Here is a 288,358-nt window from a genome sequence, read left to right as displayed (position 1 = left end):
AGTGGTTGTTCCTCCAAAAGGACGAAAGCCATTGTTGTCTGAACTTTATAGCACACATCCTGGAATTTCCCAAATGAAGGCTATAGTACGCAGCCTGGGATAGATGGAGAAATAGAGACCTTAGTGAGAAGTTGTATGCAATGTCAGCAAGTGCAAAAGTCACCTTCAACAGCTCCGTTACACCCTTGGGAGTAGCCAGAGCGTCCATGGGTACGATTACACATTGACTATGTGGGACCTTTCATGAGAACAATGTTTCTACTTATCATTGATGCTCACTCAAAACAGATGGGCATATATAAAGTGAAGTCGTCGGCATCTTCTGTGGCGGCCTAGACAAATAGGGAACCCACTTAGTACTGAAAGGGTTAATGGAGAAATTGAATTAAATGTTTAGGTCTAAGAGAAAAATATTGCAACCTTGAAGAACAATATCATCTTGTCTGACTACTGTAGGATGAGCCCTGAGACATTCCATGTGCCTCTCTCTCGGGCCGAATGTAATCAAAGTTGTGATAACCAAGTGTGTAGGCACCACAGCTGTTGTGTAGGAATGGAAATTAACTAAAACATGGATTGGTCAGTTAATGTATGCAAATAAGTGGATTGAGATGTGCAAAATTTACTGACTGGTTGTGAAATGCTTTTAAGCAAATGTTTGTGTATTCTGCTTGGAGACGGCACAATAGCTCTCGTATTGTTCTCGCTTGTGCACAAGTAATAAATGGGGTTTCTATGTATTAATGATGCCTCGGTGTGATTAATCTCCGACACTTCAAGTACAATTGACAAGCTAGGTCAAAGTTTCGCAATTAATGGACTACCAGTAGTCTTATTAGATAATGGAACATATTTACAAGTACTGAGTTTCACCCATTTATCAGCCTCAACAATATTGCTCATGTAAAAACTTCGTCGTATCACCCTTCTTCAAATAGACTAGCCAAGACTGCAGTTCAAACATTCAAGTCTGGTATGAAGAACTTGTCTGAAAATTCAATTGCGACTAAACTACCATGTTTTCTGTTCCATTATAGGCCCACCCCTCATACAACAACAGATATCATGCCTCTGGAATTATTGATGAAGTGCTATCTCCAATCGAGATTGAGCCTAATTATGTCAAACTTGGGAGGGGAGAGCGAAAAGAAGTCAGGGAAGTCAGAAAACTGGACATGACTGGCTCAATTCACAGAATCACAGTGCAGAAGAGGCCCTTCGGCCCATCGAGTCTGTACCGACATGTGAGAAACACCTCACCTATCTACCTAATCCCATTTACCAGCACTTGGCCCATAGCCTTGAATGTTATGACATGCCAAGTGCTCATCCAGATACTTTTTAAAGGATGTGAGGCAACCCGCCTCCACCACCCTCCCAGGCAGTACATTACAGGCTGTCACCGCCCTCTGGGTAAAAAAGTTTTTCCTCACATCCCCCTAAACCTCTTGCCCCTCACCTTGAACTTATGCCTCCTTGTGACTGACCCTTCAACTAAGGGGAACAGCTGGTCCCTATCCGCCCTGTCCATGCCCCTCATAATCTTGTACACCTCGATCAGGTTGCCCCTCAGTCTTCTCTGCTCCAATGAAAACAACCCAAGTGTATCCAACCCCTCTTCATAACTTAAATGTTTCATCCCAGGCAACATCCTGGTGAATCTCCTCTGCACCCCCTTCAGTGCAATCACATCCTTCCTATAATGTGGTGACCAGAACTGCACACAGTACTCCAGCTGTGGCCTCACCAAGGTTCTATACAACTCCAACATGACCTCCCTACTTTTGTACAATTGTGACAGGACATTTAATGTAGGAAAGAAGGTATATGTGAAGAATTTTAGAGAAGGACCAACATGATTGTTTGGTGAAATAAGTGCAATAACTGGACCTCTTTCCGACCACATGAAAGTGGAACATTAAGTCATACGGACACATGTGGATCATATGAGGAGAAACAAAATGCCCAGATATGATTCCACCAGTGTTTGTGACTAAGTCAACATCTCCTGTTGAAAGAACTCAACTGATTACAGATGTGTCTGAAGGGTCGACTGTACCTGAAAGAGTCGAGGAAACAGATTTGCAGGTACCTAATGAACAGCCTGATGATCAGATGACTCCGGTGAAGGAGGTTCCCATCAGAAGGTGTAGAGCTGAAACATTCTACAGGCATAAGGAAACTCTCAGAAAGACTGACTTTGTAAGTTACTTATCTGTTTGAAAAATTTGATATTTTGAGGAAAAGTGTAAAATGTATTCCTGAGTAAAGGGGGAGGAATATAGTAATCTGATGTATAATATACCTTTAAGACAAATGTTGTAATGGAAGGTCACATGATCTTGGTATCTATTAACAGAGTAACGCAGGCTATCTCTGTAGTCAGTAGTCTTGAGTTAGAGTCTGAAGTGTAAAGACAAAGTTTTGAGTTGTAAGCACATAAGTGTAGCTGCTGAGTTCCTTTTCTGAATGAACAGAATGTGTTTCTTCTAAGAATGATCTACTGATCTTCTCTGTCTATGGTACTAACTCCGACACCCCGAAACAAGCATGCAACCTGGATCCTTAAGTCCCAATAAACCAGGGTACTGGATCCCACAGAAACACTGTCTTCCTTTGCTTGTACTGCCATTGAGGACTTTTTGGACCACACTGTCTGGCATCTCCTGTTCTTCACAATAAGAGGTTGTGGAAGAATAATTAATCCAGGCTGGTCTTTTGGCTCAAGCTGTTTTATTTTCAAGACAACTCTTCAGTGCTACTGACTTCCAAGTAGCCTCCATACAAAGTGTTCCAGCTGTATCTTTTTATTCTATTTAGATGGGATAATCAATGCCCAACACCTGTTTAACTAGCAATTGTCTTTAACAGGATGATTGCCACTTTGACACCTCCTTCCGACCTTGCCGCCATGAGTGGCCCTACCAGGAGCTAGGACCTCCAGATGGCATCACTCAAGGGATCGTTGGAGTACACAAGCCTCTCCACCATGTCAAGGTGGTGATCCTCAGAGGGTCTCCAATCTATCCACTTTATTGTAATCACTCATCTCTGCAACAATTCTGGTAAATCTCTTTTTTACCACTCCAAAGCCTTCATGTCCTTCCTAAAGTCTGATGTCCAGAATTGGACACAATACTTCAGTTGGAGATGAACTAATGTTTTATACTTGTTTAGCAGAACTTCCTGACTTTATATGCCTCTATATAAAATGCTCACGACCCCATATACTTTATTAACTGCTAAAGCTTTGTGCAAAAGCACCCGCCACCCTACCCCCATCCGACTTCTCTTTTCTTCACCTCCTTTAAAATTATTCCACTTAGCATGTGCTCTTTATTTTTCCTTCCAAAATGCATTAACTCACTTTTCTGCATTAAATTTCATCTGCTGTATGTCTGCCCATTCCAGCAGCCTGTGTCCTCTTAAAGTCTACTATTATCTTTTTCATTGTTTACTATACTTCCAACTTTTGTATCATATGAAAGCTTCAAATTTGTGCTTGAAGCTCTAAGCCCAAGTCATTAGTGTACATCAAAAACAACTTTGGGCCTAGCACTGAACCCTGGGAAAAAATATATAATTCACAACTCTCTGTTTTCCCTCAACCAATTTTGTATTCATGTATGTACTGCTCCTTTTGTCCTGGAGCTTCAATTTTACCAAAAAGCTTAATATGTGATATATTATCAAACATCTTTTGAAAGCCCATTTACTTAGCATTAAACGCATTGCCTTCATTCACCCTCCCCGTTACCTTATCAAAACATTAAGTAAGTCAAAGGCAATTTGCCCTTAACAAATACATGCTGGTCCTCCTTGGTTCATTGACAGATCCAAGGCATTTGCTGTGACTCCTAGCAAAAAGCAAGAATGCTTTAATCTTCTAAAAAATCTTAAAGTCTTAGGAAAGTTAAAACAATTCTCCAAGAAATAGAGAAAAATTACTTCTACTGCAGACTTCGCAATGTCATGTAAAATAACTTGATTTTAATTGAAGTTTATTTATTGTATAGGATAATAATTAATTTTACACATTAACTTACTACCCTTCTTTCACTTCTCCACATATATCTCCAGCTAACCTCATTAAGTACAGATCCATCAATTTCAACAAACATTGCATTTACGTTTACTTTTGGCAGTAACTGGACATTAACCACATATAGTTATTGCTGAACATCTAATAATCAAATTATAAGATGGTCCATTTTAACACTGGCATTATGAAAAAGAATATATCAAGAATTCTGTTGAAATAATGTTAAATTACTTACAAGCTGACCTGAAAATTCCTGGATCTCTATTAACTGAAATGGGGGCAGGGCTTAATTCAACCAAAATCAGAGCAGGCTAACTTCAAAGTTTATATAATGTTGGCAGGACTAGGGTAAGAGTCCTGTCAGCAGAGAAAGGGGGAAGAGAGGGGAAAGGTGTAACTTCCTTATTTAATGGGTTGTATATAACTGCAGGCAATTTAAAGAGTAACTGAATTTGCTGTTCCAACACACATTAACAGCATCTAAATTAGTTGAGGCTAATATGGAAGTGCTGCCACTCCAAATTAGACAAAGGAGGGATGTTAATGTTAGAAGGCCTGGGAATAGGCCAGTATACGCAGCTGCATGGGTCATGTGGAAAGAGGCAACTGTAGCTAGGTAGGGCCTTGATAATCCCAACAGTTCCCTTGCAGCATTGGAAGAAGTTTCATGATCTTACCAAGTCAGCAAAGGTAATAGTATTTTAAAATGAGAAATAGAGCAAATAACTGAACCACAGAAAAGCAAATTGGTAATCCCTAGCACAAAAGTGAAGAACTACCCTTAGCGGTGTGTTATGAGTCTGGACTAGGCCCTCAAGTTCTTGGTATGATCTAGTTAGGAACCAGTAACTCCTTGTTTAAGGTAGACAAAGTTTGAAGTCCAAGACACTTGCTAAGAGAACAAAGCCACAAGATTCCATGTGTTTTGAACGAACAAAACAAGCTTTTACACAAGGTCAGAAAGATAAAACGATTTACAATATCTATCCTATACTCTAACAATCAGGGTGACGTGCAAATGAATTTACAGGCAAACTGTGGTCGAACACAACACAATGCACACTAAATAGTAAATGCGACCAAGACAGATCCCACGGATTTCTCAGCAAACTACCCAGACGTTAGTAAACATTGTGAGTTAACCAATGTATTTGGAACTCTTCTCGCTCACAAGGGATTCCAGTCTTCACCTTTGAAGATCTCGCTTTGGAATTCTCTCCAAAAGTCACTCCAATTCAGATAATCTCAATGATGGCCCACCTCACAGGATTTCAATTTCATCTCATGAGACTCCATTCCCCTGGGTTACCAAGCCTGCACTCTAGCTCCAACTCACAAGCACAATTTCAGCTCTTCAGTCGCACCGTGCAGAACACTACTGCTGCAAAGGGTTACCTTGGACCCAACGACCCACCGCATGGAGCCACACACCTTGTGCTGCTTTCTTGGATCTCCCTCACTACTTAAAGTCTGCGAAACGCTGCCCTTTTTCTGCATGGAGCCTCTGTTTTTGCTCCTCTCTCTCTTCTTAACTGGGACCTATCCCTGTCCCCTATCTAAGACTCTTTTTTAGGGACATCTCCCTGTCCCCTGCCTTGGACTCTTCTTAAACTCCTGCTCCAAGATCACATGATCTGGGTTTTCGTGCCTTCTTTTCCTTTTCAGACAGGCATACTTGGACTGTCCTCGACCCGAAGAACTACAAAACGCCAAAGTGCGCATACACCACCCCCTTCCAGTCTGCGCGTGTGAGAAACTCTCAAGGCCTGCAGGGACGTGGAGTTTCCAATCTCCATTCGCCGACGAGGTAAGTCTGGATCTCGCAACAGGTGTCATATGACCATAAATTCCTACACTCAGAAGTAACGTGGAAACACAAAAGTCTCATTTCCTGTAATATATGCTAGCACATTGAAGTTCTCTTCCTTGATCTCTATTTCATTTCAATTAGCCTTAATACAATTCACTCCTCAATCCCAACATATTGTGAATGCAGAATCTGTACACTGCAGTTGCCCATTAATATTGTACATTTCTCTTATAGTAGAAGACAGTACATTATGCATAAGGCACACAATTGGGAAAGAATCTGACATTTAACATCAAATGAAGAGGAAGCAATCAGAATAATTTGCTTCAAATCTCACCAAGTAGTTGGGTATATGAATGTTGTGTTTGTGAGAATTTATATTTCTTTTTAATACTGAATATCCTTCCATCTGTTCAGTAGATATCACTTTTCTCCTGAGATTCACAAAGTAATTGCTAATATAGAAGATTTTTGAGTTGACTAACGTTAACAGTGTTATTTTTTTACACAAATGGAGCAAGCTCGGAGGCAATGAAGAAGATTGCTGAAGAACAAAACAATGAAGTCACCCCTAACTCTGGTAAGCACTCATCCTCCCCATATCACACACTTTGTTTTGCACACAGCAACTCAGACACCCACTTGAGGATTATAGATAACACTGATGACAAATGACAGGTGTGACACAGAGGACATGGAAACAAAACGCAGGTGTGAAAGTGGGAACTGATGGAGTTGAGTATAGACACAAGATATGTCAACTCCTGCACACAAAAGGAAAAAGTGCCAGCAGAGCACCAGGCACATATAGAGGCTCCACACAACTTGTTCAATGCGCAACAGATGGTTTGGATAGTAGAATCTACTGATTGCTATGCACCAACTTCTCAGAGGGTTTTAAATCATTGCAGGGCAGCATGGAGAAAGTAACAGCTGCAGGATAAAATGCCAACCTTTCCTACTTCATGAAAGACCCAGGCAAGGCTGTCAACTCGATGTGCAGGCACTGAATGAAGAACTGTAGATCGTGGAGCACCATCAGAAGAGGTCAACGTCAATCATAATGCAAAGTATACTGGCTATTCCTCAGAAACATCAAAGGATATTTGGTTGACTCTCTTAGAGATATAAAGATCTTTCTGATTCTTTGAAGCTCATACTCACACTAATACTGCTCATCAAAATGCTGTTTTCAGTGTCAAGGGAGTTGCTGATGTGTGTTTTGATGAGATTGCTTCTCTTTACAGCAGTGGTACAAAGAAACAAAAGAAAAGCTTCATGCACGTGTCTTCACTGTTGCAGTAATAGACTGCCAAGAAATCCATGACATGCCTGTCCCAGATCCATCACAGATCCTGAGAGAAGCACAAGCACCATTCCATCAGGTCATAATATTTTACAGTAGCCATCTACTTTCTCAGACCCCAGGCCTTCAAGTGGCATGGAGAAGAAATGTTAGAATAAAAAAGAAAAACTTGCATGGTCACAAGGGATGTGCAGTGCCAAAATCAAGTAATGTTTCTGCTAATGGCTACAATAAATCATTCATTAGCAGGGGTGCAATGGAATAATGGCTATGATAATGGACCAGTAATTCAGAGATCTGAATTAATAATTACACCATGGAAACTGAAGAATTTAAATTCAGCTAACTAAATTAATCTGAAATGAAAAGCTGGTGACCATAAAACTGCGGATTATTGTGAAAACCCATTTAGGTAATTAATATCCTTTAATGGAGGATATCAGCCATTCTTACCTGGTCTGCCTCATATATATGTATCCAGCCCACACTAATATGATTGAGTCATAACTGCCCCCTGAAATGGCCGAGGCATACAGTTGTATTCAAGAAGACGCAACATCACCTTTTAGAGGCACTTTGGGATGGGTAATAAACGTAGGCCTTGCCAGTGATGCCCATATCCCATGAATGGATAAGAAAACATACACCCTGTAAAAACCCCTGCTCCGACAAGGAGCAGACTGATTTCAGTCCACCTGCAACACTGGAATTGTCTTCTCTTTTCTTTCATTCCACCTCAACCACCAAAAATAAATATGAACTTCCTCCAGCCACAAACTAGTAAAATTGGCATAAAAACAGAAAAGGCATCGTCTGTGGTGAGAAACGTAGTTAATGCTTCGTCAGAGGAAAACTCATCCACCTGAAATTTAACTTTGTTTCTCCTACCAGACCTGCTGAATAATTTCAGCAATCTCTGTTTTTAATTCAGATGTCCAACATCCAGAGTATTTTTTTCTTGTGGGTAAAATGTTGTGGGTAGTAGAGTGAAATGAATAACGAATAAGCAACCCATTTTGCGTCCTGCCTTATTTTCTTTATTGTTGATTGCAACCTATCCACAACGAACAGGATAAATCAAATCCAACCAATTATGACCCCATCAGCCCACTTTCAATCTTCAGCAAAGTGATGGAAGGTGTCGTCAACAGGATTATCAAGCGCCACTTACTCAGCAATTACCTGCTCACCAATGCTCAGTTTGGGTTCTGCTAGGACCACTCAGCTCCAGATCTCATTATATACTTAGTCCAAACATGGGGAAAGGACAAAAGAGCAGAATTCCAGAGGTAAGGTGAAAGTGATTGCCCTTGAAATCATGTCAACGTTTCACTGAACGTGGGATTAGGACGCATATTATAATTGAAGTCAATGGGAGTTAGAACAAAAAGTCTTCAATGGCTGAAATCATACATAGAACAAAATTAGATTGTTGCGATTGTTGGGGGTCAATTATCTCAGCCCCAGAACATCACTGCAGGAGTTCCTCAGGGTTGTGTCCTAAACTCAACCATCTGCAGTTGCTTTATCAATGACCTTCTCTTCACCATAAGGTCAGAGATGGGCAAGATCGCTGATGACTGCAGTGTTCAGTCCCACTCATGACTCCCCAGATTCCAAAGCAGTCTGTGTCCAAGTGGAGTGAGCCCTGGACATGATTCAGGTTTGGGCTGATAAGTGGCAAGTAACATCTGCACCACACATGTGCCATCTTCATGAGAGGGTCCAACCATCTCCCCTTCACATTCAATGGCATTACCATTGCTGACTCCCTTACCATCAACATTCTGGGGGTTACCATTGACCAGAAACTTGACTGAACCAACTATACCAATACTGTGGTGACAAGAGTAAATTAAAGGCTGGGAATTCTGTGGAGAGCAATTCATCGCCTGACTCCCCAAGCTCTGTTCACCACTGAAAAGGCACAAGTCAGGAGTGTGATAGAATATTCTCCACTGTGTGGATGAACACAGCTTCAACAACATTCAAAGAGCTCAACACCATCCTGGACAAAGCAGCCCGCTTGTTTGTCAATCCATCCACAACCTTAAACATTCACTCCCTCCACCACCAAACCACAGAGGCTGCACTGTGTACTATATACAAGATGCACTGGCAGCAACTTGCCAAGGCTGCTTCAACAGTACCTTCCAAACCTGTGACTTCCACTACCTAGAAGGAGAGGGCAGTAGGTGCATGAGAACACTGCTACCTAAAAGTTCTCCTCAAGCCACACACCATCCTGATTTGGATACATATCTTCATTCCCTCACAGTCACTGGGTGAAAATCCTAGAACTCCGTTCTGAAAAGGGGAGCCGGCGATGTAATGGTAATGTCACTGGTGTAGTAATCCAGAGGGCCAGGCTAATTCTCTGGGGACATGGATTCAATTCCCACCATAGCAGCTGGTGGAATTTAAATCCAATAAATTCAATAAACAAAATCTGGAATATTACGTTAGTCTCAGTAATGGTTGCGATGAAAACTATCACTAATTGTTGTAAAAACCCATCTGGCTCACTAATGTCTTTTAGGGAAGGAAATCTGCCATCCTTACCTGGTCTGGCCCGCATATGATTCCAGATCCACAGAAATGTGGTTGACTCTTAGCTGCCTTCTGAAATGACCTAGCAAATCACTCAGTTCAAGGCAATTGGGGATGGGCAGCAAATGCTAGCCTAACTAGCAACACCCACGTGAAATAATGATGCAGTAAAAAGCACTCAGGGTGTACCTACACCACAGGTTCTGCAGCGTTTCAAGAAAGTGGCTCACTAACAACTTCCAGAGAGCAATTTGGGGTGGGCAGCAAATACTGATCTTGCCAGCAATGTTCACATTGCATGAAAGAATAAAAAATTGTAGCAGTTTCAGGAACTATTGTTTCAAAATGGAGTGACCTCTCTCCATCATACTTCTCTTCTGAAGGTTTAATAAAATATCTCCTTTGATAATAACTACTAATCTTGTCTGATGACTTAGCTTTGTGTTCCCTTGTTTCAGAGGCCTTCATGGTTGCCTAATTTTTCAGCAGTGCAAATACCTAGATTGAGATGCTGTGTGCTAATCTGTTTGGGTCAGTATCTAGCTGAGAAAAATACAGCAACCATTTTAAAACTAGTCAGATATTAGGAAGGCCCAGGCTGAAGTACAGTTGCCTATTATGCTAAAAATATCCTCAGAAAATTGTGCAAAATGGGCTTGTGGAAATTAGAGAGTGCTGAAGCAGACAGAAAGATTGTTGCGCTATGAAAAATTCAGTACTAACATTCTTGTAGCCAAAATTTTCATTCACTCCTATTATGATATTGCAACAAGCCTGCAGTTGACATTACACTTTGCAAAATAATGTTATGATGGCAGATAAACAAGCATCGCACACATCAATTACTAGAAAATAAGTGTGACATTCAACAATTTTTGATGCTAAAATGGAAGGCAATTAGATTTGTCCAATGAAAGTAGATTGCACTCGGCTATTATTCAATACAGTACTAGGGGAAAAAACTTAAAAATTAAACTACAAATCTAATTTTAAATAAATAGAAGTTTCAAAAGAAATCCCCCTCTATAAATCCTGTGTGGTCTCACGAATGCCCTGTATAACTGAAGCATAATCTCCCTACTCCTGTATTCAATTTCCCTCGCATTAAATAATAACATTCTATCAGCTTTCCTAATTACTTGCTTTATTTGCATACTAACCTTTTGCAATTCAAGCACTAGGATACCCAGATCCCTCTGCATCTCAAAGCTTTGCAATGTCCCACCATTTAGATAATATGCTTCTTTTTAATTCTTCCTGTAAAAATGGACAACTTCACATTTTCTTACATTGTACTCCATTTGCCAGATCTTTGCCCACTCACTGAGCAGATCTATATCCCTTTGAAGCCTCCATATATCCTCTTCACAGCTTAACCTTCCTACCTATCTTTGTATCATCAGCAAATATAGTAACCATACCTTCCACCCTTCATCCAAATCATTTATATAAATTATAAAAGCTTGAGGCCCCAGCACTGAGCCCTGCTGCACACCACTTGTTACATCTTGCCAACCAGAAAATGACCCATTTATGGCTACTCTGTTTCCTGTTAGCTAACCAATCTTCTATCCATGCCAATAAGTTACTCCCCTACACCATGAGCTTTTATTTTCAGCAATAACCTCTGATGTGGCACTTTATCAAATGCCTTCTGGAAATCTAAGTACAATAAATCCACTGCTTCCCCTTTATCCACAGTACATGTTACTTCTTCAAAGATCTCCAATAAATTGGTTAAACGTGATTTCCCGTTTACAGGAAAGCAACTAGCTGGTCAAAACTATTTGTTCAAAAGATTTTCTACAGAATCGCTGAAATTTAAAATGGCTCCGTAACCACAGCGGGTGCCCATCAAATCCCAACAAGTGCAGGAAGGAAAAAAAGATCACTGAAGCACCATTCATAACAAAAATTAAAGCTGTATTCCCCTGGGCTGAAAACAGCCATGGATGGTAAATCAACACTGCCAGACCAATTAAGGCAGATGGAAGGGCCAGACCAATGTCAAATTGTGCATTATGGAGAATGCTTTTTAAGCTTCAGGCTTCAATAAGAAAGCACAGGCTGAACAAGTGAATACATTATTTCAGTAGGTACAATAGCCGATGACATAATTTCCAGACAAATAATAAATGAATCTTCCGATAACTTTGAAGAGGTCATGAAGTCCTTTGACACATGCTTTAACCTAAGAAGCAATAAAATTTAGCAGCGAGCAAAATTTAACAAGAGAGTCCAAAAGTCCAGGCAACCCATAGACTCTTTCATATATGAGTTATATGATTAGCTGAAGACTGTGAGTATGGTGACCTTAAGTCGGCGCTCATAAGAAACCGAATAGTAGTGAGTGGGGCTGATGGTACTATTTTAATGTACTCCAATCTAAAGAAGACCTGACTTTGGAAAAAAGCCATCCAAATTGTCAGACAATTGGATGTCCACCAGCAAAACTGATCCATTGTGCTTGGTGAAGTTAAACCGTGGTACAGAGCAACCCCAACAGTCCAGCTCTTAAAGCAACAAAAAGGCAAGGAGACTTCAGGGCAAGAAAGCAATACCCAAGCAAAACACAAGATGATGGCAGGCCATGTCAGCGCTGTGGCACCAAAAAATCTCAAAGGCGCAATGAGTGTCTAGCAATCACTGTGCACTGCTCTCACTGCAACCACCTGGGACACCTTGGAAAGATGTGGAAGTCCAAAACTTCGATATGTGCAGTGGATCCCAAATGAATTCATGAGATAGACAAGCTACAGCAAGAAGAAGTCCAACAATACTTCTTGGGAAAAATTAAGTATCTTAGATTCACCATTTTGGAATGCTGAGATATCTGTAAATGGTCACCTCACGAATTTCAAATCAACACAGGAGCCTGTGTGGCAGTCCCACTGGGTAAGGAACTGTGGCTAAAAGACCTCTGGCTACAGATAACAGACACAGCCACGGTATGGTTCTGGAGGAATCCAACCACAGGTGATAGACATGATTCCAGAGCTACTTCGGTATGGAAACAAGCTAATCAAATTTCTGTATGTCATTCGCAATCAACCATTTTCTCTCCTGAGCAGAGTTGCCTATGTTGCCAACAACTTCCTCAAAATGAGTGAAGATGTCAAAATAACCACTGTAATTAACTACGCTGAATTGGTGACTCCCAAGAGGTCCACCAGTGGTGATGATCTCGACTGCAACTTTAGTTCGGAATTGTCCTCATTTTTTGCAGAGGCAGTTGCTCCATCTCCCCTGCAGATGGCAGAAAATACTCTTCTTCAGTCAGACCAGACAAACCTCTGGATGAGCACCAACACACTTAAAACAGAAGATACCGGGAGAAGGAGCAGCAGCAGAAGGTTGAGCCTGAAGGTCTGAATCAAACAGGTGCTATCACAGAGCCAGGAAAAGCTACAACAATGAAGCTGGAACTTCAAAGGTGCAGGAGAGAAGCGACCACCAACTCACCAAGACACCATAAGGCACAAGTGCACAAAAAGATATAGCTAGGTTAAGTGAGTGGGCAAGGATCTGGCAAATGGACCAGAAAGTGGAAAAATGTGAAATTATCCATTTTGGCAGGAAAAATAAAAGAGAAGCATATTATCTAAATGGTGAGAGATTGCAGAGCTCTGAGGTACAGAGGGATCTGGGTGACCAAGGGCATGAATCACAAAAGGCTAGAATGCAGGTGCAGCAAGTAATAATGAAAGCTAATAGAATGTTATTATTTGTTGCAAGGGGAATTGAATACAAAAGTAGAGATGTCATGCTTCAGTTTTACAGGGCATTAGTGAAACCACATTTGGAGTACTGTGTAGAGTATTGGTCACCTTATTCAAGGAAGGATGTAAATGCATTGGAAGCAGTTCAGAGAAGGTTTATCAGACTAATACCTGGAATAGGTGGGTTGTTTTATGAGGGCAGGTTGGACAGACTAGACTTGTATCAGGTGGAGTTTAGAAGAGTAAGAGATAACTTGATTGAAACATTTAAGATCCTGTGGGGTCTTGAGAGGGTGGATGTGGAAAGGATGTTTCCTCTTGTGGGAGAATCCAGAACTTGGGGTCACTGTTTAAAAATAAGGGTTCGCCCATTTAAAACAGAGATGAGGCGAAATTTTTTCACTCAGAGGGTCGTGAGTCTTTGGAACTCTCTTCCTGAAAAGGTGGTGGAAACAGAGTCTGAATATTTTTAAGGCAAAGACAGATAGATTCTTGGTAAGCAAGGGGGTGATAAGTTATTGGGGATAGGTGCGATGCAGATTTCAGGTTACTATCAGATCAGCCATGATCTTATTAAATGGTGGTGCAGGCTTGAGGTGCTGAATGGCCCACCCCTGCTCCTTGTTCAAAAAAGAATCAAGAAACAGAGTACAGTATTAGAAGCCAAACTGCAGATTGAGCCCAAGAATGAGGAACATACTGTTAGGATATAGAGATAGTTTAAGTAAGTTATAAGTGTTTGGGTGTGTTAAGAGTAGGTAAATCTTTCAGTTTAAGGATAATTTATATTTTTCCTATTGTAAGTTAAACGGTGAAACCTGGATCTAGTTTCATTTTTGACTGGAGACAGCAGGTCTAAAAACAAAAAAACTGCGGATGCTGGAAATCCAAAACAAAAACAAAAACAGAATTACCTGGAAAAACTCAGCAGGTCTGGCAGCATCGGCGGAGAAGAAAAGAGTTGGCGTTTCGAGTCCTCATGACCCTTCGACAGAACTGAACAAGTTCGAGTTCTGTCGAAGGGTCATGAGGACTCGAAACGTCAACTCTTTTCTTCTCCGCCGATGCTGCCAGACCTGCTGAGTTTTTCCAGGTAATTCTGTTTTTGTTTTTGTACAGCAGGTCTAAAGCTGTTTGCATACCTGTATTTCTAATGAGTTTTACGACTCTTGGGGAGAAGTTAAAGCAAACAAAAGAGTAGAAAAAGTTGTGCTGTTGCCTAGCAATAGGGGTCCAGGGAGATAGGCCCCATCCACAGACACACACACAGAAAAAAAAACAGCAGTTTGAGTGCTGTTGGAAAAAGGTGCCAGGACATGAAAAAGGACAGATAGCAGGTTCCAAACTAAAGAAGAAAGACCCCAAAATCCAGGGGAGTAGAACAAGAGAAAGTCCCGAGAAGACCTCCTAGTCAAAGGAAGGACAGGAACCTAGAAAAGGTCCTGTTAAGTGAAGTTAAGAGTGAGAAACAGAGGAAGGCTCCAAGCTTCAAGCTTAGAGGGATGAATGCTGCAGGAAGCAGATTCAAAGCGATATAGGCTTGTGAGAAGGTAGAAGGTCCAAAGAGATGGCTGAAGGTCTGTAACTCTTTGCTATGGGCATGTGAAGCAATGGTGTACTGTTGACAGCTGAGTCAATGAGAAACTGTGTGGAAGAAAGATTGAATGCATATGGTGTCCTAGGGAAGAGGAACATGGCAAGGAGAGTTTGAAACCCTGGAGGTGAATCCTTGTAGAAGACATCTGAGAGAAAGCGTTGTTTGGGAGAAGATTCCAAAGCAGGCTCTTCAAGAGTGGAGATTGGAAGCCCTCATGTGGAAGACAGAGTTCAATGAGACCGGTTGGTTCATGGTGTAATAAGCATCGGGAGGAATTGAGGAGACATTCATTGCATCTGTTTGGGGCGGCATCTGTCACTTGGTTTCAGAGTGTGATGTGTCTGACGACGGGTCGTCTATTGGTTTACATAGACTGTGTATTTACTGTGACATTAGAGTATAAGATAGCTTTTATAACTTGTGAAATAAATGTTTTATTCTTTTGTTAAAAGTTCATCAGCTGATTCCTGTGACTGTTCAGTAGCCACTCTCCAAGCTTCTAAACCAAAATTAAAAGTTAGGATCTATCAAGCCGGGTTCCAACCTGGGATCAGACTTGTCCAGTAGTAACATCAGCTGGGATCATTACAATACAAACATAAGGGATGTAAGCCTTCACTTCCAGGAAGAACATGGCGGATCCCACTGAAAAGGAAAACCCGAGTCCACTCTATGAATGAGCGAAGTGAATATTCCCTCTGGAAGGAGAGGGATAAGCTCATGGTATCCAGCCAAGGAAGATAGATTGTTGACAAAGAAAAATACAGCAGTAAGGAGTACAAAAAGCAAACCAGATGTTCACACCCAAGTATTTCAAGTACCAAGGACTACAACTTAAACTCCAGACTAACAAAGTCAGCCCAAAGCCCTGTAAACTCAGGCACTTAGGGGGAGAAGGGGTAGCATGTAAATATTACATTAAATAAATTTGGGTAAAGACCTGGTGGGGAGGTACGTTTTTAGGGTGTTCGGGACTGCAAGGGTTAATGTGAGACTGGAGAAACAATACCACACACGTTATGATGTAGAGAGTCACATGGGAGAAGTGGAGTAGAGTAGTGTCTGGTAGAAGTCGGCATGAAGGTAGCACCTAGTCAGGAATGTATCCTATATATATGTATATAGTTATGTGTTATTAATAAACAAGTTGTTCAACCATACAAGCTCCTAGACCTCTTTGTGAGACATTATACAATTTTACAACAATGACCTCTAGTTATTTTACCCATTCTCCAGCGGGATCAATTTCTTTTTATCTACTTTATCAAATCCTCCCAAGATTCTGACCCTGTTTCTGTTTGTAAGCTTCTTGCACTAATTCATGGGCATTGAGAACAGCAGTTTTCACTGTATCATAGTCACCAAACTGTTCATCTGAAAGAGATGAGTACCCCTCCAAAGCTTTTCCTACAAATAAACTCTGCAGCAATAGAGTCCAAGGGCAGAATTTTTCCCCTGTTGGAGGTGGGGGGGCGGGGAAGTTCGGGAGCAGGCGTGCCTCCAATCAGCGCCTCTAATTGGGGGCACACCGCCATTTTACATTGGCAAGCCAATTCAGGCCCACTCAACGTGACATCCTCCAGGAAGCACTATGCGCTCCCTGTGCAGGCAAGGGAGGGGGATTCCCTCAGCAGAGAGTGCGCTCTTTCGCACTCATCTCCCTGAGGCTAAGTGCTGCTTCAGGGAGATCGGTGCCAAATTTACAAATGGTAAATGTAGAGAAATAAAATTTCCCTGACATGTCCCTCACATGAGTTGGGACAAGTCCATCACTTTTAATTAAACTTTTATTACATTTTTAAAAACCTACATGAAACCTCATCCCACCCATGGATGAGGTTTCATGCTTTTTCTGAATCCCGCGGGCTCCCGGCCTGCCCGCCAACCTTAAGGTTGGACGGGCAGGTCCATTAACTGGTTGAATTATTTTTTAAATGGCCTCAATTGGCCATTGACAGGTCGGCGGGTGCACCGCTGATTCAGCCCCTGCCGACCTGAAAATTGAAATGACGCGGGGTGACATCAGGAGTTCCTTCCAATGTCATCCCGCGTCATTTTACACGTCAGTGAGCAGGCTCCCCTCCCCCCCCACCACTTGCCGACTTCAATATCCTGCCCCAATTTTCTCAAGGCCAACACAGCTTTGTGGGAATTTTCTCAAATTACACAAAATACATTTTAACTCATTCCTCATTGAATTTAGACACAAAGCAAATATTCTTAGGCAAATCAAAACCAGGAGTTAATTCTGATTCATCCTCAACTTTACCACCCTTACCCCTACCGTACCCCCCACCTCACCCCTCTGCCATTTGGGTAATCTAATCTTTTCTGTCCAGGTCAAATTTGCTCATTTCCTTTTCTCTTGCTCTTTGAAATTTTAATTCAAATTTCTGTATTTACCTTTTTCCTCAAATTCAAGTTTTTGGATGTCTCTTCTAATTCAAGTTGCTTCATTTGTAATTGAGGTCTATCTAACTTTTCTTGAGTGTGATTGGGATCACCCTTTTCCTCCTCAAGTTTAAGTACTGAGCCAATTTTTCAACAATTTCTGCCTGCTTTTAGCTCCTACTTTCAAGTCAAGCCCTAATTTTTCTGCCCCACTCTTCAAATTAATTTTTGTTAACTGTTGCAATGCATTAACAGTCAAGTCTTCTCCTTCCAAAAACACCTGAGCACTGAAAGTAGCCAAGTTGACTTTTCACTGAATACAGCAAAAGTCAACATGACATCAGGTTTGCTTAAATTCTGGAATATTCCAGTGTACCCAATTTACAGTCTTTGGGTTTTATACCACAAGAGTGTCTGTTGCCCCATTGAGACTGATAGTGTTTTAAACAGATGAAATTTCCCTCAACCAATGAAAAGAACCCAAAAGACAATTGCTATTTTAACCAACTATAATCGCCATAGATCAAATATTAATTAACAGAAAACGAATACATCAAACTAAAGAAAAGGAACTTTTGCATTAACTAACAAATGCAACCAAAATATGCCTGATAAAACCCTCTTACTGTACACCACACTTCTGCAATAATGTAACATTAAAGGGACAGTTCCAAAATCGCCCCCAGCAGAGGTTCACTCCTCCCCATCACGCCAGGTCAAAGCTTCCAATGTCCTTCTACAATCTTTCCACCCCACCCAAGTTTTCACCGGCAAGGCACAACTCACCGGCTGCCCATTCCTTGAATTTCAAGAGCCCAATCTGTTTTGTTCCCTTTCTTTTAAACAGAAACCAAACTCTTAAAAGCATCCTGCCTGGTTGTTAACACAAAACAGTTCTCCCAGCTTTTCCAGAGCAATAGTTTCTTTTTTCCCACATCTCAACCACAGCTATCCTTTTTCTGTAGGATACTGTGAACGATGTTAAAACTTCCACTTGACACTTCAATGATCTTTTTGAGTTTTTCTCCTCATGGTAACCAGATCATAAGGGCATTTCTCCAAACTAAGGTGTTTATCAGGACTTTACCCTTCCCCCTTTTCAGGACACTGTTTTATGTTAAGCTAAAGGGAACATTTTAAAGTATAGTTGTCTTGTAAAATTCAGTATTCATGACAACTCCTTAAAAACCTACCGTTTAACCAAGCTTTTGGTCATCTGATTTAAAATTCCCTTATTGGGCTCAGTGTCATATCTTATTTTATTATGCTCCTGTGAAACATTTTGGGATGTTTCATTGCCTTAAAGGTGCTATATAACTTGTTGTTGTTCTCCTCAGGACTGAAGTGCCTTATCCCTAGTGAAATCCTGATAAACCTTCTCTGTACCCCTTTTTTGAAGAATGGTGCCTTCCTTACTCAGTGGGCATTTTTTCTAAATGGAACAGTATCCCAGTTGAGGTGATTTTATTTACAAATAGATGGAAGTTGAATGAAAGAGGAAACATTTGTTTTCAGAGCTAAACAGGACTAGGTAGAATGACAAATCATCGTGCAACTATAGCTGCATGCCTTGATTTTCATTATAGGTACTGAAAATGTATTTTAAATTGCGATTTAGGTTTGACAAAAGATTCCTAACTGATGCCAGAAACCTCTGAAGCTGACTGCAAGGAAAACTGTGATTGTAAAGGGACATTATTATCTAACAAAAGGAGAACTCCTGGCTAAAGTCTTACATCAACATCAAAGATTTGCCTTGTGATTTTTTTTCCTGTATTGACCTGTGCTTAGTAGAATGTATGAAATGGATAATAATTTTTATAGCTTCAGGTAACACATGAATTTGTCTCAATTTCCACCATATGAAGAAAAAAGAGTAGGCCATTTGGTCCTTCAAGCCTGTTCCACTGCCATTCATTAAGATAATGGCCGATCTTCCACCTCAACTCCACCTTCCCGTACTATATTTTATCCTTTGATTCTTCAAAATTCCTCAATCTCTGTCTTGAATATACTCAATGACTGAGCATTCACAACTTTCTGGAGTACAGAATTCCAAAGATTCACAACCTTTGAAATTTCTCATCTCAGACCTAAATGGCCAACCTCTGTAACCCCTAGTCCTTTGCTTCCAGCCAGGGCAAACAGTCAAACACCTTAAAAATTCTATATGTTTCAACAAGATCACTACATATTCTTCTAAATTCTAGAGAATGGGGCTGAGTTTATTCAATCCCTTCTCATAGGAACAAACCCCTCAGCCCAGGCATCAGTTTAGTGACACTTCATTGCATTCTCTTTAAAGGCAAGTGTATCTTTCCCTAAGCAAGGAGACCAAAATTATACTAAGTACTCCAGGTTTGATCTCATCAAGGCCCTATGCAGTTGTAGTAAGACTTCTTTACTTTATACCTAATCCTTTTATAAGAAAGCCAAACATATCATTTGCTTTACTAATTGCTTCCGGTACCTGCATGTTAACTTTCCGTGGTTCATACGCAAGGATAGCGAAGATCTTCTGCACACCAGCATTTCCCAGTTCCTCACCATTCAAAAATTATTCTGTTTTAATATTTTTCCTTATAGAATGAACAACTTCACACTTCACTACATTAGATTTGATCTGCCATGTTCTTTCCCACTCACTTAATATGTCCATCTCTTTACAGCCTCTTAATGTCTTCACAGCTTATTTTCTCACATAACTGTATCATCAGCAAACTTTGATGCCTTACACTCAGATCTCTCCTTTAAGTCATTGATACAGATTGTAACCAGCTGAGGCCCAAATGTTGATCAAAGCAAGTCACCTTGAAACCCTCAGGTATCTTTTAGCATCACATCAAGACAGCAAGAAGAGAGTTCAGATCAGATCATATGCTTGTGTTCCCTACACAGGGAATAATTGATGCTACAGTCAGATGAAATAATAAATACTTCTACACTTTTGAGAAAATATAACGGAAAAAGCAGTAGCAAATATTAGTAAGCTTTTGTGCCATCATACCTATCTGACTCCTCATCTGAATTTTCCAGATCATCTGCACTTTTTGGAAGAGCAAGAAGTGCTTTCCCTTTTAGTTGTCCACCAAATATGAACACATCATTTTTAAGTTGTTGGGCATGTTTCACTACATCTTCTGATACCACTTGAGGCCATTTAGTCATATTATCAGTGTTTGTGAAAAGTGTGCACACCACCTAGAAGACAAGAATCATGTTGAGTTTTGAAGAATTTACAATCACACAAACATGAAAACTATTAAATACATTGCGCTACACTTATATAGAGCCTTTTTGTAAACGTTGTTTCATATTCTATCAGTTTATAAAAGGCATTATAGGTGACAAGTACATGAAGTTGTAATTTATACACTTAGAATTTACACTATTTCTCAGAACTAACCAATCCGCCTTCATATTTATAAATGTAGACTGAATTTCATAATTTCAGTTATTAACTCAGATACTTCACAATGGAGAGCAACAATGTGTTATTCTCAAAAAAAAATTATGCTAGACAATACTTAGATAAAAAATAAGTAGTAAATCACTCTCAACAATATGTTACCACAAAACTAGCATTTAATCATTCAGGAAAAGATTACCTACTTAGAAGGTACTCTGCATACTTTGAATTACAGGTATTGAAGTGAGTCACTTTTGAAAACAATTGCCTATTAAAATCATGAACAGGTAGCCTCCATTTAGGGAGCTTTCAAAATGGCAGACGGGACCTGGATCCAGAAGTCCTGCCCCTATTTCCAGCAGATCCCATTTGTACTACATGGGGAAAGGGGGTGTGGCATGAAGCACACAAGCATGAATTACGAATCGGCCGGATCATCTAAACTGAATCTGATTTTTGCTCCAGGATCAGCCTCAACCTGCAGCATGTGTTCCACGGCTTTATAGTAGAGACGTAAATGCTCTTGAACAGTGGAATAAGGTATGTAGAAATGACAAGCTGTCAAATTATTTAAATTCCTTGCCCTTTAAAATTAAAAAAAACTGCCTGTCTGTGTCTGTGAGATTAAAAAAACAATTGGTTCTAGCAGTTTCAATAAATGTTTGTTGACATAGCCCTAAATGCTATAATTATAGCATTATTACTGCGTGACTGCTTCCACTGCCTTTCATTATCACAATGGATGGGGTTGGGGCCTGTAAGTTCATAGTGTGATTAACAGATCCTAGACATTCTTAAAGGATTAGCTGTCTTTGATGTGGGGTTATGAATATGTATTTGATTTTATAAGGAATTAAGTACTTGAGGGTATTTAAGTGTATTTATTGGGTTTTTTATGAATGAGAGTATGTTTTTTAATAGTGAAGCCTGTAATAGGTAGTTAGAACTTTATTTTATTGAAACTCAGCATAGCTTCACATGGTCTGCCCATGGTGGATACTGAGTGTAACAGGGCTAAGACCTCACACTATATTTTATAAAATATATGTATCCTCATGGCTAATTTCTAATATTTTAAAACTAGACAATGACTTTTTAAAATGGCTGAAACTGTGTCTGGCTGTGACCCTTGAAGAATAAGAGCTATTTGGCAGTATCGTAGAAACTTGCGCCTCATTATCTCTGAAGAGGTACTAACAACCATTGTGGGCTACAGAAACCAAATTCAAAGGGATTTATACAAAAGGCAATCTACATTGCTTAAGCCAGGCCTGGCCATCCAGAGCTGATTCATCTGCTGGAACAAAGAACCCTGCAACCTCCCATTAAGACTTAATGGTTGGTACATTGGAACATTAACAATCTCAGGAACCCAAACAAAGCGGAGAGGTGGGAGTCACGTGACGTGACCCCCCCCCCCCCTCGTAATATTGCCTTGTGGAGCTGCAAAGCTCAGTCTGCCATTTTTCCATCTACCAAGTAGCACAGAAAAAGGACTCTTGCCAGGTTTTAATGCCTGGCCCCATACATACTATTTCTATTGGAACTTCTGTGCCATCGCTTACAAGACGGATTCATTTCTGCATGCCAATCTTCTCGTGGAAGTTAACTCTATGGGAAAAGTAGACTATCAGCATCAGTTCAGCCTGCCAACCCATGTGATGGAATACACCATTGGATTTTTGATTCTGGACCCTGGACACATATGAAATAATAATTCTTTACTCTACGGTCTTTGCCTCTAAATCTTTCTTTCTCTATTCCTCTTTACTGTATGAATGCACAGGGGGCTTCATAGCAGCCCCCTATCCTGCGTTTTGAGCGTGTACAAATAAACTAACTCTGAGCTCATCCTATCTTGAGTTTGCTGGGAGGCTATTAATATAAATCGGATCACACTGAAACCAAGGGGTTGGGAAATATGCCACCATTTATAAACGGGAAAGCAAATCAAAAACACTTTTCTGTTTACCAGCAGGTGGTGAGAGGAGAAATCAGGGCTGTTAAAATTAAACTCCCTCTTGTCCATTACACTGGGTGAGTTGGCATGGAGTATGCAAAGGCAAATGGGTGGTGGGCATGGGTTGACACTAAGTTGGCATAGGGCTATAAGGAGTCATTGGAATGAGCGAGGGTCATGAGTTGGCATAGAGGCCATAAGGGACCATTGGGGATGGGTGAGGGGCATGGGTTGGCTTGACGGGGCATGGGGAGTGGATGGGGGTAAGAGGTAAAGGGCCTAATATTTAACAAAACAACTGGGATCAAGTCCAAGAAACCAAGGTGGACCATTTAACCAACCCATCTCAGCATCTGGCAAGCCCCTGTAGCCACCTTCAATCTGCGCCCAGAAGTGGCAGACCCAGCTGTATCACATACCTGCCCTCCCAGTACAAAAATTGCATCATTCGGGGCATTTGTTTCCCAACCCGGCTGCACCGAGCCTGGAAATTTCCTAACTCAAGCTACCCACATCAATGGTAAAAATCTGAACCACTGTTTTGTGTGTGTGTGTATGTCTCTCTCTCTCACACACACACAAAGACAGAGAGCGTGAATATGAAAGACAGAGATAGAGATAGAGAGATTGAGTGTATAAGGCACAGAGGCCTCGGCCTGGAATTTCACTCCCGAGGCACAGAGTCAGGAAATTTTCCAGTCTGTTCATCCACCTCAGGAAAATGTGCCCCAAATGACGGGGTCTTTGTTCTGGGGGTTGGGGGGGGGGGGGGGCGGGTGTGGTTGCTGGAGTCAAGCCCACAGCCCATTGACGCAAATCGGACAAAGCACAGGGTCTGATTAAAGGGTCTGTCTTGGTTCTCTGGGACTGTGTCCCGCTTTTGTTCAATATTAGGTCCTCTCGCCCTCACCCCTCACAGCCTACCCATTCCCCATGCCCCATCCATGTCCCTTCATCCACCCCCAATTGCTCCCCTACCATCCATGTCAACTCATGGCCCCCCACTCATTCTCTTGGACCCTTATAGCCCCTATACCAACTTAGTGCCAACTCATGGCAACCTATGCTTCCCTACTGAGCATGCTTTCCCTTACACCCTCCATGCCAACTTACCCACTATCCACTATGGGCAGGTGTGTGATAGGATGGAAGGCAGAAGAGATTAAATGGTAAAAGGATTGATGGTACAAGGCCAAAGGTTACTATCTGAAATTGTTGAACTTAAATGTTAAATCTGGAATATTCAACAATTTCAAATCATAACCTCTGGTCCCATTAGTTTCCTCTGCCTTTGCTGTTTTGGTTTCCTCTGCCTTTGCTATTTTGGTTTCCTCTGCCTTTGCTATTTTGGTTTCCTCTGCCTTTGCTGTTTTGGTTTCCTCTCTTGCTTTTTTTCTTCTCTTTCTTTTTGCTTCTGGATGGCATCTGAGCATGTCTCTGCTATTCACACCTACTCTAGACACATAATCTATTTCTTTACTGGTCTTATTTCCAATCCCTTTAATCTTGCACCATTAGCCCTATTTCATTTAATCTCTTCTACTTTGCATCCTATCACAGACTTCTTTTGCTTTGATTTCCACCCTCCCCCTCTTTCACTTGTTTAAAACCTATTACATCTCCTACTTTGCCTAGTTCTAATGGGAGATTATCGACCTGACATGTTAAGTCTGTTTCATATCACCCACAAATTTTGAAATTGTGCCCTGTAAACCAAGGTCTAGGTCATTAATATATAGGAAGAGCAAGGGTCCCAATACTGACCCCCCCACCTTGGGAACTCTAGTACAAACTTTCCGCCAGCCCAAAAAAACTATTAACCACTACTTTTTCCAGTCACTCAGCCAATTTTGTATCCACGTTGCTACTGTCCTTTTATTCCCCGACCTATATTTTTGCTCACAAGTCTGTTGTGCAGCACTGTATAAAATACCTTTTGGAAGTCCATGTACATCACATGCCCTCATCAACCCTCTCTCTTACCTCTTCAAAAACCTCCAGCAAGTTAGTTAAACATGATTTTCCCAAATCAATGCTGGCTTTCTTTAACTAACCCGCATTTTTAAAAATTCTTTAATGAGATGTGGATGTCTCTGGCAAGGCCAGCATTTGTTGCCCATCCCTAATTGCCCTTGACCAGAGTAGCTTGCTAGGCCATGGCAGAGGGCAGTTAAGAGTCAACCACATTGCTGTGAGTCTGCAGTCACATGTAGGCCAGGAAGAGTACATTTCAGTTTCTCTCAATCAGGAACTGTCTCAAAAAAAACAAAGTTTTGTCGCATGCACTCCCCCGCATCCCTCACCACCTCCCCCTCAACTCCCGACCCTCACCTTGGGTCATGCAAACAGCAGATTTCATCACAAGTTAGTCAAACACAACATGTTCTTAACAAATTCATGCTGGCTCTCATTTTATTAGTCCATACATGCCCAAGTGTTTTTTAATTTTCTGCCAGATTATTGTTTCTAAAAGCTTCACCACCAACATTGAACTGACTGGCCTGTAATTGCCAGGATTTATTCTTCTCCCCTTTTTGAACAAGGGTGTAACATTTGCAATCCTCCAATTCCTCTGGCACTGTCCATGTAGCTAAGGAGAATTGGAAGATTGTGGCTGGTACCTCTGCAATTCTACCCTTATGTGAAAGTGTAGGATGCACCCCTTCCATATTGGGTGATTTATCCATTACTGCTCTGCTTTGTAGGAATTCCCCTTTATCTATTTCCATATCATTCAGTATCCCAACAACTGCAACTTCCCACAGTAGTTTGGCAAAGTTCTCTTTCCTGGTAAACGCTAATGCGAAGTACTCATTTCGTACCTCTGCCATGCTTTCTTCTTGCAATATTATATGTTAATGTGGGTCCTAAACAGCCTCATCGCTCCTCTGTGAATATGCCCATGGTGTTAAATTGTGCCGCATTTCATGCAGGTGGTGGGCATTACCTGGGGATTCATTTCTGCCTAAAGATTTAGGCTGAAATAGCGGTTGTTGGGTTTGCCAGGTGCATGCTTCTAATGTGTAACACTGTAAATAAATGCTGACAAAGGAATGTAAAAATTAGTTCCAGTTCTTTCCTCCACCAACTTCTTTCTGGAACATAACATGATAGCAGAGGACGGTTGCCTGAAGGTGACAGTTGAAAATCGAAAAAAATTTTCAGACAGAAAACTGCAATCCTAGCAGCCTTCTGGAAAATGGGAAAAGTGTAAATTGTGGGTATGATTACTTTCCAATGTTTTCAGGGTATAAAACATAATACCAGTGGAAGAATGAAGTGGATATGTGGACACGGGTTAGGGCCCTACCAACAAGGTATGGCCTCGGCATTTTTGCACCTTACAAGATGTAAAATCTGAAATAACTTGTGAGATAGATGTGCATCAGTCACATAGTGATGAATTTTGGACCTTCTATTACAGTTCTTGAAATCTGCAAGGAAGATTATGGCCCGGATCTTCCGAGGAGCGGCAATCATCATCGGATTGCTGCTCTGCTTGTACCTTCCCCTGTCTCAACGCACTTCTTGTCAGGTCGTCCGAGCCCAGCTGTACCAAAAATGCAGAAGGCTGCATTCCTCCAATGCAACTGTACAGTCTCATGGCATCAGGTCAAATACGGGCAAGGAAACCTGCTGATTACCACATACCACCTTTCCTCAGCTGGTGAATCAGTGCTCCTCCATGTTGAACACCACTTGGAGGAAGTACTGAGGGTGGCAAGGGCACAGGATGTACTCTGGGTGGGGTCTTCAATGCCCATCACCAAAATAGCTCTGTAGTACCACCACTGACGGAGCTGGCCAAGTCCTAAATGACATGGCTGCTAGACTGGGTCTGCAGTAGGTGGTGAGGGAACCAACAAGAGGGAAAAACATACTTCATCTCATCCTCAGCAGCAGAACTGTACTCGAACAAAATCTGTAACCTCATAGCCCAGCATATCCCCCACTCTACCATTACCATCAAGCCAGGGGATCAACCCTGGTTCAGCGAAGAGTGCAGGAGGGCATGCCAGGAGCAGCACCAGGCACTTGTGTATCAAACAGCATAAGCAGCAAGTGATAGACAGAGCTAAACGACCCCACATCAAACAGATCAGATCTAAGCTCTGCAGTCCTGCCACATCCAGTCGTCAATGGCGGTGGACAATTAAACAACTCACTGGAGGAGGAGGCTCCACAAATATCCCCATCTTCAATGATGGAGGAGCCCAGCACATCAGCGCAAAAGACAAGGCTGAAGCATTTGCTACAATCTTCAGCCAGAAGTGCCGAGTGGATGATCCAACTCAGCCTCCTCCAGAGATCCCCAGCATCACAGATGCTGTCTTCAGCCAATTCGATTAACTCCACGTGATATCAAGAAACAGCTGAACCCACTGGATACTGCAAAGACTATGGGCCCTGACAATATTCCAGCAATAGTACTGAAGACTTGTGCTGCAGAACTTACCGTGCCACTAACCAAGCTGTTGCAGTATAACTACAACACTGGTATGTATCTGGCTACGTGAAAAATTGCCCAGGTATGTCCTGTACACAAAAAGCAGGATAAAATCCAACCCGGACAATTACCGCCCCATCAGTAAAATAATGGAAAGGGTCATCAACAGTGCTATCACTTGCTTAGCAATAACCTGCTCACTGACGCCCAGTTTGGGTTTCGCCACGGCCACTCAGCTCCTGACCTCATTACAGCCTTGGTTCAAACATGGACAAAAGAACTGAACTCCCGAGGTGAGGTAAGAGTGACTGCCCTTGACATCAAGGCTGCATTTGACTGAGTGTGGCATCAAGGAGCCCTAGCAAAACTGGAGTCAATGGGAATCAGGGGGAAAATTCTCTGTTAGTTGGAGTCATCCTTAGCACAAATGTAGATGGTTGTGATTGTTGGAGGTCAGTCATCTCAGCTCCAGAACGTCACTGCAGTTCCTCAGGGTAGTGTCCAGTGCCCAACCATCTTCAGCTGCTTCATCAATGACCTTCCTTACATCATAAGGTCAGAAGTGGGGATGTTCGCTGATGATTGCACAATGTTCAGCACTAATCGCGACTCTTCAGGTACTGAAGCAGTCCATATCCAAATGCAGCAAGAACTGGACAATATCCAGGCTTGGGCTGACAAGTGGCACATAACATTCACGCCACACAAGTGCCAGGCAATGGCCATCTCCAACAAGGGAGAATCTAACCATTGCCCCTTGATGTTCAATGGCATTACATCACTGAATCCCCCACTATCAACATCCTGGGGGTTACCGTTGACCAGAAACTGAACTGGACTAGCCATATAAATACTGTGGCCACAAGAGCAGTAACTCATCTCCTAACTCCCCAAAGCCTGTCCACCATCTACAAGGCAGAAGTCAGGAGTGTGATGGAATACTCTCCACTTGCCTGGATGAGTGCAGCACCCACAACACTCAAGAAGCTTGAGATCGTTCATGGGCAAAGCAGCCCGGTTGATTGGCACCACATCCATAAACATTCATTCCGTCCACCATCGATGCACAGTAGAAGCAGTGTGTCCATCTACAAGATGCACTGCAGGAATTCACCAAGCCTCCATCGACAGCATCTTCCAAATCCACGAACAACGCCATCTAGAAGGACAAGGGCAACAGATAGATGGGAACACCAACACCTGGAAGTTCCCCTCCAAGTCACTTACCATCCTGATTTGGAAATATATCGCCATTCCTTCACTGTTCCTGGGTCAAAATCCTGGAGTTCCCTTCCTAATTGTGAGTGTACGTATACCACATGGACTGCAGCAGTTCAAGAAGGCAGCTCACCACCACCTTCTCAAGGGCAACTAGGGGTGGGCAATAAATGCTGGCCCAGCCAGCGAAATCCACAACCCGTGAATGAATAAAAAAAGCACACAGCCCTCACAAGCCTGCTTCACAGTATCCCACAGTAATATTGGAAAAAATTATATTTTTCTTTACACAAGGAATATTAAGCATCTAATCCTCCCCAATTTTGAACCAGGTCTTTGTTATCACCATGATACCATATTGCCCATTTGCACCTGCAGCTCAACAATATTTATCCTATTTGCTCAATATTTGCCTTTAAAAATGTGCTACTTGACTCCTGTGGCTGAGCAACCTTGCGCATATCAAGTTGCTTAAATTGTTCCTCATTTTCCAAGGTTAACCCTTTTAAAGTTATATACTGTACCCAGCTCCAGATTGTTGTTATTATGAATCTGAGATCACATTGAACAATTGAGTGGTCACTCTGCGCAAAGGTATCACAAGTTCCATCTTCTCTGTGTATTCTCTTGGTCACTTATGAATACCAGGTCAAGGTTAGCACTGCTTCTTGTGGTTTCCTTGATATTCTTGGTCACAAAATAGTCATACATTACATTTCCCAATTCTGATTTTAAAACAGTTAGGTTTTCCAAATTTATATTTGGTTAATTGAAGCTGTCGATCAAATATTTTTTTTCTCACATGCCCCTCCTATCTCTTCATAAATCACAATGTTTTCCTTCTTATGCTGACTTGGCTGTCTGTAGAATTCCAAAAATATAGTTTAGTCCTTTTCACGTTAGAGATGTCTAACCTGTTTAGTTCATTATGTACAAGATATAATATAAAATAGATAAGCTAAGCTCAGAGTATTACTTTACAGCTACTGTAAATCCTCACTTAGAAGTCGTGGCTGCATTCCTGAAAATCGTAACTTTAGGTGAAATGACTTTAAGTCACAGGTTCCCAGAGGAATCAATGTTAAAACTAGAGCTAGGTTCCTTTAGCCAGAAAAACCAATGTACATGTTGAAAGATTAGACAGTTAGATTCTTGTTAGGCAAGGGAATCACAAAGGTTATTGGGGTTAGATGGGAATGTGGAAATTGAAACACAAAAAGATCAGCCATGATCTTATTGAATAGTGGAGCAGGCTCGAGGGGCCAAATGGTCTACTCCTGTTCCTATTTCTTATGCTCTTAAATACTCTACCGTGCATGTGCAGTATTGCAAAATCAAACAAATCACTAAATCTAAAATAAATAGTGTACGGTGAGGTACTTTAGGACCTTGCTCAGCAGGAAAAAACATTAGTTGAAATGCTGTATATTACTAAGTGCCTACATTCATAAATAAAATAACCTTTATAAAAAACTAAATTTAAAAATATAGAAATACATTATAAATGCAAATACTGTAAATAAATGTTTAAATAAACTCCAAAACAAAAACAGAATTACCTGGAAAAACTCAGCAGGTCTGGCAGCATCGGCGGAGAAGAAAAGAGCTGACATTTCAAGCGGTTTTTTGTTTTTATCTGTGTTTAAAAAAAACTCATCTACTGTAGTTTTAGATTGACCAGGCTCCATCTAGTGGCGGAAATTGGTTGGTGCTGGTAGCAGCTGAAGTCCCAGGACTAACTGCATTGACCAACTTTTCCCACTAGATTGTGCCCAGGACTTCAGTGCACTTTCATAGCAGGAGCCAGGAAAGAGGCAGCAAGTCCCCAGTGGTGGCAATGGTCATCAGAGACTTTAAAAGTACGAACAGAGGATGGAAACAGGATCCGGCAGGGGGAAGAAGAACTGAACACGAGGACAGGAGTGGATGCAAGGCAAAGAAAAGGCAGGAACCATGCCAGGACGGGAACTGGAGCTAGAGCAGAGTGGAAGGGGAAGCTGAAGTCCCCAGTGGTGGCAACAGACACCGGGGACTTTAAAAGAATGGAGGGCGGCAACAGAAACCTTGGGGAAGATGAACTTCAGGGCTGAGGGCAAAAGCAGAAGCACTGGGCAAAAGATTATGTGATCAGGTGGATCACAGAACAGGAAAACAGGAAGCCTGTGGCAAACAACGTTAGAAGGAAACGTTAAATGAATATATTGACGCTATTAGCAATGTTAACATTAACAAGATTAAGTAAGTCAATGGGACTTACAGCACCCTAGATTGTAGGGCCAGAAAATATGACTGATAATTGGTGGAAGGTAAATTTAAAACAGTACTCAAAGACCAATAAAATATTTTTAAAAGTTGGATGGTATAATACAGCCAAAAGCATTGTGGCAGTTCAAAATATCATTGGATCTTAAGACAGCACAGTTTAAGATACTTGTAGAATAAACTTCAATTATCTGAAAGAAAAGCAAAATACTGTGGATGTTGGAAATCCAACACAATTCAGAAAATGCTGGAAATACTCAGAAGGTCGGGTAGCTTCTGTGGAGAGAAAAACAGCATTAGCATTTCGGGTCATGACCCTTAAGGGTTATCGACTCAAAACATTAACTCTGTTTCTCTCTCCACAGATGCTATCAGACCTGCTGAGTACTTCCATCATTTTATGTTTTTATTTTCAATCATCTGTATGTCTTTTACTCATCCTTAACTTCTCTTACATATATACTGGTCATTTTTCCTCTCACTCACCTCTTCAAGCACTGTTAATAATTGCTCAACCGGCGAATTGCTAATATCACCAATTAATAGCGCCTCTTTAATGTTGTCATTAGTGATACGCACCATCTTCTTTTTCACAAAATAAATTCCCTTAGTTTTAATTGAGGCAGGAAATCCCAAACTTGCAGTTAGGAGTCCTGCATTGTTGATATAGATTACCAGAATCATTATGTCTTCTGAATTGAAGAAGTCCATCAGCAGACGTTTGTTTTCTTCTGTCCCAGAAAACTTTGCCCATTTATCTGGTTTAACACTGAAAAACATCAGGGTTAAGCTCTGCAAAAAGGCCATTCGTGGGTCATCCTCTTGTTCATGAGGTGTTTCCTCCTCTTGTTCCATTGTCCACCTCAAGGCTGTTTCACCAAATTAGAAAAGGTTGTCTTGAAGTTGAGTATTTCCCACTTTCCTACAAAAAAAATGGCACAGTATAAAATAAATAAGGCATTAAAAATGTTATATCTGCAATAAATCTGTAGTCTTCTTTCTACAATACCTTATTTGCTATTATCACATTTCTGTCATTGTGTCAATGTTTTTCCGATTATAAAATCCTCCTTCCATATTTATAAATTGAACTGATATGTATAAATTACGTAATACTATAATTATAGTTTCACCAAGTCACTGCCACATCTTAGTTTTGCATTGAAGGATGCATCACAGAAGGAAATCATTTGCCCATTGTGCTTGTGCCAACTCTTTGAAAAAGTCAGTCATAGAGTTATTACAGTACAGCAGGAGGCCATTCAGCCCATTGAATCCATGATGGATTTCTGTAGAGCAACCTAGTCAGTCCCATTCTCCCACCAGTGCTCTCCCTCACATTTATGTATGTCCCTCACATGCTCAACCAATTTCCTTTTGAAATTACTGATTGGCTCCACTTCCACCACTCTCATGGGCAGCAAGTTCCAACTCATTTTCATTCACCGCATAAAAAATTCTTCCTCACATCACCCTGCATCTCTGGCCCAAATCTTTGTTCCCTAGTCCTTGTACTATCAGCTAGTGGGGACAGTTTCTTTTTGTCTACCATAACTAAGTCTGTCATTAGCTTATGCACCTCTATCAAATCTCCCCTCAATCTCCTTTGCTCCAAGATAAACCCCCACTTCTTCAACCTAATGTTTTTGCTAAGATCCCTTCTTGGAACAATTCCAGTAAATTTCCTCTGCATCATCCTAAGAGCTCTCACATATTTCCTAAAGTGGTGACCTGATCTGGATGCAATACTCTGGTTGTGGCCCAACCAGAGTTTTATAAAACATAACTTTCCAGCTTTTCTACTCAATACTTCTATTTATGAAACCCAAGATCCAATATGGTTTACTAGTTACTCCAACAACACGTCCTGCCACCTTCAAAGATCTATACACATGAATCCCCCATCTCTCTATCCCTGCACACTCTTTGGAACCATGCCATTAAGTCTATATTGTCTCTCCCTATTCCTTCCTCCGAAATGCATCACTTCACACCTCTGTGCATTGAATTCCATCTGCCACATGTCTGCCTATTCTGCTAGCCGATCTATGTCCTGTTGCAGTCAATTGGTATCATCCTCATTGTTTAGCACACCTCCAAGTTTGGCATCAGGTATCCAAATTAGTTCTACTACTCTGTTCATCCCCCATGGCCGACAATTTTTTCCACTTCAAGTATTTATTCAATTCCCTTTTGAAAGTTAATACCGAATCTGTTTCAGCCACTCACCCAGATCATAAGTCGTGAATTGTTTGTTCCTCATGTTATCTATGGTTTTTTTTGCCAATTAGCTTAAATGTGTCCACAGGTTACCAACTTTTCTGCCACTGGAAGAAAAATTCTCATTTACTCTATCGAAACCCTTCATGAATTTGAACACTTCTATCAAATCTCCCTTAACCTTCTCTGCTCTAAGAACAGCCACCCCAGATCCTTCAGTCTCTCTGCATAATTAATGTTGTTCATCTTTGGTTAATGTTGCTCATCTTTGGTGCCATTCTTGTAAATCTTCTGTGTACCCTCTCTAAGGGTTTACTATCATTCTTAAAGTGTGGTGCCTAGAATTAGCCACAATACACTTGCTGGTGCATAACCAAAGTTTTATGAAGGTTTAGCATAACTTCCTTGATTTTGTAACCTTTGCTTACATTAATAAAACCAAGGGTCTTGCATGCCTCTTAACAACCTATCCTGTCACCTTAAAAAACTTCTGTAACTACACCTTCAGATTTCGTGTTGCACTCCTTTAAAATTGTACCAATTAGTTTATAGTGCCTCACACTCGTCTTCCTACCAAAATGATCACTGTACTCTTCCATGTTAAATTTCATCCACAATGGAAAGGTGTTTCTGCTTAGGAATCACCTTTCTGCCTCAAATCCCAAACCGGAGTCTGAACCAATAATTATCAGTAATTCTTTTTGAGCTGACTTAATGTTCAGAAGACAGCAATTTCTCTTTTAATCTGGCCTACCCTGACATTAAATCTGCTTTCTCTTGGAGGATTGCAGTGTGTTAATTGACTTAAGAGTCTCCAGATCAACAAACAAAATCCATGAGCGTCAAATTGTAGTAGTAATAGTACTGGATGGGAACAAGGACCAAAGGTGTGAAATATTATTTTTTGCCATACATTACATAATGGGAGATAACTGCTAGGGGTAATGCCAGATTACAGGGACAAGGGACAAGATAGATGCCTTGTATGAGTTCAAATAGTTGAGTTTAAATATGAGGCCCGAAAATAATTAATTATTGGGACCTCTGTGCCTTTCCCAATCTTGAAGGGTCATGAAATTTCATCAGATACTGGAAGGAAATCCTTGGGGTTTTGAAGGTGCCACTTATTCAAAAGGTGCAAGTCATAATTTTGATGACTTCTTCTCAGCTACTTCACAGTATCAACACTTTTAACATTCATTTCAACATCAGCCTCAGAAAAATTAAAAATTTGTCTTTTTTTTTCCTTCCTCCTTGCAATCTTTGCTAAAACAGCATGCCCCTCTCCTTAACTTGGGTGCAGGCATTTCAATAATTTGTGCCCTCGCTCTGGGTACCCGACCTGCTGCTGATGGGACTCCAGTCCCTTTTTGAGCCCTACAATCAATTTCTGACCGGGTTAGCACATCTTGGATTTGGCTGGGCTGAGAGCCGGGCGCGCCAGGAATCCGTCGGCGCAACGGGGACCCCGGAATTGAGGAAGCAAATGGCGAAGACCATCTCGTTGTACATTGCTAGCTTTATAAATAGCAATGAACACCGGCAATGATGTTGGGCCAATGGGTGGCCTGTTTCTGTGCTGCAAATCCTGTGCAAGGGATTAAAAAGAAAACATGGATAAATGAAAACAAAGTGACTGCACCCAACCTGCATCAAGGACTGTCGGCGGAATATTGACTCTGCGTGATTTAGGGTCAGGGTTTGAGCTTGGAAACGCTGTCCCTAACTTATATATATTTTTAAAAATAAAGCATTCCTTTGCAGCGTTCACAGAATAATGGGAAGATGTCAGATCCGATAGGACTGGAACTGATACCATTTGAAGGTATACTTTAATTTATCCAGTCACTGGAAATCAATTTAACATAAACATGCCTTTCCATGTGAAACAAGTCAACATTTTAACCTAACTGCTTTGCATACAAACTATTAAATCACTTCAAGAGAAAGAAATCTATTGCGCAGTTGTCTATATACGATCGCCTGGAGAAAATAAACCAACCTTTCCGTATCGTCCCCTAACTTCAGTTTAACGGTTTTTCGCCAACCGACCTTTTCAAATTAAACGGCTTCCAACTGTCATTTTAGCGCGTGCTATCGACGGAGGGCAGCGATTGGAAGGGTCGTCAATCTCGCAGCCTTGCAACGGGCCATCCGTGACTATTCCCAGTCTATTTACCGTTTTATTTCACTTAAAATGACAAGTGAGAGAAAAAAAAAAAACACTTGTGTGAACTGCGCGAGGTGACAAGTGACTACTTACTACCAATAAGTCTACTCTTAACTTCACTTCCACACTCCCCGGCCTCAGGCCCAGCAGGTGAGTGGAAGGTGCCAGCTCGCGCGCGAACCACTGCGCGTGAGGGACGGAGAGATGGAGGATGTTGTCCAGCTATAAACAACGTTAAAACGCCCAAAATGACCTGTGCTGCTTTTTTTTTTTGATCGCTTGTTTAAACTTTCTTTGGGGTGGCGGAAAAAATTGAGAAAGGAAATAATGCCCGTCAATAATTTATTTTGACCGTCGAGTGCCTGATCGAGCCGCAGCCGGTGTTTTTTTTTTGCTGGTGCTGGTAACCAATAGAAGAATAGCGCGGGCTACCTCTGTAGTTAGTAGTATGGAGACAGGGTCTAAATTGAAAGTACACGTGAGTTGCTGCTGAGTAGCTTTGTTAATAAACATAATGTTTTCCACCTAAGAAGTGTCTGCTGATCAACTCTACAGTACCAACTAGGCCACCACTTACAACAAGCGTGCAACTAGGATCCACAAGATCCAACAAACTGGCAATAAAGTGAGGATTAAGGGAAGATGCGACGAACTGGCGACGAGAGTAATATAAGTTAACAAAAAAGTCAAGGGGAATGAAACTGGGCTGCACCTCACACAGTAATTGTAATTAGAATAAATGCAAAATACCGCAGATGCTGGAAAGTTGAAATAAAAACAGAAAATGCTGGAAAAACTCAGCAAGTCTGACGGCATCTGTGCAGAGAGAAACAGAGTTAACATTTCGAATCTGTATGACCCTTCTTCAGATTAGCTCTAATTACATTTTTCTTCACATCACATTTACTCCTTTTGCCAATTATTTTGAATCTATGCATTCTAGTTCTTGATGCTCTTTTAAGTGAGAACAGTTTCTCATTATTTACCCTGTCCATACTTCTCAGGATCCTGAATACCTCTTGCAAGTTTCCTCTCAGCCTTCTTTTCTCCAATGAAAAGAGTACGAACCTCTCCAATCTATCTCATAGCTACAGTTCTTTATCCCTGGAATCATGCTTGTGAGTCTCCTCTGTACTCTCTCCAATGCCTTCACATCCTTTCTCAAGTATGGCGCCCAGAACTGGACGCAGTACTGCAGATGAAACCTAACTAGTGTCATATACAAACTCAACATGACCTCCTTACTCTTGTACTCAATGCTCCTATTAATAAAGCCTAACATACTATATGCTTTTTTAATTGCTCTCTCAACATGCCCTGCCATTTTCAATGACCCACGTACTTATACACCGAGGTCCCTCTGTTCCTGCACGTCCTTTTAGAGTCTCTCCCTTTATTTTATACTGTCTCACCATTTTCTTCCTGCCAAAATTGATCACCTCACACTTCTCTGCATTGAACTTCATCTGCCACTTGTCTGCCCAATCCACCAACATGTCTATGTCCTTTTGAAATTCAAGACTATCCTCATCACAGTTAACATCATTTCCAATCTTAGTATCATTTGCAAATTTTGAAATTGTCCCTTGCACACCACAGTCTAGGTCATTAATATATATCAGGAAGAGCAAGAGACCCAATACTGACCCCTGGGGAACTCCACTACAAACCTTCCTCCAATCTGAAAAATGACCATTTATCACTACTCTCTGTTTCCTCACTCAGCCAATTTCTTATCCAATGCCTACTTTCCCTTTTATTCCAAGACCTTGAATTTTGCTCACAAGTCTGTTGTGTGGCACTGTATCAAATTCCTTCTGAAAATCTATATACACCACCTCAATAGTGTTGCCCGTATCAACCTTCCCTGTTACTACCTCAAAGAACTCCAGCAAGTTAGTTGAACATGATTTTCCCTTAAAGAATCCATGCTGGCTTTCCTTAATTATCCTGCAGTTGTCGAAGTGACTATTGATGTTATCCTGAACTATAGGCAGAATTTTCTGCTTGAGGTCCACGGGGGGGTGGGGTTGCAGGCCCCACACGTCAATGTGTAAAATGACACGCGGTGACATCACCACGTGCCATTGTGATATTTCACTGGGTGGGCGGGTGATGAAGTTCGACACGCACCCGCCATTAATTAACAGGCTAGTTAATTCTCGTAAATTGACAATCGACGCCGATTTTCAGGAGCCCATGCAATCTTCGGTCGGCGCACGGGCACAACGGGCAGGTGGGTAAGAGATCTTTTAATAAAACACATCCATGGATGGGATAAGAGGGCTCAGTGGGGTTGTCAATCTGGTCTTTGAGTATTTACTGCAGAAAGTTTTTTAAACTTGCCTGTGTGATCTGTAGCAATTCAGAACGAATTCCAGCAGCTTTCTGTGTACTTTTAACCTTCAGGCCAGCACTTTGCAGTCAGAAATCTTTGCCAGGCCTGCAGATTTCCGGAGGCCTCCCTTCAGCCTGGGTATGGATTCTGACATGTCCACTGGAGACAGCTCCTCTGTGGAGGAAGGGAGGGCTAGAATAAGGAGGAGGCCAGGAGTGCATAATCAGCTTCCAGGGGAGCCATCTTTGGGAGTACAGGCGCAGGCACAAGGGGCACAGGGCCAAGAGGTAGTCCAAGGTGGAAGGGGCCGCAGAAGATGCCACTATGCTGCTGCCAGGGTATACAGGCAGTGAAGCAGCTACCTCAATATGAGTGAGGTACAGTGCCGAAGGAGGCTCCGACTGTCAAGGGAGACAGTACACTACATCTGTCAGATGATTGGCCCGGAGATCTCTCCTAACTGTGGGCGGACACCCCATGCCAGTGGCTCTGAAGGTCACAGCTGCCCTCAACTTCTATGCCTCTAGCTCCTTCCAGGGCTCGCTGGGTGATCTTTGCGGTGTCTCCCAATCAACTGTGCACACTTGTGTCAAGCAGGTCAGGGATGCTCTGTTCAGATGTGCATTGACCTTCATCCACTTCCGCTGGGAGCAGACAAGCCAGACACACTGAGCCAGAGGCTTCACAGCTATTGCTAGCTTCCCCCGTGTCCCGGGTGCAATAGACTGCACAAATGTGGCCATCAAGGTGCCAGCAGGTGAGCCCGGTGCCTTCGTCAACAGGAAGGGCTTCCACATGAACGTGCAGATAGTATGTGATGACAGGATACTGGTTCTACAAGTCTGTGCAAGACACCCAGGCAGCTCCCACAACGCCTACATCCTCAGACACTCCCAGGTGCTGGGGTTCTTCAGTGCTCCAGCTTGGCTTGATGGATGGCTGCTGGGTGACAAGGGCTATCCCCTCAGAAAGTGGCTTATGACGCCTCTCTGCCATCCAAGAACAGAAGCTGAGCAGCGCTACAATAGGAGCCACACCTAGGGCTGTGGTGGAGAGCATCATTGGTCTTCTCAAGATGTGTTTCCGACGCCTGGACCGCTCAGGGGCACACTCCAGTACCCCCCCAGATCGTGTCTCGGTGATACTGGTTGCATGCTGCGCTCTCCATAATCTTGTGCTGGAAAAGGGCGGACGCAGTGGACGATGAAGACGTTGACGCAGTGGATGTGGCTGCACATGATGAGTCCAGCACTGATTCTGAGGATGAGGAAGCACAGGGGAATGATGAGGGGCTAAATGCTGACTTGGGACTACATCAAGGAGGCAGGGACACCCGGGACACTTTAATCCAATGAACCTTTAGCTAGCTCCACACAAATGGATCAGGAGGACCAGCCTTGCCTGGCGCTTTCATCGTTGGCACTTAAGTGCTACATCTGCCACTTCATCAGTTGCACCTAAAGGCTTTGGCCATAAACTTCAATGTCCACTCAAACATTTATGATGTCTCTGTAAAACATACAAATGCAGAACAAAGGAGCCACCCTCAACCATGGTAACACCTGGTTTTAATTTTTGCCATCAAAAGGTCACACAAAATCAAACCAAAATGTTTTTCAAGCATAAACAAATTATAATTCCCTAATCTAGAGTCAACACAAAAGCACTAATGAGAAACCCATGGTGTGCCTAAGGTACCTTACGTTTACGTTTGTGGGTGCTATATCTTGGTGCCGCCCCATTGCTCAGAGTGGCATCTGAAACATCCTGCTGACTTAGCTGTCCTATTGGCCTTGATGACCTTGGTGGCAGTCCTATGGCCCGTGGATCCTATGTTGGCCCCACCTGAGAAGGATCTGCCAGCTCCACAGCTGGCTTTTCCCCAGTCGTTGTAGCCTCACCCGATGAATAGTCACTGGGAGAGGGGCGGAGCAGCTGTTGCCCTCATCCGGACCACCGTGAGAGGAACCCGCAGATACGACAGGCAGCTGCTCCAACTACGTGAGGTCGCCCCAGACCTTCCTGCTCACTGTCAATGGATGGGCAACGAGCTGGGAAGCTTGAAACCCATGCCATCTCCCACATTGGCAATGACCAGCTATGGCCACTGTCGCTATGAGGGCTTGCAGGTCTGAGCGCAACCCCAGGTGAAGCTGCTTGTTCTCCTGGAAGCCCCTCTCCACAAGAGTTGCCACCCTCTCCATGGAGGAAGCATGATGCTCTGCCATGAGGCTCATTGCATCACTGATGCTACGCATGGACTCCTCCACCACGGACACCAAGCAAAGCACAGTCTCATGCAACACTCCAGATACTCCCGCATGCCCGGCTGCATTTCCTGCAGCTGCTATGTCGCAGACAACTCCAGAGGCATATCACCACGCCCTGACTCAGTGTGTGCCTGGTCCCCTGCAATCCTCTGGCTGCTGGCGCCATTGGCATTCTCTGTCTCTACCAGCTTCTCCGGCGATTGTGAAGTGCCCTCTCCACTGTGCCCCGGGACACTAGCTGATGTTGCAATTCCCACCAATGTGCTAATATCTACGCTGGTGCCTGCCTTGCAGAAATGGTGCGACGCAGGTGACAGTTGAGAGCCATCATGTATGAGAGGGGGCATCTGCAATTGCTCCTGGTGGACAGGCTCTGATGATGCTGAAATTAACAACAAGGACAGTGGATCAGTTAGCGTACACACAGTGACACACTTCATCCCTTTCCTCCTGGCTCATTATGCGCTCAACCTTTCAAGCCTATGGAGACGAATATTGGTGGGGTGGCAAATAGTCAGGAGGAGACCCTAACATTACAGGTGGATACAGATGGGCTGGTCAGATGGCCTAAGTAACACCAAATGGAATGTTATGTGGATAAGTGTGAGGTGATGCATTTGGGCAGGACAAACAAGGTACAGGAATACAGGAGGAATGGTAGGACCGTGGAAAGTAAGGAGGATCAAAGGGACCTTGCTGGGCATGTCGACAGGCCTATTAAGGTAGCGGGACAGGTACATAAGGCGTTTAAGAAGGTAAATTCCATACTTGCCTTTATTAGCCGAGGAATAGAATATAGGAACAGGGAGGTCATGTTGCAAGTACAGAAAACGCTGCCTAGGCCACAGCTATCGTTCTGTTTGCAGTTGTGATATGCGCTTCACAGGAGGCATGTGATTGGAGTGGAGAGAGTGCAGAGGTCATTGACCAGGATGCATATTGGGCAGGAGAGTTTGATTTATGAAGAGACATAGCATAGACTGAGGATATTTCCCGTGGAGCAGAGGAGAGTGAGGGGTGACATGAGGGGCACAGATAGGGTCGACTTTTCCCCTTGGCGGAGGTATGAGTAACCTGGTGGCATTGACTTAATGTAAGGGGCATGAGATTGACAGGTGAGGTGATGAGCAACTTTGGCACACAGTAACGTGGGACGCACTGCCTGAAAGAGTGGTGGATGCAGAAACCCTCCTAACATGTAATAAGTATTTGGATGAGCAGTTGCAATGCCATGGCATACAAGGCCATGGGGATAGTGGTTGGAAATGGGATAAAGTGTCTTTGGAAGGTGCTTGACAAGTGCATCTTCGAAGGGCCGAGGGACCTTTACCCATGACCCACACCTCTGACTCTATCAGTCTGTGAATGAGCAATGTTGCAACAATAACGATTCAAACAATTATCAGTGCTATGGATGGTGGGAAGACAGAGCGGATGTCACTGTTGATCTCAAATACCTGGCCGTTCCACCCCAGCCTCACCGACACCAGTGGACATGGGCACATGGTGCCTCTCAAGCTCCAGGGCTTCCTGCTCGAATCAGCTTAAAATCATCAGCTGGGCCTGGCTGCCTCCAGTCTGCGAATGCTCACAGGTATTGTGAGCATTCTTCTGAAAAACAGAGACCTATCATTGTGGCTAACCGCACATGGACTCTGCACGTGCACGCTGCACCCCAACCACAGTGGCCCATATCAGGCCTCCAGTGCTTCCTCTCCGCGTGACTGCTGATCAGTCACACAAAGATAGTATGCCTGTTCCCAAACACCCTCCCCAACAGCCAACTTGGACACATTCTGCATCCATCACTTTAGGAAACACATGGTCTTAGCTCCCATAGCAAGGAGGCACAACCACGTACAGCATCGAGGGCAGCAGATGGCTCTTGGCCACAAGACCTTAAGGCTTCCCTTCCACAATCTCATCACTGTGAATAGGACATGTGTTGCAATTCTATGTATGTGCCTAGCTGCATCTTCTGCAGGTTGCCCCCAGACTAGCCATGTGTGACATGGTGCTGGGGAGAACTCATCTCCTCATGAACCGCTCAGGCTGATGTGAGCATGGGCACTATCTGCTTGCCCACCCAGCATACAAGAAATGCCCAACATGATTCAATGTAGTCATGACAGTAAGACTTGGGGTGTGGCCCTCAAAGGCTAAGGGTACCTGCTGGGTTAAATGCTCAATGCCAACATGCAACTCACCCTTCCAGAGCGCAACAAATCATCGAAGCGCTTACAGCATTGGATCCAAGTGCGCCACACCATGTCGCGGGAGCTCACCACCTCCTCCATGCACGTTTGGTCATGTGGAGGGGCTTCCTCCTCCCATCCTGGGGGACCAACACCTCCTCGAGGAGGGCAGCAAGGCAATCATCAGAAAAGCAAGGGGCACATTGGCCCCCACTGGCCTGCCCTGCTCCTGTGGCAGTCCCTGCAGCCTGTCCTGCTCCTCTGCCATTCCCTCCAGAGTGGCCTGCTGAACAGACCCCCTGCGGTTGGATCTGCAGGTGGCCATTGTGAACAGCCTACAGGAGGCTGCCAGGCCTTCTTTTAAACAGTCTGCCGGGTCGCCATTGGACCCGGCAGTCTGTGCATGCCCGCCTTAATTGGCCCGCCCACGCAAAGTGGCAGCGTGGACCTGATCGTGGGTGCCGATTGGGTCCGCGTCCGCTCCTGCTCCGCCCATCCGCCAAAAGGAAAATTTTGGCCATAGTCTCCAGAAGTTTCCCTGCCACTGAGGTCAAACTGACTGGTCTGTAGTTGCCAGCTGTATGCTTGCAGCCTTTTTTGAACAAGGGTGTAACATTCACAATTCTCCAGTCCTCTGGCACCTCCCCTGTATCTAAGGAAGACTGAAAGATTATCACTGCCACTACAATTTCCACTCTCACTTCCCCCAGTACCCTTGGATGTATCTCATCAGGTCCTGGTACCTTATCTATTTTAAGATAGCTTTTCTAACACCTCCTCCTCAATTGTAAATTATTCTAGTGCATCAGTTACCTCCTTTCTCACATTGGCCTGGGTAGCATCTTTTTCCTTTGTAAAGACAGATGCAAAGTATTTGTTCAATACCTCTGCTATTTCTCCAGCCTCCATATGCAAGTCCCCTTATTTGTCCCTAATCAGCCCTAATCTTTCTTTTACACCCTTTTATTATTCACATGCTGATAAAAGACCTTGGGATTCTCTTTTATATTAGCTGCCAGCCTCTTTTCATGCTCTCTCCTTGCTTTTCTTATTGGTTTTTTCACTTCTCGTTTGGTCCTTCTATATTCAGCCTGATTCTCCATTATATTTTCTACCTGACATCTGTCATATGCGCACTTCTTCCTTTTCATCTTCACCTCTATCTCTCTCGTCATCCAGGGTGTTCTGGATTTATTTGTCCTACCTTTCCCCTTAAACGGAACGTACCTTGACATTGCCTGCAAAACCTTTTCTTTGAAGGTGGTCTATTGTTCAGCCACCATCTTTTCTGCCAATATTTGATTCCAACTCATTTGACTCAGATGCATTCTCATCCCTTTGAAGTTGGCTTTCTGACAATTAATTATCCCTGCTCTGGATTGTATCCTGTCCTTTTCCATGACCAACCTAAACGTTAATACACAATGATTACTGTCAGGTAGAAGCTCTGCCACTGATATTTGACCCACTTGGGCCAACTCATTCCCCAGAACCAGGTCCAAAAGTGCATGTCCTCATATGTACAGCCATATAAACATATGAATTAGGAGCAGGAGTCGGCCACTTGGCCCCTCAAGCCTGCTCTGCCATTCAATAAGATCATGGCTGAACTGAATGTCACCTCAACCCCACATTCCTGCCTACCCCCAATAACCTTTCACCCCCTATCTAGCTCTGCCTTAAAAATATTCAAAGACTCGCTTCCACTGCCTTTTGAGGAACAGAATTTCAAAGACTCGCAAACCTCTAGAAAAAAATTTGTCCTCATGTGTTTTAAATTCCAGTGGATACAAGCCTAACCTGTCCAGCCTTTCCTCATAAGACAACTGACCCATTCGTGGTATTAGTCTAGTAAATCTTCTCTGAACTGCTAATGCATTTATATCTTTCTTAAAATAAGGAGACCAGTACTGAACACAATACTCCAGATGTGGTCTCACCAATGCCCTGTACAACTGAAGCATAACTTCCCAACTCTTGTAATCAATTACCCTCACAATAAATTATAACATTCCATTAGCTTTCCTAATTACCTGATGTACCTGTATGCAAACCTATTGTGGTTCATGCACCAGGTCACCCAGATCCCTCTGAATCTCAGAGCTCTGCAATCTCTCACCATTTAGATAATAATAAGCTTATTTTTTCTTCTGCCTGCCATACTCCATTTATCAGTTCTTTGCCCACTCACTTAACCTATCCTATGTCACTTTGTGACCTCCTTACCCCCTCTTCACAAAGTACTCTCCTACCTATCTTTGTGTCATCAGTAAATTTAGCAACCATTCCTTCAGTCCCTTCATCCATGTCATTTATATAGATGGTAAAAAGTTGAGGCCCCAGCACTGATCACTGTGGCACACCACTCGTCACAGCCTGCCAACCAGAAAAAAAGATCCATTTATGCCAACTCTCTGCTTCCTGTTAGCTAGGCAATCTTCTATTCAAGCCCCCTACACCATAAGCTTTTATTTTCCGCAATAACCTTTGGTGTGGCATTTTATCAAATGCCTTCTGGAAATCTAAGTACAGTACATACACTGGTTCACCTTTATCCACAGCACGTGAGTCCTTCAAAGAACTCCAATAAATTGATTAAACATGATTTCCTTTATACAAAACCATGTTGATTCTGATTGCCTTGAATTTTTCTAAGTGCCCTGCTATAACACCTTTAATAATAGCTTCTAACATTTTCCCTATGACAGATGTTTGGCTAACTGGTCTGTAGTTTCCTGCTTTCTGTTTCCCTCCCTTTTTGAAAAAAGGAATTACATTTGCTATTTTCCAATCTAATGGAACCTTCCCCGAATCTAGGGAATTTTCAAAAATTAAAGCCAATACATCAACTATCTCACTAGCCACTTCTTTCAAGACCTTAGGGTGAAGTCCATCCAGACCAGTGGATTTGTCAGCTCGCAGTTCCAGCAATTTACTTAAAACCACTTCCCTGGTGATTGTAATTTTCCAGAGTTCCTCTCTCCCATTTCCCGATTTACAGCTATTTCTGGAATGTTACTTGTGTCCCCTATATGAAGACCGAAACAAAATACCTGCTTAATTCATCCTTCATCTCCCTAATTCCGTTATCAATTCCCTAGACACACTTTCTACAGGACCAATGTTCACTTTGTTAACTCTTCTTATTTAAATACCTATAGAAACTCTTACTATCCGTCTTTATATTACTAGCTAGCTTTCTCTCATACTCTCCTTATTAATCTTTTTGTCATTCTTTGCTGTTCTTTATATTATTTCCAATCTTCTCACCTGCCATCTGTATTTGTGCAATTATATGCTTTTTCTTTAAGTTTGACACATTTTTAGTTAACCACGGATGATGGGCTCTCCCCTTGGATTTTTCCTTTCTTATTGGAACATATCTATTCTGTGTATTCTTAAATATCCCTTTAAAAGGTCTGCCACTGATCCTCTATTGACCTATCCCTTAACCTCATTTGCTAGTTCACTTTAGCTAGCTGCACTTTCATGGCCTCATAATTGCCCTTATTTAAGTTTAAAATACCAGTCTTGAAATGCACTCATCTCTCCCTCAAAATGAATGTAAAATTCAATCATAATATGATTGTTGCTACCTAGGGGTGCCTTCACTATGAGGTTATCAATTAATCCTCTATCTCGTTGCTCAATATCAGGTCTAGTATAGCCTGCTCTCTGGTTGGCTCCAGAATGTGCTGTTCTAAGAAACAATCCCAAAAACATTCTATGAACTCATCTATGCTATCTTTGCCCATCTGATTTTTCCAGTCTATATGTAGATTAAAATCCCCCACCTGATGGGTTGCATCCTAGGATATTAAAGGAAGTAGCTATTAAAGACAATGGATGCACTGGTAGTAATCTTTCAAGAATCCCTGGATTCTGGTAAAGTTGCAGAAGATTGGAAAACTGCCAATGTAACTCCCTTATTCAAAAAGCCAGATTTTGGTGGGTGGCGGGACAGGGTGGTGGAGAGAGACAAAAATCAGGTAACTATAAGCCAGTTAGCTTAACATCCGTCATTGGGAAAACATTAGAGTCTATTATAAAGGATGTAATAGCAGAGCATTTAGAAATATGTAATATATTCAAGCAGAGTTAGCATGGCTTCATGAAGGGGAAATGATGCCTGATAAATTTATTAGAATTCTTAGAGGAGGTAACAAGCAGGATAGATAAAGGAGAACCAGTAGATGTAATATATTTGGATTTCCAAAAGGTGTTCGATAAGGTACCACACAAAAGGCTACTTAATAAGAGCCCATGGTGTTGGGGATAGTATAATAGCATAGATAGAGGATTGGCTAACTAATAAAAGACAGAGTTGGGGTAAGGGGGGGCACTTTCAGGATGGCAACCTATAACTAGTGGAGTGCCACAGGGATCAGTTCAATGTATATTTACAATGTATATTAAAGACTTGGGTGAGGGAAGTGAATACTAATGCCAAGTTTACAGATGACACAAAAATAGGTGGGAAGGCAAGCGGTGAGGATGACACAGAGTCTACAGAGGGATATAGACAGGTAAAATGAGTGGGCAAAAACTTGGCAGATGGAATATAATGTGGGAAAATGTGAGGTTAGACGCTTTGGCAGGGAGAACCGAGGAGCTGAATATTATTTAAATGGAGAAAGACTGCAAAAAGCTGCAGCACAGAAGGATTTGGGGGTCCTTATGCATGAATCACAAAAAGCTAGCAGACAAGTTCAGCAGGTAATAGGGAAGGCAAATAGAATGTTGGCCTTTAGTTCAAAAGGAGTGGAGCATAAAAATAGGGAAGTCTTGCTAAAACTATACAAGGCACTAGTTAGACCACACCTAGAATACTGTGAACAGTTTGGCCCCCTTATCTAAGGAAAGATATATCGGCATTGGAGGCAGTCAAGAGAAGGTTCACTAGGTTGATCCCAGGTATGGAGAGATTTTCTTATGAGAAGAGGTGGAGCCTGTATTCATTGGAGTTCAGAAGAATGAGAGGCGACCTTATTGAAACGCATAAAATTCTTAGGGGGCTTGTCAGGGTAGATGCTGAGAGGTTGTTTCCCCTTGTGGGAGGGTCTAGGACCAGAGGGCATAATCTCAGAGTAAGGAGTTGCCCATTTAAGACAAAGATGAGGAGGCATTTTGTCTCTCAGGGTAGTGAATCTGTGGAATTCTTTACCACAGAGGGATATAGAGGCTGAGTTGTTAAGTATATTTAAGGCTGAGATCGACAGATTTTTAATCAGTAAGGAAATCAAGGGTTATGGTGAAAAGACAGGAAAGTGGAGTTGAAGATTATCAGATCAACCAAGATCTCATTGAATGGCCTACTTCTGTTCCTACATCTTATAGTCTCATTATCATCATACATTTCTGACAACCTCCCATGATCTCTAATACCCTGTCCTACTTGGTAGTTACAATTAGGGGGCCTGTACAGCACTCCCACACATGATTTCTTGCCTTTATCATTTCTCATTTCAACCCAACTGCTTCTACATCCTGGATTCCTGAACATAGGTCATCCCTCTCTAATGTGTTAATCCCATCATTAATTAACAGAACCACCCCTCCACCTTTACTGACTTCCTGTCCTTCTTAAATGTCACGTACCCTTCAATATTCAGGTTCCAATCTATGTCATCCTGTGGCCGAGTCTCCGTCATGTCTATCAGATCATATTTATTTATATTTGTGCTATTGTTTCATCTGTTTTGTTTTGAATGCTACGTGCGTTTAGATAGAGAGCTTTCAGTTTGTCCTTTTTTTTTTGCAGTGTCTAGCCCTATCTGATTTACTCTTAGATTGTACTCTCTGTCCCTTCCTGTCACAGTCTGTTTATCATTTCCCATATTATTACCTTTCTCTCTTGCCTTGTCTCTACTCTGGCTTTCCACATCTTCTTAAATTAATCCCTTGCCCCCACTATTCAGTTTAAAACCTCTCTACTTCCCTTGTTATGCAGCTCGCAAGGACACCAGCCCCAGTTCAGAAGTAGACCGTCCCAATGATACATATCCCATTTTCTCCAATATTGGTGCTAGTGCCCCACAGACCGGAACTTACTTTTCCCACACCAGTCTTTGAGCCACGCATTCATTTCTCTAATATTATTTGTCCTATGCCGATTTGCCTGTGACTCAGGTAATAATCTATAAATTATATTTTCCAAAGTCTTTTACAACACCCACTATATGAGGGAACAAAATTAAATGCAGTATTCTAAACATGGACTAACCCAAATCTTATACAAGACTAAATGATCTGCTATGTTTTACATTAAATAGTATTTATAATGTGATTTAGTACCCTATTTGCTTGGCTGTGCTTTCTAAGCACTGGTCATGAACCTTTAGAGAATTATAAACGGTCTCACCAAGACCCTTTTCTCTCAACCATTCTGTTCTCTGTAAAGTGTAAGCATGCTTTGTGTTGGTTCTGTCAAATCCATACCATTGTCTCAGTTAATTAACATTTGTCAGAAATTGGCCCATTCCCATAGTGCATCTAAATCTGCAATTTCTTTAGAAAGCTGATCTGCCCAAAGGACTTCATAAAAATCTCACTTAAAATTGTTTAATGCCTCACTTTTACAATTTGCTTTTTCTGAATTAATCATAAGTGTCTATTAATTTATTCTAAATTTGAGCAAAAAAGATCTGCAATAAGTGTCAACAAAATTACATTTTTAGGTTTTTAAAGCATACATTGTAATTTGCTATAAGAAGCATTTAGCTCATTTTACAAATCATGTTTGAATTGGTAACACTATAGTAACTTTTTAATGTTTACAGATAATAGAACCAAACAATTTCACATTGCCAATAATACAGAAATGTCAACCATATGACTTGGGTATTGAGCATTCACTCCCTCTACCAGCAACACAGGGCAGCAGTGGGTACCACATACAAGATACACTGCAGGAACTCACCAAGACTCCTTCATCAGCACCTTCCAAACCCACGACCTCTACCACCTCGAAGGACAAGGGTAGCAGATGCATGGGAACACCACCACCTGAAATTCTCCTCCAAGCTATACACCATCATGACTTGGAACTATATGGCCGTTCCTTCACTGTCACAGGGTCAAACTCCTAGCACTCCCTTCCTAACAGCACCGTGAGTGTTCCTACACCACATGGACTGCAGCGGTTCAAGAAGGTGGCTCACCACCATCTTCTTAAGGGCAATTTGGGTTGGGCAACAAATACTGACCTAGCCAGCGACACCCATATCCTGTGAAATAATAAGAAAAATAATAGAACTACAGTAAAGCGGATCCCCAAGTTGGTTACACAGAATTTGATTTATTTGACCTGGTTTGTCAGTGCTAGATTACAAGTATGAATGGTAAAGGATGAAAAATTACTGATACCAATTTATCATCACAACTTAAAACCAACTGAACAAATACAAAATAATCCAAAAAGAAATCTATACATTAAGTATATACAGCTTTGATAAATAGACTAATACTGCTTAGTCATCTCATTTTTTTCTGCATTTGTCTACCAGTGCATTGAAAAATGGAAAACAACATGGAAAAGTAAAACATTTATGAACAAAAAGCTCCAAATAAAAAATTAAGTCAAAATGTTTCATCTGATGGACAGACAATTCTTTTTGCACAATATTCTCAGTAGTAATGTGGCTGGCTTCTTTCCAGGTGTGTCTTCATTTTCCAGTTCTCTTGTCACCACACAGCTCTCTCCATAAAACTGGACCGATTGGATACCCTCATCTTCCAAACATATCATCAATCATAGTCGCAGTACCTAATTCCAATCAAGCTGTCCATTGGCACTTGAAGCATTAAAACTCTGACCTCACCAACTTTCAGAGATGGCCATTTTTCATGGCTTTCTACCTATTTCACAAGAGTTGACATGGATCTTCAGTGATGACAGTCCTTTGTATATGGCTGATAGAATCATAGGCCCCTTGCAACAAAAAAATGTTAAATCAAGAGATTCTTAAGAAATATAAAGCTTTGAGGAGGTAAAGTAGAAGCCCTGGACTCCACAAACAGACCAGCTGTGTAGAGGGAAATATTGAGAGATTGCTGAGTAAAAACTATTTCCTCATTAGTTGAGGAGCAAGTAACAGAAGGTCATAAGAACCTTCTAACTTTCAGCACTTATCTCCAGCACAAGCACATAGTCAGCCTCAGAATGCACTGTGGTTATTGACACTTGAAAACAGACTTCCTTAGGTCACATGACCCATGTTAGATATTTGATCAAGCTGCACGAGAGGCCATCATTTTAATGCTTCTTAGTTGAGGAAACTTTCTTCTTTCTTGCTGCCAGCATTTCATAAAAAGGGTCTCTGCTGATTGCAGCCCTATAAGAAAGAAAATGTAAGACAGAAGAGTTAAATAAAGATAATCTAAACAAGAAACATCAATACATTGAATATAAATGTTATAGCTAAAACATAAACAATCAATCATCTGACTTCATTCATCAACAATTACAGCCACTACTGATTTAAGCAGCTATCACTTCATTGTGCTGCCTGACACGATACTGTGGTCAGTATGCCAATCAATTTGGATGGGAAAACAAAAGGATAATAGGACAGCAGAGCTTGGGGCAAGATGAGGAACAGGAGGTGTCGAGCAGAGGTCTAATGCACTAACAGTGTTATCTAGGAATGCAGATCTTAGTGGCCCTACATTCAAAAGAAAAATGTTAGAACACATTGTATGGAGTTCACAAAACTATTTTTCTGTCTGGTTACCATAACTTTGGTGGAAGAACTATGAAAAGCCCAAAAATAATGCAAATGATGATTACATATCTTTCCAACAAGCCTGTTGTGGATTTACGCTTGTAAAAAAAGTTAATCTACATAGTCTGTGTGGAGCAATTCACTGCCTCCAAATATATGGAAGTGCATAATGGTATGACTTGGCTGAATAAGTTATTTGCAGCGGGTTCTATTTTGAACACAAAGCAGCGTCAATGAAAACTACAGCGGCAACCTCAGTAACATTAAGTTGTTTATCATGAATACTCACATTGTTATTAAACTCTGTGAAAAATCTGTGGTTGACTATAATGCATTGGAAAAATGGTTACTAACAATTTGAGGAAGAGATTAGGAGCACTCCTAGATGTTTAGTATCGTGAGTATACACAGGTCTGTAGCGTGTGTTCAAAAGCACAGAAGCAGCCAAACAGCCATCCACAACCTTAAATATTCAAACCCTCTACCAATAATGCCCCGTGGCAGCAGCGTGTACTATATACAAAATGTACTGTAGCTAATTGCCAAGCCTCCTTCGCCAGCACCTTACAAATCCATGACCTCCATCACCTAGAACGACAAGGGCAGCTGAGGCACTGAAACACCAGCATCTGCAAGTTCCCCTCTAAGCCACAAACCATCCTGACTTAGAACTATATCGCCATTCTTGCACTGTTGCGGGATCAAAATCCTGGAACTCCCTTGCTAATAGCAGTGTGGGTGCACCTGCACCAGATGGACTGCAGTAATTCAATAAGGCAGCTCACCAACACCTTCTAAAGGGCAATTAGGGATGGGCAACAAATGCTGGCTTTTCCAGCGGCACCCAGATCCCAAGAAGCTCATTTCAGCAGCAATTCCATATCATCACATAGCCCTGCATAAGCAGCTGCAGGTGCCACCTTCCAAAATAGTGAGCCACAGTGACTCCAGCAAAGGATATCCTTGACACTGATAGTTATATTAAGGCTAGTCGCAGACAACATTCCTTCTAAGTTGCAATCCAGAAGTTCCTGCGCAGGCAGGCCAAACATACTAGGCCACTTTAAGTCACCACACAAAATAATTTAAAGGTCCCACGCACTTAGAAGAACAGATGATGCACAGGAACAAAGAAAAAGAGCGGATGACAAAGATACAAAAGGCAGCCCTTCTATATCCCATCCAAATCAACAGTTGCATAAAGCACTATAAACTTACATTACAACTAAAATAATTTTATTCATTTTTTTCAATGCATGTGTTTGTGAAAGTATTAAAAATTACATTGAGCTGAAAGTTACACTCCCCAGGGGCAGGTTGGAAGGTGGGCAGGGGCATAAAACTATGTGCAATACCATGAGGGTCATTGCTGGCAACTACCCATCTGCCCTGCCACAATTTTACCTGCAGCATGGAAGTATTGGGCAGCCTGTGGACTAATTGAGGCCCTTAAATAGCCTTGCTGGCCCAACTGCAATTTTTTCCACAGTGTGCAGGAAGGCAGAACTAGATGTAAAGCCTGGCAGGCAAGGGGGTGTTTCCCTTTTTACAGGCCCATTTGGCCCATTGGTGGGCACCACTCCCCCCACCATCCCAGGTCTTTTCAATCCTCCCAGCCTGGCCTGTGCGCCCCAGTCCTACACCCACTTGCTCTGGCCCACCAGCCTGACCCTAGCGATACCCCTAATCCCCACTTACCTCCAGCGCGATTGCCATTGGCGACTGGATGCAGTCCCAGCAGGGGCCAACGCTCCTGGTGGCACCAGAGACCTGTCAGCCATTTGATTGGCCGGCCACTGTCAGAGGCAGGACTTCCTCTTAGATGGGGCAGACAGCTCACCACAAGCCACTTAATGGCCTGCTAACTGTTAAATGGCTGCAAGACAAGCTGCCAGAGCAGGGATTGGCTTGCCCATGACATTTACACCAGGAGGGCAGGAACCTTGGCTGAGCATAAAATCTCAACCATTGTCAGTTTCTATAGTTGGAATAATACATCGAATTATCTGCTCACTTGATGCACTTTATCCATTCATCTTTTTCCTCTGGAGTTGGTGCAGATATCCTGTAAACTGTGTGACTTCCTTCTACCACTCGCCCATCAGCCTCAGTCTTGCAGGCTTTGATAAACTGGTCTTTGTTATCTGGAATATAGAGCTCAAAGCAATTCTGCAATTTAAAAAAATAAGGATTATAAAACAATGGCGAAGTAAATTTGGAACTAACAAATCTGCTTGTGAAAGATCATATTTTTGTGCCAATTAAAAAGTATTCTCTATTATTTTCCAACTTACTGAAGTAGACTTCGAATTGTTTCAAGCAACTAAAATTCAAATAACCTATAATCATCAGGATGAAGGTTGTATACTGTTCTCTCCACAGATTCTGACTGATCTGCCTTGCTTTTACTCCATTCTCTTTTGTTTCAGATTTTGCTTTTTAATTTACAGTAGCATAATTCTTTTATTTTGCATTTCTCAATTCAGTTATTTATTTGCTCTGTCTGAAGGCACATCCTTGGCTCATTGTTTGCTGATGTTTCATCCTAAGCCATTTTCTTGGCAGTTTTTATTAGTGGTGGTTTGCCATTGGCTTCCACTCTCAGGGGCAGGATGAGGAGGCAGGTCCCAAGTCTACCTCAGCCAGAACAGGAACTGAACCCGCGCTAGTGGCATTATTCTGAATTACATGCTAGCCATCAAGACAACTGAGCTAACCAGCCCCCCACATTTCTCAATATGGGAGCACAATTAATTTAGATGTAAACCATTACTAAGATATCGTCACTGTTTTTCCCCCTCAGTCTCTGCACGGAGCAGCATTACAATCTGCATCTCAACTCATCATGCTCTCTCTCCTCCAGGTTCATTGCCTTCCTATCCTCCATTAATCTTTACATCCATATACACTCCCCAGCACGTATTCACGACAACCTCTGGCCTTGCTGCCTCACATGACCTCGCTACTCTCATGTTGAGTGCAGTTAAGGCCACCTCTGATCACTTCCTTGTAATGCACTCCACTTACAAGCCCTTACCCAACATAACCATGCTTCCTTCTATATCTGTTCCTGGACAAAAACTCTTTTATAGTTCAATTACATCTGCACTTCCATCATCCCAAATCTCTAGTCTTTATCCCCCAGTCTCTCCAATTCACGGCAAGCAGTTAGGATCTGGAATGCACTGCCTGAATCGATGGAGAAGATGGACTCAATTGTGGCTTTCAAAAGGAATTGGATATGCACCTGTGGAAAAAAAAATGCAGCGCTACGGGAAAAGGGGTGGGGTGGGGGGAAGGGATTAGCTAAATTGCTCTTGCAGAGAGTTAGCACAGACAAGAGGAGCTGAATGGTCCCCCTTCTGTGCTGTAACAATTCTATGATTCTGGTCAGATCTAGTGACTTATCCAGATTAAATTCACTTGCTCAGATGTTGATAATTCTAGTTTCCGCCAGAATGGTTTCATGGACATCATTTTTGTCATGTGTCCACACTGAATTTATTTTGTAAAGTAGGGGGGGATAGGCGGAGGGTGAATGTTTATATTGATTGTGCAAGTCAGCACTGTCCCCTCTGAGTCACAATTTCCTGGGTTCAAGTTCCATTCCACAAGTTCCTGAACACAATTCCTGGCACTCCAGTGCTGCAGCACCGAAGGAGTACTGTAATGTTGGAGGTGTTGCCTTTCTGATGAGGCTTTAAACTGAGGTAACACCTGCCCTCCAAGCTGGATGTAATTGATCCTACAATACCATTTTGATGAAGAGCAGGGGAATTATCCTAGGTATCCTGGCTAATATCTATTCCTTAACCAACATCACACAAGCAGATTATATGGTCATTTTCACATTGCTGTTTATGGGAACTTGCTGTGCACAAATTAGCTGGCATGTTTCTTGCATTACAACAGTGACTACACTTCAAAAGTACTTCACTGGCTATAAATGCTTTGACAGTGGTCCTGAATATATATGCAAGTTTTACTTTGTTTTCTTGTTTAATTGTTCTAACTTATAAGTCATTTACAAGCCAGTCAACAGAATAACCCGTCATCGCAATCATTGAGGCTTAAACCGTGAACATTGTCTCCATTGAAACCTCTATCAAACTACTTAGTGAGAAATGGTGACTTCTTCCTTTCAAAGGGACATTAAAAAATACCCTGCAGTTACGATGTTATAGATCTTTATATGCTATTGAAAGAAAGACAATCTTTTCAGTATTAGCTATGCTTTGCTTACATCTCAGATCACCTAAACATTTTGCACAGATTCTCTTCTCAGGAACACTGACACATCAGAGAACACAGTCGGAATAAGTAATTTAATATATACATTTGATAGTTAATATATATTAAAATATTTTTTGGATAATAGAGCAATATTTTGAACGTTAGAAATTCTGATTAACTCACTGGCTTTTTGGAGTCCTCTACTTCACGGATGCTGAGGTTTTCAAGTGGAATAATTCCTCTAGGTTCTTTGTCCTGTGAACGAAGAATTATTTTAAACCAAAACAAATGAATACATAACTTACATATTAATGCAACCATTTTAAGGAAAAACAACAGTTCTTGCAATTTTAAGATTTGAGAAAGTAATAATTGTGAGCCTTTCAACAGTCTTTGCATACCAAAAGATAAATCATTGTAAAGTCATTGCTGGCTGCTATTATGTTCATCCTTCTGATATGGCCACACGCCTGGAAGGAGGCCCGCACTCAACCTATTAGCTATAAGACAATAAAAACAAAAAACTGCGGATGCTGGAAATCCAAAACAAAACCAGAATTACCTGGAAAAACTCAGCAGGTCTGGCAGCATCGGCGGAGAAGAAAAGAGTTGACGTTTCGAGTCTGTGGAAAGGTCATGAGGACTCGAAACGTCAACGCTTTTCTCCGCCGATGCTGCCAGACCTGCTGAGTTTTTCCAGTTAATTCTGGTTTTGTTTTAGCTATAAGACATTCTGGTGAGGTAACGTGCACACAGGGAGAAAGGAAAGGCAAATAGGTTTCGCATTTGCATGTAAAAAGTTAGCTAATTTAATTTGTATCTATTGAATTCCCCATTAATCTAATCTTGCAAAATCTGCCAAGATTTTCAGGAAATTTTCAGGCAAAATAACTTATACTAATGAAAGGAGCTCCTCCATTACAGGAGAACTCAAACACTGCAGTAGACTTTAAAAACATCTTTAAACAATGTCTCAGAGTCCTAACCACTCTCAAGTATAGCAGCTACTGAACACACCATAAAAGTTACATGAATCTATTTCAGAAGTTAATACAATAAAAACATCAAACCTAGCTGACAATTTCAAGACATCAACAGCAGCGTGTTACTTTCAGCCAGAGGTTCTGGTCTAATGCAACAGCAAGCACTCAAATGTTAAGCCTGGCTTTTGACAAGGTGTATAATTTTCTCAAGATAATAGGGCTCACTGCTGAAGTTAATAAGCATAATAAGATTTTTCAAAGCCAACAACCTTATTTCTTCAGTCCCAATCTTAAAGCTGCCCCATGATCTAATCCCCCCCCGCCCACAACTGATGCTGATCCATCATCACAACCCCCCTCCGCACCCCAGCAACTGCCAGCTCAACTCCACTGATGCCTGACCCTCAATTGTCCAAATGAAGCTTGAACTGCCATCGCCAACCTCCTCCCTATCCCAACTGATGCCTGACCCTTCATCATGATTGCCAGGTAGCATCCCTGTAAGGTCCCCAGCTGCAGTGTCCTACCACTGGTTTTTAAAGCAGCAAATGGCCAGCCTGTCAATTTGGCCAGCTGCAGGCAGAAAACAGAAGAAAAACTTCTAAATGGCATTTGGCCTCAGTTACATTTGGGTGGTGTAAAGTTTTGCATCTTCATCACAGGATTGCACTTCCATAGCTAAGGTTTGCACTGGTACAAAACTAGAAAAACAGAAAAATATAAATTTGACTGTATAAAGAAAATGACCCAGGTATTCATCTTTTCTTTTTAGAAAAGGAGCACAATTTAAGTAAAAGGGAAGTACAATTATGAACACTAGAAATCGGCCTAACTTACCGTGGTGTATTCAAAGTAGTACAAGCAGTTGTCAGTCAGAATAAACCAACGTCGCTTCCATGTTTTCACTCTTCCACCTGTAGTTTGACAAATGTGCATTTGGCAGAAAGAAAATAGAGAAAACTCAAAAGGTTCACAAGTTGTTATTAAGCTTAAGGCACAACATAGCCTTTTGATTGGGTCTGGCTCCATACAGTGTAGCAATGTTATTTGTTCAATCCCAAAATTCTGCATGCAATAGTGCCAATATTTCCAATTAAAATAGTTAGTTATCTTTGCCTTGGAGCCAAGAATTTAAGTTCATTATTAGCTTATGGAATTGTGAAGAACATTGTGGATGACCCAGAGATGAAAGGATGACACAAACAAGGCAATGCTTGGAGATGGCAGTATAGAATGAGGTAGCATGTTTTTTACCTAAATATAACAATACATGTCACCCATAGAATCATATTGAATATCAAAGGTTCTTCCATAATACTCTAGAAAAAGGTGAATCAAAACTACATAAAGAGAAGATAAAACATGGAAATATGAGCAGCATAGAATGAATTAAAGGATAGAAATATGATTAATGAAAAATGATTACAGAGCATGCCAAAGTTAGATCCTCTGGTTTTCGCCTTCTAAAAGATTGAGAAAAGTACATTTGTAATGTCGAATTTAATGTCTTGTGTTGGACAATTAAATTAATTGAAAGGCCATTTTGAACCAGTTGAATAGTAAATTAATATTTTACAGCTTACACTTCCCATCACTACCTGCATATTTTCTGTGTATTTAATATCACAATAAAGGAATAGTTATTTTGCAATAAGATTTGACTTTTTTTAAAAATCAAATCATATATAAAAAACTAAAATAGCAGAGAAAGGAAGTGACCTTCTTATTTCACACCTTTATGTTTGCATGTCTGAGTCCTAGTAGGAATCAACAATAGTTCAGTAACAACAATTTATTTCATTGGCCTTCAGCTGAGTTCTAAATTGAATGCATGGTGAGAGAGAATGAGGAGATCCAGGACAATAATCTGTTGTACCTATTGGAGCAGGATGGCATAGCAGGGATTGTCTGTAAACAGTATGTAGGAGATAAATATAGGAAACTAAGGCAGAGTTGTTTTTTAAAAAATAAAATTGAAATATCTACTGAAATTGCAGATGTTCCTACAACTCGTCTTGATGTGAATATGTTCCAAATAAACCAGTCTCAAATGGTTATTGAGATGATTCAATTAGGTTTCCTGCAGCAAGGCACAAGAATTGGTCCTTGGACCAATCTTATCCCAAAATAAACTAATTTCTTGCACATTTCAGTAAGACACATAACACTCTTCAACTCTATTCAAATTGTTTCATGTGCCAGACTGAAAGAAAGCTGGTAAGACAAAGTGAAATTTCCATGAAACAAATTCAAATGGAATCCTTGATTAATAGTATTTTTTTTAAAAATCAAGTATTTATTAGAACTCTTGTTATTTGAATTCAGGGGAAATAATTATAAAACTATATGCATTATATCATGGACTAGACCAAAATCAAGACTGCATTAAAATAACATTACTGTATTTGCTGGGTCGAGGGATTACTTATGATTTTCATAATTTTTGAATGAAACAAATTGTTTCTTGAAATAATTGAGGGGGCCAAGTGTCAGGATATCGGTCAGTCCCAACAGAACTGTATCTGTGCAGTCATACAAAGAGTATTGGTCTACTCCTAATATAAAAGCATGTAAAGCAGTTAGAAGTTTAAAAATAATTCAGTCATCAGAACTTGCCTCTTGGAATTGTTCAGAAAGGAAATTCCTAGTTTTAAGCACAAAAGTTGTCTCATCTACACAATACTTGGTGACCGTCCGGAAAACGGGTTGGGTAACAGGGAAGGAATGTAACAGTCTCAGATTTTGTTCCTTTTCCACTAAAAGGCTGGTTCATCATTTGAGCAACAGAGCTGAAAAAACAGCAAATTCCAGAAGCACCAGTTTTCTACAGTGGACGGATAGCTTTTTTGGGAAGATCTTCAAAGTTTTCTTTCCTCACTAAGTAATATTGGAATTATTAATGTTAATAGACTTGGATTCCCTTTCCTATAACGAAAAAGGAACAAGAACTTTTCTGGCATACTTCCCAAATCCGGCAACACAATGCCAATACATTTTACTCTGCTGTACCTACTGCCCAGTTTAAAAACAATATACATTATTGTTTTAATGTATGCAGAAAAAATGCATAGCACGTGGAATTGATATCACATTAGTGTACAAATTCACTGTGCACAGAATGGCACAATGTGGATTTGCACTATTTTCTAGTGAATTCTCAGTTGCAACTGAATCATCTGTATGAAGCAGTGGGTGGAAATGAAACACCACATCACAGAGAGGGAAGAAAGGGTGAGAAACTCTCTCTGCGCTCACCATCTTTAAGTCGTTAGTGGAAACCTAAGAATAATTCATCATAAAATGTTGTGTAAAGAGGGAGAGCAAATAATGTCTCTTCCATAATGGGGTGGGTACCGTTTCTCAACATCAGAATTCTTGATTTGTTCACATTAGTAGATGTTGCAACGCTGCAGGTAATACTGTAGTTGTACTTTCATATTCAAAACATTCAAAGTTTTTTTTCTTTTAAGGGTTCTGTTAACCTTTAAAGAAGAGGGTAACCTATGGTTTTCCCATTTCTTCTTTTGCAAATACATGGCTCATTGTCTCTGCAACTGAAAGAATGGAATGGACATTGCTCCCAGATAACCATAAGTTGTGCTTCCAGTCAGTCTCCAGTTAGGCTGATGTAGATCACCCTTCAGTAGAATCACACCAGGCAGAGTACAGAGCTAAGACTGGGGGCTTAACATGTGTGTCTTGACGGCACAGCAGTGCACATTAGTGCTTCAATTCACATCCTTACAGTATCCGTGCTAATAAAGACACATTTTAAAATTGTACTTAGACGGAAAGAAAAGAAATATGGACAATTAATGTTTTGTGTATAGCTGAAAAACAGCCTTGCAATAAATGCCATAAATACTGCTAAAAACTGATGTTAAAAGCTGGATTTTCTTTACTTTGTAGTGTCGGTGTCTAGTTTAACTCTGCTTAACTAATCTAACTCTTGTTAGAAAATACTGAGCAGTGGGGAATATATAATACCAGCAGAAAGAAAACAACAGTTGATTAAAAGCCTACTGGAAGAAAATAGTTTTTCATAACTTTGATATTTCTGATAATTTCCCAATGTACTAAGTACTGTATAAAAAAGAAAACTCAGAACTGATGCTATCCATCCACTATAGTAAAAAAAAATGTTGCTGGCTGATGCCTCAAACCACATTGATCTTCAGGTATTTTGTAAAAGAGAAAATATGGAATCTGTGCATTTAGTCCTCATTTGTATTTGAAAATGTAGATCTTATTTTGAAAACTGGCATACAAAAAGCCTTTCATAATACTTTGTTTATGACTATTTTTTTTAATTAGTACTGTGACACAGAGTGACAGATGTATTTTAAGCTTGAAATTTTACAAGGTAGATAACTGGTCTCCACTAAGCTGCCTTCAGAGGCACCCGACAGACAGGAGGCAAACCTTCAAGGGGGTGAAGCAAAAGTGAAGAATCAATCGGCAGAATTGATCCATTCCTCAACTATTCAGTAACAGAACACTGCCAAAGCCCGAGACCAAATCACTTACCACCCCTTGGGGCTGAGATGAGTCTGTGATGTAATGGTTTTTAAACATGAAAATGATTTTTATAAGAAGATGGAAAAAATATTTCAAATTTAACAGTGAATGAATAATATAATTAGGCTTATAATTTGGAGAAAAAAAATGAATGACCTATGATGTCCCCCAATTGCACTGAATTGTACCTGCATATCTTTAGCAAAATCAATTGTTGCACATTTGTGGTTTGAAAGAAACACTAAAATGTATGATATTTCAAGTTATTTATTTGCAAAAACCATACCAGGTCAGCAAAATATTTTATAATTAAACAATTAACTTTAACTTCAATTGCAAACTATTACAAAGGGAAAGGAATTCCGAGATGAATATGTTTTGTTGAAAGTAGCATCCAGCCCCATGAAACCAAGGCCAGAATCTTCAGGTCAGCATGCAGGGGAGACATGTAAAATGATGCGCGGTGACATCAGGCCCTTAAGGTTGGCAGGCAGGCAAAGAGCCCAGGCAGCCTTCGCATTTATCATGAAACCTCATCGATGGGCAGGATGAGGTTTCATGAAAGTTTTTAAACTTTAATAAAAAAATTTTTAATAAAATTCATAGACATGTCCCAGCTCATGTGACACAGTCTTATGTGACATGTCTTAAAAATTATTTTTTTTAAAATTTTATTTAAATTTTTAAAATTCAAACCAATCTCCCTGGGCCTCAGGCAGACTTCTGTGCTCTCTCGTGTGTATGTGTGAAAGAGTGCAGGCCCCGACTCAGCCCACTCCCCCCCCATCCGCACAGGGAGCGCTCAGCGCTTCCGGGTGCACGTCATGTTGAGCAGGCCTTAATTGGCCTGCCCACATAAAATGGCGGCACACAGCCAATCGTGGGCAGCAATCAGCTGCCCGCCCGCCCACTACCCCCCAACCCCCCTAACAGGGAGAAAATTCTCCCCCATAATACATCTGGGCCTGGATTTCCCGGTCGGTGAGTGGGGGGGGCGATGCCCACTTGCCGACGCGGGATGAAGACGGGCGGAACTCCCAATGTCACCCCGCCTCATTTCAATTTTCAGGTCGGCCAGGGCTCAGCCGAATCAGCTGTGCACCCACCAACCTGTCAATGGCCAATTGGGGCCATTAATGTAATTAGTGCACTTTCCCGTCCAACCTTAAGGTTGGTGGGCAGGCCAGGAGCCCTGGCGAGCATTGGAAAAAGCATGAAGCCTCATCCACCGGTGGGATGAGGTTTCATGTAGGTTTTTAAAAATTTAATAAAAGTGTAACTAAAAGTGATGGACATATCCCAACTCGTGTGACAGTGACACATGAGGAGACATGTCAGGGAAATTTTTTTTTTCTGCTTTTAACATTTTTTAATGTGGAGCCTATCTCCCTGAGGCAGCACTTAGCCTTAGGGAGATGAATGCGCTCTTTCGCGAAAGAGCGCACTCTCAGCTCAGGGAATCCCCACCCACCCGCACAGGGAGCGCAAAGCGCTTCCTTGCGGACATCACACTGGGCGGGCCTTAATTGACCCGCCCACATAAAATGGCGGCGTACCGATCGGAGGATGAACTTGCCCACGGGGGGGAGAATTCTGCCCCTGGAATTTTTGCATTTGCATCAATTAGCTTAGGAATCAGCAGCGTCAGAATGGCTGTCAGGCCAGTTTGCCCATTGGACACTGGACAACTCATGAATGGTACACCCATCAATGGATGGAATTTACCATGCCCACTGTTGACAGGCGTGTTTGGCCACGTGAGCAGACAATATAGCAAGAAGGCCAAAAATCGGTTTCACAATCTCGTAAAACCAGTTTGCAATTGTCCACTCTGCCTGCCAATGGTGGGCCTCGTCTCCCGCTGTCAGACGTCGGGAACTTCATTGTAATACATATGCATATCATTATAAGCCCAGCTTGCCTGATCATCTCCCCATGCTGGATCATCCGAGGACATGTTTCACAACTGTACATAAGTGATGCGCACTTGGCGAGCTGCACTTCACTCGGGACTTTGAGGTTTGTTTGCCTATCTTGCTTCAGGCAGCACTCGTGGTCATCAGCGCCAGGCTTCGCAGACACCGCCACATCACTTTTAGGGGGTCTCACGGGTAGGTGTCTACCTACCAGACCTGCTGTAAGGCGGGGATGGCTTTTCAACAGCTGCAGGGTTAGGGCTTGCTTGGGAAAGGGGGAGAAGTGGCCTCAGACAAGGGAAGAGGCTGCAGGGCGAGGGCTGTACTAGGGAAGGGGCGTATCCTAGAGTGTGTGTGGAGCACAAGTTGATCTGTGCAAGTGGCCTCATGATGGTGAGGGCAGTGGAGGCAGTTTCCAGAGGAGGTGAGGGCAGATGGAGATGTGAGGGTGTGTGTGTGTGAGAATGGGTGGTGATGTCCCCTGAGCTGGCATTGAGTGAGATGCCAGTGAATGTGTGATTGGCTTGACTGTGAGAGTTTAGAGTGATGCAATGGTTGCCTTACCCTTGCATGATGGATGAGATCTTTCATCCCCTCTCTGCACTGGATGGCCAACCTCTTCTGTGCAGCACTGATCACCACTGCCATCACCTACCAAGCTGGAGTGGTGAGATTGCTGGACCTCCTGCAGCCAGAGTGGGAGAAGAGGACATCTTTTGGACGCTGTGGAGGGACATGTCACTGAATCAGGGGGCTGCAGTCTTCTTGCCTTTCAGGACCATGTCTTCTGTGCAGCAGTCCTGGGCTGGAAACACAGGTGTGCACGTGGCTGCACTTCAAACATGGCACCCAGTGTGAGGAAGTGGTGAGGTGAAGGTGTGGCGGAAAAATGAGACACAACCCAGCATCAAAACGGCGTGTTTCCTGGCAATGCATGATTAATAGCGCAGGATTGGGATAATACTGCGTGAAAAGCCGCCATTGCGACCGGCAGGTAAAACGTTCTTTTTCCCTCCCACTACCACAATTAGTGCAAATCTGGGATGATTCTGCCCAATGAGTCATTGGAGTGGCCTAGGTAATGATATGAGTCAAGCACATCCATGCTAGGAGTGACACTGAAATTCTTATTATTAAAGAGATTTACTGCAAGATTTTTAAAATCCAAAAAGATAAATACTTTGATCAAAGAAAAAATTATCTTTGAAAATAATAAACGCCGACTCAAAAGGAAAGGAGAACTACCAGTAGATAGAGTTCATTTTGTATTTTAATTGGTGTAAATTTAAATTGTATTTAAGTTGAAGGAGATAGCTCCAGGGAACATTTATATTTTATTTTGCTAAATATGTATGCATAAATCCATCAGAAACATTAATGGACTACCAATTTTGGGAAGAATAAATACATCAAAAGAAGCAAGAGATGAAACAAGCCATTTTCAAATGGAAGATCTTCCTTTGTACAGCAAAAAATGTGCAATTATGCTCAAAATAACAAAAAATCAGATGAATCTGCAATTGCAGGTTTTTAAATTCTAGTGCAGCTTAAACCATCTTGAACTATTCATAGAGTCATACAGCACAGAAGGCGGCAATTCAGCCCATAATGTCACTGCTGGCTCTTTGAAAGAGTAATACAATTAGTTATTTCTACATTTCCTCTCAGTTTTGTTTTGTTCTTGGGATTTGGGCAATGCTGCATTTATTGTCCATTCCTATTTGCCCTGATAAGGTGGTGATGGATCTTCTCTTTGAAACCCCTGCAATCCTTTTGGTGATGCTACCCCCACAGTGGTGTTAAGTATGGATTTCCAGGAAATTGACCCAATGACAATGAAGGAATGATATGTCTGTCAGGATGGTGTGTGATTTGGAGGGGAGCTTAGAGATGGCAATATTAATATCCTGAACTAATTTAACAATTAAAAATACAGGATAATGACCAATAATGAAGATATAAAACAACCTGAGTTCTGACAACTAAATCTTGATTTATATTTTTTTCAATCACCCATATATAACTAGTGGACACAAACTGAAGCTCTGTGAAAAAAGATTTTCTGAAAAGTGAGATTCCTGGCTCACTGAAAACATATGGAACCTGATCTAATTTCTATGTAATGTTCTTAGTTCTCTTAAAAGTGAACACACATAATTTGACTAATATTACTGTACCAAAACCCTCTGTTTAATTTCAAGAGTCAAGCTGTCATTTTGTCACACTTGTAAAATGGCTTATTAACCTTCACCACTACAGGCACTGGATATTTCCACTTCTGAAACACTTATTTTAATCTGCAGAACATTTAGGATATGAAAATCAGTGGGCAGTGCGAAAGCAACTGTCGCTGTCAAACAAAGGGCACAGATTGATCACCAAATAAAGCAACACTGCAGGACAGTGGAAAACACTTAAATGCATAAAACCTGTGCAAATATTTGTTGTGTTTTTTTGTTACACCTTGGGTATAAATAGATTCAGTGCAAAATTATATTTGGTACACTGCTCAAAGTGGGATAGATGATATATTTGCACTTTAAAATAATAGCAATTAATTGAGATAAAAGCACATATATACCATATCATCATTTTTGGGATTCGACTTTGAACAGTTAGCATATGAACATCTGCTTTATTAAAAAGTGAATGTCTAATAATTTATGTATTTAAGAGTGGTCCACTGTACTGCTACCGTAAGCTCACACGTAGCAAATAGCTAACAAACACCCGCTAATGAAAGCAGCACGCCTCTACCACCAGCTGTAAGACAAAGACCAGCAGCACCCTGGGCACGATTAGCTACATGTCAGTAAGGTACATACCTCCTGTGTGTATAAGGAAAGACAGCCAGTCATGTAACAACCAAACAGGGGGGAAAAGAAAATTAAAAAAACAAAATTAATTTTAGAAATTAACCCTTTGAGTACTAGAATTGCAGAAGTGACTTGATAAACTGACTTTGCTTTGAAATGTGAGCATTAGAAACAGTTTCTTTTCTCTACATGCTGAAATTTGCCTGGAAAAAACCCTACAAAACATTTGGAATCTGTATCTTACCTTTTTAGTGGGTTGGATTTTGGGGTCAGCAGTGAGGCAACAACACTCATTGCGGACCTCCAAGAAATCTGCTCACAGGGATCTAGCGATCTCTACGTGGTGTTGATTTCCCCTTTCCCGACGTCAGTTTGTTTCTGGCGCCAAGTCAAGAGGATCTCCATGCATCCAGCAATAATGGTGTCATTAAGCATCAAGAGTAAACAGCAAATCACATTGAAGTATTCTCATAGTCAACAAACCAGGAAGTGTACACCATTGGATCCCTTCACTTTTAATTTTTAGATTTTACAGATGGCAAAATAAATGACTGGGACATACTCATGGGATTAAGGTGGAAGATAAGATATCAGAAGCAAATTTTAAAAATCGTTTAAATACCTGCAGAATTTCTTATAATGGAGAAATTTGATATTCAACAAATACAAAATTAATTTTTCAGGGCGAGGCTGTTTAGCAGAAATTATGAACTTAATATATGATTCGAAGTCCAGTTACACCTCATTCAACAAGTTGTAGCTTTTTCAAGAGTTTTTAGAAAGACAGGGTATAAGAACAGAAGTTCTTGCCAGTTCAATGGTTTCTAATTGATTGCGGTCTGGAGAAGCACAGAATCACTGACAGCAATTTCTGGACTTTGGTATAGTGCATGTGTGGACTCGATGTTGCTGTCAGTTTCAGAGGAGTGGTGACAGCAAATGCTGACAGTTTTACCGTCATTACTTCCACAAAATCCAGGCCCAGGTCATTGTGAATTTTCTAAATCTTTTAAGCATTTTGTTTATCATTTTTTTAATTCTGTGAGGTGATGGACAATTCCAACATTGCTGTTTCACATGAAAACAGAAGTTTCACATGCATGAAAACCACTTGAATGTTACAGAGTTCATTTAAAGAGCCCCTAAAGATATGCAAAACACTACATTGATAAAAATGAACAAATTATCTCTCTACTTCTGGCAAGTTTCAGACTATCATGTCTTGGGTGCTTCAGAATTCAGAATGTTTCACCTTGTGGAATGACTGTTGTAACTCATCTTTATCAGTGGGCTGTACTTTAATTTTAGTGAGATTTTAATGCTCTTCCATATTTTATTCCACACAGTCACCCAAAAAACCATTTCTGCTTAATCCAACAAGGAAGTTAGCTACTGATCTTTTTGGGACTTTTAATTGCCATAATTGCTCAATGATTCAAAAAGGAAGCAGCATATAGCTTATAAATAAATAGCATTCACTTACAAAGACAAACTCAATTCAACTGGGAAAAAAATCTCTGCAGAGATATTGAATGGAGGTTGAACCTGAGTCATCAACACATATACGTAAATAACTCAAATGCAGTATCAATAGATTGTTAATTTCTGATCCTTTTTAAAATAATTAATACTTTAGCTATACATTGTTGCAAGGCAGCTGGAGTAACAAAAGAAAACTAGATAAACTTTCTTTATATTTCTACTACTTTGTGAATTTCAGTTATTTATAAACAACCTTAAATACAGTCAGTTCTATATTAAATATTGTCAGATTACAGAGTCACAACTGTATTCTAAGGCACTTCTGCATCCTTTGAATATTCTATTTTGTCTAATAAAAATTCTCTTGCCAGATGTGTGTGCAAAGATGCCACACTGGATTTCTCAAAGGGTTAAAGTAAAGAAACAGAATTCTAAACATAAGAAGGCAAAAACAAAATTAATGAAATTTATATAATAATCAAAATGAAAAAACAACATTTTTTTCTGTGTATTGCAATTGTTGATATCATTGTAATACCTAGGCTGAAATGTTTAAACCAACTCAGCTTTTCAGAATAGTTTGCACAAAAATTTTCACTCGGCACTCAGTTAAGGACAATTACCTATGTCTTCAGATGTCATATCACCAAACACCGATATGCTTGTGAGACCTTGTAAATGCTTCACAAAGTGACTACATCCCCATGGTAATGATAAATCAAACTACTATTGGTGTTTCTAGCAATTGTGCTAAACAATATATGTAATTGGTAAAATTGATATCTTAGTCAATGAATTTAATACCAATATGTGGACTCAAAAGTAATAAAGTGTTGTTCTCAATAGCAGTTACTGTTCTTTAACCAAACTTTCATGTTATGCTTCAAAATCTACACTATGAATGTTATACCAGCTACTTAATTTTCAATCCATATCCCAACAGTATCAAACCATATATTCATCTTAATTATACATAGTTAATTGCAGATTTCTAGCATAGCATAAGAACAACTTCAAATTTTAGAAGCTGAGAAAATCTTTGCCGTGTCCTCATATCGTTAATCCACCACATTAAAATAAAGGTAATTCACTCAGTTGCAAAAGAATACTCAATATTTACACTCACCACTGAAGCTTTCAAATTAATATACACAATATTACATCACAAGACTAAACATGTAGCTTATTTCTTAATGGGAGAAATTAATTTTGTATACATCACATGAAGGATGCCACTGTGTGATATAGAATATATTTTCCTCTTCTGTCAACTAATGCCAAGATCAAGTACTCCCAAGTCAGATGAAGGTGAAGTACAATTTGACACTAAGGAAAGCTCCTTCTACTCCCCCCAATATCAGATGGATACCTACTACCATATCATAATGAACTTTTCTGCACCTCACATCATTCATCTTTCCAAACTCTCTGGGTAAAATCACCAATTACATTAAAATCATGGTGGTTTAGTACTATTGGCTCAATCCACCAACACATGGACTACTTTTGCTCAAACAGGTTTTGAATCAGACCATTACAGTCAGCAAAATAAAGGTTTTCATCCCATCGGTTTGGGTTAGATTCAAACCTCACAGGTGACTGCCAGAATGCTATCTATACCCCAGCAATGTTTAAATATATTTAATCAATTAGCATTTGGAGTGACCACCCAACTCATAAGTTGAATTAAAAAGTTAATTCTGTCAATAGCCAAAAGAATTAATATTACTTAAGAACAAAAATTGAAAATATAATTTTTTTTTCTAAACTTTTGTAGGGAACAAATATAAATGATAGATTAGTTTTTGATTTTGCATCTGAATAAACTACCATACTTGAATAACCTATTTCAGTGAACCCAATCCAACAGCTTTAACATTCTATTTGTGAATCTTAAGTATAGATCTATAGATACTATCAGCTACACACACAGGAATGTGTTGACATTTTGGTTTATATTTATTTTACATTACTCCAAGTTGTTTCAAATTTAGTGACCATGGGCCTGATTCAAACCTATTCACTTATACAAAGGTCCATAAATGCACATGTTAAACAAGAAAAAAAGGCCTATCAAGTCTTTTGAAAAAGCCTGAGAAGTGCAGTACTGCTTGACTTGACTGGTGCATTTCATGAATGAATGATTTGTCTAAAGCACCTTTAAAATGTCTTCAAGCTTTTTCCTATTACATTGTTTCTTTACTATATGAAAAAATAAAGAAAGACTTGCATTTTACAGCACCTTTCAAAACCTCAGGATGTCCCAAAACACTTTATAGCCAAAGAAGTACTTAGTTTTTTTAAAAAAGGTGTAGTCACTGTTATAATGTAAAAGGGGGAGCAGCCAATTTGCACACAGCAAGCTCCCACAAAGAGCGATGTGATAATGACCGCATAATCTGTTTATTTAATGGTAATGGTTGAGAGATTAATGTTGACTAGGACACTGGGGATAATTCTCCTGCTCTTCTTTGAATAGTGCCTTGGGATTTTTTATATCAATCTGAGTGGGCAGAAAGGATCTTAGTTTAATGTCTCATTCAAAAGCTGACACTTGCAATAGTGCAAAACTCCATCAGTACTGCCCTGGAGTATCACCCAAAATTTTTGTGCTCAAGTTTGAAAATTGAAACCTTCTGACTCAAAGTTGTGAATGGTATCAACTAAGTAACGGCTGGCAAATTACTTTATATTTCTTAAAATATAAAATAATTAAAAGCACTGTAAATGAAGATTCTATCATTTAATTTAGATTTAAAATTTGGATCATCTACACACTGTATACTGTTTTACCAATACAGATGCAGTACAGTTTCAAGTTTAAGTCAAAACTAAAACAACTGTAATTCTTGTCAATTTTCTTTAGTAAGAAAATAAGACAAAATTCTATAATGCTACAAAACCTTAAATATGAAACATTTGACTGAATTACTTTATTCAAAAAAATTGCTGAATTTTATAACAAGAGAAATTTTTAACCACAAAACGGATACACCTTGGACATTGATTTCAAAATGTATTTCTTGTATTCCAGCAGATATTTCTCGATTTTTAAAAATTTGAGCGAATAACATGCAGCAGTCCATTCAGGAGTGAAGATTATACATTGGATTCCATTACTCATAACTTAATTTCAGCTCATTGGATAATATATAGTTTGTCTAATGGAGCAAGTATTGTGTTTAAACTGGAGCATTGATTAGGAGTAATTTTGAAGATGGCAAGTAACTATTCCTCATGGCCATCATTATCCTCACTTAACCAATTAAACTTAAAGTCTAATTTATTTTTTTTAAATGTCATATGGTTGGACTAAGGTGTTGTGGACATGCATACATGGATTTTCACATTTCTCATTTGAAAACATGGACTAGCTTCAAATCCGGATACCAGAGGTTTTCGACTTGTATGCTAACACACTCTACAAACTAATCCCTCACTTCAGATTATTTTTATGAAATTCAATTCCAACTCTTGGCTACTCACCAGAAAAAAATTGTTACACCTACTGTCCACTTCAGGTTTAACAGTCAAATTTTCTCTACAAATTTACAGTGTCTCAGCATGCTTATGAGTAGTATTAAATAATCTCAGGTGTGTTGAATATTAATGACTATAGTTTATGGAACCCAAATGGTAAAAGCTCAATTTACGTGACCATATCTGAATGAAGTACTGATTACTGGGTTTTCTATCACCAGTTCAAATCATGCACCAAGACATACTTTATTACCCGCATGGGCCCCAGCTATGCCTGTCTCTTTATGGGGTATGTGGAACATTCCTTGTTCCAGTCCTACTCTGGCCCCCTTCCAGAACTCTTTCTCCGGTACATCGATGATTACTTCGGTGCTGCTTCATGCTCTCGTCGGGACTTGGAAAAATTTATTAATTTTGCTTCCAATCTCCATCCCTTCATCATTTTCACGTGGTCATCTCTGACACTTCCCTTCCCTTCCTTGACCTCTCTGTCTCAATCTCTGGTGATAGACTGTCCACCAATATCCATTACAAACCTACCGACTCCCACATCTACCTCGACTACAGCTCCTCACACCCCGCTTCCTGTAAGGACTCCATCCCATTCTCTCAGTTCCTTCGCCTCCGTCGCATCTGTTCCAATGACACTACCTTCAAAAACAGTTCCTCTGACATGTCCTCCTTCTTCCTTAACGGAGGTTTTCCACCCACGGTCGTTGACAGGGCCCTCCACCGTGTCCGGCCCATCTCCCCTGCATCCACCCTCACACCTTCTCCTCCCTCCCAGAAACATGATAGAGACCCCTTGTCCTCACTTATCACCCCACCAGCCTCCGCATTCAAAGGATCATCCTCCGCCATTTCCGCCAACTCCAGCATGACGCCACCACCAAACACATCTTCCCGTCACCCCCCCGGCGGCATTCCATAGGGATCGTTCCCTCCGGGACACCCTGGTCCACTCCTCCATCACCCCCTACTCCTCAACCCCCACCTATGGCACCTCTCCATGCCCACGCAAAAGATGCAACACCTGCCCCTTCACTTCCTCTCTCCTCACCGTCCAAGGGCCCAAACACTCCTTTCAAGTGAAGCAGCATTTCACTTGCATTTCCCCCAACTTAGTCTACTGCATTTGTTGCTCCCAATGCGGTCTCCTCTACATTGGAGAGACCAAACATAAACTGGGCGACCGCTTTGCAGAACACCTGCGGTCTGTCCGCAAGAATGACCCAAACCTCCCTGTCGCTTGTCATTTTAACACTCCACCCTGCACTCTTGCCCACATGTCTGTCCTTGGCTTGCTGCATTGTTCCAGTGAAGCTGAACGCATACTGGAGGAACAGCACCTTATCTTCCGACTAGGCACTTTACAGCCTTCCGGACTGAATACTGAATTCAACAACTTTAGATCTTGAACTCCCTCCTCCATCCCCATCCCCTTTCTGTTTCTTCCCCCTTCCTTTTGTTTTTTCCAATAATTTATATAGATTTTTCTTTTCCCACCTATTTCCATTATTTTTATGACCCCCCACCCCCACTAGAGCTATACCTTGTGTGCCCTACCATCCATTCTTAATTAGCACATGCGTTTAGATAATATCACCAACTTCAACACCTGTGTGTTCTTTTGTCTGTGACATCTTTTGATTATCTGCTCCTATCACAGCTTGCTTGTCCCTACAACCACACCACCCCCCTCCACTTCTCCCCCCAACCTTAAACCAGCTTATATTTCACCCCTCTCCTTGGATTCACCCAGTTCTGCTGAAGGGTCATGAGGACTCGAAACATCAACTCTTTTCTTCTCCGCCGATGCTGCCAGAGCTGCTGAGTTTTTCCAGCTAATTCTGTTTTTGTTTTGAATTTCCAGCATCCGCAGTTTTTTGTTTTTATACTTTATTAAGGTCTGCGTGTGCTGTTTTCTATTGTGGAATAAAATTGTCCAAGAAGGTAAGCAGCATCAATTTAAATTGAGTCAATTGTTTTTACTGCAAGAACAAACTGTGAATAGAAATTCTATGAAAATCTGATCCCAAGTTTGCAGTAGTTCAAAGATTTCAGCTGTTATTAATGCTGATGATATTAGAAGAGCACTTAAAAGTATTTGTATGCCATTCCTTAGTGTCTTGCTTTAACACAACCACTAACTAATTTACATGAAATTGATTAATGCTATCATTAAAAACAATCCTCTAACCACTATTTTACTGCAATAAGAATGAGTGTCTAATATTTTAGCAGTTTTATTTTCTGGCTAAACAGAACTAGATAATTAACTGTGACGGAATCTATTTGATGGGCAATAGGGTCCTTTACAATCCTGCAGTAATTCCAAATGAATAGTTCATGTTTCAGTAGATAAGTATAATATATATTTAAACCAAGACAATTTACTTCATTTTTGTACATCCTGTTTAAACCTGTTATTTAATAATTGATTTAAGTAAATTAATAACCTTGGTAATTATTTAGATAGATTTAGACAGATTTAGTAAAATTGTAGCACACAATGTATAATTAGAAATGAGATTAAGCAGTAATGGACATTTAATGGAAGAAGAAGAATGTAGACAGAAATGGCTTATAATGAATGTCAATAGACTCCTGACAATGAATTATAGTTAGTACAGTGTTCACCAATTTTCAAAAAAAGGCTTGATCAACAGATTTAATGGTTGAATGAGGCCTAGCCTTCAACTTCTCAATATAATTGGTTTATTTATATTTATTAAAATAAATGCACTGCTAAATATCTTACAAGTTTTTTTAAAGTACTAGTCAATCTCCAGTGGTATTGCACAGCGGAGAGAGAAGGCTGTACTTAGTCTTCAAATGAAGCAAGATAAATTGGGATATAACTTAATTACAGGGCACACAGTTCCCATTTTTGAAGTCATGGGCCAGGTTGGCAGATGGATTGGGGCAGTACCGTTCACGGTGCCTGCACCTATCACAATTTTACCTGCAGTGAAAGCGCTGAAGGCCTCTGGGTCAATTAATAGCCACTTGAGGGCCTCTTCCCACCGCTGCTAGGATTCTACCTGAAGCAGGTGGAGGCTGGCACCATGTGAAGCCTGGCATCTTTCATTACCCAGGCTGGTGACAGGCAAAGAGAGGGTACCTCCTTCAGAGATCCCCTGTAGACTTTAGAGGCCCACACCACCCTAACCCCCCACAACATCTTCCCACTCCCACGTTTTTCCTCTCCCCATTTCCACCCCAGCCCCCACTCCTCTCTCTGGGGCCTGCCAGCCTTGCCCCTGTGACACCTCACCACTTAACATCAACTCCAGCTCTATCAATGGTAGCCAATGGGGGCTAGATACAGTTCCAGCAGTGTCCACCGCTCCGTGACCCTGCTGGGACCAGAGAGCTGCTGGTCATTTGAGTGGCTGGCAACTTTTGGGACTTACTCCCAGATAAGGGTGGAAGGCTTGCTCAAGCCAATTAACTGCCCAATGGTCATTAAATGGCTGCAAGATGAGCAGGCAAAAACAGGGGCAGCCTCGCATCTCAACATTTTCTCTGGGGTTGGGGGGGTGTTGTGGGAACCCGCCCTCAGCACAAAATCCCAGCATATATTCTACTACTTTGCTTTGACTGTATATTATTTATAGTTAAATGGTAAATTATACAACAATTTGGGAATCTGCAAATATAAGCTTTGGTACCACCTTTTATAACTGTAGATTGCATAAATATTGTTGATTATTTAAGTTATAATAGCATTAGTTATAGCACTCTTTTTGCTATCAAAGGGAATAAATCAAAATTTCATTCAAGCAATAACCAGATAAATAAATAAATTGACATCCTGGTCAGCAAAAACAGAGGTTTTTAAAAAAATACCCTTTCAGACACCAACAGTATAGCTCAGCTAAAGGCAAACAAAAACATTAGGAACAGATGTTATCCAGGTTATGTTATATAGTACAACATAAATACAGTTTTTTGGCTCTTAAGATGAGAACCCACTAGAGAAAATTACTTGGAGACTTGAATTGTGTTCATGTTAGACTAGCTTAGCATAAGCATTTATAGTATAGGTACAGTGGTTCAACTTCATCCTGTTAATATTGTTAGAACATACAATTTATTGTTTAAACACCAGTTCTTTTTGAGGGTGGTGAGCTAATTAAAACATCTGAATTACTGAACTTTAGTTTGATTTGAAATATGTTGAGATGGTCAGGTCTAGTCATCCTTTGCTCTACTACCATTTCAACTATGTATAATCGCGAGAAGAGCTTTACTTTTAAAAGATTATAATGGCTATAATAACAGAATTAATTTGAACAATATGGTGCTTATATGGTTTTAACATATTGAAGTTCCAATGCCTAAGTACTCATATTGCTCCTTTTCACTGTTAATTAATTCCTGCAGTGACTTCCATAAAATACACCAATATAACTACAGAATTCTACAGATTTATGGTAGTGAAACGATGATGTCACTGAATGCAGATCTTCTAAAACTAGAATAAATAACCCACCTAACTTGAGGAGCCAGCCCTCTCTATCCGGGTTGAAAAATGTATGGGTCAGGTCATTGCCATCATCTTCTGGAATTTTGAAGGGTTCATTCTTAATACTTTCATACAGATTCTGTTAACAAATGACAACATTATTTATATTGCATTATTAACTTTATCATGGTTAAAATAATAAAATTTTTACAAAAACTTTAAATGCGCAATATTATAAATATTTAAACCTGCAGCTACCATGAATGAATTACTTGTCTAGGTTGCCAAGAAGTTTACTTATTGGTGGTGAGGACTTGTGAATTTGGACATCATTTCCACATCAAAGTCTAACCTGCTCACAGGTCAGTCTTCTTTTCAGTGGTTGGAAGGCCAATTTAGTTAAAGAAAACTGTTTCATTGGCTGAAAGCAAATAAAAGCTGTCCTCATCTCATGAATGGATGTTAGCACAGAGGCACTAACAAACTAAGGATTTTTAAAACTTAACGGTAGAATAGGTTAAAACAACATAACTAAAATTGAAGGAATACAGTAAGTTGTTGCTTAAATATTGCCTCACAATGTTGTTTTGCTTCAACGTCATTAATAAAATTGTCAGTATATCCGTTTGATGTTGCCAGTTTCATTTTAACGTCACTAACCACAGACTTACTCTTCTGTGGCCTGCTCACCTTTCCCTCAGCACTTCCGCTCTCTCCCTCTTGTGGCTCTTCCCCTCACTGCTGCCCTTGCTCCTGCACCTTGCTTCTCATCCCCCAGCCTCCCTCACACTCTTGCTTCCCTGGCCTCACCTCTCGCTCCCCCAGTCACCCCTCCTGTCATTGCTCTCCCAGCCTCCCCTCCTGCCCTCTGTTCTTGCCTTAGGACCCAGGGTCTATTCTTCTACTCCTGGCTGCTCAATCCACTAATGCATCTGCTCCTGGCTTTGCTGGTACTGAACTCCCATTGAAGTCTTGGTCTCCATCTAATGGCAGATGTTAGTCAGTGCAAGCAGTTCTGGGACTTCAGCTGATAACTAAACCGACCAAACAACTTCTGCCACCAGATGGAGCCTGGTCAATCTAAAAGTACTACACAGTACAGATACCTGTGTGGTGTGTTTTTTTAATGCAAAATCTCCTGTCAGTGCAAAATGGCCACTGATACCCCTTCTGCAATTATGCACTGGTCTGCGCCTCTCCTCTCATCCCCCAGCCTCGCCTCTCACTTCCCCCAGCCTACTCCCACCCCTGCTCCCCCAGCCTCACCTTTTGCTCTCCACTGCCAGTACCCCTCTGTACGTGGCAATGATGTCACTACGCACTTATGCAGTAACGTCAGTATGCCCTCATAACTATTTGGCTCCATTGAGGAGCTGGTGTATAATGAGATTTCCGTTTGTCTTTTTACCAGTTACTGGGGTTCATTGAAAGCCTGCTACACAGCAGCCGCTAATGATAAATTTTATTCAGAGCACTCCTCCTGCTTGAAGACAGTCACAGAGCAGTCGTGGCAGATCTCCACCTCAGACAACTTCCACCCACATTAGCTCTTCTTCTACAAATTGGTTTTGGATGAATACATATTCATCTTAAGTTTTGGTATTTTCTCCACCTAGTGGATTTGGAACTGTTGTGTTAACTTTATGGAGCCATTAAGGATGCTTTAGGGACAGATAAAAGGATACTGCCACCTAAAACAGAGCTGTGATGATTTCAGTGGCGCCATCTTTGGTCCTGGCCGCTTACTCGAGTAACACACCTGAACTGTACGTGCAAGGCACTGGCAGCAAACAGCCATTTTTTTATTGGATACCACATTGTATTTATTTTATATTTAGTGGTGTATTTTAATTTGCAGGTTATTTCAGCTAGGAACGCACAATGCTGCACGTGGTACAGTATTTCAACTTGTACATTTTTTTCCATCTGAGAAATGTCCAAGGAACCTAACTCTTGCTTTAGCATTGATTCCTATGTGAACCTATGATTCACTTAGTCATTTCACTTAAAGCCACAATTTTTAGGAGTGCAACTACAAATAAGTGAGGACTTACTCTCAACAGAGAATAGGGAAAAAAGATAGAACATAGGGTGAAATGAACGACAGCCATAGCACAGGTAAAATATTCTTATCTTTATACAAAATTGTCTATTGGTAGTGTATTTCTGTTATGGTTGATAAACAAAGCTATTCTTACTATTGTAATATTGTTTAGTTCACTACTTCAACCAGGTTTTTCTGAACTTGGCAGAAGTGTAAGGGTTTGCAAGGAACACCAACGAATCCAAACAAGTTGCTAAATTCACCACTGAATGTACACATTTTTACAGTATACTACCCACCATTTAACCCCCACCCACCGCCAAGTACAAAATTAGTATTCAATTGCAACACTAACTCGTAGGAGTTCTTCAGGTAAGTCACCACCATCATTTATTCCTCTATTCATAAGAATGAACCTCTCCACACTGGGTTTATCCTTAACGTTTGGATTGTGTAGACTGGTATTCAACATAATAATAGCAAAAGATAACACGTAGCATGTATCTGCAAAAGAAAAGTGCACTTTAATTTTCAACAATGCAAAAGTTTAAAGCAATTAGTAAACAAATATCCACATAATGCCTCTGTTACACGAACATATAAGAATAATGTAGGATACGTTCTGAAATGTGTTGAAACATAAAAAATATATAATTATTGTGAACTGAAAATGTATCAGTGCACAAATTTACAGAAAAGTTCAGGTTTGGGGGAATGGAATTGTACTTAATAGTAAAAACAGAAGTGTCTTTTAATATTGTATTTCATAACCTCAATGCATAATGATTGATAAAATCCACAATTTTATCAATGAAATGGAAAAAGTAAAAACTAGCCAAAAAAAGGACTTGTTTACAAAAGAAACATAATTTTCTGCTATATTGCCAGTATTTTCCCTGGAAACAATTGATATGAATATTTACAAAATTATTTTTTGTCCATCTTCCCTTCCCTTACCATCCTAAATATATACAACTTAAATTAGGAGCTCTATATATTTAAACATTTCACAGCATTCTCTGTTCCAGAGAAGGTGGGACCTGTTCCGACGGGACAGTTTGCACCTGAACAGTAGGGGGACTAACATCCTTGCGGGTAGGTTTGCTAGTGCTGCTCCAGGGGGTTTAAACTAGATTTGCAGGGGGAGGGGAACCAGAGTGTTAGAGCAGATAGTGAGGTGGAGGAAGATAAAAGTCAAGCAAGGAATGCATGTATAGACAGAAAACAAAGGTTTGTACGGGATAGAAATGTTCTCAGGTGCATCTATTTCAATGCAAGGAGCATTGTCGGAAAGGCAGATGAGCTTAGGGGGTGGATTGGCACATGGGATTACGACATTATTGCTATTAGTGAGACTTGGTTGCAGGAGGGGCAGGACTGGCAGCTCAATGTTTCGGGGTTCCGTTGTTTCAGACGTGATAGAGGGAAAGGGATGAAAGGGGGAGGAGTGGCATTACTAGTCAGGGAAAATATCACAGCTGTGCGTAAGCAGGACAGCCTGGAGGGCTCGTCTACAGAGGCCATATGGTTGGAGCTGAGGAACGGGAAAGGTGTGACCACACTAATAGGGTTGCATTATAGACCGCCCAATAGTCAGAGAGAATTGGAGAAGCAAATCTGTAGAGAGATAGCAGAAAGCTGTGATAGTAGGAGATTTTAACTTTCCACATATTGACTGGGACTCCCATACTGTAAAAGGGCTGGATGGATTGGAGTTTGTCAAATGTGTTCAGGAAAGTTTTCTAAATCAATATATAGAGGTACCAACGAGAGAGGATGCAATACTTGATCTCCTATTAGGGAACCAGACAGGTCAGGTGACAGAAGTATGTGTAGGTGAACATTTTGGGTCCAGTGACCACAATGTCATTAGTTTTAAATTAATAATGGATAAGGATAGGTCTGGTCCTCGAGTTGAGATTCTAAATTGGAGAAAGGCCAATTTTGTGGAAATAAGAAAGGATCTAGGAAGAGTGGATTGGGATAAGTTGTTTTCTGGCAAGGATGTGTTCAGTAAGTGGAAGGCATTCAAAGGCGAAGTTTTGAGAGTGCAGAATTTGCATGTTCCTGTAAGGATTAAAGGCAAAGTTAACAGGCATAGTGAACCTTGGTTTTCAAGGGATATTGGCGATCTGGTTAAGAAGAAGAGAGAAGTGTATAGCAGGTATAGGCAACATGGAGCAAATGAGGTACTTGCTGAATATAGAAAATGTAAGAAAATACTAAAGAAGGAAATCAGGAAGGCAAAAAAAAGACATGAGGTTGCTTTGGCAGATAATGTGAAGGTTAACCTGAAGGGTTTCTACAAATATATTAAAAGTAAAAGGATAGTAAGGGACACAATTGGTCCCCTTGAAGATCAGAGTGGTCATATATGTGTGGAGCCACACGAGAAGGGGGAGATCTTAAACAATTTTTTTGCATCAGTATTTACTCAGGAAACTGGCATAGTAAATAAGGAAGGAAGGGCAACAAGCAGTAGTGTCATGGAACATATAGAGATTAAAGAGGAGGAGGTGCTTGCTGCCTTACAGCGAATAGTGGTAGATAAATCCCCCGGGCCTGACATGATATTCCCTCGGACCTTGAGGGAGACTAGTGTAGAGATTGCAGGGGCCCTGGCAGAAATATTTAAAATGTCCTTAGCCACGGGTGAGGTGCCGGAGGATTGGAGGGTAGCTCATGTTGTTTCGTTGTTTAAAAAAGCCTCCAAAAATAAACCAGGTAATTAACAGGCCAGTAAGCCTGACATCAGTAGTAGGTAAATTATTGGAAGGTGTTCTGAGAGATCGGATATACAATTATTTGGACAGCCAAGGGCTGATTAAGGATAGTAGCATGGCTTTGTGCTTCGTGTTTAAACGAACCTTGTAGAGTTTTTCGAGGAGGTTACCAAGAAAGTAGATGAAGGAAAGGCTGTGGATGTTGTCTACATGGACCTTAGTAAGGCCTTTGACAAGGTCCCACATGGGAGGTTAGTTCAGAAGGTTCAGACACTTGGTATCCATGGAGAAGTTGTAAACTGGATTCGAAATTGGCTGTGTGGGAGAAGACAGAGAGTGGTAGTGGATGATTGCTTCTCAGACTGGAGGTCTGTGACTAGTGGTGTGCCTCAGGGATCTGTGCTGGGACCATTGTTGTTTGTTGTCTATATAAATTGGATCAGCAAGTTTGCTGATGACACTAAGATTGGAGGCTTGTGGACAGCGAGGAATGCTTTCAAAGCTTGCAGAGGGATCTGGACCCACTGGAAAAATGGGCCAGAAAATGGCAGATGGAATTTAATGCAGAAAAGTGTGAAGTGTTGCATTTTGGAAGGACAAACCAAGGTAGGACATACACAGTAAATAGTAGGGCACTGAGGAGTGCGGAGGAACAAAGGGATCAGGGAGTTCAGATACATAATTCCCTGAAAGTGGCATCACAGGTAGACAGGGTTGTAAAGAAAGCTTTTGGCATACTGGCCTTCATAAATCAAAGTATTGAGTATAGGACTTGGGATGTTATGGTGAGGTTGTATAAGACATTGGTGAGGCCAACTTTGGAGTATCGTGTGCTGTTCTGGTCGCCTAACTACAGGAAGTATATCAGTAAGATTGAAAGAGTGCAGAGAAGATTTACAGGATGATTCTGGGTCTTAAGGAGTTGAGTTACAGGGAAAGATTAAACAGGTTAGGACGTTATTCCTTGGAGTGTAGAAGGATGAGGGAAGATTTGATAGAAGTTTACAAATTATGAGGGGTATAGACAGAGTAAATGCAAGTAGGCTCTTTCCACTTAGATTAGGAGAGATAAACACGAGAGGACATGGCTTTAGGGTGAAAGGGGAAAGATTTAGGGGGAACTTCTTCACTCAGAGTGGTGAGAGTGTGGAACGAGCTGCCATCTGACGTAAATGCAGGCTCACTCTTAAGTTTTAAGAATAAATTGGATAGATACATGGATGGGAGAGGTCTGGAATGTTATGGACTGGGTGCAGGTCAATGGGATTAGCGGAATAATATTTTGGCACAGACTAGAAGGGCTGAATGGCCTGTTTTCTGTGCTGTAGTGTTCTATGGTTCTAGAATTCAAACATTTGATCTAGTGTTCCAACAAGAATACAAAATTGTACTTAATTATTTTAGTTCGAAGTAACATTGTAAATAAATTGCAAATTATTGTTGAAGTAACTGGGAGCAATGAACAAGATATTCCTGAAACTTACCAGTGGATTGAAAGACTCCAGGGTTGCACTGACAGTATCGCTGTGCAAAAGCTTCCATCATTCGGTCAATTTTCTGTGCCTCTCCAGGTAACCGGAAGCTCCACAAGAACTGTCTAATGTTTTTATATTTTTAAACAAACAATTTTTACTGAATTCCTCATACTCAGATTTTAATTTACATTCTCGAAGTTGTATGATTGAGTTCAAAATAATCACACATACCAGCATAAATCTTAATTTTAGAAATCTGTGTTAACACCAATATTTGTGATATTTTACTGACTATTTTAGAATACAAAAACAAAGTACATAACTTCTGTAGTTATATATGTGTAGTGTCATCTGAAGCTAATAGAAAACTCAAAGTATTTTAGACATACTGTAACAAATAATCCCTTATATCTAACTCATTTGAAACTCCTTCCACCCAATGTTATAGACACAGTATATTCTATGAATACATATTAAGCTAATGATTTCTATACTTTATATTTGCTCAATTAAGAAGAGCACTCTGTGTAATAAAATAGAGAACTCAATGAATCCACAGTGATGCATCCAGTAAGTTTTTTAAAAAATATACTCCACCAACTTTCTCTAATCCCTTACACTCCACTGTTGACTCCTTGCTGTGATTCAGTTCCAGAGGTGCCAATCACCCTCTGGTACCTCATGCAAGTTGCCTTTTCTCACATAGTAGTCCATACATTGGTGTTTCAGTTTGCTATTCTTTCAGGGAGATAGGAGAATTCACAGTGAAGCTCAATTCATCTGACATTGACACAAATGTGTTTCAAACAAGCATTGCTGGTTAGCAATCAGAAATAGGAATCTTGACCAATGTTTCCCATCATAAACCAAAGGTGGCATAATCTGCTGAGACCAGCAAATTCCGGTGATTGAAACTGGGACCATCTTGGCTTGTATGCCTCATTAACTCAATGGTTGGTCTATTACCTTAACTAGTGAAGCATCTACAAAGTATTGTGCACACAAATAGAGAATGTGAACTACATACTCTAAACTAAACTCAATCATAAGTGCGGAGTTGCATAAATAAAGTGCTTACACATTATAAAATGTATTAATTTGATGTCATACTATACCTATGAATGTATTTAATGTCCAAATAAAATCCAAAAGAATCTAATTCTATATTGGATGAGCTTAAATGATGGTTTCAGAACTACAATTAATGTCAATAGATCTACAAGGGGATATAGGACTTAAGAGCAGGAGTAGGCCATTCAGCCCTTCGAATCTGCTCTGCTCTTCAACAAGATCATGGGAAATCCAGCTGTAGTCTCAACTCCATTTTCCTGACTGTCCCCCATAACTCTGGACTCCCTTGTCTATCAAAAATCTGTCTAACTCTGCCTTAAATAAATTCAATGACCCAGCCTCCGCTACTTTCTGAGTAAGAGAGTTCCACACACTTATGACCCTCTTCAGAGAAAAAAATTCTCATCTTCACCTTAAATAGGGGACTTCTTATTCTTAAATAGTGTCTCTGAGTTCTAGTCTCCCCCACAACTGGAAACATCCTCTTGGTATCTATCCTATCAAGTCCCCTCAGGATCTTGTATGTTTCAAAAAGATCACCTCTCATTCTTCTAATCTCCAATGGGTATAGGCCCAAACTGTTCAACCTTTCTTCATAACATAAGCCCCTCATCCCAGGAATGAGTCCAGTGAACCTTCTCTGTACTGCTTCTAACGCAATTATAAGCTTTTTCAAATAAGGAGACCAAAACTGTATACAGTATTCCAGATGTTGTCTCACCAAGGCCCTGGACAACTGCAGTAAACTTCCCTACTTTTATATTCCATTCCCCTTACAATAAATGCCAACATTCCTAATCACTTGCTGTACCTACCAGCTAACCTTTGTGATTCATGTACAAGGACACCCAGATCCCTCTGTACCACTGAATTTTGCAATCTCTCTCCATTTAAATAGTACACTGCTTTTCCATTCTTCCAGCAAATGCAGACAGGTTCAAATTTTCCCACCTTATACTCCATCTTTCAAACTTTTGCCCCCTCATTTAACCTATCTATATCCCTTTGCAGACTCTTTACCCCCTCATGACAACTTACTTTCCTATCTATCTTGGTGTAATCGGCAAATTTAGCTATCATGCATTTGTTCCTTCACCTAAGTCTTTGATATAGATTGTAAATAGCTGAGGCCCCAGCATTGATCCCTGTGGCACTCCATTAGTTTCAGCTTGCCAAGCCGAAAAAGACCACTTTATCCCTACTTCTGCTTCCTGTTAGCTAACCAACCCTTTATCCATGCTAATATGTTACTCCTTCCACCATGTAATCTTATCTTGTGTAATAACCTTTGATGTGACACCTTGTCAAATGCTTTTTGGAAATCCAAGTACACCACATCTATAGGTTCCTCTTTATCCACCTTGCTTGTTACTTCCTCAAAAAAACTATCAAAGGTCTACGTATGTTATGCAATGCTACTCATATCTGATTCTTCCCGTGTGTTCCTGGGAAAATAAGCTTTAACTTATTTCTGTGGATCAGGAGGAGAAGGATGCTCCTAAAAAGCTATCATCTATTTCTTGCAAATATCATTACTAATCATTCTTACCGCAATGCCTGCACCAGATTTAAGTCTGTGAATTCATGAAGCTCCACAAAGGCATGAAGAACCCTGATGTTGAATTCATCCCTGCACAAGAACAGAATGTAACATTTTGTGAGCAAAAAGTTCTGGTATTTATTATTTAATAATTCATGCTTCATAAATTACTTAGAACCAAATGATGCTATTTGGTCCATAATGCTATGCTGGCTCACTGGAAGAGTTGTCCAATTAGTCTCACTCCCTTTCCCCAAACCATGCAAATTGCCAACCTATCAGGAAAGAGAGGTCACAGGTCTGTGCTAAGGTTTGAAAAAAATGACATTATACTACAGCTATATAAAATCACTGCATATTTCATGTTATGATCATTAATGTAGAATACATTGATGACTTCTAATGATATACACTACAACATTCAGTCAGTATTACCGTATTATTACAGTACACTTCATGGTTATCTTTTGAACAAGTGAAACCCTTCGTCAGGGAAACTAGTACCTCATTTAATCTAATATAGCCAATTCAATTAAAATTAAGTTTCAGCTGAATTTGCCAAGTCATTGGGTACCTCGAAACCCTGAAACACAATCACCAATAACTATCTTATTTGGCATTTAATACCTATCTTTAATGAGACTGCAAGATGAAAGCTAGTAGTTTTACACACTAGACCATGTGCATCCCATATCTATCACAATGTTCACTGTTGGGTAATAGTCAAGTCCACTAATTCAACAATTTAAGAAAAATGGTGAAATTGCAGAATTTGGTCACAATGCACTGATAAGGCTAATTGTAAACAGATGGAATTGGAGAAATATGATCCATAAAACTACCAATTCTAAGGAAAAGTTAAAGATGATTACGGATATGATGAGTCTATTCCGGGATGATCCTCTGCTTTGCAAAAACAAATAGATGTGTGAATCAGTGCTTTGGCAATATTTTTTCCCCCTTGGCCTCCAAACTCTATATTGTAGTGTTCACGTAGTAGGAAACTCAACCTTGGAAGCCTTACATGGGAAAGGAAATAAAATATGGCTTGCTGAGATCTCTTAAACAGATAAATTTATGCTTGCCTTCTGAATTCTCTGACTGGACACTTTCTAGGTACAATTTTAACTTGAGAATCACAACCAGGGTGTGGTGGGAGGTATGAAAGCAATCCACTGCCCATCCAATTACGACTTTGAAGCCACAGCCATTTTAACACCTGGCTCTTTGGTGAGATATGGGCAGATTTTGCTTTTGGAAGAAAATTGGTACAAATAGGTGGAAAGTGGCCATGTATGTTTAACCCCTTTGAACCTCAGTTTCATTTGGGGCCCGATATACCTCATAGCTTTCCAATCTGCGAAGCACAAGTGATCAATAGGGGAACACTCCCGCCGTCCATCTCAGGCTCTTATGCAAGGTGAAGACAGCTGGCACACCAGCATGAATGGGTTAGTAAGTGTCTTGATGCCATTTTCTGGTGAGCAGTGCCCTTAAAATTAACCTTTCAGATTGTGTGTTGTGATATGATAGCACATGTACAATAACGTCAATTGCATTCCTTGCATAAAAATTAGTGGAGTGCTAAATAAAGTGGGAAAAGGTGGACAACCAACAGGGAAAAAGAGAATTTAGTGTGAGAGGCTGAAAGTATGGTTGAAGAGAAGGCTTTTTCAGAAGGTTATGCAGAAGGTGGCATAGTAAGGAGATTTAAGGAAAGAGTTCCAAATAGCTAGATTGAAAAAGCAGCCACTGATGATAAAGTTGAAAATGAAAAGTAATCCGGGTGCACGAGTAGAGGAGTGGAGCTTGCCAATAATGGACTTGATGGTGCATGTACTTTGTACATGAAAGGATGTTGGCCACAGTGTTCCACATGAGTTGGAGTTTATGGAGGGAGGCATGCAAATAAATGAAGAGAACATTAGAGAAATTAGTTTCCAAGTATGGCGAGCAGTAAGACATGGAGGTAGCACTCGGGTGCAGAATTTTTCAGAAGAAAATTAAAGTCATCACAATGAATTGGATGCGGAATAAGAAACTCACCTGAGGTCGAGTAGGATGCTTAGTTCCAAACCTCTAGGTTTAGTTTCAAAGGGGGATTGGTAAACTTAATGAATTGCTGTTACAACATAAACTTATTAAAAATATTAATACAAAGAAGAACTAGAAATAATATTACCTCTCTCCTAGGTAATCCCCAATTGCAGTCTTGTTTAGTCCCTCTCCTTTGTACAGAAACTGGGCGATATCTTCTCTTGTGTTCTTTAAAAGTTCATTCTCAATTAGGAACTGAATCCCCTGTATCAAAGAATGTATTTGAAATTCAGGTTATTAACTTTAAAACAATAATTACCAGAGCCTTAATTTTAAGCTATTCCACTACTCCATGTATAACAAATTACAATGCAGCACAGAAACATCGGAATAGAAAATGGTTAAGGCCCATTTTTAAAAGTGATTGTACAGTGTATTATAATCAAGAGACTTAGATAAAAAGGAAGCTTAAGAGGTTAATAAGATTCCAAGCTCGAATTGAGAACCTTTAACATACACCATCTAATTGCTTTGGACGTTGTGACTTTAACCTTTTTAGTTTTAATCCCACAGGCTTCCTGCCTTGGACACAGACTTAATTGGGATGGAGGTGGGAAGGGAGTGGTGTCCCCAGCTGTCACCCTCCTACCTGATTAGGGGTGGGCATTAAATTCCACCCAAAGCTTTTTTTAAATCACTCTGAGGTTTCTACAGGGAGTAATGTACACAGAAATGTATTAATAATTGCTTGTGATATCATTACTCCAAGGGTACTGAGAAATAATCTACATCTGAATTACAAGGAGACTATGAGAAACATTTGTAACTCTCAACAAAGATGAATTCCATCAAGATAGAAAGACTATGAGAAGCAAGAACCATCTTGGTAACTAAGAAATTTAAGGATGGTACCAACTTGAAAGAAAAGATGTACATCCTACAAAAATTAGTGGTAGATCAGAAGATTGGGAAAAATTTTAGAAAGCAACAGAGGATGACTAAAAATAAGAGGGAGAAATTAGAACGTGAGTAAATTAGCAAGAAATATAAAAACAGATAGTAGAACAAGTGAATAAAAAGGAAACAAGTAGCTAAAGTAAATCTTGGTTCCTTGAGGCATGAGACTGGGGATTTAATAATGGGAAACAAGAAAATGGCAGAGACTTTGAACAATTATCTGTCTTCATGGTAGAAGACACAAAAAGCATCCCAAGCATAGGAAGAAATCACATGCAAAAAGGAGGGAAGAACTTAAAACAATCACTATCATTAGAGAAAAAATACCGGAAAAACTAATGGGATAATAGGCTGACAAGTCCACTAAATTTAATGGCCTGTAATCTGGGTCTTAATAGAAGTGGCTGCAGAGATAGTGGACGCAGTGGTTATAACCTTCCAAAATTCCTCAGATTCTGGAAGGGGTCCAGCGTATTGGAAAACTGCAAATGTAATGCCCCTATTCAAGAAAGGAGACAAACAGAAAGCGGGAAACTATAGACCAGCTAACCTAACAACTGTCATTGGGAAAATGCTAGAATCCAAAATTAAGCAAGTTGTAGCAGGCCATTTAGAAAATTATAGCACATTCAACCAATTCCAGAGTCAGGGTGGTTTTATGAAAGAGAAATCATGTTTAACAAATTTATTAGAGGATGTAACAAGCAGGGTGGATAAAGGGGAACTGTAGAGTATCTGGATTTCCAAAAGGCTTGTGATAAGGTGCCACATAAAAGGTTGCTACACAAGGTAACAGCTCATGGTGTCGGGAGTAATATATAACCATGGTTAGAGGATTGGCTAACTAACAGGAAACAGAGTCAAGATATTTCCCTTGTGAGGGGATCGAGAACAAGGGGGCACTGTTTTAGAATAAGTGGTCTTCCATTTCAGACAGATGAGGAGGAACTTCACTGAGGGATGTTAACCTGGAATTCTCTACCCTAGAGAGCAGTGAAGGCTGAGTCATTGAGTATATTCCAGGTTGAGGGAGACAGATTTTTGATCTACGAGGGATTCAAGGGTTATGGGGGTCGGGCAGGCAAGTGGAATGAGACTATGATCAGATTAGCCATGATCTTATTAAACAGTGGTGCAGGATCAAGGGGTAGGCCTGCTCCTGCTCATATTTCTTGAGTTCTTCACTTCTTAGATATTGTCAGGAATTTTGACCTTCCGTTTCTCCCTTGCAAATGTGCAATATATAAGAATGTTCAGTTTTTCTTGGATTACTAAACAATTACAGGATCACTTTTGAATTATATTAAAAAGAATAACAATTCTGCATAACAAGAACAATTTAATGCTCAAATGTTAACTGTCAATTATTTGAATACATCTGGAAAGAGATGTTGAGCTCAAGGCAATTACTATAATTAAAGTTTTTTTCCCCACTTATAGGAACCCTGCCTTCTGCCTGTGCAGATTTGGTTCGACTCCAGTAAATCCCAAACTGTGCTTTAAAAATGGTATTCTCATGACAAATGAGCACTGGGCTCCAAAAAATAACCAACCAGTCAATGCATTTGAGATATCCTTTGTTGAATATGGAATCTTGTACAAGCTAATACAGCTGAGTAAACTAAGGTAAGGATTTATAGAATCATCGAGTCATAAAGGTCTACAGCATAGAAAAAGGCCCTTTGGCCCATCGAGTCTGCGCCAGGCAAACAAGTACCTAACTATTCTAATCACATTTTCCAGCATTAGGCCCATAGCCTTGTATGCCTTGGCATACTTCCAATACATCCAAATACTTCTTAAATGTTATGAGGGTTTCGCCTCTACCACCCTTTCAGACAGTGAGTTCCAGATTCCCACCAGCCTCTATGTGAAAAAGTTCTCCCTCACATCTCCTCTAAATGTCCAGCCCCTCACCTTAAATATATGCCCTCTGATTATTGATCCCTCCACCAAGGAGAAAAATTCCTTCCTGTCTACCCTATCTATGCCCCTCATAATTTTATACACCTCAATCATGGCCCCCCTCAATCTCCTCTGCTCCATGGAAAATAACCCCAGTCTATCCAATCTCTCCTCATAACTAAAACTCTCCAGTCCAGGCAACATCCTGGTAAATCTCCTTTGCACTCTCTCTAATGCAATCAGATCCTTCCTATAATGCGGATTCCAGAACTGCATGCAATACTCTAGCTGTGACCTAGCCAGCGTTTTATACAATTCCTGCATAACCTCCCTGCTCTTATATTCTACGCCTGGGCTAATAAAGGCAAGTATCCCATATGCCTTCTTAACCGCCTTATCTACCTGTCCCGCTACCTGAAGGGACCAGTGCACATGTACAGCAAGGTTCCTCTGATCCTCGCTACTTCCCAGGATCCTACCATTCATCGTGTATTCCCGTACCTTGTTTGTCCTGCCCAAGTGCATCACCTCACACTTATATTTGTGATTTCAATAAAATGCTGTGCTTTTCTTTTTCCCCACACTTTTTAAATCATTTTCTGACCAGAAAGATACACAACTAACCTGATCCCATTCTGACTATTTCTATTCTGCTGTAAGAAAGTGAGTTTTAGTTATGAGGAGAGATTGGATAGACTGGGGTTATTTTCCATGGAGCAGAGGAGATTGAGGGGGGCCATGATTGAGGTGTATAAAATTATGAGGGGCATAGATAGGGTAGACAGGAAGGAACTTTTCTCCTTGGTGGAGGGATCAATAATCAGAGGGCATATATTTAAGGTGAGGGGCTGGACATTTAGAGGAGATGTGAGGGAGAGCAAACTTGATTGGGGGCAATTTCTGAAATTTGTATATTCTAGATCACTTCATTTTTAAATTCAAACTTACAAACAAAACAGTACTACTAAAACTGTGAAATAGTTAAATATAATAAATGTGCATTAAACCTCTTGAAATATGGGGCGGAATTTTACAACCCCATTGCAGCGGGGGCAGGGCCATAGAATGCGGTGAGCCATTCAAAAGTCCACTGGCTTTGGCGGGACCGTAAAATTCCACCCTTTTTTCCAAGTCTAGCCATGTAAAATCTGAAGTTTAGGCAGTAAATATATAACTATGAAACAGTACAATTAAATCTTAAGTATTGCATAATTCACATTCTGGTAGATAGCTTAATCCAGTGGCTATAATTATATGATGAACAATAACTTATAGTAATAGGATTAGATTTTATCATCAGCATTTCTTTTTATAAGATACTAAGGTCACAGTATTATTTTTCTCAAAGTATTCACAAAAATGTAAAAGATTACAGATATTCAAACCTTAAGCAATTGTGACTTTTAAATTAATGTTTGACAAATATCATAAGAGTGAGATTACATTTGATAACCTATACTGAATTCAATATTGTAGTTTTTTCAAGTTCCATGCTTTGAAATTAAATTGTCTGTAACAGGTACAAATCTCTCAAAATTATTTCAACGAATGATCATGCCTCCCAACATACTAAGATAATACAGTACTGCAGGAGATTCTGTGTCTGCTGCAGCCTACAATTTTGTGATAAATTAAATTCAAGAATGAAAATGGGGTTGGGTTGATGAGATTGTCTAGCTGTACCTTGAAGATCACAAGTGTGCAACTATGCACAAATTCCGATAGGTCTTTATTTTTAATACCAATATTTTCACCAAAGTCTCTTGCGTGTATGTCCTTAATATAGAAATACAAGTTGTTATTGTTATTGATCTTGCTGTTATTTCTGTGCTTGCTTGACTGGTGAAAATTTGGGGAACTTATATTCGAAGGAGAGTCAAGAAGAACATCTTTTTATTAATGCAAAGCTATCCCAGAGGGCAGCTAATAAATTTCATCAGAACAATAAACAGTCATTGTTGCTTACCCTTTCCCCAATTTAGAAAAAAGACATAGCATACAAACATCTCCCTCTTCCTAATGTCAATCTTATTCTGTTGGCACCAGTCAAGCATTAGTTTAAAAATTATAAGCATTTGAGATTTGGTTTTGTGCTATCAGTTATCTGAAGTTTTTATGAATATACTGGAGAAATTGTGACTGCAAATTCTTGTGCAATAAAAAGCTTGTAATTTCTTTGTTCAAACTGTGTTATTCATCTTCAAGAGATTAAATGATAGCCATGGCAGGACAAAATTACACACAGGCTGTTGAAAGGAAAAGCTTTGATAGGTTAAATGGCACTGTCTCATTTAGTACTTCCTACATTCATACTTGAATAGAGGCCAAGTGATGTCCCACAGAAGAGTGAAATCAGAAGGCAAGTGGTCACCAAACTGCTCCCCTGCTCTTAGCAACCTTAACAGCCATTGTTAAGAGTACTGGAGCTCTAAAGTGTTATGGAAGTTCAGCAAAACAACAAAATAACTGCAGATTCAAAAACAAATAATAGAAATAACACGACTTCACACCTTCTTAGGGTCCATATTGAATTTTTTTCGGCCCATAGCCACTTGTTTATTCCGTTGCATATTTTTTCTAGAAAATAAAGTAAAATTACATGGTAATTGAAAAGGGTAGCCTCAAAAAACATGCTGTTCATAAGAATATTAATCATGGCATCGTTAACAAATCAAATGAATAGATATAAAGAATTACAACACGACAATAATCTTTACTTACCTGAATCATTACTTTCTGTGGCACTGAAACCTAACATATTTCACTTCTATTTAAGAATTGCAATAGAAGACTTCGACTGCAGCAGGGTATTTTGCAATGAATGCCACGAGTGGATTTTTTCTTACCTTTCAGCTCCAATTAATTTTGTGCCATAAATTCTTGGATATTTAAATTGATAACAGCATGGAAGATCAATGGAAAATCTGGTACCTTGGTGAATGATGGCACCAATAATCAATCTCATTAACTAATGAAATATAAGGATTTGAATGATTAGCAAAGCTCTGAAGTTGCATCTTGGACATTATTTTTAAAAATTTATCACCAAATTGCATGCAGGAAATGTGCTGTCTTTTTTTGTCTATGAAACATGATCATAAGCATATGTATAGGATAGTGTCATGTCCAGGGTTTATATTTTTCATGTGTGAAATTTAGAAACCAAAGACATCTGATGCTTACAAAGGAAAGGAAAGCTAGATATGTAACATGCAGATTGTTAAACACTTATCAATCAGTGGACTTATGTACTCTGAGATTGGAGTAACTCTAAAGCTTGATGAGCCAAAATGAATTTAGCATTGCTTTTTACCTGCAGCTAGAATCCGCAACAAATAACTTTAATCGGTTAAATAAATAAGCTTAACTTGCATACTTATGGCATGATTTATATGGAATAAGAACAATTATTTTATTGCTAATTGGTTTCAAAGTAGAAGAACATTGGAAACCTAAATGGTTCCAATAACAGGATTCTTACACCTTTGAATAGAAGTCTTATCTTTCTGCAGTGATATTAATTCACTTTTACAGTGTAAATATAGCAATTTCCTGACACTTGTTGGGAAGCTGAAAGTGAGGCTATTGACAGCAGTACAAATTGTCCAGCAATTTGTGGAGAATTGCAACTCAGCGCATTTCTACCTCATCAACAAACTTTACCACTAAAAACGGTGGTGCGCATTAAAGTCACCATTATTTTGCCGGCAAATTCTGTATCAACATAATTTATGTTCTGCAATTAAAGTTCATCTAGACAGACCAGATAATTTATTCTTACTATTATGAAAGTGAAGTTTGGGTACATCAAGTTTTGCATTTTAGAAAATTCTAAATAAGGCTCTATCAAGCACTGTGGCACAACTTTTCTATTCTCAGAGTTACTACCTAAAAGCAACATAATAAAAGTTAAGCAACCTATCATATGCCCATCTTAGTTTAATTTAATATACAATAGACCTTCTCTACAATGCTCTTTTCACAAGTTATGCAACAGGTGTAATGAGGCATAAATTAAGTATATTTACATTATATCTGAGATTCACTATATCTGAATACATTGCCCTGTGAGGGTTTGGAATCATATTGTTGCCAGTTTCGACCGACACAGTTATCTTTGGGAATAAATACATTCACTGAAACAAGTAAGAGCAAGATATTACTTGGTTTTTATTCATAATTTTGAGCTGGAAAATGATCTGACCAGCTCGTACACTTATGCTTGGATGAAGTCAGGCAGGCTAAATTAAGAATAATCTGATTCAAAGCCAACCATCTGCTTCATTGTGTTGGTACAGGTACAGTGTCTGAAAACTGGCAACCTCAAGGCCTAGGCCATGTTGAATTTCAGATCTTGCCAGATTTCGAATCAGGCGATTCAAGCCAAGCTGGGTCAGGTGTGGTCAAGGGTCGCTCGGAGTGCCAAAATCGACCAGCGCAGAAGTGGAAAAGCAGATAATTAATCTGGCACCACACTGCGCCAATATAATGCCTAGCCAAATTGTCCAGGTAAATTTCTTTTTACATTAAAATTGATGCACGGCACATTCTAAAAACATCCAGTGTGTGGACAAAGCTGGATCTGAGACACTATCTGTATAGCATGTTTTCTGTGATTTAAAGTCAGGCAACAATTTCTAACCGTTGCAAAGAGCTTTTAAAAAAGCCTTACAAGGCATTACAAAGTAAAGAATAAGTTACATTTATGAAGTGCCCTTCTGGTTCACAGGAGGTCCTCAATGCTTTACAGCTAATAAAGTAAGTTTGAAGCATTGCCAGGCTCCCATCACCACTACTGGGTGGTCAGATGCTACACTTTGCTGGTCAGCTGCTTGATGGTCAAAAGCTGCAATTATCAGACTCAGCACACACCAGGACCTGGATTTGCTGGTCAGCGAGCGGGGGGCAGGGCCCACTTACCGACGCGTAGAATGACACGGGATGACATCGGGCGGAACTCCTGACATCACCCCGCCTCATTTCAATTTTCAGGTTGGTGGGGGCTTAGCAGAATCAGCTGTGCACCTGCCGATTTGTCAATGGCCAATTGAGGCCATTGACAAAGTAGTTAAAGTAATTACTGAACCTGCCCGTCCAACCTTAAGGTTGGCGGGCAGGCTGGGAGCCCTGGCGGACTTAAGAAAAAGCAGGAAACCACATCCACATGCGGGATGAGGTTTCATGTAGGTTTTTAAATTTTTAGTAAAATTGTCAATGAAAGTGATGGACATGTCCCAGGGGACATGTCAGGGAAATTTATTTCTTCTGTTTTTAAAATTTTTTCAGACAGGATCCAATCTCCCTGATGCAGCACTTAGCCTCAGGGAGATGATTGCGCTCTTTCGCATGCATGCGCAAGAGAATGCACTCTCAGCTCAGGGAATCCTCCCTCGCCCGCACATGGAGCGCATAGCACTTCCTGGCGGACGTCACGCTAGGCAGGCCCTAATTGGTCTGCCCACATAAAATGGCGGCGCACCCGAACAGAGGCATGCCTCCATGTGCCCGCTCCTAAACATTTGCCACCCCCCCACCCCCAACAGGGGGGAAATTCTGCCCCAGGAATTGAACCTGGGACTTTCATGATCCCTATGCAGAGAACCACATTATGCAAGGTATTTAAGGTAATAAACCATTGGTGGAAAGCCCATGCTTCAGTTGAAAATAATTCTTATCTACATGTGAAAATTTCTTTAAAAAAACATGTAAGTAGTCATCCAAATAAGATTACACAGTGTATGGTGAACTAAAAAAAATTGCCATTTCCAAAAAAATTCTGTATTATAAGAAAGTAAATGTTTCTGAATATGCATAATACATACCAAGGGGTACAAGAAGTGAAATTGCTAGCCTCCACACCAAGCTTTATTTTACCATTCTTTTGCACTGTATGTTTTTGTATATTAGGCTAGAATAGAATTAGGTTCAACTATAAAACCTCCAACCACTTTATTGTTGACACTCTCCAACAAGGTTGCAACCACATCTATGTATAGATTTCATCTATAAACGTGACCCCTCACATTTTCTAGTACTATGTTGTTTACTTGCTAAGTAATCTTAAATAAATTGTAACCCTATTATCCAGCAATGTTTTATTCTGACCCCTAAATGCTTTTGGACATTCTATTATACTAAACAACAATAACAACTTGCATTTATAGAAAACCTTTAACATAGTAAAACGTTATAAGGCATTTCACAGGAGCATTATCAAAGAAAATTTGACACTGAACCACATGAGGAAATAATAGGACAGGTGACCAAAAGCTTGGATAAAGAGTTGGGTTTTAAGGAGTGTCTTAAAGGAGGACAGGCAGAGAGATTTAGGGAGGAAGTTTCAAAACTGAGGGCCCAGTCAACCATAAGACATGGCTGTTAATGCTGGAGCGATGAAAATCAGGGGTATACAAGAAGCAGGACAGCAGCGAAAAACCATATCTATGATTTTTAAAATTCTTGCTGAAAAAGTTTTCTGTTCTTGTGAATATTTTATCCTGGTTAAGTTAGAGGACATAGGGTTTATCTTTCAAACTGCATTTTAAAGCTTAAAAAATTGCATATTCTTTACATTCAGTGTGTTGCGGATATGCAAATCTGTCTCACAGCCGTCAACAATCTCCAAAATCCATAGATCAACTCTTGTTCAGATATAGAAATTTATAACCTGGGGTGCCTGAAATTCTTAGCAATCAGGTCCTGTTGACCAGTTTTTCACAATCACAGATTTTTAACGGCACAGAAGGAGGTCATTCAGCCCATCGTGTCTGCACCAGCTCTCCAAATGAGCATTATGATCTAGTGCCATTGCCCTGCCTTTTCCCCATACCCCTTACATCTGTGAAAAGTAGTGATGAAAAGCTGAAGATAGTTTCAATAGAACAGTAACAAATCTATCATGCAAAGAAACAATTTTAGCTACAGTAAGCTACAATCCCATCACTACAAATAAATCTTTTTTAATTGAGAAAAAAAATACTCAGCACTGCTGAAATAATCTCTCATTCATTCAAGTGTGGCCAATAGGAGACATGATACACTATTTTTAAAAAAAAACTATGGATTACTTAGGCTCGAAAAGCAGTCCCTTACAAGGTACATGTTTAGTTATACGAACACCTCAATATTGACCTCCCGTAGAATGCAAATCTTTAAATGATCAATACAGAGTTACAAACACAGCAATGCTCAAAACATCAAAACTAATTTCTAATATCCACAATAGGCTTGTAAATGTCTGGGAACTAGGAAGCTGTAGATATAGCCGCAAGATAATTCACTAATGGGTGCACAAACTTTCCACATGTTCTCTTTATTACTGACAAAACCATCTTAATAAAAATTTTCATTGTGAATAATGTCAAAAGTAGATTGTTGGTTTTAGAGATTCAACACATTCCAAAAACCATATGCTGATTTTGAAGCTGCTTATCTTGTAATAACAGAATTCGTACCATCCCTGTGTAACAAAGGAATTTTTAGATCAACACTGATCTTGTGCCCTGTACACAAGTCACCAGAGGAAGCCAAGCAAATGGAAGTACGTGAGATATATCATGCTTTAAAATATATTTCAAAGAATGACTAATCACAGGAACAGTTATATAATACACATTACAAAAACGTCAAAAAATTGACAAAAACATAAACAGAAATTTTCTCCTGCTAGAGAACAAAAAAAAAATTAGAAATACTGAATAACAACTTGCAACAAGTTATCACTACGTTGTGATGCAAGTCAGAAATTTTTGGTGGGAGAAGGACGTGGATATATCTAATTGAGATAAAGATGGCAATTTCCCACTTGTTACATACCTGGGGGTGACAGGTGTGTGGGGGATATGGGTGGGTGCGGTGGTAGGGATGCCTCCACACTATCTCTTTATGTGGATATGTACTTAGGAAAAATTGTTCCAGCCTTTAAATGCGCATCTCAGCCTTGTCATAGGCTGCTTGGGGCAAAAGGTTAGCTGGCAATATTCAATGGCTGAGACAATAACACAGGAAACAATCTGAGTTAGAAATGAAACAGCACAGTACTTATTTGGTGAACTGTGGCTTCAGTCGAATAAAGTTCACCCTATTTGCCACTCCAGGGTATCCTTTCCAGATGATAGCAGGCATGCTCAGCATGAGCCAAATACCAGACTCAATATGGGGCTAGACTTTACCAGCCCTCTAGGGCCAGGCTGGGAGATGGGAGGGATGGGGGCTGTGAAATGGTTAGGAAAGGCAGGTGGAATTCTCATATCCTCCCTGCCACCACAGCATTTTACCAGGGATGGGTAAGCCCTCTGCAACCTGGGGAGACCACCTGGTAAATGGTAGTCCTAATTGGTCGTAATGCATGCCACCTTGTTGTCAGGTAATCTTTTTCAAAGCCTTCACAACACTGCAGCTCTTTAATTGCTGGGATACAAACCCATATGACAACATTGCAGCAGGAACTCATGGCTGAGGTGCAAAGTGATACATTTCAGTAGGAAGAATGAGGAAATGCAATATAAAATAAAGGATACAATTCTAAAGGAGGATGCAGGAGCAGAGCAACCTGGGGCTTTATGTACACAAATCTTTGAAGGCAGCAGGGCAGTTTGAGAAAGTGGTCAGCAAGGCAAATGGGATCCTGGGCTTTATAAATATAAGCTCAGAGTACAAAATTAAGGAAGCTATAATGAACCTTTATAAAATACTAGTTTGACCTCATCTAGAGTATTGGATCCAATTCTGGGAAGTGCACTTTACGAAGGATGTGAAGGCATTAGAGTAGCTGCAGAAAAGGATTACATGAATGGTCCCAGGAATGAAGGGTGTCAGTTATATAGATAGATTGGAGAAGCTGGGGCTGTTCTAATTAAAGGAGCAAAGGCTGAGAAGAGATTTGACAGAGGTGTTCAAAATCATGAGAGTGATCTGGACAGAACAGATAGGGAGAAACTGTTCACATTGACAAGAGGATCAAGGATTAGGGGACACATGTAAGTGAATGACAAATGGGTGACAACACTGCCACCTTCCCCACCCCCACACTGCCCGAGCACTTACTGACCACTCTCCCCACAATCTATGCTGACCCGATGGCAGTCACCCTCTCAGCTGTTCTTTCTTTTATACGGCCACCTAATTTGTTGGGGAGGCTACTATGTATCCTAATCCAGCTTGAAGTCTCTACAACCTCACCAAAACCTGCATACAGTCCTCAATGAGCTCTTTAACTATCTTAATTATACTTGTTAGTGGATCGGGTGGGTTCTCAAGACCTCCCTCCATCTAGCCTGGTGAAACTTGCCGGCGATGGGCATCGGTCCGTGCCGGTATATTTTTTAACCAGCCAACTGTCTCCATTCTTGCCCCCAGCAGGACCTAAAAATCCTTCCCATTAACCATGTTTCTCTTTCCTCAGATGCTGCCTGACCTGCTGAGTATGTCCAGAGTATTCTGTCTCTATTGCATTGTTAAATCTCTGCATACTACTATTCCTCCAAAAGTCTCATCCCATAATAAACTGTAAGAGATAAGTTCCAGAAAAGGATATTTTAATCTGTTACAGATGGATCCCAACTTTATTTTTCGGTAAATATTTATATCACCAGTTTCCTGTAGTGCATTGCTGCTTCTTACTTCTATTATCTTCTAAAACAATCTATTACTTTTTAGGCTATAAATCTGACAGTGTGGTATTCATCACATTTTGGAATAAAAAGGAGAACTTGGCCGCATTCTATGTGATCCTCACAATTTTACTCCACAAATAAGAAATAGAACGAACAGCCTAAACCCCTACTTCACAAAACTCAAATAGTATGTAAATGATTGAGAATTTAATGAACTCAACCTGACAACATATGATCTATGGACTTTAATACAAAATGTTGAGTGCAGTGCACTTCCCATTTCTATTTTGTAAAGTAAGGAGACCTGCATTTTGCAATGTATTGTAATTATTTGTATACTGAAAGTGTCACAATTATGCAGTTCTTTTATTATTTTATACTTTATTTTTATTTTAATAATAATTCATGACGTAATTATCAGCAATGATTACTGGGCATTAGTTGCTTCTGTTTGTATCATCAGCACAATTCAGCACCTACCACCATGATATTTTTTCAATAAACCAACTATCATTCATTTATCCATGATTTTACGATAGTTAGAAGAAATTATTAGTTCTGAGAAATATCTATTCCACTCACCACATGCATTAAAATATAGGTTTGGTTCAAATGAGGCAAGATCTGCCTTTGGAGATTATTTTTTTGATGTGAACGCAAACCAAAGTTCTTGAGGAAGAAACCAAAATTGTAATGGAGGTATGACCATTTAGTTCACTGATTTCTCCAGACACTACTATCTGTAATCAGCCACAGATATGAAGCAAGGCCAGTCATTCAGATTTCCCTCTCTCCAAAGGTGCATCAATGATACCTTTACACACTATTGCAACTTTCACAGCTCGATTGTCAACTACTAAAACTCAGTGAGGGATGGGAAGCCATTTGAGTATTTTTGTAATTGAAACTATGATCTTAACTCACTGGAGGTCTAACTCTCTGCTACTGTATCTGAAGTAAATATTACTGCTATGGCTAACCAGTCCCTTAGCAAGTTTGGTTGTTCATCAATAGAAAACTCACAAAACTCATTTACTCTGTTCTCCCTAGCTTTCTGGATGATAAAAAGGCTAGTTACAGAAACTGTGGGTGGAATCTTATCTATTTAGTCCCTGCCAATACAGCGGGATCATTTTCGGGTCGGGATCCCGAATTAATTTTCTAATGGGTGTATTCTGCCAAAGCTCTTTTCCACAGCAATGGCATCAGCATTCCACATCCATGCTCCCTGATCAATTAGGGAGTGTAGGCAGGATGGTGCATCCATTCTGTCAAAGGCAGAATTTCCAATGGAAAGGACTGTGGCATGAGTTACAAGGGTTCCCAAGCACTTAGAATTTTGAGGCTGCAGCAACCACAGTAATGGAGAGGAGGTGGGTTGAAAAGTTCTGGAAATTGACATCGGGTAGGGATCTGGGAAAGCTGTCCCCCCCCCCCATACCTCCCAACAACCCCTCACCACCCCCCCGCCCCCACCTGTAGATCCGTGTTGGTGGTCTTATCTCTTACCAGCTGAATCTTTATGTCAATCCCATCTACTCTGATGGAGGGGCATGCAGCTGAGGGGAAGGAAGCTGGTGCTGCTGCTCGTGTTGCTCCTGCTGGAGCTGATGGCAGTGGTGTGGCTTATGCTTTTGCCCCTCAGAAGAGGTGATGGGGGAGCCGGATAAACTGTTCCCATGCCATTGTGAAGGCTGGCAGCAGGGAACTGCATCTGCAGGAGAATGGAGCTCTAGACAGGTAAAGTACCTTCCAAGAACCTGTCAAGCAATGATAGTACTCTCTAAGAGAGTTACTTTGAACAGCAGCCTCTCACCTGGCCATGGCTGGGACTCTTTAGCATAACTAATCAAAGCCATCCCAGCTTGTCAGTTTCACGAAGAAGCTCTTCCTGCTGTGCATTCGCCTTGGTGACCTTGGCGAGGTGCAGACACAGCATGGAACCTGTGCATCGTTGGGAAAGAAGGAATCCATAGCTCTCAATTGCCTTTTTAATCACTTCAGTTGCTTTCCTGCCAGACCCACAGGGCTTTCCTGCTGGACTTGGATCGAGACTCAAGGAAACCTGATGAGGACAGGATGGCATTGATATTCCAATCCGGTGTCAATTTCCACAACATTCCCACCCTGCAGGCACCTGAACCCAGCTCCATCTGGCTGGGGAAATTCTGCTCTATTGGCCTCACTGATCTAGAATGGAAAATTAGCTAAGTACAACGACAATCTCCACACAACAAAAAACAACAGTGGCCAGGAATTTCTTCAGAACTGCTGCCATTTACCATATAATAACGCCAAGAGAATTAAGAACATATGAAATTAACATCAGGAAAAGACCAATTGGTCCACCAAGCCTGCTCAATGTCATGATGGCTGGAGCATCATGAGGTAATGCTTCTTTACACACAACCTTGTCTACATGGGTAAACAGGTTTCTGCTACACTCTCAACAAAGTTTGGCAGTAAATGGGTGCAGTTACAAGGAAATTGCAGGCCAGTGAAAAAAGCCTCTTACATGTGAAATTATAAATGTAATTACTATTTTGGGTGTTGTAAGCTGTACCTCCCAAATCCATTGCACCGCCCCCCCCAACACCCCAACCCAGGTCAGGATGTTATGCCAACAGACTGAACAAATGTAATAAGTAGGTACTACCTTCACAGCAAAATGTAAGTAATATGCATGAAATAAAAGATAAGAAATTAGTCCTCACCGTTCTTCTGTGGAACCCAGGTTTTCAATCTCATTCGTAACCTCTGCTATCTCATCCTTCAACCGCTGAAAAAAAGATTAGATCCACTAATTAACATCATCACAACATATGAAATGAAATTTTTCTCAGACAAGTCCTTCATAAATGAAACTTGGCAACTGAACTTTCAGGAGGCAAAATTCCCTCTGTTCATTATCTGTATCCAAATCATAAATGTGTTTACAATTTTATTACAAAGGCCATACAGAGAAAATCTTCCCCTTAGTTGTGTGGCAGGCAGTGACTATACTGCAGAGAGGAGCTACAATGACAGCTAAAGTAAAACCACATTACTGCAGCCCTACTACATGGTTCAATATGACTTAAATTTCATTATAGTCGAATGCTATGCCAGGTTTTTGCTCTGCGCCAATATTGTATAATATTACAAGGAATTATTCTGAGTCAGATAATCCAGTTATTCCACAGATGTACAGCAATGCTGCTCTTATATTCAGTCTGCTTGAGAGGGGAATCATGTGGCAACACATTCCAGTACAAAGCACGAGTTCTCTGATACCACAACTGGGATATTGAACAGGAAAAAATACACCCTGGATTATAAGATATGCAAGATCTGCTTGGGGGCTGACTGACAAAATTAGGAACATAGGAGCGAAGTAAGCCATTCGGCCCTTCGAGTCTGCACTACAATTCAATGAAATCATGGCTAATCTTCGATCTCAATGTCATTTTCTCACTATCCCCATATTCCTTTCTTATCTTTAATATCCAGAAATATATCAACCTTTGTCTTGAACAACTCAATGGTTGAGTCTCCATAACCCCAGGGTAGAGAATTCCAAAGGTTCACCACCCTCTGAGTGATGAAACTCCTCTTCATCTTAGTCCTAAATGGCCTAACTCTTATCCTGAGACCATGTCCCCTGGTTCTAGATCCCCATAGCCAGGAGAAACATCCTTCCTGCATCTGCCCTGATGAGCCCTATACAATTTTGTTATGTTTCAATGAGATCACTTCTGATTCTTCTGAACTTTGAAGAATACAGGCCCAGTCTCCTCAATCTCTCCTCATGGGACAATCCCACCATCCCAGCAATCAATCAGTCTGGTGAACCTTTGTGCACTCTTTATGGCAACTATGTTCTTCCTTAATAAGGAGACCAAAACTGTACACAATACTGTAGGTGCAGTCTCACCAAGACTCTTTCCAACTGCAGCAAGACTTCTTTACTCCTGTCTCAAATCCTCTTACAATAAAGGCCAACATGCCATTTGTCTTCCCAATAGCTCATTGCACCTGCATGTTAACTTTCAGTGAACCCAAGAAAATATTTAGTGTAAAATCCAAAGTCACAAGATATTGTTATGGTGTTCTAAAGCACTTCACAGCCAATGGAAGTCACTTTCAACTTTAACTGGAGTGGAAACTGGTGTTAGAAGATTGGATGCCTGTTATACGTCTGCCCAATTTTCCTATCAATTGACTTCAACAGAAAAGAAAATCAAGCAGGGTGTATTTTGCATGCCTAGTTGAATTTTACCTCATATGTCTAGTCCAACCTTGGTGGGTAAAGCCCAAAGGCATTTTGCAAACAGTTGATTCAAGGTGTAAATAAATAAATCTTTTTTTTTGTAGAATTAGTCATGGTTTTTTCCTTATTCAAGAAATTAATCTTCATAATCAATTTCCTTCATTGCAACTGGAGAAATGGCATTTACTGATATTTTTTGGAATCTCCCCTCTTGTAATTTTATTGAATTGAAAACCTTGACAAAGCCTTCCTATATTCAAGACACTGATTGCTGTATGGAATTTCACTTATATATTACAGTTGTTAGCTGCTTTTGATGGACATTAAACATTAAAAAGCATGGAATTGATTAATTTATGCAAGATCCGAAAAACTTTCATTTCTGCAAAATTCTCCCATGAGTTAAATCTGATGGATTTTGAAAAAATATCCACGCACTATATTTGCCCACCAAAATAATAAAAATCATTATAATTTGTTAATGTTTTCGTATCATTCCTATTTAGAACCATCTTTGGAACAGTCCAAAAATTGATTTAAATATTAATAGATTTATGCTTTTATAAATGCCAGAGGCTCTGAACAATCTACCATCATGTACAGTCATTCAAAATGAAAACAGTCATTTGAAAACCTAGTGCCACAATTCCAGAAAAGGCAAATGAAAAAATTTACACTTTCATCACAGTTGGTGGTGTAAGTGTGAAAATGCACACAAACACAAATCAAACTACAAAGGAATTCAGACATTCCTGTTGGAGTATTAATCCTTGATATTTTAATTTGTGGTGCTATCTTTAATAAAAAAGAAATGAAATTCACAATGTTACAAAATCAGGCAGAAAGGACTTATTACCCAACCTACATAAACAGACCATGTGTGTCATTTTTATTATACATATGAAGAAATAATACATTTTAAATATGCATGCAGTCAAAATAAAGATCATGGGATAGAAATTAAAATCTCAAATTCCTTCCTCTGCAACTATAAAAAAATTGTGGGCTAAACTGTTTTTCTTTGGAATACAAGCATCCGTTTTATACAATTGAAAATATGTAGTGGTATTTTAATGTTTGCTTTATGTCATATCATTATAATTATAGAATGTTTAGATTGGTTATTGTACGATATGCAGCATATTTTTGCAAAAGACCTGCATTTATCTACCACTTGAAATATTTCTGAGATGTAATCAAGTGTTTTACATTTATTGTACTATTTCAAAGTGCAATGAATTTTAAATCATTAACCTAAAATGCATTATGAGTTCTATTTTCCTATTTCATAAAGAATAAACTTGCCTTTGTTTAGTGCTTTCAAGACCCCAGGATGTCCAAAAGCGCTTCACAGCCAAATAATTACTTTCAAAGCATTGCAGGGAATCACAGCAACCAATTTATGCAGATCAAGGTCTCTCAAACAGCAATTAGTTAATGACCAAATAATACATCTGAGTGATGTTGAGGGATAATTGCCAGCATGGGTCAAAATCCTGGAACTCCCTCCCTAACAGCACTGTGAATATACCTACACCATATGGCATGCAACAGTTCAAGAAGGCAGCTCACCACCACCTTCTCAAGGGCAATTAGGGATGGGCAATAATTGCGGGTCCAGCCAGCTACAACCACCTCCCATGAATGAATTTTTAAAAACTAGCAAAATTCCCCTGCTCCGCTTCAAATAATGCCACAAAATCTTTCACAACCAACTGAAAGATGCACATGATCAACTGAAAGACGTGACTTCCAGCTGTGTAGTACTTCCTCAATGGTTCACTAAAGTATCTGTCTAGATAATTTGTTCAAATATATATAGTGTCATGAACACATGACCTTCTAACTCAGAGGCATGAATGTTACCACTAAGAAAAAAACTGATACCTAATTATATAAAATATATCATAGTCAATGAAATAAACAAACCATTTTCACATTCAACACAATTTCCAATTAATGGATTCAGTGTGTTTTGCCACAGGCTGATCACTGTAGTTACATATTGACTTGTTACTAAAATGCAGTTCTCCGGTAACATGAAAAAAGCCTTAATTAGTTGATTTGAAAGCAGAGAGGATGCTCCAAGAGAATTCCCATTGGTTGATGTCACTAAGAAAATACATCTTTTTTTTACAAAAGCAGTATTACATAGTGTATTTGCTTAACTGGACGTAGGCATGGCACAATGTGAGTTTTCAGAGGCTCCAACTGCATGCAGATTTATCATTAGGCCCATGTTGTAATAGGAAAGTTGTTCCTTTTTTAATTAAAAGCACACACCATATCACATCATTCATGATGTTTTGATTTGCAGTGGAAAATTTCATTGTCATAGCAACACTTGTACATTACACCATTGTGACGCACCAAAGATAAAACTTGCAATGGTATCCCACAAGATCCTTCCCAATATGATTCGGATTCTCCTTCACAACCAAACATTTTTGGCCATTTCCAAACACGCTGGGCAGAACTTTCTGCCTACCGGGAGGGCAGGGAGCCGATCCCCACTGGAGAAGTGGGCCCTGCCGCCATTTTAAGTGCGAGGGGCAATTAAGGCCCACCCAGCATGACGCCCGGTGGGAAGCGCTAGGCACTAAGTGCTACCTCAGGAGATCGCTGACAGCTGTATAAACATTAAAAATAAAATAAAAACAAAAATCTTTAACATCTCCCCCTCATGTGACAATGTCACATGGGATGGGACATGTTAATAAATTTCATTAAAACTATTCAACTTTTTAAATCTCTACATGAAACCTCATCCCACCGGTGGATGAGGTTTCATGTTTTTTCTATTGCCCGCTGGGGTTCCTGGCCCGCCCGCCAAACTTAAGGTTGGATGGGCAGGTCCTTTAATTGTTTTAATGATCCTGTCAATGGCTTCAATTGGCCATTGACAGGCTGGTAGGCCCGCAGCTGATTTTGCTGCACCCCCGCCTTCCTGAAGATTTAAATGGGGCAGGATGATGTTGGGGGCTCCCCCCGATGTCATCCCGCGTCATTTTGCGCATCGGAGAGTGGGCCCCACCCCCTGCTCGCCGACGGCAAAATTCAGCCCACTATTTTCTGGTGAGGGTCAGAAAAAGCATGGCACAGTATTTTATGGGTGTAACACAAAGGAAAAATATTTGCAAATACCATTCAAATCACATCACAACTATTGCAGTCTATTAGCATTCTGACACCATCAGAATTCACAGTCAAGAGAGGAGCTTGACACGAATAATACAAGTTAATGTTCTTTAGCTGGAAAAGTTGAATGAATCAAAGATGCATTTTGCAATACATGTTGATATGATTTTTAACAACCATACTTCAAGGCTTTAAGAAGATATTTGATAATGATGGAGTCCAGATCTAGTTTTAACTTTCCAGCTCTCAGCTAATTCTTTATCTGAGTTATAATACTAATTTATTATGCCCACTCATTAAAAAAAATAATAGTACGATCTACAATATTCAAGTGAAAAATTGACATTTCTAATACTGCAGTAATTTAGTATAATACTTTATAGAACAGCTTTCATGAATCATCATAATATAGAGCTTACATAGTGCTGACTGTATTGACTACATCTAACACTATTACAATTATTTAACTTTTCACCTAAATCAATTTAAACTGGTATAAACTTCAAAAAGTCAGCAGTATTACTGAATGTGACTATTTAAACCGTGTAAATGCATACTTTTCAAACCAGCTGGCGGTTGCATACTTGACACACGGGCCAGAAAGGTCCAAGGTTGTCTTACGGAAACAGAGCTAGCTGATGAGAATAACACATGTTTATAACAGGAATAGCCAAGAACAAATTTAGTAGCATATAAATAATTGGAACATTTTCAAAAATCTGTGGACTTCTAGTGACACCATGACCCTCTGCTTTTTCTTTTGTATCACTGGGTATAGAGCAACAACCATAATTTTACATCAAGGTGGTCATGTCAGGATATACCAGCAAGAGTGATGATGTGTATTGTTGTAATACATCCTTCATATTTATGAGTCAGACATTGAGTCATTATGAGTTCCATGGTCTGTTCCGGGTGACCGCAAATCCAAACAGGAGAGTTTTTAATTTTCCATTTGTACATTAGGTATCCATATCTTCCATAGTTTGTACGGACGCAGTTTAGGGATGCCCAAGAGCTTTGTTAGAGGTCGAAACCAAGGACCTTCTGTGTCGCCTCTTTCACAAGATGTTTATTCATGACTTCTTGTGAGGATCATTCATTTTTCCAAGCTTCTGCAGGGTTGAAATCGCATTGCCTGAGGTTGTGAGCATGGACTTCAAGTGGAGGTGAGGGGCATTGGTGAGGTCTAACTGGATGGAGAACAATTCTTTTCCTTGATCCTCTGAGCTTCTCGGAAGGTCACAGCAGATCGGTGGGGTGGTTGGGGGGGGAGGGCGGCGTGTGCCAAAACAGGTAGCCAGGGTGTTGGGGTCAACTTGAGGGTTCCAGTGATCCATCTCATTGATCCCTGCTTGAGTCTCTAGATTCAGCCAGATGCCAGCGATGGATGAGTGCGTTGAAAGTCCAGGCTTCACACAATCTAGTCGCCGTGCCTGGGGCCCTCCTATGTTGTCTTGGAGCTGCTACTCCTATCGAATACTGGGACCTAAAGGTCTGGCCCAACCCCAAAGCCTCCAGTGGAGAGTACTAAAGGACCTTGTGAGAAACTCAAAAACCCACCCACATCAGCATAGATGAAGTGAAGAAAGGGTTAGCAGAAGGAAGAAAGGGGAGGCGGCTGGCAGAGATGTTATTCCCCACCGGAATCTCTTCAGCAATTAGGCCCAAAGGGACTCCAGTGGCTTGCGAAGCTGTAAAGCAAAGACATGGAATCAGGATGCATCCTAAAAGCATGGTGGAAGATGATGGTCTGTGCCATACTGAAACCTGGCAAACCTATAGATGACCCAGCAAGCTATAGGCCGATATCATTTCTGTGCATGTTCCAGAAACTCCTAGAGCATATCGTTATACAGCGAATCAGCCCTCTCGAGAAGACCGTGATCTCTGAAGAACAAGAGGGCTTCTGGCTTAAATGTAATTACAGTGATCAAGTTCTTCCCCTCACAATGCACATTGAGACTGGTATGCAGCCCTCGTAGACCTATCATTGGCCTATGACAAGGTCTGGATTAAAGACCTGTTGCTGAACCTCACAAGGATCATCCCCTATCCCAAAATACTATGTCTGATTTGGGCGATGCAGAGGAATAGACAGCTACATATCCATCTTGGTTACAAAGTCAGTTCACCATGATCCCTCAACAATGGACTGCCACAAGGATCAGTACTATAACCCTGATAAGCAGCCTTAGCAAAGTGATCTGAACCACGGCATCAGTTTCTACAAATCTACTTCCCTACTGAACTGGAGAAACAGCAAGAGGCATATCAATGCAACAATGTAAATATGCATCTTGAAGGAAGTAATGTAGCCATTCCTTTGAAAAGTAAAACTGCAACCCAGAAGGTGCCACTAATCTTTCCCAAGTCACTTTCCAAGTGACATCCCAAACCTACCAGTTTAGTGGTGGAAGTAGTCTATAAGCCCCCTAACAGCAACTATACTGTAGAACAGAGAATAAATCAGGAGATAATGAGGGCATATAAAAGGGCAGTACATTAATCATGGGCGACCTTAATCTTCATGTAGATTGGTAAAATGAAATTGGGAGAGGTAGCCATAAGCATGAATTCATAGAGTGTATCCAGGGCAGTTTCCTAGAACAATGTGTTGTGGATCCAACCAGGGATCATGCTATTTTGGATCGGGTAATGTGTAATGCCGTAGATTTAATAAATAATCTCAGAGTGAAAGATCCCCTAGGAAACAGTGACCATAACATGGTAGAATATAACATTCAGTTTGAGAGTAAGAGACTTGGGTTGGAAACAATTGTGCTAAACTTAAATAAGAGTAATTGCAAAGGAATGAGGGCAGAGTTGGCTGGAGTGGACTGGGAAAGAAGCTTAGCAGAAAAGACGATTGATGAACAATGGCAGACATTTAAGAAAATAGTCCAGGACTCACAACAAAGATATATCCCAGTGAGAAAGAAGGATTCTAGGAAGGGGATAAACAAACCATAGTTAACCAAGGAAGTTAAGGATAGTATCAAATTGAAAGAAAAATCATACAATGTGGCAAAGGAAAGTCAGGGGATTGGGAAAATTTTAAAAACCAACAAAAGATGACGACAAAATAATGAAGAGAGAGAAAATAAACTGAGGGTAAACTAGCAAGTAATATAAAAACAGACAGTAAGAGCTTCTTTAAATATATAAAAGGGAAGAAACAGGCCAAATTGAATATAGAAAATGAGGCTGGGGAAATAATAATGGGAGTACCAGGAAATGGCAGAGGAGTTGAATAAATACTTTGCTTCAGTCTCCACAGTAGAAGACACTAATAGCATTCCAAAAATACTAAATAATCAAGGGGCAAAAGGGGGTGTGGGCGGAGGAAATAAATACAATACCTATCACTAGAGAAAAGGTATCATGGAAACTAATGGGGCTAAAGGCCAATAAATCCCCTGGGCTGCATCCTAGGATATTAAAGGAAGTAGTTACAGGGATAGTGGATGCACTGGTAGTAATCTTCCAGGAATCCTTAGATTCTGGAAAAGTCCCAGAGGATTGGAAAACTGCCAATGTAACACCCTTATTCAAAAAGGGAGACAAAAAACAAGAGCTATAAGCCAGTTAGTTTTACATCTGTCATTAGGAAAATGTTAGAGTCTATTATAAAGGATGTAATAGCAGAGCATTTAGAAAAACATAATATACTCAAGCAGAGTCAGCATGGCTTCAAGAAGGGGAAGTCATGCCTGACAAATTTATTGAATTATTTGAGGAAGTAACAAGCAGGATAGATAAAGAGTAACCAGTAGATATATTTGAATTTCCAAAAGGCGTTTGATAAGGTACCGCACATAAAACTACTTAATAAGAGCCCATGGAGTTGGGTGTAGTATATTAGCATAGATAGAGAATTGGCTAACTAATAGAAGACAGAGAGTTGTGATAAGGGAGGCATTTTCAGGATGACAATCTGTAACTAGTGGAGTTCCACAGCGATCAGTGCTGGGGCCACAATTATTTACAATATATATGAATTGGATGAGGGAAGTGAATGTACTATTGCCAAGTTTGTGCATGGCACAAAAATAGGCGGGAAGGCAAGTGGTGAGGGTGACACAAAATGTCTACAGAGGGATATAGACAGGTTAAGTGAGTGGGCAAAAACTTGGCAGATGGAATATAATATGGGAAAATGTGAGGTTATGCACTTTGGCAGGAAGAATAGAGAAGCTGAATATTACTTAAATGGAAAAAGACAGCAGAAAGTTACAGCACAAAGGGATTTGGGGTTCCTTGTGCATGAATCCCAAAAAGCAGCATAAAAGTCCAGTGGGTAATAGGGAAGGCAAATGGAGTATTGGCCTTTATTTCAAAGGGAATGGAGTATAAAAGTAGGAAAGTCTTGCTAAAACTACACAAGACACTAGTTAGACCACACCTAAAATACTGTGAACAGTTTTGGGCCCTTATCTAAGGAAATATATACCGGCATTGGGGGCAGTCCAGAGAAGGTTCACCAGGCTGATCCCAGATATGGAGGGATTTTCTTATGAGGAGAGGTTGAGTAGGGTAAGCCTGTACTCATTGGAGCTTAGAAGAATGAGAGGCGACCTTATTGAAACATATAAGATTCCTAGGGTGCTTTACAGGGTGGATGCTGAGGTTGTTCCCATTTTGGGAGAGCCTGAGACCAGAGGGCATAATCTCAGAGCAAGGGGTTGCCCATTTAAGACCGAGATGAGGAGGAATTTCTTCTCTCAGAAGGTAGTGAATCTATGGAATTCTTTTTCACAGAGGGTTGTCGAGGCTGGGTCATTAAACATATTCAAGGCTGAGATAGACAGATTTTTAATCAGTAAGGGAATCAAGGGTTATGGGGAAAAAGCATGAAAGTGGAATTGAGGATTATCAGATCAGCCATGATCTCATTGAATGGCAGAGCAGATTCGATAGGCTGAATGGCCTACTTCTGCTCCTACGTTTTATGGTCTTGGTTACAAAAATAAAGGAGACCATGCCCAAGAGCCTGCTCCAGCTTCTCTAAGCAGGACCACAATGTGGGAAGAAGGTGTACTAGACTCTTGCAGCAATCACATCCAAACTGTGCTTCAGCAACACAGTCATCAGATCAGCAATCATCAAACTAAATGACTGGCCTGTCCTGGACTATTACGTATCTGCCTGTATCTCTCAACATCTGATTCAGGAAATGCCCAAATATGTCAACATGGAGACTGGCACAGATCAAAGCATTCTTACCCACAGCTGAATAACAATTCCCCCATAGTGGCTGAACACAATGTAGACTAGTAGGCAACACTGGGATGCAATTAGGATTGCCAATTCTGGTTGGATGTAATTCTGGAGGTTTCCTCATACAAGTCCTCCCATCTCGAATGGCCCTCCGTAATCAAATAGCCATTTTATCCCCATTTCCAATATTTTTACAAATCAAAGTATTCAAAGAATATGAAGGAAGCGTATCTTTTAATGCCCCTATGATTTTATTTGAGAGTTGCTCACAGCAGTGCCCAGGAGAATAATCTTCTATTCCTGGAGATGCAATACACCTGTGCGTCACTGTATGATGCCATTATGTGCTGATCATAAGTTCATAGCCACAATCCCTCACACTGTCGAGTTGCCAATCTCAGCTGAATCAATGTCAAAACATGCTGACTGAGGTTCACTTCTTCCTTGTATGGATAGAATAAAAACTAATAGAAAGGATTCTTCACTGACAATTTTTCTATTATTTTGCACCTCAGAAGGGAATGGAGTTAGAACAACTTTAAATAAAACACAGGTCAACTCCATATCTGCTACCACTTGGGCACAGCAATACTGGCAGCAGTTCTCTTACCTACCAGCCTCCATGCCTGCAGTTGCTAAGTGGCCTGAAGAAATCAGAGGAAAGGAAGGGAAAGGATTTTAAAAATGATGGATTTCACTCTTAAAAAAACTTTTATTTAAAGTAAAGTTACTAATTAAGGAAAAGCTGAAGCTAACAATGAACTGTGTTTTTTTTCTTCATTCGCAGGATGTGGACTTAGCTGGCTAGGCCAGTATTTATTGCCCATCCCTAGTTGCCCATGAGAAGGTGGTGGTGAGCTGCGGTCTATGTGGTGTAGGTACACCCATGGTGCTGTTAGGAAGGGAGTTCCAGGATTTTGACCCAGCAACAGTGAAGGAACAGTGATATATTTCCAAGACAGGATGGTGAGTGACTTGGAGGGGAACTTCCAGGTGATGTTCCCATTTATCTGTTACCCTTGTCCTTCTCAATGGTAGTGGTCACAGATTTGGAAGCTGCTGTCTAAGGAGCCTTGGTAAATTCCTGTTGTGCATCTTGTAGATGGTACACACTATTGCTACTGTGCATCTGTGGTGGAGGGAATGAATGTTTATGGATGTGGTGCCAACCAGCTGGCTGCTTTGCCCTGGATGGTGTCAAGCTTCTTGAGTGTTGTTGGAGCTGCACTCATCCAGGCAAGTGGAGAGTATTCCATCATACTCCTGACCTGTGCCTTGTAGAGGGTGGACAGGCTTTGGGGAGTCAGGAGGTGAGTTACTCGTTGCACGATTCCTAGCCTCTGACCTGCTCTTGTAGCCATAGTATTTGTATGGCTGGTCCAGTTCAGTTTCTGGTCAAAGGTAAACCCCCAGGATGTTGATAGTGGGGGATTCAGTGATGGTAATGCCATTGAACATCAACGAGCAATGGTTGGATTCTCCCTTGTTGCAGATGGTCATTGTCTGACACTTGGGTGGCATATTACTTGCCACTTGTCAGTCCAAGCCTGGGTATTGTCCAGGTCTTGCTGCATTTGGACATGGACTGCTTCAGTATCTGAGGAGTCACGAATGGCGCTAAACATTGTGCAATCATCAGCAAACATCCCCACTTCTGACCTTATGATGGAAGGAAGGTCATTGATGAAGCAGCTGAAGATGTTTGGGCCAAGGACACTACCCTGAGGAACTCCTGCAGTGATGTCCTGGAGCTGAGATGACTGACCTCTAACAACCACAACCATCTTCCTTTATGCTAGATATGACTCTGGGGCAGTGTGTGTGTGTGTATATCACATATATACTGAGATACATACATATAAATATATATTTACACATATATTTAAAGCCAATTTCCTGATATTTCTAGAGAAAGTGTTTTTTAATTTCCCTCTTATTTGAAGGAAAAATAAAATATTAAAAAGAAACTGAGTTTATTATTCCAGTCATCAAAAAGACAAGTACTTGATGCACTATCACTTGCCAAGCCTACCATTATTTCTCCCTTTTTAAAATATTCTGCACTGCATTACATTCCTTGGCAAGGCGGCAAAAATCAATGGCCATTTTTAACCAGCTACAATGAGACATACAATAGAGTTTGGATTATTGTTCCTTTGCTTTCCGCCACTTCAGCATTTTCTCGAGAGAAGCCTGCTACAAAAATCAACCTGTAGGGAATGATAGGCAGGAATCCAAAACTACAGACCTGTGCAATATTGTATTCCACCTCCAATATGTTGCATCGTAAGGCTCATCTCATTACTCTTAGACAAAATAGTACATACTCTTAAGTCAATTGCTTCTCTCGTCGCCTTTCAACTCTATTTTTCTTACTCTGATGGAAATAACACTAGCTGTTTCAGGCCTCTACTCAACAACCCTTCTTGACCTAATTCTGTGTCAGCTTCAATTTTCCGCCCCAGAAACTGCCAGATTGGGTCTACACCTCCCTCAGGCTTTTCAAGTCTTGTTTAAAAAAACTGCACGAAGTTCAGCTGGAGGCAAACAAAGGCCTCAGTCGTTCTGACTGCTCTAATTGCCCTGATAGTTGGCTTATAGCAAGAAGATTCAATTAGATCCAACTGCCACATTCTGTACAGCAATCTCACATGCAGCACTTACAATCTGTAAATATCTTATCATAATTTGCTACAATCGAAGTATTATTGTATTTTCACTTTTGTATTGAAACATAAACTAGATCCACACCTTCGTAGTTTGCTTAAATGCAACAAATTAATTGTTAAACCATTTTCCACTTGATTTTGCAAATCAGCATCCCTGCTGTGCAGAATGCAAGAAGATCCCAGTGCCGCAATTTATCAATATTTTTCATTTTATGCATCAAGATTCTGTGAAAATAGAAAGCTGGATATGTTAAGGAATGTGACAGAAAACAAAAGCATTAGGAATGGAGAGCAATTAAATCTTAAGATTGACTATGATTAAGCATTTGAGTAGAATTAGCATAATCCAATTTAAACATGCGAACATCACAGACACGCAATAATTGTCATGAGCTGGGTGATAGCTTGTGCCACTGAATTAAAGGAGACTTGGGTTCTCCATATAGCTGTATCAGGTCATGGATTGCTACTATTATAATATATGCAATTTTTCATCAGAATAAATGAACATAGCTAACAATGGTTGTTGTCACATTGTATTGTATATCTGCTAAAATTGGTGGCTTAAAAACATTAAGGGTCAATATCAAGTCAAGAACTATAGTCTTCTTTGGAAATGTTGCACTTTATATTTTAAAACACAGAAGTAAAACAGAACTATCAGCTGACTGACTTCAAATGAATGTGGAATTAATGTTGCAGTTAAATCTACCCAAGCTTCATCTTCTCACTTAACGCGTGACAAGTGGTCTAATTTTAAATTTTAACAGCTATATGTAAAAAACTATTATCTATCTATACGCTATTGTTGAACACATGTGCAATCTATTTGAGCATTTGTGACAATTTAATTGCCTGGTTGAATTAATAGAAAGGCTTTTTTTAGCCTTGAAGATATTTTTAATCATTAATTCTCATGTTATTTCACCAAATGTAGTTTTCATTACTTTTCCTGATATTGCTGGGAATAAAGCGAAATCAGGAAAAAGGCGTAAAAATAATACTGTACCTAAACACAGATGGAATTACTGTATTTTCTGATCTACAAGACGCACTCTTTTCCGGAAAAAAAAACATCTAAAATTGGCATGTGTCTTATGGTCTAAAGTTTATGCTCAAATGTTTCCTTTTAAAGTCCTGTTGGGTCTAAAACATACAAGATTCTGAAAGGGTCTGATAGGCTAGACACTGAGGGGTTGTTTCCCCTGACTAGTGAATCTTGAACACAGGGGCACAGTCTCAGGATAAGGCAACAATTATATAGAATGTTGTGGGTTGTTTTATTTAAAATGTTCTTTATTGTTTGAGAAGGCTATGGGTTGTCTCAGCTGCTGTGGTGCAATTTGTTACAGCTGTCAAAATGTAAGCAGAGCTTTCAGAGCAGGTTGTTGGATGTAGATGGCCGGAAGCCTCTTCAGTGACCTGGAAGCTCTTAATAAAAAGATTGCTTTTTTCAGCTTTGTAGTTACAGAGCCTCAAGGAAAAACAGTGCAATTGTAATAACATTGAGTTACTACTTGTGTTCTTATGGTCCGCCAAATATGATAAACACTGAACCAGGGAATATATAACACAGAAAAACAAGTGAAAAGGGCATTCAGTAGAGAGCATACCTCCACCACGCTGTATGAACTCAATATTATTAGAATTATGCAGCTCTTCCTTAAGGCTTTTCCGATGCTCTGTAACTACAAAGCTGAAAAAGGAATCTTTTTATATGGGTTTCCATCTTCTGAGGTGGCTTCAGGCCACTCCACATCTAGCAACCTATTGTGAAAACTCTGCTCACACTTTGACAGCTTTGACAAATTCCACCACAGCTGCTGAGACAATCAACAACATTCTAAATCAAACAGCCTGTAACATTTTTTTAAAAAAGTAAATTCACTCTATCTCCCAACATTATTGAGTCCTTAAAAAAATTCTGGTATGCGGAACAGCATCTTTGTCAAAAACGAATTCGTTCTTCCTTGGGCCATACGCTATCCGTATACCAAGAGTCATTGAAATCTGTCCATTAATTTTTGAGATACATTGTTTGCATACAAACAGACTAACAGGGGTGAAAACATTACCCCTTTCCAACGATGGAAGTGGACAGCCTCTCTAACCTAGCAGACATGCAAGGAAGTGGCCGAGAAAGTCAGCAGCAGAACTGCAGTCCCTCCCATCTGGAAACAGTACATCAGGAGGATTCAGGACCTCAGAAGGATATGACAGGTGAGTGGCATAACACTTTCTGGTGTCAAGCCCCATATTCTGATTTGCCCAGCTTTCTCCTGCATAGAATTCCTCAGGTCAATACACCTTCCTGCTCCACCCATTTTCATGACAGTGGATCCCAGCCTGAATTACTTACAGGCACATTGAACTTTTGAGGATGAGATAAATGGATTTTTTTAAAAATATTTTTGGGGAATATTGTGTTATTCTGTGGAAAGGCTGTGTGTGCATGCATGCGTGGGTGCTTGTGCATGATTTAATTAAGCTGGGCAGAGATTAATAGGAGACAGGTTGTTGGGGGAGGTTTAAAACATTATAAGGATAGGAGGTGGAAGGTTTGAGGTACAAGTGAATAGGTTGGATCTAACATTTGCATTTTTAGATAAGTGGAGAGTTTGTTTGAATATCAAAGGGGAGTCAGAGGTAACAGGAAACATATTTGTATCTTGCAGGAGTTCCATTAGTCAATAGAAGTGGGGATATTTTATTTTAATGACCTGAAAGCAAAGAGAAGATGGGAACATGAAAGACTTTATACTTGGAAGTATTTGACTTTCCAAGAGATGTGAGAACAATTGAACCGAGATGAAAGGGAAAAAAAGTATTTTAGAGTCACTGTGGAGAGGTCTTTTGGGCTGTAGCTGTTTAAGCTGTTGGGCTATTGAGCTGGAAGTGCGAGATATGGCAGCTCGAGATATAGCTGGAGCTATGGCTGAGAGAAGATGCAGTTTGAAACAACCATGCAGTCAACCCAGAAGAGTCTCGGGCTGCATAAAGCAGTTTTATTCTGAAGTTTGGATTTTCCCAGCAGAGTGCAAGTAAGTGTTGCAGGTCATGTGGTATGCTTTTAGTGAAGCTACAGCAGATTGCTTTGGGTAATATTACTGGATTTTATATCTAAGTATTTCTTTGGGCAGAATTTTGCCCTTGGTGGGCGTGCGGGCCCCACCAGCTCGGCGGCAGGCAGACAGCTGACCTCTGCCACCGAAACAGGGCCCGCCGCCATTTTGAGTGGGTGGGCCAATTAAGGCCCGCCCAGCGGCCTGCCAGACAGGAAGTGCTATGTGCTTCCTGTGCGGGGGGTGGAGGGATTCCCCATCTGTCAAAGTGCGCTCTTTTGCGCATGTTCACAAAAGAGCGTACTGCTCCCTGAGACAAATTACTGTCTCAGGGAGATTACTGACAGTCCAGAAAATTTCAAAAATAGAAAAATTAAAAATTATTAACATGTCCCCCCTCATGTGACAACGTCACACGAGATGGGACATTTTAATAAATATCACATAAAACGTACTAAAGTTTTTAAAAACGGACATGAAACCTCATACCGCCAGTGGATGAGGTTTCATGTATTATCAGAAGCCCGCTGGGGCTCCTGGCCTGCCCGCCAGCCTTAAGGTTGGACCGGCAGGTCTTTAATTATTTTAATTACTTTGTCAATGGCCTCAATTGGCCATTGACAGGTCAGTGGGCGAACAGCTGATTTCACTGTCCATCCGCCTTCCTAAAAATTTAAAGGACCGGGATGACGTCAGGGGTTCCTCCCGATGTCATCCTCCCATCAGCGAGCGGGCCCTGCCCCCAAATTGCCAACAGGAAAATTCAGGCCATTAGCTCCTACTCATGGACAAGCCAAAGACTGATTTGTATATCTTTTTGAACTTTTACTTTTGGACTCAACTTCTCATTTCTGATCTGTGTGTATGTGTGCTGTGTTGTATAATTTTTCTCAGGTTTTAGTTAAACATCTATAAGGGAGTATTTGCCTCGAAGGTGTTTACTTGTGGGTCTGGCCAAGAAGGCAGCCTTTAGGGGAGAATGTTTTGTAAAACTAAATTTAACTGTGTATCTGTAATCTTGTATGCTTAGGTTTTATTTTATTCTTGTTAATAAAACTTTTTCTTTTAAGTTTTAAAATCCCAAAAGTATGACTGAACTTCTTAATGCTGAGGTCGGTACATCCCCTTCTTGTTTTCAGAATACAAAAAAAGTTTCCCTCTGGGATTTGATGTGCGCAGCAATTAACACCAACTGTGGCCATAACAAGGAAGATGTGGCTTTTTTAAAAAAGGACATACAAGCAAAAGCGGGCTGAGACTGCAAAGTAGCCACTTTCTGGAAAATTCCTATGTGAATTATACTTGACACCTTTTTAGATGCGACATTCCAGAACCTCTCTGGATTAGTCGGTGAAGGCCCACTTCAGATATGAACACTTGAAAGGGAGAGATGCAATGCAAAGGACTGAACATTGAACCTCCTGTGGTTGTGGACACAATAGAGACTGAGTACCATCTCAGCAGAAACCATCTCCTGTTGAGTTATAGCTCAGAACGTGGAAATAATTGGAGTTGAAAGAAAGCAGATTCTGGGTGAAAGATATGTTTGCTTTTCCCTCTCAGGAATACACAAGAAAAGAGGTTAAAAAGCCAGCTGCAAACCTGATCAGTATGTTCAAGTCCTGGTGTGCTAGTGTGCTACTGTGAAGGTCACAGCAGAAGAATAGCAGCTAGACATCCCTATAGCTTGCAGGTAAAAGTCTTCTATCTCTCTCTCTGACTGGAAGCAAGTCAGCAAAGCCACAGTCAAAACAAAAACTAGACAACTCCTTCAGCTAACCTGCAGAACCAAGTGTCTCCAAACCAACTGCTCAATTGTCAAAGTCAGCTTCACCGGAATTACTCAACTTAACGGCTGTAACATTTCATTAGCTCCTCCTCATGGACAAGCCAAAGACTGATTTGTATATTTTTTTGAACTTTTATTTTTGGACTCAGCTTCTCATTCCTGATCTGTGTGTATGGGTGTTGTGTTTTATTATTTTTTTCTCATGTTTTTAGTAACTAATAGATTTACTCTTGCTTTGACTCAAGAAAGCCTAGTTAAATTGGTTCCTTCTAAAACATAAATACATTTGGACTGGGAAAAAGTATCCACGAGGGAAGGGATCCTTTTAAAATTAAACCTTGTTGCAATGAACTTAGGGGGTTGAATAAGGAAGGGGGGGCCAGCTTATTCCTCCTCGCCCAGGAGCATAACAAAAGTGGGGACCTGTTCGGGAAGTTAACAATTTGGGGTATCTCATCCAGGATCATAACAAATTGGGGGACCTCGCTCGGGGACCAGTCTTAACACCATTCCTCTCTCTCCAGGCACCTCACATCCCCATCTGAACAACCTATGATCACAATCATCATCAACCTATTGCCCTCTCGCACCCATGCTTCACCAAGACCCTTCATAAATGTTGCCTTCCCTGCCATCAACATAAGCCATTTCAAATACCCATAACTCTCTTCTTTCTCTCCTGGAAGATGACAGCGTACAACCTTAGGGAGAGGCAGACACATAGGGATGGTCACAGTAGGGGTGGGTTGGTGGCTGGCCAATGACAGGCACCTCACAGATCTCTGGCAATGCATGCCCACCTGCTCTACTGAGGAAGAGGTTTTGCTGCAGGAGGCTGCAGATGTTATCAGTGACCTGTCGTGAGTGTCTGTGCCTCCTGAGGCACTGCAGCACACATTGCTCAGACACGTGAAGAGATCTGATCCTCTGCCTGTAAACCCTGCATTGGGTGTATCATTTCCTTCAAACTAGATCTCTTCATCTATCACATGTGCCCTATGGAAGGGCTACTGAAGAAAAGGCAGTTGGTATTATTCCTGCTGCTGCTTGTCCTTGCTCCTGCTTATCTATGCTCCCATGGAAGCTGGCAGCAGGGAAGTGCAGCCGTGGGTACGTGACGTGCCGGACAAGTGAAGTGCCTTCCAAGTTGGCAATCATTTTTCAAGCAGTGAAAGCGCTCTCTAAAAAAATAAGTGCTATGTATAGCGGCCTCTGACCTGGCCATTCACTGATCAAAGTTTCACTCTAGGCTCTTGCCTCAGTGACCCTGGTGAATTACTGAGGGGTTGGAAAACAGGTGCTCTAGTTGTTCCAGTCAGAGTTTGAGAGTTAAAAATGTTCTGAATGGACTACTTGAATATTTTAGTCACTTACCCAACAGCTGTATGGGGGGGTGGTATCCTGCACTCGTTCAATCCTACCCCAACGAAATGCAGATGTGAGCAAGGTGATGATGGAATCCCGACCCGACAGCACTTTTAGGGGATTTAACTCCCCACATGCACCCAAAACCCTCTTCCCATTGCATGGGAAAATTAACCTATTGTGTCCTATTCTGAGCACACACTTTGAAGGCAGCTTTGGAGAGGATCTAGAAGAGATTTAATAGAATGATTCCAGCGAATTGGAATTTCAGTTACATGAATGGAGAAGCTGGGATTGCTCTCCTTGCAGCAGTGAAGGTTCAGAGGGAGATTTGATAGTGGCGTTTAAAAATCATGAAACTTGTAGATGGAGTAAATAAGAGAAAAATGCACTGCCAAACATGGTCTTAAAATAATTAAAATGCAGGCGCAAAGTTTTATTGAATTCCCCTTTCTCAGCTATGTAAAAGTCAAATCTGAATTTTCATTATAACCCCAAAAGCTAGGAATCATGTACAATATTGGAATACAAATTGGTCAATGCCTCTTAAGATGGACAACATATCAATAGGCCAAGAATCATACAAACAATAATTTCCAGGCAATTAATATATGTTTATGTAAAATCCAAAATTCTGAATAACCGGGTATTTCTTGACAGAAACATTTCATTCTAAAGTCGCTATAAAAGAGCATATCACAAAAGGAAGAAATTCCAGATTCGAAATAGAGAAGTGTTATGTCGAGCTGTCACGAGAATATTACGAACTGTTAAAAAACGTACTCTTTTTTAAACATGGACATTGTCGGACTTTTAAAATGGCTGTCACAGATCACCCCACTTTTTGAAACTGCAAGTTGGTCAAGTTTCTGGAAGCTTCTAAAAGTGGAGTACATTGACCACAGCCATGTGGAATGTTTCACCTGCCATTCTCAGGACTCACCTCAAAACAGCAAGGACAATGTAACCTCAGACGTCCTGTCTCCAGAACTGCCAGGTAACAAAGGGGAGCTACCAAAACTGATTATGCACAAGGAAGTGCTAAGAACTCTTATCTATTTCCATCGTATGTCAATGGTTTGGACCATGGAGGTGGACACTACTTTGTTTACAGGAACAGAATATTGATTGCTTCCTATCGTGTATTAATGGCCAGTCATCACCAGGCCAAGACTCCTTCATTTCTGAAAGCTTTTTAAATTATAAGTCCTGCTTGCTTGGAGACAGTACTGCAACAATAACAACACTGCAAAAATCTGGCTATAACATCTAGTCTGTTGACTAAGTTGCAAAAGTTAAATTTTAAGGCCTCTTTGAAACCTGTTCCAGAAAGATCCCAAATTTGCCTGGAAAAGCAAACTGCTCCCCGGCTATAAGTATTATCAAGACTGCCTCTCTCAACTTGCTGCACATCTCTTATTGTGATGGAATACTCTCCCCTTTCCTGCAAGAGTGCAGCTCCAACAACACTGAAGAAGCTTGATACTGTCAAGGACAAAGCAGCCCACGATTGGCACCCCATCCACAAACATGCACTTCCTCCACCACCGATGCACAGTGCCAGCAATGTGTACCATCTATAAGATGCGCTGCAGAAACTCACAAAGGGTCCTTAGACAGCACCTTCCAAACTCACGGCCACTACCATCTAGAAGGACAAGGGCAGCAGATACGTGGGAACACCACCACCTGGAAGGTCCCCCCTAAGTCAATCGCATCCTGACTTGGAAATATATCGCCTCTCCTTCATTGTTGCTGGGTCAAAATCCTGGAACTCCCTCCCTAACAGCACTGTGGGTGTACCTATACCACATGGACCAGCAGTAGTTCCAGAAAGCAGCTTACCAGCACCTTCTCAAGGGCAATTAGGGATGGGCAATAAAAGCTGGCCTGGCCAGCGAAGCTCACATCCCTTGAATGAAAAAGAAATTGCGAAGAAAACTTCACAAAATTCTGTCTTCAGCTATTTTGACTCACTGAGTGAAAAACTCACTCACACTGTGCCTGAGTGAAAAAACCCTTCTCATTGGACTCTGATATTCACATGAAAACTGTAAACTATTCTGTTCGGTTTTAATATTCTTAGAAGTGAAACTCCTTTCAATTACACACAAGAAAGGTATAGTACAGTGTGTGTGAATAATAGTGCGCCTGGTTTAAAAATCCAAGAAATTCTGCTGCTTGTAACTTTGTGGAAAAAAAACTGATTTTCAGTCTTATCAAAATTAAACACTCTGCTTAAGGACAAAAGGTCAAAAGAATTAGGGGGTTCAGTCTGTCCCTCTCCCTGTCCAAAACATAAGCAAAAGAACAAAACTGCTGACCAAAACAGGTGCCTTTTGTAATTGGCAGCAGTGAACAGACCCTCAGGTTTTAAGTTGGATCCTGGACTGTCAGACAATGCTTTACTCATGCTGTTCCCTAAGATAACTTAAAACCTGTTAGGTTATTCACTATCACCAGAACAAAAATTACCACTGCTTGCTTTCTTGTGCCTTCAATAATGTTCAATAATGTAGGTTGAAGGCTCTTCTGATTATTATTTTGTTTCCTACAGATTCCCAGCAAATTCATAAAAAAATTCTCTCTTCATAAAAATAGTTACAGCATTGTTTATTGAACTGAAAGGAATGTTCCTAAAGATTCCCACAGTAGCAAATGCAAAGAGGACAAAAGGAGGTGACAAGGCAAGATCAACACTGTACAACCAACAGAGAATATTCTCACAGCTTTTGCTGAAACTATAGCTTTAGCAGGCACCAGATGAAGTTGAGGGGTCTGGTGTTAACTTCTCTAATAATTATGAGTTAGGGTAAAATTGTTTATTTACATAGATTCCACTATGTTAACATTTTTGATGATTTGTTACTATTGATTGTAATTAAAAGTGAACTGTAATTTTAAAAACTGAATTCATATGATATCTGTTCACTCAGATGTAAAGAAAGGCAATTAAATTTCTTAATAGTGCAGTTTGAACAGTTCCTTGACACTAACTTATGAACATGGTATACCACAAGCTACCAAATTAAAAGAGAATTCTAATTACAGTAATGGGTTACTGTAGCAGGAAATCTGTTATTCGCATTTAATTTGGATCAAGACTATACCGAGAAACCTAATGTATAACAGCCATTTCATAGTTCCCAGAAAATGAGCTTTTCATATTTCCATGTTATATTCCATGCTAAGTAAACTATGCATAGGAGGCAGAATACTCTATCAAATAACAACAACTTGATCAGATTTTTTTCCAAATCTAGCTCCAAACATAGGACTCGATTTAAAAGACAGAGTTTAAGTACAACTTGTGGGTCTGATTAACTTCTGCAGTAAGCATTCCATGTAAATAAATGCATGTGCAACATTGTAAACGCGCATCATTCTCTAGCATCAGAGATACTACCAAAGAGGAAAAAAAGAATTGGGTATAAAATAAACTACAAACCTCAAAATGAAACAAAAATCACCTTGAAATTTAACATATATTTACATTGAAGAAACATTATTATTTGAAGCAGTTGTGCAATACGCTTTTACTTTCATCCTCTGAATTCGTTCAGTTCATAAGGGAGGCAGAAAAGAGAGTTTCAGCAAAAGCTCAAAAGGACTGCACAAATTTTGAATCTACTCGGGAAGATTCACACAAGCCAGCAATGGCCCATGGAGTGGTAACAGTGCTGTGAATTGGAATTTTTAACATCACTTTTCACATCATCTTGGCCCAGATCTTCCAATCGGTGGCGATGCCACAGTGGTTGCTGCTGACCATGATTACAAGTGTGGCCTTAACTTTTCTCGCCCTTCCAACCAGAACTTCTTGTCCTAAAGTGAGACGTGAGCCATTGTCGCAGGGATCCATGAGCAGGACTGGCAAAAAGGAGCAGCAAGGTCACTCCCTCTTCTGCTGTTACCATCACATGTAACTCCCCTTACTGTCAAGCATGCTTGCAGTGCTATGGTGAGTTTTTTTTTAAGTTCTAAAATTTTTTTAAACCATCTCTATGGGTTTTTGTAAACTATTTCTAATGTTTAAAATTTTTAATTGTTGTTATGAGTTTGTGGTGTGGGGTAATAGCAGGTGGGGGTGGTGGGTGGGGTATGGGGGTGTGAACATTATTGGGAAGCAGTTGGGGTGGGTAAGCATTGCCAGGGGTGTGGGGTTGAGCATTGTAGTGGGCAGAACAGGAGGATAAGCATTGTCAGGAGGGGGAGTGAGGGTATGAGCATTGTCAGGGGTGAACTTGTCAGACAGGTAATAGGGGAGGTGAGCACTGTCAGGGGTGAGGGAGGGTAAGTATTGTTGGTTGGGTAGTGAGGTGGTGTGAGCATTGTCAGGGGAGCAGGAGCTTGGCTGGGGTGCAGCGAGGGAGGGGGTTGAGCATTGCCAGGGGTGCAGGGAGCATGGTAAGCTTGTCGAGAGCGGGGTTGAGAGGTTAGAGCATTTTAGGACGGTGCAAGGAGGGGAGGAGGTGCATCATTGGAAGGGAGGTGAAGGTGAGCACTGTCCGGCAAATAGTGGGGGGACAGGTGAGCATGGTCAGGGGTTTTGGAGTGTGAACATCATCAGAGATGTGAACATTGCTGGCCAGAGGGGTGAGCGTTATCAGGAGGGAGGTTGAAGGGGGTGAGCATTGTCGGGAGTCTAGAGGGTGCAAGCATTGTCGGGGGTGCGGGGTGCTGATTTTTTACGGCTTCTTGATACAGCTCCTGATGTTAATACTGTCCCACGCCTGAGGTTAACATCTGGAGAAGGATGGGGGTAAATATCTGGGTAAGAATCAGGCATCAAGCTCAAGTCTCCGACACTAAGTTAGGTGTTGAAGACATTCTCAGAGTGGGTCAGGCAGCATAATTCTGTGGCAAACATTTGAGCATTCGCTGTTGTTGCCACCATCGAATGATCCGGGCATTATCTTTATGCCACAAATTACAGGGAACCCGAGTTGATAACAGTGCGGTGAGATCAATGGGACCTCATCTTCTTAACAATGAAATTTGGGAATAGAAAAAGAAACAGAATAAATAAAGGAGGAGAAATTATGTTGAATTAGAGTCAAATTAAAAACAGAAAGATAAATTAAAAGGAGGGAAAGAAAAACGGTGGACGAGGAGTAAGAAAATAAGAGACAAAGGAAAAGTAAGAAAATAAAAGGTCAAAATTTGAATAACCTCAAGGAACAATTTACTACCTGTGGGGAGTAAGAATCCACAGGTTCATTGTTCACTTTCTGGTCCACCAAAATTAAATGGCTTGTTGACACTACAAATCACATCACTAACAGGGTCCTTACAACATGACTTACCAGCGTAAATGTCAGTAGTAAAATTAATTTGCATTAATGCCTTCAATACAGAAATTTCATGATACATAATGGCTGGCTCACAGTGATAAGGCAATGTTTCCCAATTTTGGTGAGGCTAACAGCAGAGTGGAACAAATTATCGAACAACTTGAGGCAAATCAAAACTCACTGCATATCTCTCTTTCAGCATAAATTCTTGGGGGATGGCACTAATAATGGCAGGTGCCGTGAACCTGTCGTTTCTTTTCCAACACTTGCTATTGGCTGTTTTTTCCTAAAAATGAAGTGATTGAAACCAAGGTGGTGCTATATGCCTCTAGAGGTTGTTAATCACTCTTACTCAGTGTAAATGCTGTTCAATGCCCACTTCCAAATTTTGTCGTTTTTCAGCCTTAAGGGAAGAAGCTACCAGCCAAATGGATTTTTCAGGCATCCAATCATTGGTGATCCAAAGTACTAAGTTCATGAGGATCAGGAATGAAATCAGAACTGTTTCAGAGCTGCCTTACTAGAAGATAGTGTAGCTGTGGCCTTATTCAACAAATGCTTGCCAGCTCCTCAGAATGTTACCTATATCTTCCCTATGAGTTATTTCAAAGAGAAACAACATAAACTATTTCTTTTATTTACAAGAAACACATTAAAGACACAGTTTAATTTTCTAAATTTATTGCAGTATTTAGGCATTATTAACCTTAACAATTATGTATGCAGAGACAAAGCATAATTTCTGATCTCTACTACTAGAACCCTAACTTTAGAAAGGCAATTAAAATAGATGAATTAGATTATATTACATAATTATATGGATTTCAACAGTGAGAACAAGAGGAGAAAAAAATGTCATTTAAGATTTGGTTGCCCTTGGATATGAAATTAAAATTTGGATATGAATATGCTACAGTCTCTGCTGGACACTTTATTTCCCTATGGAAAGGATTAGTGACTCTGTGAATAATATTTCTACACATACATTCCCCAGACAGAAGCTTAATCATCCTCTAACCCAATTTCAACATGATTCTTCAAACCATGAGCAAATGTTCGCCATTATAAAGCAGTCACTGCTTATTTTAACTGAATAAATCTGCTCAACCACCTACTCTTATCATAAATAGCATGTGTATATATTTGTTGCGAAACATATTTGCTATTAGCTTTACATACAACACACCCATTCTAGTCAGATCTGCAGATTATTACCCTGTACTTGAAAAGGACAAGAAAGTCAAGTTGTAATGACAAAATAATTTCAAAACTAGCTACAATGTTGTAATATGGGATGCAAGATTGGAAGAACTCCATTATTTTGAATATCAAAATTGACCAACATTCAGGGTTGATGATTTTTGTCCAGTTTGCCCACTCAACCATGACAGAAAAAAATACACCCTGTGCAATCTTCAGACGTCCCAAAGCACGTCAGAGCAAATTATGTGCTTTTGATATGCAGTCACATGGCAGCCAATTTTACACAGCAAGATCCCATAAATAGCTTTGCAGTAAATAACCAGATAATCTGTGTGAGTGATGCTGGTTGAAGGATAAATGTTGTCCAGAACTCCTTTGATCTTAAGTAGTGCCATGGTATTTTTTATATACATAACATCTTACTTGAAAGACAGTACCTCCAACAATGTAGCAATATCTCAGCACCACACTGAGATGTCAGCCTAGATTATTTGCCCAAATCTCTGGAGTGGAGTGGCTTGATGTGTAGAGAAAAAGGGGCAGCCCAAAAAAGGGGAAATGTGGTCAGAGGAATGTGCTTTGAATATAGTCTTCGAGTATTATCTGTCTAAATTATTTTGTGCAGCTATTTAATGTTGAATTTTGGATAGAATTGGAGGTACGTACAGACGCACTGAAAAGAATGTTCAAGCAAATTCTTGAAATACAAGAGATTCTCACTTAAAGTGACAATCAAATCTTACTAAGCATTTCACAATATTCCATTAATATTTTATGTCTGTTGTAAAACTGGTTAAGTAATTATTTTAAAGCTGACTGACTAATGGATCCTTCACTTAGCATGATTGCTGTTGGCAACAGTCCTGATTTTGATGGTAGCACTATAAGCTAAATGAATTAGTAGTTCTGGTTGCATAGGTGCCAAGATCCAGCTAAAGCAATGTCTTTTCCTGGGATTTGCAAAGGCAGCAAGCAGAAGTTACCACTTTGCCTGGTTGCAGGTAAATATAATGCTCAGCCAGAATAGAACAATGACATAATTTTCCAATTACTAGTCTGTACAGTGTTCCCCTGCCTACAGGAGGGTGTAGTAGTCAGAAATCAAGTCACAATTTGCACCTTGCAAACAATTACACACATCCTAAACTACAAATTCAAGCACACCCCATTCCTGTGCAGGCATGGTGAGACACAAGCTGTTTCCGATACTGGGTTGCTGGCCTCATGACAACCGGGCAGCTTAGTGTACAAGAGCAAAAGAGCGAAGTGCGTTTGAAGATTGGGTCACTGATGGCACTGCAACGAATGAGGAAGCGAGGCAGCCAGAAGGAAGCATGATTGGTTTAGTGGTTGGGAGATAGGGTGGTCAATAATGAAAACAATCAAGCATTGGGATGATAATCAGATGCGAGTGTGAGGCGAGGGAATGGCCCGTCGCGTTCTTTGAGGTTGGGAGGAACATTATTGTTCCTCCCTGCTCATTATTCAATAAGTCATTCTTTTTGCACCCTAGTGTGCATCCCTTTTCTGCATGTAGACCTGCTTTTCCTGGGTGCAGGCAGCAATGGCTGCCTTATGACAAACCACTCTTATATGCTTATGCAAAGAAACTAAACCTTGTTTCAGTCATGGGAACTGTATGCAATTTTTTGTCTCGGTAATATGGTGGGCAGTGCATTTCTGGTTTGAGTGTTTACTTCTTGCCCCCATATGGAGGCATTCACTATTTATCGCTCAATAACTAAGTAATGTGCAGCTGAATCCTTAAGCCAACATCTTTTCACTCCAGTTTGCAGTGAATATGAGGTAGATATCGTGACAATGAGAGCTCTCACACACAATAGAAATTTTATGTTGAGGAGATAAAACAATAAAACAGATACCTCACAGTATTTTTGCACAAGACCTCATTGGATTTCCATAAATCATAGCAATATGATAAAGATCCCATGACAAATCTAGATGTTTGAAGGCACATTGCAGCAATTGGTGAATAATGACAGTTGGCAAAAATACCTGCTTCTATAGACCCTGTTTGGAAGTTGAATATTATAACAAAACTTTCACCAAAATACTTAAATGTTGAGAGAATACACCGGCATTCACAAAACTAATAACATAACATAGTAACTGGGTGCATTCCTCAAGTGGCTGCTGAGCATCCCACTAATATTCTTGTCAGTCACACACTCTGACTGTTATATTATTTTAGTGAGTTTAAAATTTTCCAACTTCAGGATAACATGAGTATTTCATACGGACTATTGTTATGGCACTGTGACTTAAGTAGAGGGTCACTTATTTGTTTTCTAACCTTACAATAGAATCTGTTTATGCCAAACATATCAGCAAAAATACACTAACAAGAATCACGTAACTGTTCCTCAAACAGACCACAGGAAAACCACTTACTGGCATAGAGATTCAAACTTTTAAAAGTCATGTTTCACGATTATATAGTTTGCTTTAAAAATATATTGTGCCCTCAGGAGATCACTCATATCTAGATAGTAACAGGACCAAAATTAAAACTGGAAAACAGCAATCAAACGTTGATATCCTTTGTGTTTGGTTGGCATCTAAGACAATCAACTCCTTACCTGTATGTCAGCCAGGAGGTCCTGTTTGCGCTGTCGAATGCTTTCTAGCTCTATCTCCTCTTCTGGAGTCAGGTCTGCGGGCACTGTAAATAAAGACATGAGCACAGTGAGCTGGTGAGATCAAGGCTGTAAAAGCACAACTGAACTGCTGGTTGGAAAAGCTCAGCTGTTCTGACCTTCAATGTCACCTGACCTACGTTTAAACAAGTCAAGAGCTGCTTCGCATGCTTCGTGCCTTTCACTCCCAGCCCTGATTTTTAATTATTCATAACTGACTGAAGTAAATGCCAAGAACAGAATAAAGCAAAAGATTTCCCCTCATTTAGATAATATATGCATGTTTATGTATATTGAATTCTATCCTAATACATAACATGCCCAACTCAAATGCTTAAGCAGCTGTCAAATAAACAGATATGAAGATTCTACATTTTTAATTCAAACAGATTAACAATTTTGTCACTATATATGAAGGAATTCAATGTCTAAGTACTATTTAATATACAAGTCTGTCAGACACTCTAAAATAAGCAGCAGAGCATATAGAATTATAATACCAATAACAGCCAAGGGATATATAGTGCAATATTGATGTACATTGATACACAGATGTATTATCAGTTCAAGATAGATAATAGCATTGCCAGGAAGAGGTTTGCCAATTACTATGAAAATAAATATTTAAAATCCTATGGAGTTTCTGTTTCAGGTGTCATAACGAAAACACAGGATAATGACGTCTTTTAAAATGGGTGGTAGTGGAGAACTAGAAAGTACCACATATTTTCCAATAACATCATAATGTAGAGTTCAATGAGAAAGAACAGATCACAATAAATTGAACTGCACTGGTGACTGCAAATTATTCATTCAGGTAAAGGATCAGTACAACTGGTCGTTGGCATGAAGAGAAACAACTCTCTGGTCCCTGCGATGTGAGAGCTTTCATACAGGCTTTCACACATGCAAAAGAACATTCAGATATAAGTTATGGATTCATCATAGAAGTGAGAAAACATTTCTTACATCTGTGACAAATCCACAATGCATTCTTTCAGGGAGTTCTGTATAAATGAAAGGTTGCTGATAGGTTGCACATATTTCAGGAAATTAGATCTTGTAGCGCCGTCAGCTGGTTTTGGTGGTCCTTTACATGAGTAATCAAGTGAGATATTCAGTGTATTTATTTATCAGGCCATTTTCCTCCTCATATTCTGGTTATGCTCTCACGAAAGTGGTTATGAATGGTCGAAAATAGTCATGAAAGACTTTCTGTACAGCTATTGAACAAACACCTTAACCAGTCTTCCAATTCCAGAGCCAACCTTATCCCACCACAAAGTGTAAGCTAGCTCAGCTCTCATTACTGCACCCTGGCATTACGATTCAGGAAAAAGACCTGCCTTCCTACCCCCTCTCAGATGTGCGCTAAAGCACTTGTGGGAAAATACTCAATTTAAATGAGTGATTTTCAGTGTCCACCGGCAGTTGAGAAATGCTAAGCAGCCTGCTTCCACTTTTGGCAAGATATTCAGTGCACTAAAACCTCCCCATCACACCTCAAAATTTCTCCCTCAGGAGAATGCAGACTAGCAACAAAACAAACCTAAGATTCACATGTCACCATTCGCATCCTTAGGAGGTCCGAAAACACTTCACAGCCAATTCAGCTCTTTTTTTTTGAATGGTTGCAGTGTAGCAAATGCAGTGGCATTTAGCCACAGCAAGGTCCCACAAGCAGCATAATTGCCCAGGTAAACTGTTTTAGTGCTGTTGGTCGATGAATAAACCTCCAATAGGCTCGGACTTCATACCCTTATAATTACCTTTATTTAGATTTAAAACACTAGTCTTAGACCCACACTTCTCCTCTTCAAACTGAACATGAAATTCTATCATGTTATGATCGCTGTCACCGAAAGGCTCCTTTACCATGAGATTATTGATTATTGTCTCATTGCACCTTACCAGGTCGACAATAGCCTGCTCTCTTGTTGGCTCTAGAATGTACTACTCTAAGAAATTGTACAGAATACATTCAATGAACTCATTTTTCAGGCTACCTTTGCCAATTGGATTCCCTCAATCTACATGTACTGTAACAATCATGGGTGACTTTAATCTACCTTTCTTATACACCCCATTTATTTCATCCTGTAAACTCTGTTCTATAGTGTACCACTATTGGTATCCATTAACTAATCCCAAAAGTGACCTCTTAGCTTTCCTATTTCTTATCTATACTCAAACTGATTCTACATCTTGCTCTTTTGAGCTATAAGGTCAACTCTCACTATTGTACTAATGACATTCTTAATTAACAGAGCTACCCCACCACATTTTCCTACCTTCCTGTCTTTTCAAAATGTCAAATGCCCTTCAATATTCAGGTCTTTGCCTTGGTCACCTTGCAACCATGTCTCTGTAATTCCTATCAGGTCATACATATTTATTTCCATCTGTGCTAACAATTCATCCATTTTGTTACAAATGTCACCTGCATTCAGATACCAAGCCTTTAACTTTGTCTTTTTACCACTTTTGCAATCTATGGCCTTAATTGCTGGTGCACTCTTAAGCCTGTACTTTCTATTGCTTTCTGTCATACTCTGGTTGTCATTACCCAGATCGCTATCCTGCACAATTACCTCATTGTTTCCCTTTGATTTACCACACCTCTCAAGTGATTCCTTCTCCCCACTATTGAGTTTAAAGCCCTGTCTACCGTCCTCGATATACAACTCACCAGAACAGTGATTCAAGTGAAGACCATCCCAACAGTATAGCTCCCATTTTCCCCAGTACTGGTGCCAGTGCCCAATAAATCAAAACCCATTTCTCCCACCAGTCTTTAAGTCGTACATTCATCTCTCTTATCTTATTTACCTCATGCCAATTTGCTCACGTCTCGGGTAATAATCTAGAGAATATCTTTGAGGTTCTACTTTTTAGTTTGGCCCTAACTGCTCATCCTCCCTATTCAGAACCTCTTTCCTATATATGTTGTTAGTACCCTCTCAGCTGCAGAAAACTTTGTTTATCCCCCTGACTATACCATCTCCTGCTACCACTACATTCCTACTTAATCCTCACCACCCCCGGCCCACCATGAATGGCTTCCGGTACTATGATGCCATGGTAATTTCGTTCATCCACCTTACAGATCTTGCTCTCATCCATACAAGCTGCAAGAACCTCTACCCTTTTGGACAATTGCAAGGGCTGAGACTCCTCCACTTCTACCTTCTTGATCCCCATACCTGCCTCACTTGCAGTCACACCCTCCTGCCCCTCACCAAATCAGACAATCCTATCCTAAGGGGTGTGACAGCCATAAGCATTATGTAAATAATGTCCACAAATGGTCTTTTTGTTAAGGGAGGTATGGGTATAAAAAGCCTGCTCAATCAGAAACACAATTAAACTTGGTTAACAACAATCAAATTCTGGTAATACAAGCATTTATATGATCTCCAATATGATTTGAACATTCCACCCCATGCAAAGGAAGTTAACCAAAGTTGTCAGGAATTTTACAGCACAGGTGAGTCATGAAAAAATTCCTAACTTCTCTTTACATTGTTTTGAATATCTTAATTTTATACTGTCTACCAACTTACTAACCATTCAAAATTGTTTGTTCCTACTTAGTTTAATGACCACTGTCATCATTTTGAACACTTCTCAGATTTCCTTATTTACTTTGTTCTAATTAAAAGAGCACTAATATATCTAGTTTATTATAACCAAAACCTCTAAATCCTGATATGCTACTAACTCTCCACACTATGCATCTCCTTCCTAAATTAAGGCAACCAAAACTGGAATTAATTGTGGCCTAACCCAGATACAGTAAAGTTGTTTTTGCATAGCATCTTATCATGTGGAAACATCTGAAAACACTTTGCACAACAAATTACTTTTGAAATGTGGTGGATTGCCATGCAGGTTAATGCAACTATTCTGCATGAGCAATAACCCATAGTCAGCGATGAGGTGAATCACTGAGTAAATTGTTTTTTCAGGTCACATTTGTTGAGGGAGAAATGCCCGATAGGACATGAGGGAAACTACATGTCATTAATGCCCATCTGATTACCAGAGGCAGACAGGATCTCGATTTAACCTCTGAATTGAAAGATGGCATCTTGAACAAAGGACACACCCTCAGTAATGCACTAGACTATCAGCTTAGCTTTTGAAAACAAATAGAATTCCAACAATATTCCAATGCAGTGGTCATTTCTACCATCTGAATCAAGCTAAGAAGAAGAATCAAGCTATCTTAAACTATTCTGGCAGCTGTGATCCAGATTCTTTACGTCACATCCAGAATTGCAATTCTCAAATGGAGAAGCTATTAATTCATATTTATTCACATGAGTTATGGGTTGGTGGAATGTGAACATTTATTTTGAGCTCAACTGTGCACATTCTGAACTAGGATATTCTGCCCTCAGAACACTACTTTAATAGCTCAGCCTATCCACTATCAGAAATATGATATCAGGATGGCTTATCTCTCAATGTCATATATGAACATTTTGAGCATAGCAAGTTTAGATAATGTGCATCATCCAGAGTGCAAATATCCATTACATAGTGCAACCAATGTCTCTGCACTAATTTAAGTTCCTAAGAATACCATCAGGATTTCTCAATTACCAGCTTATCTATTGCCTGTGAAGAGCTCAAAACGATAGAGAAACATAGAAAATAGGTGGAGTGGGTCATTTGGCCCTTTGAGCCTGCTCCGTCATTCAATATGAACATTTTGATCCTCTATCTCAACGCCATAGCCCCACTCACTTCCCATACCCCTTGACGCATTTAGTGTCCAGAAACATATCCATTTCCTCCTCAAACATATGCAAAGATTTGGTCTCCACAGCCTTCTGTGGTAAAAAATTCCACAGGTTCACTACCCTCGGTGAAGAAATGTCTCATCTCAGTCCTGAATGGCCTATCCTATATCCTTTTCTTTTCATTCATGGGATGTGGGGGTTGCTGGCTGGGCCAGCATTTATTGCCCATCCCTAATTGCCCTTGAGAAGGTGGTGGTGAGCTGCCTTCTTGGACTGCTGCAGTCCATGTGGTGTAGGTACACCCACAGTGCTGTTAGGATGGGAGTTCCAGGATTTTGACCGAGTGACAGTGAAGGAACGGCGATATATTTCCAAGTCAGGATGGTGACCGACTTGGAGGGATCTTCCAGGTGGTGGTGCTCCCATCTATCTGCTGCCCTTATTCTTCTAGATAATAGTGCTAGTGGGTTTGGAACATGCTGTTGAAGGAGCCTTGGTGAATTCCTGCAATGCATCTTGTAGATGGTACACACTACTGCTACTGTGCAACAGTGATGGAGCGAGTAAATGTGGTGCCAATCAAGCAGGCTGCTTTGTCCTGGACCGTGTCAAGCTTCTTGAGTGTTGTGGGAGCTGCACTCATCCAGGCAAGTGGGTGTATCTATCACACTCCTAACCTGTGCCTTGTAGATAGTGGACAGGCTTTGGGGAGTCAGGAGGTGAGTTACTCATCGCACAATTCCTAGCCTCTGCCCTGGTCTTGTAGCCACAGTATTTATATGGCTAGTCCAGCTCAGTTTCTGGTCAATGGTAACCCCCAGGATGTTGATAGTGGGGGAGTCAGTGATGGCAATGCCATTGAACATCAAGGGGCAATGGTTGGGTTCTCTCATGTTGGTGATGGTTATTGCCTGACGCTTGTGTGGTGCAAATGTTACTTGCCACTTACCAGTCCAGGTCATACTGCATTTGGACATGGACTGCTTCAGTATCTGAGGAGTCATGAATGGTGCTCAGCATCATGCAATCATCAGCAAATATCCCCACTTCTGACCTTATGATGGAAGGAAGATCATTGATGAAGCAGCTGAAGATGGTTGGGCAGAGGACACTACCCTGAGGAACTCCTGCAGTGATGTCCTGCAACTGAGATGACTGACGTCCAACAACCACAGCCAACTTCCTTTGTGCTAGGTATGACTCCGACCATTGGAGTTTATTTCCCCTGATTCCCACTGACCCCAGTTTTGCTATGGCTCCTTGATGCCACACTGTCAAATGTAGCCTCAATGTCAAGGGCAGTCACTATCATCTCACCTCAGGAGTTCAGCTCTTGCGTCCATGTTTGAACCAGGGCTGTAATGAGGTCAGGAGCTGAGTGGCCCTGGTAGAACCCAAACTGAGCGTCAGCGAGCAGGTTATTGCTCAGCAAGTGCTACTTGATAGCACTGTTGGTGACCCCTTCCATTATTTTACTGATGATGGAGAGTAGACTGATGGGGCGGTAATTAGCCAGGTTCGGTTTGTCCTGCTCTTTGTGTACAGGACACACCTGGGCAATTTTCCACATAGCCAGGCAGATGTCAATGTTGTAGCTGTACTGGAACAGCTTATGATCAGACTGTGATCCCTTGTTCTAGAACCCCCAGCCAGGGAAAACATCCTCCCGACACCCTGTCTGTCCAGCCGTCAGAATTTTATACGTTTCAATGAGATCCCCCCTCATTCTTCTAAACTCAAGTGAATGCAGGTCTAATGGACCTAATCTTTCCTGATACGACAATCCTGCCATCCCAGGAATCAGTCTGATGAACCTTCGCTGCTGTCCACCTATGGCAAGTATATCCTTTCTTAGGTAAGGTGACCAAAACTGCACACAATACTCCAGGTGTGGTCTCACCAAGGCCCTGTACAGCTGCTGTAAGACATCCTTGCTCCTAAACTCAAATCCTCTTGCAATGAAGGCCAACATACCATTTCCCTGCTTAACTGCTTGCTGTACCCGCATGCTTGCTTTCAGTGACTGGTGGACAAGGACACCCAGGTCCCTTTGTACATCAACATTTCCCAAGTATCACCATTTAAATAATACTGTCATTGTTTTTCCTTCCAAGGTGGATAACTTCACACTTATCCACATTATACTGCATCTGCCATGTATTTGCCCACTCACTCAATCTGTCGAAATCTTCTTGAAGCCTCTTTACACCCTCCTCGCCACTCACATTCCCAGCTAGTTTTGTGTCGTCAGCAAACTTGGAAATATTACATTTGGTTCCCTCATTAAAATCATTGATATATATTGTAAATAGCTGGAGCCCAAGCACTGATCCCTGCAGTGCCCGTTAGTCAATGCCTGCCACTCCGAAAAAGAATCCATGTCAATATATTACCCCCAACCCCATGTGCTTTAATTTTGCACACTAACCTCTTACGTGGAACTTTATCAAAAGCTTCTTGAAAACCCATATCCACTGGTTCTCCCTTAACTATTCTACTAGTTATGTCCTCAAAAACTCCAGTAGGTTTGTCAAACACGATTTCCCTTTCATAAATCCATGTTGACTTTGTCTAATGCTTTGTCTAATATTTTCTAAGAGTCCTGTTATTACATCCTTTATAATAGACTCTAGCATTTTCCCTACGACTGATGTTAGGCTAACCAGCCTGTAATTCCATGTTTTCCCTCTCCCTCCTTTTGAAAATAGTGGGGTTACATTTGCCACCCTCCAATCTGCTGGAGCTGTTCCAGAATCCACAGAATTTTGGAAGATGATAACCACCACATCTATTATTTCCATGGCCACCTCTTTTCATACCCTGGGATGTAGATAATCAGGCCCAAGGGATTTATCGGCTTTCAGTCCCATTAATTTCTCCAGCACTTTTTTTTTACTAATGCTAATTTCCTTCAATTCCTCCTTTTCACTAGACACTTGGTTCCCTGGCATTTCTGGGAAGTTATTTGTGTCTTCTTCCATGAAAACAGAACGAAAGTAGTTGTTTAATTGCTCTGCCATTTCCTCGTTCTCCATTATAAATTCTCCTGTTTCGGACTGCCTTCGCTAATCTTTTTCTTTTTACACACTTACAGAAACTTTTACAGTCCGCTTTAATGTTCCTTGCAAGTTTACTCTCATACTCTATTTTCCCCACCTTAATCTCTTGGTCCTCCTTTGCTGAATTCTAAATTGCTCCCAGTCCTCAGGCTTGCTACTTTTTCCAGCAACTTTATATGACTCCTAATTATATGCCTATGATTAACAAAAATAAAGAGAGCAAAATAATTGCTTGGAATAGCATATGAGATAGGAGATTTGACCAAGCTGTAAAGAAAAATTGGACATGTGCCAAAAATGTGAGAACGTTTTGTTTTATATACAGTGCTCTAGAAACTCTCAAGTTCTGGAGTATAATTATGCCAGCATCACATAGCCTCACAAATAGGATCAGGATCTACAACAGCATAACTCAAAAATGACCTTGTAAGTAAATAACTTGCATCTATATGGCACCTTTAACGTCATAAAATGTCCCAAGGCATTTCACAGAGACATTATAAAATATGACCGTTACATTTGACTTTTATACACAGATAGACACATTCTAGATTACAAGTTTCTGCTTCATTGATACTAAAGTAACTAACATCTCAAAACAACAGTATTGTACATTTGTTAATTACATTCCAGCATTAAATGTAAAAAATGCTGAACTTGAACTGTTCAAACCAGTTTAGAATGGATCTTTTACTAATGGTGGGTTAAAAGGAGGGGGAAAGATTAATTCCTAAACAGTGACTGACTGGCCTCCGCCCCCAGATGAACCAAACAGTAAACTTCTGTTGTATAAAAGCAGCTTTCTTCGGCTGTAGAATTACACGGTACAGCTCTCTGTGCTAATGGCTAGATATATCATCAGGTTTGCACACAATGCAGAGCTCAACGGTGGCCCAAGAACCTCTAAAAGGACAGTCATTTATTTCAACACATGTTCACTCCTACCTCTTAATTTGTGAAATATACGCAAAAGTTAAAAGCATACCTCACCACAACCCTTGGGTTAAAAGTGCACCAAAATTTCATGTTAAACTACTGAATATAAAAATCTCAGTCACATCATGCACAAATAGCTCCAATACATAAATTGGAGTGAGTTCAGTATCCATCTTAAAAAGACGCCTCACTGCTATCACAAATGGTATTTATCTGTTAAAAAGCAAGACAGTATACATACTGTCAAATACATACTGTAAAAGCAAAATACTATGGATGCTGCAAATCTAAAATAACAGAAAAGTCAGGAAATGCTCAGCAGGTCGGGCAGCACCTGTGGAAAATGAAACAGTTAATGTTTCAGATTAATTACCTTTCATCAAAAGTCAGTACAGATATGCTGGATTTGAACTCTTGCTTGTATGCAAAAATGAGACACAAAACACATATGTTCATCGCAGATTTTAGAATGTTGGTGTTTTTGTAACAGTGCTGTGAAATGCCAATTGGATACCTAAAAACAAATCACTTCATTGACATCTCAACTGGAAAAGTTTTGTTGGTCCAGCGTGTGGCCCAAATGATTTAAGTGCAGAATTAAAAAGAACTGTGGGATTATTGCTCTTTTGGAGTTAAATTAAATCTCTCAATTTTGGAAAAAAAACAAGCATTGTTTTGACAGTGGCTTGTCAGAACAGTGCCCTGTGCATGTGGGTAAGTTAACTAGTATTATATGAACAGAATGATCATGTCTGTTATTTAGAATTAGAACTCCATCCAATATATTGACCAGGGCAACAACTGCTATGTAAAATTTGAGTAACTTCACAATTATCTTCTTTATCATTCACAAGATTAGGGATTTTCATCTGATATACATTTCCTGTCCAAGACTATGGGCTTTACAGAAAGTGTCTATTGCAGTACAAGCAGAAAGTGGAGTTTATTTGGAATAAGCTTTACACCAAACTTAACACTTCTCCCATACAAGACCATCAAAGCACATATTTATGATGTACGGCCAGAAGTGCAATTACAGTGAAAGGACGTAGCTATTTTACATGCATTAAAATTAGCTTTCTAAATTAAATTTACATTAATAATTACTGTATTTGGCACTTCTGTAAAAGCTGCTTGTGAATAATTAGCTACTTAATTCAGGTCACTGTTAATATCAGTTTCACTATCACCAACAAGTCAGTACAAATGTCAACTGGATGACTAACTATATAAGTATTTAGCAGTTTTTTTCATTAATAGCAAACAGAATTACCAGACTTTTGCTGACATAAACAAGAATCACTTCTCTCTGGTTTATAGATGCAAAAAAATTCCACGAATCTTATCAATGTTTTCCCTTCCTTATCAAAATCAAGACCACATTGACAATCTCACCCTGTTTTTCTGTTTCACATTGACATTTAATCCAGAACTGTACAATGTTACATTTGTTCTGAATAATCGTATGAAAATTTGCTAGCCTTAAGCAAAATGACAGGAATTTACCAAAACATTTTTTGAAAAGTCCCAGGGAATTGAACTGTTGAACATGGATGTAAAAAGTTAATAAGGCTTAATTTTACATTGCACTCTGCACAGCAGTATTTTAAAATTAATATCTTATTGAAAGACATGATATTTGCTGCACATTTTATTTTCTTCCACCATCACAATAATAAATTATATTTAGCAAATTACGAAAGAAAGTAACAAGAGTGCAAAGTTTTTTGTTTGGACAGAGGCTGGTCAACTTAGAGGAAAATGGAATTTATTATGGAAGCATTACAAAAAAATCAATACATCATAGTGCATTTACTTTATTTAAATATCAGAGTTTAAAATCCTATAGGCTTCTCTGCTGCATTTTTGCTAGGTGGGTTGATAAATTAACACAATTGCTGTTGAAATTCATATATCAAGTCATGCACTGTTTTTAGATTTGTACTATATTACAGTGTGTGCCCTGAAATTTGTAACACTTAACCAAGTCTGTTGAAAATGGAGGATTTCCTTCAATGTAGCCTGGGGCTCTTTAACATATATAGTGTTCAAGGACTGTCCTGCCTGGTAATATGCTGAGTCTGACAGGTCTGAGGTACTGAACACTGACACCAACTGTTGAGAAGCAGATGGTTTGATCCCAACAGACACATGCTGAAACAGCATATAATACACCAGGGATTTCATTATGCTTTTCAGTAGGGCACATTTTCAGAAAGAATGGAATTCTGTTAATATACAATTGGGTTATTATCCAAGAACCGAAGTCATGGTGTTAGAGTAGGCGATGAAATTCTTTGGCCCTCATGTTCTAAATAACCCCCGCTACTGTATAACAAAATTTCTATGTATACTGCTGATGCAAAATCACCTAACGAATGCGGAAAATAATTTTCAATTTCAGTTCAAATAGTGTACAAACAGGACAATGACAGACACTATGGAATTACCCTACCTACAGCATGTAAAACAAAAGGCAAGGCTCCTGTATACTGTAACCAAATAAAAAAATGCTCAAATTGTACTCAGATTTATAAGTAACTACAGATACCAGAAATATAAAATTGTGTCAAAGGTTCTCATTCCTAACCTCTGATGCAGTTCTCCTCGAGTTATCTCTCCCTTTAAGACGGCTACAAACAAAATACTGTATAAGCATCTGAAGACAATGACAGTAAATGCTGAATATGTATTCAATAAATCTTGATGTGAAGCATGTATATCATTGAAATCACAAATATAAAGCACAAAATGGCAATTTCTGATTTCTGTATTTCCAAATTAAACAAAGAATCCAAATAAATGAATCAGTAAATCTAGAGGTGATGCATACATTTAACACAGATGCTGTACCTGGTTATATTTGTGTAGGGCTCTGACAGTGCTCCTCTCCACTAGCTGACAGTCTTCAGTATGCACAGCAACATCATCACAAACGATTGGATTTTTGAGACAGCAGAGTCCAGACAAATCCCCAAGATTAAAATAGATTTCCAACAAAATATAATACTAATATCTTGTTCTACATGTTCAACAAAATGCAGAGCATTTTACCAAATGTTATTTTGTTAAATAGGGTCGTCACCTCTATTACAAATGCCTTTGTAATCCTAATGTTGTCCTTCTTCAGTCCACAGGCATACCCTTGGACAGTGTTGTGAAGGCCAGTAGCTGCTGTCAGTAAACTATTAATCCTTCAGTTGGAATTATCAGATAGAAATGATGCACCCAGCAACGTGAAGACAAAGGTTTCCAGCTAAGTCCCGTTTAGAAGGCTGCAAAAGGTGCTGATGCCGCACTCTCAGTGTGTTTCCCCAGTGATGCAGCTGTGACACTAGTGAATGTGTAGAGCTTGCTTTCGCTGCTGGATGCATGAGATTAGCTCCACCCTTGCCTACGCTAAACACAGCTCTGCTGAAAATCAGCTCTCAAACCCTGTTCGGATTCTCCAAGGACACATTACACCACATGTATTGCACCGCATTTATAGTACATACAGTTAACTCTGTAGACTAATCCTTTCTACAGTGTGCATTATCAAATCTAAAAACACACACCAGTTTTTCATAATCAATTACTCTTTAATTTGGGTGGTACTGAGATTGAAAAAATAATCAACTGCCATAATACATAAATTCCAAATTATTTTACATTTTTTGTTATTTTACAGAAAAGTGTATAACACTATTTACAGCAATTAGTGAAAAATAGATTGCCCTTTCCAGGAAATATATTGCACAAGATATATACGTAAAAACCAATTGCATTATGTTCCCACAGGACATTGTGTAAGTAGCATTCATGATGAAGCAGCATTCACCCAGTTCCTCACCAGAACTGAAGCTGCTAATTACTAACACTGACATATTAATATTCTCATACAACATATGAGATAGGAATTCATCTGGGTCATCATGTCTTCTAGTGTCCTTCAGACCATCAATGATATTTTTATTTGAAGGCTTCAGCTTCTTTCCAAAAACTGGAATTCAAATTGAAATTCCTTCTGGCGATTTCATTCTACATGTTGTTAACTACAGTTGTGCTTGAAATTCCCAGAATGCTACAATCTCACTGTGGACAACCTCCCAGTATGCATCACTAAGATTTGTTCAGTGCAAATATCTTCCCTTAGGCGATAAACACTTTTAAAATTCCTGTATATACTTCAGAGAGGCAGTCAGAGTGCAACAATGATATCTTGGACTCACTATGAGCAACACCACACATGACTTGCTAATTAGGGTGGCAACATGCTCAGAATTTGCAATGAGGAAGTCCTACACTATCACTGTCATCTTACTTAGGACCTTGAGATAGGTAGCCAAGCCCCTGCCAGAAACAGGCAGGAGCCTAATTATACAATTTTAAATGGGGTCCTTTGGCATCAATAGGACATCAATGAAATTTGATGTAGAGCTGCCAAGACAGCTTCTTAAAGGGACCAGTGGGGACCTATCCACAAATGGGGTGCATAGATGTATTTTAGCAATTCAAAAGTGACCCAATGTCTGATCCTCCTTAGCCCTACCCTCAATTCACTTAACCTGAGACAACTTAGCTCTGTGGGGCAGCCAACAGATTTCACGGCTTCACTATTTACAAATACCCCTATTTACCTGAATTTGTCTGTTTACAGCAATGACCATACAGTGACAGGTTAAAATTACAAGGAAATGGTGCCACAGAAGGTTCACTGGCATAATTTAAAATGTTGAGTACTGATTAGACTACTGGTAGAACTGACTTGTGCAGAAAGCAACACTGATAGATCAAGGGAATGAAATTAAAATGTGCAGTTGAAGCTGAAGCAACGAATATATCTGTGCTAACGTTAAGCAAACTCTCTCATTGTTAGGGCCAGAAATGCCTTCAACCAAATAGCCTCCTTCATCCTGAAATATGAGTCTAATTCAGTTCAGCTTACTTTCTGATGCCAGTTGCGCTCATTGTCAGAATGAAAACATTTTGAAGATAATAATGGCCCTTACTATTCAAAGGGGTCTTACTAGTTACACTTGCACCAAGAAACACTCATGAATGTGACTACCAATTAATTCTAATCACGTCCTTTAGTTACATTAGCAGCGATAGGAACAGACACTAGGCTCAAAGCTGCTCGAGGTCTTAGCAATAAACACATGGATCACAATATTGTTCCTGCTTCTAATGATCTGGGCATGTGGAAGGTTCCAATAGACTAAACATACAAAAGTTAAATTGTCAGCCTGAACACTGTTAGAATTGATCAGAGCAGGTAAAGCTAAGAACATAGGGCATAAGCAAATGAATTATTGCTCTATTCCACTTGTAACACATAACACAGAGAGTCAAGGCCTGATCTTCCCTTGTGCATACATATATGGAAATTAAATATCCTTATGGAATAGATAAAGATCTAAGTCAATTAGACATAATGATCCACACATTTGATCATGTATGAAATGGCCAAACAATTAGTGGTACACAAGCTGCATGCCCCTTTTCAAGTTTGCGCACGGCTGTGAAATTTGTGCTAGCAGCTCATTATAATGAGCCAAATATTCAACCAGTGCTATCTATCTGCCAATTGGTTGGGCACCTATTTGGGCATGAAATCAATCATTACTGACATGAATCACTTAAAGGCACACAGCACCTCTTAAAGAGGTGATCCACTATGGCTGCAGACAATAAGGAAAGTTGGAAGCATGGTTGCAAGAGTTGCAGAGAAGAACCTCAGATACAGTGTAGGAGGCCTTAGTCCAAGCAGGGACAGGAGGAGGAAGACCCAGTTTTTTCCATGGGACAGAAAGTCCTCCAGACCAAACAACACCTCCAACTCATGTGGAAAAGATCACTGAGCAGGTCAAAGAAGGGATCACAGCTCCAAGGATATGACTTCACAGCCAAAAAGGATCAAATAACCTTAACAGTTGTCAAAGTAAAAATATTAGCATCCATCTCAATTACTGTCCTCACACCTGCAGCCTCAATTATACTAATCTCTTTCCCCCATGGCCCTTTTACTCTCCCAAAACACTGCAGCACACTTCATTCCACCTCTTTCTCCTCCTAATCTCACCACCATAGCAATCTTCACTTTTCCACACAATGGCCCAAATGTTTGCTCCTTTAAAAATGGTAGCCTGCACAACCACATAGCCCCTCATACCATTATGCCAACCCATATCTTCCCAAGCCCATGGCCCTTATACCACCAATATCACCATGGCCCTTTATAGGCCCTAAGCCAACTTATTGCCAACTCATCCCCAACCCACCACCCTTAGCCCTTAACAACTCAGCTAGTACCCACAAACTTTAGGAGCCATGCTGACATAAAATAAAATTTATCCATTGATGGCATCACTATTTCAAACAAAATAAACTCTCATTGATTTTTTTAAAAATCAGTACATAGAAACTCCTTCAACTAATCTCTAATGAAAATGAACATTCCTTTTCTATAACTACTCAGGATTATCAATCAAATTGCTCACTTAACAGGCATTCCATTGTGATAATGTTCATTTGCAAAATCAGGCATTGCAGCACAAATCCTATTATGATAACCCTCAGTCTTCCTCTCAACAGACAGAATGAAATATCAAGCACTGATTTTTTTTTAAAAACCAGACTTTTTTAAAAATTTAACAGCTCCAATAAGTACTGACAATTATTTGACACCTTGACAGTACTTTAACAGTTCCAAAGAGATTAGGTACAATCAGGTTTGCTTTTAACAACCCCAAAGGGTGCCTTACCTCTCCCAAAAGTGTCTTGGGACCATAACTGAAGAGGCACCTTACCTCTTGAAAGGGGTATCCTGGCTATCCGAACGAATCTATCAAGTTCAGACCAGCTCTTACCTGATCTAATCTGCATAAACTGGGTTTCAGACTTCTGGGCTACCAAAATCCAACTTCAGTGGAGGCAGCTGATGATTTAAATGGCAACTGCCTCCGTAAAACATGCTTGTGTAACTCAGCCTGACTCCAGTCCCACCCTGTGCGGAAATAAGAAATGCTGTGCTCGGGGGCAGGACTTAGGATTTTTAGCCACAAGGGAGCCTCTCTGTCGTGGCAAAAATCTGTGCCACTATTCTACCATGACATTCTAAAAACTGCTCCAAAGTCTGTCACGAACCCCCTCCCTGCTTTCCTGCAGAAGGTTGCGCACAACACGAGACAGGAGGCAGTGACTGGATGAGGCCAAGCATGCCTACACCCTGGCCCCACTAGAAAATGAAGTGCTGACCAGAAGTGTTGGGTTAGTCATGGCGAGTTGCAACACTGGAGGAGATGGAGGAGGTTTCTCCACACCTTGTTCTCTTTTCCCCTTCTCACTTCTATCTCACCCCACACAATTGGCCCAGTAATCTGCAGCTTTCAGCAAGCATATCTATCCCACACTAAATGCTAACCCATATCCTTCAATATCAGTTGCTCAAACTGTTGGGGTCCCTCTGAATCGATTCAATCGGACCCTAGCAAGCACCAATAGAGACTAGAGCCACATTTGTTTTAGAAGCTAGGCTAGAGGAAGCATCTTCGTGTGGTGAATCACTGGGCATGCATTCAGGAGCTAGGGTGGGGAATACTTGTGTCAGTGCTTCACACAGAGTATGAAGACTATTCTGTCTAAAATGGAGTGTGAGATCAGCCCCATGAACAAAACAAAAGTGCATATTATGAGGGAGCCTCTCCTGACACTCTAAGTGGCATTGCTGGCAGGGGCACTCCACTTCTTTACTCTGCTCTCGTACAGTATTGATCTGCAGTCCCAAGAGAATGGTATTAGCTCCATAGGAAGCACACAAGGACAACTATATGTTTGCTCCCCAGCTGTCCACTTGTTAACACAGCCAGACAGGCCCATCTTATGCAGAAGTGTTGCAGGCTGCAGTCGGGTTATCAGGGCTCAGAGCTGCTCGAGATCATTCAACACGGCCACCTGAGGTTTTCTCAATGGAAGCATAGCAGCCTTTCACCTCCCAAGGTGTAGCTACTGAATATATACCTCTAGGAACAGGATAAACAAACACAGAAGGTCGACACTAAAAGCTTGCAGCAAATTAATTTGGAATTATTTCTATTATCGTGCACATATAGAAAAGAAATGTTGGAGTAATTTTGAGTTCTGGATTTGGCATTGGTGTTAATATTAATATTTGTAGTTAACCAAGAGCAAGGTCCATAAAGTTGAACTGAATGGAGGCAAGCAGATGGTGGTAATAAGGGCCATGGTGTAAAAGATTGTTAGTGCATGGGGTGGTAGGGGTGGTTCAAATGAAATCCTCTTGGATGAGCTGCTCTCTAAGAGCTCGGTCAGCCAAATGCCTAACAGTCTGAACTATTTCTGCCTTTCCTCTTTATGCTGCTGTTCATTTTCCTGTGAAAACTACTCCACTTCTTGTTGCCCAGGTGGTGGTGAGGGCTTGTCTCTAACTATGGTGATTATGCAGCACGCAACATATGACCTCAAATCTAGATGCACAGCGTATTGCAGAGCTGTTTCTGCATGTCCTATATGAAGCAATTATTGCTCAAACACTGACACTCGACTAAGTGACATTTCTGGTGGTGGCACGATTCTCATTGTAGGCTAACCCTGTCACCAAATAAACATTCTGTAACCTGACTGGCTGGTTTGAATAAAGGTGACACAGGTCTGGCATTGGATGAATGCCACACGACTGCTACCAGGAAAATGTGCACTGACAAGCACAATGTACTTGTTATGGAAATAAGGATTTCTCTGCTCCACTTCAATTAGTGCCACGGGGTCTTTTATCACCAGACAGGGCAGATAAGACCTTGGTTTAACATTTCATCCAAAAGACAACACTCCCTCATTACTTGTGTGGGGATTGAACCAGCAACCTTCCAACTCAAGGGCAAGAGTGCTACCACTGAGCCAAGACTGACATCTGATGTGCTATGTGAATGTTACCTATGAGCTACAAAGTAAAACTCTGAATCATACTAATAGACAATGTATACGGGTTGCATTAAATTACCTCAAACCATCATACATAGAAATATACTCCAAATATAGCAGTGAACTAACAAGTAAAACAGTCCTAGCTGGACAAGCAAAAGGAAGCTTATCAGAGATAAAAACAAAAAAACTGCGGATGCTGGAAATCCAAAACAAAAACAGAATTACCTGGAAAAACTCAGCAGGTCTGGCAGCATCGGCGGAGAAGAAAAGAGTTGGCGTTTTGAGTCCTCATGACCCTTCGACAGAACTTGAGTTCGAGTCCAAGAGTTGAAATATAAGCTGGTTTAAGGTGTGTGTGTGGGGGGTGGAGAGAGAGAGAGAGAAGTGGAGGGGGGGTGTGGTTGTAGGGACAAACAAGCAGTGATAGAAGCAGATCATCAAAAGATGTCAACAACAATAGAACAAAAGAACACATAGGTGTTAAAGTTGGTGATATTATCTAAACGAATGTGCCAATTAAGAATGGATGGTAGGGCACTCAAGGTATAGCTCTAGTGGGGGTGGGGAGAGCATAAAAGATTTTAAAATATTTAAAAATAATGGAAATAGGTGGGAAAAGAAAAATCTTTATAATTTATTGGAAAAAAAGGAAGGGGGAAACAGAAAGGGGGTGGGGATGGGGGAGGGATCTCAAGACCTAAAGTTGTTGAATTCAATAGTCAGTCCGGAAGGCTGTAAAATGCCTAGTCGGAAGATGAGGTGTTGTTCCTCCAGTTTGCGTTGGGCTTCACTGGAACAATGCAGCAAGCCAAGGACAGACATGTGGGCAAGAGAGCAGGGTGGAGTGTTAAAATGCAAGCGACAGGGAGGTTTGGGTCATTCTTGCGGACAGACCGCAGGTGTTCTGCAAAGCGGTCGCCCAGTTTACGTTTGGTCTCTCCAATGTAGAGGAGACCACATTGGGAGCAACGAATGCAGTAGACTAAGTTGAGGAAAATGCAAGTGAAATGCTGCTTCACTTGAAAGGAGTGTTTGGGCCCTTGGACGGTGAGGAGAGAGGAAGTGAAGGGGCAGGTGTTGCATCTTTTGCGTGGGCACGGGGTGGTGCCATAGGAGGGGGTTGAGGAGTAGGGGGTGATGGAGGAGTGGACCAGGGTGTCCCGGAGGGAGCGATCCCTACGGAATGCCGATAGGGGGGGTGAAGGGAAGATGTGTTTGGTGGTGGCATCATGCTGGAGTTGGCGGAAATGGCGGAGGATGATCCTTTGAATGCGGAGGCTGGTGGGGTGATAAGTGAGGACAAGGGGGACCCTATCATGTTTCTGGGAGGGAGGAGAAGGCGTGAGGGCGGATGCACGGGAGATGGGCCAGACACGGTTGAGGGCCCTGTCAACGACCGTGGGTGGAAAACCTCCGTTAAGGAAGAAGGAGGACATGTCAGAGGAACTGTTTTTGAAGGTAGCATCATCGGAACAGATGCGACGGAGGCGAAGGAACTGAGAGAATTGGATGGAGTCCTTACAGGAAGCGGGGTGTGAGGAGCTGTAGTCGAGGTAGCTGTGGGAGTCGGTGGGTTTGTAATGGATATTGGTGGACAGTCTATCACCAAAGATTGAGACAGAGAGGTCAAGGAAGGGAAGGGAAGTGTCAGAGATGGACCACGTGAAAATGATGGAGGGGTGGAGATTGGAAGCAAACTTAATAAATTTTTCCAAGTTTGTACCAGCAAGTCCTGCAATATTAGCTGGGCATGCTTAGCACTACACTACTTACCTTTGGGGATTTTCAAAGCAACATCTGCTGCCAAACTGTGTTCCATCTCTTGGATTTAATATAAATGGGGGTGGGGGGGGGGGTGGGAGCTAAGGGTCAATGTTTACAACCTCTCTGATAAATAGAAACTGCACCCTAATAGATTTCTAGTCATATTGAGAGGTTTCTGCATGTGCCAAAAACAACATAATATACACACACTGTAACCTGTATTTGAATATTTAGGGTTAATAATTTATAAATATTTGTATATGTAACTGTAGGGGAAAGGAACTGAAGTAATTTTAATTCTGTAGATTTAAATAGCAAAACAATTTTCATTTCCTTTCTGAACACAGCAATGTTGTGAAAAAGATCAGATTGTTTCTATCCTTAAAGAAATGATATTTGGAGCTCACTGGTTCATTCAGCCTGCTTACAGAATGCCACACATATATTTATGGTGCTTTCTCATAAACAGTTTTGTTGAAATCAACAGTAATCATGAAAATAATGTTTCTACAAAAAGCAGTTTCAAGTCATTTTGCTTTTCAGCTACTACATTATATTTACACATATGTATTTTTGCAGACAAAAAGGGAAATTCAACCTCTAGGGGACACCCAAGAGTCATCTGAAACTGGGAATGTAACTTGGGTACACTGGTCAATAGTCCAGTGTTGCATCTAGCACTGTACAATAACAGCTGTTGTTTCTTTGCCCAAGTGCTGCTCAACTTAGACACCTCAACATAACAGTTCACAGTTTACTGCAGAAGTTGCAACGAAACATAAATATAGTGGACAGCTTAAAGAATATGAACCCAATAATATACACAACATTTTTAAACACAAATATTGATCCTATATTTTGATTTCTACACATTATCGTACAATGAAGAATGGGCTTGAAACTCTGGTGTCTATTCTGTGGGACTGTGCATTACATGTAAAAAAAATAATTAAAATAGTTTGTTGTAAATAAATATTTGGTATTTTTAATTGGAAAATCTGTATGTTGCTTGCACGGATGTGCCCGCTATAAGCATTTACTTGTAATACACAAAAATGAGTTCTAGAAGAATGCAAGGAAGGATGAATGAGAAAAGGTCTCTCTGTCTGTGAAGCCCACTCCTTTACAGATCATGTAACATCTACCTTAAGGTACTTAAGTCCGCTCATTATTTTTTCTGATGTGAAGATCTGCACAATATAGCTGCTCCCCTCCCCCAAGAATATTAAACAAAACCCTAGCATTTCTATTCATCCTTAAATATCAAATGCTCAACACTGGTTAGCTGCTGTTCATTATGCCATTACGCTTTGTGCCGAGCTTCTTCATCTCAATTCATATTTATTAATATAGTCTTTAATCCCAGTTGTCATTTTCTATGCATTCAAGTCCTTTTGATGAAGTTATGATGTTAATATATTGCCTAAGAGATATAATTCACATTGTTCCAAGTTGTATCTAATGATATGTTAATAAAAGCACAAAACTTTTCTGAAACTTTTCATCTTTAGCTGCTGGTACAAATCATAACTTGCACGTTTTTGGTCAGATAAATTTGCCTGCTGTTTTTAAGAAAGTGATTAAATATACATTTCACAACTTTAAGCTTTCAAATTTATAACAGCAAAGGCATATAGTCTCATCTTCCATTCGCTAAACAACAACACAACTTGTATTATAGTACCTTTAATTTAATAAAATATCCCAAGGTGCTTTACAAGAGCATTATAAAACATACATTTGATATCAAACCACATTAGTGCAGATAACTAAAATATTGGTCAAAGAGGTAGGGTCTCAAAGGAGGAAAGATTGGTAGAAGCAGAGGTTTAAGGAGCGAATTCCGAGCTTAGGGACTTGGCGGCTGAAAATGCAGCCAGCAATTGTGGAGCAATTAAAATCAGAGATACTCAAGAAGCCAGAATTGGAGAAGCGCAGATATCTTGCAGGGTGTGGGGCTGGAGGAGATTACTGAAATAGGGAGGGGCAAGGGCAAAGAAAGAATGGAGGCTATGTATAAAAATTTAAAAATTGAACCAGAAGCCAAAGTAGGTCAGCAAGCACAGGGTGATAGGTGAACTTAATGCAAGTTAGGGCACAGGCAGGAGAGTGCTGGATGACATTAGGTTTAGAGGGGACAGATTGTGATGTCACCCAGGAGTGCATTGAACTAGTCAAGTTTAGAGGTAGCAAAGGCATGGATGAAGAATTCAGCAACAGATGAGGTGAGGCAGGGGCCGAGTCAGGTGATGTTACGGAAATAGAAATAGGCAATCTTGGTGATGGCATGGATATGAGGTCAGAAGGTCATCTTAAGGTTGCGAACAATCTGATTTAATCTCAGACGGTTGACGGGGAGAGGGATGGAGTTGGTGCTTAGGGATTGGAGTTTGTGGCAGGGACTGAAAGCAATGGCTTCAGTCTTCCCAAATATTTAGGTGGAGGAAATTTCTGCTTATCCAGGACTGGATGTCAGTCAAGCGATCTGACAATCTGCCAATCTGAAAACTATTACAACATCATATTTAACATGATTGGTGTTAATTTGACTTGCTGACTACCATAGGGCATTTACTTGGATGCTTTGTTACCCCTTAAGGTTACGTGAAAGATTCTGTTCTCAGAGCTCCTTTCTCGTGTCCCCTTTTCTCAGCTCCTCCTGTTTTGACAAAGTTCAGCTGTTTTCAAGATTAGATAAACATTACATGCAAGAAAGAAGACACTCTCTGCAAAAAAAAAGCCAGCACCTAACAGTGACTATTAAATGGGAAATTAGGAAATTGGGCAGAATGCCATGTACACTTTTGACAGTTCTATGATCTTAAATCCACTCCATATGGGTGAAGGGCACGTTTAGCGCATCCAATTCTAAGCCATTTAAATTAAGTCATGGCACTTCTTACGAACATATGTATTTACGATCATACAAACATACAAAATAGGAACAGAAGTAGGCCATTCGGCCACTGGAGCCAGCTCCACCATTCAATAAGATCATGGTTGATCTGTTTGTATTTATAATTCCATATTCCAATCCACCTCCGATAACCTTCAATTCCCTGGCCTAACAAGAATCTATCTACCTCTGCCTTATAAATAATCAATGACTCCACCTCCACCGTCTTCGGAGGCAGAGAGTTCCAAAATCGCACAACCCTTTTCTCCTCATCTCTGTCCTATAAGGGTAATCCCTAATTTTAAAAACAGTGCCCCCTAATTCTGGACTCATCCACAAGAGGAACCATCCTTTCTACGTCCACCTTGTCAATATCATTAAGGATCTTATATACTTCAACCAACTCCCCCTCACTCTTCTTAACTCCAGTGGAAACAAGCCCAACTTTTCTAATTTTTCCTCATACGACAACACGCTCATTCCAAGAATCAATCTGGTAAACCTCCTCTGAACCGCCTCCAATGCATTTACACCCGTCCTTAAATAAGGAGACCAAAACTGCAAACATTATTCAAAATGTAGTCTCGCCAATGCCCTGTGTAACTGAAGCATAATGTCCTCACTTTTATGTTCAATTCTTCTCATAATAAAGGATAGCATTCCATTAGTTTTCTCAATTACTTGCTGTACCTGCATACTAACTTTTTGTGACTCACACACTAGAACACCTAGATCCCTCTGCACCTTAGAATTCTGCAGCCATTCTCCGTTTAAGTAATACTCTACTTTCTTATCCTTCCTACCAAAGTAAACGACTTCACATTTTATCACATCACACCCGATCTGCCAGATTTTTGCCCACTCACTCAATCTATCTATATCTGTCTGAAACCTCCTTATGTCCTCTTCACAACATACTTTCCTACCTATTCTTGTATCATCTGCAAATTTAGTTACCATGCTTTTGCTCCTCTCATCTAAGTCATTATGTAAATTGTAAAAAGTTGAGGCCCAGCACAGGCCCCTCCAGGACTCCTCTCTTCATATCCTGCCAATCAGGCAAAGACCCATTTATGCATATGTGTTTTCTGCCAGTCAGCCAATCTTCTATCCATGCTAATATGTTACCCCCTATACCATGGGCTTTTATTTTCCTCAATAGCCTTTGATGTAGCACCTTCTTCACTCAGAACACTTCAGGTAGCCTGCTGGAAAATTGTTTAGATATAGCTGCTTAGATCCAAGACAATCTTTCTGGTCTCCACTACCACTTACACTCCTGCACTCTTAGTTTAGTGGCTAGAGATGTACATTTTAAGGAAACAAAATGGTTTTATATTATTCAAAATGTGGCTCATAAAGCAACTCTAATCTCAAGTATGCAATGAACAATGAATGGGAATTGTTGAATACATGGAACAAATTGTTCCAAAACAGAATTTGATCCCTTCCGTGTCTGAGGTGAGTGCTGTTCTATTTGTACTGAGATAACTGAGGGAAGCCCTCTGGTGTGAGTATTAAATATCACCTAAATAGAAAACTCTTCAACCTCAGTCACCTCCGTGCCTAAACTAAACTGACCATCATAGACATACATGATCTACAGTTTGTGGGTGACTGCAGTGTTGTTGCCCTCTCTACACCAGATTTTCAAGCCACTCTCGATCTCTTTAATTCTGCATACAAGAGACTCAGCCTGTTCTTGAATGTTGCCAAAACAAGACTCACATCAACCCACACCTGGTCAGCCAAATTGCCACCTCCCATATATGTTGAAGGAGAGACTCTGGAATATGTTGAGCACTTCCCATACCTTGGAAGCTACCTCTCCCACATGGCCACCATTGATGAGGAGATCCAACATGGGATCAACTATGCCAGCTCAGCCTTCTGCAACCTACAGCAGCGAATGTTTGACATCAAAGACATCTGCAAGTCAGCAAAGTCCACGTGCGCAGATCAGTTATCGTCAGTACATTCCCATACTGCAGTGAGGCCTGGACTGTGTATCAACAACACATAAGAGCAGAAATTTCATCAGCAATGCCTTCACCGCATCCTCTGGATTTAATGGGAGGACAATCAAGCAAACACTGGTGTCCTTCAAGCCAGCTCCACAAGCATCCAGGCAAATCTCCTGCAAAATCAACTATGTTGAACTGGTTAATGTGTCCGGGTGGTGGAAAAGCATCTCCCCACCAGGTCCTGTTTTCTCAACTCTCAAATACCTAGTGTTCCGGGGAAGACAAATAAAATGCTACAAAGGCACTCTGAAGCTCTCCTTGAAGCATGGCAGCATTGATAGTAATGACTGGGAGGAGCTTGCTAGCAATCGTTCAAAATGGCGACAATTTGTCCATCAAGCTGTATCATGCTTTGAATCCAAATGCGTTAATGACGAGGCAGAGTGGCAGCAGAAAAGAAAAAGAAGCAAATCCTGCGCTCTGTACCCCACTGCATTGTGGGACAGCTCCATGTGCCCAAAATCTGTGGGTCAAGAATTGAGCTGTTCAGTCACATGAAGACCCATGGCAGAAGCCCACAATCCCGAACAGATGTCATCCTCGAATTGAGGGACAGCTGACAACGAGGATTTCATAAGATGCCCTTTTGGTTTTCTACAGTAGGTGGAGTCACATCATTTACAACTGCTTGCCAATACTGACTCTGTAGCACAGTGTCCCTGTATTGGGTCCAACATGATAGTCTATAAAATACTTCTGACAAAAGCAATCATTAAGAAAGGATAAGGCACTGCAACAATTCATATAAATCATTGACTACTTAATCCATCCAATTATTTCCTCCTCAGCTTTCTTTGTCCACTACTTGTTGCTCTTGCAATCAGTATTATTTCCCATTATTCATAAAGCTAGCTGAAAATTTTAACAGGGATAATGTAATTAGCACCCAGTAAGCATATCACAGTTAGTTGTTGAAACATTTGAGAAAAAAAACAAACAGTAGTATTACCCTATTAATGATTTCTAAGAATCATACTACTGCATGAAAATCTTAGGCCCAGATTCCACACCCCAATCCACCCGAGTCAAGAAATCTTCTGGTTTGCCCTGTCCACCTCAGAAAATCACCCAAATGACGGGATCTTTACTGGGGGTGATGGTGGTGGTGGTTTGGGTGGGGGGGGCGGGGGCAGTCTTTAAGTGCCCTGTCATAACATCTTTAATAATAGCTTCTAACATTTACCCTACGATAGATGTTAAGCTAACTGGCCTATAGCTTAGTGCTTTCTGTCTCCTTTCCTTTTTGAATTAAGGAGTTACATTAGCTATTTTCCAATCTAATGGAACCTTCCCTAAATCTAATAAATTTTGGAAGTTAACACCAACGCATCAACTATCTCGCTAGCCACTTCTTTTAAGACCTTAGGATAAAATCCATGGGACTGTCAACCTGCAGTTCTAAGGATTTGCTGGTGATTGTAATTTTCTTGAGTTCCTCCCTCCCTTCCATTTCCTGATTTACAGCCATTTCTGGGATGTTACTTGTATCCTCTGTAATGAAGACTGAAGCAAAATACCTGTTCAATTCAGCTGCCATCTCCTTACTTTCCATTATTAACTGCTCAGACTCACTTTCTACAGGACCAACGCTCACTTTGTTAACTTTTTTTTAAATATCTAAAGAAACTCTTTTTATTTCCAGCTAGCTTTCTCTCATACTCTAATTTTTCCCTCCCTATTAATCTTTTTGTCATTTTTGCTGTTTTTTATATTCTGTTACAATCTTCTGACCTGCTACCCATCTTTGCACAATTATACACTTTTTCTTTAAGTGTGATACTATCTTTAACTTATTTAGTTTTAACTTTAACCATTGGGTTCTCTATTCCTCATCCCTGTGGTCTCCTGATAACTGAATGAAAACAAGACCAATAATGAAAACTAATGATAGTCTCACCAGGGGACCCAAATAGTGATCATAGCTTTCTAAGTTGGAATGTATCAAAAGCTTCAACAACAAAGAAGTTCCAAACAGCAGAAAACTCAAGAATGCCTGATTGTAAGCCTACGGCATGAACAAGCAACAACATAGGCTTTGTAACTTAAACTGTAAGCATAATTAACATTCCTTAACTTAAAAAACATCCATACATGCCACCCTTAAGGGGGAATCCAAACATTAAACACAAAATCAATGATATATTTTTTGGGGGTGGGAGGGCTTGAGGGCATCAAGAATTTTGATGTTTTATATCAGAAACAATTTTACACTTGTTCAAGCTGGTACTTTCCTTCCACCCATCCACATTTAGTTGGGCACCATTCTCCTCCCCCATAGTAGCTGCTCTTTTTCTGTACAATTCGATTGAAGTTAATTCAAGTGGAACACTTTCCAACAACCCACACTCCCTGTTCATGCCAGGGTACTTCCCAAGTAAATGCTGTCACTTTCTTCTTCCTCAAAAAGCATCACTCCCAGCTTTTTCTCTTATACTTCCCACAAAACATCAATTCAAACTTCTGACCTGCTCTCTCTCCTTCACTGTAATGCTTTTCATTCTTGCCTTTATTCTACTCATGCCTCCTACTTTCATCTCTCCATTTCTCTCTTTCCTTTATCCTCAGCTATTCTCCCTACCCTTTTCGTTGACATCCATTCACCTGCTTCCTCTCCCTTCTGTAATGCTCTTACCCAAAAGGTTTCACTCGTGGAAGGGGTTCTGCAACCACGTTACAGGTAGGAACTCTTATGCTAAAAGAGAAAGGATCCTATTTACAGTGTGCAGTGATCATTAGAATCGGCACCTGCGTAGGAACAGCGCCTAGCAGAGGGGGCCTGGACAGTGGTGGGGGTAAAGAGGCTTGGCTGATAATGAAGGAAGAGAGGCTCCATCAAGTTTTGACAGAATACACTACTTGGCTCTCAAATCATTAACTCTCAGAGTGAAACACTAAAAGTTGCTATGTACAGCTGACACCTCATGTAAAAATATATTTTTAGCTCCAAAGAGCTGGCACCAGCAAAATTGGATAAATAACTTCCTTCTGTATCGTATCATCCTATGATTTAGTAAGTATATAAAAAATAATCTTGTATTGAAACCAGTAGAAAACAAAGCAATACTAGACCAGCTGCTCTCCAGATTGAGCACACAGACACTAGCTCAATCATTGAGCATGTTCATGACAGAAATCGACAGATTTGTGGATTGAAGGATATGAGGATAGCGTGGGAAAGTGGTGTTAAGGTAGGTGATCAGCCATGATCTGATTAAGTGGTGGAGCAGGCTTGATGGGACAAATAGCCTACTCCTGCTCTTGTGTTCCTCTGCCTCTGGATTACCAGTAACCACTATGAACACTACACTGCCACTCCTGACTAACAGAATACTTAGGAGTGTTCCTAACCCTCTTATGTTCACAAGACCTCATACCATTCCAGGTCAAGACCTTTCAAACTTCCATCATAAAGAAACTAGGCTATGAATTAAATTCTATCTGACGGAGAAAACGCTTGTGTGGGTGAAATTCTTGTTGCCCTCTATAAGCACAGATGAGGTGGAGCATTCAGAGCCCTCTGCCACTCTATCTTACAAGTCAGAGACCCCCAATCCAAATACTGCGAATGGTCACTTGCATGACCAGGGTGAGAACATCATGTCTGCAAGGGTGCTTCAGGCGCTTTTGAGAACAAGAACTGATTCAATGTATTGGCTGAGTGGTGAAAAATATTTGCTGAAAGTGTAACCTGGAGCAGCTGAGTGAATTCAATGCACTGTTGCGCAAACTAAGGAACATGTTTTAAACCTGTAAGTAATGTAATTTGAAATAAGTTATTTGAATAAACATTTAATTATGGTTTCTATAAACAGATTAGCTTAAAATAATGGGGTCAGCCTAGTTCAAAATTAGTACGTCATTCAAGGTTTTACATTTGCACAAAAGAATTTTATCAAGTAATGGCAATTCTGACTTGAATCGGAAGCCCATTCCAAAGTAATTACTTAACAGAGTAGTCTGGTGACGTGGAAGTGAGATGCACCTACCAGTGTCTATAAATTTGAGCCCAGACATTAAATGGCATTCATGGTATAGATCAAAGTTATAATAGATTGTTATTTTTCAGTTACTAGTTGCTTTAGGTGAGATTTAAGAACTCGACTCAACCTGTCACATTCGTTTCCTTGACTAAGGGTAAGGAAGTGTTCAACTTCATTCTAATTTTCTACCCACATAGATTATACACATAGAACATACATTATTTACATAGAATGGAAGTGCACAGGCATTGGAGATTCTGACACCCTTTTTATTACATTTCTAAGAAGCGCATTATGGTGCTTTTCTAAGTTAAAGATGCTACATAAATCCAACTTATTTATTTTGGTGACACATTTGCCCCTGCTTATATACAGCATTCAAAACTGCATAATATGAAAATGTGAGAGTAAGTGGGAGAAAAGATACTACTGCTTGTGCAGTTGATGGTACAGAAAAAAACCTGTCATTTTGATAAAATACTTTGGGTAATTACATTTGCATTTCTATAATACTGCTGTGTTCGAGTTCAGAGCAGCTTCAAATGCAATGTCATACAAGCAAACAATAACTTAAAAAAGGTAAATATTAAGTCCTCATTAACTGGATTAAAGATAAACTTAAAATGTATATGCTGGTATTTTAGTACTTAGATACAAAAGATAAGATCAGAAAGATAACAAATGAACATTCCTACACTAAAAACTTCTACTATAAAAGCTGTTTTTGTATCTTAAGCCATATCTTTACCAAATGCATGACCGCAACGATAAGGTTAACTGCAAATACTGGACTGATTATTGACGGATATGTTTCCTGATGTAAACAGGGTGGGGTTCCTTAACAGCTTGAATAGTTTCCTTAATAAGTCACTTCTGTCCAAATACGAGATGACTGAGAAACATAACAATTTTGTCTGGTGACTAATGATTAACAGGCACTTAATGCTAGACTGCTAATTCCTAATTCATTTCACAATCAAACTCCAACTTTCATAAGATAAAAACTTTCATGTTAATTTACCAAATGTCTTAAGCTTTGACCAGGACAATATATTAATTGCTGAGTTTGAAATGTACAGACTATTTTCTATTTGCAAAATACAAGAGGAACTTCTAATGGATTTATCATAAGAGATCAGTATATTGTTTGAAGTACCGTTTTAAAATTTGACAGCTTTTTAAAAAAATTTGCGTTTTCTCTTAACATTAATATAGTTGAGTGTGTGTACATGTGTACAATTATGTAACTATATATGTAGGTTAACAAAAGAAGAATTATTTTATAAGTTTTAAATCCATTCTGTAAATATGTCAATCTTAGTCTTGATATTATTGCATTCAGTGTGAAAATATGTCAAAATCCATAACCACTTCCTGAAGTCTCACGTGTTTTCCTGCTCAGCATCTCACTTTTAGAGTAATTGTCGTCAATGCTTAAATCATCTGTAGATTACAGCAGAAGAATATTTTCAAACACCTCATTCTGAGTTAAGAAATCATCTGTGGTCTAGTTTCTCTTAACAAGAAAACTTAAGAGTTTGTGAACACATTTTCTCACATGAAAGAACATATGGCAACATTTTTACACCTGCCCTCCACAATCACCAGATCTTCCTCAGCTGTAAATAATGTAGCATGTAAAGTTTCCAAGGGACTATAGCCATATTCTGTGGCTGAAATTTAGTACTACAAACAGTTTGACCTGGATTTACTTAACTTGCTTTCATTCTATCCATCTATTCATTTTCACACTGCTTTTCCTGGTGTGGGTTGCAGTGGCAGTAAGCTGAGCAGGGCCAACCAGATTTCCCATTCCTCAGCCACAGATCCTTACTCCTCTTGAGGGATTCCCAGGAGAACCGAGAGATGTAATCCCTCCAGCGTGTCCTGGGTCGGCCTCGAGGTCTCTGCTCAGTGGGCCGTGCCTGGTACAGCTCCAGTGGGAGCCTATCAGGGGGCATCCTTTTCAGATGTCCGAACCACCTCAACTTGCCCAAGGATACAGGAATACCAAAATAAATAAGTACCGGAACAGGGATACCAGGACCCAACCCTGGAGCCAAGCCTTGGGGTGGTGTTTGCCTGGTGGCCAGGCCACCCACGTAACCCAGCTAGGCTCAGCCCAAAATGGCTTCGTGGAGCCGCCTCGTGAGCCCACCACCCACAATGCAAAGGGTGGGGGTCGGATGTGATGCCAGTAAGGCAGTGAGCGAGAGCAGGGCAGATAACAACTTGCTTTCGTGATTCTTTTAATTGCTTCACTTTTATTTGGATGGTTGCTATTTTGCTATCTAACCTAAAGTCTAGAAGTATGATAAATAATTTCATGTAATAAACAACTTCCAAACTAGAAAATACAGGCTCCGCCCTGGAGACTGGCCAATGTCACACCCATTGTTAAAAATGACAAGCTAGTTAGCTTAACATCAGTGATAATGAAGAAAGACTTGCAACTTTATATCCCCTTTCATGACTTGAGGATATCCCAGAGCCCTTTACAGCCAATTAAGTGTCCTTTGGTAGTCACTGTTCTAATGTAGGAAAAAGTTAACATACATCTGGATGAAGTGAAAGTAGTTGGAAGTTGCCAGTACAGGTTTCAAATAGATAATTGTGCTTGACGTACCACAGGGATGGTGTACCACAGGGATATGTGCTGGGTCCCCTATTATTCATCATTTATATAAACGACATAGATGACTATGTGGGGGGTAGGATTAGTAAGTTTGTGGATGACACAAAGATTGGCCGGGTGGTCAACAGTGAGTGTCTTGGGCTACAGGAAGATATAGACGGGATGGTCAAATGGGCCGATAAGTGGCAGATAGAATTTAACCCTGAAAAGTGTGAGGTGATACACTTTGGAAGGAGTAATTTGACAAGGAAGTATTCAATGAATGGCATGACACTAGGAAGTTCTGAGGAACAAAGGGATCTTGGCTTGTGTGTCCAATGATCTCTGAAGGCGGAGGGGCATGTTAATGGGGTGGTGAAAAAGGCATATGAGACACTTGCCTTTATCAATCGAGGCATAGATTACAGAAGTAGTGAGGTCATGTTGGAGTTGTATAGAACCTTGGTGAGGCCACAGCTGGAGTACTGTGTGTAGTCCTGGTCGCCACATTATAGGAAGGATGTGATTGCACTGGAGGGGGTACAGAAGAGATTGCCTGGGATGAAACATTTAAGTTATGAAGAGAGGTTGGATAGACTTGGGTTGTTTTCATTAGAACAGAGAAGGCTGAGGGGCGACCTGATCAAGGTGTACAAGATTATGAGGGGTATGGACAGGGTGGATAGGGAGGAGCTATTCCCCTTAGTTGAAGGGTCAGTCACGAGGGGACATAAATTCAAGGTGAGGGGCAGGAGGTTTAGGGGGGTTGTGAGGAAAAACTTTTTTACCCAGAGGGTGGTGATGGTCTGGAATGCACTGCCTGGGAGGGTGGTGGAGGCGGGTTGCCTCACATCCTTTAAAAAGTACCTGGACGAGCACTTGGCACGTCATAACATTCAAGGCAATGGGCCAAGTGCAGGTAAATGGGATCAGGTAGATAGGTCAGATGTTTCTCACGTGTTGGTGCAGACTCGATGGGCCGAAGGGCCTCTTCTGCACTGTGTGATTCTGTGACAGACCTCAGAATTATTGGACAAGTAACAGACATGGTAGTTGGGAGAATTGCAGTGGATGAAGTTAATGGACTTTATGAAAACATTTGACAAGGTACTACACAAGAGAATAACCACAGAATATTAAGGGGTGTGGAATTGAGAGGATAGCAAACTGGATTCAAGTTGAATAGAATGGACAAAGCAGAGAATTGGAGTTAAAGTCAGTTTCTTCAGAGTGGACAACTATATCAACATAGCAGGTTATATTTGAAAGATAGATGAAAGAAAAGATGTTGAATTGCTACAAGAACAGGGTGGGTAAATGTAATTCAGACTATTTGCCATGTGGAAGGTAAACACTGACATGGATTGGTTGGGCCAAATAGTTTGTTTGTGTTTGTGTATTGTAACATCTCTATATTACTAGCAGACCAAAACACACTATTATCAATATCAGCTTCCTGAACCAGGTGTAGCCTGATCAGCTTCTCTCCACAGATGCTGCAATAACCTGAGTATTTCCAGCATTTTCTGTTTTAATCAAGGATGGATCTTGATTTTAATCATTCAATTAAGCAAGTCCTTTCTGCAGCGGGTCCAAGGTCTTGATAATTCATCAATGGAACCCGATAGTTTAAAACATGTTCTGGTTCAATTTAATTGATTTTTTTATGGGATCAATAATATTTTAATTTTTTAAGGGGTTCACTCATAGAGGAGTTGGTGCTGCCTTTGAAAACAAAGGCAATGCAAATGTGTATTTGTATCTTATGCTGACAGCTTACATCCCCCCTCCAGAATTTCATTATTAGACAACAAAAATTATGATATGTCATAATCTATTCACTTTTTACATATTAAAATATCAATGTAACATCAATGGGATTTAAAGTTTCACATCGGTTCTCTTTCATAAAAGGAAAAATTTGGAAGGATGAGTGAAAAGAAGGCTGCTGGTGAGAAGAGTGCCCTTCTAAATTTACTTTTCAAAGTAAGTCACATTTTCTTATGGGATCAGTATAATTAATGGGCTATTTGCATGCTTCAGTATTCCCCATGCAATTAACTTCTTGTTCAAATTGAGTTCCTGATACCAAACTACAATTTTTCGCAGTGAGTAGGAAGTGGACTCCAAACCAACTTCATACATTAAGATGTCCACTCCAAAAACTATGTTGATCTTCCATCCATTTATGGAGTTGTTTGGAGCACATCAACTCACCAACATGATTAAAATCTATTTCCTGTATCCTGCAATGCTACGACGTGCACTTGATAAAACAGGATGAAGTTGTAATATTCGGAAAAGGCTTTCAGGAAGGGTGAAACTAACTTTCTGAAACTGCCTACTGCTATCATATTCTTTTAATATCACGGAGAAATGTATTTCTTGGAAATTATGATACTATTATCGCAAGAGTGTCCCATGAACAGGAGAATGAGGTAACAGACAGGACATTCTTTTTATGGATGTCATTGCCACTACACATCCACTCTTTAATCAAAGTAATTGTCAGTTGCATAGCATTGCAAGATGAGCTCTAATCAGTGGTCTGTACTGAGTCAGTCAATCTCGCTTGGGGAAGTGGTGAGACACCACAATTAGTGGAGTTCAAAGTGGACACGAGCTGGGGTCCTGCTCGTGTGTGGACCATAGAACCATAGAAAAGTTACAGCACAGGAGGCCATTCGGCCCATCTTGTCCATGCCAGCCCGAGGACACCCAGATGCCCTTTCTAATCCCACCTCCCTGCACCCAGCCCGTAGCCCTGCAGCTTACAGCATTTTAGGTGCAGATCCAGGTACTTTTTAAAAACGTTTAAAGTTTCTGCCTCTACCACCAACTGGGGCATCGAATTCCAGAGACCCACTAACATCTGTATAAAAAAGTTCTTCCTCATGTCCCCCTTACACCTTCTGCCACTTATCTTGAATCTATGTCCCCTGGTTCTAGAATTCTCCATCAAGGGAAACAATTTTATCCTGTCCACTCTATTTATTCCCCTCATAATTTGGTCCACCTCAATCAAGTCACCTCTCAGCCTTTTTTGTTCTAAGGAAAATAACCCCAACCAATCCAATCTCTCCTCGTAGCTACACTTTTCTAACCCTGACAACAATCTTGTAAACCTCCTCTGCACTCTCTCCAGAGCTATTACGTCCTTCCTGTGATGTGCTGACCAGAACTGCACACAATACTCCATTGTGGCCTCACCAGTGTTTTATACAATTCCAACATTATATCCTTACTTTTATATTCTATACCTCTGCCAATGAAGGAGAGCATTCCATATGTCTTCTTTACAACCTTGTCTACTTGAACTGCTGCCTTCAGGGACCTGTGTACTTGTACGCCAAGATCTCTCACTTCATCTACCCCTCTTAGTATATTCGCATTTATTGTGTAATCCCTGTAACTGTTTGACCTCTCTAAATGTATGACCTCACACTTCTCTATGTTAAAATCTATCTGCCACTTTACCGCCCGCTCCACCAACCCATCGATATCATTTTGGAGATTATGGCTATCCTCTACACTACCCACTACTCAGCCAAGCTTTGTGTCATCTGCAAATTTCCCAATCGTGCCCCCCATGTTCACAACCAAATCGTTAATATATAACACAAACAGCAAGGGTCCCAACACCGAGCCCAATGGAAAGCCACTTGAGACAACTTTCCATTCGCAAGGACATCCATCAACCATTACCCTTTGTTTCCTGTTACAAAGCCAACCTTTTATCCAGTTTGCCACATTACCCTGAATCCCATGGGCTTTTACTTTCCTGGCCAATCTGCCATGTGGAACCTTGTCAAATGCCTTGCTAAAATCCATGTACACAACATCCACTGCACTAACTTCATCAACCCTTCTTGTCACTTCCTCAAAGAATTCAATTAAATTTGTGAGGCAAGACCTTCCTTTAACAAATCCATGCTGACCATCCCTGACTAGTCCATGCCTTTCCACATGACAGTTAATCCTATCTCTCAGGATTGATTCTACTAATTTGCTCACCATCGATGTAAGACTAACTGGCCTATAATTGTTTGGCATTTCCTTTGATCCCTTTTTAAACAATGGAGCTACATTTGCATTTCTCCAGTCCTCCGGTACCTCCCCTGTATCCAGTGAAGATTGGAAAATCATCCTCAAAGCATCTGCTATCTCCTCCCTTACTTCCTTCAGCAGCCTCGGAAACAATCCATCTGGCCCTGGTGACTTATCAACTTTCAAGGAATTCAACCCTTCGAGTATTTCCTCTCTCTTTATGACTACCCCATCCAAAATCTCGCAGTGTTCCTCCTGGACTACTATATCTACATCCTCCCTTTCCTTTGTAAACACGGAGACAAAATATTCATTCAAAACCCTTCCCACAGCCTCTGCATCTACACACAAGTTTCCATCTTCAGCCATCTGGTAAGTGCGGATCATGTTTGTTTGCAATGTCCTCTGCTTGCCTCACTTGGTAAAATGATTTTCTGACAGCAAAGACTGGCCATTTGGAGGAGAGATACTGGAGGTCACTCAAAACCCATCTGCTATCATCTTTGGAACTCAAGTCCAGCATGTCTCACTGTGCTCAAGAAATGAGAAGAAATTAAAAGTGATGAAAACATATTTTCCAGTGTGACCTAGCAGTTGAATATCAATTGTGTCAAATAGATACCTCTACTCAATCTGTGATGTTTACTCTCCCAGCCAATATTGTTGTCAGATTGAATGGTGCAGTGAGAATAAACTATTGAGCAATGTAAATCATGTAGCTCATGAGCCTGCTGTTGCAATATTATTATGGTTATCACCTATAAGAGAAATTTGAATACATTGGCTAAGTTTCACATAATTAGAACAACAGAAGAAGAGTAGGCAATAGTCTGGAAGTACAGAGTGCCTACAGCAGGAGGGACATACCAGAAGATGATGATTAAGTGCACAGGTATTGTCAAGTAGCACTAGTAGAAAAATAAATCTTTGCAAAGTAAACAACCAATTTAAAATCCAGATTCCTGGTAAAACTTACATTGATTAGGTCTTTTTTTTCTTCGGGACAGGATCCTATGTTCCAACCCATCTTTGGATTCTGTACTAGTTGCTTTAAAGTGTAACTATCTACAGTTAAAATAGTGGTAAAATGAAGGAACTGACTGCAGGGTTTATTCCACACAATTCTGGTCTTCTTATCAAGGCCTGCCTTACTGTGGAAAGCTAATCAAACACTGAGGATGCTGTTGTCAATGACAATGGATCACAGCCCGAATTACTTACAGGCATACTGAATATTTTTGAGGAAGACGTGTGTTTTAAAAAAGGACATAAAAGCAAAAGATGGCTGAGACTGTAAAGTAGCCACTTTCTGGAAAATTCCTATGCGGATTATATTTGACCGACTACTCTTGACATTGATAGTTGTGCCTTCAGCTGCCTAGGTTCTAAAGCTCTGGAATTCTTTCCCTAAACTGCTTTGCCTCTCTCTTCTCCTTAAAATCCTGCTCTCTTTGGGCAAGCTTTTCACCTATGCTAATATCTTTTGATGGCCAAGGAAAGCGTGTTTATAATGCAGCCAAACAGGTGAAGTATCAACTTGTAAATCTTTCCAACATATGCCAATTGCAGGCATAACAGATTCCTGGTCAGCCATGTGATGGAAAGAAATCAGAACCTCCTACCATCACTATCCATAACTCCAGGCTACAACATGTAAAAGTGTATGTTGTCACACCAATTTGGACTCCCTGGGGGGTTGGATTGGCTCAGTTGGCCAGTGTGGATCAGATTGATGCCAACTACAAAGGGTTTCGCCCCTGTTCTGGCTGGGATGAACCTGCCATCTTGCCCTATCTCTATGGTGGAGGTTGCAACGCTGTGGGTCGGATCTGCCTTCGGGCAGAGAACTCAAGAAGAACGTCTTTTGAGGAGAAATACTCCAAGTGCTTCAACATTGCAAAAATCTTTGCAGTAGATAGCAAAACTTTTACCATAAGGTATGCATTACAGGAGCTGCTCAAGTTATGTCCTCAGATGGCCAGCACAGTGTTACAGAACACTGCAAAAGTAACTATACAATTACTTACTGTAATTACAATCTTTTGTGTAAAGTAAATCAGGGCATGAATTGGGTTTAACAATAAATTCCTGCTCTACTTCAGAGCTGAGAATTAAAAGCTGTTTATCGTACCTTGTAACATGGAAAGAAAAACCTTCATGAAACTGTGCTCCCTTAATCTTGATAAAGATTATTTCAAAACTTATACATTTCATATGTTTCCCACACCTCCAATTTTATATAATTGATTTGATTTATAAGGGGGAAAGATTGACTGACTTTTGAGGAGGGAGGCTTTCTTATTCATTTTTTTCTTTACACTAGTCACACTAGTGCTGTTATTTAGAGATTTGCTTAACATTTCCTCAGGTTCAAATCGCTACTTGTACAGTCATCTGGAGCAGTGCTGATTAATTTGCTCTAACTACCAAACAGATTAAAATTCACAGTGGAAAACAGACTAAAGTTCCCACTGCCTCTAAGTCCTTGGTCTCAGCTGCTAATTTATGGATAAGCCTTTCTCCACAAGGAGGCAGGAAAATTTGACGAAGAAATTTGATTCAGTCCAAAGCTCACCTGATATTGGTCCTCAGGCTTCATTAAAACTACATCGGTGAGCTGCTGGGCGTCCCCAGACAGCTTGTCACTAAAGAGACTTCCAATATCAGACCACTGCACCTGATACATTGAAAGACATGGAATTCCCACTTGCAGCATACAGTCTGCTTCCAGAGTGAAAAAACAGCATAAGATAGTCGAGACAGCAGTGAAGACGACCATTTGGGAACAGAGCAGCAGTGAATTTCTGGCCAGATCCCTTTGCACAAGAAAAAAAATCAAATGTTGCAACCTAATTGTACTAATGTTCTGTCCTGGGGGATAAAATTGGCAAATACTGTGCACACCTGGTCACATCCCCAAAGGTAATCCATTTGATTGAGAATATAATGGAGCATACTGAATGCAATAGTTAAAGCAGCTGCATACAGTACATTGCCAGGAAAACAACAATGTTTCAGCCACTTCCCAAACTGAAGGTTTTCACCTCTTCTTTCAGCTGCAACATTTTAAAGACCACAGGAGCCTAACTGAGCAAGTAGCCTCTAAGCAAGTATGATAATGGTTTAATTTCAAAGAGCATTCAATCAAACGCAGCAAAATATACTAAGATTAGGAAACAATTCAATATATAGTGACTATAATTGCATAACTCATGAGCTACATGAAAACAGATACGGACATCATCACAACTAGAGCACAGCATGCCAGTTCTTTGGTCGATTTGTCAATTAGTATTAACTCGCGCTAACTGCATTTGAATTAATATCTGCCAGCATTGGAGAAATATAACTTGTGAGTTCTACAGCAGTCCAGCTGAACAGCGCCACTTTGCACCCAGGATACTAAGGGGCAATTTAATCAAAACATCAAAGTATCCATCAAGCTTACAGCAGATCACAACAAGATATATATGCTGACTGTCCTCAATCCCCTGTTGACAAGAATATTCCACACAATAACGGCATTATGTTCTCCAAAACTGAGCTGATGAAAGACTAACTGAGACTACATGTTAAATACCACATTCAAACTCTCACAACACACTAAAGACATTTTGAAACTGATTATTGCAGTCAGATGTGCTTTATTTCCACACAACATTAAAAATTATATGTGCTCCATTAAAAAAATTTCTCTCTGTCACTGTGTAGGAACAACTACTACTTGATTCATATAGCATTTACGAGCAGCAAAACAACAACTTGCACTCTCTAGTATCTTTAACATAGCAAAATGTCCCAAGGCACTCCACAGGACTGTAAACAGATGAAAATTGACACCGGCCCAAATCATCCAAATGTGCTTACAAGGTGGGATGCGGGGGTAAAAGGCTGGGAAAGGAGACTGGGTGGGACACAGGACAGGTTACTGAAACTGTGATCAAAAAGGAGACTCGTGAAGGTACTGAACAATGTAGCAAAGCACCAGGGTTCAAGAGGAGAATTTTAGAAATCAAGGCCATGATGTTTTGACATTGCCTTTCAAGTTAAGTCAAGCTTGTGGATGGGATCTCTTATCAATTAGAGGTAATGGAACACCACCAATAATACCTTCAGAAAAAATACCAATGATTTGCCCGAAATCATGGAAAAGATGGAGCTGCTGGGGTTCAAACTTAATTACTTCGATGTCAAACCAGGAAAACAGAATTCATATTAAATTCCTTTTTTTTTTACTTGTGGTGAAATGCCTCATCCACATCACATGAAAGAAAACAGTCCTAACAAAATGACAAGATGTGCCATTTTTAATTGCAAGACTCAAAGACAGTAGCATATTATATTACAAATCTGTTTAAAATTATTTAAAGCTATCATATGATTATTTTGGTTCCAAAAGTTGTTTTTAAAGCAAAATGTTGAAGCAGAAATAAACCTTTCCAGCGCATGTGTCCTTCTAAATTAAAACATGCTGAAAAAATTACTATTAAGGCAGGGAAACCTACTTTAAAGTAAGCATTTTAATTTGCTTAATTTTTCAGTATAGTATGCTACATATTTGTAATGAAGCTTCTAAACACAGCCCAAATACAGGAGATATAAAGTAAAATATTCTGATGTACTGTAATGCCTCTCTCTTAACAAATAGAGAATTGGAACACAGCCTCTATTGTGTCCTTCACAATATGGTTCTTATAGAACCCGCAAAGAAAACACTGATGCTTCATGAATATACTGCTCACAAATGAGTGGCTATTTGATGTATACTTTGCTTTCAAGAAGTAAGGCCACGTCAGGGAGATACTGCAACTTTAGTTGTTATTGTGGTAATAATTTAGATCCATAATCTTTGTTTCACCCATTAACGTTCTACCAATTGGTCCCAAAAACCAGTTTTGTTCAGTTATCCAAAGCCTGTTATAACCCCATCCTGGGTTAATTGGCAGTAAAAGTTACAAAGTTAGTAAAGTTAAGTCTTGTAGTAAGGCCACAGCCTTGCCCAATTCCTGGTTTAGTACTAGATTTAACCACTACTCCCCCACCCAAAAAAAAACATTATTTTTCATTTTCTAAATCTGTGCTCGATAAGTATAATAAAAATGTAATAATTTATTTATTAATCCAACATTTTAGTAACATCCCTAACATTGTTATTGCTGAAGTCATAAACATCAACTAATACATGTACTGACATGAATACTAAACAGACGGTCTGAATAGACACTGCCGTGATTATCGAAAAAGGAAAAGGATTTCCTGGCATATATTTAAACTTACCAACACCGCTTTCAGTATTGAGCACCATTGTTCCAGAAATTGTGGTTCAAAATAACTTGTAAATAAAGAGTGTTTCAATGAAGGAGTTGAAGCTGAAACCTAAACTGGCAAGCATGAGATCCAAGAATTCTTAACACAGCTCTCAATAGTTAATAGCAGGTGGGGCATTCCAATACCTACATTTCATGAGCCAATCCTAAACATCCATACTACTTTGTATACTTTAACTAGCTACTGCGTAACAGCAACAAATCTCCAATTGGTTGTCAGCTAGATAGCTATGTAAGGAGGCGTTGAACTTTAATTGCAGCAAGCACCCTTGAGACAGGCACACCCTGCTCATATACAGTTGAGCTGGCGACCTTCCTGTATGTTTAAGAGAGAAATGACTCAGTGAGCTTGGCATTCTCAGGCCTGTACATGTGCTTACACAAAGGCAATTTGAGACCTGTTCCAAAAATAACACTGGCTTGGCAACATCAAATGCCAGTAGCAGCATGTAATATTTGAAGTTGCTTTTGATGCCTACAATTTCATTTTATTTAACGGAAGTGCAAAGAAATGGTTCAAAATCATTTTTTGTTTTGTCTTTTCTTTAAAACAAGATGTGATGTTAAATTACAATTTAAAACTGCACCCAAAACTACAAACCATTCCTCCAATGAACAGTGCTTGAAAACATTTTTTGTAAATTTCTGTCACTTTTAATTGAGATGAGCTTCCAACTTCACATTCATGCCATCACTAAGGCTGCCTATATCCACCTCCTCAACATTGCCCAACTTCACCTGATGAAACTCTCATTAATGCTGTTGTTACCTCTAGACTCAACTATTCCAAAACATTCCTATAGATAAAAACAAAAAAACTGCGGATGCTAGAAATCCAAAACAAAAACAGAATTACCTGGAACAACTCAGCAGGTCTGGCCAGACCTGCTGAGTTTTTCCAAAACATTCCTGGCTCATCTCCCACATTCTACTCTGTAAACTTGAGGCATTCAAAACTCTGCTGCCTGTATCTTAACTCACACAAAGTCCCATTGCCCTATCAGCCCTGTGCTCGCTGACCTACACTGGCTCCGAGCCAGGCAATGTCTCGATTTCAAAACTCTCATTCTTGTCTTAAAATCCCTCCATGGTTTCATCCCTCCCTATCTTTATAATCTCCTCCAGCCCCACAGCCCTCCAAGCTATCTGTGCTCCACTAATTCTGTCGTCTTGAGCATCCCCAACTTTAACTGATCCACCATTGGTGGTTGTGTCTTCAATTGCCTATGTGTCAAGCTCTGGAATACCTTCTCTACACCTCACCGCATCTCTATCTTGTTTTCCTCCTTTCAGGCACTCTTCAAAACTTACCTCTTGGACAAAGCTTTTGATCATCTTATCCGGCTCTGCATTGTACTTTGTTTCATGCTCCTATGAAGCGTCTTGGGTCATTCCATTACTTTAAAGGCACTATATAACTATAAGTTGTTGTTGTAAATTGTAGGCTTGCTTTTGGGAAAAAAGAGGAATTTTTGGTGTAAGACCTCTTTGACCCCCAACTGAACCTTCTACACTACATCCTTCACCAAGACTTATTCTTTCTCTAGAATATTATCTACCTCCACTGCTCCCTTCCTCACCACTGATAAAACCTTAATCCACGCTTTCACCTCAGTGAGGTTCAACTGCTTCAATGACCTCAACAACTTGCCCACCTCCAAGAACCCCAACACATTTAAAACTTTGTGATTTGTGTGCCAACCACACTAAGTCCTGTACGCCCATCACTCTTCTAATCGCCCAAATCACTGGCTCACCCTGCCTCAGGAAATCAAGCAAGATTTTCATCCTCATTTTAAAATCACAACGCAGTCACACTGCACATTATATAAATCTTTTCCAGTCTTATATTCCATTTATTCTGTTCCCTCTGTTCTCCTACCAGAAGTCAAACTCACAGTCACTACACACTGCCCTGCTTTCCTTTGAGGGATGCTATAAAAATTGAGGGATGCAATTAAAATTGAAATTCTTGCTGTACAAAAGTTTAGTTACTAATAATATACTACTCATAATAGAAAAACCATAGCATTTCAAACACACCTATATTAGCTAATAATCCAAAACTTGCTAAATTATTTTGAATAAATATAAAATTATATACCATAACATACAGTAAACAAGCCCTATGGAGAGTGCAAAAATTTCCCATTCATTTTACATCTGTGCATTACATGGACGATTTCAAAATTTCACTATTAGTGCTTTTCTCCATTTTTAATGCTCCGTTGACAAAAGAAAAATAACTGGCATTTATATTTATCTCCCAAAGTACTTTCCAGCAATTATGTACTTATATTTTGTTTTTTTTTTAAATGACATGGATCTTAAAATAGAGTAGAGTTTCAGGGAGTTACCTGTAACATGATAGGCTAGCAGAATACACGTGCAACTGGCAGATGGAATTTTGTACAGAGAATTGTGAGGTGGTGCATTTTGGTAGAACGATAGGGAGAGGCAAGAAACTTTTAATAGCACAGTTCTAAAGAGTCAGCAGGGACAGAGGTACCCTGGGGTGCATGTGCATCAAACTTTGAAAGTTACATGACATATCAAGAGAGTGGTTAGCAAAGCATATGGAATCTTGGGCTTCATAGAAGCACTGAGCACAAAAGCAGGGACGTTACACTGAAACCTTTTAAAAGCCCTGGTTAGGCCCCAAATGGAATGTTGTGTCCAGCTCTGGCCACCACACTTTAGGAAGGATGTGAAGGTGCTTGAGAAGATGCAGAAGAGATTTACCAAAATAGCTCCCGGGATGGGGAACTTAGTAGCAAGGAAAAGCTGGTGTTGTTCTCCTTGGAGCCCTGTGCTAGATTGTGATAGGTTTGGATAAGGTAGACAAGAAAAAACTGTTCCTAATAACTGATAGTATAAGGACCAGGGGCTAGAGATTTACGGTTTTGGGCAAAAGAGACAGGGTGGATGTGAGGAAGAACTTTTTACGCAAGTGGCAATGACCTAGAACTCACTGCCCACGAGGGCGGTGGAAACTGGAACAATGATTTCACAAGGAAATTAAGCACTTGAAGGAAACAACCCTGCATGGCCACAGGGATTGAGAAAGGGAGTGGGATTGACTGGATTGCTTCGCAGACAGCCAAATGGCCTCCAACTGTGCTGTAAATCATTCTATGACTTCTTTAACTGCAGCCATTGTTTTAATATATGAAACACGACCGTCAATTTGCCCCCAACAAAGCCTGCAACAAACAAGGAGATAAATTACCAGGTAATCTGTTTTTGGTATTGTTGGTTGGGATAAATGCTGGCCAGGGTATTGAAAGAATCCCATTCTTCTTCAAAGAATGCAATGAGAATTTTTTAATATTGACCTGAAGGCAAAAAGGCCAGCAGCTTAAGCTCCCATCCAAAAAAAGATACTTCTGATACTGCAGCAGCTCCTCAGTAGTGTCTGCTGAGATTGCTGGAGAGAGTCTGGAACCCATATTTTTCTGTATCAGGTGAAAGTTTGCCAAGTGAGCCAAGGATGCCCTTTGATGAACATGTGAAGCTGTGAAACAGCCCTTTTTTTTAATGTAACATCATATGTGGCAACAATTCGATGAGAGATGGTTTTCATTAAAATCACAATTTCACCTCCCAGTGTAACAAGTTGGATCGAAAACTTTGCTCTATATTGGTCTAGAAAATTATATCTCCTCTTAATGTGTCTTCGAGCTAACAAAGTTTCAGTCCATAGGATTGCATGGGACAATATGCGATACAAATGATCTATTTGCCTGATATAAAAGACATTTGAAATTCAATGGCATTACCATCACTGAATCCCCCACTATCAACATCCTGTGGGTCATCATTGACCAGAAACTGAACTGGACTTGCCATATAAATACTGTGGCTACAAAATCAGGTCAGAGGCTAGGAATCCTGTGGTGAGTAATTCACCTCCAGACTCCTCAAAGCCTGTCCATCACCTACAAGGCACAAGTCAGAAGCCTGATGAAATACTCTCCACTTGCCTGGATGAGCACAGCTCCCACAATATTCAAGAAGCTTGACCCCATCCAGTACAAAGCAGCCTGCTTGATTGGCACCCCATCCACAAACATTCACTCCCTCCACCACTGACGCACAGTGGCAGGAGTGTGTCCCATCTACAAGATACACTGCAGGAACTCACCAAGGCTCCTTAGACAACACCTTCCAAACCCACAGCCGCTACCATCTAAAAGGACAATGGCAGTAAATACATGGAAACTCACAACATGGAAGTTCCCCTCCAAGCCACTCACCATCCTGACTTGCAAATATATCGCTGTTCCTTCACTGTCACGGGGTCAAGATCCTGGAAGCCCCTCCTAATCAGTACTGTGGGTGTACCTAGGCCACATGGATGGAAGCAATTCAAGATGGTAGCTCTCCACCATCTTCTCGAGGGCAATAAATGCTGGCCCCTAGCCAGCGACGGCCACATCCCATGAAAGAATAAAAATAACAACCCTTGTTGCAGAATCCCAAACTACAACTAAAATTCCATGGGCTGGATTTTACAGGCTTCCGCCAGGCATGTTTTCAGTGGGGTGGAGGCACGTAAAATACTAAGGGTGAAATGTCCACCACCCCCCGAGCTGTCCCCATAACATGGCAGCTGGCAGGTGCCAAAAATCGGCAGCCTGCTCACCATATTTAAATAAATAATTAAGGGTCAATTGAGCTAATTAACAATTCTATTGGCCTGTATAATATGCTGCTCAAGCCATAACATGGTTGGTGTGGCAGGCTGGCAAGAGTGGACAGGCCATTTTTTAAGAAGTAATTTGCAAAAGCAGGAAGGGGGAACATCATTGGTGGAGGTGCCCTTCATGTATCAGCGCACCCTCCCCCACCACCAGGATTTTACCACTCTCCCCCAGCCTAGCCTGACCTCCAAAACTCCCACACCCCCACCCCCTCTCAGGGCTGCCCAATCCCTTACTGTCCAAGACCCCTGATTTACCTGGGTCTGGATGCCTTGGCTACTATCCTTGTGGGCAGACTTGCCGTCCCATCAGCGGCCATTCCTCAGTTCTGGCGCTGCTGGGACTGCAAGAGCTGCCGGCCAATCTCCAGTGCTGGAAATCCTCCCACTGAGGGGCACAAGTCTCATTCTCAGTCTGTTTAGCTCCGTATCTAGCATTTTTCTTCTTTTTCAGAAAACTTGAGTATATCATGTTGCCTCGCATTCACTTCAATAAGTCACAGGTGAGCCAAAACATTTGACAATTGTACACTAAATAACGAAATCCAACTTACTCATCTCTCATCAAAAATCTGTATCTTTGCTCCTAACACTATTCCTCAGTACTATATTTTGGTATCATTCTAGTATTTGCAGTTTTTATTGTTATTACTGTTGATTTATTCAGCTTTCTATGCATTAGCTGTCATGCCAAAGATCTGCTGAATCTACTGTGTTAATATCCTGACTTAGAGCAAAATGAGGCAAAAATTAGATAATGAATAATAGCTTACCATGAATCAAGTTGAAAGGCTGCAACTTAATAACAGGGGTTCAGACAATCTCAATCTGCATGCAAAGCTCAGTTTGAGAAATTATTTTGCTAGAAATTAAATTTTTTTTTCACTGAGTCTGATTTTTTTATAATAAACTTCTGTAAATTACTCATGGGAAAGTGGCCATGATTGGAGGAACTTTGGTGCAGTTGCATAATGCTGAATGATGACGGAAACACATGTCTGAGCATTGGAAACGAGAAATGATGTTCACATTTAAAGACACAGACCTTTTTAACAAAGATCAGAAGGAAAGTTAGGCAACTCCCTTTACAAAGCTGATCGAAGCAAAGGCAGAAGGGACATCAGGATAGAGATCACAGAGTAGATTTTAAACGTTCCGCACTATGTGATAAACTTGGCATTGCAGGCCAGCTGTTCATTACTCACCCAACCCAATTTTCCTTTCAACTGAAATCTTGTGGAGGCCAGCATGGTGAAAGGTAAGGTTAAAAGGTTTCCTATTATTGTTGAGAGAAGGACCAAGAGCAGAAGCACAATGAGTGTTCAGAGTGTGATCAACTACAAACTAGTGGGAACCCCAAAAAGACAAAAAGGAAAGCTTCTATAGCTAGAGCAATAGCTACAGAGTCAGAAAAACTAAGTATTTGTTCAACATATCCTGTGAATAGCAGTATAGCTTGTGTCCATTCATTCAACTTTCACATTTCAAAACATTATTCACAGCCTCACGGATGATTTTGTAAATCATTTAGCACATTCCACCATTTAAAGCATTGCAAATGCTACACTCTTGTTCAAAAAAGGATGAAAGGATACATCTACAACTACAGACCAGTCAACTTTCAGAAATGATAACCTAGTATAAATTTTAACAGTCACTTGGAGAAGTCACAAATCTGGATTATTTAAGACAAGCCAGCATTGATTAATTAAAGGAAAATCATGTTTAACAAACTTGATTGAGTTTTTGATAAGGCAACATAGAGGATTGAAGAGGGTCATGTGATTTGTGTGTACATGGAGTCCCATAAGTCATTTGATGAAGTGCCAAATAACTGGCTTATCAGCAAAGGCCGGAATTTTCTGGCTCCATTGGTGTCGGACATCATGGCGGACGAGGGGGGAACAGTATAGTAAGTAGGCCACAAATCGGTTTTACACCTTTGTGAAACCAGTTTGCGATCATCTGCACCACACGTCAATGGAAACACATCGGGAACGTAATTTTAATACATTAGTATCTAATTATATAAGCCTTGCTCACAGGAATCATTCCTCCACATCAAATTTACCGCCAGCGTGACTTCAGAACGACATGCTTCACGACTACCTTGAAAATGCGTGCATCTAGCAACTTGAACTTTGTGGGGAACTTGGAGGTGAATGCACACAGCCTTGCGCAGCACTCACATCCCCGTATACGCTTGTGAGGGGCACAGGCAAGTCGCTTTCTCCCAGCCTACTTTCGCTGCGGTGCAGAGGCAAGGGCTCCAGTGTGGGTCAAGCCGGGTGGGGGGGGGGGGGGGCGGTGTGGGTGCAGCAAGGCAGCACAGACTGAAGGAAATAGGAAGTATACAAGCACATGCTGGAGTTGGTGGAGGAAGGCGGGGGAGGAGGTTGATGAGGGAAGCACTTGAAAAAGCTTGTCAAAAGTGAGCAATCTTCCACAGCTGAGACCGTTCAGCTGCAACTCCATTGACATGCTTGGAGATGGGCCTTGGAAGCTTTCCTGCCCACTCAAGCAACACAAAAGCATGAAAGTGTCACCAAATGCTCCTGCACTTTTCACCCCTCGGGTGCAGACTACAAATTGATGTGCATTCTCGGGAGCCGCAGAGCAATTGGCCGACAGTGCAAGTTGTACAATCCCCTTGGCCATGGTGCAGTCACTGGTGGAGGCACTCACAGCCTCTTGCAATTTCTTTAAGGTTTGGACCAGCAATGGTTCAACCCAACAGTGCAGCATTCAAGTGCGGGTTAGGAGAATGCCTGCGCCTGAGCTAAGGGCACAGCATGGAGTCCAATGGCTGAAGTTGCCATCAATCGGTCAAGTGGGGTGGGGCGGAGGTGGGTGGAGTTTCAGACAGACATGAAGCGCACTACACACTGGCCGAAGAAAAAGGCGACAGAGACACCTGGCTCGGCAATGGGAGGAGCACCTCCCTCAAGATGAAGGAGCAGAAGAGCCTGCTGCACCCACAGCTGAAGATCCACAGAGAGCCGTCGCTCAGAGGCACCTCGCTAGACCCAAGGTCGAGAGATGGCGTTGGTTATTCCTGCAGATGACTGAGAACCAGTGTCGCTAAAGACTGCGCATGTCTAGGGAACTGGTCAGTGACATATGCCACCTGCTTCAAGATCTGGCGCCACAGTGACTTGGAGGACATCCAATGTCAGTGACCATGAAAGTGACTGTGGCACACAATTCTTAATCCAGTGGCTCCTTCCACAGCTCCACAGGTGACTTGTGCAGGATCTTGCAAGTCTCCATGCACAAGTATAACCAGGTGGTCACGGGTGCCATTTTCCTGAAGGCACAGAACTTTGAGCATTATGCCCGGGATTAAGAAAGCCAGAAAGCGAGAGCGCTTGGATTTGCACAGATCACTGATTTCCACATGTGCAGGGTGCCATCGACTGCACTCACATGGCACTTAGATCTCCATGACAACAAGCAGTCAACTACGTCAACAGCAAGGGCTTCCACTTGCTGAATGTTCAGCTGGTGTGCGACCACCACAAACACATCGTACAGGCCTGCGTCTGGGTCCCAGGGAACGGCCACATGTATGGGATGAGGGCACGTTCCATAGGGCAGATGAAGATGTGTGTGAGAGAGAGTGAATGGTGATGTCCCTTGAGCTGGCAGTGAGTGAGATCCCTGTGGGTGTGGGCTGGGTCTGTGAGTGTGTGAGTTGAGAGTGATGAGAAGAGTGACTTATCTGGTGGAATGGAGAAGATCATTCATCCTCTTTCGGCACTGGGTAGCTGTCCTCTTTTGCAGGGTGTTGACGCTGACCATCGCTGCCACCACCTTGCATGCTGGATTGATGACCTTGCTTGCTGGTCTTCGCCCAGAGTCGAGGTAGAAGACTTCAAAGCAGCCCTCCATAGCATCCAGTAGGTGCCTGAGGGAGACTTGGCTAAATTTGAGGGCAGCATGTTTGCTCCCTTTAGCAGTCATGACTTTGCAGCAGCCTCCGGTCCCTTAGAGAGTATTAGCTCTGTGCAGGTATGCCCTTTAAATATGGCATCCAGATTACTGAAGGCCTGAGGTGACGGCGGGGCAGGTGATCAGAGACCGCTCCTCTAGCAAACTGGCGTGTTTCCCGGGAATACATTATTAATGAGGCGGGATGCGCCGGGAATGGGATGATTTGGCATGAAAACCCGCCACTGTGGCCAGCGGGTAAAACGTCTTTTCTCCCACCTACTACCGCACTTTGTGCAAATCTGGGATGATTCCGCCCAAAGTCAAAGGCCACGGAATAAAAGTGGCGGTGACAGCGTGGATACAATGTTAACTGAGTGACAGGAAACAGAAAAAAACCACAGGATAAATGAGAGAGATTAAAAGATACAATGCAAACATTGTAACAGGGGGTTTCCAATTCAAACACAGACTGGGCAGGAGGTGGGTGAAGTGAATTTTGCATCTGCCACATTGGTTAAGTGCTTCCTCTGCTCAAACTTTCAGGGCAGTCTCATTATAATTTTAACAATGGGTTCACAGCATAAACAACGGCAGAAATTCAGAGCACTCTGAAGTTGGGGGCAGGATTTTCTACGTTGATTTCTAGCCCTGCAGCAGCACCTCAAAGTGAAAGCATTTTTGTAACTGAATTATTTCTATATTTTTAAATTGGAAGGCAGGGTGGACTGCATGAGCTTCAGGGCTTCATTTCCACTGCTGGAGTTGGAGAGGGAGGCCAGGAGTGGGTAGCAGATGTGACTCTGCAGAGCCATAGTCACTGTTTGAAATGGCTTGCCCAGGGACACAAACTGATCAGGAAAACACCATAAAATGAGGAGCAGGAGCTCATTGTGCCAATGATGCTTGGATTTTGTGCAACTCTGCCACAATTTCTGCTGCTGTCAGGGAATGTGAAGCAAGTTGCTTACAGGGGCAAACAAAGCATCATTCACCTGCTTGACACAGCTGCATCCTGCAAACTGAGTTGCTCGTGTCGCTTTTGATAAGCTGAAAAAAATGAGAGATAAGAGTTCAGGGTGGAAGTCCCCTCGACAGCCAGTGGCAATGCCATGTCAATTGAAGCTCACACTTGTTTGCAGCAGAAGCTTGGTAGCCATGTCCCACCCAATCCGAAATGTGTACATCATGCATTAGGAGCAGAGGTCTGGTGAGTTTGTGTTTTGCCCCAGTTTCTAGCCCTAATGATATATTCATGCCATCTTAGGTGGCACAATCAGGAAATCAGTACTTGAGTCTCCTTCATCACAGTTCAAATGGAATCACCTCTGAACAGATAATTATCAATAATTGTCAAGCATTTTGCTCGCAAATTTTGCATTTAAGTGGGAAAAAGTTAAAACAGTTTGTCATTTACAAATAAACTTCATGCCAATCACCCAATTCCACGTGAGCAGATCCTTGTTTTTATAGTAAAATATAGCTTCAAAAATCACACTCAAATAATGGCATCTAAGCTCAAACTTCACTACATCTGAATTAAAGATTTATCTGTGTCATCGGTGTAATGAATTTTACAAAACTGAGAAATAAATCAGCATTTTTATCAAGCTTTGAAACAATCGGACATCTAGGTAACATGTCAATATCCGATATTGTTCAAATTTCTTTGTTGCAAAACACTTGCATTATTTTAGAAAATGGCAAACTCGGCTCATCACTCAGTTTTAAGTCCTACTTTAAGCTGCGCCACTTAACGCCATTCCACTTTAACATAATTCATTCTTTAGGATCTATTGTTCCGATTTGCATCACCATTTCCAGCTTTACATCATCTTACTCTAGGCCCAACCACCCCCCAGACGCGCTGCACTCTGGGTCAGCCACTGCTACGTTCTGTTGTTGGGGCTGCCATCATAGTCACTGGAGGCCTAGGATGTGGGGAGAGAGCAAGGCCGGAGATCCAAGGGCAGGAGCATAGGACAGGAATGGGAAGCTGCCAGCCATCGACTGAATTGCCTTAAAGTTCATTTTTAAAATCACATATTGGTGTCCATCTTTTATAAAAACAAGAACGTATTTGAGTCACCACAAAGTATATTGAGAGAATATATGCACAATGTTATCCTAGTTATAATTATCTAATACATTTGACCAAATGATAAAACAATTCTAATGTCCTTTAGTACAATAAACATTACAGCCTTGGTTCAAACATGGACGAAACAGCTGAACTCCAGAAGTGAGGTAAGAATGACTGCCCTTGGCATCAAGGCTGCATTTGACTGAGTGTGGCATCAAGGAGTCCCAGCAAAACTGGGATCAATGGGAATCAGGGGGAAAGCTCTCCACTGGTTGGAGTCATACCTACCACAAAGGAAAATGGTTGTGGCTGTTGGAGACCAGTCATCTCAGCTCCAGGACATCACTGCAAGAATTCCTCAGGGTAGTGTCCTCGGCCCAACCATCTTTAGCTGCTTCATCAATGACCTTCCTTCCATCATAAGCTCAGAAGTGGGGATGTTCGCTGATGATTGCACAAGTCTCAGCATCATTTGCGACTCCTCAGATACTGAAGCAGTCTATGTCCAAATGCAGCCAGACCTGGACAATATCGAGGCTTGGGCTGACAAGTGGCAAGTAATATTCACGCCATACAAGTGCCAGACAATGACCATTTCCACCAAGAATCTAACCATTGTTCCTTGACGTTCAATGGCATTACTATCACTGAATTCCCCACTATCAACATCCTGGGGCTTACCATTGTCCAGAAACTGAACTGGACTACCCATATGAATACTGTGGCTATAAGGACAGGTCAGAGGTTAGGAATCCTGCAACAAATAACCCACCTCCTGAATCCCCAAAGCCTGTCCACCATCAGGCACAAGTCTGGAATGTGATGAAATACTTCCCACTTCCCTGGGTGAGTGCAGCTCCCACAACACAAGAGGCTTGACACCATCCAGGACAAAGCAGCCCGCTTGTTTGGCACACCTACAAACATTTACTCCCTCCATCACCAATGCATAGTAGCAGCAGTGTGTACCATCTACAAGGTGTACTGCAGGAATTCACTAAGGCTCCTTAGGCAGCATTTGAAGAACCAATTAAAAAAAATATCACCCCAATTTCTTATTTTCCTCAAAACATATAGCTGTATTTAAATATGTAATTTGTTATGACTCTTAACTCAAGATCCTTATTTTCTGCTATAATTGAGAGGCAACCATTATAAAACACAGTTAATAGTGAAACTTCCCATTTAATCTGGAGTTAAAGGGAGCTGGCTATGCACTTAAGAACACAAGAATTAGAAGCCTTTCTGCCCCTTCAGCCTTCTCCGCCATTCAATATGATCATGGCTGATCATAGCCTCAACTCCACTTTCCTGCCAGCCCCCTATAACCCTTAACTTCCCTGTAAATCAAAAACATATCCAACTCCACCCTGATTCAATGACCCCAGCTTCCACTGCTGTCTGGAGATGGGAATTCCATAGCTTGATGGCCCTCTGAGGGAAATAATTCCTCCTCAACTCAGTCTTAAATGGGAGACCCCTAATTTTTAAACTGTGCCCCCTAGTTCTAGACTCCCCACAAGGGAAACATCTTCTCAACATCCACCTGTCAAGTCCCCTTAGGATCTTATATAGTTCAATAAAATCACCTTCCATTTTTCTAAATTCCAACGGGTATAGGTCCAACCTGCTCAAACGTTCCTCATAAGGTAACTCCTTCATCCCAGCAATCAGTTCAGTGAACCTTCACTGAGCTGCTTCTAATGCAATTATATGCTTTCTTAAGTAAGGAAACTAGAACTGTATACAGTACTCCAGATGCAGTCTCACTAAGGCCTTGTACAGCTGTAGCAAGACTTCCTATTCAATTCCCCTTCCGATAAACACCATCATTCAGTTTTCTTTCCTGCGTATGCCCTTTAACTGCTGTTCACAGAATTGTTATAGCGCAGGGGGGCTTTCGGCCCATCATGTCTGCACTGGCTCTCCAAGTGATTAGTTCACTTAGTGCCACTCTCCTGCCTTCTCCATGTAATCTGCACATTCTTCATTTTCAGATAACAGTCTCACTCCTTTTTGAATGCTTCAGTTGAACCTGCCTCCACCATACTCTCAGGCAATGCATTTCAGAACCACATATTGCATTAAAAAGTTTTTCCTCATGTTGCTTTTGCTTCTTTTGCCAATTGCCTTAAATCTGTGTCCCTTCAGTCTCGATCTTTTCACAAGAGGGAACAAACAGTTTCTCTTTATCTCCTCTGTCCAGACCCCTCATGACTTTGAATGCCTCTATCAAATCTCCTCTCAGCCTTCTTTTCTCCCAGGAAAACAGTTCTAACTTCTCCAGTCTATCTTCAAAACCAAAGTTCATCACCTTGGAACTGTTCCCGTGAATTTTTTCTGCGCTCTCTCCAATGCCTTCACATCCTCCCTAAAGTGCAGTGCCCAGAATTAGACACAATACTCCAGCTGAAGCTGAATTATTCTCTTATACAAATTCAACATAATCTCCTTGCTCTTGTACTCTATGCCCCCATTAATAAAACCTAAGCTACTGTATGCTTTATTAACTGCTCAACCTGCCCTGCCACCTTCAATGACTTATGCACATATGTTGAAGCATAGTGTGGGAACAGACATTTTACACAGGGTTCTTTCAGCTGGAACATCATCAGTTCTACTTCAGTCACATGAACCATAAATGCCCCATAGCTCCACTATTCCTATTCATGTCATTTCTGGATAAGGCCTTTATAATATCACTTCGGGTGCAGCTGCCAAATTATCTGCTTCCAAGGTTCACCTAACCAGTTCTGAATCACAGAATATGGAAACAAGGGAAGATACCAAGGAGTGTACAAAAATCTCCCTTTACTGTATAACATTTAGGATTACGGTGCAGTTCAGCAGAATCTGTTTTTTGTTTAATTGAGTTCACTTATCATTCTAGGCTGTTCTTGTAGTTTAAACTCCCAAAATGATAATGCAAATTCCTAGGAGAAGATTATAAAAAGATATACAGCAGTATAATTCCTCAGGCTGTCCTCCCTTGCCATTCATGTATTAGCACAACTGGGGCCCAGAAATGTGAAGAGTAGAAACAATTTTAATGCCTTCATATTGCAAACAGAAGGACAAGTAAAGTTGTTTCTTGCTCTCTGTCCACTTAATCTAATTTCTAAAGGACCATCATTTCACCTCATTAAAATTCTAACAAGACTTGAAGCTTTCATTTGCATTTGTGGAATACATCACTTCCAAGCGAATGCATTTTTGTTGTCTATTTCCAGGGGATCCCTTCATTATATACAAGCAATGGGCATTTACTTTTCAAGAATGGAATCTGCTGAGAATGCCTTTTCACAGAGAAACCAATGTTAATAACACACAATCTTTAGACCAGAACAGCACTTCAGATCGTCTCTACTATAGTACTCCCAAAGACCCAATGGTGAATTTAACTAAATTGCCTTAACTCTCTGTAATGTACAAGAATGATTTAGCTCTGCTGCCTCTACCACAGAAATTATAACGTTTTCAAAACCAAATCCCAAGAAAGTTGTGCCTTGCAACCCCTTGAGAATTATGACAGCACTTTAGCAACAAGGCAAGCATAATGATATGGAAAGGAATTTGATGTAAAGGTGAAATACTACTAATGGATTATTGCTTCTGTTGTACATTTAATAATATAAATTTTGTACATAATAAAATTAATTTTCAAAAATAAATTCTGCAAGCTTAACAAAGACCATTTGTAATTCACTTTAGGAGGAAAGGACAGTTTCCATTTATATTATCCCAAATTAAATCCATCAAAAGCATGGCTTACTTTAAAGTGCAGTGATTGTTAATATGTAGGCAAACGTGACAGCTATTTCATGCACATGGCCTTTCAACAAGCAAATAAGATGGATGATCATCCAACCTGGTTTTGGCATTTTTGATTGGGATCCTGGGATAACTCCGATTTTTCCAATTGTGTCATTGTATCTACAACATTAGCCCAAGTATTGGGGTCTTGATTAATTGTGTCTACCACAACAATCCATCATTTTCTCAGTACTGCACCAAAACATTAAACTAGATATACAATAGCTCAGCTGTACAGGAGGAAGATGGGAATAGGGGAATAGTGATAGGGAATTCTATAGCTTGGGAACCAGACAGATGCTTATGCAGCTGCAGACTTGAATCCAGGATAGTATGTTGCCTCACTGCTGCTAGGGTCAAGGATGTCACTGAGCGACTGCAGAGCACTCTTAAGGGAGATGGTGAACAGCCAATGGTCGGAGTCCATGTCGGTACCACCAACATAGATAGAAAGAGGCATGAAGCCCTGCAGGCAGATATAGGGAGCTATGAAAGAAATGTGCAAGCAAGGCCTCGGAGGTAGTAATTTCAGGATTACTCCCAGTGTCACACGCTAGTGATATGGAAATAGGAGGATACAGCAGTTGAATACATGACCAGAGAAATGGTGCAGGACGATATGCTTTAGATTCCTGGGACTTTGAGACCAGTTTTAGGAAAGATTGGACCTGTACAGGGTTCCACCAGAACAGAGCTGGGACCAATGTCCTTGCGAGGCAGTTAAATAGTGCTTTTGGAGAAGGTTTAAACTAATTTAGCAGGGGTCAGGAACCAGAAGACAACATTAGAGAAGAAAAAGCAATGTGCATTAAGAATTTAGAGACAAATAATATTAGGAGTAAGAAATGATAAGGTTTTAGGGTTGGTTCAGAGTAAGAGGGAATGCAATAAGGTCTAAAATTGGCTTACAGTCCCGGCATGTGAATGCAAGGAATGTGAAAAATAAGGTTGGTGAGCTGCAAGTTCAGGTAGCCATGTGGGAGTATGATGTGGTAATAATAGAGACCTTGCTCAAAAGAGGGTAGAACTGGGTACTAAATATTCCTAGGTACAAGCTTTGAGAAAAGATTGGGGGAGAAAAAGGGAGAGGAGGTGGGTGGCAGTATTAAGCATCATATTACAGTGCTGGCGGCAGGGCAAGTGGTGCTGGTCTTTATAAATAGAGGCATAGGTAACAAAAAACAAGTAAGTTATGATAAATCTTTATGAACTACTGGATTGACCTCAACTGGGCACCACACTTTAGCAGAGATGTGAAGGGACTGGAGAGGATGCTGAAAGGATTTTCAAGAATGGTTCCAGGGATTAGGTATTTCAGATACAAGCATAGATTCAAGAAGCTGGGGCTGTTCTCCTTGTAGAAGAAAAGGCTGAGAGGAGATCTGATCAAAGTGTTTGTAAGGAATGGTACTTTTCAGAATATTATACAATTCTTAAGAGTTAGTAGGCCTAGCATGATGCCTCCTAGCAGAAAAGTTGTTTCTCTTCTCTCCTGAAAAACACAGAGTCCCTAGAAATGTCAAGTTCTCCTGGTGCAGGCTTCTATGTTGGCATTCCTAAATTGGTAGGACAGAGTCTTGTTCCCTCTTATTTATACAAGTGTCTAGTAAATACTAACAAATGGCTCCCAGCATGGGGTAAACTAAAAGGTGATCTTGAGCCAAATGCTGGACAAGGGGGAGGTGACCCCAACTGCTGACGCCTTGGGTACTCGCCCTGCAGTCATTGGCCATAGCTATTCAAACAACTGATGGACATAGGGTAAACAACCAGCCCCAGAAATAAAATATATTAACGGTTATTCAAAGGCAGGAGGTAGTCCTCATCAGGCAGCTGCCTTCAGATAGAGGAAGACAGGGGGAGGGGCTGGGGGGAGGCTGCCGGCACAAGCTGCAGAGTTCAGCACTTACTATGCGGCATCCGTCTGTTTGACCTCCAGGATAAGTGAACCAGTCTCACCTGTCACTGCTCGTAAGTTTTCCCTCTCCATTTAGCTTATGTATCATATCTAAACTGTCACTTCTCAATAAACTACCTTAGAATCTTGAGGTCTCAACTGCCTATCTGTGACCCAAGAACCAAATCTTGAATGTTCAAAATCATGAGTCTAAATAGAGCAGATCGGGAGAAACTGTTCCTATTGGCAGAAGGGCAAAAACCAGAGGGCAGCCATTTAAGGTAAAAAAACAAAAACAGAATTACCTGGAAAAACTCAGCAGGTCTGGCAGACCTGGTTTTACCCATTTAAGGTGACTGGCAGAAATATGAGAGGTGACATGAGGAAATTTTTTTTATATGTAACTAGTGTTTGGGATCCAGAAAGCATTCCATGAGAACGTGATGGAAGCAGGTTCAATCGCAGCTTTCAAAAGGATGATTATTTGAAATGAAAAAATTCTCAGGGCTATGGGGAAAAGGCAGGCGAGTTGGACTAGGTGGACAGCGCTTACAGAGAACCCGATTGGACAGAACAGGTCAAATGGCCTACTCCTGTGCCATAACTAACTTACAATTCTATGATCAAGTCCTGGAAGAAAACGTAAACCCTTTGACCGAGAGGTGACAAGACCCAGAAGTGACAAAAGAGAACTTAACAATGCAATGTCAAGGTGGTAGCACACTTGTCTAAATATTGTTGAAATTCTATACCTTCATCTTTACATCTTGCAATTAATTTGAAGTATTCTAAATTCTCAGATGACCTCGGATGTAGCGCCAAAGCCTACAGAAAAGGTGACTAACTTGACGATTTTTTTTGAAAATATGCTTGCCAAAAAATATAAAAGTTTTCTGAATCACAATTAGGAACACTGATTTCTGACCAAAATATAACATAGTATTTATCACTTCATTCAGAAACTGTTGTTTGAGGATAACAGCCCACGTACACATGTTTTCAGTGCACAATCAAATTCTACACAAAATTATATACCAATTTTAATTACTGTACTACATAATTGTTAGTCTGTCAGACGTGGATTAAATTAAGGAATTAAAGAAGTCAATGATTAAAGAACACTAACATTTTGTAGCATTGTTGTAGTGCTATACAAAATTTGCTGTAAACAAATCAAAGGTGGCGTTCAGTCACAAATATTAATGTCCTAACCCTCATACCAGTCTGCCACCTACTGTCCAGCAAACTGTTGAGCTAGTTAATGTACCAACAATTAAGTTGAAAACAGTTGCACTGTGAGCCCCAAATAATGTACAAAATGACAGCTACCTACAAAACACAGGTAATTTATCACTAGGAAATATTCTTGTTTATTGTTAAAATCAGCCTCACGAAGGCTTATAGAATTTCTAATGGTTAGAAATTAAAGAAAGGAGACAACTTGCATGTATATAGTGCCTATCATAATTGGACATCCCAAAATACTTTATAAACAAAGATGGCGCAGTGGTATTGTTGCTGGACTAGTAATACAGAGACCCAGGGTAATGCTCTGGGGGAAACGGGTTTGAACCCCACCACAGCAGATGGTGAAATTTGAAAACCATTGTTGGCTGTCATAAAATAACCCATCTGGTTCATGAATGTCCTTTAGGGAAGGAAACCTGCTGTCTTTACCTGGTCTGGCCTACAAGTGACTCCAGACCCAAAGCAATGTTGACTGACTCTTAAATGCCCTCTGAAATAACACTCAGTTGCATCAAACTGCTAAAAAGTCTCAAAGGAATGAAAACGGGTGGACCGCCCGGCATCCACCTAGGCACCAGAAACGTCAACGGCAAACTCAGCCCTGTTGAACCTGCAAAGCCCTCCTTACTAACATCTGGAGGATAATGACAAAATTGGAAGAGCTGTCTCACAGACTAGACAAGAAACAGTCTAACATACTCATACACACAGAATCATACCTTACAGACAATGCCCCAGATGCCAGCATCACCATCCCTGGGTATGTCCTGTCCCACCAGCAGAACAGACATAGCAGAGGTGGTGTCACAGTGATATACAGTCGGGAAAGAGTCCTCAACTCCAGAACCCATGAAGGTCAAACACGGACAAGAAAACTTCCTGCTGATTGCCGTGTGCTACCGCACCCCCCCCCCTCCCCCACCCTCTGATGAATCAGTACTCATCCATGTTGAACACCACTTGGAGGAAGCACTGAGGGTGGCAATGGTGCAGAATGCACACTGGGTGGGGAACTTCAATGTCCATCACCAAGAGTGGCTCGGTAGCACCACTTCGGACTGAGTTGGCCAAGCCCTAAATGACATAGCTGCGAGACTGGGTCTGCGCCAGGTGGTGAGGGAATCAACAAGAGGGGAAAACATACTTGACCTCCTCACCAAACTCCCTACTGCAGATGCATCTGTCCATGACATTATCAGTAGGAGTGACCATCGCACAGTCCTTGTGGAGTGGAAATCCCATCTTCACATTGAGAATATTCTCCATCGTGTTGTGTGGCACTACCACTGCGCTAAATGGGATAGATTTGAAACAGATCTAGCAACTCAAGATTGAGCAACCATGAGGTGCTGTGGGCCATCAGCAGCAGCAGAATTGTACTCAATCACAATCTGTAACCTCATATCCCCCACTCTCCCATTACCACCAAGCCAGGGGGTCAACCCTAGTTCAATGGAGTCTGCAAAGGGGAATGCCAGGAGCAGCACCAGGTGTACCTAACAATGAGATGTGAACTGATGAAGTTACAACACAGGACTACTTGTGTGCCAAAGAACATAAGCAGAAAGTGACAGAGCTAAGCGATTCCACAACCAGCAGATCGAATCTAAGCTCTGCAGTCCCGCCACATCCAGCCGTGAATGGTGGTGAACAATTAAACAACTCACTGGAGGAGGCAGCTCCACAAGTATTCCTATCCTCAATGAGGGGGGAGCCCAGCACGTCAGTGCAAAAGATAAGGCTGAAGCATTTGCCACAATCTTCAGCCAGAAATGCTGAGTGATTGGTCCAACTTGGCCTCCTCCAGAGGTTCCCAACATCACAGGTGCCTTCAGCCAATTCGATTCTCTCCACGTGATATCAAGAAATAGCTGAAGGCACTGAATACTGCAAAAGCTATGGCCTTGACAATATTTCTAGCCAAGCTGTTCCAGCACGGCTACAACACTGGCATCCACCCAGCAATGTGAAAAATTGCCCAGGTTATGTCCTGTCCATAAAAAGCAGGACAAATCCAAACCGGCCAATTACCACCCTACTCTCAATCATCAGTAATGGAAGGGGTCATCAGCAATGCTATCAAGCGGCACTTGCTTAGCAATAACCTGCTCCTGACGCCCAGTTTGGGTTCCGCCAGGGCTACTCAGCTCCTGATCTCATTACAGCCTTGGTTCAAACATAGACAAAAGAGCTGAACTCCTAAGGTGAGGTGAGGGCGACTGCCCTTGACATCAAGGAACCCTAGCAAAACTGGAGTCAATGGGAATCAGGGGAAAAACTCTCCACTGGTTGGAGTCGTACCTAACATTAAGGAAGATGGTTGTGGTTGTTGAAGGTCAGTCATCTCAGCTCCAGGACATCACTTCAGACCTTGAACTCTGACCTCTATCTTCACCCCTATTTTAATCCCTTTTTTAAATTAATTTTTCATTTACTTATGTTTATTTATAGTTTTATCCCCTTTTTATCCATTTTTCCATCATTTTTCCCCTACCACTCTCCACTGGTCCCCTTCCCCCAAGCACCCCCAAAAGGGCCATCTGTCACTTGTTCTTTCACAGAGTACTGATCCTTGTTCTGCTATTTACACATTCTGCTTTCTTATCTTTATGCCATTATCAGCACCTTCTTCAGCCCTTACCGCTACCATTAACACTCCCTTTGTCTTGTATCCATGGCATCTTTGCCAATCTCTCCTTAGCCCCAATCTATTGCTGACCTTCTATCCTGCTTTACCTGCTCCACCCCTCCCCCGCCCCCCACTTACCCAGTATAAATTCCATCACTTTTTACTTCTCTTTAGCTGAGGGAGAATCATACAGACTCGAGACATTAACTTTTTCTCTCTACAGATGCTGTCAGAGCTGCTGAGCATTTCCAGCATTTTCTGTTTTTATTTCAGATTTCCAGTATCCACAGTATTTTGCTTTTATCACTGCAGGAGTTCCTCAGGGTAGTGTCCTCGGCCCAACCATCTTCAGCTGCTTCATCAATGACCCTCCCTCCATCATAAGGTCAGAAATGGGGATGTTCACTGATGATTGCACAATGTTCAGCACCATTAGCGACTCCTCAGATACTAAAGCAGTCCATATCCAAATCCAGCAAGACCTGGACAATATCCAGATTTGGACTGACAAGTGGCAAATAACATTCACACTGCCAGGCAATGACCATCTCCAACAAGAGAGAATATAACCATGCCCCCTGACATTCAATGGCATTACCATCACCGAATCCTCCGCAATCAACATCCTGGAGGATTACCATTGACCAGAAACTAAACTGGGCTAAGTACTGTGGCTATAAGAGCAGATCAAAGACTAGGAATCCTGCGGCGAGTAGCTCACCTCCTGACTCCCCAAAGCCTGTCCACCATCTACAAGACACAGGTCAGGAGTGTGATGGAATAGTCTCTCCTTACCTGGATGAGTGCAGCTCCAACAACACTCAAGAAGCTTGACATAATCTAAAACAAAGCAACCCGCTAGATTGGCACCCCATCCACAATCATTCACTCCCTCCACCACTGAAGCACAGTAGTAGCAATATTTACCATCTAAAAGATGCACTGCAGAAACTCACCAAGGCTCCTTAGACAGCACCTCCCAAACCCACGACCACTACAATCTAGAAGGGCAAGGGCAGCAGATACATGATAACACCACCACCTGGAAATTCCCCACCAAGCCACAAAACATCCTGACTTGGAAATATATCGCCGTTCCTTCACTGTCGCTGGGTCAAAATCCTGGAACACCGTCCCTGTGAGTGTATCTACACCACATGGATAGCAGCAGTTCAAGGAGGCAGCTCACCATCACCTTCTCAAGGGCAATTAGGGATGGGCAAGAAATGCTAGCCAAGCCAGCGAAGCCCACATCCTTTGAATGAATTAAATAGAAGTCACTGCAGTAATGTAGGAAACAGAACAGCCAATTTAAGCACAGCAAGTTCCCAGAAACAGCAATGAAATAAATGTTCAGGTCATTTGTTTTAGGTCTTACTTCAGCCTTAAATGTTGCACAGTACACTTGATGAATTCTTCTATGAATAGCGTTTTGGGATCTTTAATATTGATTAAAATATCATGAATTTTGTTAATGAACAGAAGGTTCAGGAAGTCCCATTAAAATCATTCCTTCAGAGGCCAAATATACATGCAAATTTTTCTAAAAATACAGAATCTAAGCAAAGACATAAATTTAAAAATCTATATTTCAGACATACACCACAACAGGAAGACTATACATAACTTTTATTTCTGCATTATAATTTCAAAAATCTAATGGCATGTAAAACTCAACAAGAACAAAGCCATGGTGGCTCAGTTATTGTTTTATCTAATTGAAGTGAACTTTTGCTCACTTTAGGGGGTTAAACCTTATTTAAATTTAACCAAAAATTCAGTTGCAGGCTGTATTTGCCCTCAAGCATACACTCATAGTGGGCTTTAAATTCTGTTGGTGCATTATTAAAGGAGGTATAGTGAATACGTTGTGGTCGATTCTTTCCTGCACAGTGGAACCAAAAAATAACGGTTTTTAGACATCGAAACTCAACGGCCCAAAGGTGGTTTTGCGTTTTCTGTGTGCATTAAAAATAGTTTTTTTTTTAAGTAAATATTTTTGGTTTCAAAGTATTAAATGTTCAGTAAATACTCTATGGTGGATCTATTAGTTGTTGCTTCTAGACTGTGTTGCATTGGAAATGTATGGGTTGCATGTGACAGGAATCTACAATCACAGTATTCTGGACTTTAAAATGATTGACTTGAATTATTTTTAAGAGAATTTGTCTTTGCTTTAGTAATAATGTTTATTGTTTTATTTTGTGGTGGAATTGTCAAAGCATGACAATGCAATATTAAGTTTAGCATTACATTAACAAGTCACTATAAAAAGGGCTGATATTGTTCGATGGATGAATATCATGGGGACGAACAATCCTTGGACAGTCATGAAGTTACTATGTCTCCTATAGAGTACACAAATATCAGCAGTACAGCTCAATGATCCTTGTGTACACAAGTCTGAGCTATGCAGCTGCCATGTTCCTGTACTGGACAGTCAGCATGTGATCATTTAAAGTTGTTTAAGCTGTGGGAGCCAACTTGCATTATTGATAAACCCATGTTGTTTAAATATAAAGCACTGTTATGATTATTTTACATAAACCACATATAAGGCTTTCCTCTTAACAATCAGCCACACAGCTCTTGGTCTTACCTCCAAATTATGAACTCAAAGTTATCTAAGGGATTATGCAAAAGTGGAAAGGTTATTGCAAGTTACAGGGCATCTTTGAAGTTTGAAATCTTCCTATTGCACAATAGGGTGCAGCTTCAAGTGGACCAGGAACATGGGATTCTTTTGAAGTAAACACAGCAACCCAATAATGCAAGCCCCTTAGTGCTGATCTGACCTTTTGGCACTTCATAGGCTTTAGAAATTATGCAGAACTTTTGCTATTTCTATACAAAATGCAGCTCCTTTATACAGCAAAGTTTGACTGTAACAGATGTGGCTGCAGCATTGATGAACAAACAACATCAGAGACTATCATAACTTGGAAAAAGCAAACAGTGTCAAATATGGCAATTCTCATGCCAGCTGGTGCACATTATAATCACCAGGAATAGTTCTTAAGGAAATCCCAGCTGCCATTTTGCTAATGATTATTTAATAGTGCTACAACTTTCAGCACACATTGTGGTAAACCTGCATTTATGGTTTCCCTAGACCACTGCTATTCCAGAATCAATCTCTAAAAAATTATTGAAAACCAATATATGTTTCAATCTTCTACTTGTATTCAATCTTTGTTCTAACGTCCAATGCCCCGTGTTCCATAAGGAGAATACGGTGTCCAGTTTGGGCTTAGCAATGAAGTTCCCATTAGTGGGTTAACTCACGAGCACTCTCTGTCAAGGTTCTTACAAGACCAATGGCTACCTGGATGAACTGCTTCAACATTGTGATAAGATGAGGAGACAAAAATCAAAAACCACTTTCCTTTGAACAAGTTGGGTTGAAGCTTAAGAAGCATAATGTTCTTTCTTCTGAGATTTTGATCTTAGAATTGAATCAATGCCAGTATAAAAGATCTTGATGAAAACAAACTCGCATGTTCCCAACTCCTCTCATCCTAGTGGCCACAAACCCATCAAACAAAACTGTGCAAATTACAGCTATAATTCACCATTAACTGTCATTAAACTGACTACCTCAAGATTTAGAAAATGATTAGGAGATAGAAACACTTCAAAGTCTTTCAGAAGAATATTCCTCGGATTGGGCATAAGGGATATTATTAGGTCATTGCAGAAGGTTTGCTCTGCATTTGACCAATTCTATAGCTGATTTAAGATTGCTCTGTGGGAAAAAATGGAAAATTGGAAAATTGTTACATTGCCTGGAACTGATACACCTCATCTCCATAAGAAAAAAATTGAAAATACGTTGTGTACAAAAAATTATGAGCACATGCTCACATAGTCATTGCAGTGAGCATCAGCAATACTGCATAAACGAGTATGTACTCACAAAATAGCGGAAATGACTTAAACAAGTTTTTGGGTTATAGCAGTGCTTTCTCAGTTGGTTGAAGAAAAGCAGAACTAAAGATGCCAATGTGTGAATTTATGAACAGGAAATCTGTCTGACTTTGTCAGATGGTTTATTTAAAAAAAAACTAGTCAAAAATGCAAAGCAAAAGAGTGAACTTTAGATAATTTAACTTCACCATACTAAGCAGCAGCAGCTTTTTAAGGAACTCCTGATGGGTAAATTCTAAAACTTAATATTTACCAATCCACCCCAAAAATTAAATTCAAATAATAAAGCAACAAGTTTTTGTTGATGAATTTTAAGAGTCTATACAGGGTGACATTTCTGTTGTGTGAATCAGAGCATCTTCTGTTTCTAACATTATTACTGTGACATTATTGTGATATGATCAAAGGTATGGATTTATAGTGACTGCCAAAATCAACATCCTATGTATTTTTACTATATAATGGGCTGGAGGTTTTACTGGTGTTTGAGAGATCAACTCTGCAACTCTTTCCATGTTTCTAGTAAAAATTGGAATTGATGACCTTGATCATTTTTATCTTCTATTTCATAATATTTCAAAAGCCAAGAGACATAGTAGCCTAATTGTCAACACGCAACAGATTAAAATGTAGGTGTGCGGAGTTTAGGAGATCCTGCACTGACAGGGGTGGAGAGAGCTACAGACCAGAGGGGAGTGCAAGCATTAGTTCCAGAGTCAGGTAGTAGAGGTAGTGAAAGTGGAGTAGGCCTTAAGGATCTGTCAACAAGTAGGGTTGCCAATCCTCCTGAACTGTCCTGGAAACTCTGGAGCTAATGGCTGCAATCACTCCAGAGAAAAATCCTAAGTGCACAAAAAAAAGGTGCGTTTTTCAAAATTTAACTCGTTCACTTAATACATGAAAAATATATTCAAGATATTATGAGGGTGAAGGTTGGATGAGAGGAGGTCACTTGATGAAACCTTCAGGTATATGTCCAAACATAGCTGGTAAACCTAGGGTGTGAGACATGAACAAATGAGATTTGGTTAAATTAACTAGTACACATATCCTTTATCCTACCTACGTGCTACAAGTATACTGATTTCGAAGCCTATCTGATACTACATCTACATCCTCTCCAATTCCAGGCCCCACAGCTACAATACAGGTTACCAGCAGCTTCCCTGCTCAGGAAATGAAGATAGTTATCTGAATTAGCATATCCTGTTTTATTACTCATCTCAAAACAACTGTACATTTCATAGCAGGTACTGAATCAAATCTGAAATATATTTTTAAGCTGAACTCACCTGTTAGCTTGAAGGAAACTGTGTTTAATTGTGTGGCAAATTTATAAACACACGAAATGAAAGAAGAGTTCAATCAATTCCTCCACCAGAATCTAAAACATGTTGCAGGACCCTTTGCCAATTTTGGTTCGCCCCAGCACCTGACATGCTACATGTTAAACTCACCTAGCTACTCGTTCTATTAACAGACAGGAAGGCTATTTAAAAGGATCATGCAGTACTTACAGCTTAATTCCTGATTTGTGCACAAGCTCGTTGGCAGGTTGTCCAGAGAACCCAGCATTTCTTGGTGTATTCCCATCAGCCTTTTTTGGTAGCCTGGACCTTCAAGTCAGCATCTGCATACTCTGCAGTGAGCTAGTATGTAATTATGGCCTCCAGCAAGCTGGCGCCTCTGGTTTGCTGCCTTCTGCCTTAAAGTCTTGTACACTTATGGCTCCAGCATTGCCAGTCGGCATGACCACGTCATCTCTGACCTTGCAATTCATGGCCAGTGTGGGTCAGAGGACACGCTGCTGGCTTCAGCCTCCTCCACTGGAAACGTGCCGTCTCGCATTGCGTGTAATCATCTCCTGCAAGAAGCATTTAGCTTTGATTTTGAGTGTGTAAAATGGGTGATAGCGAATCAGCAGCTTGTTATATATCTCTCCCATTAATGTCAAATCGGGAGAGTTGTAAGATGGGCTGTTGGTTCACTATCCTCCGTTTTACCTTATCATACAAAGTCAAAAAACTACCCCAGGGTATGTTAATGATCGTTTTCTGAGCTGTTTAGAGAATCTTCCTATCATGGTGAAATAGCTGACATGCAATGTGGAACGCTAGAGGTGTGGGGAAGCATGGGTTGCAATTCTAGTGAATGTGTGAGTATAAGGAGTTGTCATCCTCGAAACATGGTGTAGTGACTATAGTAGAATGAAGGGATGCTGGAGAGATGAATATTGTGAGCAGCTGGAAGTGATGGACATATAAACAGAGAATAAGATAATAATATTCTTGCCTTGACAACCCTGGTAAGGTTATTGTATTATGTGCAGCATGGCAGCCGTTTCTTTGAAATGAAACTTCTGCCATTAATCTCCTTGGTATCCTCTTCCCAATGCAGGCAGTGTTGCTGGAGGGTTTCTGCCCTCTGAGAAGGCAAGCAGAAAATCTCTCTCCTCTTGTTAATTGCCTGAACCGGGAACATCTGAGAACCTTGTTGCTTTCTACAGCCATCTCTGTGTTGAGAAATTGAGACGTCCTGCATTTAATTGACTTCAGTAACATCCAAATTCCAGCTCCCCAAAACAGGCCCACAAAGAGTAATACTCTAATCATGACAATTAGCAGGCAGTACAAACATTGTGTGTTGCCTGGAGCAATATTAATGGTTGATGTAATGCAGGTGTTTCCCACTGCACGCCTCTTTTTGGACATGATCAGATTTCCAGGCCATATTGCTAAAATGAGCAGTCTCCGATTCAATCCTGAGTGCATCTTCATACAAACACACATTCAGACACTTCAGGAGATTTTCCTTTACCAATTTTTACCTCTCCTGCTGGTGTAGAATTCCTCAGGCATCAGTCATCCTCCCCAACTTCATCCTAAACAACCGTGAATGTATAATTCACAGGCATACTTGATTCATGTACACATTTTCCTCTGTGGTACTATCTAACTAACAGGAGCAGGAACCACAGCTGTTTTCGCTCTCCCTACTCCAGGCACCATCATTTTATTAGACAGGCACGGGAACACAGGAGGAGTAGGCCATTCGGCCCCTCAAGCCTGTTCAATAGGTTTCTTAGCGATCCTTAAGTTTGTCTTTGTAAACTTCTTTGAGAGAACAGCACCCTCTTTCTAAATTTGGGATTTATTTTCTCAAAGCCAAACAGGAAGTTGAGCAAATTATTTTGTTCTTTTTCAAACAGAAGTCTCATGGTTAAAAACCATTTGCACTTTGCTTTCAATGAGCAAAACAGTAGGTTCCATTTCAGTTCAAAGCTTGATATAATCAAAAGGACAGCAGTAAAGGACATTTATAGTTCCTGCAGGAAGCGATCGTTACTAGGCACCCCTTGGTGAAACTGTGCCTCATACACATATGGCAAACAGCTCCCTGCTTCATTAGTACTCTGTGTGTGTTTGAGTCCGTGCAGGAATAGCAAAAGATGACTGTAACCATAGCAGAGCAAGCAGCACAGCACCGATCTAAGTAAATAGTTTGATTTGGAGTGCACAACAGGGGGGCAAAAGAGGCAAAAGATCTACCTCACACAACTGCACCCCCTGTTGGGTATGAAAGTTGCATTAAAAACCGAAAGAAACTTGGGGGTAGCAGTGGCCTCTTTAAAGAGGGAATGTCAGGCGAAATTAAATACTTTTATCTCTTTCCATGGGGACAGGTAATGCTGAATTGCATCAACTCAAACACAAGTTTCAAATAACCTCCCCCTCCACACCCCCTGCCAAACGCTGACCCCATCATACTGTCATCACAACTTGCTTAATGGAATCAATTCCCGAAAAATAGACAAAATATTTAGGATTTAATGTTGTTTCAGCAATTATGCAGAAATTATTTGAATCTCAGCTGAATTAGAAATTAAGTCATTCTTTGATACTGAAATAAAAGTTTAGATTTAGGTATGTTGCCACATGAAATGTCTGCAACAGGAATTGGCACTGCTCTCATAATTTAACACAGGCTGTTATCCTTGAAAAAAGATTGACCCAATGGCCGCCTCCTGTTCAATTTGTGTATTTGCACATTCTGATACAATGCACATTCTCTAATTTGTCTAAAATGAGAAAAAAAATTAACTGGAGTTCACTGACAAATACAGGCATTTAAGGCACTGAGCAGTCATAAGACCAGAAAACCTGGCCTGTGCTGAGTCAGCTAACTTAATTTGCCTTAGGTTAAGGAGGATAAAGCTTTCTGTAGCTCCCACTGCTGATCACCATCCAATGACCCTGCTGGAGTCGCACATATGTGCAGGTGTCATAAGATGATGAGGTCAGGTTTGACTGCAGTCAAGTTGCCTCTCAATACTCTGTCTAAGTACACAGGTAAAAAGGTACCAGAGAATGACTGGCTCCATGAACTATATAACACCAAAATTCAATGACATCAGGAAGGAGGATAAAAATGATCAAGAAAGGGGGAAAAGTCTTTTGAAAAATCCAAATAAATAACATACCCCGGTACATTGAAACATGCAGGATCATGTGCTCTGCAGAGTGTGAAAGATGTGCCATGGAATGGGAGAACTGTGGTCAACCCGAGTTGTGATGGACAGGGATGTTAGAATTTCTCCCTTGAAAGTTGGAAAGAAAATCAGACAGGAGTTGCTGTCACCATGGTGATATTGTACACTCTTGGTGACTGACAAAATAAGGTAGAGACTCAGATGCAGATAGGACAGTGGTTCCCTAATTCGTGGAGGATTTACATATATCAGCACCTTTCACAGTCACCTGACTTCCAAAGGAGTTTACATCTAATGAAATACTTTGAAAGCGTAGTCACTGTTATAATGCAGGATGCACAGTGGTCAATTTGCACAGAGCAAATTCACACAAACAGCAGTGTGATAATGACCAGATCATTTGTTTTAGTGACGTTGGTCAAAGGAAAATATTGGCCAGGACATCAGGGATAAATCCCCTGCTCTTCTTTGAAATAGTGCCACAGGATCTTTTATATGCAGAGAGGACAGAAAGGGCCTCCAAAAGACCACACCTCCAACAGTGCAGCACTCCCTCCATTCTGCCCTGGACTGACTATCAGTCATAATTTCTTTCTGCTTATGTCCCACAGTGGGCCTTGAAGTCACAACCTTGTGACTCAGAGGTGAGCGCACTCCAACTGAGTCACAGCTGACATGCTAAAAGCGCACTGACATTTAAAAATTGACTACATAGGTGATTGAAGGAAAGAGGGACAAAGGGTTTTCAGAATGGAGTGGATGAAAAAGATTAGGTCTACTGATTGTATGAAGGATGAACACCAACATGGACTGGTAGGGTTGAATGGCCTATTACTGTGTTGTAATCTCCATGTAATTCTAAATAACAAGCATGAAACCTCTATAAAGCAGCAATACTAGATCATTAATTCATGGACAAATTAGCTAATGCAGTGAAGCCACAACAGAGCTAATGACAAACTTTTATCTGCACTACACAAATTCCATTGAGGATACCACAGTAATGAGAGATTTTACCTATCTGTATTACTAACCTCATACACATAAATTTAAGGCAATATCCTCATCTCCAGGTTGTGATGATTGTCACATCATTGCACAGTTCACATTACATGTAGAATAAAGTATTTATTTATTCCCAAGTATAAGTTGATTGACATTTTGCTGAATTGAATTTAATAGCTGATAAAGATGTTGTTGGGCTACAGTATGGGCTGAGTACGGTAGATTTGAGCTGCAGCAAGAGACATTATGTTTTCAGTCCAAGATGCTGAAAAATACAGCAGTACATTAAAACACAATATGAAATTACCTTTCACAAATTGGCCAAAAGTTAAAACATGCAAGTTCCTTGAAATTTGAATGGAGACAAGATTAAAATAAAATATGAAGGTACAGGAAATACATAAAGCAACAAACTTTTGATGTCAATAATCCATAATACTAGCTGACAAGTTAAGGAAGACTTAGGACATCTATAATCATCTTCATAAAATTATGACAAAATGTCACCCGAGGACCAAGGCACAAATATTTAATTTAAAACAATCAAGGTAATTGAGAAGGTCGGTCAGTTCACAATTAATTACGTTTACTCTCAGTAATCAACAAGTTTAACAAAATGTTAATGAAGAAAGGTACTTAAATAAATGTATCTAGCTGGAAAACTGCTTTCCCTTAGCAATGTCCTCATAAGTGTCACAAATTGGTCAAGCTTAGCATCTGCCAACATGGCTCCTGACACTGTCCAGGTTAACTTTGAAAGTGAATGTGATAAATACTTGACAAGGAAACATTTTCAGGGCTATGGAGAAAAAACAGGGAAATGGGACTCATTGCATAGCTCTTTCAAAGAGCCAACAAAGACATAATGGGCCAAATGTTCTAATTGTGTGCTGTACGACTCAAAGTTAGAGTATATTAAAATACTGTAATAGCATTGTTAACTTAAGCAGTTTGCCAGAGTCAGAACCCTCTAGGATGTGTAAATGTCATTAATGTATTAATAAATGTCCTTTTTTTGTTTAGAAACAATTAGCATTATTCCTCTTTTTGTCAGTTTCCTATATAGGTTCTAATATAATTTACATCTTCTGACAATTGTTTGGCACTATCATCACAAGCAAGTTTGCATATGCTGTCCTGTGTTACAGAAGAAGAGAGTATTTTACATACTTTGGGACCTCAAGTGCTACAATGAATCAGCTGGCATGAAGAGAGAGTGCTAATGGCAAGTGGGCCCTCAGTTTATCTCTGAAAATACTAACATCCAGAAAAATACTTCGGTTTCTGAAAAATTGAAGGATGTTCAAGATTTCTTTCCATGAACATGCCAGAGAACAGAGGGAGAAAGATTGGAATAGCTGAATTTACAAAGAGGTGACGACACTTGGGATTATTCAAGGGTGAAGGATATCCAGCTGCATTCCACCTACACAGTATTGGGAGAAATACTCCCTTCTGACAGGAATATCATATCAGCTAAAAATAAAAAATGGTCCCATGGCTTGTTCTCAAATTTACAGAATCCTGCATTGCATACACTATAGAAATAATTCACCAATTGAATTTTTATTCTGCACTTTTTGCTGAGCGCTGCTAAATATATTAGTCATAGTGTGATAGGTTTAGAGGGAGCGGAATTCTTAAAATGCATCCAGGAGAGCTTTTTAAGCCAGTACGGAGAAGGTCCTACAAGAGACTGGGCGGTACTGGACTTAATTTTAGGGAATGAGGCTGGGCAAGTGGTAGAGGTATCAGTGGGGGAGCATTTTGCAGATGGTGATCATAACTCCGTTAGGTTCATGGTTGTTATGGAAATGGGCAAGGATGGGCCAGGAATCAGAGTTCTAAATTGGGGGAAGGCCAATTTTAGTAAGATCAGATATGATTTGGCCAGAGTGGACTGGAAGCAGCTACTTTTAGGTAAATCTGCATCAGAGCAGTGGGACTCATTCAAGAAAGAAATAGGAGAACACAGGGCCAACATTCTCCAGTAAAGATAAAGGGTGGGACCAACAAATCCAGGGAACCTTGGATGTCGAGGGAGATACAGAATTGGATAAAGAGAAAAAGGGAGGCTTTTGGCAGATACCCAAGGGCTCAAAACAGCTGAAGCCCTAGAGGAGTACAGAATGTGTCAGGGGGAACTTAAAAAGGAAATCAGGGGGGCATGAAAAAACATTGGCAAGTAAAATAAAGGAAAATCCAAAGTTGTTTTACAAGTGCATTAAGAGTAAGAGGATAACTAGGGAAAGAGTAGGGCCCATTAGGGACCATAGTGTCAATCTGTGTGGAGCCAGAAGACGTAGGTAGGGTCTAAATGAATACTTTGTGTCGGTGTTCACAAGTGAGAGGGATGACGTGGACATGGAAATCAGGCAGAAGGACTGTGATATAATTAAAGAAATTAGCATAGAAAGGGAGGAAGTTCTAAGTGGTCTGGCAGACTTAAAAGTAGATAAATCTCCAGGCCCAGATGAAATGTATCCCAGGCTTTTGGGTGAGGCAAGGGAGGAGATAGCAGGGGTGTTGGCAATAATTTTCAATATCTCTCAGGCCACAGGAGAGGTGCCAGAGGAATGGAGGACAGCCAATGTGGTACTGTTATTCAAGAAGGGAGGAAGGGATAAACCAAGGAATGACAGACCAGTCAGTCTAACCTCAATGGTGGGGAAACTATTGGAAGCAATTCTTAGGGACAGAATTAATCTATACTTGGAGAGGCAGGGATTAATCAAGGACAGTCAGCATGGTTTTGTTAAGGGGAGTCATCTCTGACCAATTTGAATTTTTCCAAGAGGTGACCAGGTGTGTAGATGAGGGCAATGCATTTGACGCAGTCGACTTGGACTTCAGCAAGGCTTTTGATAAGGTCCCACATGGGAGACTGATAACAAAGGTAAGAGCCCATGGGATCCAAGGCAACTTGTCAAATTGGATCCAGGATTAGCTGAGTGGCAGGAAGCAGAGGGTGATGGTCGAGGGGTGTTTTTGTGACTGGATGTCTGTGTCCAGTGGGGTTCCACGGGGATCAGTGTTGGGTCCCTTGCTGTTTGTGGTATATGTAAATGATTTAGACTTGAATGTAGGAGGGTTGATCAGTAAGTTCGTGGTTGACACGATAATTGGTGGGGTGGTAAATAGTGAGAAGAATAGCCTTAGATTACAGGAGGATATATAGATGGGCTGGTCAGATGGGCTGATCAGTGGCAAATGGAATTTAATCCAGATAAGTGTGAGGTGATGTACTTGAGCAGGGCTAACAAGGCACGGGAATACACGATGAATGGTAGGACCCTGGAAAGTACCGAGGGTCAGAGGGACCATGGTGTGCATGTCCACCGGTCCCTTAACGTAGCGGGACAAGTAGATAAGGTGGTTAAGAAGGCATATGGGATACTTGCCTTTAATAGCCCAGGCATAGAATATAAGAGCAGGGAAGTTATGCTGGAACTGTATAAAATGCTGGTTAGGCCACAGCTAGAGTATTGCATGCAGTTCTGGAATCCACATTATAGTAAGGATGTGATTGCATTAGAGAGAGTGCAGAGGAGATTTGCCAGGGTGTTGCTTGAGCTGGAGAGTTTTAGTTATGAGGAGAGATTGAATAGACTGGGGTTATTTTCCTTGGAGCAGAGGAGATTGAGGGGGGACATGATTGAGGTGTATAAAATTATGAGGGGCATAGATAGGGTAGACAGGAAGGAACTTTTCCCTTGGTGGAGGGAAATATAACCAGGGAAATATAATATAGATTTAAAGTAAGGGGCAGGAGGTTTAGAGGGGATGTGAGGGTGGTGGGAATCTGGAACTCACTGTCTGAAAGGGTGGTAGAGACAGAAACTCTCATAACATTTAAGAAGTATTTGGATGTGCACTTGCGATACCATGACATACAAGGCTACGGGCCTAGTGCTGGGAAATTGGATTAGAATAGTTAGGTACCTGTTTGACCGGCGCAGAGGTGATGCACCGAAGGACCTTTTTTCTCTGTTGTAGACCTCTGTGACTCTACTCTGATAGCACAATAGTTTAACAATGAAAGGCTCTTGCCTAGAGATGCATTGATAACCTAACACATTGCAACCTAGTTTTTTAATAGGCACATAACTTAGATGATGTCAGTAAAATAAGAATTGGATAATCCAATAGAGATTATACATATTTCAGCATTTGACAACAATGAAACTTCAAGAAAAGTACTTCAGATTTCAAAATTAAATTATTGTATTCAGTCTATTTCTCTGGCTGCTTTAGAGGCATGATACTGGCAATTCTATGCTTGGATCTCAGTTGAGCATTACTTAGAATTAACAGAACATTGAAAATATCTAAAATAAATGCAAAATACTGCAGATGCTGGAAATCTGAAACAAAAACAAAAAATGCTGGAAAAACTCAGCAGGTCTGACAGCATCTGTGGAGAGAAAGAGTTAATGTTTTGAGTCCACATGACTTCTTCAGAGCTCTGAAGAGAAAGAGTTAACGTACGACGAGTGATACGGACTTGAAACGTTAACTCTTGTCTTTCTCGCCACAGATGCTGTCAGACCTGTTTAGTTTTTCCAGCATTTTTTGTTTTTGATTAAAAATACCTAATTCTATATAAACCAATTTAAAATCAGGAGCTTTGGTAATTCAATAATCTGCCAAACTTTCTCATAACCAGCCAGGATACCAGGTATAGTTCTTCATGGCAGGAAGCAAGAGGAGCTAGCACACATGGTCCCATCATGCTCAAGCATGATTTCTTTCCACTAAACATTACAATGCAGAAAGTCATGCACACTCTGCTTAGGTATAAGAGGCCAGATACCAGACAAAACCTTCAAATAACCAATGATTAATAAGTTTCATGCCAATGGCAATTCTCTGGCTAACTGGCATAAAGTCTAATGAATCTGATGTTCTTACTGGTCCTAGGATCTAATAATTTTGAGGCATGAGGGTAATTAAAGAACATTGTGGCACATGTTATCTGGGCTGTCAAAGCAAATGTCAGACAACATGGAATCAGACAGATAATTGAAGAGAAGTATTAAAGGACACAGGATAAGGCTAGGAAATGGAATTAGGGTAGATAACTGAAAGTGTTTGTACTTTTTGTGCTGAAATTTTCAACATTCTATGAGCATGAAAAACACATTTGACACACACACCCTTGAAATTACATAATTACAGAAACAGATCACAGAAGAACAAAGCATTCAACAGTAAAAATCATTTAAATAGCTTATTTTTGATATGTGGTTCCTCCCAGTTCTCATGAAATGAATCACAATCTACCTTCAAGCTGCTTTTGCCATAGCAATTTGCTTTACTAGCAACTACCATTTATTTATTCACTTGTGAATAAGACTAGGTCTTTGTGTTTGCTCTGAGTGGGGTCCAGTTTCACAGCAATCATTTGGCTCCAGACTCATACTCCTAAATTGTTTGGATATATTTAGTCAAGATAAGAAGGTGCATTTCATATTAACTCAACCTATCAAATGAATACTTTGGGGTATAAAAAATCTTTTTATGGGTCATAATGGAGATATGCTGGGAGCAATAATTAGTATAAATTATCTAATCATGCTAAAAAAAACTTCTGACGCTGCTTTTTCTAATGTGCATTTTATGCATTCTATTTGTAGATAAAAGAGGCTGTAATGGATTTCATTCTCAGCAACCTTTTCTCATTTTTTCCCTGATCCTCAGGTCATAGCGTTCAGTGTTCATTTCATTTGAGTTGCTTGTCATGATACAAATCCTTCCAATAGTTATGAGTAAATAATGTCACTGAAAATTCACAGTACCCATGTTAAGATCACACAGCATGACTTCAATTTCAATAAATAATGAGGGAGAGGGCATTTGTGGATATTTTTGTTCTTTAACAAGATACAGGTTAAATAAAGGCTCCCTGCTTCATAAATAACAACAGTCCATGTGAAAGTTCAAAATTGGAAACCATAAATTATTTACCAAAACAGCATTTGCTACTGAGTATGATTTTCAGATACTTCAAATTCCAAACCCTTGCATCATAAATCTTGCAATGGCTATACATCCAGTTATGCAGCCAAAAACTCAGCTACCAAAAATATCTATCACAGGGAAATGAACAATCTTGAAAATGAAACACATGGCAAATGCAATTTTGGTAAATAGGACATTCTGATGAAGTATTATTGTGGTGCACAAGCACTTTAAGGAACACCAAAAATTTTTTGAATATGTAGTGTAAAACATTGAGACATCCCAATATTGATGTATAGATGGCCTTAGAATTTTCTAGTTAGCTCCTGAAGAGGGCTGGTTGCTTGAATTTCAGGTCAGCAGGCTTATATTCTTCAAGTCAGGGTCAATTATTAGGCAAATTCCATTCGACAGCAAATGATAATGCCCCCTATAAAAAGTTGGGCAATACAGGAATCAGGATTGGTTATGTTTTTGAACAAATTAACATGTATAATGTCTCCATTACAGTTTCTTCACAATTAACTTCTTAATGTGTAAGTATACTGCTGCTTCTATAATAGGGGCAGTTTTCTGACTGAGGCAATCCAGTTTTGTGCTAATATACTAATTATAGACAAAAGAACAGAAAAAGACCATGTGGCAATCAAGCCTGTCCTATCTCACATGATGAAACCCATTCAACCCATAGCAACCCAATTCCTCTTCGTAGCAACCCAATTACTTGAAATGGCAAAGAAATTTTTACCTAAGGAATTGTTTACTATTGAAAATAATTTATACTGTGAACCAAGTTTTGAATATTGATAGGTAAATCCTGCTTTAACTTCACCACGCACCCCCCCCACCCCTCCCCCTCCTCAATCCATCATTAGCAGCTATAGATTCAGCTTTCAAAAGGCCCCATGGCCTGGAAATTCTCCCTCCTCCCTGACCATGATTTTGGTCACCCTTCCTTCTTTGGCTCAACATCCATTTATTAATTACAACTGTAACAGATTTCAATACATTTTCCATGTTAAAAGATGATACATGTCAGGTGAATTCGTGAAGCGAAAACCAGGCTAAATACAATAAACTGAGAGGCGAAGTGAAGGGGAAAACACAACTGGCAAAAAAAATTAGAGAATAGAGCAGCATTTAATTAACATAAAGGGGAACACTAAAATCTTCCATCGGCATGTATGTAGTAAGTGGGTAGTAATAAGTGGGCCTATTAGGGGCCAAGAGGTGATTATATGCTAAGAGGCGCAAGGCAAAGCTAAAATATTTAATGAGTGTTTGTATCGGCGTTTCCTAAGGAAGAGGGTACTGACAAATTAGTTGGTAGATACAAAGATGGTAGAGGTAATGGAAATAGTTAAAATTGATGGGAAGGCTGTACTGGAAAGGTTGGCTGTGCTCAGAGTGGATAATTTGCCTGGTGCAGATGGTTTACATCCCAGGTTACTAAAGGAAATGAGGGGGTGGGGGGATAGTGGAAGGTCTTGCTATCATCCTTCAATCTTCCCTAGATTGGGTGGGGGTGGGGGGGCAGGAGTGCCAGAGGATTGGACAGTGGAAAATGTGACACCCTTATTCAAGAAAAGGTGCAAGGACTTTCCCAGTAACTATAGGCCGGTTAGTTGGACATCAGTGGTGTAAGGTTTTAGAAACAATGATAAGGGGGGAAAAAAATCAACAGATATTTGGAGAGGTTTGAGTTAATTAAGGAAAACCAGCACGGATTTGTAAAAGGCAGATCATCCTCAACTAATCTATTTGAATTTTTGATGAAGTAACAAGGAAGATTGATGATGGGAAAGCAATGGATGCTGTCTGTATAGATTTTAAGGAAGCCTTTGACAAAATACACTGTCTTTCCTAAAAGTTGTAGTTATGTTCCTGAGCTTTAAGTGTATCAGATTTTCCCATTACAACAATGTAAAAGCTGTAGTTACATTCTGTAGGACCTCTCCCATCAGAAAAAACGTTTAAATACTGTACATTCCAAAATCCCTGTGTGGTAAAGTCCCACCATTCACGCAAAACATTATGTACATCTTTTCGCTGATTGCAGGTCTTCGCTTATCTGAAGTTTTCAGAGAAAAAACAAGAAAAATTGGAGATAATGTCAAGATAGAAACAGCACCTAAATGAATACAAAACAATACAATATGGAAAGCACCCATGACGTATTTCCTGAACTAGAAGGTGTGCACTGCACATGCATTGTCTGCCATGTTGCTTTCAGGAGAGTTTGCATGTGGGTATTCATTGTTGTTATGATTTTATGTGTCCACAGTACAGTACAGTATCTGGGCAATCTTTAAGTCACTATTCTGAACGAAGCCTTCCAAAGGATTCTCAGCCAGCACAGGATGGTTTATTCACTTTAAAAAGCGTTTTGGTCCCCATAATGTGAAGTTGGTAGGGGAGGCTGCATCAGCTGACCATGGAGCTGCAGGAGAGCTTCCCAATTATGTCACTACAGAAATGCATTGAGGAGAGAGGGTACCTCCCACAGCAGGGCCAGAATTTTGACCTTGATGGGCAGGCGAGCAGCCGAACTCCACCGCCGAAATGGGGCCAGCCGCCATTTTGAGTGGGCGGGCCAATTAAGGCCGGGAAGTGCAATGCGCTTCCTGTGAGGGGTGGGGAGGGATTCCTCATCTGTCAAAGTGCGCTCTTTCACACATGCGTGTGAAAGAACGTACTGCTCCCTGAGACTAAGTGCTGTCTCAGGGAGAGCGCTGAATGTTTTAAAAAACTTTAAAAATAGAGAAAGAAAAACACTATTAACATGTCCCCCTCATGTGACACTGTCACGTGAGAAGGGACATGTTAATAAATATGAGTGAAACTTTAACAAACTTTTTAAAAACTGAGATGAAACCTCATCCCGCCAGTGGACGAGGTTTTATCATTTTTCAGAAGCCCGCTGGGGCTCCTGGCCTGCCCACCAGCCTTAAGGTTGGATGGGCAGGTCTTTCAATGAGCTTAATGATCCTGTCAATGGCCTCAATTGGCCATTGACAGGTTGGTGGGCGAACAGCTGATTTCGCTGTCCGTCTGCTTTCCTAAAAATTTAAAGGGACTGGGATGACCTCAGGGGCTCCTCCCGATGTCATTCTGCGTCGGCGAACGGGCCCCGCCCCCAAATTGCCGACGGGAAAATTCTGGCCCAGGTCTTTAAAGCAATTGAAACCAGCCTGTTCTGGAAGAAAATGCCAAATAGTACTTGCATCCAATGAAGAACCTGGTTTTTAAGCCATAAGGAATAGGCTGACCTCCACATGCCATTGTAGCTGGCTTTAAGTCTAAACCAATGCTGCTTTAAAGGTCAGAAAACCCTCAATCTCTTCTCATCTACCAGTTTTTTTTGGAAGGATAACAGCAGCGTCTGGGTTACAGCAGTCGTGTTTGAAGGCTAGTTTGAACCTTGCTTTCTGCATGAGGTCAGGACTTTTGGAGGAAAAAGAATTTGTCCCCCAAGGTCCTACTTATCCTTGATAATGCTCCTGGACGTCCATCCTCTCTTGCAGATAGCCATCCTGACACTGAATTTTGTTTTGTTTTTGCCCCCAAATGCAACCTCACTCTTCCAGCCAATGGGGATCACCTCAACTTCCGAAGTTACTACACCTAAGTTTCAGCCACATTCTCAACATTATGGAAACAAACTGTTCAACCACTGTCGGTGATTGCTGTAAGGAATTCAATATCTTAATTACCCCTATTGATATAAGGGACGTATTGGATGAGGTTAGAGAATCACCCATAAATGCCTGCTGGAAAAAGTTTGGCCCGAGGCTGTAAATGATTTTACAGCATTCCCCAATGTGGATGTTGAAGTATTCAAGATCATTGAGTTGGCAAAATAAGTGAGAGAGGAGGGTTTTGAAGACCTGGCCACACCCAAAGTAGCGGAGTTGCTTCAGTCTCATCAAGCGGACTGTCTACAGAAGAATTGATGGAATTGATTAAATCAAGTGAATGAAAAGAAGAGGAGCCTAAGAAGGCTCAATTTAAGATGATGGCAGACCTCAAGATCAGCTGAAGAATTGAAAAAACAGGCGACAGGTTATGACACAAACATGGAAAGAAGCATTGTCTTCGTAGAGTGATTGACGCTGCTATTGCTCCTCACCGAGAACTCTACAAGATTGAAAAGCAAAAGGCGAAGCATCAAAAATTGTTTTTTAAATCTACTGCTGCATCAGCATCTACATCAGCCACCTCACCCACTCCCTCCATCTCTATCTTCAAGTAAACCTCCACCAATTTCACCTCCAAGCCCATCACATTCTGAAGAACCTTGTAATAAGGGCAAGTGTGACTAAAGCAAAATGACACAACTTAAAACAGGGAATTACTGTATCATATAAAAGGCTGGTTAACAAATTTGAGGTTCATGGAATATAACAGTCAGTCTCAGCTTGGATAAAAAATTAGCTTAAGGCCAGAAAATAGCAAGTGGTGGTAAATGATTGTTTTTCAGACTGGAGGATAGTAAACTAACAACTTGAATTTTGGAACACAAAGTAACATTTCTACATTTGTCGATGATTCCAAAATTGGAGTTGTGGGTGATGATGATGGACTCCCCCCAGTCAACTGTAAAAGGACATAGATAGGCTCGCAGAATGGACAGACAAGCGGCAGCACAGACAAGCGGCAGATGGAATTTAATACAGAAAACGGTGAGTTGATGCAATTTGGCAGAAGGAACAGGGAGAAGCAATAGAGACTCAATGGCACAGTTTTAAAAAGTGTACAGGGAAAGAGGGACCTGGGAGTTCATGTACATAAATCTTTGAAGTGGCAAGACATTGAGGGAGCAGTTAGCAAAACATACAGGATCTTGGGCTTCAATGGAGGTATTGAGTACAAGAGCAGAAAAGTTATGATGAATCCATATAAAGCACTGGTTAGGCCACAACTAGTATTGCAATCAGTTCTGGTCATCATACTTTGTGAACGTCTTTGACAGAGTGCGAAGGAGATTTACAGAATGGTTCCAGGGATGAGGGATTTTAGGTTAGATTAGATTGGGTTGTTCTATGGAGCAAAGGAGATTGACAAGAGATTTGATAGAAATGTGCAAGATTATGACATGTTTAGTTAGCTGATGGTTCAAGGACTAAGGGGCATAGATTCAAGATTTTAGGAAAGAGATGCAGGGGGGATATGAAGAACAGCTTTTTTTTTTACATAGCAAGTGGTAAATGACCTGTCACCCACCAGCTATGAGGGTGGTGAAAGTGGGAACGACTAGTGATTCCAAAAGAAAATTGAATCAACATTTGAGAGCAATAGACATGCAGGGTTATAGGGAATGGGACTGATTGGGTTGCTCCACAGAGAGCCAACATGGGCTTAAGTGGGCCAAATGACCTCTTTCATTACTGTAAAGATGTCTGAAAGTCTATGACAGTCTAAAGTCACCTTTTCCTTGGTTGTGACTAATCTGCAAGCACACGTTTGGAACAGTTTCCATTTTAATTGGCCAACTGTCAGACTTCAGAATGAAGTATGGTAAGAAACTTACTTGATGGAATCTCTTGCAACATTCAGTTTTTGATTTTATAAACCAATTTTTAAAATTTTACAAATGTTTACCTTATAAAGCCTAGTGAATTTCCCATGGCTTTGCTCAAAGAAAATCAGGATGAAGTTAATTCCTTCAGAGAACATTAGTGATGCTGTAGGTATAGGGAATGACAGCTTCTGGATCTCCACAGGACACGCAGCTGTAGAAGGCAATGTGTGTAACAGATTGCTTTTGTAATAGAAAAAAAATATTAGGATGCTACACAGATGCATGATAGCATGGTGAAGAGTGCTCAACTTTTCAAGCAAATTTAATATATTATGAACAAGAACTTGTGCAGCTGAATAAATAGGAACCCAAAATGACCCAACAATAGAAAAAATAATTGATTCATAATTTAAGGTTACAAATCTCTAAAGCTAGCAGTTTTATTAAGCATTTACTACTTTTGTTTCATCATTATATTCATACTGAAACTTTGATTAAGTGCATGAAGTTCAAATGTGAAAACTTGCTAATGTCTTTTAATCCTGCATATTACATTTCAGATGCTGCAGCCTGTAACTATAGTATTATTCAAATTCCATTCCTCTAAATATATTAAAAAATATATTACTTATCTATAACACTAAGATGAATGATTGTACCAATAAAAAATGTGCGATGGGAAAATGCGACAGGAAGAAAGAGTAACTCTTAAAGGAAGCGCATGCTACATCCAAGACTTTAATTTAGGTATAATGTATTCTTTACATTAAACATTACAAAGGATTGATGTAGCAATATTGAACCTCCAATGTTACAGTTAAGAACTCAGAAAACATGAAAGTTGCCTAACCAGAACCCTTAGATGGAAATGTAGATAGGCACTGGGTGTAGCATGCAATTATGTTACTTTAGTGGAGCCAGATATTTGAAAACAATTAATAATTTACATAAAAAATGATAAATATTTTTAAAGCTCCTGATAAATGACGTCAGCCAGAAAATGTAAGAAATGCAAATAGAAAAATTTTGGATTTAATAATAGTTAATAAAGGTTTTATTTAATATATAATGGAGTACCATTTATGCTGAGTCTGAAATATGACATGTTATAGAAGCATTATACCTGGTAATGTATGCTCTATTAGATTTGTTCCTGTGCCACATTGTTCATGGTAGATATTGGCATGCTCTCTTCCTGTCCTTGATTATTTTCCTCTGCTTTCTCTTTCACTCAGTGATTTGCATACACATCTGTTCTCATGTGTGCTTGTCTAGACTCTGAAATTTTATTTACATTTCTACATGTCCTGGCTTCTTTTCCCTTACAGTAATATCTCGCTTAATGTCGATCATTCAACTTTTTTTTTGTTCTAACATCGCCAATGTAATAGGGAGGATATATCCTTTTAAAGGGGCTATGTTCGCTATTATGTTGCTCATGACCCCCTAGGTGACTAAGTCACCACTGTGCTCGCTGCCTTGCTCCCACCCTGCTTCCACCGCACTCCAAATATCTAAAAGAACCATCAATTTGCTGTTTCCACATCCAGGTAACACAGACTTGCTGGGGATTAGGGACAGCAGGTCACTGGGAACCTAACTCAAGTTTATACATTAATTCTTATGGGAAAATCTGATTTGCTTAATATTGTTTCACTTAAAGTCACACGTTTAAAGAACACAACTAGTATGCTAAGTGAGGAATTACTTTACATGCCTTTTTAATTTCTCTGTATGCCTTTCAGGCACACTCTATATTTTGTCTATAGTTCACACTTTTTTTTTCCTTTTTTTTGTTTTATCTTTCAAACTCCTTTCAATCACTTGTCTGCTTTGGAGACTTGAAAGCAGACTTGTGGCTTCAAACTCTTAAAGCTATATAGCTGATCTGACAGGATATAAATATATAAATTGTCTAGTTGTATTTGCAGAACAAAGTTACTGCTCATTTGGGAAGTCATAGATGTCTGTGATCTGATGCCCAAGTGTATACAGGCCAATTACAAACCAACAGCTATACATACATATTCTTCACAATCTGTTTCTGATTAGTCTCAGTTTGAGGAAATAGAAAATGCTGCATGTTCATTGAATTCAGCGCTGTTCCATTAACATTAGGAATTGAGTCATTTACAATCTTAGATAACCGTTTTGCTTAAATTTGAGTTTTGTGCTCCATTCTATTTAATCAACCCGTCAGGTCATAAATCTCACACAGCTAGGTAGACCAAATATTCAGTTTTAGCTTTACAGCTTTCACAGGTTGAAGGCTGATATTAGCAATGCAAGCATGTAGATTGTGCATTGATGAACAATATATCACACCTGTCACCAAGTGCTTACAATTTCTGTAAGATGAGTTGGGTTTGTTCTTGTGGCTCCCCTTCTCTAGATTCCCAAAGACCAAAGTCATATTTGCCATGTTTGCTCAACACGAATATTAAGTGTTCACAATCCATACGCCAGCCTAGATTTCAGTCAGTGGCAATGAACAGCATTAGCTATTCATTACATTTACCTACAGACTTTAAGGGTTTTTGCATGGGAAGTTGTGTTGATTAGAAATCTATTTCAGTGCTGCATCCTTTAGAGAGGATCTGGGGCCTGTGTGAACAGGACAAACCAACTGTGAAGCTCGTTAGTCAAAGAAAAAGTAAAAGGTTTTTTGGTTTAAAATTTAGAAATATCTAACAATTAAAGTTTGAAAGAATGAGACTCCACAGTTGTAAATATTAATTTTCAATGTCAGAGGGGCTGTTTGGAAGTAATTAAGACATCACAGTATTATAAATTCACTCATACTTGAATGGACAAGTCGAGTGTATTTAATGGGTATATAAAATACCACAACTTCACACATTCCCTGTGTTTCAATGCCAAGTTTCTCAGTGAGATACGGTTAGAACTAAGATTTTGGAGAAGCAGAGCAACTTGGGACAGCATGTCCTTTATTTGTGTTTAACTTCATAAAAGCAGTTGCCAAGTTGCAGCCCAATAAAATCTAATAACGGTGAGGACTAATAGTTTCACTGTTATTCTTACCACAAAATCCAGGCCACTGGAATTAGATCTGATGGCCTCTGTAGGCTACTAAGATTATAATAAAGCTCTGTGCATGTATACATTTTTCAATAAAGGTATGGGTAGCATGCACCTGTTGCATCAACAGGAAACCCTTGTAGGATGTGGAAAATGGCACTGCACTTACAGAACCTCATTTTAAAAACAAATTACTTATAATGATACTTATGTAACTGAAACTCAACCAAATTATGCCAATTAGGGGCACTTGTGAAAAAGTCTTGAGTCAAGATTCTTGGACATTTTCAGCTTGTGTCAGTGATCAGCTTCGCAACCTCAGACAAAGATGCGATGCAGCAAACGAGATATGGTAATTATATTCCATGACTGACAGCCTGATGCTGATATAATTTCATGCAATTATGGGATTATCTTACTCAACTTCCCATTGCCTAAAGAAAATAATTTATTATGGTTTAATGGTTCATGGGTGCTGGCAATTCTGATACCACACCCACGTGGCTGTTCTTCATGAAGCTATCTACTTTGGTCCCACCACAAATCTTCACATTTGCACAGATTTTCTCTTCATGGCCACTTCATCAGGTTGAACACTGTTCTTCTTAGCAATATTTGGCCTCAAACTGAGCTTCTGATACATGCACTCTTCATCACAAACACTGCCTACTTCTACATTTGTTATCTCACCCATTTGGTTTCAGCCCACTTCCTGCTGAAACCATCATCCATGCTTGTGTCGCTTCAGACTCGACTATTCCAATGCTCTCCTGGATGGATTCCCATTCTCCACCCAGTGCAAACACCACTTCGTCCAAAACTGTGCTGCCTACATCAAGTTCCACATGTCCAGCAGCCCTGGCACTACTGACCTACTTGATTCTTGTTTCCTCAATGCCTCAAATTTAACACTTCCATCATCATCATCATCCCTATCTAAATTCTGCTCATTTATTTCACTGTTTAGAGGCAGAGGTGTTCACTTACTGTAATGTCTTGCTTTAAAGAGAGTAAACGGGTACTGAAAATAAGGAGAGTTATGTTTTTAGTTTTCTGGAGAACTAAATAGAAGGCCCATGCACCCAAATCACTTGGGAGCAGAAAATGTAAATTCATAATGATTCTAAATTGAAAACACACCCAAATACATTGCCATATTCAATTTAAACTGACTCAAAATGGAATTTAGATTGAATTGGTGTAAAAGCATAATTAAGAATTCATTCTGCATTTAGCTTCAGATAACACTTCTAATACAACCCCAAATATGGCATTTAGACCAAAGGTCCCCAACTTGAATTAACACCTATTTCTAGAATATTTTTTGGCCAATATAGAGTTAACCTTGGGCACCTCAAATTTGAACAGAGACATGTGGTACAACTTCACATTGCAATTTAGTGATATGCAACAGGCTGAAAGAGCCAAGACCTCATTAACCACAACCTGCTTCTTCTCTACAAGTACAAGCTCTCCACCCAACTCCACCCAAGCTAGGATATTACCATGAAACACTTTAAATAGAATGCATTATCCATCATTCTATCTTTACCATAAAACTGCAACTACCATCTCTGATAAAAGAAATCAGTTTTTCCCAAACAAGTCCTAAGAGCACCTTGGTTCAAAATATTCTAAGTTTCTATTCCTTCTTCTCTCACCTCAAGGAAATGCTCAAAAGGCATTTTTATGCATGACAACTGTTGGCGGTTTATGTTGGCAACTGCACCATTTGTTTATTTTTGGACAAGTCTACACTGTATGTGTCTGTTATGCTTTTTCATGAGAGAAATTAACACTTCCATTTTGGGTAATCCACTCAATGTGCAGTCCCAAAATGACCCCAGTGACTCAGGCACCAAGTTAGCAGCAATTTATATTTATATAGTGCCTTTAACATAATGAAATGCCCCAAGGCCCTTGCACAAGAGCATTATAAAACTATGAGAAAGAGCCAGATAAAATGATATCAGGGCAGGTGACCAAAAGTTTGGTCAAAGAGGTAGGTTTTAGGAATGTCTTAAAGGAGGAAAGTGAATTAGAGAGCCAGAGAGGTTGAGGGAGGGTATTCCAAAACTTGGGGCTTAAATATCATCAGAAACAGTCCAATGAGAGTGTTTAACAGAGACTACTAGAAACAAGGCATCGAGGAACTTCCAAACATTTAACTATATACAACTATGTACAGGGATAGATAAGCATGAAGCTCCTTCCAGAGGCATCTCTCCGAGTTCTAGTGGCGCGTGATCTGACCTTGATAAAGTATGTTAGCTATTAACATAATGGATACTAACCTTCTATACCATATCTTCCCCCACGCCCCAAGTTTTTCATTCTGCTCATTGAACATTTACACATCTTACTTCCCCCTCCCCCACTTCACAGTCATTTGCACTGGCAGTATCAATCTCCAACTGTGTTTTCGGCCCTCTTAGAGGATGTGTAGGACCTATGTTCTTTATATTCTTCCTGAAACACACTTAACTCAGTAGACTAAGAGCCCTGTTCCTGGTGTATAGTATAAAGGTGATAAACAGACGTGCTCTTTTTCTTCTTCACTGCACCCCCATTAGAGGTTGTGCTGCTGGCTGCTCTTTCTCCAAAGAATGAGACTTGGTCAGCTTCTGTTAAGGTCTGAACAACTGTAGTGGGCCTGCAATCTTCTGATCCAACAATGTTGTTGTCTGGCAAAAGCATCCATCGCTTAAGTGTATTCAATGATTCTTGTACCCGGAATGAAGTGCTGTACAATTCCAATGTCACGTTCAAGAATGAATCTAATGGACAAACAGAAGAATAAAGATTATTCTCAAGGAAAGCTGATGGTACCTTTGTTAATACAGTGGGGATTTGTCTTTCTGCTTGTGGTTGTTCTGCATGTGCACACTCTGCTACCATATCAGTGCGAGTTTGCTGTTCACAAGGTATTGGCATTGAGATCTTCAGCAGTCAAGGCAACATCTTGAGTACAGCTGAGCGTCACCTCGGGTTCCATTACTATACAGTACATTCATGTGATAAATTGTTGTTCTGCTGCTTCTATTAGATTTGGAGAAGTTACACTTCAATGCACATCTGAAGTGTGCGAGAGGCAGTAGCTAGTATATCAGCAATTTCTGTCACTTCCTCTTCGGACTTGACATCAGGGTTTGGGAAGTCAGCTTTGTGTTCTGCAGTTGTTTCACTGGCCAATGTCAGAGCTTCTGTTCCTGGTGGTTCTATGTCATTAGTGCCTTTACCAGAATAATCAGGTGGATTGGCATCCTGGCCATATTTATCAGTAATGTTCTGCTCAGAATCATGAGTGGTACCTTATTTATCGTTCTCATCGACTCTCTCTTCAACAAGTAGTTGGAATTCTAGAATTTCCTCCCCTGGCTGGTCACCATGGTTTGGTTTCTTCCATCTACCCTTGCCTCAGAGTACCACAATTTCCAGAATGCCCTCCTGTGGTTGCAGGTGTGGAGCTTTCTCTATGGAGGCTAGCTTGAACCATTCTTGGTCGACTTGGATTTTCACTGCAACTGACGAATAAAGCTGCTGCAAAGCTTCTCTATTCATAATTAAGATTGCTCTTTATTAAGTAACGTACAGAGTGCCAGTAAGTTCTCTTTCATTACATCAAAGACTGGTAGTCATCTGCCCTAGTACCTTCAGTGGGGCGCCCACAGGACTTGGGAGTCGAATGGCAAATGGTTTGAGAATCTCTGGCTTCAGCCACTGTGCTACATCAAAAAGGATTGATACTGCTGCTCATGTGTCCAACTTAAAATTGGTTTTGTGGCCATTGACTATAACATCCACACTCCAAAAGGTCTCCTTGGATATTGAAACTTCACCCAAGAAAGGCACTTCATGTTCCTCGGTATCTTTTATTTCCTGGGTACTGCTTGATTTGATCAGTCTTCCTTTACATTAATGGAGGAGGAGGTTTTTTGTTGCTGCTTTCCACTTTAAAGTGGCCTTGCCTCCTACGGGAATAACTCTCTGCATCAATGGCAGGACAATCTTCATGCCTATGGGGCTTTTTTGACTATATTTTCCAGATTCCTGGATGCACTTGTTAAACTACGCCCAGTCTATAACAATGTTCCTTCGAAGAATGAAATACAAATCAAAGGCCTTAATAAACTCTTCAAAGGTTGCTGTGATCTCATTAACACCCTGTCTTATTAAACTGTCATCTGTGCTGCTACCAATTGAATAGAGGAGTGTGCTAACCCTGAAGCGGTCCTATCCCTGTTGAATCTGCAATGCCAGCTTTGTCAGTGTGCTGCTTAGTCAGGGCCTTCCATGTGGTCAAAGGAGTCAGGTATAGATAGGGATTTTCCTTCTGATTCTTTGCTGCAGTCATTCCCTCACCACTTTATTTTCAATAGCTTTCACTTTCTCACCACCGACAGTATCATCAGGGATGCTTGCTATTCAGTGAGTTTACCACTGCTACCATGAGGTATCATCAGAAACAGTCCCTGGTTGTGTTTAAAAGTGACAACTGGAAACAAGGTATCTATGAACTTTTAAACATTTATTAACTATATACAACTATGTGTTGCGATAGATAAGCATGAGGGTCCTTCCAGAAGCATCTCTCTCTGAGCTTTAGTGACATGTGATCTAACATCACAAATTGCATATGTTAGCTATCAGCACAATAGCTATTAATTCTTTAGATGACAGGGGCCTAGGCAAGTGAAGGCACAATCACCAATGGTACAGCAATTAAAAGAGAGGAGGATACTCAAGAAGCCAGAATTAGATGAATGCCGATTTCTGAAGGTTACAGGGCTGGAGGAGATTACAAAAAGGAAGAAGAGGGGAAGGCTGAGGCCACGGGGCATTAATAAACAAGGATGAGAATATTAAAATCTAGACCAAAAGCCACTGTAGGTCAGGGAGCACAGAGATGACAAGGTAATGGGACTTGCTGTGAATAAAGATACAGGCAGCAGAGCTTTGGATGACCTCAAGTTTATGGAGGGTAGAGTGTGACAGAGCAACCAGGAGTATATTGGGGTGGTTCAGTCTAGAGGTAACAAAGGCAGGAATGAGGGTTTCAGCAGCAGATGAAATGGGAGAGGGATGAAGATATGGAGGTGAAAATAGGCATCTTAGTGGTGACACAAAGTGGAAAGCTCATCTTGGAATCAAATGTGACACCAAGGTTGCGAACAAATAGGCTTAATCTCAGAGGGTTGCCAGGGAGAGGAATGGAGTCAGTAGCTAGGGAATGGAGTCAGAGTTTGGAGGTTTTTTTATATTCATTCATGGGATGTGAGCGCCATGGCTAGGCCAGCATTTACTGCCCATCACTAATTGCCCTTGAGAAGATGGTGGTGAGCTGCCTTCTTGAACCACTGCAGCCCATCTGTTATAGGTACACCCACAGTGCTGAAAGGAGGGAGTTCCAGGATTTTAACCCAGCGATAGTGAAGGAACGGCGAAATATTCCAGATGATAACGGTCGTGGTGGTGGAGGGAGTGCCAATCAAGCGGGTTGCTTTGTCCTGGATGTTGTTGAGCTCCTTGAGTGTTGAGCTGCACTCATCCAGGCAAGTGGAGAGCATTCCATCACACTCCTGACTGTGCCTTGAAGATGGTGATCAGGCTTTGGGGAGTCATGAGGTGAGTTACTCGCCACAGGATTCCTAGCCTCTGACCTGCACTTGTAGCCACAGTATTTGTATGGCTCGTCCAGTTCAGTTTCTGGTCAATGTTAACTCCCAGGATGTTGAGAGTGGGGGGTTCACCAATGGTAATGCCATTAAGTGTCATGGGGAGATGATTAGATTGTCTCTTGTTGAAGATAGTCATTGCCTGGCACTTGTGTGTCAGGAATGTCACTTGCCACTCATCACCCCAAGCCTGGATATTGTCCGAGCCTTGTTGCATTTGGACATGGACTGCTTCAGTATCTGAGGATTTGCAATTGGTGCTGAACACTGTGCAATCATCAGTGAACATCCCCACCTTATGATGGAGGGAGGGTCATTGATGAAGCAGATAAGATGGTTGGGCCGAGGACACTACCTCGAGGAACACCTGCAGTGAGGTCTTGGAACTGAGATGACTGACCTCCAACAACTACAACCATTGACCTTTGTGCTAGGTATGACTCCACTAGTAGAGGGTTTTCCCCCCAGATTCCCATTGACTCCAGCTTTGCTAGGGTTTCTTGATGCCACACTCGGTCAAACGCTACCTTGATGTCAAGGACAGTCACTCTCACCTCACCTCGGGAATTCAGCTCTTTTGTCCATGTTTGAACCAATGCTGTAATGAGGTCAGGAGCCGAATGACTCTGGCATAACCCAAGCTGAGGGTCAGTGAGCAGATTATTGCTGAGTAAGTGCCTCTTGATAACCCCTTCCATCACTTTACTGATGATCGAGAGTAGAGTGATGGAGCAGTAATTGGCTGAGTTGGATTTATTCTGCTTTTTGTGTACAGGCCATACTTGGGCAATTTTCCCCATTGCCAGGTAGATACCAATATTGTAGCTGTCCTGGAACATGGCAAGTTCTGGAGCACAAGTCTCAGTACTATTGCCAGAATATCATCAGGGCCCATAGTCTTTGCACTATCCAGTGCCTTCAATCATTTCTTGATGTCACATGGAGTGAATTGAATTAGCTGAGGACTGGCATCAGTGATTCTGGGGATGTTCAGAGAAGGTTTATATAATCATCCATATGGCACTCTGGCCGAAGGTTGTTGTAAGTGCTTCAGCCTTATCTTTTGCACTAATGTGCTGGGCCCCTCCAACATTGAGGACGGGGGTATTTGTGGAGCCTCCTCCTCCAGTGAGTTGTTTAATTGTCCACCACCATTGACAACTAGATGTGGCAGGACTGCAGAGCTTAGATCTAACATGTTGGTTGTGGAATGGCTTAGCTCTGTCTATCGCTTGCTGCTTATGCTGTTTGGCACACAAGTGGTCCTGTGTTGTCACTTCACCAGGTTGTCACCCTATTTTTAGGTATGCCTGGTGCTGCTCCTGACATGCCCCCCTGCACTCTTCATTGAACCAGGGTTGATCCCCTAGCTTGGAGGTAATGGTAGAGTCAGGGAAATGCAGTGTCATGAGGTTACAGATTGCAGTTGAGTACAATTCTTCTGCTGCTGAAGGCCCACAGAGCCTCATGACTGCCCAGTCTTGAGTTGCTAGATCTGCTCAAAATCTATCTCATTTAGGGCAGTGCCACACAACACAATGGTGCGTATCCTCAATGTGAAGATGGGACTTAGTCAAGGACTTTGTGATGGTCACTCCTACCGATACTGGCATGGGCAGAAGGAGGTTTCCTTGCTCATGTATTACAGACCCGAGGTGGGAGAAGCATGTAGTTAATGCTAGCCCCACTTCTCCACAGATTGTAACAATAATTTAAATGTTTAATTCACCCATGGAACTGGCCAATTGTTTACCAATGATACTGTTATTCCAAGCATGAAAAGACTCTAACCAGGCTTCTTTCAATAAACAAAGAGATATTGAGTTATCATAAAACAAACTACTTTTTCAAAACAAGTTAATAGACTGGTTAATATACAAGTTGTATTTCAGAAGTGTAATGATTTTCCCCTTTTTCAAAAAACACATCCCAACACACACAAAAATAGGACAAAACAAACAGTCCTCTGCAGAGACTGGAGAATGGGAACATTTATTGTAGAAAGGATAAAATTCTAAAAGATCTCGACACTGTTGATCTAACAGAGTCCTGGTCACAATAGATTTGGAAGTTCTTTCAGATGGTTTTGTTAGTGAAACTGTCCTTGATGACTCTTATCACAACTTTTCGAATTGTCAAAAATAAAACAGATGAGTTATCCTGATGAGACATTTCTGAGGAAGGTTTAACACAAAGCAAGGCAGAGAGAGGGAAAGAGAGTCTGCTTCTAACACACACACACACACACTCATTCCCTCTCTGACTGAGAGTCTTAAAGGCTAAGATGTTCAAAGAATACTTCTCTTGGGCCAGGTGTTTTTAAACAATCAGCAAGAATCTCCAATCTGACAACAGCATTTGTTAACTTAAATATGCAAAGTATCTCTTCCCTCTCCAGGTGTCTCCCACTGGACATCTATCTGTTGATCTGTGGTTTTTTTGAATGACATATTGACAGCCCCAAATTGTTCTTGTAGACTTTTAAAAGTAACTCATGAGGAAGAATGCCCAAAATTCAATTTCCTTCAATTTCTCCTAAAACGGGTTCCTCACATGTTTGACCTGCTGCCATGAGACTTCGTTGGGTCTGGAGTCAATGTTGAGGACTCCCAGGGTAACTCCCTCCTGACTGTATACCACTGTGCTGCCACCTCTGCTGGGCCTGTCCTGCCAGTGGGACAGGACATACCCAGGGAAGGTGATGGTGGTGTCCGGAACATTATCTGGAAGGTATGATTCATGAGTATGACTGTTGCTTGTCTGGTCTGTGAGACAAGCCCCCAGCTATTACTAAGGAGGACTTTGCATGGTCGACAGGCTGAGTTTGCAATTATAGTTTCTGGTGCCTAGATCGGTGCTGGGCAGTCTGACTGGTTTCATTCCTTATTGATTTTTTAGCGGTTTGCTAGACCATTTCAGAGGGCAATTAAGAGTCAAGATAGATATTGCTGTGGGCCTGGAGTCACATGTAGGCCAGAGATTTCCTTCCCTAAAGGGCATTCATGAACCAGATAAGTCTTCAGAACAATCGACAATGATTTCATGGTCGTCATGTGGATTACTGGCCCAGTGACAACACGATAATGCCACTGCCTCCCCTGAGTGGGGACCAAAGACAATGGCTTCAGTCTTCCCAATATTCAAATAATTAAATGTTGAATTATTAATTAACTCCCAAGATCAATGAAGGTAAGTAGTATGAGAACACTTTCAGGAGATAGTCCAAAAACCCTCTGGATTTCCACACCACATATAGCATTACTCACGCTCACTGGAACAATATCTTAAAATAGTATCCAGATGGAAATTTGATCAAACATTCAGTAGTCTAAAAGAACAAACCAACAACTAACCTATATGGAACGTATGAACCCTTTAAATATCACTGTTGAAGCATTGTTGGTGCCTGTTAGTACCACAAATTAATGAGCAAGTTTATCAAATAGCAGGTTAGGTTTTGTAGCAGACGGATTTCCCAAATGGGTCCTCAAATAAGTGTACAACTCTTATTTAAACATAATTGAGGATTTTCAATGATTCTTCCAGCAGCCATGGATGCCTACAGAGGAACCCAAACTAATATGACAGGTGGTACAAATCTAGCATGGAACAAGTGTGCGCATGCAAGTCGCCATATTGGATCTTGTGACTACTTTACAGATGTGTCTGCATGCTGAGACTAGAGTTTCCATTCTCTCTTTAAGGGAACCAATGTAACACCTGTCACATTCCTAATGAAGGAACCGAGCCTCATCCCCACAACTGAAGGGCAAAATAAAAGCAGTGACCATTTAATCCAATAGATTGATGCAAATTTATTATTTAAGTTTGAGCAACATCAGCCATTTGTTCCAGCAGGATTCCCATCACTACACAGTTAAAAGTGGTCAATTAAAAGCTTTTTTCAGGTACAATTATGTACACAGCACTTGTTATTTTTGCACAGATAAGAATTATTGCACGATTGAATTATAATCAATTACAGTGGATACAAGGATTATCAACCCTGATTCATCTTTCCTGCAATATAACTGTCTATTCCTAAGACATAAATAGATATCTAAATGTTCAAAATCTCACTGCAGACAGCTCCTTATGGAGCTGAATTATTTTAGTTCCCAGAAATACTTTCGTTGTATATTTGTACAAATAATCGGTCACCTTGATGTGCAAGTGAGGTTATTCAGAAATACAAACAAAGCAAGGTATGAATACATTACTGGGCAAATCTCAAGTGAGTCATAAGTACTGAACAGATTGGTTTATAGTGCAGTAATATTCTATCATCTTGATACCTAAACTAAGTGCTTTAAACTAAATGGGGGTTGGCGGGGTGGCGTTGGTGAGGGATCAAACTTGGGTAGATGTTGCAACTCATGGGGTAGAGTCAAAGCAGGACAACAAAATAGTAATATAGGAAATGAGGGTCACGGAATGGCAAGAAGGGAAAGAGAGAAAAAGCCTAAGAATGCACCAACAGTCAAGACTAAAAGTTGCAAAGATAACAAAAAGGCAAAACTAAAAGCTCTGTATCTGAATGCACGTAGCATTCATAACAAAGTAAATGAATTGATAGCACACATTGAAGTAAATAAATATGACCTGATAGCCATTACGGAGACACGGCTGCAGGATGAGAAAGATTGAGGGGTATATGACATTCAAGTAGAATAGGATGCTAGGTGAAGGTGGAGAGGTAGCACTGTGAATCAAAGATGTCATTGGTGCCCTAGTTAGAGATGACCTTTGTTCAGAAAGTCAAGATGTAGAATTGGTTTGGGCAAAGAAGAACAATATTAGGAGAAAGAAGTCACTAGTGGGAGTGATCTACAGGCCCCCTAATAGTAACCACAAGGTAGGACAAAGTATTCAAGAAGAAATATTGGGTGCATGTGATAAAGGGACGGCAATAATCGTGGGTGATTTTAACCTATATATAAACTGGAAAAATCGGATTTGCAGTAGTAGCCTTGATGAAGCGTTCATACAATGTTTGAGACAGTTTCTTAGTTCAGCATGTTCAGGAACCAATCAGAAAGTAGATTATATTAGACTTGGTATTGTGTAATGTGAATGGATTAATTAATGGCCTCAGAGTAAAGGCACCCCTAGGTAGCAGCAACCACAATATGATTGAATTTTATATCCAGTTTGAAAGAGAGGAGAGTGCATCTAAGACTAGTATTTTAAACTTAAATAAGGGCAACTATGTGGGCATGAAAGCTGAGCTAGCTGAAGCGAACTGGAATACTAGAGGATATATCAACAGAGGAGCAGCGGGAGACATTAAGGGGATATTTCAGAATAAGTATATTCCACCTATAAAGAAATACTCTAAGGGGAGGATCCACCATCCTCGGTTAACTAAAGAAGTAAAGGAAAGCATCAAATTTAAGGAAAAGGCATATAACTGCACAGAGATGAGTGGCAGGTCAGATAATTGGTCAGAATATAAAGAATGGCAGAGGATGATGAAAAGGTTAATCAGGAGAAAGAAATTAGAGTATGAGAGGAAGCTAGCTAGAAATGGAGAAATGGATAGCAAGAGCTTCTTCAGGTATTTAAAAAGGAAAATACTAAGTGTTGGTCCTCTGCAGAGCGAGGGTGGGGAGTTAATAGCAGATAATAGGAAAATGGCAGATGAAATTAACAAATATTTTGCTTCTGTCTTCACTACAGAGGATACAAAATAATTCCAGTAACAGCCATAAATCAGGAGGTGGAAGAGAGAGGGGAACTTCGTGAAATTACAGTCACAAGGGAAGCCTTGCTGAGCAAACTGTTGGAGCTGCGGGCAGCAAGTCTCCGGGTCCTGCTAGACTTCATTCTAGGATTTTAAAAGAGATGGCTAAAGAGGTAGCAGGTGAGTTAGTGTTAATTTTCCAAAATTCACTAGATTCTGGAAAGGTTTCATCTGACTGGAAAGAAGCAAATATAACTCTTCTATTCAAGAAGGGAGGGAGATAGAAAACAGGAAACTATAGACCAGTTAGCCTGACATCAATCATGTGGAAGGTGTTAGAATCAATCATTAATGAGATTATAGCTAGGCACTTAGAAAAACTCAAGGTAATTGGGAAATGTCAGCATGGTTTTATGAAAGGGAAATCATGTTTAACCAATTTGTTGGAGTTCGTTGAAGGATTAACTTACGCTGTGGATAACTGATAGCCTGTAGACATGCTGTACTTGGATTTCCAGAAGGCATTTGATAAGGTGCCAAGGTTGTTGCGGAGAATAAAAGCTCATGGTATGGGGGGTAATGAATTAGCATGGATAGAAGATTGGCTGGCTGGCAGAAAACAGAGTATACATAAATGGGTCATTTTCTCATTGCCAGGAGGTAATGAGGGGAATTTTGAAGGAGCCTCAACTTTTTACAATTTATATCAATGATTTAGATAAGGGGAGCAAAGGCATGGTAACTAAATTTGCAGATGACACAAAGATAGGTAGGAAAATATGTTGTGAAGAGCACATAAGGAGGTTGCAGACAGATATAGGTAGGTAGAGTGAGTGGGCAAAAATCTGGCAGATGGAGTATAATGTGGGAAAATGTGAAGTTGTTCATTTTGGCAGGAAGAATGAAAAAAATTAGACTGTTACTTAAGTGGAGAACGACTGCAGAATTCCGAGGTGCAAAGAGGTCTAAGTGTTCTCGTACATGAGTCACATCCTTTATTATGAGAGAAATTGAACATAAATGGAAGAATGTTATGCTTCAGTAGTAGAGGGAATTGGTGAGGCCATATCTCAAATACTATGCGCAGTTTTGGTCTCCTTATTTAAGGAAGGATGTAAATGCATTGGAGGTGGTTCAGAGGTTTTTTTTTATTCATTCACGGGATGTGGGCTTCACTGGCTGGGCCAGCATTTATTGCCCATCCCTGGTTGCCCTTGAGAAGGTGGTGGTGAGCTGCCTTCTTGAACTGCTACAGTCCATGTGGTGTAGGTACACCCATGGCACTGTTATGAAGGGAGATCCAGAATTTTGACCCAGCAACAGTGAAGGAATGGCGATATATTTCCAACTCAGGGTGGTAAGTGACTTGGAGGGGAACTTCCAGGTGATGGTGTTCCCATCTATCTGCTATGCTTGTCCTTCTAGATGGTAGTGGTCGTGGGTTTGGAAGATGCTGTCTAAGAACCCTTGGTGAATTCCTTCAGCGCATCTTGTAGATGGTACACACTGTTGCTACTGTGCGTCGGAGGTGGAGGAAGTGAATGTTAGATGATATGGGCCAATCAAGCGGGCTGCTTTGTCCTGGACGTTGTCAAGCTTCTTGAGTGTGTGGGAGCTGCACTCATCCAAGCATCACAATACTGACTTGTGCCTTGTAGATGGTGGACAGGCTTTGGGGAGGCAGGAGATGAGTTACTCATCGCAGGATTCCTAGCCTCTGACCTGCTCTTGTAGCCACAGTATTTTTATGGCTAGCCCAGTTCAGTTTCTGGTCAATGGTAACCCCCAGGGTGTTGATAGCGGGGAATTCAGTGTTGGGAATGCCAAGGGGCAATGGTTAGATCCTTTCTTGTTAGAAATGGTCATTACCTGGCACTTGCGTGGCACAACTATAACTTACCACTTATCAGTCCAAGCCTGGATATTGTCCTGGTCTTGCCGCATTTGGACATGGACTGCTTCGGTATCTGAGGAGTCGCGAATGGTGCTGAATATCATGCAATCATCAGCAAAGATCCCCACTTCTGGTCTTCTGATGGATGGAAGGTCATTGATGAAGCAACAGAAGATGGTTGGGCTGAGGACACTACCCTGAGCAACTCCTGCAGCAATGTCCTGGAACTGAGATGATTGACCTCCAACAACCACAACCATCCTCCTTTGTGCTAGATACGAGTCCAAACAGTGGAGAGTTTTCCCCCATTCCCATTGACTCCAGTTTTGCTAGGGCTCCTTGATGCCACACTTGGTCAAATGTTGCCTGATGTCAAGGGCAGTCACTCTCATCTCACCTCGGGAGTTCAGCTCTTTTGTCCATGTTTGAACCAAGGCTGTAATGAGCTCAGGAGCTGAGTGGCCCTGGCGGAACCCAAACTGGGCGTCAGTGAGCAGGTTATTGCTAAGCAAGTGCTGCATAAGGGCACTGTTGATGACCCCTTCCATTACAATACTGATGATCGAGGGGAAAGATGTGGTGGTAATTGGCAGGGTTGGATTTGTCCTACATTGTGTGTATGGGACATACCTGACAATTTTCCACATAGCTGGGTAGATACCAGTGTTGTAACTGTACTGGAACGGCTTGGCTAGGGGCGCAGAAAGTTCTGGAGCACAAGTCTTCAGTACTATTGCCAGAATATTATCAGGGCCCATAGCCCTTGCAGTATCCAGTGCCTTCAGCAGTTTCTTGATATCACGTGGAGTGAATCGAATTCGCTGAAGACTGGCATCTGTGATGGAGGAAACAGAGACGATCATCCACTCGGCACTTCTGGCTGAAGATTGTAGTAAATGCTTTAGCCTTGTCTTTCGCACTGATGCACTGGACTGCCCCATGATTGAGGATGGGGATATTTGTGGAGCTGCCTCCTCCAGTGAGTTGTTTAATTGTCCACCACCATTCATCACTGGATATGGCAGGACCGCAGAGCTTAGATCTAATCCGTTGGTTGTGGGATCGATTAGCAATGTCTATTACCTGCTGCTTATGCTGTTTGGCGTACTAGTCCTGTGTTTATAGCTTTGCCAGATTAACACTTCATTTTTAGGTAATCCTAGTGCTGCTCCTGGCATTCCCTCCTGCACTCTTCACTGAACCAGGGTTGATCCCCTGGCTTGATGGTAATGGTAGAGTGGGGGATGTGCCAGGCCATGAAGTTACAGACTGTGTTCCGAGTACAATTCTGCTGCTGATGGCCCACAGCGCCTCTTGGATGCCCATCTTGAGCAGCTAGATCTGTTTGAAATCTATCCCATTTAGCACATTGGTAATGCCACACAACACAACAGAGGGCATCCTCAAAATGAAGGCGGGACTTCGTCTCCACAATGACTGTGCGGTGGCCACTCCTACTGTCATGGGCAGATGCAGCTGCAGCTGGCAGGTTGATGAGGATGAGGTCAAGTATATTTTTGCCTCTTGTTGGTTCCCTCACCACCTGCCGCAGATGCAGTCTAGCCGCTACTCGGATGGCTTGGTCACTAGTGGTGCTACCAAGCCACTCTTGGTGATGGACATTGAAGTCCCCCACCCAGAGTACATTATACGCTCTTGCCACCCTCAGTGCTTCCTCCAAGTGATATTCAGTATGGAGGAGCACTGATTCATCGGGGGGGGGTGGGGGGGGGGGCTGGATTTGTGGCCATCAGCAGAACATTTCCTTGCCATGTTTGACCTGGTGCCATGAGATTTCATGGGGTCTGGAGTCGATGTTGAGGACTCCCAGGGCAATTCCCTCCTGACTCTATGCCACTGTGTCGCCAACTCTGCTGGGTCTGTTTCCATGTCCAACAGGACGTACCCAGGGATGGCGGTGATGGTGTCTGGAACATTATCTGTAAGGTATGATTCCATGAGGATGGCTATGTCAGACTGTTGCATGACTAGTCAGTGAGACAACACACTGTTTTGACACTAGCTCCCTGATGTTAGTAAAGAGGACTTTGCAGAGTCATCAGGGCTGGGTTTGCCATTGTCATTTCCTGTACCTAGGTCAATGCCGGGTGGTCTGCCCAGTTTCATTCCTTTTAGACTTTTTAGCAGTTTGATACAACTGAGTGGTTTGCTAGGCCATTTCAGAGGGCATTTAAGAGTCAACCACATGGCTGTGGGTCTGGAGTCACATGTAAGCCAGACCAGGTAAGGACAGCAGATTTCCTCCCCTAAAGGGAGGTAGTGAACCAGATGGGTCTTTACGTTAGACTTTTAATTCCTGATCTTTATTGAATTCAAATTCCACCATTCTGCCGTGGTGGGATTCAAACCTGGGTCCCCAGAGCATTACCCGAGCATTACTAGTCCGGCGACAATACCACTACGCCATCGATTGATACACGGAATAAGTGGGTTGTCTTATGAGGAAAGGTTGGACAGACTGGGCTCGTTTCCACCGGAGTTTAGAAGAGTGAGGGGTGACTTGATTGAAGTATATAAGATCTCAACAGTCATGACATGGTGGACATGGAAATGATGTTTCCTCTTGTAGCTGAGTCCAGAGCTAGGGGGCACTGTTTTAAAATTAGGGACCACCCTTTTAGGACAGAGATGAGGTGCAATTTTTTTCTCTGAGGGTTGTGCAAATTTGGAACTCTCTGCCCCAGAAAGTGGTGGAGGCAGGGTCACTGAATATCTTTAAGGTGCATGTAGATTGATTCCCTTGCCAAACAAGAATCTAAGATTATCGGGGTAGATGGGGATGTGGAATTATAAATACAAACAGATCAGCCATGATCTTACTGAAAAGCGAAGCAGGCTCGAAGCGCTGAATGACCTACTTCTGCTCCTATTTCAAATGTTTGTGTATGTGGATATGCCTCCACACAGCCTTGTTTCCACACATCAAACGGAATCCTCAATTCTGAATATACAGGACAGAATCTCCTCTTAAAAGCAGTCTGTCTACTTTTGCTTTTAACTTTACAAATTGTAAATGTTTGATCATAAATGAATTTAAGCATACGATTTAGACAAATATGTACCATGAGAACATAAGCAGAACAAAAGCTGATTCTTTTGCCTTTGATGAGGAGAGTAAATGTCATCACAGTGAGATGGAAAGGGTTAACATAATTAGCCAGTATCAAAACAAAAAGTTAAATGGGTAAAATCTGTAGTCCACTCTGGAAAGCTATCTAATACAACTAGACAGCATTCTTTGTAGCCAAGATGCTCCAAATAATAAATCCCTACATTGATACACAAATCTTTCGAACAAGATTTTAATCCAAAACAAAATTTTGACAATGTTTCAGGAACTCAGAGGCAATAATATAATCACACATGAAGTTAACAAGCTTTGTTTCAAAGAAACTCGAAAGACAGCACTGCTCCAAGAACAGGAATTACCAATCTCAGCTCCATCATCACAGGAATGTGCAATAAGGGTGTGTGCGTGCCCACAATCCACATCACTATCACCCACTTCCCAACAAGCTGTCCACTGATCACCATCAAGAGAGATCTGGATGGTCAACTGGACACTCTCCAGGCAAGAGAGGTAAGTGACAGAAGGATAAAGAACAAAGTAGCTTGGAAAGGGGATTTATCCTTCTAATCAGGAATTAACAACTTTTCTGCAATCACTTTATCCCATTATGAACATATGAATTCAGAGCAGGAGTAGGCCACTCGGCCCCTTGAGCTTGTTCCATCATTCAATAAGATCACGGCTGATCTAATTGCAACCTCCCAACTACCCCCGATAACCTCTCACCCTCTTGCTTATCAAGAATCTACCTACCTCTGCCTCAAAAATATTCAAAGACTCTGCTTCCACTGCCTTTTGAGGAAGAGAGTTCCAAAGACTCTCAACTCTCAGAAAAAAAATCCTCATCAGTCTTAAATGAGCAACCCCTTATTTTTAAACAGTGACCCCTAGTTCTAGATTCTCCCACAAGAGGAAACAACCTCTCCACATCCACCCTGTCTAGACCCCTCAGGATCTTAAAGGTTTCAATCATTTCAAGGTGATCTAATCAATTACAGCACAAAATCTACTGACATTCTCAATATTTCTAGCATGAATTCCAAACCCAATGCTTCAAATTATGATATGTAGTTCTGAAGAAGTCAAACAAGCCACAAGAGGTTTCAATGTCATGTCCTGCACCAAATCATTTAAGCAGCACAGTTACATCTGTTTTCAAATGCCATATAGTGTCTTTGAAAACCTGAGGAATCCCACACCACTTCATAGTCAATTAAGTACGTTTGAAGTCTAGTCACCATTATAATATAGAAAAATACAGCAGTCAATTTTCACATAGTGAAATCCCACAAATAGTAATTAAACAAATTGCACATAATCTCTTTAAATGCTATTGGTTACGGTATAAATATTGGCCAGGACTGCCTGAACATATTGCTCTTCTTTAATTAGTGCATGGTATTTTTTATGCCCAGTTGAGGCTTTCATTTAGCAAGGTGGGAAGCAAAATACACCAGATGGGAGGCTCAGGAAACTGTCAAAAAGCTACTAAATATGGGGTGGATGATAGAGAAGTTTGGGACTTCATCCAGAAGATGTCAGAAGCTGGGGTTGGAGAATGGGATGGAAGGAAAGGTTGAAGGCTCAGGAGGGAAAGAGAGAGATTTGGATGCAGGAACAATTGTGGTGAATGGAGTGTGGGAGCATAGGCGATCCAGAAATACTTGTGAAGAGTGTAGTCTGGCCTTGAAAGATCTAAGGGTGATTGAGCTCTAGCAACACTCATGGTGGGGAAGCGGTATAAATGACTTCTCAAGGGAAATTAGGGATGGGCAATAAATGCTGGCCGAGCCAGCGATGCCCACACCTCATGAAAGAAAAAAAAACTGCAGAGTGGGATGTGAGGGAAGAAGGTTAGGAGCATTCATCGGGAGTTTGACAGTTGAACTTTGGGGTTTTGATGTTAATTTAAAAAACATCTTTTTACAGTTCAGTAAAAAGGTAATGCTTTTCTGTAAAGGGGCTGGAAAGGAGTGGGGTGTTTTACAAACAAGTAAGACCTGTCAAGCTCAGTGATTGACTAATGTTACCATCAACAGTGTTTATTATACTCTATAGGGGAGAAATCTTTACAATTACATTCTGGTGCGATAATGGCATAGGAAGGTCGCGTCATGATTGGCAGAGACTGCAAAAAAGAGAAAACACAGGATGTACAAAAAAAAAAGCAATCAACAAATCCCAACCCAGTAGTTCAAACTCCAGTCAAGTACTCTAAATTCAAGATGGAATCTCAAAAACTTTAAAATCTTCAGTCTCTTTAACTGATAGATGTTGTAATCTGAACTTCACATTTGACAGTTATCATTCCTGCTCAGCACAAGCTTTACTTAGTTGGGAGTTGCAACGATTACGTAGGTAGTACGCAGGTCTCAATTAAAACTATGGCCGGAATTTTCTGACCCCTTTGGCATCGGGCAGGTGGGGACAATATAGCAAGGCAGCCAGAAATCAGTTTCATGCCGTTGTGAAACCAGTTTGTGATCAACTGCTCCACCCGTCAATGGCATGCTGTGCTTCCCATCACCGCACGTCAAGAACCTAATTTCAATACTTTACCATCTCATTATAACCCCTGCTCGCTGGAATCAACATCCCCACACTGGATTATCCAGGCACCACGCTGATGTTTTTGACAACTGTAGATAAGCAGCTTGCACCTGGCAATCTGCACTTCGCTCAGGACTTCAGGTTTGTTTGCCTATCTTGCTTCACTACCTTGGCAGCACTCACAGTCATCATCACCGGGCTTTGCACGCAGCACCACATCACTTTTAGAGGGGCTCACTGGCTGGTCTCTACCTACTGACCAGCCGTAAGGCGGGGGTGGCTTTTCAACAGCTGCAGGGCTAGGGCTTGCTTGGGGAAGGGAGAGAAGTGGCCTCAGGCAAGGGCAGAGGCTACAGGGCGAGGGGTATACCAGGGTGCGTGGGAGGGCACATGTTGATTTGTGTAAGTGGCCTCAAGATGGTGAGGGCTGAGGAGGCAGTCTCCATAGGAGATGAGGCCAGATGAAGATGTGAGGGTGTGTGAGAGAGAGTGAGTGGTGATGTCCCTTGAGCTGGCAGTTAGAGAGGTGCCAGTGAAGGTGTGATGGTATTGAGAGTGAGAGAGTTTAGTGTGATAAGATGGTTGCCTTGCCCTGGCAGCACAGATGAGATCATTCACCCGTTTTCTGCACTGTTCGTCTGACTTCTAGTGTGCACTGACTGCCTCTGCCACTGCCTGCCAAGCTGAAGTGGTGAGATTGATGGGCCTCCTGTGGCCACAGTGGGGGCTGAGCACATTACAGCAGGCCTCCACAGCTTCTAGAAGGCACCCCAGGGATGCATCACTGAATCAGGGGAGCTGTACTCTTGGCTTTTTGGTCCATGTCTTCACCAGAGGTGTCTTGGGCTGCAAGCATTGAGGAGTGTGCACGCAGCTACAGTTTAAATATGGCGCCCTGCACGAAGAACTGGTAAGGTAATGGGGTGGTGGGCAATTCGGAGGTCACCCGCCAGTGAGACAGCATGTTTCCTGTGGCTGTATAATTAATGAGGCAGCAATGGAACGACAGTGCGAAAACCCGCCATTGCGGCTGACTGGCAAAACAACTCTTCTCCCACCTGCTACCACCCTTGTGCGAATATGGGACGATTCTGCCCTATGAAATGCTCCTATTTGGGAAAGGATTTCAGCATTGCATATGTAAACTTCTAATCTACTTTGCATCTCTTACAATCATAGTTTAAACCACAAAAGTGAATAGATGATTTAAATCATGTAATGAAATTGGCTGTGCAATGTGAAGTGACCAGCTCTTTTAAGTTCATAAATAGTAGGGCATAAGTTCACAACACATCTGCATATGCAACCATTTCAATGACAGCAATGCCTGAACATGTAGGTAACATTTAAGAACAGAATCCTAAAGCTAATTGAAGCTAATTGCTGTGAACATTTCATGCTTTAATCAGCTGAGTGATGCCTACTTCACTATTAGTACTGACAAACACAACAGACTTTAATAGTAAGCATGCATTTTACACACAGCATTTGGATTTACTGGCAGAAGGCAACAATCCTCAACAGGTTCTATTTTCCCAAATTAATATTTGAATTTGTTCGTGGTCCAAATGAGTAATCTACTAAATGAATGAACAACATCATATTCAAAAGGATCAAGGCGGAAAGAATGCTGCCAGATTATAAAGCACAGTATTATATTTTAATCAACCATTATTTCAGAATATTAGAATTCCCTGCAATATTCTTCTGATAAGTATAAAGTACGAGTTTCGATAAAAGGCATTTTCTAAACATGCTGTGTAATTTTTTTCTTAGTGGTATATGTGGAATTAAACATTTAAAAGTATAGCTAGTTAAATGCCTTCTCAACTATTCTAGAATTGGGAGGAGGGAAGGGAATAGAGAATTAATTTTTTTTAGAAGCATACAGCAGAGGAGGCCATTCAGTCCATCATGTCTGTGCTGGTTCGGGTTATCCAATTATTCCCACTCCCTGTGATCTTTGTTCATAACCCTGCAAATTTCTCCCTTTCAAGGCGGAGGCGAGATTCAAATGTGGCTTTCAAAAAGGAATTAGATGATTATGTGAAGAGAAAAAATTGCAGTGCTACAGGGAAAGGGTGGGAGAGTGGGACTAGCTAAGTTGCTCTTCCAGTCAGCTGGCACGGACATGAAGAGTCAAATGGTTTCCTTCTCTGCTGTAACCATTCTATGATTCTATGGAATCCTGTTGACATGAACTATCATTCCTCAAGGGGCAACCGACTGCATCGCAGCTGCTTTAAAACTGCCATATGGTCTACTATCTGTTAATATAATGGAAGTCAATTAGGCACATACTTGAGGATCAACAAACTCACCCAAATCTAGACAAAAGCATGTGTTTTTTGACATCTTATAAAATATACCATACAATGATGACTAGCCACAGAATATTTACTGCAAAACTCAAGTGTTTGACTAATCAATCCAAATACAATACATTTTCCCTGTTACTATGAATGTTGGTCTATGAAATTCAAATTAACAAAGCACATTTCATTAAAGCTAATCAATACCACCTCAGCTTTCTTCTGCACAACACAGCGAATATGCAGGCACGAGCAATACTTAATTTCTAAGTATCATAATTCTATTACAAACTGAGAGGAAAAATTAGAGTTAGCAAGCCAATACAGGAAGGAAATTTTATGGAAAAATAACAAGTGCTTATATTTCCAGCAGGTTTCCAGATGTTTTATTGCTCAAAACTCCAGATGAGTATATAGAAACCAATAATGACAGAGTCACCACTGGAATTAAATTTCAAAGTCATCTGAAAAGCTGAGAGCTTTAGAAAAAAAAAGTTGCAGAATTTCAGGAGTAAATACAATCGCACAGTTTAATTTATTTTTTAATATTATCTCTTCCAAAGCAATTTTAAAGACACACGAAACTACTCTTTAATAGCAAACACATGATTTCCATTTTCTTGGTTACTATGGACCTCCAGGTTTTACATATACACAGTACAATGCTTTCGCAATATACACTAACAGGAGATATTTTTAAACACTTTTAAGACTAAACAATCATGCTGAAAGATAGTTCAGAGTAACACAGATAAAGGTGTTTCGGGTTTCAGCGAGGTTTACGTTATGTTATGTCCATTTTATCTGGTCAGCTGTTTTTTATTCACTTTCAAACCACCACTTAAAGTGCTGATTCTTACAGTACTGGCTAACGGCTACTTTTCAGCTTGAAGCCTTGTTCAGACATACCTGGTTTTACATTTACACTTGGACACAGGAAAGCCTGGAAGCTAGACGCACAGAGCTCACTAACAGTCCCCATCATTCGGTTCAATGTTTTATAATCCAAAAGCCAGCAAATACATTTATTTCAGTGGATATGGTCTTTTCTCCACACTGGCTTCATAGGATCATTTAATCTCTCTGGCAGTCAGACAGAGTCTTGAAGTTCTCTCCCAAATGGGGAAATACTATATATAGAGAGAAACCATATGACAGTCTCTTGATGCTCCACTGCAGCAGACTGTCAGTAATCGAATTTCACTGGCCACACATCCAGGAAAGGCTTAAATATTTCCAAATTGCCAAGTATTACAACGTCACTGCCTGACAACCTACCTCTCAGTCTTCATTCAGCCAATCAGGTACACACAGGAGAAAACACAATCTAAGCTCTAATTAAGCAATAAAGTCAAATAATTGTGAATTACTTTTATCTTCAACCCTACCTCCCACTAGCCCCTCTTCAAGCTGCATTCCATTAAATTTTCTTCTAGGGGCTTTTAATTATGAGGATTCTATGTTCACCTACGAAACCTTTTTAGCATCAAGTGTTCATTGTTGCTTAGCAACTCACTGTTCCATTACATAAAATGAACATACTGCAAAAATGTACCACCAGTATTGTGAAAAAGGAAAAAACTGACAGAAATTAAGAGCCAGTGTTACAAAAAAAGACCAACTTAAAAGTGATTACAACTAGAAGTTTCTTCAAAAGAATGAAAAGATTCTTTCGAATGTGATTCCAAGATTCCTGCTTCGTAATAAAATGAACTGTATTCCCTAATTTACTGACAAAACATAAGTATTATTTTACAACTGACCACATTACTGCCAATTGATGCCACACTACAAAATATCCTATCTTCAGAGGATTTTTTTTGCAATGTTTTAAACCATTGACCCATCATATTTAACCATAAGAAATATGCCCCTCAGGTATTCATAATGAATTTCAGAAGTCTGCACATTTCTACTGCAATGTGACAGGTTAAATATAGAAGTTTTGACAAGATATAAATGTATCACATTACTATCAATGGTTTGTTTTATAATGTAATTTTTTAAAGAATAGGCTGATAGGCCATTTTATTCTCTTCTCATTTACAATTCAATTTTTTGAAAAATGACCTTTAAAAAAAATCAGAACAATATTGCATGAATAGCTTTATTCATTTGTCAAATTTTCCAAACAATAGTCAAAGAGCAGATAACAGTTGTGGTTCAATAACTGTCATCAAGTTTCTTTCCCAAGATTCTGTTCTCACGTTTGGTTACCTGCAGGAGTGCTTATCAAAGCTCAAGTTCTGCTCTTTTGCACTAGAGTTACCACATTTTGTGCAAGGCAGGAGTGAAACGTTGCATGGCAGCCACTTCAAAGCCCAGCCCCATTTCTTCAGTGGCATCAGCTGACTATCTGACCACTATCACATTTGAAACTTGATGATATGCTGCTGGAGGATTGCAGGAGCAGCAGAGTTGAAGATATACTATTCAACATATTTTCCTTTAGAAATAAGACATTTTCACACAATAGATATGCTCCTTTAAATAAAAAGCCACATATCCTTTAAATAAAAAGCCATATATAGAATAGAGTAACAAAAATAAGTTTAGATATAGATATTGTTTTCAGATAACATCATTTCACAGCATGCTAGTGTACTAACATGCCATGCCACAGTACGAGGGTGTCACTTCATCCCTCCCATTTGCTACATAGCAAGTTCCAATTCACTGCTAATCCTTTAACATAAGGAAGCAAATTGAATATTAGCCTCACACCATCCTTTTGCACCTTTTACTAATTTACAAGTGGCACTGGCGGAGCATTAACAGTAAAGTAACTGCCACCACACTGGACCAAAGAAAATAGTACATCTGTAGCAGGACCAAAAGCAACACACATGCATATCACAATGGAAGCCAGGGTAGAAAAGAAATTTTAGGGCCAGCGATAGCAGCAAATTGATATTGCTGCAGTTTTATTTTAATTTATGTGCAATCTTTAAACCTAACACGGGCCTTGGTTTGATCAATCCACAACACCTTTACAATCAATATACATGGAACTATGGTACAGCAACAGATAGTAAATGCATGCGTCAGTGTTCATAAAAATAACCTCTGTATGGCCCCACAGATCCAAAAACAGCTATAGGGCATCCAGGTATATATTTGTCAGTAGCCTGAAGAAAGCATTGACCACAAAAGTGGCAAGTTCAGTGGTACAAGAGCTATTAGAAAATGAAGGGATACATAATCAAAACAACAGGAGTCTGCAAAAACAAGGATGAAATGGTCTAAGATGCAAAAAGTCAGTAAGTTTCACTACAGACTCTCAGTGCAGAGGATTTTATTTTGATACCATCCATGGCATTCTTCTTTGTAGCTGTGATTTCTTTGAAGTACAATTTCCCCAACAAACAGAGTTTCTTCAGAAAATTATATAGGATTCCAATTAAGGATGGAATGTTTGTGTATCTATCATTTTAGTATTTCGTTGGAATGTCTTTCATACTAGTTTAAGGAAACCAGCCTCCTGTGATTTGTCATGCAAGGTTTTCTACTGCTCTATAATCAACAACTTGGTCTTCCAGCTATAAAATTGAGAAGAGAAGGAAAATTCAATGAGAGCTCTTTAATGTTAAAGGCCTGATATTTAGACTAAGTCCTAAAAAAAAACAATTTGAAGAAATGAATTTGATTTTTCCAATACAGATTCACTGCCAAAAGCTTAATTTTAAATTGTACGCAGGCTATTATAGCTCTCGGGAAAGATGCAGCTCCTTTCTTGATATCTGATAAACTGAACTGGGACTGTTGCATGTGACTTCATGGTGGTAAAGCAAAAATAGCGATTTAGCTCAAACTTCATTTTTCTTTTAAATCTAGCATTTTAATGATTATGATTTTGTTTTAAAGTGAAAATATAGATAGGATTAATACTTCAAGTACTTTTATGAAAGAAATGAGGGTGGGTCAAATGTTAACCACATATTTGATTTTATGGAAGAAAACTGTGGAATGAAAGGCCACTTATTTGCTTAAAAAGGCACCTCTGACAGTACAGTGCTCCCACAGTAATGCACTGGACTGTCAGTCTTGATTTTTACATCCAAGTCATGGGGTAGAGTTTAATGCTGGCAACAAAGCCCTACATCATCTGCATTGGGGAAGGCCCGTTGGAATTAAATGCCCAAAACGTCTGACCGTCCCTGAAATTTAGGACCTCAGGGTCAGAAACCCGACCTGAGGGTTGTCAGTAATCCATCCATCTAGGCCTATTCGATGAGGGACCCACACCACAGGTGAGTGAGGACGGGATAGGGGTCACAGGGAGGGAGTTGCTGGCTTGGGGAGGGGAGGTGAAAGAGGGGAGTGAGTTGGATAAAGGGGGGCAGCTTTATCGGGACACTCCCCCACACCCCCCCTCCCCCTCCACAGACCCCAGAAGCCCTGAATGGCGACTCTTCTGCCCACAGCTGGTTGAATGGTGGTGACAGCGGGATGAGGCCCTTAAATTAACATTAATTGCCCACTTAAGAGCCTCATTGACATCTGGGCAGGAAAGTCACCCACAAGCATTTCCACCCCGAACTTAACTGAGTGGAGGTGGGAAGGCAACAAGATTCCCATCCTGCACCCTCACGCCCAATGAAATGCCACTCGTCATCAAGGAAGCTTTAAATTCCACCCCTGTTGTGGGACTTGAACCCACAGCTTTCTGACTTAGAGATAAGTAAGCAACCAACTGAGCCACAGTTAGCCTTTGAAATAGAGAATATGTCAGTATTTAGTAGGTTAAATAGGTGGTTGAAAGAAAGGGGGATAAAGTGATATCACAACATGGCAAATACTGGAGATCAAGACTACTACTTGTGTGAAGGTTAAAAACCAGCAAGGACTGTTTGACCAATTGGTCTGCAGCTTCTATGGTAAAACCTAAATGGAAATATTTGACATTTATGAATGAAAAACATTCTCTATATAAAGTGAATTGACTGCTTGTGTTAGAGATTCCTCCTTTGTCATTTAAAAAAAAATTTAAACTTCATCTTTTGAACTAAATCACCCTTACACTAAACAGAGGGGTCTACAGAATAAAAGTCAACTTTATCTCCTTTGAACTGTTAAAGCCACAATATAAACCTTTCATTTTGTGAAGAGGGTTTTCTTTTGGTTTCATTCCCCATGCACAAATTCCAAATCTTTATCCTGAAAGATTAGTGAGACAAGACTTTGTTACTAAATATGCAAGTTTTATCTTCATATTGCAACTTTGAGAGTAATCAAAACAATGCTTATTTTTTGTCAAAAATTAATTTTAAAAATTAACTAAAAAGGCATTAAATTTATTTCAGACATGGCTGCTCCTACTGCCCTCCTCAGACACGTCAAAAGGCAAAATTAAGTCTCGAAACTTTTTTAGGATCAGTTGGAGTTCCCGTTTCTTCAAAACAAAGAACAAAATCAATTAGTTGGAAGTGACTGTTTTATTAAATAGACATTAATTTTCACTGCAGGATATGTTATCGTGTGAAATTAAAATTAAAATGACTTCACATCTACTGGTAACTTTGCTTAGAATAAAACAAAAAATAGTGGAAAAACTCAGCATCTCCAGCAGCATCTGTGGAGAGAGAAACAGAGCTAACATTTCAAATCCACATGACTTTTCTTCAGAGCTAAAGTAGAAATATGATGGATTTTATACTGTTTAAGAGGTGGTGGAGCAAGATAGAAGCTCAAGGATGGGTGGGGGCGAAGAGGAGATTGACAAAGATGTCATGGGCACAAGACAAAGGGAATGTTAACTGTAGCGGTAAAGGCTGTGCCACTACCAGCACATTCTTTAAAGGTAAGAGCAGAATGTGTTAATAGCAGAGCAAGGGTCAGTGCTCTGTGAAAACGCTACATAGAAACTAGTGACAGATGGCCCTGTGGGGGCTAGGGGGGGTTGGGTGGAATACATACATACACACATGACTAAACACAGACTGGAAGACCACTTTGCGGAACACATTCGCTCAGTCCACAAGCATGACCCACACCTTCCTGTTGCTTGCCATTTCAACACACCACCTTGCTCTCAGGCCCACACGTCTGTGCTTGGCCTGCTGCAATGTTCCAGTGAAGCCCAATACAAATTGGAGGAACAGCACTTCATCTACCAATTAGACACTTTACAACTTTCGGACTTAACTTTGGGTTCAACAACTTCAGCCCATGAGCTCTCTCCTCCATCTTTAACCCTTTCTGAATCCAGGTGGTTTTTCTTTTGTTTTTTTGTAATTGTTTTTTTTTAAACTTATTTCCATTTATTTATTCACTTTTTTTATCCTTTTCCCCCCAACCCCCTCCCCCATAGGCTGTCACTGGTTTTTACGTAGTGCTTTCACTATCAGCACATTCTTTAGTCTTTGCCACTACTGTTAACACTCCCTTTGTCTTGTGTCCATGGCATCTTTGTCAATCTCTCCTTAGTTCCCACTTATCCCTGACCTATCTTGCTCCACCGGCTCCGCCCCCTCTTAAACAGTATAACATCCATCACATTTCTACTTCACTTTAGCTCTGAAGAAAAATCATATGGACTTGAAACATTAACTCTGTTCCTCTCTCCACAGATGCTGCCAGATCTGCTGAGTTTTTCCAGCGTGTTTTAGTTTTTATTTCAGATTTCCAGCATCTGCAGTATTTTGCTTTCAACTTTGCTTAGAATATTCTTTTGCCATATGTAGCATGCAGCAATCTAACGTGGACTGTTGTAGACAGGTTTACATATTAAATGTTTTAAATGTATTGCACAGGTAAGCAAATCAGGGCTGTTTCTAGTGCTAGTTTTTGTAGAATGCCCACAATAGATAATTGTATAACTTGCATTATATTATTCAAACTGCCAAAAATTGCTTGGGCAATCACAGCAACTTGTTTTAAAAACATCGATCATAGATGCTGTTCACTGTGTCTCTACAGCAACATCATACTGGATTCTTTCACTTTGCATGAGAAGCCATGGTGGTACTGTTTTTCCTCATTTTTATTTTGTGTGGATTTTGAACTAAAAGGCATCAATACCAGGGACAGAGAAGATTTTCCACTAAAGTGTTAATATTAAGTATTCCCAGGTAAGTCATAGTACAGGTGAAATGCAAAGTAAAAGCCCTTTCTACTTCAAAGTACAATTCAACTAACTAATGTGATGCACAATAGCCATATTAGCACTAATAGCCTATGAGACCACAAAGATCATGTCATTTAACACTAATGAGGACAGTTTTGTCTGCAAATTTGCATCCCTTCATTTGTCATTGTCCAATTGTATTTTATTTGCACCTTAATAACTAGCAACTTCCAGTACTCCGAACTTGATGTTAAAATACTTCACTGTCCAATTTTCTTCACATTTACATTGTAAAGGGTTACTGAAACTAAAATTTTTATTGAAAACTTGTGATTAAAAAATACATTATAGAAAGGATGCAATTCCACTTTTACGTTTCACTGTTGAAGAAATAGAAGTCAGGATTGTTTCTGGGCGGGGGGGAAACAGCCATTCATTGGAATTTTGATGGAGGCACCACTCAATTGACAGAGACAGGCTCCCTGTCAAATTAAGGGTAGAGGGTGGGCTCTCAAAGCTATAGGGCCAATCGGAGGTCTTCCATCCTGAAGGGAGCAGCAGGCTGTAAAGGCAGTTAAGTAACAGAGTGCTTCAGCAGGGAAATGCCCTGCAAATTTTTAAATAGAAATTGATTCGGCAGCCAGGTCACCAATCTGGTAGGGGAATCCCCTATAGGGCAGTAGGTGGCTGCTCTTACAATCAGACAGGCAGGGAGAGCTTCCAGGTTTGCTACTAGGCTCCTGCCTCAAGGTATCTAAACTGGCGCCCATCGGTGTGAGAAACTGGAAGCCGATTGGAAAAACCCAGTTGGTCTCCTTTAAATGAGCTTAACAAGGCTCTTAACAAGCCTAATCAGCTACTCAGTGTGTGGAGGTGGATAGTCCTGTCAGCCTCAAATCTACTCTGGCAAAAATGAACAGCACCTGGAAAAGTATCAGGAAACCGGCACACTGGCTGGCACCAGTATTTTTGGTTCCTGTCCTCCTATATTCCCACCCACAGCAAAGCTCTAAATTCCACCCTGTCTTCAAGTTACAAGTACCCAACGTAATTGTAATGCTCCACATTGAATATTTGTTATATTACATTAAGCTGAACCTTGCAAAAACTGTGGTAATATAATCTTGAAACTGGGTTATTCCATGGTAAATTGAGTCCAGCAAGCTTTTGTACAGCAAATCTGAATTGAGTTTCATTGTAACAAGTTGAGCTTAACTATTGGTGTGCTGACAATTTTATTTGCCTGATGAGAAAGGCTACAATAAAAAGTGGCAGTGATATGCCAAACTATATCTCAATTAATAATTAATTTCCTTTGATAATCTAACTTTAGCCATCAACAAGAATGCAGCATAATGCCAGTTAGTTGAATCTTTTAAAGTTAGGCTGATGTGCAACAATGCTAAAAGCAAATGAAGTACACAGCATAAGTTTTCTGTATAAAGCAATGTTGCCAATTCACGATTGATGTTGCTGCCATATAAGAGACATCCACAGTAAGCAAGAACCTTTGCTCACCGAATGTATAAAGCAATTAATTCAATATCGGCATTAATCATCACCAGAACCAAGTACTAGTAAAATGGGGATACAGGCATCAGTTTCTTAGTAAATTTTAATAGATGCTTTCAAAAGGTTTTATAAATGTGTATATTGGTGTCCTTGTGCTGAAACAAACCATATGCATTTTTGGAGCTTTTTTCAAATGCGTATCATAAAATCCCAATGCTGATTGATCCACCCATCAACAGAATCCATCATTTATTTCTGAGGACATAGAATCACAGAATTATTAGAGCACAGGAGAAGGCTATTCAGCCAGTCGTGTCTCTGAATGAGCAATTCACCTGGTGCCATTCTCCCCATAGCCCTGCTCATTCTTCCTTTCCAAATTATAACCAAAATCCCTCTAAAATATCTCCCACAACACTCTCAGGCATTGCTTTTTAGATCTTAACCAGTCACTGCATGAAAAAGTTTCTCCTCAGGTCTCCATTGCTTCTTTTGCCAATTATCTTAAATTTGTGCCCCCTCATTCTCAATCTTTCCACCAGTGTACACATTTTTTCCCCATCTACTCTGTTCAGACCCCTCATGATTTTGAATACCTCTATCAAATCTCCTCTCAACCTTCTCCAGGGAGAACAGTCCTAATTTCACCAATCTATGTTATTGAAGTTCCTCATCCCTGGAACCATTCTTGTGAATTGTTCCTGCACCCTCTCTCATGCTTTCACATCTTTCCTAAAGTGCAGTGACTTATGGACATTTCCACTCAGGTCCCTCTTTCCTGCACCCCTTGAGAATTGTACCCTTTATTTTATATTGTCTCTCTATGTTTTTCCTACCAAAATGAATCACCTCACACTTCTCTGCATTGAACTTCATCTGCCACTTGTCGGCCCATTCCACCAGCTTGTCTATGTCCTTTTGAAGTTCCACACTGTCCTCCTCACAGTTCACAGTGCAGGTTTGGTATCAAACACAAATCTTGAAATTGTACCCAAGGTCTAGATCATGAATATATAGGAAGAGCACAGGTCCCAACACCAAACCCCGAGGGATTCCACTACAAACCTTCCTCCAGTCTGAAAAACATCCATTAACCACTATGTTTCCTGTCACTCTGCCAACTGTGTATCCATGTTGCTTCTGTCCCTTTTATTCCCGGAGCTATAACTTTACTCAAGTCTGCATGCAACACTGTATGAAATGCCTTTTGGAAGTTCAAGTACACCATATCAACAGCACTACCCTCATCAACCACCCCTGTTAACCCTTCAAAAAAAACTCCAGCATGTTGGTTAAACATGATTTGCCCTTAACAAATCGGTGTTAACTTTGAATTTTAAATGAAATAGCATGAAAAGGGTTACAGAAGATTTTCCTCATTGAATACAATTGAATACAATTCATTAGTAGTATTAAGCAATGTTCTATAATTAGAACAATGTCTTCAGAGATTGAAACCAGTATGATTAGTCATACTAGCCAGAGTCACAGATTGCTGTTCAATGATTTGGTCCTTCCCTCTAAATGACAATTATACAATATATCATAATGGGTGTCACATTAGCATTTTAATCATTGCAAAAGATATTTAAATAAATGTAATTTTCACTTTCATCCATATTAATTTAGCAATTTATAAAAAGGTGACAACATTTTGTTCCATATTAGCACCCACTGATTAAACCCCAGCTACACAGTCTCAGTGTAAAAAAAAATTAAATTGTAACAAAAACAGAAAATACTAGAAATACTCAACAGATTATGGCAGCATCTGTGGAGAGAAACAGAGTTAACATTTCAGGTCTGTGACCTTTCATCAGAACTGGGACATTTGTGTCCTCAGTCCAGTGCACTGCTCCAGTGCAGCTCAACACAAGCTCGAGGAACTGTACCTTGCCTTTCGATTGGGCACCTTACAACTTTCTGGACTCAACATCCAAATTCAACAATTTCAGATCATAATGTCTGCTCCATTTTGCTTCCTTTTCTTTGCTTGTTGCGTTTTGTATTTTTCTTTCAATCAGCATCACACTTGCTCTAGGGACATTTTCTGTTTCTTTTCTTGCCCCATCACAGTCCTTTTGGCGATGAAAGACCAACTCCTAAGTCGTTCAATCTTTCCTGTCTTTCACCCTATCTCAGGCTTTCCTTTTGTCCTTGTACCACCCACTCCTTGCTCAAAACCTATTACATCTGTAACTTTGCCCAGTTCTGATGAAAGGTCAGAAACCTGAAACAATAACTGTTTCTTTTTTCACAGATGCTGCCATAACATGCTGAGTATTTCCAATATTTTCTGTTTTTATCTCAGATTTCCAGCACAGTATTCTGCTTTTCGATTAGTATTTAAATCATATATATCTAGTTTGCTGGAAAACCAATAATCAACTGCCTCTCAGGTGGCAAATTAATGTAATTTCAAAAGAAAATAACTTTCCCAATAACAGAAGCCCAGAAGTGTTAAATCAGGATAGGTAGAATTCAAATAAGTCACACTCAAACCTTCTAAGTGTTCCCCTTTCAACCGTTTTGTTAATCAGATTATTGTTCTATATACATGCTGTTGCAGGAGCAGTAAGAATATTAAACATCAGGGGATAGAGTTTCCACTCCTCTCATTTGTGCTTTTTTCCCCCAGCGGAATTCACCCAAAATCTACATAACTCGCACAAAAGATCGCCGAATTTTGAGCACAAATCACACTAAGCACAAATCAATTTCAGGCATTTTTTTTAAGATCATAAGATACAGGAGCAGAGGTAGGCCTTTCAGCCCATTTGAGTGTGCTCCACCATTCAATGAGTTCATGGCTGATGTGATAATCCTCAACTCCACTTTCCTGTCTTTCCCCCATAACCCTCAATTCCCTTACTGATTAAAAATCAGTCTACCTCAACCTTGAATATACTTGACAACCCAGCCCCTACAACCCTCTGCGGTAAAGAATTCCACAGATTAACTATCCTCCAAGAGAAGAAATTCCTCCTCAACTCAGTTTTAAATGGGCGTCCCCTTACTCTGAGATTATGCCCTCTGGTTCTAGAGTCTCCCACAAGAGGAAACAACATCTCAGCATCTACCCTGTCAAGCCCCCTAAGAATCTTGTGTGTTTCAATAAGATTGCCTCTCATTCTTCTAAACTCCAAAGAGAACAGTCCCAACCTACTCAACCTCTCCTCATAAGAAAATCCCTCCATACCCGGAATCAACCCAGTGAACCTTCTCTAGACAGCCTCCAATGCCAGTATCTCTTTCCTTAGATAAGGGGGCCAAAACTGTTCACAGTATTCTAGGTGTAGTCTAACTAGTGCCTTGTATAGTTTTAGCAAGACTTCCCTATTTTTATACTCCATTCCCTTTGAAATAACGGCCAACATTCCATTTTCCCTCCCTGTTACCTGTTGAACTTGTATGTTAGCTTTTTGGGATTCATGCACAAGGAGTCCCAAATCCCTCTGTACTGCAGCCTTCTGCAGTCTTTTTCCATTTAAATAATATTCAGCTCCTCTATTCTTCCTGCCAAAGTGCATAACCTCACATTTTCCCACATTATATTCCATCTGCCACTTTTTTGCCCACTCACTTAACTTGTCTATATCCCTCTGTAGACCCCTTGTGTCATCCTTACCACTTGCCTTCCCACCTATTTTGTATTATCCATAAATTTGGCAATAGTACATTCACTTCCCTCATCTAAGCCATTAATATATATTGTAAATGATTGAGGCCCCACATTGATCCCTGTGGCACTCCACTAGTTACAGATTGCCAACCTGAAAACTCCCCCTTTTTCCCAACTCTCTGTCTTCTATTAGTTAGCCAATCCTCTATCCATGCTAACTTACTACCCCCAACACCATGGGCTCTTATCTTATTAAGTAGCCTTATGTGCAGTACCTTATTGAATGCCTTTTGGAAATCCAAATATATTACATCTACTGGTTACTCTTTATCTATCCTGTTTGTTTCTTCCTCAAAGAATTCTAATAAATTTGTCAGGCATGATTTCTACTTCATGAAGCTATGCTGACTCTGCTTGATTATGTTAGGCATTTCTAAATGCTCTATTATTACATCCTTTATAATAGACTCTAACATTTTCCCAATGACAGATGTTAAGCTAACTGGCTTATAGTTATCTGTTTTTTGTCTCCCTCCCTTTTTGAATAAGGGTGTTACATTGGCAGTTTTCCAAACCTCTGGGATTTTTCCAGAATCTAAGGATTCTTGGAAGATTACTACCAGTGCATCCACTATTTGTGTAGCTACTTCCTTTAATATTCTAGGATGCAACCCATCAGGTCCATTTAGGCCCATTAGTTTCCTTAGTACTTTTTCTCTAGTGATAGTTATTGTATCTATTTCCTCTCCTCTTTTGCCCCTTGATTATTTAGTATTGGAATACTATTAGTGTCTTCTACCGTGAAGACCAAAGCAAAGTATTTACTCAACTCCTCTGCCATTTCCTGGTTCCCCATTATTATTTCCCCAGCCTCATTCTGTAAGGGGCCTATGTGTACTTTGGTTTCTCCCAATTTATACATTTGCACTAGTTTGAAAGACATTGCACTAGAAGCCAGACTCACTCGCAAAACTGGCCACGACCCTAGCACAATCCAATCACCATTGGGAGTTTCTGCTATTTGCACTAGTTTGTAGACCTATGAGGAGGATCCAAACATGAAGATGGTCTATTTGGGAACAAGGACAAAAGCTTTCTGGATGCACCTTTTAAAATTTACAAAGAAACTGACAACTGTAGTTGGTCCTGCATATGTTTTAAGTCATTTCCAATAATTTATGATCAAGGCAGAATTTTTCCATTAGCTTCAGGACCCCATCATCAGGCTCCATCAGAACGTAAGAGGCCTGCAGTACGTGGGGAACAGTTATTCATCGGTAACATTCCCCAAATTAATTAATTAGGGACCAGAGGGCAGGCTCACCATCCTGAGTGGGTTCTCAAAACTGGAGAGCCAATAGGAGACTCTCCAGCTCAGAAATAGGGGCAGGATGCCTTTGCATAGGTAAGTGAGGGAGAGAGCTTCCCAAGATGAAACTGCCCTCTCACCAACATTTTTTAGAATTTAAATTTTTTTTAAAAAAACTCAACAGCTGGCTGAACCACCATTGTGTTTTGTGTGTGGCTGGGGATAAGGGGAGGGGTAACCCCATCACAGGGCTACCTGTGGCTAAAGCTGAAACCAGGCAGGGAGGGCCTGTAAACCTACCTAGCATGCTGCCCTTGACATCTAATGTCAGGAAGTCATCTCCAGGCAGCTACGCTGTCCCCAGTGCCTGAGACAATAGAGTTCATAGGTCCTTAATAGTTCAATCAGCCCTGAAAATGGCTGAGGTGCAGTGTGGGAGCTGGGGAACCAGTATGTCAGCCAGTGGCATGTATTTTCCTGCCCAGCTGCCTCCCTCATCAGGGGCTTAAAATCCTCCCTCAGGTTACTCACAGGTGGTAGATTGACATTGTGATTAAAAATGCTTATTTTTGTGAAAAACCCATTTCCAGCTGTATTAATCAAACTGCACCAAATACAAAGGAATCTTTATTAATAAGGTAATTTCTTAAAATATTGTTTAAAAAGACTGCCTGATTGCACATTTGACAATATGCAAATAAGGCTTTGGTCAAAACTTGAGGGAATAATATCTTCTTAAAACAGCCAAAGCTTTCCCTTATCACTGATTGAGCCTGAAGCAGAAATTCTTGATTTGTCTTGTATATTCTTTTCATTCTACAAGCCAAAAGATGTACACTATAATATTAATGAACACCCACAAAATAATGTGAACTTGGATGTAAATAAAATATAATCTTGAAGATTACATGTTGGTGTAAAATTCAGGAAGCAGAGGAATTGAACATATGATTAAATAGATTCACTAACAACAGATACTTTTCTTTATGTATTCCAGTAGCGATGTTCATTTTAACAGAAATTTCACAGCTAAAAGGTGGAACAGTGTAGCTAAGCCTCAAAATAAAGGATTGAAACGTGTTGCTATGAAACAGAAATACTGACTGCATTTTACTGATGTATTGTTAGGTGACGGTAAATAAAGCATGCATGACTTTTTAACTAATTATTCTGGCAATTGATTTCATAATTCAAGCCAATCAATTGCTTCAATGTGCTTATGTTTAATAAAGCAACTATTTTAACTTACTTCTGGTGGTAGAATATGGTGACAAATTTTCTGCAGGTGCTATTAAAATAATAGAAAAGCGATTATCTTTTTTCGCTGCACCTATTTTCAATGTTCATGGAGCAGAATTGCTTCCATGTATTCTGCAGATTGTCCTGCCTGCCCATATCTCCCAGCCTTCAGTCAATCCAATCATTTCCCAATTGCCATGAACAGGTCTGCAAGTAAAAATGTTCAGCAAGCTTTCTTCGAAACAGGTTGAAGGCATTTTTTAAACAAAACATTGAAATTGTGTGCCTCATAGTACATGGCAGCCAAAAAATCATGTAAAAGCTGACAGTTCAAAAACAGATCAGAATTTAGTCACTCAATCTGTCCATAGCAAGTACCAGTTCTGAGAATGGCACCACGTGTACTGTAGGGGCTAGAGGATGGGTACAATTCACTAGCTATAAAGTTGAATGACATCCTGTTCCCATACCTTGGCTCAAAGGTGTACGATCACATACTAACTCAGGGGCACAGGACTCAGATCTTGATTGAGGGACCAGGCTACCAAAGTAGGCTGAAAAATAAGCAAAATATTGTATTTTTATTTCAGATTTCCAGCATCCAAAGCACTGGAAATACTCTACAGGTCTGGGAACATCTGTGGAGCAAGAAACAGAGTTAACATTGAGTTGACTATAACTCTTCGTCAACCCAGAGTCATATTCAGCTCAAAATGTTAACCCTGTTCCTCAATGCACAGATGCTGCCAGGTCTGCTGAGAATTTCCAGATCTCTTTTTGTACCAGAGTAGGCCAATAAGTGTATATCTGGAAATGCAAGCAGGATTGGACAGTTTGGCAGTGAACTTGCGCACAAAGGCTCAGAGCATGGCGTCGTCCAGCTCCAGCTAGCTGTTACAAATACGAGGTTTTATAAGATTATTATGTTTCGGGACTGTCTTTAATTTAGGTTAAGATGAAAGCAGTCATGTGGCCTGCTCTGGATTCTATCTGATAACAAGCTTGGGTGGCTTGACTGTTAAAGGTTACAAGAACGCCCAGGTTATTTTACTGAGAAGAGGGTGCACGATGTTCACACCTGTAAACAATGACCTGAGCAACCATGTTGATGGTGAATAGACTATCAGTCTCCAAGTTCCAGGAAATGTTAGGGATGTTAGGTTTTGTAAACAATTATGCTTTAAACTGTCCATTTATTTCCAAGATAGAATGCAGGTGGAGGTCCAAAGGAGAGCTAATGAGCAATTCTACTTGGAGACAAAGCCTATGCAATTCACATTGCTATGGAGAAGGGAAAGAATCCATAGGAAGCCATTGTAGGATCAGGTTACAGGTTTTCCTAAAAATATCACTGAACCTCACAGGCAAGGTTACTCTGCAAGAATCAGAGAGAGAGGGGCCAACAGAGTGAGAGTGAGCAAGACAGATAGAGCAAGTCTATTGTTCACCCTGCAGGATGCAGGTGGATGCTCCCACTCAGATGGAAGAGACCACGTTCTTAAGGGTTTCAACAAAGCTGGAAGATTCACCTATCTTTGGCTATAGGAAAGGATCTCCAATTCATTCCTTACCATGTAAATCAGTATGGGGTGTAGAGGTTGGCCAGCTGCGAAAGGAAAAGAAAGGAAGCAAGCCCTCAGAAGATAAGATTTAATGGACTAGTTCTGGGAAAACAAAGTCCACTTAAGGGACAGAATAATAATAGCCATAGAGGGAGATTTTTGTCACTTTAAATGTTGACTGGGATATCTCTTCTGTTGTTTAGAGCCTAAGTTGCCTGCTGAAATAGTGTTTAGCCAAAGTTGCTTTTAGTTTATTTGTTACAGTAGAAGTCTTAAAACTTGAAGTCTTGTGTGTGATCCCTTCAGTCATTCACTGGAAGTTTGAATTTCTTTTTAAAAGTTATTAGTCTCTATAAGGATCATAACATAGCGTTGGGACTTTGCTCAAGTATGAAGACTATTCTATCCAACACGGAGCAAGTGGCTAATTCCATGAACATAGTGATAGCACCCATCATGATGGAGCCTCCACGGACAATTTCCATCAGAGATCACGCTGCTGCAATGCAAGCTCCAACAGCTGTTATCTAGGCTGCGAGAGCTAGTATTGATAGCGGGGTCCAGATCGTCACATCATTCTTGCACTCTGTTCTCTCACAAAGACATAGCAGTGCTGAGGCACGGTTCCAGTCCCCTCCACCCACTCCTTCAGTGGCCTAGTTAGCAATGGCAAGCAATCACATGATGGCAGTAAGGGTGCTAGTAATAAGGATTGTGGTGTTATGTATTGTAGATGGGAGGGATGGTTTGCATAAAGCAGCTTTGGGTGAACTGCTCTCTAGGAACTCTATAAAAGTTAGAGGCATCAGCACTCGATGCTTCTCATGCTCTTCCTCCAATTCCTGCACTATTTGCCACCCAGATAGTTCTTCATTATTGCAAAGTTATACTGCATGCAATAGATGACCACAAGTCTGAATATGTGCCAAGCTAGATGTTGTGGTCAGAGAGATGCCAGGCTGGTCGGGGGGAGCACACATGGCTATTTGGGTACAGTCTATGGGAACTTACAATATTGGGAAGCCTGCAATATCAGTACTGCTTTTGCTTTTTTCTGTCTTCTCAGCTGTTCCTCTATCACCAAAGATTACCAGATCACACATGACCTCAAGTGAAACAGGTTGGAAGGCTGACAAATGCAATCCAGCTTATGCAAAAACTAAAGTCATATAGAGTGGGAAAAGAGAGCAAAATCTGGCCTGAAGTTAACCAGTAAACATAAAAGGGTAACTAACTAGTATGTAGTGGATATCCCCCTGAGGTAGCACTGTTGGCACAAGTGCTGAGCTGAGTGAGGCACTTGGACAACCGATTTCACAACAGGATCCACCCCCTACCCCTCCAACACCCGCTCAATAAGCGAAGTATCCAGAATTATATTTTTAATGGGGCATTTTAATTCCCTGGCATGCAACCTGAACACTTATGGAGGAACCTGATCCAATATGGTAGGCATGGCATAACCTTGTGAAACAAGCACACAGATGCCACCTACTCATTTGAACAAGTTTATTTTTAAGGTCTCTATCTCCCTAAAAAACTCTGTGCATTTGGTATCTCTCTGGTTCATTGCAATCACATGACCATATGATTGGTTCAGGTGTTACACCAGACCTTCCTGTCTCTTTATTTTATTCCAAGTGCCCACACTCTTGCCAGAGTCAAACTGTTGTAGGTTTAAGCCCCACACCAGGATTTGAGCATTTAATCTAAACTTATATTCCAACAAAATAATCAAGGAGTTCTCCTTTATCAAGTTAGCTGTTCCAGCAGCTCAGGCGGATGCGGCATTATCTAAAGGGTAGAAAATGTTTATGATGCCCTGGTCAACATTCCTTCCTCAACCACCAAAACAAACTAAGTGGCCATTCATCTCATTGCTGTTTCTGCAAACTTTGTGGGTAAAATGGCTGTGTCAAAGCATTTCAAAGTGGTTGTTTGTTTTCATGTGCTTCCATTCCAACCCTGATATTCTGCTTATAATTTCCTTCTTTCCTGGCACTTGCTCTCTATTTAATTAAGGAATTCCACACTATAAAATAACTATCAAAAAGGATTGCAGCTCAACCATTTAACAGGTTTAATTATCTCTATTTTGCACTTCAACTTTGCACTTAAGTTTTGTGCAAAGAAAATCTCATAGGTGAAGTCAAAGCATCTCTGCTGAACCGTAATTCAAAGCACAATATAATGGGGAGAGAATTGTCATTGTTCAGCATGATCCACTGCAGCCTTGCCTCTAGCATTAGGGTACAGCAATAGTAGCTTTCGAAGGGGCAAACACAGCCCAAGCCATCCTACTTAGGTGTTTAGGATAGCCATAATTTCAATTTGTCTCCCTTCGAGTACAGAAGGCAGCAGTTTTACTGAAGAAAGTACAAGACAATAATGTCACAGCATAGTTTTATATTGTGATATTTAAAAATCAACATGTTATCCCAAATTTGTTCTCCCACCCCACCCACAGAAAAATATTGTACATTTGCTCTCCCTTCACTGACCATATAGAGATATTGATCTTCAGGGGATTCTGTTAACAATCATACCTCAATGCTCTGCTCAATCCCAAATTGAGTTTCCAACTGCACATCCAGTCCATCATAAAGAATGCCTACTTTAAGCCTCTAAAATCTATTCCTCATCAGCCCCCACCTCAATCCGCTGCCAAGAAATCCCTATCTATGTGCAAAGGGGGAAGAGGGAGAGTGAGTGCAAGGACAGGAAAGGCAAGTTTGCATGCACTGTTTGCAACCTCACCATGCTGTTTGACCATGAGTAGAGCTTCTGAACCCCTACGTTCTCCATCACAAAGATAGTCAACTTTCCTCTCCGTAATGTGGTCCGTCTCTGCCTCAGCCCATCTGTTGTCAACACTTCCACTATGCCTTTTGTTACCTCCAGACTGAACTATTCCAATACTCTCCTACCTAGACTTCCATCTTCCATAAATTTGAGCTCATCTGACGTGCTGCTGTTCATTTATTGAACAATACCAACCCATCATCCCTGCTTTCTGATATACATTGGAAGGGTTACAAAACCCTCCAATTTAAAATTCTCATCCTTGTGCTAATGTCCCTGCATGGCCTTGCCTCTCCCTATCTCTGTAATCTCCTTTAACCATACAACTCTGCAAGAACTCTGCATTCGTTCAGCACCAGTTTCTATGCAGCCCCCCTCTCACTGACAGCCCATGCCTTTAGCTGTCCAGTCCATTTACACTGAAATTTCCTCTTTAAACAAACTTTTAGCCACCCTTCCCAATATCTCTTTCAATCCAGTGTCTATTACACTGACGTAAAACACTCTGGGATAGTTTCCTACATTCATTAGGCAGCTTTTAATGCAAGTTGCCACCACTTCTTTTAAAGTAGATTTACCCAGAGTCGAAGTACAATATTATGAAACTCTACCAAAGTCTTATTGACACACTTATTTCCTCAGAATATAAACCAATCAATATTGTCATTGCGAAAGCCTCACACATTTTAAAAGGTTGGTTAGATAAGTATGAAAACCACCACTGCTCCACCTATTTCAAATGGTGGGGAGACAAGGGGTAACAGCATTTGTTTGAGATACTTTGTCACATCACTAACCACTTGCCTTGCTCACTGAGGGCCACTGCTGTGCAATCTAATTAAATATGCAAGCCCCTCACAATTTTTATATTTTGTTTCAGGAGAATCAAACTAGCACCTGTTCAGTTGAACGAGCCCATTTCAAAATAAAGATCATTTGCCTTATGTATATGGATTAAAAGAAAAAAAGATCCCAAATGTACTTATGGCACTTCCACTAGTTCCTAATCAATAATTATCTGCATTCCCAATGAAAACACATTCAAATTCTGCACTAGTAAGCAAGAATCATCACAAGCGCATGGGCATAAGAGATTACCATGTCAATTCAAGAAATTCTTGTACTAAGTCCCCTCAACTCATTGCACTTGTGCTCGCCAACCATCACAGTCTCAAATTTATGATTCTCAGCCCTTAATTAAAATTGCTCTTTGACCTTCTTATTTTTGTAGCCTCCTTCATCCCTGAAACTCTCGGAGGTGACTGCACTTCAACTTTAGCCTATTGCGCATCACACATTTGCTTCAGCTCTCCATTGCCAACTCTACTTTCAGCAGTCTAGGACTAAGCTCTGGAATTCCCTCCTTAAACCCCTCTCCCTCTCTACCCCACTGTCCTTAAAATCTACCACTTGACCAAGCTTTTGGTCACCTGTCCCAATATCTTATGTAGCTCAGTGTCAAATTGTGTTTGATAATGCTCTTATCAAGTGCCTTGGGATATTTTATTATGGTGCTATATAAGTGCAAGTTGTTTGCGTATTATAAAGTGACAGTATTGGATAAAAAAAATGATTTGATTGCATAATGTCAATTTGTGGAATAGTTAGGGAACTGCATGAGCACCATCCAATTAATATCCTTGGTTAGTTGGGAAAGTACTTCTAAGGGGTTTATCCTCTTATCCAGTGATGGATTGGCCACATATTTAGGTCAATCAATCAAGGGAATTCTCGTATCCAGAATGTAGCATAACATCTGCTGTTAAGTAACATGCTTATGGAATGTTGGATATTTAACTGAAAGAGACTACAATAAGGCAGTTACAATTATAACTGTCAGCAAGAGGAAACATTTGACATTTGACCTTTGCTTCTAAGGCAGTACTTCCGTAGAGTTTGGGATAAATTGTCAGTCAGCATTATTTTTTCAGATCACAGCAGCACACTATGTTGAAATATCACTTAAATGTTTCCACTGGTCAAAACTTCCCCTTTCACAATAAGTGTGCACTCTTTACAAAGCAATGACCCAAGTTCAATGGAGTCTTCAAAATCATGTATTTTCTATATTAATGAAAAGATGATATACAGTATATTTGTGCCACATTGCCAAACTTACAACTAAGCAGATCATGTGACTGCTCGACTCCTTAAGCAAAACTACCATGGTCTGAAGAAAAAAATTGAATTGCAAATGAAGACTTTCCTCCCCATCCCCCACCATACATTGCTCACAGTGATGGCAGCATCATTTTGTAACTTCGGATTACACTCTCCTGTTCCCAGCTCTCTGCATTTTGCTCCACCCATCTTATTATAGACACAAGTTTCCATTCCTCTCATCTGACTCAGGATTCAATCAAGCCCGCAAGAGAGTTAGGCTTAGCCAGTTCCTCAAAATCAATTAATTCACCAAATTTCATGGCCCCAGCAAGAGGCTCTGATCAACATGCGCTCGAGTCAAATAACTGGGGCTGGTCTTGCAGCCCTCTCTCTCATATACACTTCCTTTGAGCTCAGTATTCTCACTGAGTGGGAGGTTGATGAATGCACCCTTGTACCCAATATAGTATTAAGTGCTTTCTGTAATGCAGAGAAACTAAGAAAACTTCCATTTGGGAAACAATGCACGGGTTACAAATTTATGTCTGCTGTATGGTACCTGAAGGAGGAAGAGAAAGTTGATATCTTGGGTTCCACAATGTCATACCATTCCCATAGACAGTCTAAATGTGCTAATTGTTTTATGGAAGCTGACTCACAATGCCCTAACATCTACTTGTGCAATCGTGTAAAACAAGGAAGAATAGATTTCTCATGATCCAGGGTGGGTTCATGCCTTTTGCATGTGTTTCTTTAACCACTAACAGCAGATGAAGGAAAGATTCAATGAAATGAATCTTGATGCAAATCATTAAACTGCTTTATTGCACAGCTAATAAATATTAACAAATAAAGAATTATGATCAGATCCATTTAGTTCAACCAGTACAATGTAACAATACAAAAATAAGGAACACTATGTTGTCCCCCAACATCAGCAAGTCATTTTGCTGAACATAGATGCCCAGAGGCCATTTCCCCTGACTGGAGAGCTTAGCAAAAGGGGTCGCAGTCTCAGGATAAGGGGATGGCCCTTTTGAACTGAATAAGGAGAAATTTCTTCATTCAGAGGGTTGTGAATCATTGGAATTTTATACCGCAAAGGGCTGTTGGTACACAGTCATTGAATATATTCAAGGCTGAGATTGGTAAATTGTTGGACCCTACTGGAATCAAGGGATATAAGTATTGGGTACAATGATTAGAAGTCTTGCCAACTGTGATGAGGATAGTCTTGAACTTCAAAAAGATATAGACATGTTGGTGGATTAGGCAGACACGTGGCAGATGAAGTTCAATGCAGAGAAGTGTGAGGTGATTCATTCTGGCAGGAAAAATATGGTGAGACAGTACAAAATAAAGGGAGAGACTCTAAAGGAGGTGCAGGAACAGAGGGACCTCGATGTATAGGTCATTGAAAATGGCAGGGCATGTGAAGACAGCAGCTAGTAAAACATATGGTATCTTAGGCTTTATTAAGTACAAGAGTAAGGAGGTCATGTTGAACTTGTATAAGACATTAATTAGGCCTCATTTGGAGTACTGGGCCCAGTTCTGGGGGCCATACTGGAGGAAGGATGTGAGAGTATTGGAGAGAGTATAACGGAGATTCACAAGAATGAGTCCAGGATGATGAACTGTAGCTATGGGTATAGATTGGAGAGGTTGGGACTCTTTTCCTTGGAGAAAAGAAGGCTGGGAGGAGACTTGATAAGAGGTATTCAGGATCCTGGGGGGTATGGACAGGGTAAATAGTGAGAAACTGTTCTCACTCAGAGAGCATCATGAACTAGGGGACATAGATTCAAAATGATTGGCAAAAGGAGTAAGTGTGGTGTGAGGAAAAATTTTTTAACCCAGAAGGTGTTTGGAGTCTGGAATGAACTTCCTGAAAGTGTGGTGGAGGTAGGTTCGATCGAGGCATTCATAAGGGAATTGGATTGTTACCTGAAAAGAAATAATGTGCAAGGTTATGGGGATAAGGGATAAGCAGGACTAGGTGGAATGCTCTTTCAGAGAGGCAGTGCAGACTTGATGGGCTGAATGGCTTCCTTTTGCACCGTAAAGATGTGATTCTGTGAAGTGCAGTTGAGATCACAGATCAGCCATGATCTTATTAAAAGGCAGAACAGGCTCAAGCTGCTGTTTGGCCAATCCAGATTCTATTTCTTAAGACAAACTCATTTCCAACTCTCTCTGAATTGTGGGATTAGCAACTCATTGATCCAATGATTTGGTGAGACTTTACAGTCTCCAAGAAACTTTTTGATGCAAGTTCATTAGTATTTTAGCAATCTATACAGTTTTTATAGCTTGCCTGAAGACACTATCATTAAAAGTTTTATTTTTCCAAGTCTTCTCCATGAAAAAATACTCAGAAAAAGATTGCAAAATGTGCAAGGAGGCAAATATTTAAATTATTTTTCAGTTTTGTATACAAGAATGTGATATAAATGTCGTGTGATTTTTTTCTGACTCAGTTTCCTTCTTAATATATACAAATCAGAGACCCAACACTTAGGCCAAAGATACTGTCCTGTGGTTACAGTAGAAGCAGAATACCAATGCTAAGTACAAAAATTATCTTTTCTGGAGCACAAGTTAGAGTGCAACTCTTTGCTCCTTCCACCTCCACACCCCAACCCTCAAACTTGGAGCACAACACAAATCATTTCTTTTAATGTGGTATGTTAGTCTTACTGCAAAATTTAAACTTTTTCTTTCCTTCTGTTATGTGTTTTTCTTTTCACTGATCAGCATTAAAATAAAATTATTCTAATTTCTGTAGTCGTGAAACACAGAAAAGGGGATATGAATTACAAGATATTAACTCTGTGTCCTTACAAAGTTGTCATTATGATAAAGGGAAAATTAAGTTTATTTGTAAGGCAATGCACATTGCCCTGTATGTGAGTGTAGCATGACCACATTAAACAAAAGTCAATAAAGGCTTTTTACTGATCAAACAAACTAGAAAATGTTCCTGTCAGTCTACATCATCTGTAACACTGCACGAGAATTTAAATATATTTCATTATTAAAAATATTTCAATTAAAACCTTTATATTAGGTTTAGACTGAATTTGGGACTTAAAATGCAGGACACAAAGTGAGTCACTTTCCAGTTTAAGCATCTGCTGGCTGAGTCAAACAGTTCCAGTTCAAGAATAGCTAGTTCGAGCTCTTTAATTCTGTCACAGCTAAATCCCTCAACTCCAACTACAGAAAAGTACCCCCTACTGCACCAATGTTAAATCTTGGAGCTAAATGAGTAATACGTCCATTTTAATGCTAACTGTGGTAAATTTGGAATGGTATTGTATCATGGACCTATCCAGAGATTCATCACAAGGAAGATTGGACTCCATTTTTTGAAATAGTTAACTGCCTAATTCTCATTTCCTGGAATCAGTGAATATGGCTGAGCTCCAGTGTTGACAGACACATTACCTACTGATCTATGTGCAGTGCATTGTACCAATTCTCACAATACATACAAAATTTGATATCTTGCCACTGCAAACAAGGAAGTCTTTCAAATATAGCAGATAGTCAATTTATTCCAACTTGTCAGCCTATTCCAATCTGTCAATCAAATGTTCTTGCTTCTCTTTTCACATCATGGCTGCTTTTTCATGGAACATGAAAGCAAACCACCATTCTGCTAAAGTTTCGCTTTGCAAATTCTTTAATAAAATTGCATTAAAACAGGCTCAAATTAGTACAATATGCGGCAACACAACATGCTAGTGCATTGGTTCAACGTCTGAGATTCCCTGCACTGCTTACCCATGACATGAGGGGCAGCATTTTGCAGGGGGCGGGGCCCGCTCGCCGCGCGTAAAATGACGCGGGATGACATCGGATGGAACCCCCAACATCATCCTGCCCCATTTAAATTTTCAGGAAGGCAGGGGCGCAGCAAAATCAGCTGCGGGCCCGCTGACCTGTCAATGGCCAATTGATGCCATTGACAGGAACATTGAAACAATTAAAGGACCTGCCTGTCCAACCTAAGGTTGGTGGGCAGGCCAGGAGCTCCGGCAGCAAATAGAGGAAACATGAAACCTCATCCAGCAGCGGGATGAGGTTTCATGTAGGGTTTTAAAAAGTTTAATAAAGTCTTAGTGTAAATTATGAACATGTCCCATCTCGTGTGACATTGTCACATGAGGGGGACATGTTAGGGAATTTTTTTTTTTCTATTTTTAATCTTTTTCAAAGTGGCAGTGATGTCCCTGAGGCTGCACTTTATCTCAGGGAGATGTGTGCTTTTTCGTGCGCATGCGCAAAAGAGCGCACTCTCTCTTCTGGGGAATCCCCGCCACCCGCACGGGAAGCGGTGCAGCCCGCTTCTCTGGCAAGGATCGGCTCCCCACCTGCCGGAGATTGGATCAGGCCCACCTGGCAGAAAATTCTGCCCGAGATGCACAGTCTGGCAAGCATAGCAACCAAATAAATAGGGTAGATGTGGAGGCATTGGAGACACTGCAGAAAAGATTCACAAAAATCCAAGATTGAGGAACTTAAGTTACATAGGCGGATTGGAAAAGTTGGGAAATTTGATTGAGATATTCAAAATCATGGTGTGTCTGGACAGAGTATATTGGGAAAACCGTTCCCACTGGTGGAAGGATCGAGAACCAGAGGACACAGATTTAAGGTTTGTGGCAAATGAAGCAATGGAGACACAAGAAGAATTTTTTTCATGCAGCGTGTGCTTAAGATCTGGAATGCATTGCTCAGGTATGGTGGGAGCAGGTTCAATCAAGGAATTATTACGCAAAAAGGAACAATGTGCAGGGTTACAGGGAGAAGGCAGGAGAACATGCATTGCTCATTTGGAGAGCTGGTGGAGACACAATGGGCCGGCTGGCCTCCCTCCTCCTGTGCTGTAACAATTCTGTGATTCTGTGGGTAAAAGGAAAACACTCCCCAAACACAATTGCTTCACAGTACTTTTCAGGGCCATGGACAACAGACCATCGAGCAAGGTAGAGAAAAGCAAGAGGCATTATAAGCGACAGAAACCATAGTCTTTGGAAGGTCTGGAGATAACACCACAGTAATGTGAAGGTCAAATTCCAGTGAGCTGGGCACAGTGGAGCAAAAGCAACAACTATGCAGGGACTCGTTCATTAGGAGATCGAAGATGGATGAAAATAAGTGGCTATGGAGGCATTTGAAAATGAAGTTGAGAATCCTAAACTCTAGGCCACAAGAAGCTGAAATGATGGCAAAGCAGTTCCCTTCCTTTAATAAAAATGTAAAGTTACTATTACTTTATAAACGTGAATATTTTACTATAACTGGCCTGGCATATGCAATGGGGTGACAGGGGAGGAGATATTTTACCAAATCAAGTTGGATGCAAAAGTGCAAAGCATAATAGCGATTAACTGCATAATATCTTCAGAGGGCTGGTTAGCTCAGTTGGTTTGAGGATGGCGCTTGATAATGCCTATACTGGTTGAGGTAGTTCTTGGGTTCTGTCTCTTCTTTTTACCCCATTGAGATATCATGGCATCATTGAGCAAGATTAGCAAGCCTTGAATAACGAGGATGCTACATGAAGAGAGAGAATATCTTCATAAAATCCATCCCGGTATCAAACTATGTTTTTAAATAAAGATAGACTATATAATGATGCGTGAGATTTACGTGGGTGGATGAAACCTCCTCCATCATGATTCTGCAAATGGCCACCAGGATATGCACAACAGCAAATTAGAAAAATAAATACTCTCTCAATTTTCCACCTTCCCATTGATAAGGATCTGGCCCATGCTGCACTGCACACTGAAGTCTGTGTGTGAAGAATTGTAAGGGTGGTAGAATTTTTAATCATCTCCCATGAAGGCCTGCCTTGTGTACAGCAAGTTAAAATGTCCTCTGAGCTTGCAGATAACAGGTTATGTTTTGGAACAAGCTGTACAGGACCTGAAAACAAACCTCAGAAAAAAGTTGTTAAAAGTGCAAGTCTGATCAGCTTGCACTTTGAGGAGAAAACAATTTGTATTAATGTCATTTACAGAAATACTTTTAATATTTGTACAGGAACTATGCTGTTATTAATCAATGTTGTTGTTTAATACCACTTGGGCCAGAATCATGCAAAAGGTTTTGCTTTAAGACTAACACCCTTCATTGCAACCATAACCACACGACAACTGCTAACAGAATGGAGATCTCACTCTTCAGGCACAGTCCCTCTCACCTTCAAATCTGCTGTCATCCCTCTCCACAAAAAAAAAATTCAGCCCTTACCCTCAACCTCCCCCCTTGGAAACTACCAACCCACCACCCAACTCCCTTTCCTCTCCAAATTTGTGCTCCTTTCTCAGAATTCCATGTTTGAATCACTCCAGTAAGGTTTCCAAACCACCATAGTAATGAAAGTTTTCGAAGTCACAAATGACATTCTACATGATTGTGACAAAAGTAAATAACCTATTCACTTTTCTCAGCCTGTTGACAGCCTTTGACACAGTTGACGTCACTAAGCTCAACACCTCTTCAGTCATACAACTGGGTGTCACCGCAGTCACCAGGATCTATTCTTATCTGATCATAGTCAATGATTCACCTGTTTCTCTTTCCTTTCATCTACATTTATCACTGGTCCCTCCAAGGATCTATCCTTCACCTCCTCCTATTTCACATTGACATGCTGCCCTCCAACCACCCCCATGACATCCAAAAACAACGCCAGTTTTCACATGTACATGGACAACTCTCAGCTTCAGCTTACCACCACTAGCACCTCTCTTAACCCCTCCAGTGTCTAAATTATCAGACTACTTGCCTGACATCCAGTCAGTATTGGATGAGTTGAAACTTCCTTCAATGAAATATTGGGAAAACTGAAGCCATTGTCTTCAGTCCCCACTACAAATTCCATTTCCTAGCCAACAACTCCATCCTTCTTGCTGGAAAAACTCAGCGGGTCTGACAGCATCTATGGAGACAAAGACAGAGTTAATGTTTTGAGTCCATATGACTCATCTTCAGAACTGAAGAACTTTTCTGAAGAAGAGTCAAACAGACTCGAAATGTTAACTCCGTCTTTCTCACCACAGATGCTGTCATACCTGCTGAGTTTTTCCAGCAATTTCTGTTTTTGTTTCAGATTTCCAGTATCCACAGTATTTTGCTTTTAACTCCATCCTTCTCCTTGGCAAGACTGAACCAGATCATTTGCAAGCCTTGATGTAACATTGGGCTCGAAAGTGAGCTGTTATATATTTGCGCCAAGGCCTCCTATTCTCATCTCAGCTACATTGCTCAACTTTGCCACTGCCTTAGCTGCTGAAAACCTCATCCATATCTTCGTTACCTCTAGACTGGATTAATCCAATGCACTCCTTGTCAGTCTCCCACGTTCCATCCTTTGTAAACTTGAGGTCATCCAAAATTCAGCTGCCTATGTCCTTACTCTCGCCCAAGTCTCATTCACCCATCACATCATGCTCGGTGATCTATGTTGGCTCCCGGATGAAAGCAACGCCTCAAATTTAGAATTATCACCCCATCATGAAATTCCTCCATGGTCTCACCCCTCCCTAACTCAATCTTCTCCAGCCCCACAAATCTCAGAGATATCTGCGCTCCTTTAATTCTGATCATGAGCATCCCAAGTTTAATTGCTCCAAATCAGTGGCTGTGCTTTTAGTTGCCAAGACTCTAAGCTCTAGAATTCATCCTCTAAACGTTGCCACTTTTTTTTCCTTCTTTAAAAGGTACTCCTTAAAACCATCCTCTTCAACCAAGTTTTTTGCCTTTCTGCCCTAATATATCTTTATGTGCCTCAATGTCATATTTTGCTTCATAACACACCTATGAAACACCTTGGGATTTTATTATATTAATGGAACTATGTAAATACAAGTTGTTGTTGTTCCATGTCCTCTCAGTGGGGAGAGAGGGAGGCAAATTACCAGAAGTATCCAAAGATGATGGCAAGAATCTTAGATTCTTGGGGGGAAAAAATCAAAATGGAGGACAGAGTTCATGGTCTGAAGTTGTTGAACTCAATGTTAAATCCAGAAAGCTGTGAAGTGCCTAATCGGAAGATAAGGTGCTGTTCCACTAGCACTGGGCTTCACTGAAAAATTGTAGCAGGCCAAGGACAGAAACGTGAGCACAAGAGCAAGATGGTGAATTGAAGTGGCAACAGGAAGGTCAGGGTCATGCTTGCCGACAAAGCATAGAAGTCAGAAGGTTGTGGGTTCAAATCCAATTCGAGACTGTAGAAAAAAAATCTAGGCTGACCCTTCAGTGTAGTTATTTGGAAGTGGCAGAGTTGGAGGTGCTGTCTTTTGGATGGAGACATTAAACTTACTCAGACTGATGTAAATAGTCCCATGGCACTATTTGAAGAAAAGCAGGGAAGTTTGAGACAGTGCGGTGTGCAAACTGACAGTCATGTTTCCTACAGTACAACATACTGCAAAAAGCTTTGGGACATGATGATATGAAAACTGATATATAAATGCAAACCTTTTTTCACCCAATCACAGTGTGAAGTAATGATCAACAACTGGACATCACCAGATTAGTAGAATTATTGGCAATAAAGTTCCATAATTTCTGACCACTAAGGCAAAAACATGGAACTATGCAGTGTATCAGTTTTAAAAACATAACTGTCATTTGTACCCAATGACATTTAAAATTTTTAATTTTAAGCAGTTATTTCCACAGTTTGCTAAAAAGAATTAGTTTTATTTTAACCTCTGGACAAAGCAATATTTTTACATTTGAGATTTCTTTTAATAATTACGTAAAGTATAATTTCCATTACATACAAGAAAGGGTGCAAGGACAGTCACAGCAATAACAGACCAGTTAACCTAGGAGTGGTGGGTAAGGTTTTCAAATCTTTAAATCAGGGCTGGGGTGTGGTAAAAAAATTCAACAAGGGCTTGGAAGGGTTTGAGTTTATTAAGGAGAGCCAGCATGGATTTGTTTATCATGGTCCCTCTGTTTGGTCCTTGAGGCCATCCTTGACAGTATCTGCGGATGCAGGCACAATCAATCATCGCACATTTGTTCTTGGCGGATCTGTTGGATTTGTGGTTGTTGGCAGATGTCTCCTTGTCAACTGGTAGTACGTTTCCTGTTGTTCGATGGCGATTTGCATCCCGTTTTGTCAGGAGACCCACTGTCGCTGCTTTTGTCTGGTTTTTACCATGGGCATACATCATCTCATAGGCGAACATCATGAGGCGCAGGCGAAAGATCTGGATTCTGAGAGGCATCTTCTCATCCAACAAAGAGATTAGTGGTTTGTGGCCTGTTTTGATTGTAACCTTGAGGCTGATGATATAGTCTGAAAACTTCTCTCATGCCCATGTGACTGCAAGGGCTTCCTTTTCTATGACCGTGTATCTTGTCTCGTGTTGGACAGCCATCTGGATGCATCGTACACAGACAGTCAACTTTCATCCTGTTGTCCCTGGAACAGGACCACTACCAGGCCTGTGGACAAAGCATTCACTGCCATGGTGGTGGGCAGGCCTGGGGTCAGTGTGGGCCGGAAAGCCCGTGGAGTGAAACATTGCCTTGATGCAACTCCCAGCAACGTGCTTGGTTTTTAAGTAGATGCCTCAAGGGTTCTGTGATCTGTGCCAAATTCAGTAAAACTTTTGCCATCTGGTTCACCATCCCCAAGAATCACTGGAGGTCTGGAATTGAGAATGGGGAGGGAACTCGCTGTAGGCTTGGTTTTTCATGGGTCTAGCGTAATGCCTTTATTATTGACTACGTGACCCAAGAATCCAAAAGAATGTTTTAGAAAACTCCAATTTGTCATTCAGTGGCAGCCTGCTTCCTGCGGGCACTTTAAGACTGTTGAGAGTCTCTTGTCATTTTCATCCACTGTTGCACTGAAGGCCCTGCAAAACGGCTGACATTGTACGTTGGAATATTTCTGGCACCGACGTGATTCCAAATGGGAGGCGGTTAAAGCAGACTCTGAAGCAGGTAACAAATGTTGTCAGCAGCCTGGACTCTTCATCAAGAGGAAGTTGCCAAAAGCCACTGTTTGTGTCCAGCTTTGAAAATACTGTGCTCTTTGGAGAGTTTAGTCAGGCTTTTGTCCACTGATGTCCATGGGACGTATTCCTCTGGCTATAGCTTTACTGAGGTGTGTCAGGTCGATGCAGATATGGATAGACCCAGTTTTGGAATTGGGACCATCCTGGAACACCATGCAGTTGGCTGTGTGACTGGGGAGATGACTCTCATGTTTGTCATCTTGTCAAGCCGCTGCTGCACCTGTTTCATGAGTGGGTGGGAGAATCTTAAGTGGTGTGAATAGGCACGTGGGTTTAGCAGCCTTTCAGTGTGATCCTGTATGTATTTTTCAGTCCCCCCCAACCCCCAAAGTACTGTGCATGGTTTTGGGAACTCATTTGTACTTGGAGCTGGGCCCTTGCTGGCTGACCTCGTGAATCTTCTGTAAGATTAAGTTCAATATGGACTTTGCAGCTTAGCAATGAACAGTCCTGGTTGTGGATCACAGAAAGGGTTTCCTATCCCATATAGGAGTATCCTGGGTGGCATCGGCCACTGGGTCACCAGCCATGGTTCTTTGTCTGAGGGCTCCCGTGTCTAATTTAAAATTTGTTAAATGGCCATTGACCACAATGTCAGCATTCCAAAACACGGAACCAAGATCTCTGACCTCACTCAAGAAGCTTGGCTGTCTCTCTTCTGGGCTTGCAGTCTCAACCTTGTGGATGATCTTTGGGTCTTCTGTGTGTTTCAGAGTTTTTGCCCTGCAGTTTGTTGTAGTGTCCAATCTTGTTGCACTGAAAGCACTGGGCTGAAATTGCAGGACATTGATCTCACATGTGGGGGTGTTTTGCTCCGCAGCATTGGCATGGTCACTCTGCTGGCCAGTTTGGGTATTGCTTTCCCTGGCTTGGAGTGTCCTCATGTCTTTGTTGCTTAATTAGCTGAACTGAGTGCTGGCCTCTGCACCACAGTTTATTTTCTTCCCTTAAAATGGTTCTGTGCCGCTCATGCAGTTCTGAATGCCCATCTATCTGGATTGCCTTTTCCAGGGTTAGATCTTCATTTGCTTGCATCAGAAAGTGCATCAAATGCTACTCCTACACTATTCTGTCTCTGATGAGTTCTGATTTTAAGTCTCCATATTCATAACCTTCAGCCCTCCTGTACAGATCACTGATGATTGAATCGACAGGTTCGCCTGGCTGCTGGACTTGCTTGTTAAATTTAGCTTGTGTATCTTATTGCTTCTTAGATTAAAATAAACATCAAGATCTTAGTACTGCTTCAAATTTAGCAGATGATTCATTGATTCAGTCTTGCAATTATGTCATCTACAATCAGGCCTACCAAGTAAAGCAGTGTGTTAACCTGACCTGTTTCTGACTTTTTGTCTCAAACTGAAGCAACGCTGTTTTTGTAGGATCTTTTCCTGAAAGGTCCCCAATTATGCAATTGATCTGGGCCTTTGATTAGTCCAAATTGATTTGGAAGTGTGGAATTCTGATCCATGGTTAACTTTTTTTTTCAAAAGTGTAGGTTCTGTTTTGAGAGATTTCTGAATTTCAAGATGGTGCCCCCAATCACTTGGAGACAAAGGGATTTCCTGCATTTGCTGGGCGCTGCTACAATGGTGATGGCGCTCAGCTTGAAAAAAATTCAACCACGGCTGCCTGGATTGGCTGCTTGCAGAGTTCTTTTGCTCAGTGCTTTACTTTAAAGTTGCAAATTTGTTCAACTGGGGATCAAGTTTCTGCGGCAGGTTTTTTCAAACTGCACTTCTGACTCTGAACTATTTAAAAGATTTCTCAGGGCTTGCTGTAGCCTAGAGTTTTAAAAGGTTTAGCTCACCCCTTGCTAGGGTGGCGTCTTCTGCTGTAGTAAGGAATTTTAAATTTCTGCTTCCAGCTTCCAAGCCTTTCTCTGGAGCTGTTTCCTGGTAATTTTTCTTCTGCTTCTGGAGCTTCTTTTCAGGTCAGCCAGCTTTGCTGAATTTTTTCAGTGTTCAAGCATCTGAGTTTTCCTCTGTATTTTCTGCAAGGTTTTTCCACAAGCTGCCACCATGTTGTAGGATTACAGTTCAGTAGGTCTGAAGAAGTCTTTGTAGTCATATGTAAGTTAACTGTTAAGCCTTTATTGACTCTTTAGAATTATTTGCAGATATACAGGAAGGAGTGGTTAGTTCCGGGTTTAGGTTGGAAAGGCTGGGGGTGTTCTTGTTGGAGTAAGGGAGACTTGATAGAGATGTAGAAGATTATGACAGGTTTAGATAAGCTAGACAAAAAATATAGCTGTTCCCATGAGCTGACTGTACAACTAGGACACAAAGATTTAAAGGCTTTGAGCAAGAGATGCAGGGGAGTGCGAGGAAAACATTTTTTGCACAACAAGTGGTAATGACCTGGAACTTGCTACCCACAAGGATGATGAAAACGGAGACTATGATTGATTTCAAGCACTTGAAGGATAGGGCTACTGGGACCAAGTGGGACTGACCTGATTGCTCCCCGCCAGCAAAGACTCGAAGGGCTGAGTTACCTCCTCCTGTGCCATAAAAGACTACAGTTTAACATGATTGAATTTTACACCATATTTTAGTAGATTCTCTGAAATGTTTTAAAGAGCTGTAGCATTTCAGGTTATATAGAATGGGTGCTATTGAGCCTTAGATATCTAAGTAGGAAGACTCCAATCTAATTAGAATCTAATCTGTAAACTCCAAAATAAAAATGCTTGCTCCAGTGATGACTAAACACTAATGGGATTGCTGCTGATGCACATTTATTCAGGAATTTCTACAGTACAGCAGGTATAATCCAAGTACATTTTTTGCTTCACTAAATATGTTTTGATTACAATTTTCTAAAGTGTTGCTGCAGGAAACTATTCAATCTAAAATGACAGAAGTTTTCCAAGTTTACAAGTTGCTGATGAGGCAGAGACTGGGAAGGCACAAGGAAACTTCACTTTGCACCTGTTACGCCCAGATCGTAACCACTGAACACACCTGTTGCACACTGGAGAGGTTTAATAGAGTAATCAGCTGCTCTGATAAGTATCCCTCCATCTGGGAAATAAATGATTGATCCTTGCCAAATGTCTATTGTGACAGAGGGGATGGCATGGTTGTGAGGTGCTTGGCAGGCTTTCCAAGCTGGAAGAGAAAATAAAGGTGTACCTTTAAAATGCCAATGAAGTTGTTGAAAATGATACCGAAATATTGATTTAAGAGAGTTCATGACTCTCACAAACATCTCAAAACAATTCAAATGCGATTACTTTGAAGTGCAGTCATTTGTTGTGGATACAAACACGGAAACTATTTTATGACTAACAAGTTCCCAAAATAGCAATGAAAACGAATGATCAATTAATTGACTTTTTTGGTGCGTTTTGAGGGAAGAATATTGGCCAAGACACCAGAAGAATTCCCCACACTTCATCAAATTGGTGCCATTAGAACTTTAAACACTGACTTGAACAAGCAAATTGAGCCTCGATTTAACATATGATCCCAAGAATTGCCCCACTGACAAAACAGCCCTTCCTCAACAGCACATTAGATCATCCTCGGTCAAGTTCTGAAGCTCCAGAGGAGGAACTGGAACCCATAACCACTTAATTGACAGGACAAGTTGACACAGTTGTTCTGTGCACTGAACACAGAAATAACTGCAGTATAGCAAATTTAAGCATGCTCATGTGTATAAGTGCACACGCTTGTGCACACAACCTAGTTAATGGTTAGTTAAAAAAAATAACCTTGGATGGCTTCAATTTCTTTTTGAATAGGGATAAATGCCCAATGGCTTTTTACATTAAAAATGTATGATTTATTTTGAATATGCATCAAATGGTTTTTGAACGCAGCTATTATCTCTTTAGATGCCACATGGTTCCCCATTTACTGGCTCAGCAGCAAAAGAATGGAGTACATGTACATCTGCCCCTAAAGCTAATTTTCTTAAAAGCATCTGAATTTTCTTCATAAAATAGCAAATATGTTTTTGTTCTTTTGGAGACTCCAGTCACTTACTAGCTCTAATCCCAGTGGCACAACTCACAGTCGAACAGTTGGCTATATGTGACAGAGGTGTTATACTGCGCAACATATAATGTAAAATTCTGCTGACAAGCTGCAGGTTATTTCAATCTCTAAGGCCACAAAGTCTAATGGCTGTAAACAGCACATCCAGACGTGAATTTGAGGACATTTGCTTTTACTTTAAGATGCTACTTGGGCACTTCCATTTACAATTTACTACTCTTGTCTGAAGTACATTTGAGCAACAATCAGGCGAAATACAGTCACAGATGCGTAAGACTTACCAGTATGCAACTGTTACAACACAACATGTTATATAATCTTACAGCACGGAAGACAGCCATTCAACCAGTCATGTCTGTGCCAGTTCTTATACAGAGTTGCCAATTTAGTCCCACACCCCAGCTTTTTCCCCATAACCCTGGGTCCCCTTCAAGGTCATAGAAAATTGCTGTTTTCCCCCGTTGGTGACAAAAAATCCTGAGAGCCTTAAGATTGATTGACATAATGCTGGCTGCGTTATTAAATGGTTCAATAAAATTAAACTTCATAATTGGCTCATGAGTCTGTAATTAAATTTATATTTTTCACTTAAATAGAACACTGGCATGATCAAAGAGTTCTTTCCAACATAATGCTTTGGTCTTTCTAATGCAGAACAGATTCAGGCTCCAGATTTGTTGTAAAACTAGCTTTTCACATTGCAGGGGATATTCTGCTGGTCTCAAAATGCTCAATTTACTTAACTTTGTCTATTTGGTGACTATATAAAGTTCACTGATTAAAGAGCACAGTAAATGGGACTACTTTTTTGACTACAAGAAACATTTACAGGTAATACAGCTCAGTTAGGAATCAGGGTGAGGGCAAAGGAAGCACAGGCCTTCTACATTCATGTAAATAGTATTTGGTAAAAGAGAAGAAAATGCTGGATCACAGAAATACTACTTTTGTTTCAGGTTTCCAGCTTTGTCAGTAGTATTTTGATCTCCTGTTGTTACTTGTGTCAGTACGTGACAGTAAAAAAATAAAGTTAATAAAAACTAGATTCTATCTGAAACATCAGTGTCTCACACACCCAACAAGTCTAAACTTGAAAGGTTCCAATACATTGCAATGCCACTTGCATTGCAACACAAGACATTTCTCGCTGTCTGGGCAAGCTCAGCAAAAAGAGATCCTAATGAAAAAGGTAAAAAAAAACTTGATTATTGTGCTCTTAAATTGAAAAGTTTATTATTTTAACATAAAGATAGACTGATTTATTACAAAATCAAAACAATACAAGGCAATGTTTAACCAATCAACTAAATGGGGTTTGACTATGGTCATGGGCCAGCTTTCACAATAGTATCATGCAGAAACATTCTTTGTGCATGCATGTTATATTTTACTATAAGGCATTAATTTGAAAGCAATCACTACACTGGCCACTGTAATGAGTCACGTCCCTTGCTACCAAATTTTGGGCATCATCCTGCATGCCTCAAGTGGAGATATGTTTTGTCAGTCTCGGATTGTAATGTACAGCTTTGCTTTCCATATGTCTCATGTCTTACACAGTTGCTTCAGCTATCCCTGCAATACATAGACAATGAAAACATTTCTTTAACAAGATGTTAATATACTCAGCTTACTCAGTACACTCAGTACATCGGAGAAATACATTTCTTTCAAAGCAACAATAGTTTGGAGGAAACCAGACCCACAGATTTCTGGATCCTCAAAATAAACAGCTCCAATAGATTCTGGCAAAGGCAGTACTGCTTTAACCTAGCCTCATGAAAGCTTTCTCCAATAGGATGATTACAATTTCTATTCTTCAGTTTACAGAAAATGAAACTCATCTTGGGGAAAGCAGAAGTGGGCATGAAAGAAACTGCTGAAACTTGCCATTTTAGAATCCAACATAGTTCCAGTCCAAGTACATAAATAAATTAGGGAAAAGAAACAGCAAATGCTGGAATTTTGAAGCAGAGCAAACATTATTAAAGAACATCAATGTGTCTTTTCTATTTATAGATACTGTGTTTGTACTATTCCAGATTGTGTCTGTATAAACCACTCCCATTAGAGTACACACCAGTCATGAACATGATCTCTCACTTAGAAGCTTTCTCCATCTTCATCTATTTCTATGGCAGGGGATACGTAAACAGGAGTTTGTTGGGGGTGGGGGTGAACATGGCAGTGGCAACCAGAAAGTCAATGGCCATGGTCATACTTTTCCCCCTTAATGTCTTCTCTGAAATAAAGGCGGCCAACTGGACAGAGAATGTGCATGTCATTTAATCCATTTCAACAGTAATCAACTTTATTTTGGGGGGGAAAAAATCTCATACAGCAACATGTAGGTATTCATCAATCAATTAAGTTCTAACTGCGAGGTATAGCAATACCCATGTTCATTTGTTTTTCATTCAAAAGATGAAACCTACCAATATCAATGCAAGAGGAAATTCAGTATTGGAAATAAATTTACATCAAAGCAGTTATAAGGAAACGTTAAATATAGAACACAAAGATTAGTCAAAGTATTTGCTACACTAACTGTATGTCTAGTTAACAGGTGAAGAACTACTATAAAAAAGTACTGAAATTTGTATGGTCAAACACTTCAAAAATATAAGGCTTCAGCTGAAAGTACAAAAATCTGTTTTAAATTTAGGACAAGAGCTAAACCCGGCCCAACGCTATAGTTTGTGTTACACAATTTTCTCTGTCCTTTCTCCGTCTTGAATCTTCCATCCAGGATACCAGTCTTCCATTACCCACCTCATTCTTCATGTACAAGCTTGAACAGCAAGTATTGGATTATTCAACCAGCAGGGCATCACAACCAAGCCCATCCTTCACTCCACCAACTACCACACATCTACAGTGCTAGCTAGGAATGACTGGATACAGCATTCTGAAATAGCAACCCTTGCTCCGTCCATTTTTTTCAGTTCAATTCGCTTGCCTCACCCACTGTAAAAGCCTGGTCACGCTTAAGCCAAGTGCAGCACTCCAATGCCATTTCATCTAGGAATGACCAGCTAAGGGTTCAACCTGATATTCGGATATGTATTTCTCATGATGCAACAGGTCAACAGTGAAGCCAACATCATACTTCATATAATTATAGTTTCATCATCGGATGTCGGTTTCTTAAGTTAGTATGTGAGACATCAAAGCAGATTAGAAATGGCTGCACAGTCAGCTATCTGTAATAAACATCCAATCATAGCAGGTTAGAAGGTTTAACAGGTGGAATTCATCCTTGTAGAGCTCAACTGCTGTGTTAAAATTTTCTTTATAGTTTCATACTCGTTAATTAGAAGTCTTATCTTAATATATGAGTAAAACATTTGGAAATTAACCTGGTATACAAGGGCATTGCTTAAAATAAGACTGCACCACATCCACTAGTATTCTGAGAGCAGAGATGGTACTGTAGTATATCAAAAAACAAATATACACATTTAAGATATACCGGCATTGCACATCAGATCTTTACGCATCAGAAACAAATAAGGAATCTTATTCTAAATTAAGAAACTGCATATTTTTATAATAAATAAATGCAACACAGCCAATACACAGATAATAATGTACAACATAAACTTTGTAATGTGTTTCTGTAATTGTGCATCTTATCCGAGCCTCACCAGTGTGATTAAAATTTAAGTACCAACCGTTCTTAACTCATTACAGGTACAAGTGAAAGAGTGCCATTCAGTGAACCCAAAAGGCTCTTCAATCCTCCTTGGATAGCAGAAAAATCACTGATCATTATCTGATCATTAGATATGACAGATCTGGGAAACCTTTCACTGTGCAGATAACTGCTCGCAGGTATCGTTGCACTTTGTCTGCATCAGGATCTTTCAACTTGCTTTGCTGATAAGCAACGCACCAGTGTTGATCATTGCAGTTTAAGCGTTCACCAAATTGGTTGAAAATACTATTCAAATAGCTGCTTCTGAGTCATTCCGTTCACATTAAATAATTTAAAATGTAGAGTACAGCTTTTCAACTTGGGGTCATTGAACCCTAAAGGGTCCATGAAGAGATCCTGGGGGTCCCATGTTAATGAGTTAATGTACTAATAAACAACACATTATACAACCGTTTCCCCATTGGGCTGTTCAAGAAGGTTTGCACGTGGCCTCAAAAGCTTGAAAACAAGTGGCTGGAGTTAATTTCATTTGGACCCCAATTAACCTTGGTCAGAAACTTGGTGCACAGGCCTTTAAGAAAAGATCTACATTTATAAATCACACTTTCACGATCTCAGGGTGGCTCTAAGCGACTTATAACAAATATTTTTTTTGAGCTCTGGTCATTGTTGTATTGCAGGAAACATGGCAGTCAATTTGCGCGCAGCAAGGTCCCACGAACAGCACCATTGTAATGACCAGAATTCAGATATGTTCAGTAATGTTGGTTGAGGGATAAATATTGGCCAGAATACAAGGGAAAGCTCCCCAGCTCTCCTCTGAATGGTACTATGGGGTCTTTCACATCTACTAGAGAGGACAGACACAGCCTTGGTTTAATGTCTCAAGCTGGAAAGAAAAAACAAGGCTTTCTAGCCCCACACAGGTAATGTAATTCATCCAGGAATCCTCCCTGTGCTCATTGCTGCAGTGGAAATGAAATGAACCTGTTTATTAAAAAAAAGATTTTAAAGTCGACATTTATTCAAATGATCTCTGCACAGCAGCCACGCTGGACAGCAGAAAGCAAAATGGGGCATTGGACAAGCTATAGCAGTGTAGAAAAAATTGGGAAAGCGACCGCTATTTCCTTCCCGAACATCCACTCTATCAAGACCCCTCAGGGTCGTATATGTTTCAGTCAAGTTGCCTCTACTCAAACTCTAGCGGATACAAGCCCAGCCTGTCCAATCTTTCCTCATAAGACAACCTGCCCATTCCAGGTATTAGTCTTGTAAACCTTCTCTGAATGGCCAACGCATTTACGTTCTTCCTTAAATAAGGAGACCAATGTGATGCACAGTACTCCAGATGTGGTCTTACCAGTATCCTGTACAACTGAAGCATAACCTCCCTACTTTTGTATTCAATTCCCCTCGCAATGAACAATCACATTTTATTGGCTTTCCTAATTAGTTGCTGTACCTGCATATAAGCCTTGTGATTCATGCACGAGGACACCCAGATCCATCTGAATCTTAGAGTTCTGCAATCTCTCACCATTTAGTTGATATGCTTCTTTTTAATTCTTGCTGCCAAATGGACAATTTCACATTTTTCCACATTATATTCCATTTGCCAGACCTTTACCCACTCACTCAACCTATGTCCCTTTGTAGCCTCCTTATGTCCTCTTCACAACTTATTTTGCTACCTTCATATCAGCAGATTTAGCAACCATACCATCTGCCCCTCATCCAAACCATTTACATAAATTGCAAGAAGTTGAGGCCCCGGTACTGATTCCTGTTGCACATCACTCATTACATACCATGAACCAGAAAAAGACCCATTTAAGCCTACTCCGTTTCCTGTTAGCGAGCCAATCTTCTATCTATACCAATATGTTATTTTCCGCAATAACCTTTGATGTGGCATCTCATCAAATGCCCTCCGGAAATCTAAGTACAATCATCAATTTTTTCCACAGCACATGAAATTCCTTCAAAAGAATTCCAATAAATTAGTTAAACATGATTTCCCTCTCACAAAACCATTTTGACTCTGCCTGATTGCCATGGATTTTTCTAAATGTCCTGTCATAACATCTTTAATAATAGCTTCCAACATTTTCCCTATGACGGATGTTAAGCTAACTGGCCTGCAGTTTCCCACTTTCTGTCTCCCACCCTTTTTGAATAAAGGAGTTACATTAGCTATTTTCCAATCTAAAATGGCACCTTCCCTGAATCTAGGGAATTTTGGATAATTAAAACCAATGCATCAATTACCTCACCAGCCACTTCTTTCGAGACCCCAGGATGAAGTCCATCAGGACTCAGGGATTTGCCAGCCCACAGCTCCAACAATTTGCTAAGTACCACTTCCCTGGTGATTGTAATTTTCCAGGGCAAAACTGTTACCTCAACGGGCGGGCATGTGCCCGCATTTTAGGCTAGGTAAAATAATGCATGCTGACATCGGGCAAGCATCCCGATGTCAACGCGCAGTCGTGCGATATTTCAGTCAGTGGGCGCGTGCCGGAGTCAGCAGTGTGCCCCCTGACAATTAAAAGGCCTATTATGGTCATTAAAGGATCAATTAAATAGAACTTTTCGCTGCCCGTACAACCTTTACGGTTGGCGGGCAGGCAAAAAGGTCAAAAGGCTTTTGCACATTTTTGGAAACCTCATCCACAGGCGGGATGAGGTTTCCAACATCAAATAAAAAATGAAATAAAATTTTTTAGATTTCACTTAAAACATGTCCCTACTCAAGTGACAGAGTCACGAGGGGACATGTTTCATAACATTTTTCTAATCTTTATTATTTCTTTTTAAAACTTTTCACCTCTGAGGCAGCTCTGTGCCTCGGAGATTCTCGAGCTCGCACTCGTGCACATGTGCGAAGTTCACGCTCGCCTCCACCCCCCCCCACACAGGGTATGCTGCCACTCACGTTTCACACTGGGTGGGCCTTAATTGGCCCGCCGGTGTGAAATCACCTTCCGGCCTCGATCGCGGGCAGCGGTTGGCTTCCCAACCACCCCCGCCAAGCCCACCCAACAAGGACTAAATTCTGCCCCCAGAGTTCCTTCTTTCCTTCCAATTCATGATTTACAGCTATTTCTCAGATGTTACTCATATCCTCTATAGTAAAGACTGATGAAAAATATCAGTTCAATTCATTTGCCATCTCCTCATTTTCTCATTGATTCCCCAGACTTACTTTCTAAAGGACCAATGCTCACTTTGTTAACTCTTTTCTTATTTAAGTATCTATAGAAACTCCTATCCATTTTTATATTTCTAGCTAGCTTTCTTTCTTACTCTAATTTTTCCCTCCTTATTAACCTTTGCCATTCTTCATATTCTGTCCAATCTTCTGACCTGCCACCCATCTTTGTGGAAATATATGCTTTGTCTTTAAGTTTGATACTGTCTTTAACTTTTTTACATTAGCCATGGATGGTGCATTTCCTCTTGGAATTCTTCTCTCTCATTGGGATGTATCTATTCTGTGTTTTCTGAAATATCCCTTTAAATGTCTGCCACTGCATCGCTATTGACCTTCCCCTTAACCTCATTTGTCAGTTCACTTTGGCTACCTCTGCTTTCTTTCCCACATAATTGTCCTTAAGTTTAAAATAGTAGTCTTGGACCCACTCTTCTCTCCTTCAAACTGAATGTAAAATTCAATCATATTATGATTGCTGCTACCCAGGGGTGCCCTCAATAGGTGGTTATTAATCCCATCTTGTTGCACAATACCAGGTCTGGTATGGCCTGTTCTCTGGCTGACTCCAAACATACTGCTCTAAGGAACTATCCAGAAAACATTCTATGAACTCGTCTGGGCTACCTTTGACCATCTGATTTTTCCAGCCTAAATGTAGATTAAAATCTACCCATGATTATCGCCATACCTTTCTTACAGGCTCCTATTATATCTTCCTTTATACTCTGCCCTACCATGTAGTTACAATTAGGAGGCCTGTACACCACTCCCACAAGTGACTTCTTGCCTTTATCACTTCTCATCTCAACCCACACCACTTCTACGTCCTGGTTTCCTGAATTTAGGTCATCCCTCTCTAGTGCACTAATGACATGTATTGACAGTAGAAAATTTTATTGGGTTTCAATTGGCCACTGGTGCTGACATACAATCGTTTGCAACATGCTAAGATTAAAGGACAATAATATTGTCAGTAAATTCTCTAACTTATGCATCAACATCTCTCATTGTTCTTCATCATCATTATATGCTTTAAAAATGAGATTGAGAGAGAGAACTAAAGCAGAACTTTCTGCATAGAATTACCATAATGTGGAGTTGTTTCACCCTACAAACACTATGAACAAGCTCTGACTAAAGCCCCCATTCATAAATCACCATCGACAGGAACTTATTGGTCACAGTAGTTTTACACATAATGACGCCAAATAAATAAGATACTTTATTGTGTGATAATTAGCATATAGCAATTCAGGACAATATGCATTTCCATTCTTTACAAAAGCCCATATTGACCAAATTGAAAAGATAAAACCATTCATGGAAAATAAAATTGTTCAACAATTCTGATATTTCCCAAATACACTTACAGTGAAAAGAGGCACAAATAACTACATACTTGCTTTGAAATATTACACATCCCTTTTGACAATGCAATAAAAACTTCCTGGGCAAATCGGTGCTAAGGTACTCTGAATTATATATCTTTTCTGTCAACCATCCTACCATTGACGTTTTTCTATTGAATCCTATAGATGGTTTGTAATTCAATTAAAAAGAGGATGAACCCTGAAGAGTCATACAGACTCAAAACTTTAACTCTGTTTCTCTCTCCACAGATGCCACCAGACCTGCTGTATTTTTGTAACATTTTTTGTTTTTTTTTAAAAAGATGATCCTGTTGCATATGTCCTTATGAAACATTTAGCCCCACAATTTAATTGAGGCCCAGCAAGTCATGCAAAGTGCATTTTATCCATCACTTCAAATTAAACACAGCTGGTGTATAAACCAATCAGAAATGTAAGGCTTTACAATTTATAACTCAAGACATAAAAGCTCCAATCAAGACACAATTCAGAGTTTACAAAGGAATTAAAATTTGTATTCATTTCGCTATAGCTTGCCAATGCATCCATTGAAATGCACCGTCACCCTTGGGGCCTAGAGTGACACTGGGTACCTACTGCCATCATAATAAAGACCTTTTACTTTTAAGGGAGGTATCATTATACACTGCTACTGATGCTCCAATCAAACCAAAAACTGGGTAAACATAAATTGTAACCATTTTTTCCTCATCATTATACAATGGCCACAGTGCAGTGCCCATTGATTTTGGAAGGTCTCATGGTAACTGGCCACATGATCCCTCCTCAGGGCTAGTAAGACATGCAAAAGGTCACAGAAGAGAGGCAAGAACAACAAACTTCCTCCCCACCCCAACTGTGTTTCCTATGATTGGTGGTTTATCCAGGCCCAGGAATAGACCAGGGGAGGCCCTCAAAGTGTTCACCTCCCCCAACCCCACCTTATGCACCAAGTGATTCAAGATTCAGCATAGCAAACACTTCACCGGAAAATGAGGGGCACTTTTCCTTCAGAGACAACTGCAAGCATGACACAGATAATTCACGAGTCAAGAAAACTCGGTTAAAGGACAGGTTATAGTCAAAACAACAGTGGTTCTGATTATCAGGCAAGATATCAAAAAACTGATAAAGGTATGAAACATGAACTAATCAGTTCGCTGGATGATAACACACTGAATTGTTGCAACACCAAATAAATGCCTCTTTCTGCATGCAGGCACTTTTACAAAACGGATCTTGTTATTCTTCCTGCTATGTGATGCAAGGTGCCCAGCAAAAGACGAGAACCATAAAAGGTGGTGGGAAACTTTTGGAAAATCTCCCCAATCCAATTTAGTTTCCTGAGCATGGTTTCACTTGGATATGATCCCACAGATCTTGGAGGTTCTCTGGTTTATTAGGTTCACTGAGGTACAATGAGTAGACAATGAACACCAACTGGCAAATTTACTATGGGAGGATCAATAAATCCAATCTAAATGCACATCTCATTTTCACTTTCAAAAGCCATTCAACTGATGTCCCCCTGGCCGCTCATATATGTGAAAGTCATAACACAGATTATGTGCAGAGATGTTGAAGATCCTATAAACACATGTTGTACAATAAAGGCTGCCAAGCATTCTCTTCTCATTACTTAATGATGGCACTGCACCTGGACAAGATTTATTGTCACCTTACCTTTGTGATATTGTTCTCAACACTTCAACATGACCGAGCAACAACACAAGATTGGAAATATAAAAAGTTTCAGTATGGCAGCAAAACACAACCCAAAGGGGAAAAAAGCTGCAAAATATGATTGCAGCAGCAAAACACACCATCCCATACAGCACAGACATTCAACCTGAAAATCATACAAACAAAATGGAAGGAAACGTTATGCAAAATTAAATGACGCGAACATTCATAATTTTGGCACTAAATTTACACATTGCTGAGCTGCTGAGTTAATGATATTCTTTCATTCGAAATATTGGATGATTTTATGCGCAAAATGTTACTCCAAATCCATCAATGGACAGGTGTAATTGTTCCTTGGCAGCTGGAACAGAATCTTAGGGAGGTGATTTCGCAACTTATTCGAAGTTCACGCTCATGGTTAGATGTCACTTACAGCCTTACAGCACACTTCAAACCATTACTCGGTACCACTTCAAAAGTTTGCACTAATGTCCTATGTGTTGGTTCTCACTGAATTACACACAATTGTGCGATGGTGCTGAGCTTGGGTGACATTGAAAATTCAGATATGTGGGGGGGGGGGGGGAAACAAAAATTTCCAGTTCTCGCTCCCTCTAGCAGCACCTAAAACTTGCTTACACACACCTAGAGGGTATCGACACGACAATAACACCGGCAAAATAAAAAGTCCTGAATAAAAATATAAGTTTTCAAAGTCTATCACGTGCTAATTTAAAGCTAGTTGCATCTGTGCCCACTGAAGCGTGGTTGGAGGCAGCGTGGTGTGAAAACAGGACACTGTGCACAGCCAGTTCCGTGAGAGAATTGGGATGGGATTTCCCTTTTTTTGTTACAAGTTAGCCTGGCACAGAGAAGGGGCAAGAGAAACATTGAAACATTGTAGTAGCGCGGGGGGCTTCCCCTCCCCTCCTGAGCAAGAGCGGGGGGGGGGGGGGGGGGGGTGGAGAAATAGGTGCAATCCAGTTTGCACGCTCTGTGCAACCTTCCCCCCCCCACCCCATCCCCATCGCATTGATTTTGCACTGACCGTAGCTGTCCTCGTCCATCGCTCACAGTCTTCCTCCTCCTCCTGCAGCACCGGTGGTGGCCTCCAGCTGACTGGACTCCCCCTCGCGCTCCGCCCACCTCCGCTCGAGCAGACCAGCCCTGACGTCAGCGCCCCGGGAAGGGGGCGTGGCCAGTAGCGGCGGCCACGTGATCTGGAAGCTGACAAGCGCCGTTGCATTTGACACACTGCAGGCGTGCCCCAAGGTCACGCCAACTGTGCTCAGAAGCAGCGCCGCGCACACCCCCTCCACCCCATTTCAATCCGAATCACAAGTCGGAGTACAATTTGAGCATCCCGAAAACGTGGGCTTTCGACGTCCACTGGTCACCCAGCAGGCTATTAGCAAAAATGTGAAATAGCAGGTCAATTAAAAACAAATCATTGCTCCAGTAGAGGGCGAGTTTCCTGGCCCTAGCTGGTTGTTAAACTACCTGTACAGGTCAATCAAGGAGAGATGCGGCAATAGAGTATACAAGTTTTTAAAAAAAACAGGAAGAGGGACAAATTGGATGGTCAGCTGCCTGTAACTTTACCCCATCCTGTCCCCTCAACAAACTAAAGAAAAGCATTAATATTAAAAAGCATTGTTTTATTACAGCTTTGTGTCAAGTTTATTTAATATCCATACCAGTCATCCCATGTTAATAGGGGCAGTTTTGTGTTGCAAGTCTACAACGACTAGAAGCCTCACTGAAGTTGCCCAAAATACTTCACATGGATCACTGCAGTGAGCAGAAATTTTGGGTGGCAACTCCTAATTTCCCAAGAATCCCCATTCTGTATAACATTCAGATCTCTTACAACAATATCAAGCAGTGGAAACCCCAGCACTCTGGCAGGGAGAAACAGGGGAAGTCCAATTTGGGCTGATTTCAATTTTAATCTAGTTCTCAATGGGTTTAAGAAAAGCCTGCGTTATACCCACTGCACCACCATCCCCCACTGGCGCTGCTCTTCTCATACCTCTTTCCACCGCTGCCTGCACTATTTCTTTCAGCTTCTCCACTCTGGTCTGTACCACTAGGGAACTTCAACATCGTCGCACTTAATCCACTTACAAATTAATGGAGCTGCACACCTTGGGCAAGAATTCCTGGCCTTATGAAAATGCCCACCCACAGTTTGCAGTGGTGTTCAATCAATTATTAGAGCAACAGATGCTAGGAACCCCAGAGCGAAATTTGAGGGGGGGGTGGAAGGAGCCAGTCAAAGCTGATATTTGTCCACGAGCAGGACAATGCCTGCAAACGTCAGCATCAAATGCAGGTGATAAATGATTCAGGACAGTGAAGAAAATTCTCCACTAAAACTATGAAATACAAAGTCTCTGCCACAATTATCATGAAAATGTAGAAAGTACATCTCTAATCATTGCAATCTCATTTCCTCTCGTTGAAAGGAAAAACTGTAGCAGTCGAATTTGGCTTGACAATAAACAGAGCAAACAAAATTTCTCAGAACCATACTGAGGATGCGATGAAATAAAGAGCAAATGAAAGTAAACTACCTCATATACCTCTTTTTTTTTTGCTGATAACATTTGTTAGCAACATAAGCAAATTCCAGTTCAGAAACAAAAGTTATTGAACATAATAATACTATTTACTGTGGAAGAAACAGGATTTGTTTCCACAGATGCTGCTGAGCGATTCCAGCATTTTGTTCATATTTCAGATTTCCAGAATCTGCAGTGTTTTTTCTTCTGTGCTCTATTTCTTGTACTATTTTCCATGATTAATAAGGGATAGTTATTGATTTAAACATTTTCTGCTACAAGGTTTTCTATTGACTACTGGATATTGTACAGTAATGATCTATTTAGAAATGTTACACATCTGGATAGCCCTACAGCCTGATGCTATGATAATGAGAAGGTATAACAAGCCGTGCTGTGCAATGATTTTGTTCAAAAATTTTCCAATCATCAAGTCTCCAATTTCTGCCAGGGCATTTGCAGGGTGTAAATGAAACAGAATCAGAGGACAAATCAATCTACATATCAATGATCATCCAGATAACTATGTACATAGTAAGTTCAACAGAACACTGAAGCTGTCATCTACCCACCCTTCAGCTGGTGATTTGTATGTGTGTGTGTGTGTGTGTGTGTGTGTGTGTGTGTGTGGAGTGGGGGCGGGTGGGCAGGGAGAAGAGGGAAGGGAGACAAAAAGCAGAATTTGCGTGTTCAGACTTACGATCCTCTATATGTGAAGCTACAGTCTCAATAATATGCAAATGGAAAGATGAGAAATTGAAAGGGCAGTCCTAACTTTCCCCACACCTCTTCAATGCCATTTTTGCAGTGGTATGTGGAGTCTTCTGGAGGGGAAAATGAAATAAACATTTTATTTTATACAGTTCTATTTCACATTGTAAATCTTTTCACAACAAATTGGAATAAAGTGGGAAATGTAATGTGAATATTATTCTTGTTATCTAAAGTAGAGTAAAAGTGGATTTGATGGTGATTCATCATAACTGATATGTTAATTGTTATTAATCATGTAATTCACAATATGAAATATGGTATGGAAAGATTTAAAGGGCAGGAAAGAAATCTTGCCAATGGAACAAAAATAGAATTGGTACCTTGTATTTTCTCAAGTGTCCAATCCTAAACATTGTACTCTTGCTCTGGTCATGAATCACATCCCATGCCTCCCTTTTGCAAGTACCTTATAAAATATTCATTTCTTGTATTATTAGATCAGTGATGACATGCTTTTCTGGCAGATGAAACAAATCATTGCCTGAGATTATTGGTTTTGAATGGAAGCAAGTTGATAATTGAAATTTTCCAAGTCTACATTGATTTTTATGATAGTGCACATCCTTCATAAGGAAGTGCTGCATTGTTGATGTTTTGTACAATGTAAAAAGAGCTATTTCAGAAAACAAAGCAATACAGCATAATGACTCAACAGAAAATTTCAGGGTAATAAACTACCCTTACTTTAAAAGCTTAAAGCTCTCAAGTGCTTTACTGCAATACTACAGCATAGCAGTTTCAGATTTATAACCATAGAATCATAAAGTCAGTATGCCTAACTATCTCTAAAACTTTATTTCCATTCTTCTATACAATTTTAGATACAGATTAAAAAATACATTATATACACCTAAAACCAAAGTATCAAAGTCAGTCATGCCTGTTGGCAATGCACTATTTCCCAAAGACTTACAACATATGCACCACAATCAATCATAATTGGAAAGCACCATTTTTATGTCACTTAAGTTGAGAACAGTCCCACCATCCAAAAATACCTCCTGCGTCCAGGAACCTGAGGTGGTAACCTAATCAATGTTCTATTGTTTCCTGGCAGGAAAAGCTCTCAAAGCAGTACTTGCTCCAAACATTTTTTTTCTCCCCACTGCTGGTCTTCTCAGAACTTCAGTACATAATATACTGACTCACCAGTGCAGTAATGGAGCAGAGTGGCATTACTGAAGATACCATCCTTTTAGCTGAAACTTTAAACCAAGGCCTTTTGTCCAGGTGAGTATTGCAAGATCTGTGATACTAGAAGGGAGTCCTCTTGGGGTGCTCCTCCAACTTCCACCCTCAGCTACCACTACCAAAACGCAGATTAACCAATCGTTCATTTTAACAGGATTCATGGCATCTCAAGCACAAAACAGCTGCTGAGGTTGTCTATCCAACAGACTTGCACTTCCCAGTAACACATTGCACATGAAGCACTCACGATGTCCGAGAGGGAATAAAGTATATAAATACAACTTCTCAATACAGAAGAGGCCAGGGACACATGAGCCTGCAGTCCTCAATCCATCATAACAGATTTGGGCACAGGAACAGCCTCCATCCCTGCCCCATGTCAGCTTTAAAATAATATGTCCTCACATAATGTATCGCAGAGCAAGAACCTTCCCATAGTTATTATATTGCAAATTAGCTGAAGCTATGTTTTAATGGATGGGAAATAGGTCTTTTTAAGCTGCAAAGAGGGTATTACCCATCCTGGCCTGACCAAAAGTGTCATTTATTGCATTACCATGCTAATAGATATAGAGATGAATCTTCACTCTTCACACTGTTCCATTTTTTGAAGTTCCTTAGATTCATCAATTAGTCAAGAACTTTTAGCTGCACCTTTAAACTGCTGCAGATCAAAGCCCACCAACTTTGACACTAGTTTTCCCTTCCATGATTCCTGAACATGTATGGAAGAATTCTGGTCAGGGGATAAGCAAGTCAAATCAAAGAGACACATGAGAGTATCCAGTGAGTAAAATTTTTCCTTTCCTTGAACTGTTCAGCCTTCAAACACTGCATGATTGAGAGTAAATACCTCAATCTTTGCATCATGGTGCTCTATATAGTGCACAGTTTCAGTGTTTGAGAATGCCAAGCAGCTAGATTAGATATCATACTGACACCCATCTCAAAAGAATTTCAATCCTAATTATCAACTAAACAAAAGGGTTTGTCTACTCAAGAAATAGGAGTAGGCCTTTCGGCACTGGAAGCCTGGCTACTCTAATTCATGGGATGCTATCTCAAAATCAAATGAGGACAATTAAGTCTCAAGCACAGCAGTGCAGTACTGCAAGAATTATAGCAACTAGGCCAATTTGCTGAGTGGAAACAATCAAAATCTTCCAAAAGTGTATTCAGCTTATCTAAAGTTGAAGTACTTCCATAATTCATCCACGACCATGATACCATTAGGCCCTTTACAGCCCCCAATTTGTAAGTATTTCTTCATTCACATCATGAAATTTTTACTTGATATGCAATTAATTGTTTTCTACACCCATTATGGTCTACATGTTGACGCATGGATTTTACCGCCTCTCATGCCAGCTGGAGGTTATTTTGCCTAAAAGATAAGTCCATAACAGGGTGAATTGGACCACAGCTGGTAGGCCCCCAAATCTGCAACCTCACACCTCTTACAAGGAGGGAATTTTAAAAGCCTTACAGAATGAAGCACTAGAGGATGTCAGGGATGGGCAGGATGGAGATTAGAGATCAGGGGCTAAGTGATAGCTTCATTCAGACATTAACTACTTCTCATGATGAACACACATCATCAGTTCACAACTAGATCAGCACATCCTCCCATTACATCAAAGTAACATGTGAACTCTATCCTTCATCAATGTCTAATTTTAAAATTCTCACTCCAGCTGGGCCTTGCAAATTACAACAGAGGCAGCAAGGCCCACCTACCTTCACATGTGTCAGTATATGCCGTTGTGACACTGGAAACCTGGGCATGTAAAATGTATATACAGGGATCTGACATGACAGATTTCCTCCCAACTTCACAGACTTGCACACTTGAATATCACCAGAATATTACGCATATGACATCAGAACACTCTGCAATGTATCCGAGATGAACTAATGCAGGGGGAAACAGCAAACTGCGTTTTGATTGTCACAGAGCACACCTAAAACTTTCTATTTCCTAATAAGAAAAGGAAAAGGTTTGTGGGGCATTAACACAGTGAAGCAGTGAATTCCAATATTAAAATTCTAAAACTGAGGGTTCTGTTCTCTTGCCTGAAGTTTAAAGAAATTTCCCATGCATGCAGCCAAAGTCATTTCAATCGTATGAAGCACTCATAACCGATTATTTAATTATTCAGGTGCTACACAAATTCCATTTGAAGAGACCTCGGAAGAGATTATATATTTCAACTGGGTATATAAATTGTCTGCTTTTTGAAGCAGTAACAGGTTTTAACCATAACAAGTATGCATGAATGTCAGAAAATGCTTTGCATGCTCAAAGTTCATGCCTGCAAAATGCTGCAGGGCAATTCTTCTGCTCCCCAGGGCCCTCTGTGGATGTGTCTGATTCGGAGCTAGAATCTAAGACATGGGACGATTCCAATGAACTTACCCACGTAATGTTAGCCAAATTAAAACCTAGTCTAACTCCTGGGTCGCTGCAGAATTGAACCACCATTCACTCACACTGACCCCGACTACCACTCCATCCATCTACCACACCACCGATCCACCTCACCCACCCTACCCATTCACTCATTTATCCACTCATCCATTCATAAACATTCAAACTGGACCATTAAAAAAACTAACCATACGGCAGCCAGTGCCATACAGTCCGGTCTTCCCAAGACTCTACTCCACTGTGACGGAGCTCCCAGAGAGATGCTGCGCTCCGCATTTCTGGAAAAGCCAGGCTCGGAAGGTCCCAGAAGCTACGGAGAGTAGCGTCGAGTCAGGGAATGTTCGAGCGGAGCTGCAATCTGACGATCACTGCCACCGCTTGCAAAATCCGGGCCAATATGTTCAATCAATGCAGGGCAACAATTCAACAAAACCAATTAAATGTTGAACTATATAGTCACAAAAGCAGAATACAAATTAGAGGAAGTCATGATTAAACTCTATAATGCTCTGGTCAGCCACATCTTGAATACGGTATCCAGAAATGGTCACAAAAACACTAGTACTAATACAAAAGCTGGAAGCAACGCACAGAAGAACAAGCAGCAACATCCCTGTTACCAGAGTTCTAATCTACAAGGAATGACTAAAAAAACATTAACATTGTAGCCTTCAAAAAAGGTTTAAAAGATGATCTGCTTGGAGGTATACAAGATTGTTTGTGGCATGGAAAAGGTAAACATGGAATGTTACTTCAAAGTAAATGGTGAAATGGTAGGAGGAGTTGGGGCCACAGGTTGCAAGAAAAGGCAAACATAGGCTTGATGAGAGGAAATTCTTCAGAGTCATCAATGGACTCCCAGATTGAACAATGGAGGGAAAAATCCCTGTAAACTTTTAAGAAAGCATTGGATGCTGCATTCGGGGGGTGGGGGGGATTAGGGTCATCCTGAGTTGGTGAGCTAAAATGGATCAAATAAACTTTGTCCAATATTCTCAATGTCAATTCTTCAGTATGCATTCAGTCCTATTATATGATGCGCGTGCCAATTACATGAGTATTACTGATGAGTGGTATGGAGCTACCTTTACAGCCAACTGGACAGTAGCTACCGTTTCTCCCTCAGACAAATGATGGGCATGAATTACCAACAGGAGGTAACAAATAGCAAGGGCTCAAAGAAAGTTCCACAGCAGATAAGCTGCAATTCATCTCCACTGCACAGATGAATGAAAAATGACTGTCCAGCTGAAGGGAAAGTAAAAGATAAACACAATATGCAAAATCCTGGTGACCAAGTAGACTGAACAAGTTAAAACCATCCACAGAATAGACTGGAAAGATTCTTGCAAACCAATTCATATAAGATTCTCATGCATACTCATTTATTTTCTTAAACAATAATTGTTACTTATGCATCCACTCAGGGCGAGATGGACTGGTTGAAGGCACATCTTTGCAGTGTGTAAAATTAAAGACAGACTTGGATTTGCATAACATGGCTCACAACCTAAAGACATCCCAAAGTGCCAACTAAGTACCTTTGAATTGTAGCACTATTATAATGTAGGAAGCACTGTAGCCAATTTGCACACAGCAAGCCCTCACAAACAGCAAAGTGATGACTAAACAATATTTTTTGTGATGTTGATTGAAGGATAAATATTGGCCAGGACACAGGGATAACTCCCCTGCTCTTTGAAAGAGTGCCATGGGCAAATGAGGCATCCGGTTTAACATTTCATCTGAAAAACAGCACCTCCAACAGTGCAGCACTCGCTCAGTACTGCACTAGAGTGTCAGCTGTGATTTTAGTGCTCAAGTCCTGAATTAGGACTTGAACTGATAATCTTCTGACTCAAGAGTGCTACCCACTCAAATAC

General features: G+C 40.7%; 2 protein-coding genes across 5 annotated transcripts in view; both read right to left on the bottom strand.

The window, feature by feature from the left end:
* The window catches only part of LOC121293673 (dynein heavy chain 17, axonemal-like), a 729,083-nt gene extending 697,517 nt beyond the window's left edge, over nt 1-31,566 (bottom strand). Inside the window, exons 1-2 of the mRNA XM_041216840.1 lie at nt 31,198-31,566; nt 20,423-20,616 (exon numbers count right to left, since the gene is read on the bottom strand). Of these exons, the coding sequence (XP_041072774.1) occupies nt 20,423-20,616; nt 31,198-31,566 (563 nt within the window). The remainder of the gene's footprint in view (nt 1-20,422; nt 20,617-31,197) is intronic.
* A 17,615-nt stretch (nt 31,567-49,181) lies between these two features.
* cyth1b (cytohesin 1b) lies at nt 49,182-280,680 on the bottom strand. Of its 4 annotated transcripts, none has more exons than XM_041216750.1 (13): nt 280,567-280,680; nt 128,482-128,564; nt 100,607-100,671; nt 90,789-90,855; nt 85,562-85,680; nt 83,389-83,469; nt 80,778-80,890; nt 76,926-77,074; nt 74,553-74,665; nt 56,681-56,759; nt 55,044-55,115; nt 52,642-52,796; nt 49,182-50,237 (listed from the first exon to the last, which is right to left on the bottom strand). In XM_041216750.1, the coding sequence occupies exons 1-13, from the start codon at nt 280,583-280,585 to the stop codon at nt 50,159-50,161; spliced, it is 1,194 nt and encodes a 397-aa protein (XP_041072684.1). In that variant the 5' UTR covers nt 280,586-280,680; the 3' UTR covers nt 49,182-50,158. The 4 variants fall into 4 exon arrangements, with proteins under 4 accessions (XP_041072684.1, XP_041072682.1, XP_041072683.1 ...); XM_041216748.1 differs by lacking the exon at nt 280,567-280,680 and adding an exon at nt 235,217-235,489 and having other exon boundaries at nt 56,681-56,757; nt 74,554-74,665; XM_041216749.1 differs by lacking the exon at nt 280,567-280,680 and adding an exon at nt 168,809-169,018.
* Nucleotides 280,681-288,358: the final 7,678 nt, after the last annotated feature.

Source organism: Carcharodon carcharias, chromosome 22 (assembly GCF_017639515.1).
Source record: "Carcharodon carcharias isolate sCarCar2 chromosome 22, sCarCar2.pri, whole genome shotgun sequence".
Lineage (NCBI taxonomy): Eukaryota > Metazoa > Chordata > Chondrichthyes > Lamniformes > Lamnidae > Carcharodon > Carcharodon carcharias.
Note: the sequence above shows the minus strand (reverse complement) of the source record. Positions and strands in the feature narration are given on the sequence as shown.

Excerpts from the sequence above, each read along its gene's own strand:
- cyth1b (XM_041216748.1), bottom strand. The coding sequence starts at position 235,292 with ATGATGGGGACTGTTAGTGAGCTCTGTGCGTCTAGCTTCCAGGCTTTC. Across the intron at positions 128,565-235,216 it reads AAGTGTAAATGTAAAACCAG|TGCCCGCAGACCTGACTCCA; the intron begins GTATGTCTGAAC and ends CTTTATTTACAG. Across the intron at positions 56,758-74,553 it reads GGGCTGGCTCCTCAAGTTAG|GTGGAAGAGTGAAAACATGG; the intron begins GTGGGTTATTTA and ends GTCAAACTACAG.